General features: G+C 58.7%; 2 protein-coding genes across 7 annotated transcripts; both read left to right on the top strand.

The window, feature by feature from the left end:
* Nucleotides 1-4298: 4298 nt before the first annotated feature.
* Nucleotides 4299-108280, top strand: OSBPL1A (oxysterol binding protein like 1A). Of its 6 annotated transcripts, none has more exons than XM_054723624.1 (28): nucleotides 4299-4422; nucleotides 9179-9301; nucleotides 11835-11920; nucleotides 12958-13032; nucleotides 15427-15538; nucleotides 16675-16760; nucleotides 18727-18871; nucleotides 21397-21458; nucleotides 22065-22109; nucleotides 22786-22859; nucleotides 22961-23024; nucleotides 23855-23953; nucleotides 25895-26023; nucleotides 31136-31217; nucleotides 38180-38286; nucleotides 63163-63322; nucleotides 79714-79870; nucleotides 88204-88279; nucleotides 95801-95935; nucleotides 96506-96603; nucleotides 97395-97577; nucleotides 99816-99923; nucleotides 100715-100804; nucleotides 101533-101659; nucleotides 102282-102398; nucleotides 102944-103067; nucleotides 104408-104498; nucleotides 107099-108280. In XM_054723624.1, the coding sequence occupies exons 2-28, from the start codon at nucleotides 9181-9183 to the stop codon at nucleotides 107199-107201; spliced, it is 2856 nt and encodes a 951-aa protein (XP_054579599.1). In that variant the 5' UTR covers nucleotides 4299-4422; nucleotides 9179-9180; the 3' UTR covers nucleotides 107202-108280. The 6 variants fall into 6 exon arrangements, with proteins under 6 accessions (XP_054579599.1, XP_054579600.1, XP_054579604.1 ...); XM_054723625.1 differs by lacking the exon at nucleotides 4299-4422 and adding an exon at nucleotides 9039-9060; XM_054723628.1 differs by lacking the exons at nucleotides 4299-4422; nucleotides 9179-9301; nucleotides 11835-11920; ... (10 more) ...; nucleotides 31136-31217; nucleotides 38180-38286 and adding an exon at nucleotides 43428-43575.
* A 550-nt stretch (nucleotides 108281-108830) lies between these two features.
* On the top strand, nucleotides 108831-136050 carry IMPACT (impact RWD domain protein). The gene is made up of 11 exons (XM_054724244.1): nucleotides 108831-108935; nucleotides 112700-112828; nucleotides 114004-114056; nucleotides 116297-116359; nucleotides 121364-121449; nucleotides 126243-126365; nucleotides 128842-128939; nucleotides 130031-130104; nucleotides 130668-130758; nucleotides 133012-133146; nucleotides 133983-136050. The coding sequence occupies exons 1-11, from the start codon at nucleotides 108900-108902 to the stop codon at nucleotides 134049-134051; spliced, it is 957 nt and encodes a 318-aa protein (XP_054580219.1). The 5' UTR covers nucleotides 108831-108899; the 3' UTR covers nucleotides 134052-136050.
* The last annotated feature ends 110201 nt before the right edge of the window (nucleotides 136051-246251 follow it).

The following is a 246251-nucleotide window of genomic DNA, read 5'->3' as shown; positions in this document are numbered from 1 at the left end:
AATTGACCAACAAGAGGAGAGCACATTGCACATACCGGAGCCCGTGCAGATACGGGCTCACAGGCTCACCTGCCACCTGAGCCAGATAGGGGTCGGGGCCTGGGTTCAGCGGGAGGGAGGTCGTTCTCAGGAAGATGGGCGAGCAGATGCTTACGCTCAGGTGGTGAGCGATGGTGCCAGGCCACGCAGGCGCCTCTGCTCTGGGAAGCTGCCTCTAGCAGTAGCGCTTTCCTGGGAGAGGCCTCCATCTGAGCTCGGCGGTTAAGGGGGAGGGGAAGCACTCTGAGTGCGAGGCCTGGGTTCTCTTCAGCCAAAATGATGTCCATGCCAAGTGGCCCCACTCGGTGGTGTGTCCTGCCCCTCACCTGCGCGGTGAGGCCGGGGCCAGGCGGCGAGGCAGAGGCCTGCCCGTCCGGGACGCCCCAGCCTCAGGGACGTGCTCTAAAGGGCGCGGCAGGACAGGCTTTCCAGGGAAGGGCAGTGAGGCTGCCAGGCACACCGCTCGCCGATGGTGATGGAGGGAGAAGCGGGGTGTAGTGAGGACGCATAGAGCTAAGGGCTAACGGGGACCGGTGCCTTCTGGGAAAAGCCATGACAGAAGGGCTTGATCGGAAACAACAGAGAGGCCGTGATGGGCATTTTTGTGACGGCGGCTGCCCACGGTCCTGCCCCTGCCCTGGCAATGGTGCTGCACAGGCCAGTGTGTGGTGCAGCTGCCTCCCGCCCCCGCGGCCTCTCCTGAAGGAAGACAAAAGGACAGGAAAACAAGCCATTGCAACTGGCGGCCCGTGTGGCTCGGGGGTTGAGCATCAACCTATGAACCAGGAGGTCAGGGTTCAATTCCTGGTCATGTCAGGGCACAGGCCTGGGTTGCAGGCTCGATCCCCAGCGTGGGGTGTGCAGGAGGCAGCTGATCCATGATTCTCATTATTGATGTTTCTCTCCCTGTCTCTGAAATCAGTGCAAAAATATACAAATAATAATGGCAACTTACCTTTTCCAGCGTAGCCCCCTAGGAAAACGAGACTAGCTGCTCCTCCCCTCACCCCTGACGGCGCCCAGGCCTGCCCTGGCCAGGCCAGATTCCCAGCCGTTTCCCTGACCCCGTGCGGTGCCTCCCCTGTGGGCTGGAGTTAGCCAGGCCGGTGCTGGCTGCCTGCAGCCAGGAAACCACACACACAGACCTTTCTAAGCTTTCTGTGTGGGGACCCAGCAAAACCAATCATTGGTGGGAGGCACAGAATTGAGTCTAGATAAAAACAACATCCAAAAATACACCAATTCGCTTAGTTATTAATAAACGGAGTGCAATGGCACAAATGACCCAAAAAGTGTATTCAGCTTTTATGAGAAAGCCCAATGACCTCACAGCTGTGATGGTATGGAGTTAACTACAAATCTCTCTAGATAAAAGCCAGTGTCCATAGCAACCATAAAGACCTGCCCGGCCGCCGCTATGACGCCCACTGTGGCCAGTGAATGGCAGGATCAGGGGGTGGGGCCAGCCAACCTCCCCGCCCCTCCCCGCTGCCGGCCTGCCCCTGGTTGGACTCTCCCACCCCAATCAAGAGTGGGGCGGGCCAGCCAAAGGCCCCTCCCTTCCCCCTGGCCAGCCCCGCCCCCAATCAGCCTGACCCACCATGATAGGCCCAGAGGCCCTCCCACTGGCTGGCCTGCCCCTGATCGCACCCCTCACCCCAATAGGGGGCGGGGCTGGGCGGCAAACCTCCTGCAGCCCCTCCCCCTAGCCAGCCACAGCCCCCAATGGGCCCCCACCACCCTGATGGGCCTGCAGCCCCTGATCGCCCCCCCTACCCCAATAGGGGGTGGGGCCAGCCAGCCACCCTCCTGCCATCTCCTCCTCTGGACATGCCCAGCCCCTGATACAGGCTGGCCGGACCCCACCTGTGCACGAATTCGTGCACTGGGCCTCACGTGTTAATATATAAGGGGGTTAATTCCCCCACCTCACCAATTTATCTGGATTTGCCTGATGACATCTGACCTACTTTTCAGCATTCCAGGCAGCAATGACTCAAAGCCCTTCCCAGTCTCGGTCCATAAAGTCCTCCTTTTGATAAATGTGACCAGCTTTAGTGCAGGCGTCCTCAGGGACGTTTTAAAAACGCCGTGGGATGCGGGACAAATGGTCAAAAATCGGGACTGTCCCGCCAAACGGGACGATCTGGTCACCTTATTCTAGACTTAAACGGACTGTAAAACTAGTCCCTGAAAGGTGGTACCTGTTTGGTGCCCTGGCTGGTTTGGTTCAGTGACAGAGCGCCCGCCTGCAGACTGAAGGGTCCTGGGGTCCATTCTGGTCAAGAGCACGTGCCTGGGTTGTGGGTTCAGTCCCCAGTAGGGGGCATGCAGGAGGCAGCCGATCAATGCTTCATCATTGATGTTTCTCCCTTCCTCTCTGAAATCAATAAAAAATATTTATAAAACTAGTAGCCCGTTTGCACGAAGATTCGTGCAATAGACCTTCATTCACCTGGCTGTCTGCACCAGTTTTCTGCCGGCACCGGGGACCCAGGCCTTGGCTGTGGCCACCGCCTTCTACCTTCTTTCAGGGTTCCGGCTTGGCCCTGGGCGGTGGCCTTGGGCTCGGCTGCACCCAGCTTCCCTGCTACCCGATCGCAGGAGCGAGCCGACCCCCCAGGTTGGCTCGCTCCTGCGATCGGAGCAGGCACCCCGCTGGCGCCCAAGGCCCGGAAAGCCCCGGGCGGCTTTCCGGGCCTTGGGCTCCGCCGCACCCCAGCGTCCCTGCGACCCGATCGCAGGAGCGAGCCGACCTGGGCTCCTGCTATCGGAGCGGGCACCCCGCTGGCGCCCAAGGCCCGGAAAGCCCCAGTGTCCCTGCGACCACCCCAGCGTCCCTGCGACCCGATCGCAGGAGCGAGCCGACCCCCTAGGTCGGCTCGCTCCTGCCAGCACCCCGCTGGCGCCCAAGGCCGGGAAAGCCTCGGGCGGCTTTCCCGGCCTTGGGCTCCGCTGCACCCCAGCTTCCCTGCAACGGTTTCCTGGTGGGCGTGGTTGATGGGCGTGGCTTGGTTGGTGGGCGTGGCTTGGGCGTAGCGAAGGTGCGGTCAATTTGCATATTTGTCTATTATAAGGTAAGATGATACCTGTTTGTTAATTTTTCATTACAAAGTTTTCCATAAGTACACTGGAAAGTTGAAAAAATGTCCATATGCTTAGTTCCTTTCTCTCTTAGTTGTGCACGTGTTTAAAAGTTGTAATGATACCAGCGCTGAAGCCTGCGCACACAGACCAACTCCCCCAGCGCCCCGGTGCCGGAGGCTGCAGGGTGGACGCGGGAAGGCGGCGGGGTGCGAAGGGCGGAGACTTTGTGGCCACGTCTCTCCAAGCGCCTAGGGCGGCGCGGGGGGGCACGGCGGGGCCTTCCCCCGTCACGCGCGGAGCAGCGGGGGTGCGGGTCCCGGGGGAAGGCGGCGGCCCGAGCAGAAAGCAGCTGGGCAGCCGGGCGATGCATTTGCTCAGTGACAACCTTCCAGAGATCAGCTCAGCCTTTACATTTGCTTCAGCGTGGGGCCTTCCTCTCCCGCCACCGCTCCTCCGCGGCCTCGGGGTGGGGTCCCCCTTCTTTCGGGTCTGGGTGTGGTGGGAGGAGCCTGAAGGCTTTGCCCCTCCTCTCAGCCGTGGGCAGACGGGAGCTGACTCGGGGGTTTCAGGCGGGGCTGGAGCGGGCCGGGGGCGGGGCTGGAGCGGGCCGGGGGCGGGGCTGGAGCGGGCCGGGGGCGGGGCGTGCGGCGCCGGGGGCGGGGCTGGAGCGGGCCGGGGGCGGGGCTGGAGAGGCCGGGGGCGGGGCTGGAGCGGCCCAGGGGCGGGGCTGGAGCGGCCTGGGGGCGGAGCTGGAGCGGCCCGGGGGCGGGGCTGGAGCGGCCCGGGGGCGGGGCTGGAGCGGGCCGGGGGCGGGGCTGGAGCGGGCCGGGGGCGGGGCTGGAGCGGCCCGGGGGCGGGGCTGGAGCGGCCCGGGGGCGGGACTGGAGCTGCCCGGGGGCGGGGCTGGAGCGGCCCGGGGGCGGGGCTGGAGCGGCCCGGGGGCGGGGCTGGAGCGGCCCGGGGGCGGGGCTGGAGCGGCCCGGGGGCGGGGCTGGAGCGGGCCGGGGGCGGGGCCTGGGGCCTAGCGCGCTCCGCTGGGCCCGCGAGCCGGTCACGTGCCGCACGATCGGGCGCCCAGAGCCCCCGGCGCGCGCGGCGGTGGAGCGGGCGGCACGGAGGGCGGAGCCACGCCTCGCGGGACGTGTCCTGCCCCCTCGCGCCCCGCAGGGTTCCCGCGCCGGGGTCCGGGGCAGTGCGCGCCGAGTGACCTCCGCTTCATCGACGCAGGGCGAGCGGACGGGAAGCCTGCGGTCTCGGTCCTGGTTCCGGGAGCCCGGGAGCCGGGTGGCCGCCTAGGTCAGTTTGCGCGGCCGCCTCCCGCGCGCGGGCTGCACTCTGCCCGGTGCCCGGTGCCCGGGGAGGTCTGCGCGCGCCGGTGGAAGTTGGTTGCTACTTGGCGAGGTGTTGGCATGTGTGGCCGCCGCCACCCGCGTCCCCCGCCGGCCCGCCGCCCTCTCGGGACTCGGACGGCGCGTCGCGGGCTGAGCTTCCGAGTCCCGTGGGGGGTGGGCTCGCGGGGGAAGTCACGCGCTGCTCACGTGACCGCGGAGTGCGGCGGGGTCAGTGGCCGGCGCGGAGACGGGGGCGAAGAAAGCCCGAGCGGTGGCAGCTGCCCGCGGGGCGGGGCTCCGGGCCGGGGGCGCGCGGGCCTCGGTTCGTGGTCTCGGTTTGGTCGCGGACTCCCCGCCGGCGCGGACTCGCGGGGAGTGGGCGGTGCGTGGTGAGCGGAGCCGCCTGGAGGCTGCAAAGGGAGCTCGTAGGCTGACGGGGGTCGTTGTAAGAGTTCAACCCGCGTGGACACCCGTGATCGGTTTCCTCTGGAAACGGCCTGGGCGCTGCGGGCGGTGCCTCCGGACACGGATGGGAGCGGCCTGGGCCTGACCAGGACCCAGTTCCTTTTGCAGCCCGCGTGGGAGGTGTCCTTTCCGAACCCCCAGCTGAACATGTCAAGATCAGGTGGTCATTGCAGAGCGGTTCCGAATCGTTCCGAGACCACTCTCTTGTCGTCTCCCGGTTCTAAGCTGTGGACTCCACCCCCAGTTTAGATAGTAACCGGGTCCGGGTCCGGGCTGCAGGCGGGTGCGGGTCCGGGTCCGGGCTGCAGGCGGGTCCGGGTCCGGGCTGCAGGCGGGTCCGGGCTGCAGGCGGGTCCGGGTCCGGGGCTGCAGGCGGTCCGGTCTGCAGGCGGGTCCGGGTCCGGGGCTGCAGGCGGGTCCGGGTCCGGGGCTGCAGGCGGGTTCGGGTCCGGACTGCAGGCGGGTCCGGGTCCGGGGCTGCAGGTGGCTGAGACCCATCGGAAGCAGCTGTGTCTCAGTCCAGGGTTTTGCCAGCGCCCGCTCTTCAGGGGACCCCTCAGCACCAGAACTCGGGGTGTCTCGGAGGCAGCCGGTGGCAGGGATTGTCCCACCGCATCCAGAGCAGCAGATGCCGCCTCTGTGACCACAGTGCGCCCGCTCCGCCGCGGACAGCGGCAGTGACACCTGGTCAGAACCAACCATGAGGAACGCAGCCATTCTTTGGAGGATGACATGGTGCGGTGTCTAGTAAATACGTTTAAAAGTTTCTCCTTGTGTCTTTGTTTTACTTGGAGATACATCTGTAGCAGATTTTAGAATCTTTACCCAAGGAGTGAGGATGTTTTTCCCATCGATTGTTGTTTTTAGAGGAAGAGAGGGGGAGAGACGCATCGATTGGTTGTCTGACGGGGCCAGGGATCGAACCTGCAGCTGAGGTACGTGCCCGGAACCGAACCCGAGACCCTTTGGTCGGAGGCCCGATGCTCTAACCACCGAGAACCTGCCAGCGCCATCTGTCGCACATTTTTAGGTCGGAACTCGGTTGTGGCGAGTTTATTAAAATACATATATATATTTATTGATTTCAGAGAGGAAGGGAGAGGGAGAGAGAGAGAGAGAGAGAAACATCAATGATGAGAAGGAATCATTGATAGGCTGCCTCCTACTAGGGATCAAGCCCGCAACCCGGGCATGTGCCCTCGACCGGAATCGAACCCGGGACCCTTCAGTCTGCAGACGGTTGCTCTATCCACTGAGCCAAATCAGCCAGGGCTGTTGTGGCAATTTCTTGCCTGTAGATATTAATAGGAGGTGAGTTTTGTATATTATGAATATTCACTGAGAAGAGTGGTCAGTAGGAGGTAGAGATCAGCTTCACTAACAGCACATGGAGGAGAGAGAGTAAGGCACATGTGTGTGTGAGAGATCTGAAGTGCTTAGGAACCTTGACGGTTTTTTTCAAGTCAAAACTGATGGTAATCAGAACTTGATTGGTGACTAGTAACTCCTGTTCTAGAAAGAGGTCAGCTTATTTCAGCTCACCAGGATTCATTAGTGAGGTGTCAAAAAGATACTGTTGCCCATCTGGGGGTGCTCAGTGGTTAAGGGTCGACCTACGATCCGGGAGATCACGGTTAGATTTCGAGCCAGGACACATGCCCGGGTTGCAGGCTCGATCCCCAGTAGGGAGTGTGCAGGAAGCATTGGATTGATGATTCTCTCTCATCATTGATGTTTCTGTCTCTCCCTCTCTGAAATCAATAAAAAAAAAAAAAAAGATACTGTTATAAATTCTGTACAGGATATGTTGATGATCATAATGCCATATAATTATAGGGTGTTCTTGATTCCTAAAATGTTGGATTTTTCCTTACCTGACCTCACGCACTAAGACGGTGGGCAAGTATGGGAAATTGTTTAATGCCCTTAGTAAGAGGTTACATTAGGTCACGTACTGTATCTGAGTTCTGGGAGTCATCGGCTGACCACTAGGAAATGGCTGTGTAGTGAAAGCACTCCTTAACCGTACGTTTCCTATCATATGACGACAGAAAGTAACCACATGTTTGTACTTTAAAGTTTTCCTTTAAAGAGAAACTTCTGGATTTATGGAGGGCAACTGGTCAGTATTCGACATTAGTTTGGAAGACAATTTTAAATGGGAAATCAGAATGGGAAGCGTTTAAGTACATTTGGTCTAAAGTTTAAGGAATTTTATCATTGAAAGGTGACATTCACCTTGCTTGTTAGGGGTTTTAGAATCTAAAGCTGGACGTATCTAACGGTGGACTTCTCGGCCTCGGCTGCGATGGCTCCAGCCCGTTTTGAAACCGTAGTTGACAGCTTTCAGAATCAGGTTGACATTCAAATCGGGTGCGTCTGAGGGTTCGCTCTTGGTTGTGGGAGCAGGTAAAATGCGTGGCAATGTAAGGTTAAAGCACAGCCATGACACTTACTGAATCTCCACCAGTTTGGGTAAACATGGAAGTTGCACCCTGAGCGTGGAGCCGCCAAGTGGAGTCGCGGGAGATGGTGCCCTTTGTCTGGGCACCGACCCCTCGCCCTGAGGAATGAGAGTAGAAGTTTCACCGAATAAAAATTAAATGATTTTCAATTTATTTTTTTATTTTTAAAAGAAGGAATGAGTGTTTCCTAAAATAGACTTTACAATTTGCTGTGGTTGTCCTTCAGTTGCTATGTTTTGGCTATGCATTATTTTTTTGTTAACACCAATGTCATAGTTTTATATATACGTGTGTGTACGTGTGTGTATACATATATACATATATACCTATTTAGAGAAGTTACTGTTTGTTTGCTAGGAGCTAATATTGAGAGCAAAATTTATTTTCTTGCTGTTTTTACATAAGTACTTTAGTTTTTTTTAAAAATATATTTTATTGATTTTTTTACAGAGAGGAAGGGAGAGGGATAGAGAGCTAGAAACATCGATGAGAGAGAAACACCGACCAGCTGCCTCCTGCACACCCCCCACTGGGGATGTGCTCGCAACCAATGTACATGCCCCTGACTGGAATCGAACCTGGGACCCTTCAGTCCGCAGACGGATGCTCTATCCACTGAGCCAAACCAGTTTCGGCATAAGTACTTTAGTTTTTAATATTTTCCTCATATTAACAGAATATAATATTGGAAAATCCCCACACCATTGAGCAGCTAGCTGCTTTGGAATGTCGTGCTAACGAAGCACATTATAGATTTTAAAAAATGTTTTTAAGATTTAATTTGTACAATATACGTGTTTGTTTATAAATGCATTTAATTTTTCCTCTATTCAAATTCCAAGTATACAGTGTTCTTCTTAGTTTGTCTTTTTATTCATTCAGAAATAACCAACTTGTTAGGGTAAACTATTCCTTTTTAACTTCTTTAAAATACATATATGTGTCTATGTGTTTGTATGTACAGCTTTCCTTTTTTTGGCACTAGCATTTCTCTTAAGTTTCACAAGGGAAACCGTACGGAGAGTATTACCGATAACACAGAAGTGACCTTACGCACCCTCGGCAGTTTTCAGCAGTCGGGCTGTACCCATAGCTTTGAGAGAAGCCTGCAGAGCAGCATAAAACTCAGCACTGACATTAGCCACAGGGAAGACAGACAGGCCCAGCGTTGTGTGTGGGCACGCAGACCTGTTGGTGACGGGCGCTGCCTGTCTTTGATGTGGCGCTTCTTGTCCTTGGGAGGCTTGATCTCCGCCCCGGGGCGAGGACAGGTGTCCGCCCGCGGTTAGCTCCCGATGACAGGGTCCCTCCTGCCGCGTTGCAGGCCCTTTAATGCCCGGCGTCCTCAGTGGACAGACGCCTCCCGGTGTGAGCTGTGGTCTGTGAGGTCCCGGGAGCACGCTGCCCCTCACCCGCCGTCTCTGTGAGCTGGTGAGGGAGCCTGGGGAACAATGCGGATGTCTCCTTATATTTGGAAATCAAAAGGATTTAAAAAAAAACAACATTTTGAACAAAATTGTAAGAATACTTATCCTCAGCTCATCAGCCCCATGAGCAGGGACGTGCCCTGCCTGGGGGTCCACCTGGGGCGACACTCCAGCCTCGGGACCCCCGGGGCGCTAACCCTGTGCGAACCCGTCGGCAGGTGCTGTCTGAGCGCCTCAGGTCCTTAGGTGAGAGCGCTGTGCTTTTTATTTTTTAAATTTTTTTTATTGTTTAAAGTTTTACAAGTTGTGGTACACGTGTCTCCTTTCCCCCCATTAACCCCCTGCTGCGCTGTTTTCAATGCAGCGATGAACACGGAGGCCGAGCAGCAGCTCCTGCATCACGCCCGGAACGGCCACGCCGCCGAGGTGAGGAGGCTGCTGGAGACCGTGCGGAAGGAGGAGGCCGTGGCCGACATCAACTGCAAAGGTGGGCGCTGGGGGACCCCCCCTTCTCGGGGCGCCCCTCTCCGTGCCGCCTCAGGCGGCATTCCTCCCGGCTCTTGCTTGCGATGACCTCCCTCTGGTGCCCTAGAAGGAACCCCTGAGAGGGCAGTGTCTCCCCGAGGTCCCGTGAGCCGGAGGAGTTGAGACCCAGCCCCGAACTGTGGTGGATCAGAGACCTGAACTGCAGGTGCCCGGCCCCGAGCCCACGAGGTCGTGACCTGTGTGCTCCCTGCGGACAGTGTGGCCGGACGGCAGCTCCGGGCTGACTCTGCCCAGAGAGCCCGTGGGACCTCGATGGTGCCCGTCCGCACCCCCTTCCTCACGGGGACTAGGCCCTGGAGCCAGGTCAGACCAGGCCAGTGGCCGGCAAACTCATTAGTCACCGGAGCCAAACATCAACAGCACAACGAGTGAAATTTCTTTTGAGAGCCAAATTTTTTAAACTTAAACTTCTTCTAACGCCACGTCTTCAACATAGACTCGCCCAGGCCGTGGTATTTTGTGGAAGAGCCACACTCAAGGGGCCAAAGAGCCGCATGTGGCTCGCGAGCCGCAGTTTGCCGACCACGGGACTAGTCTGCCTCGCACAGATGCGCCAGACTGTGGGCGCGTAGGGTGCCCCGGGTCTCCAGGAGAGGCGTGGAACTGGAGTTGGAAGGGTTAGTGTCTTGGGGGAAGGGATTCTCAGATGATACAGGAAGAGTGGGTAGGCCGGCCAGTGTGGCTCAGTGGTTGAGCATCGACCTCTGAACCAGGAGGTCACAGTGCCGCCTGGGAGCCAGGTTGCCCGTGGCTGGCGCTCAGGTGTGCGGACAGATGGGATTCGCCCTCCGATACGCTCTGGCGTTTCCACGGCACCTTCTCCGGGAACGTGGGGCTGAGTGTCAGCCCGGGGCCGTCCATCTCAGGAGCTTTTCTGGTTCACGTGTGGCCTCCCGGCGCCTCCCCTTCCTCCCGCCCCCGCCCCCCAGGGATGTGAACGCAAAGGTGCGCATTGCGGGGTCTCTGCAGCGCCGGCTCCTCCGGGACCCTGTCTCCCTCGTGCTCCTTGCACAGGTGTCGCCTGGGCAGCGTGAACCGGGCCTCCCGTTCACCGCGGGGCGCGTGGCTCCTCGGCGGCTCCTCGGCGGCTCAGGAGCTCACCTTGGCTCCTGTTGGCCGTGAGCCACCCGGGCCTCCGTGTCTCTGGCTGCACCCGCTGAGGCGGCTGGGATTCAGTGACCCGGGGAGCCCAGAGCGGCCGCCACGCGGGGCCTCCCTCTGCGTGCTCCCTCAGGGTGACGCTCTGTGCCGCCTGCGGTGGGTCCGGGGGAGGGTCGGCTCTGGGGTCTTTTCCTAGATCTCAGGTGCCTCGTGCCTGCTCTCAGGGTCCCCCATTTACCGCGGCTCTGGGCTCACGAGGAGCCAGGACTCCTCTTCGTCCCCCACAGTCCTCTGCCCAGATGGGCGGTTCCTGAGCCGTGTCCCATTCCCGGGCCTCCAGCCCCAAACCTCCCGGCCTCCCCTCAGCAGCAGGAAGAAACGATGGTCGAGGTCGATGGTCGGGTTGTCCACGAGTGCGGCCGGCCGAGACGCAGCTGAAAGAATCCCAAACGCCCGGTCCTTCCGGAAAGACGGGTTCTGGGTTCCCATTTCGAAGGCCAGACGCTCGATTGGTCGTCCTCAGTGACCCTTGCCTTGCTGCCTCCCCTTCCCCCCTGCGGGCGCCGCAGGCCAGTGAGTGGACCGACCTCGACTTGGAAATGGAAATCTGAGAAGAAATGTTAACATTGTTCCCAATTTCACCCCCTTCTACCTGTCAGTCCGTGTCCTGAGGGCAGTTGGCGTGGGCTCACAGACGAATCACACGCTTCACCGGCAGAGTGAAGGGGGCGTGTGTGTGTGTGTGTGTGGGGGGGGGGGGGGGGGGGGTTGGGGGTGGATGTGAGCCGAATTTCTAAGTGGGAACCACCTTTTCCTGGCATTTCTCATTGTTTTTATTTCTGTCTTTGTTTTTCCAAACCCCGAGAAATGGAGAAAATGGCAAAATGTATTGTAATTCCTCTCGCTGTGGCTCCTGTCACCGGGCTGGGCCTGGGAACTGAGGTTGCATCAGGTCAGGACTCGCCTCAGCCCGGCCTGCGCGCTCACAGCTCCCCACGCTGCGGGAAGGCCTCTGTCCGGTCCACGCTCCGTTACAGGCCTCCAGACAGGCTCTTCTCATGACACATGTGCCGGAGCACACGCCTGGGCCAGGGGACAAGGCGGGGGGACCGGGCTGTGGAGCCACAGCTGCTGAGACCCTCCGTCCCCTCCGCCTTCGGGAAGGAGGCGCTGACTGAGGACGTGGGCCAGAGCCCGGCCTGGGATCTGCCCGTTCCGCTCCCTCCCCTTTCTCTCCAGCCTCCGCCGCCCCCTTCCGCAGTGCGGCCGGAAAGGGCCTTGGCCAGGGCCTCGGGGTGGCCTGTCCAGGCAAGTGCAGTTTCCTGCGAAATTCCTGAAGTTACACCTAAAATGCCTTCCTGGCCCGTTTTTAGGAAGAAGTAAGTCTAACCTGGGCTGGGCCCCTCTTCACCTGGCCTGCTACTTCGGACACAGACAAGTGGTCCAGGACCTGCTGCAGGTACGCGGATGCTTTAATTCTTACGTGAATTCAGTAGGAAGCGGCCTGGGCATCAGGGAAGCCTGAGGGAAGCCACCTGAGCCAGGATGGCGTATGCCGAGCGGTAGCTCATCACTCAGGCCACGAACTGTTCTTTCCTAAATACAGGAAGTGGGTTAGCCTGAGTCATTAACATCCTATTTTTTTTTAGTCGTTCAATTTTTACAGTGCTGGCTTTTTGAAATTGCGAACGTGGACGTATGAATGAATGAAATATTGTATATTTTCAGTTTTTTTAGCGTAACAGTTAAGGAAAATAACCAAAGCACATTCTATATAATCCTATATAATACAAGGCTAATATGCAAATTGTCCCCTCTACCAGGAGTTTGACCAGGGGGCGGCCCCTCCCCCTGGCCAGCCTCACCCCCAGTTGGCCCCCCCTCACCTCGATTGGGGGTGGGGCTGCCTGGCCAACCTCCTCCATCCCCTTCCCCCGACCGCCTGATCAGCCGGATTGAGCGGCAGGCTGGACCCCACCCGTGCACGAATTCATGCATCAGGCCTCTATTTAAAAAATAGTTACAGAATTTCTTAATGAGCATCATATAATGTAAGACTTCAAATTTCTCAATTCTGTGATTAACAATTTTTCCCATATTAATATTTCTGAAGTTGGATTGCATCTTAAAATTACTGTGCACATTTAAATGGTGGCATCTTTTCCCCCCTAAAAACTTACTAAATTGGTGGCAAAAATACGGTATTTGATTCAGAGATGGTTTGCGTTTCTAAAATATGGCTGTTTCTGAAGTTCAGTGGAGGGCCTAGATTGTTAAAGAAAAGTAGCATTTCATTCTTCTCCCTCCAGCGAGGCTGACCTTGCAGGACGCTGACTGTTTACTTTTGGTATGAAATGAACTTGTTCTCACTAGTGACAACCATTCAGCATTTCAAAGACTTTAAGTTCCGAAATATTTAAGGTATTTTTAAGAAATTACTTCCACGTTGTGTGCTTCTTCACTCGTGACGCTGTTTAACGCTTCCATGTTCCCCAGGCGGGAGCGGAAGTGAACGTTCTGAACGACATGGGCGACACGCCCCTTCACCGAGCGGCCTTCACGGGGCGAAAGGTGAGGACCTCCGTGTTCTGTGTTCCGTGTTCACAAGTGAAGTGTCTGGGAGAGCGGTCACAGGTGTTTTCTCTTTTACAACCAGAGGAATTGCCGCTGGGAAGAGGCACACACGTGTATAAGCCAGCACTTTGGGTGGGAAGGTCCCACATTGTTAGTCGGCGTTGGACAGTGAGGTCGAGTGTGAAGGTCATGAGCCTCCACTCCAGCACCCCTGGTGGGAGCCTGCAGCCTCCCGTGTGCTGCAGGGAGGGGGACCCCGACTGTTCCTTTAAACAGCTTCAGAGGAAAGTGTGCACTGCATGACACGCATGACACGCCTGCTGTGGGGATTGTCGGTGCATTTACATGTCTGTGCGACCATCCCCACATCCGGCTCTGGAACATTCCGTCCCCCACCAAGTTCCCTCAGGCTGTTGGCATTCATTTGCTGCCTCTAGTCCACAGTTAGGCTTCCACTGATTTGCTTTCTGCCTCTAGATCGTTGCTATTCGTAGAGATTTTTTTACAAAAATTTTCATGATTCCATTTATATCTGGCTTCTTTTTGCCTAATATTGTTGGAGTTCACCCATGCTGTAGCATGACTCGGTGCTTAGTTTTTTAAAAAATATTTTTATTGATTCCAGAGAGGAAGGGAGAGGAATAGAGAGAAACATCCACGATGAGAGAGAATCATGGATGGGCTGCCTCCTGCACGCCCCCTACTGGGGATCAAGCCCACAACCTAGGACCCTTCAGTCCACAGGTCGACGCTCTATCCACTGAGCCAAACCAGCTAGGGCCTTAGTTTGTTTTTATGACTGAACTAGTAGCCCATTTGCATGAAGAATCCTGCAAGTGGCTGCTGCGGCCGCGTGTGCTGCCGCTGCCACCCACCGTTGCGGCCGCGGGCCACTGCCGCCCGCCCCGCTCTGCCCTGCCCTGCCCCTCCCCGCCCCGGGTTTCCCTCTGGCAGCCACCTTGCTTTCGCTTTTCCTCCCTCTTCCTTCTAAGTTGTCTTCAGTCTTCACCCCTCCCTCCCTCAGCGTATGCAAATTAACTGCCATCTTTGTTGGGTAATTCACATACTCGCCCTGATTGGCTGTTGGGTGTGGCTTTGGCTGTTGGGCGTGGTTTAGGCATAGCCAAGGTGCGGTCAATTTGCATATTACTATTTTATTAGGTAGGATAATATTATGTTGTGTGGATGATATACCACATTTAAAATTTTAAAAATATGTATTTTTTTATTGATTCCAGAGAGGAAGGGAGAGGGATAGAGAGAGAGAAACATCAGTGAGAGAGAGAATCATTGATGGGCTGCCTCTTGCATGCCCCCCACGGGGGATCGAGCCCACAACCCGGGCCTGTGCCATGACCTGGAATTGCACCAGCAACCTCTGGTGCATGGGATGATGCTCAACCACTGGGCCATCCCGGCCGGGTACACACCTACCACATTCCGATACTTAAATTATTTTACTCCAGGTTCTAAATGATGTGAACACAATGCCATCACGGATTCTAGTTTAATGTTTTTAAGAAAAGGAACAGGAAAGTGCAAAGGAACAATGCAAAGTAAAATGTAGGCCCCACATGAGGACTTTGCAGAAGACCCACTTCGAGCACGTTTCCTGCTGCCTTCGTGAGCACGACAGACACATGTTCCCACCGCGCCCCCCGGGGCGCACACCCGTGAAACCAGCATCGACTCTCCCACGTCCCCGTGCACGCCGCCCGCGCGCTCTCCGTTCCTGCTGCCTGTGAGGCTGTGTGACAGCCCGGTGGTACGGGCCTTGCTTATGGCAATTCCAGTGCATTTGAAATCCTCACAGGACAGGCAGCCCCTTGGAGGAAGTGTGAGTTAGGTCGCCTTTTTCTGACGTCAGAAACCCTTCGCTTTATTGTAAACCTGCTTCCCTAGCGGTGTATCCCAGCAGCTGCCGTCACTTTAGGAAATAGTGCTCTGTCTTACAAACAGCAAAAGTGATTTTTAAAAATCTAGGTCTGTTGGGGAAATTACTTTTGTCAACAGGCTTTGGAAGAACAATGTTAAACGGATCTATCTGCTATAATTTAAATAATATCTTGTTAACATAGTTTGATCACATGAAATCAACTTGGTTAAAAAAAGATAACTTAAAAATTAATTACAGACGTTAGAAGTTGTCTTTGTTCATTGTGGATTGACAGTTTAGGCAGTCATTAATTATGATTAAATTAGTTGAATTCCAGTATTCAATGTATTATAGTTACTCCGTATTCACTTACTGTAGACAAGTCTGTTATAAAAATTCCTACACAGTGCTTTTCTCTATTGTAGAAACTCAGTAGTAGTTAGTACTTTGTAAAAGGGCTATTATACAACAAAGTCTGGGTTTAATAACAGCTAAAAACATTTTTTCTTTTTTAGGAGTTGGTAATGCTTCTTTTAGAACATAACGCCGATCCCACCGTTGTTAATGGGAGTGGACAGAGAGCCAAGGAAGTCACTCACGACAAAGAAATCAGAAACATGCTCGAAGGTAAAGGTCACGACCTCACCCTAGCACTTCCTGTCAGACAGTAACCCCACGTGAGTAGCTTTTCTCTCATCGTAGTCAGGGTTCAGAAGAGGCGTAGCCGTTGCTTCTAACGTGACAAACGTGGACCCGAGCCTGTGCTCTAAGGCAGTGGCCGACCACTGTCATGTACTACCCTTTACCTCTGTGCACACAATAGGCCACAACTGCCTAATCCTCACAGCTTCCAACTACACGGTAGCATTTAGTCTAGTCCAGTGGTCGGCAAACTCATTAGTCAACAGAGCGGCAAACCGCGGCTCGCGAGCCACATGTGGCTCATGAGCCGCGGGTTTGCTGACCCCTGCTTTAAGGGGTGTGATTAGCGAGTCACTGATTAGACACAGAATTATCTCGACGAGAGTTTCCTCAGAGCTTTCAGCTGTGAACTTGATACCACATGGTGGCAAGTTTTGAAAATCTGCTTATCCAGACCAGCTGGCGTGGCTCATTGGTGAGGCATCAGCCTATGATCAGGAGGTCATGGTTCAATTCCTGGTCAGGGCACATGTCCAGGTTGTGGCTCCATCCCCAGTAGGGGGTGTGCAGGAGGCAGCCAATCCATGATTCTCTCTCACCATTGATGTTTTTATCTCTCCCTCTCCCCTCCTCTCTGAAATCAATAAAAAAATATATATTTTTTAAAAAAGAAGTGAATTTGTATCCTTATGTGGAAGTGTGGAAGTATGTGTAAATCTAAACACACTCATGGTTGGTACATTTTCCCACCAGTGCTGTTTCTTGTTGCTGTCCACAGCGAAGGGTTTGGAGGTGTGAACCCCTCTCCCCACGAGCCTACCTTTCCGAGTTAGACATGTCACAGTATTTCAGCTAAGAAAGTACTTCCTAACTCTGTGAGGGTGCCGTGGTGAGTAGTGGGCGAAAGACGTCGGAATTGGAAACCAGTTCCTGTGACGTGAAAGGAGGTGACCTCTGGATCTGACCTGAAGGCAGTGAGAGGAGCAGTGCTGCCTGCCTGTTTCAGGGTCACAGCCCGAGCGCCTCGTGGCTTTCCTCAGCCCGCCGCTGTGTTCTTCATCGGCTTGTGATGGACATGCTGCCGAGTCCTGACTGAGACATATTGTATTTCCCTTTTGCAGCCGTAGAAAGGACTCAGCAAAGAAAGCTTGAAGAGTTACTTTTAGAAGCAGCAAGAGAAGGAAAAACAGCAGAACTCACAGCTCTGGTAAAAAAACAAACAAACAAACAAACAAACAAACAAGGCATTATTTCTTTATTGGAGGCCTGGTGCACGAATTCATGCACGGGTGGGGTCCCTTGGCCTGGCCGGTGATCGGGCTGATCGGGCCATCTCGCCCAGTCCTGATTGAGGCCATTCGGGCCGGCCAGGGGGAGGGACCACAGGAGGTTGGCTGTGGGAGTGCACTGACCACCAGGGGGCAGCTCCTGTGTTGAGCATCCCCTTGGTGGTCAGTGCACGTCATAGCGACTGGTCATTATGGCTTTTATATATATAGACTAGAGGCCCAGTGCATGATTGAATCATGCACGTGTAGGGTCCCCTACATGCTTTTGCTTTCGATCGCGGGGGAGCTGGGTGCCTGTCCGCTGGTGCACCAGGCCTTTCAGAAGCCTCCGGTGTGGCGGAGGCTTCTGAAAGGCCTGGTGCCGGAGCAGACAGGCACCCAGCTCCCCCGCTTTTGATGGTCTGCGGCGGGACGTGAGCTCGCTGCCCCAGAGGCCCCTTCTGTTCCGCAGCACAGCCATGGCGCAGACGCTGAGCTTGCGCTGCCGCCGCTGGTGACACAAGCTCAGTGTCCCACTGGCCCAATCGGCTACCCCGGCCACCCCAAGTCCCGCCCCCTGTGCCTCCTGCTGGCCCAATCGTGGGCGTAGTGGAGTGATGGTAATTTACATATTACCATTTTATTAGGTAGGACTAGAGGCCTGGTGCATGAAATTCGTGCACGGGGAGGGACATCCCTCATGCAATCTGGGACCGCTAGCTCCTAACCGCTGTACTGCCTGCCTTCCAGATAGCCCCTAACCACCATTGCTTGCAGGCCTGATCGCCCCCTAACTGCTCCCCCCTGCCTACTTGATTGCCCCTAACTGCTCCCCCCTGCCAGCCTGATCGCCCCCTAACTGCTCCCCCCTGCTGGTCTGATTGCCCCTAACTGCCCCCCCCCCCCCCCCCCCCTGCTGGCCTGATCACCCCTAACCGCCTCTGCCCTGGCCCCTGTCACCATGGCTTTGTCTGGAAGGACTTCCGGAAGATGTCCGGTCTAATTAGCATATTAACCTTTTATAAATATAGATTTTGCCCCTGAGGACACATTTCCTTAATGTTAACTTTATAACTTAGTAGCTTCGTGGGGCTAAAATACTCAAGTTCATCACAATGGAACACAAGTCTGTAGTTTATTCAGGCTACGTGTGAAATGCTGTTTCCTCTGAATTCCTGATGTGGGTCCCTACCCTACTGAAACCTGCCAGGCTGGGAGCCGGGCTTTTCCAGGCAAGAACTGAACGTGAGGACAGTGTAAGGTGCAGCCTGGTGCAGGCCCTATGCAGGCATGGGGCTCTCTCACTTTGACGGCCGTTTCTTTTTTTTCTTTTCTTTTTAAATATATATATTTTTTTATAGATTTCAGAGAGAAAGGGAGATAGAGAGACAGAAACATCAATGATGAGAGAGAATCATTGATTGGCTGCCTCCTGCACGCCCTCTACTGGGGGGTATTGAGCCCGCCACCCGGGCATGTGCCCTTGGCCGGAATCGAACCTGGGACCCTTTAGTCCACAAGCCAAAACTCTTTCCACTGAGCCAAACTGGCTAGGGCATGACGGCCGTTTCTGAAGGGTCTGCCCAATATCTAGAAGGAAACCTGTGAAGGAGGGACAGTATTTTGGGATATTTGTATCGTGTTGGGACAGACGGACAGCTTTCCTGTTGGGGTGGGGGCCTGGGCCTTCATGGCCCCTGGAGGACAGCCCGGGGGTGACATGGGCGGCTGGTTAGGGAGCAGCAGCCGCTGGGAGCCCGGTGCCAGGAGCGCTGGGAGCCCGGTGCCAGGAGCGCTGGGAGCCAGGCGTGTTGTCTGCGGCTTCGCCGGACGCTCACACCTGCCGGTATTGCTGGGAGAGGTCAGCCTCTGACACCTGATTCTGCATGTCTCTCCCCTCGGCAGCTCAACAGCCCCAACCCTCCCGACGTCAACTGCGCGGACCAGTTAGGGAACACGCCCCTGCACTGCGCGGCTTACCGGGCCCAGAGGCACTGCGTGCTGGCGCTGCTGAAGAGCGGGGCGGACCCCAACCTGCGGAACAGGAACGGTGAGCAGGCGTTGGGCAGGGAGGCTCTCTGTGGGAGTGTCCGTGGGAGTCCCACTGTGCGCCAGCCCTTCGGGCACCGAGGGCTCTGCACTGGGCATGCAGTTCCCTGGCCGGAGGTCAGCATTGCTTTTGGTGTGAGGGCAGGATTCTGTGAACGAAACCCCACTGCCCTCTGCCCGAAGGAGCCATGTCTCCGACGCCTGCGGGTGAACGAAACCACGGAGCGGGGGCCTTCTGCTGTGACGTCTCCGCCGAGTGAGCTGGAAACCCAGCGTGGTTACTGATTCCCCAGTTAACATGTGAGCGGGCTTCTCCCCTCAGGAACACACGGTGTGACCCGCTGTCCCCGTGGGCAGTTCTGTGACTCGACCTCTGAAATTCACCTTGAGCCCTGGGCTGCCCTCCGCCGTCCCGTCTGCTTCCCCGGTGCCGACCCCTGCGGCGTTCACCTGGCTGTCCTTACGGCTGTGTGACGCGTATTCTCGGTTTTCTCTTGCCCACGTTTAGCAGCCACGATCCACACAGCAGCCACGTGGTAGTTTAGAAAGTTTATTATAGAAATGATCAAGGCTCAAAGATAGACGAGTGTCACTGACTGACACATACCGCATCCTCTTTCAGGAATTACCAATAACGACCCCTCCTGGACAGGTGATTTCTTTAGACACGTTTTACATTCAGGAGGATGAGTGCTCCGTCTTAGAACCACGCCCCTGGGCCGGTCGTGTGCCTCTGTGCGCGACACGCCTCCAGGAGGGGTGTGGGAAGGTGTGCGAGTTACATCCTGGAAGAGCTGTTACATAGCTCAGCCCGCAGCACCATCTCCCTGGTAACTAGAGGCCCAGCACGTGAAATCGCGTGTGGTAGCCCGCCCCGCCCACCCGCCCTCATGGTGACCGGTCGTTTGGTCGTCACGGTCGTCATGGACACTGGCTTTTTATATAGAGAGATGGCCAAAGCTCACGTTTCCTGTTACCTTTACAAAGGTGTTAACAATTTGACAGAGTTTAAGCAAAAGTCAGGTCATGTGACTCTTCGATGGGAAACCGTCAGGGGCTTCGCATCCTTTTCAGAACAGAATTCAGGCTCCTGGCAGCGGCTCAGAGGTCTGCCCGCACAGCCCCCCATGAGGCTCTGTCTGCCTCGCTGCCTCCCTCTCCTGCCCCCCCCCAGCCCCCACACCAGCCCCCCCCCCCGCAGCTCCCGCCCCGGCCTCTGGCCACTTCCTTTCCATGTAAACACCCGTCTCCAGGCTGCGCTGGCACCGTCCCTCACCCCCTTCACCCCTGGGCGGAGCACGGCTAATTCTCCGCTGTTTCCGGCTGGTTTACTGACCGTCTTTCTCCTTTTCCATGACCCCCACCGCACTGTTTGCTGTCATGTCCTCCGCTAACTCCCCGGGCCTGTGTCGGTTGGTGCGTCATGGACTCACTCGGAGACCTTGATCCAGGAACACGGCCCAGCACACACCAGGGGGTCAGCGAGCGGGGTTTGACCGGAGGCCGGCGTGGCCCCGGCCGGTCTGCGCTTTGGGCGCATCTGCCTCATGAAGCACCGGAGGGCCGTCTTCTCCCGGGGACGCTGCCTCAGGGAGGGCCGGTGCCGCCCCCGCAGACACGTGCCTGCCCCGCCGGCTTCCCGAGGGCCGAGGGCCGAGAGCCGAGAGCCGAGAGCCGAGAGCCGAGGGCGCGCTCAGGAAGAAGGCGGTGCTGCAGGCGGCGTCACTGAGGGCGGAGCCGCCTTCCTGCGCGGTGTCCGCCGGCCACAGCGTCTCCCCGACCCCCTGTCGCTCCGGCAGCGGGACGCCCCCAGGTCCCGGGGCCCGGCTGCCGCCCGGGGCTGCTCCCGGTCACGGTGACACGCAGGTTGCTTGTCGTCTGGCAGAGCCCCGCGCGGCGCGGAGGCGCCGTTCCCACAGCGTCGCTGGTGCGGCTCTCCACTGCGGCTCCCGTGCCCGTGGCGGGGCCGTCGCCCTTCCGGACCGGAGCTGCCTGCCTCCCGCCGGTCCCGGGCAGCTGGGGGCTGTGGGCACGGCCGGCGGAGAGCTGGCCCTGCGAGGGGAGAGGGGGCTCCCGTGGCTCTCGGAGGGCGGCGGCCGGAGCGCCCCGTCAGGAGGGAGCATGTCCGGATGGGCAGAGGCTGGGCGGGCCCCGCGGGCGGCACGTCACGTCACGTCGCGGCACGTCACGTCACGGCACGTCACGTCGCGGCACGTGTGCCTGTCAGCGGCCCGCGGAAGCCATAGAAGGAGGGAGCGGCTGGCCTGAGCCGGGGAGATGGTGGTGCTGTCCAAGCCCCGGGCCTGGCCGCTCCAGCAGCCGAGGGGCCGACCGGACCGGAGAGCCTGGGGCACAGCGCTCGCTCCGCAGCGTCCCGGCTGCTCTGTCCGCGGACGGCACCGGCCGCTGGGGGCGGGGGGGAGTCTGGGGGGGACGTTCGGGAGGAAAGGGGGGCGCGGAGCCAGGCCAGAGCTGCACTGGGGCAGCTGTGCGGAGTCCTGACGCCGCCCGCCTTGCTTTCCGCAGACCAGAAGCCGCTGCAGCTGGCCCAGGGCGCCGACGTGAAGCAGCTCCTCGCGGGGAACAAGGTGGGCGCGGGGTCGGCGCGGGGTCGGTGCGGGGTCACGGGAATAAGATGGGCGCGGGGTCACGGGAACAAGGCGGGCGCAGGGTCACGGGAACAAGGCGGGCGCGGGAACAAGGCAGGACAAGGCGGGCGCGGGGGTCGGTGCGGGGTCACGGGAACAAGGCGGGCGCGGGGTCGGAGCGGGAACAAGGCGGGCGCGGGGTCGGTGCGGGGTCACGGGAACAAGGCGGGCGCAGGGGTCACGGGAACAAGGCGGGCGCGGGGTCACGGGAACAAGGCGGGCGCGGGGTCACGGGAACAAGGCGGGCGCGGGGTCACGGGAACAAGGCGGGCGCGGGGTCACGGGAACAAGGCGGGCGCGGGGGTCACGGGAACAAGGCGGGCGCGGGGTCACGGGAACAAGGCGGGCGCGGGGGTCACGGGAACAAGGCGGGCGTGGGGGTCACGGGAACAAGGTGGGCGCGGGGTCGGTGCGGGGTCACGGGAACAAGGCGGGCGCGGGGTCACGGGAACAAGGCGGGCGCGGGGGTCACGGGAACAAGGCGGGCGCGGGGTCGCGGGGGGCACCGGGGTCGCTGGAAGTGCATTCACGGCCTCGTTCCCGCAGGCCCTGTACCGAGCGCTGAGGCCGTTCGAAGGTCCCCTCTGGAAGGTGGGTCGGCACTGGGACCTGGAAGGAGGGCTCGGGGTCGTGCTCGGGAAACATTTTCCGGTCATTTCCGAGGGGGCCCCGCCGCCCAGGCAGCCCTGTGTCCTGCTGCCCAGCGTCCGCGGTCTCGCCCTGTCAGGTGGCCACGTCTGCGGGGGAGGGGGCGGTTTTTCTTCCGTGACCAGAGAACCATAGGATTACTGATTGTCAAGAACCATGAACCACGAGGACGGGGGAGATTTAGGCTCCGAGTTGTCACAGCTCACCCACGGGGTCTTTCTGTTCCTGACGTGTTTGCGCGTCTGACTCCGTGGTTTCTGGCCGGAGCTGTGTGAGGGCCTGAGGTTTCCTCGCCCGCGAGCACGCCTCCGTGTTTGAAGTGTGTGTGCTCACGCCGTGTGACATACGTTCAGCATGATTCTCTTTGTCGAGAGGTTCACTCAGGGCGTTGGGGAAATGCCTTGTTAGCCCGCAGCTGGTGTTCCGCGTAAGTGGCCCAGAGCAGGCCTGTGGGCGCGGATCTGTGGGTGGGTATCTCCCTCCGTTCCCTCAGTGGTGCGCCCAGGCTGGAGCGTGTTGCGTGCCCACCGCACGCCTCGCTCAGACGCAGGCTGCCCTGACCCAGCCGCTCACAGCCGGCGTCTGCGCCGGGTCAGCCTGGGCCCTCTGCGTCCCCTAGAGCTCGCGGTTCTTCGGCTGGAGGCTGTTCTGGGTGGTGCTGGAGCACGGCGTCCTGTCCTGGTACCGGAAGCAGTGAGTGGCCGTCACCTTGTTAGTGGTCGTGCCCGGTGGGACGATGGGACCTTTTCACTGATCTCTCCTTTCACCGTGATCGTTCATTGTTTATTTTGAAGGCCCGACGCCGCTCGTAAGATTTACCGCCAGGGGTGCAAGCACCTCACGCAAGCCGTGTGCACGGTAGGACGACACGCATCTTGGCTCACACCAGGGAGTCGGTTCGGCAAGCGATGGCCCGGCCGCATGTGTATAAGCTGCCTCGGCAGACCCGGGTGGGACGTGCTGGCGGCCACGGAATGGGGGGTCTCCACTCTAAACGCACCAGCTTTGGTTGATCCTCACGTGTTGCGGGGCGAGAGAGGAGTGATCCAGGAACATGTGTAAGACATACATGTGCATGGAGCGGGTGGGGCAGAGTGGGTTACAGTCGTTCAGTGCGAAACAAGCCGGTGAGTAAGTAATGTTTAAGAAAGAGCTGTTTGACCTACTTCTGCCCCGTGCTGGGTGGGTGTGGTCACGTGTGCATGTGCACATGTGTGTTTATGCATGGGTAAAGGAGGACAATGGGATGGGAGGTTTCCTGGTGCTGATAAGCCCGTGTCGGAGCAGGAAGCTCGGGCTCTGAGCTTAGGAGACAGCCAGCTGCTCTGTGGAGGCGGCCTGAGCCGAGCCTGGACGCAGTCCCTGGTGTCCCCACCAGGTGTCCTCATGTGTCAGCTGCCGCAGGGCCTGCCCGCTCAATGTTGGTGCCCCTCTCTCTTATTTTTTAAATATGTTTCAATTGATTTCAGAGAGGAAGGGAGAGGGAGAGAGAGAGAAACATCAATGATGAGGGAGAATCATCAGTTGGCTGCCTCTTGCACACCCCCACGGGGACCGAGCCCGAAACCTGGGCATGTGCCCTGACCGGGAGTCGAACCCTGACCTCGTGGGTCACAGGTCGCGGGTTGTCATGAAGCTTCTGTGTGATGTGCGCGAGTGGTGGTGTCTCACTGCCTTCTTGTCTCCAGGTCAAACCCAGTGACAGCTGCCTCTTCTCCGTTAAATGCTTCGATGACACCGTTCACAGCTTCAAGGTCCCTAAGAACAGCCCTTCGCAGGCAAGAGAGGTGATTTGTGGGTTCCTGAGTCTCCTAAACCCAAAGGGCGATTAGAGACAAAGCGCAGAAGCCCATAGCGACACCCCACGCCTCGCTGGGCCACCTTTCTAATTGGGGGGCTGGACGCTTCTGAGGTTTGGCTGATGCGTCGGTGCTCCGCCCGCGTGGACCTGCCGGTACTTCTGTTCATGACGTTTCTCATCTGATTCTGGGAAGGTAAAGGGCCTCCCATTTGGGAAACAGCCTGAATGGGTGTGCAGTTTGCCCCCCACTTTGTGTGAGGAAACAGAAGGCCATGAGATGGCTCCGCCCACTCTCTCCAAGGTCACGGCCAAGGGTGGAGCCGACCAGCTAGCTGCTCTGGTTCATGCCCTTGTGGACTCAGGTCTTCTTTTTGGTAAATTGAACAATAGCAGCAGCAAGAGAGTTAGGGTTCAGGTGACAGGAACTCACAGTGCGGTCCCCTAAATGGAGAGGCGTGCTCTTTATTTTTTAAAATATATTTTTATTGATTTCAGAGAGGGAAGGAGAGAGAGAGAGAGAGAGAAACATCAATGATGAGAGAGAATCACGGATTGGCTGCCTCCTGCACGCCCCCCACTGGGGATCGAGCCCACAACCCGGGCATGTGCCCTGGGAATCGAGCTGTGACCTCCTGGTTCATAGGTCAACGTTCAACCACTGAGTCAAGGTGGCCGGGCGAGCGGCCCTGTTCTTTTAGATCAAAGCAGCATTCACAAGCCTCTTGTTTCAGTAAGTTGTATAAAGGTTGAGAGAAGCTGTCTTCCACCGTGGTTAACTGTGGCCCCACACGGAACCCTGAATAATGCAAATCATGACAGTCCCAACATTTCATAAAATGGAGGGTTTGGCCCCTAATAATACTACAATGAGGACTAAGGAAGACAGGTGTTTTAGGGCAAATATTCGGTCTTTTTGTCAAGTCACTGATTTTTTAGAAAACATAGTCAAAATTAAAGCATGAAGGTAATTGTTGGTTCTCTGAAAATGATCTGAGTTTCTTATGCTTATAATTTGATCACAAGTTAGTAAAATTGTTTTTGGATACATTATTATGCAATAACTTGTTTAACAGTTTTGAGAACCTAGTATTTTAAGTGCAAAACTCTACCCATTACTTAGTTTTTGTAATGGGTTTGATTATTAATATCAATGAATATATAAACTTATAGATGATATTTTAAAAAAATACTGGGAATTTTTTGGAGTGCAAGTTATAAATTGGTACATTTTATGTAAATTAATTTACACTTGAAATGAGTAAGTTATGTAATATATAAAATATACTTCAATAAACTTGCAGAAATATTGTGAAAAGCAGTTTTTGTGAATATTTTAAAAAATCATTTTCTCATTTGATAGTTGTTTCTAATTTTTTCCAATTATACACAGCTATTGGTCTGTTCTGCTGACCTAAAAAAAAAATCAATATTTTATTTATTATTACTGCTATATATTATAAGAAATTAATTTTTTATTTTACCTTTATTTTTTTCTCAGAATTAAAAAAAATCTAGACGTATTATAGATAAGAGACGTGTATCATTATTTCATTGTTGGGTTTTTTTTTTTAGGCCATATAAACTTTACGCTTTCCAGGTCATTGTCATATTACCTCTTTTGAGTAAAAATGCATTTTCCTTTAATTAATTTATTTTTTAATTAAAAATATTTTTATTGATTTTAGAGAGGAAGGGAGAGAGAGAGAGAGAAACAGCAATGATGAGAGAGAGAGAGAGAGAATATCAATGATGAGAATCATTGATCAGCTGCCTAATGCACACCCCCCACTGGGGATTGAACCCTCAACCGGGCTTGTGCCCTGACTGGCAATCGAACCGTGACCCCCAGGTTCATAGATTGATGCTCAACCACTGAGCCTCACTGGCCGGCACATTTCCCACTAAGTTGCCTGTTCGGGTTCTGCAGGACTGGCTGGAGGCGATCGAGGAGCATGCGGCCTACAGCACGCACTACTGCTCCCAGGACCAGGTGCCGGACGACGAGGAGGAGGAGGAGGAGGCGGGCTCTGCCGGGGACCTGCAGGAGTCCCTGGAGGTGAGTAGGAAGCTTGCGGCCTCTCAGCCGGCTCTCCGTCAGGGCCACCAGGAACTGAGAATGTTTTTAAGTGAGACTTTGAGATTAGGAGTTCTGGCCACGGACATGGCATTGCTCTTTGTCCAGTAACGGCCTCTAATCCTGTGCGTTGTGGTGACACTGTCCTGTGGCACCGTGTCTAAGCATGGGACCCCGCGTCTTCCCTGTTAACGTGAACGTTGTGCCGATGGCTCCTCCCTTGGAGGACTGTCCAGCAGGGGGCGCCCGGCCCACTGCCGTTGGTGACCTCACTGCTCTTGCAGTTGAAATGGTGCAGCCAGTGTGCCTGCTGGCCTGCGGCTTACCTGTTACTCGGTCGGTGGGACGGACTGACGGACGGACAGAGCCCCTGCAGTCTGTGCTCTATTGGTCAGGCGAGGGGAGCGTTGGGCAGAGCGCGGGGCCTCGTTGGCAGGGACAGCGATGCCTCGTCCTTTATCTGCCCACAGAGGAGTAAGTAAGGACACGAGTGGGATTTTGTTCTTGGCTCTACCTTTTAGGTGAGCATGGGGTTGGAGGAATTATTATGAAGAGAGGAACCTGCGTTTCAGTCCAAATCATTGTATCAGAGAATATGAATTTGCTTACTAAATGTAATCTGTTTTTTTTTACATATATATGTATTTTTAAAAATATATATTTTACTGATTTTTTACAGAGAGGAAGGGAGAGGGATAGAGAGTTAGAAACATCGATGGGAGAGAAACATCGATCAGTTGCCTCTTGCACACCTCCCACTGGGGATGTGCCCGCAACCAGGGTACATGCCTCTGACTGGAATCGAACCTGGGACCAGGCTGACGCTCTATCCACTGAGCCAAACAGGCCAGGGCTATATATGTATTTTTATTGATTTCAGAGAGGAAGGGGGAGAAAGAGAGAGAGAAACATCAATGTTGAGAGAGAAGCATTGGCTCCCTCCTGCACGCCCCCTACTGGGGATGGAGCCCGCAACCCGGGCCCGTGCCCTGACCGGGAATTGAACCCTCACCTGGTTCATAGGTGGGTGCTCAGCCCCTGAGCCACACCCACCGGCTGCTTTCTAGATTTCATCGCACTTGAGGTCAGGGAGCCTTTAGCCCGTGGCAAGCACTTCCAGGTTGGGGGCTGTCGCCGTATCTCTGACCAACAGAATTTAAATGCTCATTCTGTGACTCTTCACTCCATGCGGCTTCTGAAGGTGGTCTCACTAGGTGAACTCTGAAGTGAGGGTGTGGGAGGCCGGCCCAGCAGGCCCTGGGCTCCGGGTCTTAGGGCGCCAGGGCCTTCTGGGGCCAGCTCTGGCGCCTGTGGCTTCAGAAAGGAGGTCAGGGATTCGGACGGGACACTCTTCTACCCCCGATTGCCATCAGCGCACCCTCTTCCCTCGGCCTCCCTCTGGACTGGAAAGGGGGCCTGCAGGAAGGGGGAGGTGAGCTCAGGCTGGAACAGCCGACGGTGGTGTGTGCTGCTTTTGGTCTCGATTTTCTCCCCTCGACATGAGGGCCTCCAGTTTTACAGCGTGTCCCCCCAGCTGTCCGTCTGTCCCTGCCTGAGGCCAGTCCTGGAAATGGCGGCCTCCTGCCACTGGGGAATATTTCGGAAATGACAATTGGGGGAGAAATCCACCCACGGTACTGGCATAGAACTGTACAGTACCTACCAGGCGTGCAAATAAGTCAGAATCAGATTAACTCAGTGCTTCCTTTTCACGGGCACCGTCGGGTGCTCAGTGCCACCTGGGCTGTGCCGCGGGCACCGAGACAAGGCTGCCATCATCGTGGGAGTCCTGTGGGCACCCGCCCGCCCTTGGACTCGGGGGACGCTCGAAAAGCGGGGTTCTGTGTTGGACACGTCTTGGTTCTGCAGGATCAGGAGTAATGAGCGGATGCTGCTGCATTTTAACCGAATGAGAAAGTGATATCAAACTTTTCTGATTTAAGAATAAATTACCCTAATTACAGTGAACATGAGAGAGAGGACTGTGGTCGGCACGGGGCCGGGAAGTGCAGATGGCGTGTGCATGCAGGGACGAGGCGGTGTGCACGTGGCGAAGTGGGAAGGGCGAGCTCTGAAACGCGTTGCCTAACGTGCTTCCGCCGGAGAAGAGAAGCAGGCCGCGCGCTCAGGTCTGCGCGGGCTTCGTCCTCCCGGGAGATGGGTCGGCATCCGCTGTTGCCTGGAGGCTGCGAAGGGGCAGCAGGCCTCGGCTGACGGTGTGTGAGGAGGAGCTGTGGTCTGTGTGCTTGTGAAGTGTCTGTCCCACAGCAACCCGGGAAGGCCGAGAGCAGCCGTGCGATCCCCAGGCCGCAGCAAGGACGGGCGGAGGGACTGGCTGCGACGGCAGCAGGGGGGCCTCGGGGCCTCGGAGAGGAGTGGGGTGCTGGCTGCTTCCTCGGAGGAGCGTCCTCGGTCTGCGACCATGCAGTTCGGTGTTTAAAGTGACGCAGTCGTGTTTATACAGTAAACGGCTCGATTGGATGTCTTCAGCCGGATGAGTTCTGATACACGTCCCGCCTGCCAGGCAGCCGTCCTTGGGGATGGAGAGGCTCTTCTCCCTCGCAGAGCCCATGCCCCTGCCCGACGCTGCCCCTGCCCCCACGGTGCCCCTGCCCCCATGGTGCCCCTGCCCCACGGTGCCCCTGCCCCCATGGTGCCCCTGCCCCCACGGTGCCCCTGCCCCCATGGTGCCCCTGAGGCAGCGTCCGGGTTGCCTGTTCCCGAGGGTTAGTCAGCGGAGTCTCTTGTCTGCGCCCTTTGGTGCCGACCTCTCACGCGCCGCCTGTGTCCGTCATCTGCTGCCTTGGACAGGAGTGGCAGCGGCTGCTCCTGGCTGCTCACCCACAGGTGGAGGTCCTCGCCCAGCCCGAAGGAAGGACTCCTCCCGCTCTGTCCCACCTCCCGGAGGCCCCTCCTGGGGACAGGTGGCAAGCTGGCCTGCAGGGCAGGGACCATAAAGTGGTCATCGTCAGCTCAGTCAAACAAAGCCAACAGCTGGCTCCTGGGTGAGCGGAGGGCGGAGCAGGAGGCCTGGCTGTGGGTGGGGCTCACTGCTCCCCTGGCCCCGTGGGCCCATGTCCGTGAATCCGTGTCTGTGTGTCCGTGTCACAGGCCCCGGTCCATGGGTCTATGTCCGTGGGTCCGTGCGTCTGTGTCTGTCCGTGTGCGTGTGTCCGTGTCCACAGGCCACGGTTCGTGGGTGCGGTGCTGGTGCTGTGCTCTGTGCCCGGAGGATGTGGCTTTAAGGTACGCCACGCCCGGTGTTGGAACACGGCTCCTCGGTGGCCCCTGGCTGTGGAACCAATAGGAATTAAAACCTAAAAGCAGTGCCGTAGTTGCCACCCGGTGAACAGCTTGGACGGCGAAAATGAGGCTCCACGCTGGGCTCTCAGAGCGCACAGGCCTTAGCTTCGTAAACGGTTCTCGGGCTTCAGATGGAACCGACAGCCGCGGAGAAGAAATGCAGCTGGAGATCGCTCTGCCCCACTCGCCTGCTTCCTTCCTTTTCCGTGTCAGTCACATGGCACTGGTCGCTGATGGCAGGGCCCCCTGGTCCCACCCGGACCCGAGTGCCTGGAGGCGACCCCCGCCAGCTGGTCTGGAGCCGGTTGTCATCAGGAATGTCATTGGAGTCCGGTGGACGGCGAGGGGAGGCGGAGAGAGGCAGGTGTCGAGGACGATGCGTGGGAGTGGCTCTGGTCCTGGGTCGGCTCCTCGGGGACCAGCGTGCTTACTCTGGTTTGCCGTCTGCAAGTGAGGCCAGTTCTCGCTTTAGTGCGCCTCGCTCTCCCACGGAAGGAAAGCGGAAACTGACCTCGCTGTGCCTGGAGCGGGGGAGGTCGGAGCGAAGAAGGCGTGGTTTCCGTGTGGTCGCAGCGCAGGCCTCAGCCCCCAGATCCACTTGTCTCCCCCCGCCCCCCATTCGCCCCGTGAGATACCATTCGCCCCATGAGAGATTGCCCAGTAACCACGGCACGTCGGAGGGGTTTCGATGGGCCGTGTGGGAGGCTCTCTCAGAACAAGAGAACTTTACGTTGTTAGAACTCAAAACAGAGTCATGCAGACTTCCGAGAGGACAGCCACCGCCCGTCAGTCACGTGCTCCGGCTGACCCCTTCGTGGCTGAGCTGAGCAGTGCCGGCTTCCCCAGGGAAAAGGCCGGGTGTCCCGGGGCTCACAGGTCCAGTTGGGGGGTCACGAGGCCAGTGGTTGGCGTGGAGATGAGCAGGGCAAAGGCGGGGAGAGCCACGAAGGGGAAGTTCTTCTCGCCGCACAGTGGGCTCTAATGAGGCCAAGGCTCTCGGCACAGAGGTGATCACTCCCATGACCACCCACCACACAGCCACCGCTTTCTCGCTCAGTCTCCCCTCTTTAAAGGGAAACCATAAGTAAAATTACCTCTGAAGTCACATTGTTCACAAAATGGGCGGATTTACCTGATCGCTCATTTTGGACTCCAGATACACACTCAGGCGGATGCAGTGTCACGGGGGCGCTCTGCCTGCGTGGCTGTTCTACCTGGAAACGGAGACCTTTCGCGTGACGGGAAGGGTTCTATCTGTCATTGACGTCACCTCCTTGTCATAAGCTTCTTGCTGAGAGCGTGTCCTTAGCGTGTCTGACTCTGTGGGGACGGCCGCGGTTAGCTCGCTGAGTGGCTCAGTGTGTGATTCCACGTGCTGGCACCCTCTGGACTTTTTAAGTTTCAAAGACACAGTCAGGGATGCATTGGGTAATTTCTCGATGGACTTAAGCCCATTAGCAGTGGTGCCGAGTTAGGCACCGGCTGCCTTGGACATGCGTGCGTGGGGGGTGGGGGTGGGAGCAGCGAGTGCCTCGTCCGTGCCCACACAGCAGGTTCTGACTGTGCTTGGAGTTTAGAAACTCTTGCTTCTGTTACTCAGTAGTGATTGGCTGTTACATCCAGGCCGGAGCGCCGTATCCCTCGCCGTTTGCTCTCTGTCAGGACTATGTATGAGTTCTAGTGTATCCACCTGTGAACTGAACGTTTGGACGGAACATCAGAACATCTGTAAATAGAAGTTTTTAATGGCTCATTTTCACTTTGTCTCTTTCTGTTGTTTTTCTTTCCCAGAAAGCGCAGGCATGCCGGCAGCGCCTCGATGGGGAACTCTCCAGCTTTCTCCAGATGATGAAGGAGTGTGATGTGGCTAAAGGTAAAAACCACCAAAAACCAAAGACGGGCACTAACGCCAGCCCCCGCCTCTCACACAGCCTTTCTCCTAGACGTCGGCCTCGGCAGTTCTGCTTGGCTGTATATTCAGATAATTTTTCGTTGTGAAGTCAGTTCTCCGTTTGATAAAACCATTTTGAAGTTTTAAGAGGGCTATTTAAAATTTTTTCTTATGGAGGAGGCTTGCCCTTTAGGTTAAAATGTTTTTATTCTTTTAAGAAAAAGAAAAACAGAGTCAAAGTTACCATCTTGGGGCTGGAAATCCACTTTGGCTGTGTGGTCGGAATCCCGCATGTGGAGCTGCCATGAGGGTCCTGGCGTGGCCCTGGCTCTGCCCCCCACGGGCTCTGCCCCCCACGGCTCTGCCCCCCAGGGCTCTGCCTGAAGAGCCATTTCCCCCGTGAGTGAGGCCGGCGGTCTCCAGGGCTGGGCCTTGGATTCTGCGAGTGCATGAGCTTGTCTGCTGATGGCGGCCCGCCTTCACCTTCCGTGTCTTCCCTCTCCGCTAGTTATGAATTATTGGGGGTTGACTACAGATCCTTCAGAAACACAACCCGATGTGAAATGCCTTGTCAGAGCCAGCACCACAATGCGAGTTGGAGGTGTCACTGGACTTCGTACCTGAAGGAACTGCTTCTTAGACTGACGGTGCGGTCTCTAGCGTGTGATTGCTTCCGTTCTCCGAGGTGCTCACTAGCGATCCGTGTTCAGCATGAACTGGTGTCACTCTGAGCTCCCAGGCTCCGTGTACGTGCCCGAGACTGTGAGGAGAGGTCACCGTCAGAGGAACTGGTGTAGCCGCTCCGTCTCCAGATGCGCCTCGGGCATCCCTCCAGCCCCACAGGATTGGTTATGTCAGCAGGGACCGCGGTGGGAAGACAGCGGTTAGGACATGGATGGCGAATTGCGCTGGAATAGTGTGTGAGCGCTGTCCATCCGCGGTGGACTTCAAGAAGTCATCGCAGCTTCACTCGCTAGAATTCACCCCTGCAGGCTCTGTAGTGTATGCGTAGAGTTATGCTCAGACCATCAGCCAGCAATGGGCTCTTAAAACACCATCTTTGCCAAGAACCATCCAAGGCAAGAAGAGAAATAGCAACATTTAAAAGATGTAGCCCTAGCTGGTTTGGCTCAGTGGATAGAACGTCAGCCTGAGGACTGAAGGGTCCCAGGATTGATTCCGGTCAAGGGCATGTGCCCGGGTGGCGGGCTTGATCCCCAGTGAGGGGCGTGCAGGAAGCAGCCGATCCATGATTCTCCATTGATGTTTCTATCTCTCTATCCCTTTCCCTTCCTCTCTGAATTCAATAAAAAAAAAATTAGAAAAAAATGTAGGACCACAGTGAGATGAAATATAAAGATTAATTCCCACTGCGCCAAAGAAAAGAATCACATCAGAACTGCAGTCCAATCAAGTTTTTGGTAAACCCGAGTCCGCTCTCTCGGCTCGGATTCGCTGTGCGCGCCTCTCACCGCAACGGCGAGCCTGGTGTGGCCCTCGCGGTGACACGCTCAGACCTCGGAGACACTGCGTTCTGTGCTGCCTCCGGGAACTCGAGACGTTTACCTGTGACCTCAGCCTGGTCCACGCGCCACAGTCGCCTTACAAACATGACGTCTGCAGGACGGTGCAGCACCAGACCTCCTCCCGGGAACACGCGTGAACGGGTGAGGGCGGTGGTGCTGGAAGCCCCGCCCCCTGCTCCACGCGCCTCAAGATGCAAAACTACAACGTGAGTGGACAGAGTCCAGATGTCAGGGTCGAAATGGCTAACATTTTAGTGCAAAACTGTTTGAACGCTAAGACTCGGTCCCTGCTTCCTCGCTTAGACGGCTGCCGTTACCATTACCGTCAGCTCTCCCACCTCAGCCCGCCCGCTGCTCCCGAGCCCGCCGGCCCCCCCCACTCCCCCTCCTGCCAGGAGGGAGCGAGTCAGAGGCTTTCAAGAACGCTTCCAGCTGAGTTCTGTGAAACGCTGCGTGTTGCTTGGAGGTTAATTTTAGAAAGATGCTTTTTGGGTCGTACTTTTTCTGTTGAAAAAACCTTCTGTGGGTCCTGGCAGCAGAGAATAAAACGCAGCTCCCTCCTGCGTTCGAGGACTGGGAGCCTCACGGCCCGGCTTTCTAGCTTCCTGTCACTGCTCTCGCCAGGGCCCTGTGGGCCCTGTGAACCAAACGCCTGTCTCTGTCCGAAGCGTCCTCTGAAAGGCTCCTTCCTCATCCTCGTGAGTGGCCCGCGCCTGCTTCCCGGGATGGAGCCGACGGGCTCTGGTCGCACGGCCGCTGGAGGGTCCCAGGAGGCAGCGTTGCAGCCTCTGCCCGTCTCTGCCCACAGCCTGGCAGCCTCTGCCCGTCTCTGCCCACAGCCTGGCTGCGGAAAAGCCAGAACCACCCGGCAGCGCAGCCCGGGGGCTTCCTGAGGCGGGCAGCCCTCTGTCCTCCAGACGCCCCCCTCGCGCCCTCAGGAACGCCAAGTCTGCGTGTGGGGCATTTACACGTGACCACACGCTTCATCGCCGAAGGGTTGTGGGGATTGGATCTGGGTGGACGCATGTTCGTGTTGTTGATCCTGTGGCTGCATGTTGCTGAGCTATACTCCACGTGCCCCTCGCGCACACGTCACTGCACGCTAACAGCATGGAAGTGCGTCCCTGGTTAGAAAGCAGAATCACTTCGCTCTAACGGAGACCTCGCGGGAGAGGCACCTCCTTCACTTACAGCCTTTCATCGGGACCCGGGGCTTCAGGCAGCCCAGTCCCCGAATCCGCCCTTCCCGCCCTCCCCCTCCCCGCCTTGCCACACCGTCTCCCGCAGGGCCCACTGCAGCGGCCCCCGGACGGGCCCAGATCCCCCGCCGCCTCAGCCCTGCGGGGATCCTTCTAGAACACAGTGGCCGCTGTCCTCTTTGCGGAACACCCACTCGCTCACAGGTCTCGCTTAGAAGGAGGCCAAGCCGAGCTGAGGACCACCAGTCCTGCCGGTCCCTTCCCTCTGCCCCTGCCGGCTCCGTCCCCCAGGGAGACCCTGGCCTCGCCCAGACCTGGAGGCACGGGGTCTCTTCCCACCGCGCCATTCCGTCTCTGATGTCTCTGCGCGTTCCCTCCCCGCATCCTGCCCGGCGCTAAGCAGGCCACAGCGTTCTCCGTGAGGACAGCCACGGCCCTCGGCTGGCCTCCCTGCCCAGCTTCACCTTCCTCTGCTTGCTCCGGAATGTTCCAGGCCACAGCGTTCTCCGTGAGGACAGCCACGGCTCTGGGCTGGCCATCTGCCCGGCTTCACCTTCCTCTGCTTGCTCCGGAATGTTCCAGGCCACAGCGTTCTCCGTGAGGACAGCCACGGCTCTGGGCTGGCCATCTGCCCGGCTTCACCTTCCTCTGCTTGCTCCCGGAGTGATGCTCCCGGAATGTTCCAGGGTGTGGCTGGGGGGTGGTCCCGGGGAAGCTTCTGAACATGAAGAGTTACTTCCAGGCTCAGGGAGAGGAAGCGTCTGGAACAAGGTCTGGAGGCCTGTTTCTAGGAAAAGAGACCTTCGCAGGAAGCGCGCCCGCGGGAACCTGCGAGGTTGCGAACCGAGGTTACGCGGGGCCAAGTAGCTTTTCCACATCGGAGCCCGGGAGCGGCCGGTGCCAGGGCGAGTTTGTTCCCATAACAAACAAGCACCTCCTTCATCGTTACCCAGATGGAAGTTACAGGGCGTCATGGCAACGGCGGATGGGGAGCTTTTTATGCGTCTCGGAAGAGAAGTTTTTCACATCGGATCTCCTGGCATCTTTCCTGAGTTCAAAAATAATTTTTGTATAAAAAATAACACGTTTCCTCAAAAGTAGCTGTCCACTTTTCTACAGTCGCCAAACACGGGAGCCAGCCATCCGTTCACTTACACTTACTCATTACCGCTTCATCTCTGAACATTAATTGACTAAAACATGTTTGCAGTGACCCCCGGGGTAACTTGTCTAGAAGCTTAGCCGTTTAGTCTCTGTATAACCACACGCAGACATCCTTCTGTAAGAAACGTGCGTGGGACCCTCCCCCTGGGCACCGCAGATCCACCGGCTCCCACACCAAACGCCCGGGCAAGTGAATATCAACCTCAGAATCCCGTTTAAACACCAGGTTGCCAGAGAAATGAGGTAACTTTCGAGTCTGTTTGGACAGAAGAACTGGACACTCTCAATGGATTCTTACAGAAACTTAATGTATATTTCTTGGGATGTCTTTGAAACAAGCCTGCAGGATCACTTCTGTTTAGAGCAGTGGTTCTCAACCTTCCTAATGCCACGACCCTTTAATACAGCTCCTCATGTTGTGGTGACCCCCAACCATAAACTTATTTTCGTTGCTACTTCATAACTGTAATTTTGCTACTGTTATGAATCGTAATGTAAATATCTATGTTTTCCAATGGTCTTAGGCGACCCTGCTAGCGGTTCTCAACCTGTGGGTCACCTAAGACCATCGGAAAACACAGATATTTACATTACGATTCATAACAGTAGCAAAATTACAGTTATGAAGTAGCAACGAAAATAATGTTATGGTTGGGGGTCACCACAACATGAGTAACTGTATTAAAGGGTCGCGGCATTAGAAAGGTTGAGAACCACTGGTTTAGAGACTTGTAAGTGTTCTTAAACATGTATTTTGACAGTTAATATTTGCTTTAAGCTAATCAGTGCGTGTCTGAAGTGTGAAATATCTAAAACACAGACACACCCGGAGATGATGTAGCCTGGGACGATCCTTAATGCAGGAATGACATCCATGAGGCCACGCCTCCACGTCCCAGCACGTGCGCCGTGAGGGGAGAATCACCGAATTAACCCCCCCCCCCCAAGTGGGGAGCAGAGGCTGGGTTTTCCCGCACCTCCCTCCCCAGCCGCAGCGCTGACCCGTCTGCGGAGGGACTGTTCACGTCGGATGGAACCCAGCACATGGGACCCTCATCTGCTGTGTAGAGCCACGTACGGGAGAAATCTCACGTGTACACCACAGGTTCCCAGTGAAAAATAAAGCATGGAAAGTCGGGTTTCTCTTAGAATGTGGTCGTTTTCAACAGGGAGCTGCGAAGGATGGGGAACGCGGGGACACTGTTCCTAAGATGAAGAAAAGGTCCAGTGTCATTTGGCCTTTGTATCCGGATACGAGGGAATGCTTGTTTGTCCCTCACTCCCTCTGACCGCTTCCTGCTGGTGCCCTCTTCCGCCTTCGGAGTTTTCTTTGCTCAAATAAATCATATTTTTATAGAAAATTTAGAAAACAAAAAATCTGGAACACGATTTACAGTGTTATCACGTGGAAAACATGGTCAGATAATCCGTTATGTGTTCTTGTAGGTTTCGTTTATTTTTATTTCTTATTTGAAACTCTGTTTCTTGATTGGGAGCCACTGTTTCGTGTCCTAACCAATGGAAATTGCTGGTGTTTGGGCGGCTTCTGCTCGCTGGCCTTGCTTGCTTTTCAGAACAGCATTCTAAGTGAAGCTATTGAAATACAAAGGATGCCGCTAATGTCATTGTCTTTTTCCTTTTATTTTTTTTTGATGAAAAGCTTCCTCAATGTTATGATTTTTATTTGATGGAAGAGACACATTTAAAGGACCCTAATGCACAATGGACATAAATTCCAAACGGCTTTAACTAAGCTGTGTCCCTGCCTTAATCCCGAGAGGAAATGGCGTGTGCTTTGACGTGATGGGTGTGCATTCTGTCTCGGTGTTTCTGTTCTCTGTGATGGTAAACGGGGTAAGGTTAATGATAAATGGTTCAGAGTTTCTTCAGGACACCTGGGAAATCGCTCCCGTGGCCTTTCTGTGTCTGAGGGGGACTGGGTCCAGGACCTCCTTGGGTACCAAAACCTGCAGATGCTCAAGTCCGTTGCATAAAATGGCATAGTATTTGCAGTAACCTGCCCTGACCCTGTGCACCTTAAATCTTCTCTGGTTCCTTACGGTACCTGAAGCAAGTAAACACTACCTGAGGGGTTGCTACACGGTATCGTCCAGGGAACAGTGAGGAGGAGGAAGTCTGTACACGTGGGCTTAACACAGCCCATGCCAGCAGCAACATGCCTTTCTGTCCTGAATGGTCTCCATCTGCACTTGGTGGCTCTCAGGTGTGGCACCTGGGGATATGGGGCCACAGCACTGCCAGGTCTTCCTTCCCAAACACACTCTCTAAGAAATACGAAACTGTAGGATCAAACCCACTAAAAGGCCCGAAACTCTACAGGGGCACAGTTTTGAGAGTGAGAAGACCTGCTTCTGCCAAACGTTTGTCCAAATAAGAACTAGAGGAGCCCTGGCCGGTGCAGCTCAGTGGATAGAGCATCAGCCTGTGGACTGAAGGGTCCCAGGTTCGATTCCAGTCAGGGCACATGCCTGGGTTGTGGGCTTGATCCCCAGTGGGGGGCGTGCAGGAAGCAGCCAATCAGTGATTCTCTCTTCATTGGTATTTCTCTCTCTCTCTCCTTCTCCCTGCCTCTTTGAAATCAATACAAATGTATTAAAAAAGGACCAGAGGAAGTTGGGTTAATGCCACCGTCAGGTACGTTAGCCAGCCTGCCAGCTGCGGGTGACTTCCGTGTGTCTAGCGGTTGCGTTGAGGGATAGTCCTGGAGCGTCAGGCACGGAGATGGGATGTGTAACCAGTGCCCTCAGGCCCTCTGGGCGGCCGCTGCTCTTGAACACGGTTGTTACGCACCTGCCAGCGCGCGTCCAGCCTGGCTCTTCCTGCAGGACGTCCTCCTTCCCAGGCCAGGGCCGCCCTCCCTCTCCGTGCGCGGCGGTCCCTGCGTGCGCAGCTGCTTGCTGATGCCCACGGACTGGATGTCTGCTCTGTTCGGGGGCGGGGAGACGACACGGAGCTGGAGGCTGTAAGAATGTCTGTGGTCAGACTGACGCGGATGACTGACTATCCCGCTCACGGGGTGTGTGTTTGTTTCCAGAGATGCTGCCGTCATTTCTTCAGAAAGTCGACGTCGTCTCCGAGGCTTCGAGGGAGACCTGTGCGGCGCTGAGCGATTGCCTCACGCTCCTCACCAAGCAGGAAGGGGTAGGTCCGCGGAGCCGCGTTCCCCAGCAGTTGTTGGGCGTCACCTACTGGCCGTCCGCCCCGTGAGTCATTGCTTTCAGACGTGCACAGGTAGGAGCCACGGTGCTGACAGGACACGAGCCGTCCTTCTTCGCCAGCTCAGTCAGCTACCTGTTTGCATTTTGTAAGATTATTTGAGCCACGTGGGTGGCATGTTGTCCCAATTATGCCCCAATTAATCGATTATCTGTCTAGACTCAGTGGGACAAACGCAGGTGACCAGGAGTCAGCAATAACAGCCTATCCCCTGGTACTTCAGTGTCTAGACAGCGGAGCCGAACCGGAACACAGGACACACAGACAGAATGAGTGTGCAATCACACAGGGTTTATTTACCTATTCCTAGTGGGTCCTGGGCTCCAGCAAAGGCCACCCGGCGATGCACACTGAAGGACAGACGAGGAAAACAGAGACAGGCAGGCGGCCGCAGTTGGTTCAGGCTCACACAGCAGAGCGATCAGGGGCTTGTCTCTCGGAGCGACGTGGAGTCCTCCTCTTATCGGGCAGGAGACCTCCACTGAAGATGGTCCCGGGGTTATATAGACCGCGGTAAACAGCTTGTGCTTTATCATTGTGGGCCAGACGGTGTGCCTTATGCTGGGAGCAGGGCGTTTACACTGTAAGGGCTCAGAGCTTTTACATCAAGATAGTGGGGTGTTCATTAATTTTGGAAGTTTCAGAGTATTGGGGGTTTCCATACAGCAAACATTTCACACAATAATTATTTCATACATTAGAGGGGTTACATTATTATAACACATGTGCCATGGAAGAGGATCTCACACGCTCCAGATCTCATTCATTCTTCATTAGGCAGGACGATTCCAAAACAATTCCTGTTCACACCATCCAGGTCATGGATAGAGCCGTGTTTGTTAACAAGCGTGTTTTCAAGTCCTACTTCCAGTGGAATGTTCCAGTAAGAGGATTAGGAAGACATTCTAGAAACCAAGGCCTTTATGTGAAAACTATCTGACACTTTACTTTACTCGAGTGAACGGGACTCAGTGGGTGAAGGCATACTGGATTCATTCTAACATTTTCTTGATGACAGTTATTTTAAATGTTTGACATGTATTTTTTTAAATTATTTATTTTAGGGGGGGGGCGGAGAGAGAGAGCGGGCAGGAGAACATGAGTTTGTTGTTGCACTTACTTACGCATTCATGGGTTGATTCTTTATGTGCCTGGACCTGGATTGAACCATCCACCTCGGCACATGGGACGACGCTGTGACCACCTGAGCTACCCAGCCAGGCCTCACATTTGTTTCTGAAGCTGAATTTTTAAGCTTAACCCAGAAGTGCCTGCAGGGACAGTGCTCACAGGACTCTGTGTTTTGACTAAATGGCCCAGTCCTGGTACTTTTTTTTTTTTTTTGAAGATCCAATACGTATATGTTTAATTATTTTAAATTGTATTGGGGTGACATTAGTCAACACAAACATACAGGTTTCATGTGTGAACTACTAATTTACGACGTCTGTATAGAGGACCATGTGCCCACCTCCCGAGGTCAAATCTGTCCCCTCATTCTAGGACCCCCCCCCCCCCCGGCAGCCACCACACTGCTGTTTGTGTCCATAACTTTCAGTTCCATATTCCACACGTGAGTGAAATCATGTAGTTCTTTGCTAAGACTTTTTGAATTCTCTTTTGTTCCTTAGTGTTTTTTTTTTTAATTTGCCAAATTTTTATTGAGTTCAAAATAGCCATAACTTCTTCTTTAGAATTTTTAATTGTAGTTGACGTATTAGTTTCAGCTTCAGGTGCACAACATCCTGACTCAGCGTTTGTGTACCTCACGGTGTCATTATCACACCATCTGTCACCAAACAAAATTAACTACAGTATTATTAGCTCTTTTCTCTGTGGCTCCTTATGGTGTTTTTTGTGTTTTTTTTTAAATAATCTCTGGTTTTTAGATTGACTGTGTGCCTGCTTCTAGCCATGGAATACTGATCCCTTCTGATTTACCTTTTAAATCTCCTGTTTGTTAAAACAAGAACCAGATAACCAAACTTGGTAAAGTGACGTCCGCAGGCAGAGTCCTCTGGCGTGTGAGAGCCTGGGGGTTTCCCGGGAGCCTCGGCCGATGTGTCAGTGGCACGTGGGTGTCGCTGGCGTGTTAGGGATGCTGCGACGTGACCCAGGTCCCGAGGTTTCACACGGCCTCTAGGTACAGAGGCGTGACTGGGCATATTTTATTTGTCAGTGACGCTGCCTGGGTTGGAAAAAAAGCTGGAATAAAGCAAGCTGTCAAGTTTGTGAGGGATGTGCTGATGGGAAACTACCAGATGTTTTAGGGGGAGGACGTGGGAACGTACTAGGACGTTCCTGCGGGGTTTTCTCTAACCTGGTGTCCAAGGGGCTGGGAACGGGGCTCCTGGATCAGCTCTGTCTGTGTCCCCCTCAGCGGAGGGGGGTCACGGTGGGTAAATGTCAGACAGACGCCACTGGGCCCCCGTCTCCTCTGCGGCCGAGCTCCCTCCATGTTCGTCAGACCTGCTTTTCCGGGTAGGGACATGCCTCCTTAAAGCTGGCGTGGGCTCTCGGTGAGATGTTTATACTCCCACGTCGTCTCCTCCCTGCCGAAGCATGCCGCCAGATTGTGATGGGAATCTGGTGCTGCGTGGGGCAGATTCGGGCCACGCCAGGGCCTGCGGCGGGGCTGCGGGCGGACAGATGCTGTCTTTGAGGAGAATTCCTGCTTCGAGTGGACTTGCAGGGAACGTCCTGGCTGCTGGTACCACCCGCTCGCTGTGCTGGTCACAGTCCTTGAGCCATTGTCCCTGATCTCTTCCATCCCAACGTGAACGCCTTCCCGGCCTGGCTTCGGCCTCTCGTCTCTACGGGTCTTCTCCCCTTCCGCTCTGAGCGAAACTTGGTTAAGCGTTAGGCAACCATTGCCAGGCTGCCCCGCCCGCCGTGCCCTCGCCCCATGTCTGTCTGTCTCTCCTCCTGGAGTCTTTGCTCTCGTCCATTCTGCTCGAAACCAGCCCCCTCTCTCCCTGAGCTTCTGGCCCCTTCCCAATTCCATTTAAAGAAGGTCCTTTCTGTTGTTACTTCTTGACTCCTCAGCTAGTGCACTGAACCCCTTCTAGCCAGGACAGCTTACTGCCGAGTCAGGGGACAGCTCTGAACGACCTTGCCTGTCCTTGGCGGGCGCTGCCTGCCGCTCCTGCTGTGCAGAAGCCTTCTCTGTGGCCGCAGGTGCCGCGCCCAGAGCTGCTCTTCCTCACAGCAGCTCCCGCAGCCTCCTCTGAAGCACCTTCCCCGCCCGAGCCCTGACTCTTCGCATCCCTGAGTTCGGGTGTGTGTGTGGGGGGGCCTTCCCCTCAGCCTTCTTCCCCGAAGGCTCACCGCTCCAGCCGGCATCCGTGGTGGCTCAGATGCCCGCCTCAGACCCGTCCTGAGCACGAGCCCGTGTGCCAGTGCCTGGGGAGCATGTGCACGTGGCTGTGTCAGGTGTTTCCAGCCACGGCATCGCAGCCGAGGAATTCGGGGGTTACCACCTTTAGTCTCTCAAGCCACCGACGTGAGCTGTCTGGGGTTCATCCTTCCTTCTCATCCCCCCGTCGTTCTTCCCGTATCTCAGTGTCTGCCTCCCTTCCCTCCCTCCCCACACAGAGCCCCCAGGGCCACTCTGTGGGGTGAGGTCGCAGGCGGGCTGCAGCATGCCTCCCCCGTCCCTCACCCAGGGTCCCCCTTCCAACTGGGTGAGACTCGCTCCTGTTCCCGGAGCTCCCTGCGACTGTAGCTCTCATCGGTGTAACATGGTAACATGGTAACACTGTGTGGTCCTGCTCTCTTCCCTGAGCCAAGCAGCACTGCCTCTGAGTGACGGCTGTTGTGCTTGGCACGATGTTGTACTTGGCACGTGGTGGACAGCTAGGGTTTGGGTGATGGACATGAATGTACAAGGAAAGTCTAAAAGGCTTTGCGTCAGACCAGCCAACGCTGCCTTCTTGACCTTGAACAAACGGAAGATGTTTGGGAATTCCATCTCCAAATCGGAGACTCTTTCCCAGAGCGCCCCAGCCAGCCCCGCACCACTTTATACCCGGATCCCGCCTCCCGCTTTCAGGGCGCAGGGAGCCTCTGAGCGAGGGCTCCTCTCAGTACCAAGTAAGACTTTCTGAAATATGCTGTTTACTCTTTAAAAAGAAGAGACAGCAAACCGGGTTCGCAGGTGCCTTACGGCTTTCGCATTTCCTCAGGAGCCTCGGGCCTCCTGGTCTTGGCCCGCACCCCGCACCCCGCACCCCGCTGCGGGAGGGAGCTCCCCTGGGAGCTGCCAGCAGGTACTCAGTTTTGTTCCGTGTGACTCGTTCCGGAGGGTCGAGGGCAGCTTTGTGGCATTAGAAAGGTTGAAGCTACTGTTGGGACAGAAAGTCTGCGCCTCGCCGTCCACCGGGATTGCCACAGCCCCAACCTCCCCAGGCGCAGTGTGTGGGGTTTCCTGCCTCTGGCCGGTGTGTACCCCCAAGCCTGGCCGCAATGAACCCGTCTGTTCCCGAAGCAGGGTTCCCAGGCAGGTGAAGGCCGCTGTTCTTCCTCCTGCCCCAGTGGTGGCCCCGAAAGTACCCAGAACTGAGTGGAGGTCAGCGCGGCCTTCATAGACCAAGTGTCCCTTATCCCGGAGGTGGGGGCGCCGGGAGAGGGTTCCCGCTTCCCGGGGGTGGGGGTGGGGGGTGGGGGGGGCGGAATTTAAAAGTTGCAGGGCCGGCGTCTCCAGCAGAGGGCTCAGCGCGCCGCCTGGACCCGCGGCCTCTGCGGGATGCACGGAGCGCGGGGAGCGTTTCCTGCCTGCCTCCCCCCAGTTCCCTGCCTGCTCCCCCCAGTTCCCGGAGCCGCCCGCTAGCGGCTCTGCCCCCGGCAGGTCCTACCCGCGCCTCCCGGACGCAGGGGGAGGCGGGAGGAGGGGCCGGAGGACCAGCAGCCGCGCCGCTGCAGGCCGTGCCCGCGCCGAGCTCTGCGCCCGGAGGCGGCCCTGCGGCCCAGGCCGGGACCTGGGGCCGAGTCAGCGCCCAGCGGGGCAGGGCCGCCTCCGCTGACCTCGCCCGGCCGGGGCGGGCCGGCTGCACGAAGGTGACTTAGGGGACCTTGCGGGGCCACCCTGGGTGCGCCCGGCCGGCTGCAGGGAGGCGGAGAGCAGGCCGAGCGCATTCGGCGGAGCCGGCGCCGGCGGAGGAGCGCGGGCGGAGCGGATCCCGGATCCCGGATCCCGGATCCCCAGACCCGGCCCAGGTGGGTGGGCGCGCGGGGCGCAGGCTCGGAGGGCGGCCTCGGAGGGCGGGGGGGGGGGGGGGGGGGGGAGCGGGAGTGGGGGGGTGGGTGTGGGGCGGGGGGCGGCGACCTGGGGCTGCGAGGAGATCCGGGAACAGTTGGAGGCAAGTGCGGCCGCCGGGCGGGGAGCAGGGAGGGTGCGGGGAGCGGGGACCCTGCCCACGGTCTCCCTGCGGCTCCCGGTCCCCGGTCCCCGCGGGCAGCCCCGGGGACGCCCCTTCACCGGAGCGCGGGGAGCAGGCGGGCGGGGGCGGGGTGAAGGGCACGGGGTAACCTTCCTGGGGGTGCCCGTCCGGCCTCGCGGACGTTGGCGGGGCCTCGCGCTCGCGGGGAGCAGCCTCTGAAGGTCCCGGGAAACGCGCGGGGGCGGCGAGGAGGGCAGGGGGGGGCGCTCCCGACTTTGTTTTGCTGGAGGATGTTTGTGACTCACAGGCGGCCTTTGTAGCCGAACCCGAACCCGAGCCCTCTGGTGTTCCTCTGGGTTGGAGGGGGGGGGTGGGGGGAGGAGGGCGGGACGCCGGGGAGCGGGCGCCTGGTCGCCTCTGAACTGCGGGCACATGGACAGTTTCTGGGTGCGAAGGGTCTGAGGACAGACGGGAGGGAGGCGGTCGGAGGGCAGACGGGGGAAGCTTTTCTTCGGGGACCTCGCTGCTCCGCTGGGCTGCCTCCCAAAAGGGAAAAATGCTGGAAATGCGCGTTGGCGGAGTCACGTGAGGCGGGGCGCCGGGAACCTGAGTGTAAACGTCTCCGGTCTGAGGTCTGAGGACACCGGGTCGCTCCGCCCCCGAGCGCGGCCTTGGCGCCTTGGCGAGGGGCTCCGTGTGCGTCCCCGGCCCCAGAGGCGCGCTGTCCCGGCGCTGACGCAGGCCCGGAGCCTGGAGGCTGGTTTAGGGGAGTCTTAGAGGGAAGGGACCCCGTGACCTCTCCCCTGCAGGATGGGGGAACGCACAGGCTCCTTGGGTTCCGTGATACAGGCGAAGGCCTGTGGCTGTCCGGGTGGAGTGCGCACACCAGGGACGAGCACCTGCCGCTCACAGGAGCCAGGACGTGGCTGCACGGTCAGCGGTGAGGCTGGGTGAACGGACCGGCGCCTCTGGCACTCGGGTCATGGCGTGGGCCAGCTCCTGAGGATTGTGAGAAACCCCGATTCCTTTCAGAGGTAGAAATGCAGACTTTTTACTGCGTCTGCATTATTCAACACATATTCCCACATTGCTAACTTGTATATGTCATCCAGAAATAGACAGATTAATTTTGGAAACAGCTAGGACGCTAGTTAAAGAAAGATGTAAAATGAAGCTGGGTTTTATTTTTATTTTATTTTTTTATTTATTTTTTAGATTTCTTTATTGATTACGGTGTTACGTATGTGTCCTTAGTCCCCTATTATCCCCCTACCCCACTCATGCCCTCACCCCCTGTTGTCTGTGTCCATTGGTTAGGCTTATAGGCATGCATACAAGTCCTTTGATCTCTCCCCCTTACCCCCACCCTCCCCTACCTTCCCTCTGAGGTTTGATGGTCTGATCGATGTTTCTCTGTCTCTGGATCTGTTTTTGTTCATCCGTTTATGTTGTTCATTATATTCCATAAATGAGTGTGATCATGTGATATTTATCTTTCTCTGCCTGGCTTATTTTACTCAGCAAAATGCTCTCCAGATCCATCCATGTTGCAAATGGTAGGAGTTCCTTCCTTTTTACCGCAGCGTAGAATTCCATTGTGTAGATGTGCCACAGCTTTCTAATCCACTCATCTGCTGATGGGCACTTAGGCTGTTTCTAAATCTTAGCTATGGTGAATTGTGCTGCTATGGACATAGGGGTGCAGATATCCTTTCTGATTGGTGTTTCTAGTTTCTTGGGATATATTCACAGAAGTGGGATCACTGGGTCAAATGGAAGTTCCATTTTTAACTTTATAGAGGAAACACCATATTGTTCTCCACAGTGGCTGCACCAGTCTGCATTCCCACCAGCAGTGCACGAGGGTTCCTTTTTCTCCGAATCCTCGAATCCTCACCAGGACTTGTCGTTTGTTGATTTGTTGATGATAGCCATTCTGACAGGTGTGAGATGGTACCTCATTGTCGTTTTCATTTGCATCTCTCGGATGATTAGTGACTTTGAGCATGTTTTCATATGCCTCTTGGCCTTCCTTCTGTCTTCTTTCGAAAAGTATCTATTTAGGTCCATTGCCCATTTTTTGATTGGGTTCTTTATCTTCCTTTTGTTGAGTTGTATGAGTTCCCTGTAAATGCTGGAGATTAAACCCTTATCGGTGATGAAGCTGGTTTTTATTTTGATAACTTTTGTGGCATTTTGAACAAAAAATATGTAAGGTTTTCATTAGCAGTGTGTGTGTGTGTGTGTGTGTGTGTGTGTGTGTGGCTTCTTGTGCTCCACGTGACCCAGGATCTATCCTGGTAAGTTTGTAGCAATGGTACTGAGGCTGTAGTGGGCGGGTGGGGGGGATTGTTTCGTTCCCACCACGTTCCTCTCAGGCAGTGGTCCGCAAACCGCGGCTCTCGAGCCACATGCGGCTCTTTGGCCCCTTGAGTTTTTGGCAAAGGCCAGCTGAGGAGTACCCTAATTAAGTTAATAACAATGTACCTACCTACATAGTTTAAGTTTAAAAAGTTTGGCTCTCCAAAGAAATTTCAATCGTTGTCCTGTTGATATTGGGCTCTGTTGACTAATGAGTTTGCCGACCACTGCTCTCGGGGAGCCGGGAGCTGAGGCGTTGAGAGTGAGTTGCAGGCAGATACACGTTTCCTCCTCCCGCCTGCCGCCTGCCGGTGCTAGGCCTGTGCCTCCTGTGCGTTCCTGTGGCGGGCACCGTAGGTGGCATCTGTCGCTACGCCACTTTCCTGTGGGGGACCCGGGGGGCGTCTGAGCGTTTTGTCCTCATTCAGTGTGCACTGATGCCAGCCTTGGGAGGCCCTGCCGTGCCCGCCTGCCTCGCTAACGGGGGTCGCCGTGGGAGCCAGGTGGCCCAGGCCCGGAGAAGCACAGCGCACCCTCGGAGCTGGGAGGGCCTAGCGGGGGGTCCTCAGGGCGGGACTGAGGGGGGGCCGGGCTGGAGGAGCTGGGAGGGCCTAGCGGGGGGTCCTCAGGGTGTCCGGGCTGGAGGAGCTGGGAGGGCCTAGCGGGGGGTCCTCAGGGCGGGACTGGGGGGGGGCCGGGCTGGAGGAGCTGGGAGGGCCTAGCGAATGGTCCTCAGGTTGTCCGGGCTGGAGGAGCTGGGAGGGCCTAGCGGGGGGTCCTCAGGGCGGAACGCGGGGTGTCCGGCTGGAGGAGCAGCAGCAGGGTCTTCTTGAAAGACTGTGTCAGCCTGAGGAGTCGGGATCTTAACGGGCAGGTAGACTCCGGGAGACGCAGTCAGCGGAGACTTAATCGGATTTGCTCCCTGAGAGGGGGAGGGGCATGTCCGGAATTCCAGGAGAAGGAAGGGGAGAAGGCGCGGGGCAGCCCTCGCAAGGCGAGGATGTGAGATGCTGGAGGGACTGGGGGGCAGGAGGGAGGAGGTGGGGCGTCACCAATGAGTCCCTGGTGAAGGTGACGGAAGGGGTGGTAAAGGGGGTGGGGAGAGTGGCTCCCCCTGGACATGATGACACCCACGTCGGGGTGTCCTGTCCCAGTGCAGTGTGGGCACCGCTGGTTTGGGGAGTCACCTGAACAAACGGGGGGTGAAGGAGGCAGGAACACCCCCAGGAGCAGGGTGGCTGGAAAGGGCTGGGACGAGGACCGATCCACATTCGAAGTCAAGCGCAGCCGGGGAGGCGGGGCCTGGGAGGGAGGCAGGAGGAGAGGCCGGAGACGGCGGCCAGGGGTCGCGAGGGCAGCTGACCGGGGTTACGGGTGGGCAGCCAGCGGTCAGTGCCGTTTGCACGCAGGATGCGGAGAAGCCAGATTGCAGCAGAAGGAGAGCGTGGGAAGTGAGAGCAGAAGAGGGAAGCTGGCTCCGGCCTCTGTGGAGGGCACGTTGGTCCTGCCCCTCAGTCCTCCCACCGCCTGGTTGCTGACCCAGCAGGCGGCCGGGCGGGCGGTCAGGACAGAGCTGCCTGGAGCTGAGGGGTCCGGGGGGGGGGGTGGCGGGCGGTCAGGACAGAGCTGCCTGGAGCTGAGGGGTCCCGGGGGGGGGGGGGCGGGCGGTCAAGACAGAGCTGCCTGGAGCTGAGGGGTCCCGGGGGGGGGGGTGGCGGGCGGTCAGGACAGAGCTGCCTGGAGCTGAGGGGTCCCGGGGAGGGGGGGGCGGTCAAGACAGAGCTGCCTGGAGCTGAGGGGGTCCGGGGGGGGGCGGTGCGGGCGGTCAGGACAGAGCTGCCTGGAGCTGAGGGGTCCTGGGGGGCGGTGCGGGCGGTCAGGACAGAGCTGCCTGGAGCTGAGGGGTCGGGCGGTCAGGACAGAGCTGCCTGGAGCTGAGGGGGCGGGCGGTCAGGACAGAGCTGCCTGGAGCTGAGGGGTCCCGGGGGGGGGGGGGGGCGGGCGGTCAGGACAGAGCTGCCTGGAGCTGAGGGGTCGGGCGGTCAGGACAGAGCTGCCTGGAGCTGAGGGGTCCGGGCAGGGGCGGGTGGCGGGCGGTCAGGACAGAGCTGCCTGGAGCTGAGGGGTCCGGGGGGGGCGGTCAGGACAGAGCTGCCTGGAGCTGAGGGGTCCCGGGGAGGGGGGGGCGGTCAAGACAGAGCTGCCTGGAGCTGAGGGGTCCTGGGGGGCGGTGCGGGCGGTCAGGACAGAGCTGCCTGGAGCTGAGGGGTCCCGGGTGGGGGGGGGCGGGCGGTCAGGACAGAGCTGCCTGGAGCTGAGGGGTCCGGGGGGGGGGGGGGGGGGGCGGTCAGGACAGAGCTGCCTGGAGCTGAGGGGTCCGGGGGGTGGGGGGGGCGGTCAGGACAGAGCTGCCTGGAGCTGAGGGGTCCGGGGGGTGGGGGGGGCGGTCAGGACAGAGCTGCCTGGAGCTGAGGGGTCCGGGGGGTGGGGGGGGCGGTCAGGACAGAGCTGCCTGGAGCTGAGGGGTCCGGGCTCACCCTGGTTTTCAAGGACAGCATGCTTCTGGCTCTAGCGATTCGCTGTCGGGAATGATACTTAGTAAATACCATTCATCAGATGAACAGAGTTCCCGTTTGTCCTTATGTTGTTGATAAAGCTTTTTTTTTTTTTTTTTTTTTATCGTGAAAGGGGTGTTGAGTTTTATCACATGTTCTTTCTCCGTCTATTAAGCTTTTTAGAAAATTGCTCCGGTGCCCAGTGACACGTTCGCCTGCGCAGCCACCCCAGCCCCTGAGCAGACCCCCTCGGGCGGCCGTGTTTCTGTGCCGTCCTCCTCGGTTTGGTTTCTGGGGGTTTAGCGTCTGTTCATGGGGACGGACTTCCTCCAGTTCCGTGTGAAGGCGGCACGGCCCGGGACAGGCCGGGAGCGTCCCTCCTCATTCTTTTGTGTCCGTTTCCACAAGGTCTGTATTTCCAGGGATTTGTTTTTTCCACTCAAGTTTTGAAATGTAAAGATGTTCACGATATTTTAAAAACCATCTTTGCAACGTACGCTGGATCTGTAGTTAGGTGTGCTTTACCTAATCTGCACCCTTTTCCCCGAGGACTTCCTGGGAAGTTCCACAGAAACCCCTCTCTAAAGCGAGGCTCATTGAGCTTTGCGTGGCTCTTTTTTGAAGAGCCGTCTTTAGCTTTCTGCTGACTTTCTTTTAAGTTCGTCGTTATTGTTATCTCTGTCGCTTTCTAGTTCATGCTTCCGAGGACCTGCCTGTGTCTTATCCTTTGTCTCTTGAAAGAGGATCATGTGCTCAAACGTGTCTTTTCCAGATTTCAGATTTTTAGTTCCAGTTTCGTAACTTAGCGAACATCCCTCGCCAATGCTGCCCATGACTTCCTGCCAGGCGTTCACAGCGGGTGTCCCGGACGCTCTCGGGACGAGGCCTCTGCGTGGCTGACGGGCCGCCCGCCGGGGGTTAACGCTCCTGAGGCTGGGAAGGTGTGGCGCTCACATATTTCTCTTACCCAGCTCGTCCTTGTTCCCATTGCTTGGCATTTTAAAAATATGTATATTTTTATTGATTTCAGAGAGGAAGGGAGAGGGAGAGAGAGAGAAGCATCAATGATGAGAGAATCATGGATCGGCTGCCTCCTGCACGCCCCACACTGGGTGGAGCCCACAACCCGGGCCTGTGCCCTGACCGGGAATTGAACCCTGACCTCCTGGTTCCTAGGGGATGCTCAGCCACTGAGCCACGCCGGCCGGCCACTGCTTGGTATTTTCATTGTCTTTTCCTTCTCCCACCTGCTGCGCACCCTCCTGCTTCCCCCTCACGCTCACGGCTTCTTTCCTCTCCCTGATCCTTGGCAGGTGCAGAAGACGGATCCTCTCTTCCCTCCTCCCCCGTTGTCCTGCTTCCCAGGTTTCTGGCCCCTCCCGATCCTTGGAGGGTTTCTGTGGTTCGACCCACGCATTCCACTGGCTCTTTCCTTCTCAGAACTGTGGCTCCAGCCCCCGCGAGGAGACGGGTGAGCTGCGTCCGATTCTCCTCCGATGCTCAGAGGGGCACATGTTCACCCGGGCGGAATCTTTGCTGCTCCTCGTACAGGCCGGCGCCATCCAGGAGAACGCGGGGAGCGCTGGGCAGGGGGCGTGGGTGGTCCGGTGCCGGCCTACGTCGTTGGCCTGCGTCGTCGGGAGCCCAAGGGTTGGGCTCCAGGCCAGGGACCCTTTCCTGCTCCGTGACACGGGTCACGCGGCCCCAGGCCTCACGCTCCCGTGGGACACAGGGCTAGTGACAGCCCTCCCTCTGCTGCTCCAGCTGCCCCGGGGCTCACAGGAGGTCGGGACACACTGTCTTTTCTACAGAAGTGTTTCCCGGGCTTTATTTTCAGAAAAATATCGTGAGAGGGTTTTGTGCTCAATTCGGGCAGAGCAAAGCGGAGGAAACGTGGTCTGTGGCGTGGGGTGTGGGGTCAGAAGCCCCCGACGGGAGAGCTGTGGGTGGGGTGGGCGTGGCAGGCTCCGCTCTGCTCAGGGGCTGAGCCAGGCCCCGGAGGCACCCTCCTCCCCAGAAGGGAGCAGCTCACAGCCTCCCAGAGACTGGGTTGGTGGGCGGCATCCGGCAGACGCCCCGGTGCCCGGCCCTTTGCCCGTGATCTGTTGCTGCCGGGCTCGGCCTCCTGAGCTTACTTGAGGCACCGCCTTCCCTTTTAGTGATGTTTCGGGGGGAGACTCTGTGTTCTGGGTTTTAACAGTGAGTAGAAATTAAGCTCGTGCATGTATTCAGCCTCAGTTCTCCCTGTGACAGAAGGATTTAATCCCGAGTGCTGACTTTGCTCACCTGTACTCTGCCTTGTGTGTGGACTCCTGCTCACAGCCCCGAATCACAGGCTCGGCCATCGATGGGACCGCCTGGCCTGGTCGTCTTCATTTCGCGGCTCAGGTGGGCGCTAGTCCATCCACGGCAAAAGGACAGGCACCGTCTCACCCAGGCGCCTGCACGGACACGTGTGAGCTCTCCTCCGTCACTGAGGGGGGGGGGAGGCTGGGAGGGGCAGCGCCGCCGAGTGCATGCCGCTGGGAGGGGACGTGGCGCTAACCCAGCGTCGGCCGTGTTCAGAGCTGGAGAGCACCCCGCGTCCCACGGCCTGGACGGGGACGGACCCGGGACAGAGCCGGCCATCTCGGTCAGAGCGCTGGGCCCAGAGAAGCGCGCCTCAGTCTGACACAGGATGCCTCCCGGGGGCACGAGCGACGGCCAGCGTCCCGCCTTCCGGCTGCCCGGCCCCGGGCCAGGCTCGCAGCGACAGGCGTGCGTCCGCTGGGGCCGCTGCGGCAGAGGTCGCCTTTCTGGGTGACACGGGATTGAACCATTTCTCTACCCCTTTTCAGTTTAGTCCTCAAATGGAACTAGACTCCCAGAATGCCACAGTCTGAGCCGTGTTTTCTTGGTTTTCTGGAAAGTGGCCTTCAGGTGTGAATTCGAATTACACCCTCGAGTTTTAGGGCGGGCCATTGAAAACGTTCTGTTTGATGACATTACTGATTGTTTTGCTCCCAAATACCTGCATTTCCCCATGTACCACCGTGAGGAGTGAGAGCGAAGGGCAAAGGGGATTTGTTTGCCCTAAAGAACTGATATTTTTTCCTTGTGGACAATTGAAAGGGCATAATTCTATTTCTCACTCCATTGGCCTTAAGCGAATCCATGCCAGGGGGTGCGGCTCGTCCGTCCGCAGCACCTGCGTGGGCTGTCACATCGCGGTCCTGCCTGGAGCGTGCACACGGTTCTGTGCTCGTACCACCTTTCCAGGAGGCAGCCGCTGGCGGGCAGCGTTCCCGTGACATGGCGGAGGGTCCCGTGCCCCCGCGTGGCTTCGGGGAGGGTAATTCTATTTTGGGAATTTCCTGGAGTGGCATCACACAGTACATTTTCTGTGTGGCTCTTCGATCTCATTAAGCATGATGCCTTCAGGCTTCACCCGTGTTGTAGCATGTGTCGGAATCGCTTTCCTTTTAAGGCTGAATAACACAGTTCATGGCATGTCTACACCCCGTGCTGTGTACGCATCATCCGTTGGCTGTTGTGAATAGTGCTGCTAGGAACACGCATGTGCGACTCTCTCTGCGTGTCTGCTTTCAGTTCTTAGAGCTGTGCTCTCCGTGGAACTGCTGAGTCACGTGGGGATCTTGTTGTTGGTTTTTGAGGGCTCAGCATACGTTTCCCCAGTGGCTGAGTCCGTTCACATTCCCTCCAGCACGCACCGTGTTCCAGATTCTCGCATCCTCGCCAGCACTTGTCATTTCTGTGTGTGTGTGTGTGTGTGTGTGTGTGTGTGTGTGTTGTTTTTGCAGTGGCCGTCCTGACGGGTGTGCGGTGTGGAGAAACGTGTTCAGAAGTAGAGGGTCACTCTTTCTGTCCAAATGCTGCCCCAGGGCTGCCAGACGGCCTGTTACAGGGACCCCCGCTGCCTCCGAGCAGTGACTTCCTGCCACTTCTCCAGCCGCTCAGAAAGGTTCTCCGACCCCCTCCCCTCCACGGGTGAGAACCGCGGCACAAAGCAGGCGTGTGCCGTGAGGTCGCGCGTGGACCCACTCCGTGTGGGTCTGTGTCTGTATTCTACTTTCATACGCACCATCTTTCTGTACTTTCGCTACCAAATGTTGGTTTGCGTTGTCTTTTGAGAGGTAATTAATTATGTAGTTGAAAATGTTTTCTTGTCTGAACGGGAAAATGGAGATATGGCTGAATCGCCACAGACACAGAATGAGTCAAGGACAGTAACAGAGCTGAGAGAGGCCAAACCTGCGAGGACCTGTGCGTGGGCTAATAAGTGAACTAGGTCACTCACAGCCAGAGAGCGATTACCTGAGCGTTAAAGCCGGTAGGGAATTTGACGTGTTCTGTAATGAAGTTATTCGTTGAGACGTAGCCATACAGAGTACAGAATTTCTAGAAACAATGAAATCAAAGGAAAATTCTAAAAACAAGATGGAAACTCGGGGAAATATAATCACAAAATTATAACAGGAAATTGGAGGCCACCTGGCTTTCTTCCATTTGCAGACATCCCCCTCCTGCTTCCGGCGGCTGGAGGCCCTTCATGTCTGTGAACAGACAGACATGTGAGCGCAGGCCGTGAGCCGGGAGACCGAGTCAGCCCGGTGAGCACCGGCGCGGTCACGTGCTGGTTACGTGAGCCTGGGAGGTCATGTGGTAGGAATGCTTGTTTCCTCATCCTAACACCACGCCCACAGGACGTGGGAGGAGGGTGTGGGCCATGTTCCCAGTGCTTGTCGGAGCACCTGGCCGGCGGTAAGCAACCTGGGTACTGACCCGCCCTCCTGCTGCTGTTCCCGTCACGCGTTCCCTCCGGAGAACGGCCAGCACGGAGCTACACTGGGCAGAGGGTCCCCCTTTCTGATGCCGCTGCTGCGTCTGCGCTGGCATCACCGAGAAGAGCTTCCTCATGGCAGCCCTCAGCTTTTAGAGCGACAGTCACCCCTCTGCCCAGCCAGCCCCTCCGGTTCCTCCAGCTGTCACCGCGTCCGAGCCTCTCAGCTCTCCCTCCTCCCGGCTCTCCCTCTCCTCCCAGCTCTCCTCTCCTCCCAGCTCTCCCCCTCCTCCTAGCCCTCCCTCTCCTCCCAGCCCTCCCTCTCCTCCCAGCCCTCCCCCTGCTCCCAGCCCTCCCCCTCTCCTCCCAGCTCTCCTCTCCTCTCAGCTCTCCCTCCTCCCGGCTCCCCCTCTCCTCCCAGCTCTCCTCTCCTCCCAGCCCTCCCCCTGCTCCCAGCCCTCCCCCTCTCCTCCCAGCCCTCCCTCTCCTCCCAGCTCCCCCTTTCCTCCCAGCTCCCCCTCTCCTCCCAGCCCTCCCCCTCCTCCCAGCCCTCCCCCTCCTCCAGCCCTCCCCCTCCTCCCAGCCCTCCCCCTCCTCCAGCCCTCCCTCTCCTCCAAGCTCTCCCTCTCCCCAGCCCTCCCTCTCCTCCCAGCCCTCCTCCCAGCTCCTCCCTCTCCTCCAGCCCTCCCTCTCCTCCAGCCCTCCCCCTCCTCCCAGCTCTCCCCCTCCTCCAGCCCTCCCTCTCCTCCCAGCTCTCCCTCTCCTCCCAGCTCTCCTCCCCCTCCCCCTCTCCTCCCAGCCCTCCCCCTCTCCTCCCAGCTCTCCCTCTCCTCCAGCCCTCCCTCTCCTCCCAGCCCTCCCCTCTCCTCCCAGCTCCTCCCTCTCCTCCAGCCCTCCCCCTCTCCTCCCAGCCCTCCCCCTCTCCTCCCAGCTCTCCCTCTCCTCCAGCCCTTCCTCTCCTCCAAGCTCTCCCTCTCCTCCAGCCCTCCCTCTCCTCCCAGCTCTCCTCTCCTCCCAGCTCTCCCCCTCCTCCTAGCCCTCCCTCTCCTCCCAGCCCTCCCTCTCCTCCCATCTCTCCCCCTGCTCCCAGCCCTCCCCCTCCTCCCAGCCCTCCCTCTCCTCCCAGCCCTCCCTCTCCTCCCAGCCCTCCCTCTCCTCCCAGCCCTCCCTCTCCTCCCAGCCCTCCCCCTCCTCCCAGCCCTCCCTCTCCTCCCATCTCTCCCTCTCCTCCCATCCCTCCCTCTCCTCCCAGCCCTCCCTCTCCTCCCATCTCTCCCTCTCCTCCCAGCCCTCCCTCTCCTCCCATCTCTCCCTCTCCTCACTCCCTGACCCATCAGGCTTCTTGTCAGAGCGTGTCTCCCAGAAGCAAGGCGAGTGTCCCGTGAAGCTCGTGTGGGAGCAGGCACCTCTAGTGGGCGTGGCCAGGCCGGAAGGAGCTGTGAGGACCTGCCCGCACCGTGGGAAGCTCTGTGCCCACCTCGGGGCCTCTGCTCCCCGCTCACCTTCCGGCTGTTCTGGGGAGCCTGGCTGTGCTCCCACCCCCCTCAGGACTGCTGCTTTTGGGGGGTCACTCTCCCCCAGGTGCTGGCCTGGCGCTCCCTCGCCTTCCTCAGCCCTCCCATGCAGCGGCACCTGCGCAGCGAGTCCTCTGGCCGTCCTGTGTCCCCAACTCCTTCCCCGTGTGTGTGTGTGCATGCATGTGTAAGTGTGTACATCATGCATGCATGCACACAGGTGCACGTACGCATGCATATGCATGTGTGTACACGTGCATGCACATAGACATACAGGTGCATGTGATCTGTGCCTGTGCACTGTGTGTGCATACATGTTTATGTACACACGCAGGTATGCGTGTGCACATGTATGTGTGAATGCCAGTGGGTATGTGTTTGCAAGTATGTGTGTGCGTGCGTGATGTTTTCCACCACCTAACACCTTAAATATGTCCCTCCTCTACGTGTTTTGCTTCCCACCGTCGGCTGCAGGCTCTCAGAGGACAGGGGTTGTGTCTGTTCTGTTCACTGCTGACTCGCAGTCTGGCTGCCTGGCGCGTGTAGGGGCTGAAGTGTTGGTTGCGTGAAGAGCGTGGGGAAGGGACTGACTCCTGCTTGGAAGGTGTGACCTGCTGGGCGTGGAAGGCGTGAGGGCACCAGCTCACAGGCATTGGGTGTTTTCTTTCCTTTTAAAAAATCAGAAAATACATTTTAAGTGCCCCCAACGAAGGAAAATTAAGAACCCATGTCCACTGCTTTAGGACTTCGGAAATCTTCAAATCACTTGTTTAATTTTATTTTACAGATAATTTTGTTTGCTCATAAGATTTGCATTTCTTAAAAAATATTTTTTTATTGATGTCAGAGAGGAAGGGAGAGGGAGAGAGAGAAACATCAATGATGAGAGAATCATTGATTGGCCGCCTCCTGCACACCCCACACTGGGGATCAAGCCCACAACCGGGCCTGTGCCCTTGACTGGAATTGAACCTGGGACCCTTCAGTCCACAGGCCGACGCTCCATCCACTGAGCCGCACCGGCCAGGGTGAGATTTGTATTTGGTGAAAATAAGCACAGGCTGTCACAAGAAGGCGTGTCTGCGGGGGTGTGCGCTCCAGAGCTTCCGGGAGGCGGCTCAGCTCAGCGGTGCTTCCAGCCTGGAGTGGCTCACGCTCACGGGCGGTCTCGGGCCCCGGGGAGGACTCCTGGCCGTGACTGGTGAGGCCGGGCGCACGGCTTTCCGGTATCCGTGTTGTCCTCCCACGGAGTTTGTGATTCCAGCTTGTTGTCCTCTCTCCCCACCCCCCCCCCCCCCCCCCCCCCCGGCTTGGGACTGAGAACTCTGATCCAAATAGAATAAACATCAGAACCCATGACAGCGAAGATGGTCCTTCCGGGCTCTGTGCTCAGCACGTGCAGGAGGCTGTTCCCGGAGCCGGTGGAGGCGGCAGGAAAGGGCTTGGAATCGGGTCTGTTGTTCAGGGGCGACGCAGCGCGGTGCGAGGAGAGACGTGCGCGTACGAGTCTGAGCCACGGAAGGGCGCCCGGTCGGCTGGGACTGGTGCACGAGGTGGTCCCGTGGGGTTACCATGGCGCCGAGAGTGCCTGGGGTGCCGCCGCCCTCCTCACGTCGTCATACGTCTCGCCCAGGGCTCCACTCACGGGATGAGGTGACGCTGCGTGGACAGACTCACTGACCTGCCGTCGTGTGAAATATGGCACCGGCGGTGCGTGATGCTGATGCTTACAGCAAACAGCTCTGCGGCGGCTCGTGTGCTGACTTCATGACGTTGGAGGGCGCCGTTCCTGGGCACACAGCACGTTTGCTGTGAGCAGTCCTGTCACACCTGCGCCCGCAGCAGCCGCATCCCTCGCGTGTTTGCCTCAGCTCCTCATGGCATCATCTGTGTTTGCTTGACCCTCACCTTGTTACCTACAGTGATGTGCTGTGCAGGCTCAGAGCCCACGTGTGTGTAGGCTAGACCACAGAGCCCGTGTGTGTGGTAGGCTGACCCACGTAGGTCTGCTCGCACAGGACGCAGCGCCTAGGGGTGCGTTGCTGAGAACGTGTGTGCTGTTGGGTGGCTCGGGGCAGCAGCACGGATGCCTCTGGAGAGCATCAGCCTTTGAAAGAACGAGACACGGAGCCCACCCACCAGGTCCCACGCTGCCCTTCAGGACAGACAGACCTCACTCCTGGGGACAGAGGTCAGGGCAGCGGCTGCCGGGGGGGTGGGGGGGCTGGGAGAGGGACGCAAAGGGACACGCAGACTCAGGCAGAGGGGACTGGAGAAGCGCTGATACGTGCAGGACGCCAGCTGCAGGGGTCACACATCCGTGAAGATTCACTGAACGGCACATGTAACACGGAGGTGTTTACTGTGATGTAAATAACCTCCCGTTTCTTTAAAACGCTGGAGTTGGGAGGCTTCCCTAGGGTTTTATTTTTCTCCACAGAAATATCAACGACAGAGCCCTGGAGGGCCCCTGGGAGCGAGGTGTGGTTAGGGGTGATTAAACGCCTCTGCTTCTGGAGGCATTGTGCTGCTCCCCTGGCACAGAGCGCGGTCCCCGTGGGGGCGCAGGAGGCCGCGGTCACACCCCCCGACAAGGACCTTCACCTCCGGTTCACACGCCGTGAAGCCCGTGTGCGTGTTTATGTGAGAGGAGGCTCTTTCTAGGCCGACGCTCAGCCACCAGGGCGAGGCGCGGCGGGACGGGGTGTCTCACCGAACCTCGGACTCGGCCTGGGCTCCCACCGGGGCTGGCGGCCAGCGGCCCTGCGGGGTCAGAGAAGGGCGCGAGCAGGAGGTGCGGCCGCCGACACAGCCTCACTTTCAGCGCCTCGCCAACGCCCTTTCGGGTTCGATGCCAAGTTTTGCAGATTGGTGGCAAAATCAGTTCCTAAACAGACAGATTGAGTTCTTACTCCTCTGCTCACCTTTGGCAAGTAGCAAACTTGGTGACACTCGGTTTTACAGATACACGTATTCCTCCTGGGCCTGCCAGCACGTAAAGGCACATTTACACTCAGTGCGACGCGTGCACTTTGTTAGTCGTAGACGTGGAGATAGCTCGGTATACACAGAACCGTACAGGTCCTCGTGAGGCTAAGTCCTTTCCGCCAAATAAACTCTTTTACGGAAGTTGGAGGCATTTTTGCTCAGGGTCCTGCCCCATGAAATTACCCTTCTGGGTAAACTTTGAAGTGCTTGTTAGAGCTGGTTGCAGGGTCTTATTTGTAAAAGTTATTTGCATCGCTTCTGGCCCCTCGACCTGTCCTGCTTCTCTGCCCCTTGATGTTTATTCATTTGAATGTTACTCCGTACTTCCCTCTGAGCAGGTTCCAGCACCATCCCTCGCAGTGGGAAGGACAATCACGAATGACCATGTGGGGGAGAGTTAAAACAGACATGATAAAAAACAGACGTGTAAGAATTTCAGAATCTTTATTAAATCGGTTGGTTTAGAATGTTACCATTTTGATGTAGCCAAAATTGGTTTATTACCTCACATGGCAGTTTAACATTCTGGTCTATGATTTACCTTTTGACGCTTTTAATACATTACAATCTAGGATCTTACGCATTGGAAATGATACATGGAGGTGCATAGTGCTTTTAGGAACATACACCTGTGAAGGGCCGTTTCTGGAGTGTCACAGGCGTGTAGATTTGGACATGTAACTTACTGTCGGCGTTCCTCGTGTGCGTGTTCTAATCAGCAGTTTTCGTGATCTCTGGCTCACAGTCTGTAACCGCCAGGCCCGTTCCCTGGACACGGCTGTGGGTGGGTATGCGTGAAGCCGACGGTTGGTAGCTTACGTGGATGTGAGCAGTTCTTTCGTTTCAAAAGACATTTTTCTTTTCTGCTTTTTTTTTTTTTAAAGAAATGTAAAACCTAAACTTATTTATTACATTGTTTTCTCCAGTACTAGTCTCCAGTTGATTTAATCGTCATGAGGTTGTTTTTAAATCTGTCTGATAAATAAGCATCAGACAGTCTGGGTTTATATTGATTCTTCCCAGTACCACTGCCCCCTCCTTCCAGCCCCCTTTATTTTCCAGCTGTTTCTCCGGGGCTGTGTGTTGGGCTCCGTCCTGGATTCAGGCGTATCCGGTTACCCCCGGATTCTTACCGGGTCTGAGTGTCTGAAGATAACCTCGGAGTCACCCCCGGGTCACCAGCAGCCGTTCAGTTTAACAAGCTCCTTGGGGGCCTGTTACTCAGAGCCCGTCAGCGAGTCGCCTCCCAGGCAGGGCCTCGGGCAGCGGGGCCCCGGGAGCTCCCGGCGGATTGCCTTCCCGTGGCGGGCCGGACCGAGGACTGGGCAGTGCCAGTGAGCGGGTCAGGAGCAGCGCCCCGTGCCGGGCGACCAGGCGTGTGCGCGGCTGCGGGCCTCGGAGTGACCTCGTTCTAACCTCAGGCAGCTCTTCGGTCCTCTGTAACCTGAGGAGACCGGGCTTCTCGTTACATGGCAGGCGGGGGCCGTCGGTCGATGACCTCATTGTCTGTTTCCTTTCGCCCTGTTTCTCACATGCACCGCGGCGGAAGGAGCAATGAAGCCAGGTAAGAATTCGGGGGTAACCGGATACGCCTGAATCCAGGACGGAGCCCAGTACACAGGCCCCGGAGAAATAGCTGGAAAATAAGGGGGCGGGGCTTACAGAAGTGATAGTGATGCTTGGAAGAATCAATATAAACCCAGGATACTTGAAGCTTGTTTTGTCAGACTGACTTAAAAACAGCCTTCCTCTAGTCAGAGGGCTCTCCCCGCCCACCTGCCCCCTGAGTCTGTGCCCACACACCCTCCCTCTCCCCTGCAGCTAAGGACGCCCTTTCGTGCCCTTAGCAAAGGCCAGCTGCACACGGGGGGAGGGGGAGGTGAGACCTCCAGCCCCCATTGCAGGAGCTCCCCCCTCGCTCCTGCGTCGGTCACCCCTCCCTGCAGAGTCTCCCCTCGTGTGGAAACACTCGTGGTTGTTGCCCCAGTAAAGCCTCTGCCCCTCCCCCCCAGCCGCTGCCTCGGTTTCCTCCTTCCCTGCCAGCGAGGCTCCTCGGGATGGCCTCCCGCCCTCCAGCTTCCTTCTCTTACTTTCCGACCCGGCTCTTTGCCTTGGACGCCCCGGAGCTGCTGCCGCCACGCCCCCCGTGGGCCCCTCACCGAACCTGTCTCTCGGGTCCCGCGTCGTGCGTCTGTCACTGGCGTCTGACCTGTCGATCCCTCTCTCCTCCCGTGACTCCTCCTCGAACCTCCCAGGCCCACGTGCCTGCTCTCTGTCCTCCCTCCTCCGGCCTCGTCGCCGGCGTGTTCTCGTTTCTCCGTCAGAAGGAAATCGGCGCCTGGGTCTGGGCCGCCTGGCGTCTCTCTGGAAGTCCGATGGCACCTCACATGTCGTTTATGAGTGTGTCCTGGCTGCCGTCCCTCCCGCGTCGTCACCATGTTAGCTCGTGAGTGACGGCTCTGTCTGCGCTGCCCAGGCCAAACCCGGTCACCCTCGGTGCCGCTCCTCTCACAGCCAGTCAGCCGCCCGGGTGGCGGCCTGCAGCACACCCAGACCTGGGCCCTCGCCCCTCGCTGCTCTGGCCCGTCTCTCCGGGGGGCTGCAGGTCCTCGTAAGGGATCTTTTTTCCCAATTATTTTTTTATTGACTTCAGAGAGGAAGAGAGGGAGAGAGAGAGAAACATCAGTGATGGGAGAGAACCATGGATCGGCTGCCTCCTGCACGCCCCACTCTCGGGATGGAGCCCACAACCCGGGCCTGTGCCCTGACCGGGAATCGAACCGTGACCTCCTGGTTCACAGGTCGATGCTCAACCGCTGAGCCAGGCTGTCTGGGCGAGATCTTTTTTCATTTTACTCCTGACCTCCCCGCAGGTTTCTTCAGCATGTCAGCCAGAGAGATGAGAGCGTAAACCGAATGGTGTCACTGCCTGCTCACCCTTGGGGCCCCTCTCACTCGGCGCAGAGCCGGCGTCCACAGGGCTGTGCACCCCCCCCCCCCCCCCCCACCCCCCGGCCTCACTTCTAAACGCACAGGTTAGAAACCAGGGAAGAACGAGTTAGTGCGAGGACCCAGCCTCTCCTCCCCGCCCTCGCCCTCCCCCCCTGCTCCCCCGAGGACAGGTGTCCAGGAGGCAGAGGGGAAGGGTTCGGGTTTTAGGTGGATGAGGGCTGCATGGGATTTTGGAAAAGATTTTGTTGAGGCGACGTGATCATTTGGGGCCTCGATCACTTACTTGGCCGCTTCTCTGCAGTCGGCTGGGTGCCGGGAGGCACGGAGGGGCTGTGTTCGCTAACGGGAGGGAATAGCTGCTTGATTCTTGCACTGAGAGGCACATGTCAACAGCACGTTTGCATTTTGATGTTTGAGAAGCTGAAATGGTGAAGCCGAAGGGGCGAGCAGGCGGGCGCCTGGCTCCTCCCGCGGGGGCGGTGCTGGCCTGCAAATAGCACAGCTGGTAGCGCTTCCTGCCCAGAAAGGGCCGTTTTGGACATCGTGCTCAGTTTGGCAGTTTTCTAAAATAGGTGTTTGCATTACGTAACCCACGACACAGAGGAGGAACAGTTTGTTAAGTTGACTCCAGCCATAGAAAAGGCGTTTGTGCTTCAGAGATGAAAATTAGATAAGAATCTTTGCAAATCTTTTGCAGTTTATTTTTTAAAGACTTTTTAAAATTGATTTTTAGAGAGAGAAGGAGGGAGAGGGAGAGAAACATCGATATGAGAGCAGAACATTGATGGGCTGCCTCCCGCACGCCCCCCACTGGGGGCCGAGGCTGCAACCTGGGCTGTGCCCTGAACGGGAATCGAACCAGCAACCCTTTCCGAGCTCGGGACGATGCCCCACCCCTGGACCACACCAGCCAGGCCAGGCTTTTGCAGTTTCTTAAAAATTGTGATTCCATAAGGATTCCTTTCTTTCCAAGTGTTGCGTGTCTTCTGTGCTCATTTATCATTTATTGGTGTTTTTCCTGATAACAATCTCATTTATAATAATAATAAAGCGATGCACATGAAGGTGCCTGAGGACTGGAGGATTCCCTGGATAATAAAGGTTTAACCTTGCCTGGCTAGCATGGCTTAGTGGTCAGTGTCGACCTCTGAACCAGGAGGTCAGGGTTCGATTCCTGGTCAGGGCACAGGCCCGGGTTGCGGCTCCATCCCCAGTGTGGGGCGTGCAGGAGGCAGCCGATCCATGGTTCTCTCTCATCATTGATGCTTCTATCTCTCCCTTCTCTGAAATCAATAAGAATACATTTAAAAGAAAATTTGTTAAAAAAAAAAGAAAGTTTGAAGGTTCTGAGTGAGAGAAGCCTGGTTAGACCATCAGACGCCCGTGAGCCCTCTCAGTTCCCGGGTGAGGGGCTCGGCCACAGGAGCTTCTCGACGCCCCGGTGGGGACGGGAGGCCCCACTCGTGGTCCCGCCCGAGTGCCAGGTGGCGGCGGGAGGTGGGCGGGATTGCGGATCGGCTGGGTTTGCAGCGATCTGAGACGGAAGCGCGGAAACGGGCGCTGCTGCTGGGCGGCCGCTCCCTCTCAGGAGGTCGAGTTGACAGTGACGGGAGGGTCCTGCCCTGGAACCGGGGGAGGGGGCGCTGCCTGCAGGCGTGGGACGGGAGGCGGCGCTGCCTTCTTGTACTTGACGGTTTCTTAGGGTCCTACGTTCAGGGTGAGAGGGAATCGGAACCAGAACCTGGGATTTTAAAGTGAAAATTAAATGTTCGTTGCCTGCCCCTTCCTTCCTTCCTTCCTTCCTTCCTTCCTTCCTTCCTTCCTTCCTTCCTTCCTTCCTTCCTTCCTTCGCGGGGCGTGCCAGCGATGGTGGCGTGCACTGAGGGTTCGGAGCGGCTCCCGTCGTCACCTGGGATGGTTTCCGTTCTTTATTTTGTTCAAACGCTTACTGATGGTTTTCACCCCCCCTCCGCCCCCAACCCGGCTTCTTAACGTCACGGTGATGCGTGCGGGGAGAGGGTTTCTGAGGAGGCTGCGTGCTTCCTGCCCGGCTGAGGCTCGCACGAGGACCCTGGTCCTTGGAGCTGGTGGTCTGGCGGCTCCGATCCGCCTCCAATCGCCGAAGCTGCTGGGAGAAGGCGGGAGGAACGGAGTTCGCCGAGCATTTTCTCAGTCACCCGTGTGCGCAGGGCACGCCTTTCCGTTCCGACGTGCCATTGGCTGGAGCGAAAGCAAGCCGAGCTCCCGAGTGAGCCTGTGTCCTTTCCTTCCAGGTGAGGAGCTGCAGGTTGGCGCAGGAGCAGGAGAAAACCAAGATCCTGTCCGAGGCCCTGGAGGCGCTGGCCACGGAGCACCATGAGCTAGAGCAGTCGCTGGTGGCCGGCTCCCCGCCCAGCGTGCTCAGCGAGGACGAGTTCTACGATGCGCTGTCAGGTGGGTGGGAGCCGGGACCAGAGCTGCCCTGAGGGTGGCCGTCGCCCGAGTCTCCGGGTGGGAAGGCAGACGGGTCACTGCCTGTGTGTCACGTGCATCGTCGTCGGCAGGAGCCTGGTGTTGGGGGAGGGGGGAGTCACCGCTGGCTCCCTGCGCGGGCGGCGTGGCCGGGCTGGGGATGGAGGCCCTTGAACCCGCATGAGTCCCGGATCCCGGAGTCAGTGACCATCAAGGACTGCCCGTGCCAGGGCAGACGTGTGTGAGGAGAGATGGCTCCCCGGGTCCTCGCGGAGCTCTGGCTCTGTGTTACGGGGGGCGATTCGGGAATGAGTTCTTAATGGTGAACTTTTTGTATTTCTTAACGGTTCTAGGGGCCTCATATACAGCGTATAAATATATACACCGAGTGGCCAGATTGTTCCCAGCCTTGTTCAGCCATGCACCCCCTAAGCATGTCTATATCCTGACGACCCCCCCCCCCCATGACATAGAATTCTTCTTGTTCAAAAAGTGAGCTCTTATTCACATGGAGGAAGCCTAAAAGGCCATGAACTTGGTCTAAACAAGCTTCCAAAGAATATGACATCCACGAAAGAGAAAAATAAAAGAACGAAAGTGTAAATATGCCACAATCTATATTTATATGCTGTAGATGAGGCCCCTAGACCCATAAGAAATGCAAAGAGTGCACTGTTAGTAACTCATTCTCGAATCGCCCCCCTTAAAAGTCAAACTGCCCCCCTGGGGCGTGTGCCCACGTGGGAACCGCTGCCCGAGAGGAAAAGGTTCAGAGAAGTAACGAGGGGACAGGAAATACGTCCCGTGCCAGAGGGAGGGGAGGCCCCGGTGTCGCGGGAGCAGAGGTGGTGCTTCACGTTGCCTGGAAACACATGGCAAGCGCAGTCAGCGTGCGGGGACCCTGAGGGGGGACCCTGAGGGGAGACCCTGAGCGGGACCCTGAGGGGGACCCTGAGCATGAGCCTGAGGGGGGATCTGGAGGGGGATCCTGAGGGGGACCCTGAGGGGGGATGCCTCTGTGCGAGCACACGGTGTAGAATCATTCCTCCAGCCTGTGGGCCCTCTTGATTATTTAAAAACGAGGCCTGGTGCATGAAATTTGTGCACTGGAGGGGGGGGGGTGCGGGGGAGGTCCCTCAGGCCGGCCTGCGCCCTCTTGCAGTCAGACATCCTCGTGGGGAGCCGGCCTAAGCTGTTAGTCGGACATCCTTAGCGCTGCCACGGAGGTGGGAGAGGCTCCCGCCACCACCACTGTGCTCACCAGCCGTGAGCCCGGCTTCTGGCTGAGCGGCGCTCCCCCTGTGGGAGTGCACTGACCACCAGGGGGCAGCTCCTGTGTTGAGCGTCTGCCCCCTTATGGTCAGTGCATGTCATAGCAACCCGTCGTTCCTCTGTTCGGTCGATTGCATGGGAACCTTTTATTATGGAGGAGGATTGTGTTTTCAGCGTGCTCAGTGACTAAGTCCCCAGTGCAGACAGGTTTTGCTCACAGGGTGGTGTCGTTTCACTGTGTGAGGGAACTTAGAGGAGGCGGATTAACGAAGCCTCACACCTGTCCTGTGTGTGCGTGTCTCTGTGTGTGCATGTGTGTCTGTGTGCATGTGTGCGCCTCTGTGTGCATGCCTGTCTGTGCATGTGTGCATGTGAGTCTCTGTGTGTGCATGTGCGTGTCTCTGTGCCTGTGTGCGTGTGTGTCTATGTCTCTGTGTGTGCATGTGTGCATGTGCGTGTGTCTGCGTGTGTGTGTAAGGAATGGGGACGTGGTTCTGTCGGTGGAACTCCTGGCATCACTGTCAGCTCCCTGGGAAACGGGCGAACATTCACGCGCATTGAAGCCCGAAGGCTTCGTGAGCACGGACCGGCTCCGGGAGACTCCTCTCTGCCGGCGAGTGACCAGGGGTGTGTGGGAGCCGCGCGGGGGAAGGGGGGCCTGTGTTCCTGGCGTCTGCGTTCCTTTCCCATTCTCCTCCGACGGCTCCCCTCCTCCTCGAGCTCAGCATCTCCAGGGCCGCCTGCCCGGGCCTCCCCGCCCGCAGAACGGAGCCCCTTCCTCCCTTTGTGCTCCCTCAGGCCCCCGAGCTCTCCCTGCTGTGCTGGCCGCTCTGGCGGGGGGACCGCGCCCCTCGCTCCTGCCGTGCTCAGCTCCGGGCGGCTGGACCAGGTGGTGGAGCCGGTGTCGCGGATCTTCCTGTGCCCCTGGAAACGTCCTGGTGTTTGATCCCGAGCATGAGCCCGTCCTGACACAGGAAACCAGACACAGGCCCCGACCGTTTCCTACAGTCTGCACACTCCAGCTCGCTGCCCGCGGGGGAGGGGATGTGGCGGAGGAGTGAGCGGGGATAAGTGTTTAAAAAACATGTTTGTATTGGCTTCCGAGAGGAAGGGAGAGGGAGAGAGAGAGAAACATCCATGAGGGGAGAGACTCATGGCCGGCTGCCTCCTGCACGCCCCACACTGGGGATCGAGCCCACAACCCGGGCGTGTGCCCTGACTGGGAATCGAACCGTGACCTCCTGGTTCATAGGCGACGCTCACCCCTGAGCCACGCCGGCCGGGGCTGGGATGAGAGTATTAATGATAGAACTGTTCTACGGGAGCTGACGACCGAGTGGGAGCTGTGAGCCTGCTTGTGGGGAGGGTCACGGCTGGCGAGTCTCTGGTCACCCCTCAGGCAGGGCCTCAGCCCGCTCAGGCAGGGCACACGCGCTAAGACTAAAATCCTGCGCACCCCAACACACGCTTCGCCAGCCTGACAGAACAGCACGTAGACCGATCCATGCACACGGACAGCTGTGTGCGTGTTGGCTGCTGTTCATTTGACAGCCGAAGGGACGCGTGCCCGACAGATCATGCGTGGTTTAAAAGGGCCTGTGGCACGCGGTTGGGAACCGCTGTTCTAAGGAATCGCTTTTGAAACATTTAGAAACAAAAGCCATGAGGTCATTTGTTACCAGTGAGACGACGCATGGCTGTTCCTCGTTGGTACTATGTGCGAGTACAGGTCACGGAATGCCGGCCTTTTCAGTGTCACGGTTCCACACGTGTGTCCTCCCTGCGCTCACTTCCCTCCAGGGAGCGTGGCCAGCTCCGGCTCAGGGGCGCCTTTCTTGCCAGGTTTCCTCCTCGCGATGTGCTGATCAGCGTGTGCATGCACGGTGCATGTGTGCATGTGTGTGCCTCTGAGCATGTGTGCATATGTGTGCAAAGCACATCCAGGTACGTCATGAAGTTGAGGCCAGGGCTGGCGCTTCCCAGCAGCTGCAAGGGTCGGTGCTCGAGTCTTTTTAAAGTTTATCTTTGCTGTGGAGCGTATTACAGATGTCCCCTCCTTTCCCCCGGTGCCCCTTCTGCCCAGTCCCCGCCCCGCCCCCCAGGCCCGTGGTTATGCACATGTGCATGCCAGGTCTCTGGTTGATTTCTCCCCCTTCCCTCTGAGGTCCATCAGTCTGTTCCAGTATCTGTGCCTCAGTTCTGTTTCATTCATCCGCTTATTGGATTCCACATGTGAGTGCGATCCCAGGATGCTATCTTCCTCTGACTGGCTTATGTCACTGAGCACAGCGCCCTCCAGGTCCCTCATGCTGTCTCAGGGTAAGAGATGCTCCTTTCACCGCGGCGTCGTGTTCCATGGTGTGGACGCACCACGTCTGCTGACGGGCACGTGGGCTCCTCCAGATCGTAGCTATTGTAATTGTGCTGCTGTGAACATAGGGTGCACGTACCCTTTCTGATGGGTGTTTCTGGTTTCTTGGGATATATTCCTAGAAGTGGGATCACTGGGTCAAACGGAAGTTCAATTTTTGTTTTTTGAGAAAATTCCACACTATTTTCCACAGTGGCTGCACCAGTCTGCATTCTCACCAGCAGTGCATGAGGGTTCCTTTTTCTCTGCATCCTCGCCAGCTCGAGTCTTTTTCAGTCAAAACTGTCAAAGTGAAGGTGGGACGACACAGGAAGTGTGGCCTGTGTCTGTCGGGGTCTGTGTCTGTCGGGGTCTGTGTCTGTCGGGGCCTGTGTCTGTCGGGGCCTCTGTCTGTCGGGGTCTGTGTCTGTCGGGGCCTGTGTCTGTCGGGGTCTGTGTCTGTCGGGGTCTGTGTCTGTCGGGGCTTGTGTCTGTCGGGGCCTGTGTCTGTCGGGTCTGTGTCTGTCGGGGTCTGTGTCTGTCGGGGCCTGTGTCTGTCGGGGTCTGTGTCTGTCGGGGTCTGTGTCTGTTGGGACCTGTGTCTGTCGGGGTCTGTGTCGGGGTCTGTGTCGGGGTCTGTGTCTGTCGGGGTCTGTGTCTGTCGGGGTCTGTGTCTGTCGGGGTCTGTGTCTGTCGGGGTCTGTGTCTGTCGGGACCTGTGTCTGTCGGGTCTGTGTCTGTCGGGGTCTGTGTCTGTCGGGACCTGTGTCTGTCGGGGTCTGTGTCTGTCGGGTCTGTGTCTGTCGGGGTCTGTGTCGGGGTCTGTGTCTGTCGGGGTCTGTGTCTGTCGGGGTCTGTGTCGGGGCCTGTGTCTGTCGGGACCTGTGTCTGTCGGGGTCTGTGTCTGTCGGGGTCTGTGTCGGGGCCTGTGTCTGTCGGGGTCTGTGTCTGTGTCGGGCCTGTGTCTGTCGGGGTCTGTGTCTGTCGGGGCCTGTGTCTGTCGGGGCCTGTGTCTGTCGGGGTCTGTGTCTGTCGGGGTCTGTGTCTGTCGGGGCCTCTGTCTGTCGGGGCCTGTGTCTGTCGGGGTCTGTGTCTGTCGGGGTCTGTGTCTGTCGGGGTCTGTGTCTGTCGGGGCCTGTGTCTGTCGGGGCCTGTGTCTGTCGGGGTCTGTGTCTGTCGGGGTCTGTGTCTGTCGGGGTCTGTGTCTGTCGGGGTCTGTGTCTGTCGGGGCCTCTGTCTGTCGGGGCCTGTGTCTGTCGGGGTCTGTGTCTGTCGGGGTCTGTGTCTGTCGGGGTCTGTGTCTGTCGGGGTCTGTGTCTGTCGGGGTCTGTGTCTGTCGGGGTCTGTGTCTGTCGGGGTCTGTGTCTGTCGGGGCCTGTGTCTGTCGGGGCCTGTGTCTGTCGGGGTCTGTGTCTGTCGGGGTCTGTGTCTGTCGGGGCCTGTGTCTGTCGGGGCCTCTGTCTGTCGGGGTCTGTGTCTGTCGGGGCCTGTGTCTGTCGGGCCTGTGTCTGTCGGGGCCTGTGTCTGTCGGGGTCTGTGTCTGTCGGGGTCTGTGTCTGTCAGGGTCTGTGTCTGTCGGGCCCTGTGTCTGTCGGGGTCTGTGTCTGTCGGGGTCTGTGTCTGTCGGGGTCTGTGTCTGTCGGGGTCTGTGTCTGTCGGGGCCTGTGTCTGTCGGGGTCTGTGTCTGTCGGGGTCTGTGTCTGTCGGGCTGTGTCTGTCGGGGTCTGTGTCTGTCGGGGTCTGTGTCTGTCGGGGTCTGTGTCTGTCGGGGTCTGTGTCTGTCGGGGTCTGTGTCTGTCGGGGTCTGTGTCTGTCGGGGCCTGTGTCTGTCGGGGTCTGTGTCTGTCGGGGTCTGTGTCTGTCGGGCTGTGTCTGTCGGGGTCTGTGTCTGTCGGGTCTGTGTCTGTCGGGGTCTGTGTCTGTCGGGGTCTGTGTCTGTCGGGGTCTGTGTCTGTCGGGGTCTGTGTCTGTCGGGGTCTGTGTCTGTCGGGTCTGTGTCTGTCGGGACCTGTGTCTGTCGGGGTCTGTGTCTGTCGGGGCCTGTGTCTGTCGGGGTCTGTGTCTGTCGGGGTCTGTGTCTGTCGGGGTCTGTGTCTGTCGGGGTCTGTGTCTGTCGGGGTCTGTGTCTGTCGGGGTCTGTGTCTGTCGGGGTCTGTGTCTGTCGGGGTCTGTGTCTGTCGGGGTCTGTGTCTGTCGGGGCCTGTGTCTGTCGGGGTCTGTGTCTGTCGGGGTCTGTGTCTGTCGGGGTCTGTGTCTGTCGGGGTCTGTGTCTGTCGGGGTCTGTGTCTGTCGGGGTCTGTGTCTGTCGGGGCCTGTGTCTGTCGGGGTCTGTGTCTGTCGGGGTCTGTGTCTGTCGGGGTCTGTGTCTGTCGGGGTCTGTGTCTGTCGGGGTCTGTGTCTGTCGGGGTCTGTGTCTGTCGGGGCCTGTGTCTGTCGGGGTCTGTGTCTGTCGGGGTCTGTGTCTGTCGGGGTCTGTGTCTGTCGGGGTCTGTGTCTGTCGGGGCCTGTGTCTGTCGGGGTCTGTGTCTGTCGGGGTCTGTGTCTGTCGGGGTCTGTGTCTGTCGGGTCTGTGTCTGTCGGGGTCTGTGTCTGTCGGGGTCTGTGTCTGTCGGGGTCTGTGTCTGTCGGGGTCTGTGTCTGTCGGGGTCTGTGTCTGTCGGGGCCTGTGTCTGTCGGGGCCTGTGTCTGTCGGGGTCTGTGTCTGTCGGGGTCTGTGTCTGTCGGGGTCTGTGTCTGTCGGGGTCTGTGTCTGTCGGGGCCTGTGTCTGTCGGGGTCTGTGTCTGTCGGGGTCTGTGTCTGTCGGGGTCTGTGTCTGTCGGGGTCTGTGTCTGTCGGGGTCTGTGTCTGTCGGGGCCTGTGTCTGTCGGGGTCTGTGTCTGTCGGGGTCTGTGTCTGTCGGGGTCTGTGTCTGTCGGGGCCTGTGTCTGTCGGGGCCTGTGTCTGTCGGGGTCTGTGTCTGTCGGGGTCCTGTGTCTGTCGGGGTCTGTGTCTGTCGGGGTCTGTGTCTGTCGGGGTCTGTGTCTGTCGGGGTCTGTGTCTGTCGGGGTCTGTGTCTGTCGGGGTCTGTGTCTGTCGGGGTCTGTGTCTGTCGGGGCCTGTGTCTGTCGGGGTCTGTGTCTGTCGGGGTCTGTGTCTGTCGGGGTCTGTGTCTGTCGGGGTCTGTGTCTGTCGGGGTCTGTGTCTGTCGGGGTCTGTGTCTGTCGGGGTCTGTGTCTGTCGGGTCTGTGTCTGTCGGGGTCTGTGTCTGTCGGGGTCTGTGTCTGTCGGGGTCTGTGTCTGTCGGGGTCTGTGTCTGTCGGGGTCTGTGTCTGTCGGGGTCTGTGTCTGTCGGGTCTGTGTCTGTCGGGGTCTGTGTCTGTCGGGGTCTGTGTCTGTCGGGGTCTGTGTCTGTCGGGGTCTGTGTCTGTCGGGGTCTGTGTCTGTCGGGGTCTGTGTCTGTCGGGGTCTGTGTCTGTCGGGGTCTGTGTCTGTCGGGGTCTGTGTCTGTCGGGGTCTGTGTCTGTCGGGGTCTGTGTCTGTCGGGGTCTGTGTCTGTCGGGGTCTGTGTCTGTCGGGGTCTGTGTCTGTCGGGGCCTGTGTCTGTCGGGGCCTGTGTCTGTCGGGGTCTGTGTCTGTCGGGGTCTGTGTCTGTCGGGGTCTGTGTCTGTCGGGGTCTGTGTCTGTCGGGGCCTGTGTCTGTCGGGGTCTGTGTCTGTCGGGGTCTGTGTCTGTCGGGGTCTGTGTCTGTCGGGGTCTGTGTCTGTCGGGGTCTGTGTCTGTCGGGGTCTGTGTCTGTCGGGGTCTGTGTCTGTCGGGGTCTGTGTCTGTCGGGGTCTGTGTCTGTCGGGGTCTGTGTCTGTCGGGGTCTGTGTCTGTCGGGGTCTGTGTCTGTCGGGGTCTGTGTCTGTCGGGGCCTGTGTCTGTCGGGGCCTGTGTCTGTCGGGGTCTGTGTCTGTCGGGGTCTGTGTCTGTCGGGGTCTGTGTCTGTCGGGGTCTGTGTCTGTCGGGGCCTGTGTCTGTCGGGGTCTGTGTCTGTCGGGGTCTGTGTCTGTCGGGGTCTGTGTCTGTCGGGGTCTGTGTCTGTCGGGGCCTGTGTCTGTCGGGGCCTGTGTCTGTCGGGGTCTGTGTCTGTCGGGGTCTGTGTCTGTCGGGGTCTGTGTCTGTCGGGGTCTGTGTCTGTCGGGGTCTGTGTCTGTCGGGGTCTGTGTCTGTCGGGGTCTGTGTCTGTCGGGGTCTGTGTCTGTCGGGGTCTGTGTCTGTCGGGGTCTGTGTCTGTCGGGGCCTGTGTCTGTCGGGGTCTGTGTCTGTCGGGGTCTGTGTCTGTCAGGGTCTGTGTCTGTCGGGCCCTGTGTCTGTCGGGGTCTGTGTCTGTCGGGCTGTGTCTGTCGGGGCCTGTGTCTGTCGGGGTCTGTGTCTGTCTGGTCTGTGTCTGTCGGGCTGTGTCTGTCGGGGTCTGTGTCTGTCGGGGCTTGTGTCTGTCGGGGCCTGTGTCTGTTGGTCTGTGTCTGTCGGGGTCTGTGTCTGTCGGGGCCTGTGTCTGTCGGGGTCTGTGTCTGTCGGGGCCTGTGTCTGTCGGGGCCTGTGTCTGTCGGTCTGTGTCTGTCGGGGTCTGTGTCTGTCGGGGTCTGTGTCTGTCGGGGCCTGTGTCTGTCGGGGCCTGTGTCTGTCGGGGTCTGTGTCTGTCGGGGCCTGTGTCTGTCGGGGCCTGTGTCTGTCGGGGCCTGTGTCTGTCGGGGCCTGTGTCTGTCGGGGTCTGTGTCTGTCGGGGTCTGTGTCTGTCGGTCTGTGTCTGTCGGGGTCTGTGTCTGTCGGGGTCTGTGTCTGTCGGGGTCTGTGTCTGTCGGGGTCTGTGTCTGTCGGGGTCTGTGTCTGTCGGGGTCTGTGTCTGTCGGGGTCTGTGTCTGTCGGGGTCTGTGTCTGTCGGGGTCTGTGTCTGTCGGGTCTGTGTCTGTCGGGGTCTGTGTGTGTCGGCCCTGTGTCTGTCGGGGTCTGTGTCTGTCGGGGTCTGTGTCTGTCGGGGTCTGTGTCTGTCGGTCTGTGTCTGTCGGGGCCTGTGTCTGTCGGGGCCTGTGTCTGTCGGGGTCTTGTGTCTGTCGGGGTCTGTGTCTGTCGGGGTCTGTGTCTGTCGGGGCCTGTGTTTGGCCTGTGTCTGTCGGGGTCTGTGTCTGTCGGGGTCTGTGTCTGTCGGGGTCTGTGTCTGTCGGTCTGTGTCTGTCGGGGCCTGTGTCTGTCGGGGTCTGTGTCTGTCGGGGTCTGTGTCTGTCGGGGTCTGTGTCTGTCGGGGTCTGTGTCTGTCGGGGCCTGTGTTTGGCCTGTGTCTGTCGGGGTCTGTGTCTGTCGGGGTCTGTGTCTGTCGGGGTCTGTGTCTGTCGGTCTGTGTCTGTCGGGCTGTGTCTGTCGGGGCCTGTGTCTGTCGGGGTCTGTGTCTGTCGGGGTCTGTGTCTGTCGGGGTCTGTGTCTGTCGGTCTGTGTCTGTCGGGGCCTGTGTTTGGCCTGTGTCTGTCGGGGTCTGTGTCTGTCGGGGTCTGTGTCTGTCTGTGTCTGGGTCTGTGTCTGTCGGGGCCTGTGTTGGCCTGTGTCTGTCGGGGTCTGTGTCTGTCGGGGTCTGTGTCTGTCGGGGTCTGTGTCTGTCGGGGCCTGTGTCTGTCGGGCCTGTGTCTGTCGGGGTCTGTGTCTGTCGGGGTCTGTGTCTGTCGGGGTCTGTGTCTGTCGGGGTCTGTGTCTGTCGGGGTCTGTGTCTGTCGGGGTCTGTGTCTGTCGGTCTGTGTCTGTCGGGGTCTGTGTCTGTCGGGGTCTGTGTCTGTCGGGGTCTGTGTCTGTCGGTCTGTGTCTGTCGGGGTCTGTGTCTGTCTGGTCTGTGTCTGTCGGGCTGTGTCTGTCGGGGCCTGTGTCTGTCGGGGCCTGTGTCTGTCGGGGCCTGTGTCGGGCTGTGTCAGGCCTGTGTCGGGCTGTGTCAGGCCTGTGTCAGGGCCTGTAAAAGCACTGGTCACACCGGGAGAAGTGGTGACACGCGTGCTGGCAGTGCACGCAGGAGATGGAGAAGGGACCGTGGTCAGTGGGAAGGACAGCACCGGTGCCCGCTCCCGCCGTGCCCACACCCTCTCCGCCGTGTCCACAATGGCTGCGCGCCCCTCTCCTGGGCCGTCTCTGGGCGGGCCTGCCCGGTGTGTGGTGGTGCCCTCGCCTGGGCATTCCCAGCACTCACTGCGCCCCCAGCCGCACTGCGTGTCCCTCGGGCAGAGCCCCGTGTGGTGACGTTAGCATTCCCTGCCTGTCCAGCCCAAACCGGTTAATGGTGGGTGTGATGCGCAGCCAGTTGAGAGGGACAGAATGTGACTGGCAAACGCCTTCGAGACGTGAAGACGGCACAGCACTGGAGAAGGCCCGGGGTGACCCGATCCTCAGTCTAACGCGTGTTTGTAGTGTGACCCAAGGTTACTCCTGCGGCACGTATGTGCCAGGCACACAGAGGGTGTAACTATCCTTTGACCTTCTGGGCCATCATCCTTTTCTAAAATGATTTTATGCCCGGCTGGTGTGGCTCAGGGTTTGAGCATGACCCATGAACCAGGAGGTCAGGGTTCAATTCCCGGTCAGAGCATATGCCTATGTGTGGGATCGATCCCCAGTAGGGGGCGTGCAGAAGGCAGCTGATCAGTGATTCTCTCTCATCATGGATGTTTCTCTCTCTTCTCCCTTCTTCTCTCTGAAATCAATTAAAAATATACTAAAAAAAGGATTAAATGATGATCTTTATAACTGCATTTTCTCTCAGTAAAAAATTGTAATTAAAACACAGAAAGGAGCTGTCGTGGCAGCTCTGTTGTTCGGCCGACGTGGAGCTGGGACGCCACTCGGAGGGCAGGGCTGGGACGCGCCGAGTCTCTGCTTCCGGCGTGTCTCCCCGTGGATGGCAGGCCGCCTCCCCGCCCCCCCATCCTGAGTGTCCGCCCACAGCTGACTTCGGTCGGGGGTTCACTGACTTCCTTGGTGCTCGTCACATTGTATGCTGTTGTGGGGTCTGTGCAGGCACCGTGCCCACGGCTGCCTGAACGTCTGGCACCGGTGTCTGACGCTGGGGTCACTCGGGTGCCTGGACATTTTTGGAGCACGCCCAGTGTCCAGGAGCCGTACGGACACGAGGCGGCGTTACGTGGAGTGTGTGCGGCCACTTCCTGTTGCCCTCGGGGCAGGGCCGCTGGACAGGACCCGGCCTTCCACGGGCTCCTCGGACCGTGCTCGGTGGTTCCCCAAGGTCGAGTCAGAAACACACGTGTCAGGACAACCTGTCAGACTCGCTGCTGTGCTCACCCCTCCCCCCGCCAGCCTCTTCTCGGGAGGAAAACCCGGAGCAGGAGGTGGAGGCAGCGAGCCTCTGAATCCACGGGTTCTCAGCCCGTCTGGGAGGCGTGACTGACAGACGGGAAGCTGTGCACGGAACGCACACGTTGACAATCTCGTGTTTAGTCGTGTTAACCAGTCACAGTCACAGCTGTTGGCCTTCATCTGTTTGGAGGGGGAGAGGATTGTTATCAGTCTGAAGTGTGTCCAGAATGAAGGTCTGGCCTGGCCGGCGTGGCTCGGTGGTTGCACATCGACCTATGATTCAGGCGACCTATTCCCGGTCGGGGCACAGGCCTGGCTGCGGCTCCATCCCCAGTAGGGGGCGTGCAGGGGGCAGCTGATCAGTGATTCTCTCCCATCAGCAGCGTTTCTCTCTCTCCCTCTCCCTTCCTCTTTGAGATCAATAAAAACATTAACAAAAAATAAGATAAAAAACTAACCTCTTAAAAAAAATAAAGATCTGTGCCATCAGAAACTTGTGACATTAAAATAAACTTCTTATTAATACTAGTGTTCTGTTTATTTCCTTGTATGTTAACATTTTTTGTTTTTTTAAACTGCAGTTCAGTCCGTGTGATTCTGCGTTGGTTTTGTGGTTACCGAGTCAGACACTTCACCAAGGGCCCCCCCTCCCCCCCCCTGCCTGGTACCACACAGAGTCAGGGTGTGGCTCCCGCGGAGGCACTGGCCTTGCTCAGGAGTGCGGGATGGGGGTGCCTCGGCCCGTGTGGCGCTCACAGTTGAGGACAAAATGGAAAGCCTGGAGCTTTGGGTTGAAGGCCGTTCAGAGGCGCTGAGTCCCCTGCTGACTCGGCACCAGGCGACTTGGAAATGACGCCGTGGCAGGCCTGGCCTTCGGCAGCCTCCAGGGCCGCGGCCCCGGGTCCCCAGGTGAGCTCGAGGGCATCTACGGAGAGCGCGGTCTCCGTGCAGGGAGGCCGTGTGGCGAGCGGGGACGGCGTGGGAGTAAGGATGGCTCCCTCAGCCTGTCCACGGGGCGCGTGTTGGACCCTGTCCGCTCACAGCGTCAGGAGCAGCGAGCGTCTGCCCTCAGACAAGCCGGGCTCTACCTCCCGGCACTGCAGGCCGCGCCGCTGGTCACGGTGCCTTTGCCTCTGAGGCCGCAGGACGCCCGTGCATGCGTGACCGACTCTCGCGGTGCACCGCCTCGGGGCAAGCTCCCTTCCTTCCCCCTTCGGCCGCAGCCGGCCTGGTGTTCACTCGTCCTGCGTGGCCAGCGTCACGGCCGGATCAGAGCTTCCCTCCATCCAGCTGCCTCGCCGCCTCCCACGCTCACTCCTGCTCCGTGTCGCTCAGGCGTCATCACAGCCCTTCCCGGCACCTGTCCTTCGCCGTGAGGTCGGCGGGCCCCCCCCTGGCGACCCGCTCCCCCCCTCCCCGCCCCCCCCGCCCAGGCTTCTGTTCTGCACCTGGAAGCATTGTGGCCCTCAGGTGTTCACAGCCGCCCGCCTCTGCTGCCCTGTGACCCCAGCCTGCCCCGCACCAGGCACGGAGGCCCAGGGCTGGGGAGTGAGTCACGGGCCGGCTCGGGAGGGACATTGGACTTTGCAGCGTGGAGGTGATGGGTGCCGGTTGGCAGAGACCTTTGGGGGGTAGGGCGGGTCGGCCTGACTATTAAAGAGGAAGGAAGCCTGGGCAGGGAGAGGTGGTGGCCAGGGAGGAGAGGAGAGACGGACCCAGGGAGCGACTGAGGGGGGTGTGCGCCGCCCCAGGAGAGCGAGGTTGTTCCCGTGTCGGACGTCGTGTCCCTGTGGGTAAGCGCGTGCCCCATGCTGAGGGGAAGGCGGCGTGTCCCTGTGGGTAAGTGGGAGGAGGCGGCGTGTCCCTGTGGGTGAGCACATGCCCCACGCTGGGGGAGGCGGCGTGTCCCTGTGGGTGAGCGTGTGGTCCCACGCTTGGAGAAGGTGGCGTGTCCCTGTGGGTGAGTGCATGCCCCATGCTGGGGGAGGTGGCGTGTCCCTGTGGGTAAGTGGGGGGAGGCGGCATGTCCCTGTGGGTAAGTGGGGGGAGGCGGCGTGTCCCTGTGGGTAAGCACGTGGCCCCACGCTGGGGGAGGTGGCACCTCCTTGGTGTGTGGTCACTGAGGTGAAGGCTTGTTGAGAAACGTCTGTCTGCTCTGTGGCTGCTCTGGCTGCCCTGCCTCCTGTGGCATCCACTCTGCACCTGCTTTTAGTTAAGAAGTTTCTGTTGAAATGCAGTCCCTGTCTTGTGGGATCCTGAGCCAGGGCCGAGGTGAGGCACCGGGGCTCAGGGAGGAGGCAGAGGAGGAGCAGGTGCCCATCCATCACTAGGTCCCCATCCATCCATCGCCAGGTGCCCATCCATCACCAGGTCCCCATCCATCGCCAGGTGCCCATCCATCACCAGGTCCCCATCCATCGCCAGGTGCCCATCACCAGGAGCCCATCCCAGGTGCCCATCCATCGTCAGGAGCCCATCCCAAGTGCCCATCCATCGCCAGGTGCCCATCACCAGGTCCCTATCCATCACCAAGTGCCCATCCATCACCAGGTGCCCATCCATCGCCAGTGACTGCCGCCGGCGCTGCCTGGTTTCTGGTCACTCGATCCGGGTTGGTCTTACTGGGAATGGATGCGCTATCACCTGCCTGTTGATCCATTTAGCGACATCTTCACGAAGGCTTTCATTGAGATCCTTCCATCGCCAGGACCCATCCATCGCCAGGTCCCCATCCATCGCCAGGTGCCCATCCATCACCAGGTCCCTATCCATCACCAGGTGCCCATCCATCACCAGGTGCCCATTACCAGGTCCCCATCCATCGCCAGGTGCCCATCCATCGCCAGGTGCCCATCCATCGCCAGGTGCCCATCACCAGGTGTTTGCCCACCCTAGATAGGCCGCACAGCGCCATCTCTGTACCAGCTCTTACTCTGGGCAAGGCCCCAGCTGGGTTGTGCTGTGTAGCTAAAGGGGGGGGGGGGCGGAGTTTCCTGAGCCCGAAAGGTCTCTCTCCATCGCCTTCGGCTCAGAACAGCCCACCTGCCGACGTGGCACATCTCGGGAGGCCTGCCCCGTCAGCGACGCCCGTTACACAGCAGTGACGCCCTCACGTAGTGACCGGCTCCGACGGACCGTTCTGTTGGACTCTGTAAATTTTCACGTGAATCCAATGTGACAACGCGGAGGTGACAGCCACCTCCCCCGTCCCCAAGACCCCCCCGCCCCCCGCATCGTCTCCTCAGGTGGCTCCTTCCCTCTCACCTGCGGAGCCGATTGCCTCGGGGAGCCTCCCCGTCCTCCTACGCTCTCCCCCCAGCACGCGCCCCTGGCCTCCCGGGCTCCAGCCCAGCCTGTCCCCTCCGTCCTCGGGATTGTCCACGCGACCCAGACGGGCGTTCTCCGAGGAGCGTGAGCGGGTCACTGGCTTATACTCAGATTGTGCAGTGGTGCCGGGTGGTTCTGGTCTCAGCGTTACGTTAGAAGCATTTTCTCTGTGTTATTCACCCGTTTGGGGCGACGTAACCTGTGTACCGGCTGCTTCATGCACGGCAGACTGTCCCTCGTGTGGGCTTCACGGCTTGTCTGAATCCCAGTAAAACGTGGTGACTGACAAAATGGACCATGAAAAATACCTCTCTGGCGTATCCTCGCGACACCGGTTTGGTATGAGACACCGGACAAAGCCCCCTCTCCAGTCTGGCCGTGTTACGGTGACAGACCGCAGCACATGGGGCCAGCACTCTCCTCCTGTGAGTAACTCGCACCGTCCGAGTCCGGAGTCCAGGCTCAGGGCGTGTGGCCGACGGTGCTGTCAGCGGTGACTAATCAGGCTGATGCATAAAAACAAGGCTCCGCGGCCGGCTGGGTGCGTGCGGGGGAGAGGGAAGCACTAAAAATAACGGTTTCCTGGACATCTTGGCTGTGCCGTGTTAAGGACACGAACGGAAACGCGTCGAAGGAAGTTTGCCTGATGTGTCTGGGAGCTGGGGGTGCGGGAGCCGGGACAGCTGAGTGTGGGGTGACCTCAAGGGAAGGTCGATGTGACCTTGAGGGACCGTGGAGAGTTTCCTGGAGGTTACGGGACCGTGACTTTGAGCTGAAATTCAGAGCGTTAAACCAGGCGCCAGACACCTAGGCTCACACACATTCTATTCGTGCGGCTCAGAAACCAGGCGCCGTTCGTCTTCTCGCTGCCTCGTCACATGCCTGAGAAGCACGCTTCCTGTCCGGGTGATTTGTCCTGATTCCCAAGCAGGCGGATGGCTCCACGCTGAGCACACAGCCCACTGGGGACGTGGCATTTTCTTTTTTTTTTTTTTTAATATATTTTATTGATTTTTTTACAGAGAGGAAGGGAGAGGGAGAGAGAGTTAGAAACATTGATGAGAGAGAAACATCGATCAGCTGCTTGCCCCCTCCTGGGGATGTGCCCGCAACCAAGGTACATGCCCTTGACCGGAATCGAACCCGGGACCCTTCAGTCCGCAGTCCGACGCTCTATCCACTGAGCCACACTGGCCAGGGCGGGACGTGGCATTTTCATCCTAAAAATGCCTGCCTGGCAATTCGGGTTTATCTGGACACTCCTGGCTTCAGCTCTGAGGCTTTAAGTAAAATCTCACAGAATGGGGAGTGTGGCTCGGCTGGTGGAGCGTCAGGGCACATGCCTGGGTTTTGGCTCGATCCTGGTGGGCGGTGTGCAGGAAGCAGCCGATTGATGTTTCTCTCTCTCCCTTCCTCTCTCCCTAAAAGTCAATAAACTATTCTAAAAAAAAAAAAAGTATCCTGGCTGTGCGGCTCAGTGGTTGAGTGTCGACCTAGGAACCAGGAGGTCACAGTTGGAGTCTCAGTCAGGGCACATGCCCGGGTTGTGGGCTTGATCCCCAGGAGGGGGCGTGCAGGAGGCAGCTGATGGATGATTGATTCTCTCTCATCATTAATGTTTCTCTCCCTCCCTCTTCCTTCCTCTCTGAAATCAGTAAAAATATGTTTTTAAAGAAGTAATACCATAGCAGAGAAGTATTTTTTAAAGTCTTTGCTGCTGTGTCTGTAGGATCAGTGTCATTTATGCTTCTCACAGCTCAGCTACTCGAGCTTTTTCTTTACCATGAATTTTAAAAACTGGATGCTTTTTTGTAAGAGGTTCCTACGATGCTTTGAGGGGGAAGATAAAAGTAGAAACTCGGAGGGGAGCTGCTGGGTTCGGCTCCGTGGAAACCTCTCCTCGTGGACAGACCCGTGTAACCGCGTCGGTACAAGCCCGTGTCTGCTCCGTACCCTCCGCGGGCGTGTGGGGCGCGGGCTCTGGGATCCCGGGAGGTGGTTCCGGGTGGTGGCCAAGGACAGGGCTGCTTGGGTTTCACGGCGGATCCTCGGGGGAGGCGCACGGGCGCTGTCACCGAAGCCAGATCCAGCCCCTGACATGAACCTGCTCTGCCACAGATTCCGAGTCCGAGCGGTCGCTGAGCCGGCTGGAGGCGGTGACCTCGCGCTCCCGTGAAGAGGAAGGGCAGCGTCCGGTCCCAGGAGAACACAGGATGTCGGAGGGGAAGGACTGCGGCGGGGGCGACGCGCTCTCCAACGGCATCAAGAAGCACAGGTAGGGACCTCCGGCCGCCCGTGCCGACGTGACTGTCACTCCATCTGCGCCCACACGCACGCCTCCTCCCCGGCTCCGTGCTGCGGCGCTGTGGCTGTCGCCTCAGAGGAGCAGGGCCGGTCAGTGTGTGTCCACTCACAGGAGACGCCGTGCACGGAGCGGGGCTTCGCCCGGCTCAGGGGAACGTAAATCTTTCGCTGGCCGCGCGCAGAGCGGTGCGGACCTGCCGAGGTCCGGGGCTCCGGGGCGTCCTGCATCTTTTATGACTGCCGCCGGCGCTGCCTGGTTTCTAGTCACTCGATCCGGGTTGGTCTTCCCGGGAATGGATGCGCTATCGCCTGCCCGTTGATCCATTCAGCGACATCTTCACCAAGGCTTTCCTTGAGAGCCGGCGGGGTGGGTCCAGCACGTCCCTCTGGCTGCCTCAGAGCACTCGTGCCTTTTACCCCCGGGATGATTCCGTCCCGGAGACTGCCCCCAGTTAGCGAGACGAAACGGACACCGGCGCTCTCCGGTTTCAGCCGCGCGTGCCCGCAGAGGCGCTGGGCGCCGTGCACAGAGAAGCCGCTCAGCCCGTTCCGGGGGACGTAGGCCGCCCTCGCAAACGCGCTCCTGGGGTGAGGGGTGTGAGAGGGCCATTCCTAAGGTGGTTTCTGTTGGACATCTGCAAAACGTGTCCCTCTGTCCCGTTCCCTGCGCGTGGCTCCGGCCACCGTCGGCCTCCGTTCTGGTTCTGCTGGAAACAAGCCGACGGTCACTCTGATGCACGGGACTTGCCCCTTGTTAACAAAATGTCTCACTTTGTACCTGTTTTGACAAGATCAGGGGTTTTAGGTGACAAACCAGATACGAGCAGTTTCCTCCTGTCCAGGGAGAGGCCTCGCCCAGAAGCACGTGACGGGCGGTTGTCTTTTTTTGTTGACTTCAGAGAGGAAGGGAGAGGGCGAGACAGCATCGCTGAGAGAATCATTGCCTCCCGCACGCCCCCTGCTGGGATCGAGCCTGCACTGCACAGGGGACCTCTTCGTGCTGGGCCAACCTGCTGAGCCACACCAGCCGGGAAGGAGTTTTATTTTACTTGTTTTTTTCATCAAGTTCTTTTCTAACCAGGCAAACAGCACCTGCCACACGTAACTTACAAGTTTCATCTTAGAGCAGGAACGTAGGTGGTGTTTCCAGTGGTACCCGATCCCTCTTGCCCGTGAATTGCATCAGGAGTAATTTGTGTTTATGATGGGCGGTTAGTAATAGTGAGTCATTTGAATTAATAATAGTGTTGGTGCCCTGGCCGGTTTGGCTCAGTGGATAGAGCGTCGGCCTGCGAACTGAAAGGTCCCAGGTTTGATTCCGGTCAAGGGCACACGCCCGGGTTGTGGGCTTGATCCCCAGGGAGGGGGGTGGCACGGGCGTGCATGAGGCAGCTGATCCATGATTCTCTCTCATCATGGATGCTTCTGTCTCTCCCTCTTCCTTCCTCTCTGAAATCAATTAAAAAAAAAAAAATAATAGCGTTGGTGATGTTTTAGAAAAGCAGGGGGTCGACCTGAGTGACCGTGACGTGCATTTGAGGTGTCATGGTGCAACTTTGAGTAGCGTGAAGTTTGTGTGTGACCTGGGCATCTACTTTTGTTTTTTTAATTTGGAAAACATGGTCAGGTTTGTGTTGACGGCTTCCCGCCCTCCTGGCGGGTCCTCAGGCCCGTTCTCTGCTCTCGGACCAATTTGTTCCGTTCGTTCAGAGCCGAGTCTTTCCACTTGTTAGCGTTTGGCCCAGTCGCTCGGTTCGGTAAGGAGCTCACTGTTACGCCCTCTGTTCCTGGGTGGGGAGAAAAGAAGCTGATACGGAACAGGTGCTCAGAATGTGCACGGCTGGGTCCGGGTTCTGGTTCCGTCAATGTTGTTCCCGGTGTCCATAGCACTAACGGGTTAGAGGAGGAGCCACGTGGTCGTCCTGAGAGAGAAAGGAAACACGGCCAGGGAGGTTGTTTAAGCAGCCGTTTGTGATGAGTAAATATCAGCAAACCGCCACCCGGTCCCCGTGCCGCCCCCACGCTCGCTGAGGAGGTGCCTACGGCGGCTCTGGTCACAGCGGGAGCGCGTCTGTAAGAAGCTGCCCTCCTGTTCAGAAGGAGCCTCCTGACGCCCTCCGCGCGGCATGTGAGGACTGCGTGTCTGTCAGCTTGTCCCGCCTGCGGGCGGATGGACGGAGGCCCGAAGTGGGGCCCTTGGTGTCCGCCGACAGCCCCGTTTCTCCGTGTTTTTAGGTGTAATTTGCATATGGTGATCGGGTCGGCTTCGATAGCTGCCTCGCTTTCTGATACAGACGTGTCCGCACATCTGCCCGTGCGCGCCTGAGCCCGGCGTCGCTGTCTCTCTGAAGAGCCCTTCGTCTCGTGGGAGGAACGTGTGCACACGACCGGCTCGTCGTGCCCCTGGCGGGCCCTGGTCTCTGTCCTTGTCCCTGGAGAGAAGCGGGCCCCTGCCCCTCCCTGTTGAAGGAAGAACGCTTCATGAGTTGATGCCCATGTATTTCCATTAAAGTTTTAGGTAATAGGGTTTTCCCGTTTGCTTTCGTCTAGTATAGACCTCAAACAAGGCATAACTTCTTTGAAACAACTTGTTCCTCTGTAAGATGGGCCTAGTATTGGCTTGTTACGATAATTAAATGAGATCTATGCCAAGCGCTCACGTGATGGTAGCTAACTACTAAATGTCAGGCGTTCGTGAAACATGCAAAGCCCTAAGCACAGGTGGGCAGCTGGGATTGCTGTCTGTCTGCTCACTCACGGGCGTGTCTGTGGGCCCGAGGGTTAGAGTGGCTCCTGAAGCTGAGGGGAGAGAGGACGCTGAGGGAAGTGCTGGCCTTTGGCTGACCTCGTTTCTCTTAGTGAATGTGGACTAGGGAGACTCGTCCCACATTGAGCGAAGCCTGTGGTTGGTTCCCGTGGCGGTGAAAGGGAAACGTGGCTGTTTCTCTGTTGAAAGCACCGGTGTGGCTGCCTCGGAAGCGGCTGTAAACTTGCCTGTCAGCGCGCAAACGGGTGAGAGCTGGGCTCTGCTCGCCTCCGTCCCCCGAGAGCCGCTGCCCGCGCGGAGGGAGGCCTCCTCGTGCGTCCCCGCCGGCCTCGGCTTTCTGAGTGCCGTGGGAGAACCCCAGTTCCTCGTTCCCGTTTGCTTTCCACACTCACACTCCTCGGCGTGCCAGACGGAGCTCCGTGTCTCCTGTCCGTACGTCCGTGCTCGGCATCTGGCTCCACGCGGCGGACACAGGTCTCGGCGTGGGGACAGAGGCCGTGTGACCGCCCTCAGCGCTGCCTTCTCCCCGGCCCTCCTCGTCGCAGTCTTCCTGGGCCGGCGCCAGCTTCCCACGGCCGTGGGGTTCGCCGTGACCAACACGCCCGTTGGAGCTGTGCCGGCGAAACTTCACCCGAGGGCACCGGCCTCGGCACAGAGCTCCTCTGCTTCTCTGCGTGTTGGCTCGGACATCGCCCTCTGTAGGAGCCACGGCATCTGCTAAGGATGCGTCAGGGAGATGGACGGGGCGTGACTGTTTAAAGGCACAGAGTCCTCTAAGCAGCCGTCACCAGCCTTTCGGACCACACGACCACCGGTTGGCGACCGCTGCTCTACAGGTGTGTCCTGTGTCTTTAAAATCTTCAGAAAAAACGTTCACGCACAAATCTTCCCGACACGTTTATCACATAACACGCTTCCTCCCTGTCACTGCTGCTGAGTCACCCTGACACGGGCCCTGTGAGTGAGGACTTAGACCTCGGGGCGAACTCCGTGTGCCACGTGAGTGTTGTTTTTAAAGGTATAGGAGAGCATGAGCTTTTATTTATTTTTTGTTATAGTTTTAAAATATATATATATTATTGGTTTTTTACAGAGAGGAAGGGAGAGGGAGAGAAAGTTAGAAACATCAATGAGAAAGAAACATCGATCAGCTGCCTCCTGCACACCCCCTACTGGGGATGTGCCCGCAACCAAGGTACATGCCCTTGACCGGAACCGAACCTGGGACCCTTCAGTCCGCAGGCCGACGCTCTATCCACTGAGCCCAACTGGTTAGGGTTAGTGAGTATTGTTTGTTTTTTAAATATTTTTATTGATTTCATAGAGGAAGGGAGAGAGAGATAGAAACATCAGTGATGAGAAAGAATAATTGTTTGGCTGCCTCCTGCACGCCCCACACTGGGGATCGAGCCCAGAACCCGGGCATGTGCCCTTGACGGGGATTGAACCCAGGACCCTTCAGTCTGCAGGCCGACGCTCTATCCACTGAGCCAAACCGGCTGGGGCCACAGTGAGTGTTTATTCTTCAGGCTGTTCCTGTCAGAGTGGCAGTGACTCTATGGACCACACATCCTGGTCCTCAGCCAGGAAGCACGTCACTGAGTCTGACACGTGCAGGAAACATACATGTCAAGTGCAGGAAACATACAAGGGAAACGCACACGTCAGGAACACGCGGGAGGGACATGTGACTGGCGGGAGGACCGGAAATTCAGCTCCTCCTAGGACAGTGATGGCGAACCTATGACACGCGTGTCAGCACTGACACGCGTAGCCATTTCTGATGACACACGGCTGCTGAGGTGGCCGCATGCCGAGGATGAAACATTTGCTGCTCCTGAGGAAGAAACATTTGCGAAATAATGTTTTTTCCTCCAAGTGACACACTACCCGAATTATGCTCAGTTTTTTGGCGAAGTTTGACACACCGAGCTCAAAAGGTTGCCCATCACTGTCCTAGGAGCTCCCTCGGTGGGGGGCAGGCGGACACCCAGGTCCGTGGGAAGGACGTGGGAGCGGCTGGCACTGCTGGGACAGGTCGCAGCCAGCGTCACCGTGTTTCTCTTTCCTGTGGGGGCTCCTTGTGCCCACCCGGAGGTTAAGCGTGGCCCTGCCCCTCGCCTGTCACCGACGGGGCTGCTCCATCAGGCTCTCTTCATGAGAACAACACGACGTTTTACTAGTAAGTTCTCGGTAGGCAGATGGCCTTTTTGAGGTTAGCGTTGTGGAAAAGTTATTTTACCTAATAAGTGCATCGTGGGATGTTACTCAGCCTGGATCCTAAGGAATAGAACACCAGCGGCCGTGACCTCACAGCAGCTGCAGAGCCGCGGAGGCGCAGACTTCACCGAACAGGGTGCCCGTGTCCGCACCTCTGACGGGCCTGGAGGCTCTCAGTGAGAGGAGGCGAGGAGGGCTGTGCATGCTCCCTGGGTTTGTCCTCACCGGGCGGAGACGGGGAGAGGAGGGTGAATTTCCAGATGGAACCTGATGCTTTCCACGTGACGTAAGACGTTTCCCCGTCAGGGGTGAGTCTTCTGGGCGTCTCTGCGCATCACTTCCTGTTCACCCTTTTTAAGTGCAGATTTGCAAACTATTCCTGATGAACTGTGGGGAGATGGTTTCCAGTGAGATGATGCATAATTTGTGAAGGTGAAATACGACTTTTTATCACTACAATAGCCTATTACAGCATCATTTTAAAACTCTAGTCTTCAATTTTGTGAATATAATTCAGTAGTTAATTCTAATGGCTTCATGATTTGGAATACTGGTTCCATTTGAGTGTTTATTGAAGAGCAGTCGTGCAGTCGTAATGAAAGATGATCAGATTCACATATAAGCTGTTTAAAGTGGGGCTTGTGGGAGAACAGACTTGTGGGGGCGAGAATTCTTTCTGAAAGTTGCGAAGAGCAGTGATAGTATCTAATAACTACAGACAGACACACACAACTGCAAAGCATGGTGTACACGCGTGCACATGTCCGTTCTAGTACTGGAGTTACATATTACATGGAGTACTGAAGTCTGCTTCTCTGTGACATTATTTTCTTAGATTTTTAGTTCATTCTTTTGATCAGAGGTTAAAATTAGGTTGTTTTTTCCGCCCCAAAATATGCAAATGAGTATCTTGCTACTTAAAATTATGATCCCTTCAGAATATGTAATAACATGAGCAGATGTTTCATTGTGAAGTGCAAGTGAAAGTGTGTGTTAAGGAGTTTGGTTTTGGAAATTTTGTAAAGAAGTGATTTAGAGACAGACTTGATTATTGGTGTTTTCGTATCGTACTTGCCACTTATCCGTATCTCTCCCCTGCCCCCCCCCCCCCCCCCCGCTCATTTCATCCTAAATGGACGTTAGATGAAACGGTTTATTGTGAAGCATCGAGCGCCTGCTCCATGCAGAGCACTGGGCCCGGCGGGGGGTGCAGCGGAGAACAGACACAGACCCTGACCTCGGGGAGGGACAGCCGCGCCTGCGTGTGCATGCGTGTGCGTGTGCGTGTGCGTGTGCGTGCGTGTGCACGGGTCGGGAGGGGACAGAGGCAGGGGAAAGGGTTGTGGGGCTCCTGGCCGCCCCGTCTTACATCGAGCATTGGCGTTGCCTTCACAGTCCCTTTGCTGACAGACCGCAGCTTTGGGTCTGAGCGCGGTCAGCCACTCAGAAGGGATTTGGGGTGGGAGTGCCCGCAGGTCAGTTCTAACACCAGTTAATAACGTCAGTGGAATGTTGGAAGCACAAGAAAATTAAATTTGGGATTTTCTCTTTCAATTTCAATTAAGTGAAAAACGTGCCCGGCCGGCGTGGCTCCGTGGCTGAGCGCTGACCTATGAACCGGGAGGTCACAGTTCGATTCCCGGTCAGGGCACAGGCCCGGGTTGCGGGCTCCATCCCCAGTGTGGGGCGTGCAGGAGGCAGCCGATCCACGATTCTCTCTCATCATGGATGTTTCTATCTCTCTCCCTTTCCCTTCCTCTCTGAAGTCAATAAAAATGTATAAATTTCTTTTTCAATGTTACTTGGACCGAATTGTTCTGGCAGTTTCTCCCAGGTCATGTGACATTGGAACGAAGAACACGAAGAGCTGTTACACGGCAGGACAGAGAGGCTTTCCCACTGTGTCCTCACCGCTATCGGCCTGAGACTCCCTGGGCTCCTAGCTGGCGGTCTGGGCCAGGGTCCGAGTGGCAAAAGCCGCCCAGGGCCTCGCCCGTGTCTGACCTGGAGGCGCTGCAGCAGGGGCAGGGACTGGGGTCCCGCAGGCGGATTGGGGAGCTGCGGCTCGGGCCCACCAGGACGAGCCTCACGTAGTGTCCGCCGCCCCATAGCACCCCCAGACCTGAACTGCACGTCTTTTCCAGAATACGGGCGGGCTGGCGGGCTACACTTCACGGACGAGCTGGGCTCGGCCGGGTCTGTCTCCGGCTCTGGGCCGGAGCCTGTGGGACCGCACAGAGCAGTGTCACGTGGGAAGACAACGGCGATGGGCTTTGTGCTAAAACCCAGCGATTGTGTGGTCGAGGGGCCGGCCCGCGCCATCTGTCTGGCTGAAAACAGAGCCAGGACCGCACTCGCCCTGGCACGGCGCGTGTTCTCTGTGGAGAGAAAGGGCGCATAGAACCGGGATAATGGCCCTCAGAGCCCCGCCGAGAAGAATTCGGCCTCAGTCTCGCCGGCGGGCGTGTGGTCGCTGCTCTCTCCCGTCTCATTCCTCCCGGGGCCGCCTCCCGCAGCAGGAGATGGCAAGAGATGGAAATGGATCCTTTTCCATTTAAATAATTAAAAAATGTTAAATCTGCTGCCGAGTTTAAAAACGTGCATTCCCTCGGCCTCTTTAAAATAAATCGGCAGGAGATGAGCATTTTCTGGACCATCAGGTGACGGACGGTTTCTCTCACGGACTTCGTTTATTTGTTTATTTTGGCAGGGCCTTTGTTTTAGTTCTTTTTTTCCTTTTTATTGAGTTCATTGGGGTGACTGATTATACAGGTTTCAGGCGCACAATTCCATCTTCCACTAAACGCGGGTCCGCAGCGCCCGCGGGTGTGGGCACGGCCCCCCCTGAGGTGGCCCGGGCGGCGGACCCCACGGGAGAACCCGGACATCAGCAACGGGAGCTCAGGGACTGGTCCGAGGGGAACCCCGCGGGAGAACCCGGACATCACCAACGGGAGCCCAGGGACTGGTCCGCGGGGAACCCTCGGGAGAACCCGGACATCACCAACGGGAGCTCAGGGACTGGTCCGTGTGGAACCCTCGGGAGAACCCGGACATCACCAACGGGAGCCCAGGGACTGGTCCGCGGGGAACCCTCGGGGTCGGGATGGCAGGGAGCAGGGCTCTGCCCAGACCCACTCTGTTTCCCCGTCTGTGACCCACTTTGTTGTTGTTTATTGTTCAAAGCATCACAGATGCCCCCCTTTTCCCACTGGCTCCCCTGCCCCCCGCTCCCCGCCCCCTCGACATTGTGTGTCACCTTCCTTCCCAGCATCAGGGGCGTTACAACTGAGTCTTCGTTTTCTTTTCTTTTTTAGAACGAGCTTGCCGTCCCCCATGTTTTCCAGAAACGACTTCAGCATCTGGAGCATCCTCCGGAAGTGCATCGGGATGGTGAGCGCATCGGGAAGGCCACGGCCTGTTCCCGCGGGTGACAGGGAGCCGCGTGCTTCCCGTGGAAGGGAGTGGGGGTGAGGCGCGCAGCCACGCCGATGGAGCTGCCCAGCGTCAAACGGGACAAGCGTGCAGCTTCCTGACGGCGCGGCCACTCTGTGCCCGTCAGCGTGGCTCTGCTGCGGCTCCTCGTGTGGGAAATAGGGAAGGAGGGGAACGTTCCACACAGACTTCCCCCAGTTACCCAGAACCCCTTGGAGAGGGCAGACCCCACGGGTAAGAGCGTCCCTCCACGCGGACTCCTGCGCACAGAGCAGGCTCCCGCACGCCGCGCTGGGCGGGTGTGACCTCGCTGTGCTTGGCTGGCTCCGCAGGTGGCCTGATGCTGGGGAGGTTCTGGTCTACACGCCTGTAGAACAGCCGCCCACAGTCTGTCAGTCGGGCCGCCATTCTGGGTCAAGTTCTCTCCATGCTTCTCGCGTGACCTTTGACCCACGAGAACGGTGAAAATGTCACACCTGCTTGTGCTGAGCTGTGGACCTGCGTGCGGTTCCGGGTGTGGCTCAGTGTCCTCACTCCAAACCCCTCCATGGTGGTCCTCGCCACCCTCCCCCGGGGCTGTGCTCTCCTCAGCATTTCCTGCTGCCCCTGCTCTCTGCCCGGGGCTGCCCTGTGAGGACCTGCGAGTGAGTCCCGGGGGCGGGTCCGGGGGCGGGTCCTGGGGGCAGGTCCCAGGGGCTGGCACTGTAAACGAATGTTTTCTGACCCCGATGCCTGGAGGGCCAGCCAGCTACACTCGGCCGCTGGGGCCCGGCCCCTCTGTCTGCGAGGCCCCGCGTGGCTTCCTAGCGGGACGCGTTAGGGGGATCTGTGCGGGTGAGGCGCATGGAGAGGTCGAGGGGGTCATCGATGGGGTCGTTTATGAAACTGGGAGGTCTCCTCAGCAGAGAGCTCGGTCTCAGTACCAACACCGAGAAGGGGAGAGCAGGGCGCTAACCCCGCCTCAGGCCTGTGAAGACGCGTCAGACAGACCTCCTGTTGGTCCTAAACGAGGTGTCCTGACCTTCTCGGTCTCTTTGGAAACGACACCTTCAGGACAAAGTTAATACTCGTTTCTGCTCCTCAGCGTCAGTGTTTCCGAAACCTTTGTAGACGCGTTGTGGCCGGACCGCGTGGGTCCCAGCAGGCCAAGTCCCCGTGGTGTTCAGTGGAGGGGAGTCCAGTTCACCCAGTTGGCTCACACCTGCGAGCGAGGGGACCCGCTGCTGGAACCGGTGCTGCGTCGGCCGGCTAGGTGGGCGGCACATCTGTGAGCACGCCCGCGTGGCTCCGTGGCTCTGGCCGCGGGGGAAGGGCCGCTGGGCCGCCTCCCGCATCCGTCACTTCCCGGGTCCGTGAGGGGGTGTCAGGGCGTGGTGCAGACGAGTGGCCGGCAGCCTGGCTAGTGTATGAGGCCAGCACCTGTCTCCACGGAGCTGACGAACATTTCCCGTCTGTGTCAGCTGCAGAGTATCCTCACCCAGCGTGCTGCTCTGAAGGCCTTGATCGGTTACTCCCTGTACGTGCTGTCTCCAGAGCACGTAAAAGTGACCGTTTACGACATCTGTCCGGCGACCATAAGACTTTACGTGCTAAACGTTTCTTTGCATCAGGGATATCCTATATGAGTGAGGAAAACAACACGTGACAATGTGTGTGAAAATATTAACATAACAGGTGAAATGTCATTTGTAAAATGGGTTTTTTCAGTTGGGTTTAGCTCTCTGAGAATGAAAACCACCCATTGCTGAAATGAGACGGGATCTTCAGCAACAATTGTGTTCTCGTGGAACGGGCGGAGGGGTGAACACAGTTGCTCGTGTTAATAGAACAGATGGGAGCAGGCGCTCTGTGTTTTGTCTAGAAACATCGTTCAGTTCTTTGACTTTCCCAGCGATATGCCGAGTCGGAGAGTGATTGTTATCAGAGGTGGTTTTGTGATCCGGAAGCCGACAGCCGAACGAGGGCTCCCTCAGGTGTGACGGCACGCACTGGGGAACCGAACCTGCGGAGGTCTTGTCACCTCGGGGCCACAGGCATCTCGGTCGCTAGGAGACGAGTGGGGAAGCTTGGCGAGGACCCGGCCCTGGGTCACGAGCTGCTTCCCCTCCCTCCGCGGACCGCCAGGCTGAGGAGGGAAGTGGAATGTTTTCACTGAGACACACCTTTCCAATATATTTTTGGTGAAATGCTTTTATCTTTGCACGAGCTTTAACATTTCCCCCTCAAATCTTCAGAGCTAGCTCATTCCCTCCATGCAGACGCCTACCCTTCCCCCCAGGCCTGCACCCCGCACCCCCCGCCAGCTGACCCTCAGGGGTGGATGGTGCTTGGGAGTCAGACAAGCTCGCGAGGTCACTGTGACCACGGCCCCGCCTGAAGGCCGCGTCTTAGACAGGGAAGGTCTAGGTCGGACGGAGCCTGGTCCCTAAAGACGACCCAAGAGACGGGACGGAAGAAGCCACAAGTAGTTCACGTTAAGCGCCTCTGCCACCTGCCTCCGTGCTGACCTGAAATAGGCGTCCCAGGTGGGGGCGTGGCTGGGAGACCCTGATTCTAATGTGTCTCCACCTGAGCGGGCCTCCCCCGGGCCTCCCCCACTTGAGCCGGGCCTCCCCCACCTGAGCGGGCCTCCCCCACCTGAGCGGGCCTCCCCCACCTGATCCGGGCCTCCCCCACCTGAGCGGGCCTCCCCCACCTGAGCCGGGCCTCCCCCACCTGAGCGGGCCTCCCCCACCTGAGCCGGGCCTCCCCCACCTGAGCGGGCCTCCCCCACCTGAGCGGGCCTCCCCCACCTGAGCGGGCCTCCCCCACCTGAGCCGGGCCTCCCCCACCTGAGCGGGCCTCCCCCACCTGAGCGGGCCTCCCCCACCTGAGCGGGCCTTGTGTGCATGTGGAAGACACTCACACTTCAGGGGAGACTCCTGCGCGGGTGCAGCTGGGGCAGGGGTGTCACATTAGGTGGCGGGTGGCACGCGGGGCCGGGGCTCCGGGTGAGGCGCGGGAGGAGCCGTGGGGACGTGGGTTCCTGGAGCTCTGCTGGAGCCTGCTGGGCCGTCGGCGCCCGGAGCCAGAGGTTGTGGAGCCTGTCGGCCAGGGCCCAGCCGGTGCGCCCCTGTCGCCCGCATCCCAGTCGGTGGCCAGGCAGGCAGGTGCCTCCAGCCCGAGGGGCAGGCGACCGAGGCGGAGAAAGGGAACCTCCCCTCCCGTTTTCCTGTCGGCCCCTCCCTGGTTTGCCACGGCTGCACCCAGGGGCCCGCGTGGGGTCACACACAAGCACTCCCGTCCCCGCTCCATCGCCCTTCCTTCCTGGGGTGCCTCTTCCATACCTACCCCTGCCCTGGGCTGCCCTGGGGGTGAGGGCAGCGGGGTCACTGCCTGGGACGTCTCGGGGTGCCCAGAGGGCAGGGACCTTGGGGGAGGGAGGAGGTGACGGACACGCTGTGAAGAGGCAGCCACCGAGGAGCACCAGCTGGGAGACCTTGGGCCTGAGGCCCTTGGATGTGAGAGGTGACCTCACGTCCCCGGGAGCTGTGGGAGGTGGGGTGTCACGGGAAGGCGGGGGGGGGGGGGGGAGGACTCCCCAGCTTCCTCCTTCGGGGGCACATCGCGGGAGCAGCCTGGCCGCTGAGGTCCGAGGAGCCCCCTCGCTCGGGCCACGTCCCCACGCGGACCTGCCCGGACTCAGCCCAGGAGCCGAGTTCCTGTCTGGAACCCAGACCTCGGCGTTTGCGCCTTTGGGCTTCGCGCTGCTGGGCGTCACACGCAGTCTGTTCTCCTGTCGGTCGAGCCACCGGCCTGCCTTTGTGTTGCTCACGTTCGTCCTCACGTGACGCAGCAGCGCGCACTCGCTCTCCCCTCTCTCCTTCTTGGTTTATCAGCTGGTGAGCATTCGCAGTTAGACTTCCTCCAGCGTCAGCACTGGTTGCTATGCGTCTGGTGGATGCATTTAACCGTGGCTCTCAGCTGGGTCACAGGGTAGAGTTGCGCGGCATGAATATTTAATTTCCCCGCTGCCCGAGCTCAGGCACGAGCGTTCCAGCTGATGTTTCTCCCGGAACCCAGCCTCCATGCTGCTCACGGTTGCCTTTCCCACGGGAGCACACGCGTTGCTGACGAGCGGGACACGACATGGAGACACGAGTGGTGTCTCCGTGCGTCTCCAGGAGGGAACGGCGTGGCGTTGGGGTCACCGAGTTCTCCTTGCACATCCGAGGAGTGGGGGTGCTAACAACTAGATCATGTACGGTTCTTTAGAAACCCGAGGCCTGACGCACAGAATTCATGCAAGGGACTCAGCCCTCTCAGCCCCTCGCAGCCCCGTCGTCCGGAAGGACGTCCGGAAGAGCGTCGGCTGTTTGGTCTAATTGGCACATTAGTTCTTTATCACATAGATAACCACAGACGAGCGGAGCGTGTGAAACGGCACACTGCTCTCGGCGTGGGGTTCCTGCGTTTTTTCTCAGGCCCTCTCTCCCTTCCACCCCGTTGCGTTTTGCCAGATGCGTGCCTTCCCATGTCCCTGAGAGCTGACCCACGAGTTACTGACGGAAACAGGAAGGTGTTGACGTTATTTTAGATTTCAAATTTGGGTTTTAAGAACCTTTTAGAATTCCCGGTGATTAAAGATAATCACTCATTGATGGGATTAAACCATGTCCTTCGTGTTGGTCTCCGGAGTTTGTACCACACTCTTATTTAAAATAGATTTTTATTGATTTCCGAGAGGAAGGGAGAGGGCGGGAGGGAGAGAAACATCCACGATGAGAGAGAATCATGGATCAGCTGCCTCCTGCACGCCCCCCACTGGGGATCAAGCCCGCAGCCCGGGCCTGTGCCCTGACCGGGAATTGAACTGTGACCTCCGGGTTCATAGGTTGATGCTCAGTCACTGAGCCACGTGGCCGGGCTTTGCACGCTTCAGTGCCTTGCTGACTCAGCTGGTGCTGACCCGCCAGGGCGAGGAGACACTTTCCTGCCCGGTTCTGCGCATGCCCCCCTTCCCCAGGGAGCCGCCTGTGGGAAAGGGCGCAGACCCGGGGCTGCTGTGGAGGGGGGAGGCGTCCCTGGCCAGGACGCCCTTCTCACCGCACGTCAGCCCTCAGTGAGCACTTTATGGCCCTCGTGATGTTTTTAGGGGAAGACGTCTTCATTTCTTTAATGAACAAATCCTTCCCATTTCTAAGTAATCTCCCCTGCTGCTGTGCCCAGCAACGCAGATCCAAGGAGAGAGCTGAGCCGAGTCCCAGGCTCCTCGGGGGCGGGCTCGGGCACTCCTGCCTGGAGCTGTGGTCTGGATGGAGGGCACCCGGCCAGCCTGCAGCGACCCCTGCCGGCCGGATGCCAGGAGGAGCCACCCTCCCTCCCCGCTGAAGGCCGTGCTGGGAAGCCCGGTGCTCAGTGGCTGCTTTAGAGCTCAGCTGCCCGCTGCCCGGCCAGGGGGCGCAGCCCAGCCTCGCAGCCTCTCTGCCTCCGGGTCGTGGAGAACGCGGCGTCCTCACGTGTGTGATGACGAGGAGGATGGCCAGCGTTTATTGCTCACGTCACGTGTGCCTGGCACGATCCTAAGTGGTTTTATGTGAACGAATCTAACCTGTGCGGTGGGCAGCGAAGTCCCCACTTGGGGAGGAGGGGCTCCTGGGCACTCGCAGTGGGCAGCGAGGGCATTGGGTCTCAGCCCATTCCTTCTCCTCTTTGAAAAGTGGGGTGCGATGCCCATGACGTGCAATCTGCCGTCTTGCCTGTTTTCACGTGTGGCATGAACGCAGCTCTGCCACCACCATCTGCCCACAGAAGTCTCCACCTGGCAGGGCTCAAAGTCCGCTCCCCCCCACGACCAGCTCCCCCCCCCCCCGTCCCTGCCCTGGGGCCACCTTCCACCTCCTGTTCACAGCCGACTCTTAGCTTGGGGCTGGGCAAGCCTGCGCACGCGTCCTTGATCTGCCTTTTCTGTGCCACTAACGCTGTGTTTTTCTCATGCCTGCTTTATGATTGATGTGTGTGTGCGTAAGCGTGCATGTGTCTGTGTGCTTGCACACATGTGTGTGCACGTGTCTGTGTGCGTGCTGCTGTGACGTCTGATGCTGGTTTCATGTCCATAAACGACGTGTTTTATAAAACGAGGCTGTGTTTCGAGAGTGTGCTTTGTAACCTACTTGTTTCCGGTCTCGCCAGGGGAACTGTGTGAATCTTAAACAGGAGGTTTGGAGTTCAGGGAGCGTGCCTCCCCGTGACGGGCGGGAACGTGCCGCTGTGCTGAGTGCCCGACGGAACGAGCTCTGATGCCGGGGAACCCACAGGAGCACCCGGGGCGGGGCTGGCAATGGGCTCCCCCAGGTCGGGGTGCAGTGGGCGATGCAGGGATGACCTCCCCCCAGGAATGTCACCGTGGGGTTCGTTAGCAAGAGGACCTGCTGACACGTGACCTCGCAGCAGGCACACCGTCCTCGCGTGAGCAGGCGGCGCAGGAAGCAGCCCGCGGAGGTGCTGCGAGCACGGGGGGGATGGCTCTGGGGGGTGATCCATTCCCAGCCGGCCTGGGGTCGCTGGGTCAGGCGTGGCTCTAGCTTTATCTTCCCGAGGAGCCTGCACACTGTCTCCCACAGGCTGTGCGGCTCCCGCCATTGCTCTCAGCAGCTGAGCTGCCGCAGGCCTGGTCCTGGGTCAGCTCCTGGCACTGAGCGAGGGGGGGCTCCTCCTGGGCTCCGGTCTGGTTCTGCGGAGGCTGCGCTGTCTTAGTTGTGCAGGTCGGTAAAGACGGGAATGTTTACGGGGAAAACCTCAGAGCTGGGACAGGCACTCAAATGGTCCGGAGGTCCCCTGACCATCTGTCTGTAGTCCGCAGGCTCAGGAAGGACCTGACTCCCAGGAAAAGGGAAAGAGGGTAGGTGGAAAGCTGGGAAGGTACCAGAACATTCCAGAACATTCCAGAGAATACCAAGATAAGTTTGTTGCCTAGTGAGTTGTTTAAAGGACCCCCTGGTGCGTGCTGGCCGCCTGCAGTGGACAGGTTGTAATTAGAACCCTACCCAGTTATCGAGTTATCTGTGGACGCTGACTGTGTGTATAATTCTGCAGACAGAGGTGAGGCCTGTTCCGTAGGATGCACAGGAGCCTTCTGGTCCCTTCCACGGCGTACAGTAGATCGATGCGCGCGGAAAACCTCCATGTTGTCCGTCAAGCGTAGCCTGACATTCATTCTGGAAAATTATTCACGGCAGATGGTGTGGGTAATCCCGAGTCCGCTGCACAGCCCGTGTCCTAACCCCGACCCAAAGCAGACTCTCGGGGAGTCGGGTCTCGGGCTCCCTGGGCGGAGCCCCTGGGACAGCAGGCTCCACGCGCCAGGTGCTCGGGAGGATCTGTGGTTGAGCTGGTGTTCACTCCGTGGGCGCTGCTTCCCGTGCCTTCCTCTCCAGGGGGCGCTGTGCGCACAGCGGGCGCTGGCTGTGTGAGCAGCGGGTGACGCTTCTCTCTGCACAGGAGCTGTCCAAGATCACCATGCCCGTCATCTTCAACGAGCCCTTGAGCTTCCTGCAGCGCCTCACCGAGTACATGGAGCACACGTACCTCATCCAGAAGGCCAGCTCGCTCTCCGACCCCGCCGAGAGGATGCAGGTGGGTGGAGGAGCGAGCCCGGGAGGGCTGCTGCAGCCCCAGAGACTTCCCTGCCTCCCGCCTCCCCTGCCCCGCCCCAAACACACGGACAGAGTCCTGTGACGTCCAGCGGGCGGCTGGGAATGTCATGGAACAGTCGGCGTGTCTGGTGTCCTCTGCGTCTTCCCGCCATCCCCGGTCAGAGCGCCACGGGGTGGGAGGACCCTTGAGGGCGCGGGGAAGCAGGAGGGTCCAGGGCACACCCGGGGCTGCTGAGCCATTCTGAGCCTTCATTTTATTTTATTTTTAAAAAAATATTTTTATTGATTTCAGAGAGGAAGGGGAGGGAGAGAGATGGAAACATCAATGTGAGAGAGAGAGTCATGAATCGTCTGCCTCCTGCACGCCCCCCTCTGGGGATGGAGCCCACAACCCCGGCCTGTGCCCTGACGGGAATCGAACCGTGACCTCCTGGTTCATAGGTCATCTTTCAACCTCGGGCTATAAATTACAGCCCGAAGCAGAATTGAGTGCCCGACAGGGAGCAGGCGAGGCTGTTCTAACCCTCCTGATGCCCGTCCCGTCCCGCAGTGTGTGGCCGCGTTCGCCGTGTCCGCGGTGGCCTCGCAGTGGGAGCGCACGGGGAAGCCCTTCAACCCGCTGCTGGGAGAGACGTACGAGCTGGTCCGGTAAGATCTCTCCCTGCGTGAATTTGCAAGATCTGTGTAACGTTTAAAATGAAAGAGGAAAGTAGATACTGTGAGCATCACCGGCTGCGAGGTTGTGTGACTGGAGCCAGTTAGCACTTTGGATGTTGGCTTCCACGACACTTCCTGTTTTAGGGACGATGCAAACATACTGAAACCTGGCACTGCAGACACTACAGCATGTAGTTGTGGGGATTTTACGATTCTGTTCGTGTGGGATTACCGTCCGGTTCTTAGGCAGATCACAGGCATGATTGGGGTTTTCTAATCACATGGAACGAATTTGCATAAATGTGTCCCGTGGGCGCAAAGGCAGGGAGTGTCTGCATTGCAGCGTGAGCTGGCCGCACTGCTTCGTGCTTACGCGATCAGGGATGCATTTGGCTTTAATTGTCTGAGTGCTCCCCTTCTCCGCAGTTTCGATCTCATCCATTCCCTCGATATTCGATAGTAGACACACTGGACCCTCTATCTGCATATGAAAGGAAGGACACGTTTTAGACTTCCATGGCTAATGTTATCAATTTGTGCAACTCACTGAAATCCACGTGGTGTTCTTTAGTTTAATGTTTAAATGGCTGGAGTTGTAGTAACAGAGGACTTAGTAGTCGGGGTGCATTTGTACAGTTACATTAACTTGTTCTTTCATCGGGATAATAAGTTTAGAATTATTTACTTGGTTGAGTCTGTAATATTTTTGGACTGAAATGACAATAATGTACATAATCCATGATGAGAATTAATGACGACGTTACTTTTTTCTTAATCTTTAGAGATGACCTTGGTTTCAGACTCATCTCCGAGCAGGTCAGCCATCACCCGCCCATCAGCGCCTTCCATGCCGAGGGGCTGAACAACGACTTCGTCTTCCACGGCTCCATCTACCCCAAACTCAAGTTCTGGGGCAAGAGCGTCGAGGCAGAGCCCAAAGGGACCATCACCCTCGAGCTTCTCCAGTAAGCTGGGCCAAGCCATTTGTATATACACGTGCACACGAGCATACGCATCACGCACGAGTATACACGTGCACATGAGCATACACATTACGCACGATCTTACACATCACACATGAGTATACACATCACGCATGAGTATACGCATCACACACGAGCATACACATCACGTACGAACATATACGTGCACACGAGCATACACATCATGCACGATCACATTACGCATGAGCATACACATCACACATGAGTATACGCATCACACGAGTATACACATCATGCACGAGCATACGCATCACACACGAGCATACGCATCACACGAGTCTATACATTAGCATATACATTCACACATAAGTCTATACATTCACACATAAGTATATATACTAACACCTAAGTCTATACACTCACACATGAGTATATCTATTCACATATAAGTCTATACACTCACACCTAAGTATATCCATTCACACATAAGTCTACATATTAGCATATACATTCACACATAAGTCTATACACACATGAGTATATACACTCACACAGAAGTATATACATTCACACATAAGTCTATACACTCAACATAAGTCTACACATTAGCATGTACATTCACACATGAGTATGTACATTCACATCTTTATATACATTCACACATATGTCTATACATTCACACCTAAGTATACACATCACACGAGTATACACATCACACATGAGTATACACATCACACGAGTATACACCTCACACGAGTATACACCTCACACATGAGTATACACATCACACATGAGTATATACGTTCACACATGAGTATACACATCACAGATGAGTATACACCTCACACATGAGTATACACATCACACATGAGTATATATACGTTCACACATGAGTATACACATCACAGATGAGTATACACATCACACATGAGTATATACCTTCACACGTGAGTATACACATCACACATGAGTATATACCTTCACACGTGAGTATACACATCACACATGAGTATGTATATATGATCACACACAGACCTGATCTTGTTCAGAAGCTAGAGATGGAGTGTCAGCTACCTACCTGCAGGTAGAACTGAGAGACGGGTAATGGCATTGTAGATGGATCTGGGTGTGTTTGAAAAGTTAACTTGATGTTTGGATCTGTTGTGAGTTAGCAGTTGACTCCTTGTGGCGGTTCTTATGAGACATGCTTTCTGTAGATCATGGCGATCACACTTTGTTTAACCGCCTTTCAAACTGGATTCACTCTGGATTGCCGAGATAGCAGTGTGTGGCCCATCACAGACACTGGGTCAGCTGGAAGTTCTCTTTCCCGTAGAAAAAAGCGTGAGCTTTCAGTTCCAGGGAAGACAGACTCCTGCTGGCGAGGAAAGACCTGGACGTTATCAATGTCCAAATGGCCCCTGCTCTAGAGACACGAAGACTCCTCTTCTCACGTAAACCCGTGCACAAATACGTACAGATTCTTATTCATAGTCCCCAAACCTGGAGCAGCCCAAATCTCAGTGATTGCATGGTTAAACCATCCAAGGGGACATGACTCAGAAATGGGAAAGAAGAAATTACTCACGTACAGAATTTAAAATGCATCATACACACCGAAGAAGCTGACCTCGAAGGCTATTAGGACATCACCCCGCTGCTGGGATGCCTGGGCATAGGGACAGCTGGAGCTGTCGCCCTGGCGGGCAGGGAACATACGGAGGCGGCAGGTTCGATCCCTGTTCAGGGCGTGCACGGGAGGCAGCCGGTTGGTGTTTCTCTCTCACATCAGTCCCTCCCTTCCTCCCTCCCCCTTCCTCGTTCTCTGAAATCAATAAACATGTCCTTAGGTGAGGATTTAAAAACAACGGAGCTTATTCACATACATGACTTTTTCCCTTTGATGAGCAGAGGGTACTTGCTCTGGAAAGTGCTCAGTAATAGGCCTTCATTTTTATTTTCTGCCTCCAATTTCATTTTTCAAATACGTTCTCACCTAACTTTTGGATTGGGTGGTTATACACGTCTCGTGTTTGGAGTTTGGTGGCGGTTGCAGGGCAGTTTTTTCCTTAAGCTTTGGCGTCCTTTTAAGAAACAAAGTGGTCAGACGACACTGCTTTGCCGGGAGCCAACACCACGGAGCCGCGCTCCCGAGCTCGGAGTGGCTGTCCTCAGAGTGGCATTTGAGACAAATGCGCTTTTTAAACAGAACAACACTTCTTGCTTATGATTCTGGGTTTGGCTTTGCCTTGTTTTTAGACACAACGAGGCGTATACGTGGACAAACCCGACCTGCTGTGTGCACAACATCATCGTGGGGAAGCTCTGGATCGAGCAGTACGGCACCATGGAGATCACCAACCACAGGTGCGGCCCCGCGGGCACCCGGCTCCCTCCGCGTCACCATCGCGCTCAGTGATAAATGCAAAACAAGCACTGTCACTATTAGACGAGTAGACGTCCATTCGTTTGATGAACAGAATTCGTTGCCGTTTCTGACGAGTGTGAACTCGCTGACGTCTGAGCTGTCCCGGCCTCGGTGAATCTTAATACAGCCGCTCGCTGTGCTTAGGTTGAGTTTGTATTATTCGCGCAGAGGGTGGGGCTGGGGATACAACAGGAAGAGCTGGGTCCAAGCCTCCTTTGTGACCTTAGGTAAGGGTCACGCGAGCTTGGGCTGTAACAGTGGGACTTCACTTCCCATGGCGCGGAGGGGTGGGGGAGGGGGCGGCACATCCCAGATGGGGGCTCAGAGGTGATGTCTGGGCAGGCCTCTTCTGGTTTGCAGGTGGCCACATTGTGTGTCTTCACCTGGCAGAGAGAGAGGGGGTGAGGGGGAGTTGGGGGAGAGAGAGCGCACAAATCTCTCCTGTCTCTTCTGAGGGCACTAACCCTCTTTGCGAGGGCTCCACCCTTGTGACCTAATAACCTCCAAACTCCATCTCGTCAGGGGCTAGGTCTTTCACATGGATTTGGGGGGGGGGGGGGTCACAGACATTCATTCCATAGCAACAAGCCATTTACTCTTTAGGGCCTTGCTTCCTTCTTCCTTGTGGTGGGCCCAGGAGCAGCTGCTGTTGGGATCGTCTCCATAGTCCTCATTCTCCCCTGCCTCTGCCATGCTGTGTGGTAACCTGGGCTCCATGTCTCCTTCGTAGGACCGGGGACAAATGTGTGTTGAATTTCAAGCCATGTGGCCTTTTTGGGAAGGAATTACACAAAGTTGAAGGCTACATTCAAGATAAAAGGTAAAGTGTCCATTTAAAATGCTTGAATAGTATAGCTGTTGTTTGCTGAATAGTATTGAAACCTGCTGCCGTAACCTCAGAAAGAGGCATTTCAATACGTTGAAAAAAACCTTTCTTACAGGCACTCTGTTTCTTTAAAGAATCTATACTAATAATAGAGGAATATGCAAATTGTCCAGGACGCAGTCCCAGTAACAGTAACGACCAGCAGGCTGCGTGGGGTGACCAGGTCGGCAGGGGGGTTAGTGAGGAACAACCAAATGACTGAACAGCAGGCTGCGTGGGGTGACCAGGCCAGCAGGGGGGCAGTTAGGGGCGACCAAGCCGGCAGGGGGGCAGTTGGGGGTGACCAGGCCGGCGGTAGAGGGGGGGAAGTTGGGGGTGATCAGGCTGGCAGGCAGAGTCAGTTAGGGGTGATCAGGCTGGCATGGGGGAAGTTAGGGGCAATCAGGCAGGCAGGCGAGCAGTTAGGAGCCAGCGGTCCTGGATTGTGAGAGAGATGTCCGACTGCCAGTTTAGGCCTGGGATGGGGCCTAAACTGGCAGTCGGACATCCCCCGAGGGGTCCTGGATTGGAGAGGGTGCAGGCCAGGCTGAGGGCACTCCCCCACCCCCATGCATGAATTTCATGCACTGGGCCTCTAGTCTGATAATAAGCCTCTATATAACAACAGTCAGGGGTAGGTGAGCTGGTGTGATTGCTGGCTGAGCCTCGGTGTCTCTCGGCAGCAAAAAGAAGCTCTGTGCCCTCTACGGGAAGTGGACCGAATGTCTGTATAGTGTCGACCCCGCCACGTTCGACGCCTTCAAAAAAAACGATAAGAAGAACACTGAAGAGAAGAAGCACAGCAAACAGGTGAGCCTCCTGGAAGGGGCATCGGGGGCCATGTCGTCATCCCTCGGGGGGCAGCCTGTTACTAGGTCACAGTCTGACCTTCTTCCCGTCCTGCTCACGCATATAATTTTCTCCTTGAGTCTTGTTTTAATTGACGTGTAAATGACATAGTCCTCGAACCTTTTTCACGAACAGATGCTCATCTCCAGGATTCTTTTTTGTCACATGCTCTTGGGATGCCTGCTGGTTTTGTGTCAGTGGTCGTTTCGTTAGCTGCCCCAAGGACATAACCTCGCACGAAGGTCTCATCGTGCTCCAGGAAATACTCAGCTGAGTTATTCTGCCTTAAAAACACACAGAACTTTAAAAACACGAAAACGTGATAGTGAGAGTGGTGGAGATAGTAAAGCCTCGAATGCAAACGCCACTCAGGCTGCAAACACCAAGTTCCTGAGCTCCTGGCGCTCGATCGCTGTGGCTTTACCGACGCCGAGGCTGAGGGCCAGGCAAGGAGATGAGGAGACTCGGGGCCCGGCCGGGCAGGTGCATCCTGGTGGGTGCAGTGCATAGATGGTGCGATTCCCAATGTGTAAGGGACTCTTGTTAAAACGTTTTAATTCTGCTCCTCGGCGGGTTCTTCCAGATGAGCGCGTCTGAGGAGTCGGACGAGATGCCGATGCCCGATTCTGAGAGCGTGTCTGTCATCCCCGGGAGCGTCCTCCTGTGGCGGATAGCCCCCCGGCCCCCCAACTCCGCGCAGGTGAGGCTGGGCTTGCGGACACGGCCTCGCCGTCCACGTTCAGCCCGAGGCTGCTCTTCCCGCGTGTGCGGGCCCTGCAGGCGGGGTGTGGGCGGGGCGGGTCCCGACAGGCCCCAGCTGTCCCTTCGTGGGCTCGGGTGCAGTTCCCGCTCACCCTGACCCCGAGAGCCAGGACTCTGTGCTGGGCACCCCCGTGCCTGGTCGGGCAGAGGTGCTGGGGTGGGGGCTGGTGATTCCTCAGGAGGGACACTGGCTTCATTCCGTGCAAGTGGATGCAGCCTCTTGAGGTCCAGCAAGGAATGATTTCCATGAGAGCGGAGAAGGAATGTTGACTGTGCTGATAGTTCTACTTAAAGTGGCAGCGACACGGGTGTGCATCCCGTGAGGCCGATACCCACAGGGGCCCAGACGCCAGTGGAGACAGGTGCACGGTCCTGGCCGTACACGGGCGGGTCCCTGTCAGCTCAGACCCACTCCTCCGTCCGCGGGTCCCCTGGCGCCCGGTGTCCCGGCTCGTGCTCACGTGGGCGTCCTCCTTCCTGCAGATGTACAACTTCACCAGCTTCGCCATGGTGCTGAACGAAGTCGACAAGGACATGGAGAGCGTGATTCCCAAGACGGACTGCCGGCTACGGCCCGACATCAGGGCCATGGAGAACGGGGAAATCGGTACCTGGCGCGGGGGTGCTGCTGGGAGAGTCATTTCTGTGGGGTGATGGTTGGTTCTGTTCTGTGGCTGATTGTGAGCGTCCTTGACGGACACGCAGTTTAGTCTCGGGGTGTTTGTTACGTCACAGGAAAGGCGAGAGAGCGGCAGGCCACGCCACCCGGCTGTCCGTCTCTCCCTTGCTCTCGCCCACACTCGGCGGTCCCCCCGAGACGACTGGCCCTTGGAGACATGCTGCCTCAGACGTTTTTGAATTAAAATGTGATTTAAGTTTGGTAGCTTTTGTTTCACATTTGGAAAGCTGGGGTGACTGTACTCGCTCCGTCATCCTGTCAGAGGTGCCCCCTGGTAACTGCGTACTCGGTTACCCGAGGTGTACCCTCCTTTCCTCCCCCCTCAGCTAGCCCTGACGTTCCCCACTCCGTTAGCTGCAGGTGCTCAGATGGTTAGACATTTATGTAACTTAGGGGTCCCCTGGGAGGCGAGCACCCGGCCACACGCAGCAGTTACAGCGTCACTGACGGCTCCCTGTGCCTGCTCCACACCCCGTGCGGATCCCGTTGTCCGTGTTCATCCCTTCACCTTTTCCCCCAGCCCACCCCCTCCACCCGGCCACCAGCAGCCTATTCTAACAAAAGCTATCTTCAATGCCAGGGAGGAAGTTGAAAAGATGACATTTTTATCAACTTTGAAGTGCCTTCTGACTATTTTGCTGTATATTTTAGAATTAAGTATCACCTGCTAAGCCTCAAAGAGCTTTGCCGCCCTGTGGGTAACCACAACTTTTCTATCTGCTGGTGTTGCACTTCCTCTCAGTCTGGGGTCTCAGAGGGGGGCCTGGGGCAGGGCCTGGGGCCTGGCTGTCACAGCTGAGAGTCCTGGCTGGTGGGCAGAGGCTGGGGTGCAGTGAATGTCCTCGTGGGCAGGCCAGCCCCCACGGGGACGCACGTGGCCAGTCTGTCCGCAGTGCCCGCCTCCGGCGTGTTCTCACTAAGCACTCGGCTGAGTTGGGGCCACGGCGCACAGTGTGTCTGAAAATCGTTTGAATCTCTAAGAAGGAAGGTGCACTCTGAGGTCTCAGTAAGAATTTAGGAGCATCCGCATGCATTGGGTTTCTCTGCCCAGCGTTTCCCGGAAGCGATATCGTTCCTGTGGCCTTGGCCTAAGCAGGCTCCTTGGGGTGAAGGCGGTGTTCCTCCGCCTGGGCCCTGCCTCCCGCCCACCTGGGTGCCGGTCACGGGTTCACAGGGGCGGCTGGGGCGCGTCTGATACAGGGGAGTTCGTGCGAACCAGGGATGCGCTTCGCCGCCCCCGTAACCGGTCCCGTGGGCGTTCATTGCAGATCTCGCCAGTGAAGAGAAGAAACGCCTGGAGGAGAAGCAGAGAGCCGCGCGCAAAAACAGGTCCAGGTCGGAGGAGGACTGGAGGACCAGGTGCGCGGGACCTGGGAGCTGGGCTTGGGGCGGGCTCTGTCGTGGGGGGCGGGGCTGCAGCGGGGCGGGCTCTGTCGTGGGGGGCGGGCTCTGTCGTGGGGGGCGGGCTCTGTCGTGGGGGGCGGGCTCTGTCGTGGGGGGCGGGGCTGCAGCGAGGCGGGCTCTGTCGTGGGGGGCGGGCTCTGTCGTGGGGGGCGGGGCTGCCTCGGGGGCGGGGCTGCCGTGGGGCGAGGACTGCGTGGGGGTCTTGGCTGCCTTGCCAGGCTGCTCCTGGGCCTGAGAGTTCCCTCCAAGTGCTCAGCCGCCAAGAAAAGGGCTATTTGGAGATTAAAGTAGAAATATCCCGTAAATGCCAGTTAAGAAAAGCCTTCCCCAGGCGGGCGCTGCCTCCCCAGGTGAGGGAGTGAAGGCTGGCACATCACAGGCGCCTGCTCACACCTGGGCCCGGTGTCAGGGACGGGTGGACAGGGCCTCTGCTCTTCCAGGCACGAGGGACTGGGCGTGTGTGGAAATAGCATTTGTGTAAAGGACACTGGACTCCACTCAGAAGTAGAAAGTGGACAATGAATTTCTGAGTTTTGAAAGTTTTTTTTTTAAGACTCAGGAGCTGAACGGAAGCCTAACCCTTTGCATCAGACCACCCACCCAAGGTCCAGGTCTCCTCTCCAGTGCAGAGTCAGGCCCCCCGCCACGCCAAGCAGCCTGGGAGGCTTGCAGGCTTGACATGGTCTTTAGAGAAAACATCCTTTGCTCCTAAGCCCACCAATTTGTGAAATGTCTCCCGGAAACTTCCTCCTCCCCGTTCCGTGTGCGAGAGCGTCGCGCGGGCCTCGGCCGGTGAATGTTTGAAGTTCCTGGTCGTTCTGACTTGGACCTGCCGGCTTCTCTGGAGCTCGGCTCTGCAGGCCCGACTATAGAAGTGCTGCTGCTGCTCAGGGTTTTGAGACCCAGAAGAGCGTAACTGTGTCCTTCCTGTTAGACAACAGTTCTGACTCTGAGCAAATCACGGGTCCTTCATATATACCTAGTTTGGTGGCCAAAGTCTGAATAATACATGTTTTGATCATCTACAGGAGGCTTTTACATTTTCTAATTAGGAAAAAGTCCACAAAGCTACATAATGTATGTAATATTCTAGAAAATTTGGTCTAATGGGCATTTACTAAATGATCCTTCAAGGAATTGGCCTGGCCTGAAGTGGTTTTTCTCAGGGTTTTTCGTGCTTCTGTAGTAATAGGAACATTTGGGACTTAGCAAACAAATCAAACCTCACTTTTTAGAAAAATATATATTTTTATTGATTTCAGAGAGGAAGGGAGAGGGGGAGAGAGAAACATCAACGATGAGACTCATCGATCGGCTGCCTCCTGCACGCCCCCTACTGGGGATCAAGCTGACAATCCCAGGCATGTGCCCTGACCAGGAATCAAACCCCAACCTCCTGGTTCATAGGTTGACGCTTAACCACTGAGCCACACCAGCCGGGCTCACCTCACTTAATTGCTAAATATTATTAGAAGCTATTTATTTGGAGAGAATGGCAAAGACAGTTAAGACTGTTCACAAGTGTTACTCTGAAAACGAAATCATGTTTAGAAGACGTGGCACTCACTGAGCCCCTGGGCAAGCAGGTCTGCATTCCCATCACCCAGAGGAAGCTGGGGCCGTGGGAAAGGGGCCGCCAGGGTTTTAAAGGGCAAGACAATGACTACAGCAGATTAGAAGGCAGGTTAGGATCTTAGAAGCCGGTATATAGCCTAGCATGGAGGAGATGGAGGCCCAGGGAGATTTGGGTGAGACAACCTCCCGTGAACCACGTGTGGCGAAATAGATTTGAAAAACCACGGTCTTTAAAATCAACTTCGATTTCAGTTATTAGCTTGGACAAGTTATTCATATCCAACATCCAGTCGTTTTGTACAACAGAGCTTTAAGGGTTTTTTGGGGGGCAGGGGGAGGAGGGGGCATTTACTCTGAACTGGGCAAAAACATTACTGCAGTTAAATTGTGGAAGTTCATTTTATCCCAATTCCCTATTTCTAATTGCTTTTAAAAGAAGGACTTCTAGTGGAAGTCCTTTTGCCTACTTCCCCTGTAATCTCTGTCCTTCTATCCAGTATGAGCAGCTGGCTGATGGTGGGGGGCAGTGCTGCTCTCCCAGCTGGCAGGATTGGGATAAATGCTCATATAGGAGTCACCCCTGCCTCTGCTGAATTGGCAAAGTAGTGACCGGCAGCACGGACCCATTGGTTGTCCGGTTACAATATATAAGAAGAAAAGGTTAGGGCAAATTCTTATTTCTAATTGCTTTTGAAAGAAGGACTTGTAGTGGAAGGTAATGGGCCTAGAGGATGAACAATTAGACAAAAACATTGGTTCTAACAACCCTTCGAGAGAGAAGACCCGAATTCTGTTGAGCAACATGGCTAAGTGCTGTGGGAAATCCGCAAGCCCCTTGCGTGGTCTCAGTAGGAGGGACGGCACCTCACACCTCACACCTCACACCTTCCGGGTGAACTGCTGCCGTGGGAGGTACTGAGGCTGCCAGGCTGCGGCCACTGCCCTTCAGTCCCCCTAAACCTCGGCCTCTCTCCCCACAGGTGGTTCCATCAAGGCCCCAACCCCCACAACGGGGCGCAGGACTGGCTCTACTCGGGCAGCTACTGGGACAGAAACTACTCGAACTTGCCTGACATTTATTAAAGTGCGGACAAGTCAGGGCGTGGGGCTAATCTACAGATCCGTCTTAAACCTGTGTTTTTAAATGTTTTTCTTTGGTTTCTACTCATCTTTAAAAAAAAAAAAAAAAAGAAAAACCCCGTTCATCACTTGCATTTCACCCCCCAAAAATAGGGCACAAGGTGACCTCGGTGATGGAAGTCTTACAGAAAATGGGTACTTTTGCTACTGAACGGGCTGACTTGGGTGCTGTTGTATACAGAGGTCAGAGGAACTGCGGGCGGGCGTGCTTTATGGCGGCTTCGCCGCAGTTGCGGGAGGTGGATACCTGAATGTAATTCAGCTTTATGAAATTATATACCTACATGTAACTTAGCTTTATAAAATTATAGAGTTATTTTGGCTACTTTATGCTGTTGGGCTTGAATGTTTTAGATGTGACTTCGAGATGCGTCGGCCTCTCCGTACACAGCTCGCTGCTCAGATGCAGAGAGAGACGTGGGTGAGAGGCCTTCCCACTGGGCCGGCCCAGCCCCTCCCTGCACACAGGCCAGGCCTGCGGGGTCAGAAGGGCGCTGGGCCTTGAGAATTCCAATGAATTGAACTGAAAGGTCTTCACTTTGCTTATTGTAATGCTGAGTTTACTTTTACAATTCTGTAACCAGCCATTAGAATTAAGAAGTGTTTAATGGTCCATGTTCAAATTGAAAATATGTATGAACTCTAGCAATTCACAAAAATGCCCTAGAAATAGATTTTAATCACCGTTATTACATAATGACTCGACCTGGTGGCGTGCCGCCGGGGAAATTAAGTTGCACTCGTGTATTACACGCATCTATCTGTGGAGCAGGCGGTCCTGTGCATTCAGGTTTGCAGGCCCCTGTGTACTTACGACACGTGGAGACCTGCTGTACAGTAGCCTGGCCCCTTTAATTGGGGCACATTAACCTTCTATTTATCCACCAACCCCAGGCTGAGCTATTGCTCGGGGGTCTTAGGTAGCTGCCAGTAAATTATTTTCGTTGCTGTCTTGAAGTTAACAAGTGTTATAATGAAATAATCTACCTGATGCAAAATAAAGGCTTTAGAATGTTCAAAAAGTGTGATTTATTTTATTAAACCGTCCAATGTGCTAACGTTGCCAACTTCCTGCAATCCTAAATGCTCAAGGATGCCCTTCCCGCCCAGCCCGGGCGGCTCAGTGGTTGGGGCGAGCCAATGAGCCAGGTCAGGGCACAGGCCGGGCTGTGGCTGGACCCCCAGTGGGGCCTGCAGGAGGCAGCGGGTCCACGGTTCTCATCACTGATGTTTCCCCCTCTCCCTTCCTCTCTGAAGTCGGTAAAAATAACTTAAAAATAAATGTTGTTTGGATATTGAAACAAGTGGGGGTGGGGGCTTTCCTGCAGCTTCCTCGCTCAAATCCGACAAAATGTCCTAAAACGCTGCTCTGAGGTGCAGGGACCAGTCGGCCCTGGGCTGGGCCAGCCGGTCCGGGGAGGGCGGTGAGCTCCCGGCCACGTGGGCGGAGGGCCAGCCCGGCGGGCTCCCCGGGGGAGGCGGGAGGGTCGCTCGCCCCTCGGAAGGACGAGGAGGGAGGGGGCGGGCCCCCGACCCCCGGGAACCGGGCCGTAACCCGGAAGCAGATGCGGCTGCGGTTCCGGTCGGGCCCGCACCGGCTCCGTCCGCGCTCGCTCTGCGCCCGGACCGCGCTGAGGCCGCATGGCGGAGGGGGACGCCGGCAGCGACCAGAGGCAGGTGAGCCCGCGGGGCGCCCCCTCCCGGCCCGCCCAGGCCGCCCCCGGTCCCCCCCCCCCAGGCCGCCCCCGGCTCCCCCCGGCCGCCCCCGGTCCCCCCGGCCGCCCCCGGTCCCGCCCGCACCGCACGGGCCTCCCCCCGGGTCCCCGCCGCCCGCACGGCGCCCTCCCGGCCGGGCCCGGGACGGAACCGCGGTTCTGCTTCCCTTCCCGTCGCCGCCGGGCCCCCGGGACCAGCCGCTCTGAGAAGCCGGTTTCGGCCCCGGCACCACGGGCCGCGGTGACCCCGTCCTGGCGCCCCGCCTCTCTCCTGGGGCGCCGCTGGATCCTGTACCCGAACCGGAGGCTGATTCCTGGCCTGTTTATGGCCCCACACAACCCCCCAAACACCCGCCTCGCGCCCCAATCCAACCGGAAACCAGGCCGGAGAGCAGGGCCCGGGGAAGGGCTGGCCGGCGGGGGCTCCCACGCGTGACTCCCCCTCCGCACTGGGCTCCGGGGCGGCCACCCCCCCCCCCCCCCGCCAGGTGGAAGGCGGGCCCGGCGCTGAGAAGGGGTCAGAGTTCCCGCCCACCCCTCACCCACCCCAGCGCCCACCCCCTCACCCACCCCCCACCCACCCCCTCATCCACCCCCTCACCCACCCCCTCATCCACCCCTGCACCCACCCCCTCATCCACCCCTGCACCCACCCCCTCATCCACCCCCTCACCCACCCCCTCATCCACCCCTGCACCCACCCCCTCATCCACCCCTGCACCCACCCCCTCACCCACCCCCTCATCCACCCCCTCACCCACCCCCTCATCCACCCCTGCACCCACCCCCTCATCCACCCCTGCACCCACCCCCTCACCCACCCCCTCATCCACCCCCTCACCCACCCCCTCATCCACCCCCTCACCCACCCCCTCACCCACCCCAGCGCCCACCCCCTCACCCACCCCCTCACCCACCCCCTCATCCACCCCTGCACCCACCCCCTCATCCACCCCTGTACCCACCCCCTCACCCACCCCCTCACCCACCCCCTCACCCACCCCCTCATCCACCCCTGTACCCACCCCCTCACCCACCCCCTCACCCACCCCCTCACCCACCCCCTCACCCATCCCCTGCACCCACCCCCTCATCCACCCCCTCACCCACCCCCTCATCCACCCCTGTACCCACCCCCTCACCCACCCCCTCACCCACCCCCTCACCCACCCCCTCACCCATCCCCTGCACCCACCCCCTCACCCACCCCCTCACCCACCCCCTCATCCACCCCCTCACCCACCCCCTCACCCACCCCCTCACCCATCCCCTGCACCCACCCCCTCACCCACCCCCTCACCCACCCCCTCACCCATCCCCTGCACCCACCCCCTCACCCACCCCCTCACCCACCCCCTCATCCACCCCTGTACCCACCCCCTCACCCACCCCCTCACCCACCCCCTCACCCACCCCCTCACCCATCCCCTGCACCCACCCCCTCACCCACCCCCTCACCCACCCCCTCATCCACCCCTGTACCCACCCCCTCACCCACCCCCTCACCCACCCCCTCACCCACCCCCTCATCCACCCCTGCACCCACCCCCTCATCCACCCCTGCACCCACCCCCTCACCCACCCCCTCATCCACCCCCTCACCCACCCCCTCATCCACCCCCTCACCCACCCCCTCACCCACCCCAGCGCCCACCCCCTCACCCACCCCCTCACCCACCCCCTCATCCACCCCTGCACCCACCCCCTCATCCACCCCTGTACCCACCCCCTCACCCACCCCCTCACCCACCCCCTCACCCACCCCCTCATCCACCCCTGTACCCACCCCCTCACCCACCCCCTCACCCACCCCCTCACCCACCCCCTCACCCATCCCCTGCACCCACCCCCTCATCCACCCCCTCATCCACCCCTGCACCCACCCCCTCATCCACCCCCTCACCCACCCCCTGCACCCACCCCCTAACCCACCCCCTCATCCACCCCCTCATCCACCCCAGCACCCACCCCCTCACCCACCCCCTCACCCACCCCCTCATCCACCCCAGCACCCACCCCCTCACCCACCCCCTCACCCACCCCCTCATCCACCCCAGCACCCACCCCCTCACCCACCCCCTCACCCACCCCCTCATCCACCCCAGCACCCACCCCCTCACCCACCCCCTCACCCACCCCCTCATCCACCCCAGCACCCACCCCCTCACCCACCCCCTTACCCACCCCCTCATCCACCCCAGCACCCACCCCCTCACCCACCCCCTCATCCACCCCCTCATCCACCCCAGCACCCACCCCCTCACCCACCCCCTCACCCACCCCCTCATCCACCCCCTCATCCACCCCAGCACCCACCCCCTCACCCACCCCCTCACCCACCCCCTCACCCACCCCCTCATCCACCCCCTCATCCACCCCAGCACCCACCCCCTCACCCACCCCAGCACCCACCCCCTCACCCACCCCAGCACCCACCCCCTCACCCACCCCAGCGCCCACCCCCTCATCCACCCCCTCACCCACCCCCTCATCCACCCCAGCACCCACCCCCTCATCCACCCCCTCACCCACCCCAGCGCCCACCCCCTCACCCACCCCCTCACCCACCCCCTGCACCCACCCCCTCATCCACCCCAGCACCCACCCCCTCATCCACCCCTGCACCCACCCCCTCATCCACCCCCTCACCCACCCCCTCACCCACCCCTTGCACCCACCCCCTCATCCACCCCTGCACCCACCCCCTCACCCACCCCCTCACCCACCCCCTCATCCACCCCTCACCCACCCCCTCATCCACCCCCTCACCCACCCCCTCACCCACCCCTTGCACCCACCCCCTCATCCACCCCAGCACCCACCCCCTCATCCACCCCTGCACCCACCCCCTCATCCACCCCCTCACCCACCCCCTCACCCACCCCCTGCACCCACCCCCTCCTCCACCCCTCACCCACCCCCTCACCCACCCCCTCCTCCACCCCCTCCTCCACCCCCTCATCCACCCCCTCACCCACCCCCTCATCCACCCCTCACCCACCCCCTCATCCACCCCCTCACCCACCCCTCACCCATCCCAGCACCCACCCCCTCATCCACCCCTCACCCACCCCCTCCTCCACCCCCTCATCCACCCCCTCACCCACCCCCTCATCCACCCCAGCACCCACCCCCTCACCCACCCCCTCATCCACCCCCTCATCCACCCCCTCACCCACCCCCTCATCCACCCCTCACCCACCCCCTCATCCACCCCCTCACCCACCCCTCACCCATCCCAGCACCCACCCCCTCATCCACCCCTCACCCACCCCCTCCTCCACCCCCTCATCCACCCCCTCACCCACCCCCTCATCCACCCCAGCACCCACCCCCTCATCCACCCCTCACCCACCCCCTCATCCACCCCCTCACCCACCCCTCACCCATCCCAGCACCCACCCCCTCATCCACCCCTCACCCACCCCCTCCTCCACCCCCTCACCCACCCCCTCATCCACCCCCAGCACCCACCCCCTCATCCACCCCTGCACCCACCCCCTCATCCACCCCCTCCTCCACCCCCTCATCCACCCCTCACCCACCCCCTCACCCACCCCTCACCCACCCGCACTGTGTGTTCTTTAAAAATATATTCTGTTTATCGTTGATGGTGTGACAGGTCAGGCTGGTACTGTGGAAGGCAGAGCCTTATCCACCAATGGGGGAAACACGGGTTCTAGCCTTGGGGCGCTGGCTGACAGCCCCCTTCCCCACTTCCCGCAGAATGAGGAAATCGAGGCGATGGCGGCCATCTACGGCGAGGAGTGGTGTGTCATCGACGATGGCGCCAAAATCTTCTGTATCAGGATCAGCGACGACATAGACGACCCCAAGTGGACGCTCTGCCTGCAGGTACCCCCGCTCCTCCTCCTCCTCCTCCTCCTCCTCCTCCTCCTCCTCCTCCTCCTGCAGGTACCCCCTCTCCTCCTCCTCCTCCTCTGCTCCTCCTCCTCCTCCTCCTCCCCCTCCTCCTGCAGGTACCCCCTCTCCTCCTCCTCCTCCCCCTCCTCCTCCTCCTCCTCCTCCTCCTGCAGGTACCCCCGCTCCTCCTCCTCCTCCTCCTCCTCCTCCTCCTCCTCCTCCTCCTCCTCCTCCTGCAGGTACCCCCTCTCCTCCTCCTCCTCCGCCTCCCCTCCCCTCCCCCCCCTCCTCCCCCTCCCCCAACGTGGACTCCAGGACCCTCTGCTGCCGGTTCCCGCAGTGACCCTGCTTGTGTGACTTGTTGGGCTTGTCTTTTGTGGTTGGGTTTTGTTAACGATTGATGATCACATCTCAGCTCGCTCTAAAGTCGGCTTCGATGGAGGGTCCCCGCTTTCTCAGTTCTCTGAGTTATGTGAGTCCTCCGTGCGCCCTGACGCTGCGTCTCACCGCCTCGTGCCCGTTCGGTGGGCGAGGAGGTGACGCTGGAGAGAGCGGGCGTTAGGAGGAGCAGGAGGTTGGTGAGGCGGCGGTGCCCAGCCAGGCCCTCGTTTCTGAGTTCACGAGCCGGTGTGGTCAGGATCAATCCGTGAGCAGATCGGCACGGGTTCCGCTTTAAGGCTTATCCTTCGGTGTCTGCCTGTAGTAGCCACGGAAGAGATGCCGTTGAGTTTTCAGTATTTGTCTTTATAAAAATTCCTGTTGATGAAAGAGACCTGTATGGTTCTCTAAGTCTCACCTGATAATGTGATTAGCAGGATATAGTAGGGTTACATTATTTTTTAGTATTTCAGAAAAAATCTCTGGAACGTGTTATAATGCCACTCCATTCACTTAGGGTTACTGTATAATGGCCCTATTTCAGTTATTTTTTCATCTTTATTTTCTAACTTTTGTTGCTTTTAAACTTTCTCTGCAAATTGTAAATTCCTTCTTAAAAGTTCGGCATCATCATTAGCAACATCTTTGAAGTGGAAGCATAACCCTGAGGCGGGAGTCTCTCGAGATTTAACAGGACAGTGGTTTGGTTTTAGGGTCTGTCGAGCGACCGGCTGTAAAAGGCTGCTTTTGAGTCATGACACGGAAGCCTTTGTGTTCACTGCCCGCAGGTGATGCTGCCGAGCGAGTATCCGGGCTCAGCGCCCCCTGTGTACCAGCTGAAGTAAGCTCCGTTTCCGTTCCGGTTTCCATTGCTGTGTCTTTTGTTTTAACGTCTCTGAAGTCAGCATAGTTTTACTTTACTTTGAACAGTTGTTGTGTTTGTTAGTTTATTTTGTTCATTAGATTCCACGTATAAGTAAAGTCACATGGTGCTTGTCTTTCTCTGATTGTTTATTTCACTTGGTGTAATGCTCTCCAGGTCCCTCCGAGGTAAGATACCCCTTTTCACGGCTGAGTAGTATTCCCTCCTGTAAAGGTAGCTCTATTTTCTACATTAAATTTTTATAAAAGTCATGCTTTCCAAGGATTGTTGGTACTGTACATTGTGCGCATAAAGTATCTTATCAAAACGTATGTAGAAATTAATGCCTTTTGGGCGTGGTATAGAGCATTTAATACATTTAATTACATAAAAACACAGTGATGTACGTCACTTAATACTGACCTAGAGATAAGGAAGGAGCTTTAGACAAACTGGCATCTAGAAACCCCACCGCAGAGCTCCTCGGCCTGGCTCTGCCGCAGGGCCAGCCACAGGGCCTTGGCGTGCCTCTGCCTACGCCTCCCTGCCTCCAGGAAGTGCCCCTGCCTCCAGGAAGTGCCCCTGCCTCCAGGAAGTGCCCTGGTGCCTCCAGGAAGTGCCCTGGTGCCTCCAGGAAGTGCCCTGGTGCCTCCAGGAAGTGCCCTGGTGCCTCCAGGAAGTACCCCTGCCTCCAGGAAGTGCCCTGGTGCCTCCAGGAAGTGCCCCTGCCTCCAGGAAGTGCTCTGGTGCTTCCAGGAAGTGCCCCTGCCTCCAGGAAGTGCCCTGGTGCCTCCAGGAAGTGCCCTGGTGCCTCCAGGAAGTGCCCCTGCCTCCAGGAAGTGCTCTGGTGCTTCCAGGAAGTGCCCCTGCCTCCAGGAAGTGCCCCTGCCTCCAGGAAGTACACCTGCCTCCAGGAAGTGCCCCTGCCTCCAGGAAGTGCCCTGGTACCTCCAGGAAGTGCCCTGGTGCCTCCAGGAAGTACACCTGCCTCCAGGAAGTGCCCTGGTGCTTCCAGGAAGTGCCCTGGTGCCTCCAGGAAGTGCCCTGGTGCCTCCAGGAAGTACCCCTGCCTCCAGGAAGTACACCTGCCTCCAGGAAGTGCCCTGGTGCCTCCAGGAAGTACACCTGCCTCCAGGAAGTGCCCCTGCCTCCAGGAAGTACACCTGCCTCCAGGAAGTACGCTGGTGCGCCCGGGGCTCCTTCCTGCCCTGCGTTGCTGAGGACCCGTCTTCTCCGCAGCCAGAGCGTCCCCTTCGAGGGCCGTGAGCTGCGGAGGCGCGTCACCTTGGCTGGACCTTGCCCACTGACCTGCTGGGACGTTTAAACTCTGGGAACAGAGTTGCATTGAATCTCAGTGACTCAGTTTGTTTTCTTTCTAGTCCTCACCTGAGGATATGTTCCCATTGATTTTAGGGAGAGTGGAAGAGAGAGGGAAAGACAGACAGAAACATTGCTGTGAGAGAGACACATCGATGGGTTGCCTGCTGCACGTGCCCTGACCAGGGCCCGGGCCGGGGAGGAGCCTGCATCCGAGGTACATTCCCTTGACCGGAATCGAACCCAGGACCCTTCGGTCCGCAGGCCGACGCTCTATCCACTGAGCAACACCAGCCAGGGCTCAAGGACTAGATTTTTACCTGCCAGAGGGATTGCGTTTCCTATGAGTGTTTGAAACCACAGCTATAACAGTTGCTGTTAGTAATGGGCCTGCACTGATAAGCTTTTTTATTTATTAAAAACGACAGGTCTAATTATAGAATGCTAGTAAACACGAGTGCCCTTTTCAGAAAATGTTAAAATCTCCTACAGTCACGGGGCACCCGCCTTGTTGGTGACAGCAGCTGTTTGGAGATTCCAGTTAGAGAAAGCGGGAGACTCCCGAGAGGGCGGCAGATCCCGGGAATCGGGCAGCTTAGACCCGGAACGTGTTCTGCCGCTGGCGTACACGTGGGCAGTCCCCCGGTGTCCCATGAGCTCACCCGTTTTTCAAACCACATTCTAATTGAATAATATTGGTGGTGTTTCATCAGGGTTTCCTGGGAGGACTAAACGAGTTAATGCCAAGGAAGCATTTTCAAACTGTATTAATTTAAGACAACATTGCAATGAAAATAATTTTTGAAAGTTAAATAAAACTAATTTGGGGTGTAAGCCCTAATTTATATGTGAGATGTAAACATAAGCCTTGAATAATCTCTACTTTCTTTCTTTAATCATAGTGCTCCTTGGCTTAAAGGGCAGGAACGGGCAGATTTATCGAACAGCCTGGAGGAAATATACATGTAAGTGGCGGCGATTAAGCAGATCCCCTGTGACTGTGTGGGCTTTTGTGGGAACTGGGACATGTTGGGGCCTTTCCAGACTGTCAGGCCGCCTTTCATGAACAAAGAGGATGCGCTCGAAGAGGCCTCGGAAGATTGCGTGCATTGATGTCAGGCTATACTGAATGAGACGCGTAACACCGGAATCCTAAGCATAATTACTTGTTAAACTAGTAATTTTAATAGGAACTTTCTTGTATTATGCCATAAGACTTAGAGTCTATTAAATATACTGTGTTTTTTGTTGTTGTTGTTCAGTCTCACCCAAGGATATTTTTCCATTGATTTTTAGAGAGAGTGGAAGGGAGATGGAGAGGCAGAGAGAAACATTGATGTGAGAGAGACACATCGATTGGTTGCCTCCTGCATGCATCCCAACCATGGCCAGGGAACCTGCAACCAAGGTACGGGCCCTTGACTGGAATCGAACCCGGGACCCTTCCGTCCGCGGGCCAACACTATACACTGAGCCAACTGGCTAGGGCTACTGTATTCTTTACTGCTCCAGTCATTCCACAAGTAGCATATGGCAGGCACTGTGCTCGGTCCTGGATACACGTAGTTAGCAAAACCATGGCGCCTAGAATTTACTGGGAGGAGAAATATTACAACGTCGTACAAGTTCCTGTAAAACTGCAGCTGTGATAGAGGATGTGATGTGCAGCGCTGGTGAGGGCTGCAAGGAGACCGCCCGGTGTGGGAGGTGAGGGACCGCTAACGACTCATCAGCTGAGTTACGTGGGGGAAGGTGACTCCAGGGAAGGGCCACACGTGTGCAGCGGCTCCATGTCACGAGCTTGCACATCTCCAGACACAACGTGATGGTGGCGTGAAGGGGAGAGGCGGGGAGGGGGCCCGCTGGGGGTCGCCTGGGGGGGAGGCGTGGTCCCGCGGGGTCCGTGGGCCGAGTTCCAGCTTGCTGTCCTCGTCCCGTGCCCGGGAGCGGAGAAGGGTCAGTGTGGTGGATGCAGGCAGGATTTTCTGTGTCCGTGTGGAGGCTGATTGGCAGGGAGCAAGCGGAGATGCGGTCCAGGGAAGATAGGAGCGATGGGGTTAATTTGAATAAGATGCGTTCAGTGAGTAGAACAGATGCTGCTCTGGGGTGTCCGTTCTGCGGACACCCGCACACTGGGCGGGTTGCCGTGTGTTCCAGGGCTCCCCGTGCACAGCGAGAGCTCCCCCCTCTGCACCGGGATCCTGGCCAGGCTGCCTTCCTCCCAAATATTCAATGAAAAAAGGTGTGATCCTGTTTTTTCTTCCTGGAGTTCTCAGACTCACACTGGACTCGGGAAGCGATGAAGCCTGGACATACGATGGGGGCGCCTCGCTTAGGGGTCCCGGCTCCTCAGCACTTCCATGTCGTTGGTCCTCAGTGAAATGGTTCCTCCCCCCGGCCACTCCCACGCCGGTGCCCCCGGCACACTGCGTCCTGCAGCCTGAGCTATGCCGTGTCCCCTCCACGGAAGGGCACTAAGTCAGACGTGTTGCGATTTGCCCACCAGGATGACGTCACTGCATTTCACGTTCAGTGTTTACTCGGCCTCCGTCATTGGTGGGGTGAACACTCCTCTTTCTGGAAAGTTCCCACACGTGGCTCCTGTCATGCTCGTCATATTCATCAGCCACACGCTTCTCCTCCCGTGCACAGTGCCATGCACTCTGCCTCCTCCTCCCACAAAGCACCCCTTCATCAGACCCCACAGGGCACAGCTCGCTGCCTCCTCCACCCACAAAGCACCCCTTCATCAGACCCCACAGGGCACAGCTCGCTGCCTCCTCCTCCCACAAAGCACCCCTTCCTCAGACCCCACAGGGCACAGCTCGCTGCCTCCTCCTCCCACAAAGCACCCCTTCATCAGACCCCACAGGGCACAGCTCGCTGCTCCCTCACGCGTCGTGGACGTCTACGGGTTGGGCAGCATCAGAAACGACGGAGCCGTCTGTTCTCTGGACGGAACATGGTCGGACCGGCTTCTTGGTTCAGAGCGCTCGAATAACCCAAGTCCGATGGCAGTATTCTCACACGTGTGGTCAAGATAGAGACGGTTCTGTTAAAAGTTTTGTGGGACGACTGTTAACCATCTTTCCCATAAACACTCCAGCAGGGCAGCAAGGGAAAAGCATTGGTCTTTGGGAAATGAAACATGACGTAAATGTGTGAATAGAGTTATTGAGTGTTCATGTTCTCATTGTGCTCTAAATGTAACTCTCTACGTTTTCATGTTGATTTAGCATCCTTTGAATGCTAAGGCCGATGTTTGCGTGGACGGGAAGATGGATTCTGGTTTAGGGAGGTGAGAGGTCGGGACCTAGCAGTTCCTCGTACGTTTATCGGTGTCTCCTGCGTGCTGGCACTCGGTTGGGAGTTTGGAAATTAAAACGTCAGAGGGAAGAGCCGCAGTCCACTGTTGGGACGTGACCACCGAGAGGTCTGGGTCCGGCGCTGGGACACGTGTTAGCGGTTGTAGCAGCTCGCTCTCTGGGCACGCGGTGAGGCTGAAGAGGAGGGTCCATGGCGACGGGAGCTCTGTTTGCCCGGCAACCAGAGGGGGAGGTTTGCCGAGAGGCGGGCCGGCATCAGCGGCACCTGCAGGCCAGCAGCCCTTTCCGATGCAGGTGTAAGTGGGGCAGGTGGAGGAGGAAGCGCCCGTGGCTGGTGGCTGGGTGGGGAGTGGGGTGAGCTGGAGGCTGTGGGAGTGTCGGCGGGGGGAGGGGGAGGGAGCGTGAGGCGAGGGTGCGTGAGGCGAGGGTGCGGGAGCTTTGGGTCACGGTGCGCAGGGGGCGGTGGAGGGCTGGGAGGAAGGAACACCGGAGGGGCAGTCGGTGACTCCGGAGGGAGGAGGTGGAGGCCGTTATTAAGGAGCAGGATGCCAGGGGAGAAGAGTGGCCGTAAAGAAATCCCGGAGGCTGTCAGCAAGGCTTGGTGATTGCTTAGGTGTTGATTAATTTGCGTATATTTTTCTTTGAATATTTTGCATGTGGGTATTTTGAATATATGAAAACAATTGTTCTAATAAAACCAAAAGTAAATGACATTTAAAAATACTTAGAACAGCCCTGGCGGTTGGGTCTGGTCTGTGCACCAAAGAGGTTGCCGTTCGGTTCCCGGTCGGGGCACATGCCGGGCTTGTGGGCTGGATCCCTGCAGGGGGCGTGCAGGAGGCCGCCCATCGATGTTTCAGTCTCACATTGATGTTTCCCTCTCTCTCCCTCTCCCTTTCTCTTTAAAAATCAATTAACAAATACTTAGAACAATTGGTGTTAAGAGAAAATGAAAGGGCTTAGGTTTTTTGCTAGTATTTGAATTTACGATGGTCTATTTCAACAGTATTTAATTTAAAATCCAGTGAAAGGGTTATTTAGAATTCCCACAGCTCTTCTCATTCTGGTGTGTCATCCAGTTAGATTTGACCCAGCTTGCTCTCTGTTCGGTTGTAAAGCGTTTTGTCCCAGACTCTTTCTGTTGAGCTCCTTTCCCGTCAGCTAACCTCGTGAGTAAAGGCGGGACGTCTCGCTCTGAGCTCTCAGGGAGCTTCAGGACCAGCTGGCCCTCCGGAACCGTCGGGGGTGGAGGGGCCGGGCAGGACCGAGGACGCCAGCTTTTGTTTGTTCTGATTTGTTTCTAATTCTGCCAGAGGCTTCCTGGCCGCAGTTTGAGAACCAAACCCTCGTGGATAGTTAGAAGATAGAACAAACTGTTGTCACCGAGAAAGCACAGATGCGGCGTGGTAGCAGTTAAAGCCGCCGCGCCCCTCCCCCCCCCCAGGCATGCTGGTCCCAGGGCAGGAATAGCCTTCCTTTTCCTCGGGAGACCGTCAGCCCAGGACAGCGCCCTCCCGCGGGCCTGGTGGGTCTTGCACACGCATTGGGCCTTCACTCTGTGCTGTTGTCATTCTCTGACCTGCTCGTGGGTGGACATGACGGTGGCACGCTTCTCCTCAGGGAGCCGTGGAGATGGACTTCCTGATCTGAGGCAGCCAGACAGTGAAAGGAACCAAATGAATCACCTTGGGCAGCAGGACATTTTGTCAAAAACAGAATCTGTATCTGTAAAAGGCTGATATGCAAAGTGTCCCATCGGGAGTTTGGCTGGGAGACTGGGAGTTCGATGGCTCGCTATGACGTCTGCTGACCACCAGGGAGCGGCAGCCCGCAGACCCCGATCGGCCCTGATCACCGGCCAGGCCTAGGGACCCTACCCATGCATGGATTTCGTGCACTGGGCCTCTAGTGTGAATATAAAACTGTTGCATTGATTTGCTGTTCAGGCTTGTGAATTGGCTCCCGGAGGGAGTTCTCGAATGCTCTGCATCCTTGGTTGAAATCAGCATGCCCAATGAGAAGCGTCCCAAGGCGTGGTTTCAAATTGTTCAGAAAGTGTAGACAGGCAAGCAGTGATTGGACGTTAATAATGAGGAATTAAATCGCATTTACATCTATCTCACTCATCCAGCGCAAGTTCGTAAATTTTCTTTCTCTTCTTTGGTGCCACAGTTCTGCTTGTTTTAAGTAAGCAATGTTGATTTTGGAGCCAGTGGGAACTTTTAATGTTGGTATAAACTATATTAAATATTCACCCATAAATGTTACTAAATCTCATGTCTTCATAAATTTATTTTTAAAAGGCATGGCTCGCCCTAACCGGTTTGGCTCAGTGGATAGAGCGTTGGCCTGCGGACTGAAGGGTCCCAGGTTCGATTCTGGTCAAGGGCATGTACCTTGGTTGCGGGCACATCCCCAGTAGGGGGTGTGCAGGAGGCAGCTGATCGATGTTTCTCTCTCATCGATGTTTCTCTCTATCCCTCCCCCTTCCTCTCTGTAAAAATCAATAAAACATATTAAAAAAATAAAATAAAAGGCATGGCTCGATGCGTATAATTTCTTAGGTTGTAAAGATGTCTGTGTTTTTTGAATTTGAGAAGGAAATACTTTTAAATAACATTTTCCCCCCTGAATTTTGTTTAGACAGAATATTGGTGAAAGTATTCTTTACCTGTGGGTGGAGAAAATAAGAGATGTCCTAATACAAAAATCTCAGATGGCAGAACCAGGTAGGATGGAAACATATTATCAGTGCTATTGTTCCTTACAGTCTTACATTTTCACATGGATATTCTGTTTGAAGTTTTTAATTAAAATCTGTGTTCTGTTCTGTGGTTTACATACAATAAAAGATAAGTTTTCTGGAAAGTTCATTTACTCATGTAGTTATGGTTCTTTGGTTTGATATTATAGTCTTATAGAAATACAATTTTATGGTTAAATAACTCGGATCAAAATAATCTCTTCTTTGGTTATTGTTAAGGTAACCTGTACCATGTAACATTCTTCATGAATTATTAGACGGTATAAGCTAGACATTGTGTTTATAGAAATGCTTATGGAAAAAAAACCTTGAAACATACTGATGGATATTAAGGATATAAAAACTGACTTTGAAAATTGATTTAAAAAATTCAGTTGTAATTCACATACCATAATTATTCACCCTTCAAAACTGATAATGGAGTGGTTTCAGTGTATTTCATGGCTGTGCAGCCGTCAGCACTGTCTGATTTCAGGACGTGGAAGCTTCTGTCTGCGCTCTCGCTGTCACCCTTCTGTTGGGCCGTTAAGTCCATGACCACATGGATGTTCTCACGTTTCCTGCTTACTCTGCTCATCTTTGTTTCCCTTCCAGAGACCTTCCCGGGAGGAAGGTACTGATCTAACCGACTTTTATCTACAAATGGGGTTTTATTGTTATCGTTGACGGAATGGTTTTCAGTTTGGAGAAATAGGGATTAAAATCACTCACATTAGTTTATTGACAGAGGACGCGTTATTAGGCGTCCTCAGGAAAGTCACTGTACATTTAACGTCAACAGGATATGTTTTTCAGGGCATTTCACTGTGTTTCTGTAGAAGCAAATGCTTTTCCTGCTTCCTTTCCCATCAGAGAGAGGAGTGGTGGGAGGCGATTCTGTCCACGTGACAGTCTTCTCTGAAGCACTTTCCGTAATGTTTTGTGCCCCGTCAGTGAATTCACAGCATTGCAGGGCGGCTGAGGGAACAGAATGGGTTTTGCCAGCGCACCATCCTAGCGGTGGGAGGGCTGCAGAAAGGCATGCCTGCCCGTGCAGTGTAGGGCTCACTCAGCTCAGGAAGTTTAAAACGTGACCGACCTTAACAGTATTTCCCCTTCCCCACCTCTGTTCATAATTTAGTTTAGCCACGCTTCCAGTTTACGCTGTTGGTGTGTTCTGTGCACTTGGTAATTTTTAGTCATTTGTTGGGACGTTTGATCAGAAGCTGTGGGTGGACCAAGTGAGAGGGGCGGGTCCTGAGAGCTGGGCCACGCCGGGTCAGGAGGGCTTTCCTGCCGGCACCCCCCAGTGTTCATCTTCATTTACTATTTCATGTTGTTTTTTTCTCTACTTTAGTATGCAACTGTTACCAATTCTTTAAAATTTTGCGCTAATTTGAGACGGACAGGAAAATTGCAGAAGCGAAGCAAAGAGCATGCATCGCTCACCCTGCTTCCCCCATAACCTCAGACGCAACCACGTCACTGTCCAGGCCCGGACGCTCACGCGGCAGAGTGCCCCCTGGAGCTGACGCAGCTTTCCTAGTTTTTACGCGAATGCCCTTCCGGCTCTCAGGACCCTGACAGGACTCTGGTCCTGTGTCTTCTTACTCTCCTGGTCTCAGCGCTTCCTCCATCTTCCTTTGACTTCTGTGACTTTATGACTTGACACTTTTGAAGAGAAGTGATTGACTGTTGGATGTCCCTCACCTTGGGTTTGTTTGTTATTTCCCCTGACTGGAGTGGGTGAGGCGTTTTGGCAGTCATACCACAGAGGCGATAGGTGTCCTTCCCAGCACGTCGTATCAAGGAGCTCATGACGTCATGCTTATTATTGATGATCTTGACCTTGACCGCTTGCCAGAGGTCAGCACTGCAGAGTCCCTGCTTTAGTCAAGTTTCTCTGGAGGCAAAGAACGATAGGTGTGTGTGTGTGTGAGCGCGCGCGCGCGCGTGTGTGTGTGTGTGTGAGTGTGTGTGTGTGTGTGTGTGAGTGAGTGTGTGTGAGTGCGTGTGTGTGAGTACGTGCGTGTGTTTTTGTCTGTGTGAATGTGTCTGTGAGTGTGTGTGTGTGTGTGTGCGTGCGTGTGTTTTTGTGTGTGTGTGAGTGTGTGTGTGTGAATGTGTGTGTGTGTGTGTGTGAGTGTGTGTGTGTGTGAGTGTGTGCGTGTGTTTTTGTGTGTGTGAATGTGTGTGTGTGAGTGTGTGTGTGTGTGTGTGTAAAAACGAGAGAGGGAAGGAGAAAGGTGGGGAGAGGGGGAGGTTTATTTTAAGGACTTGGCTCACCAGACCGTGGAGTCTGGCAAGTGCAGCTCCAGTCTGAAGGTCTGCTCCCAGAATCCCTTTGCCGGGGCAGGTCAGCCCCTTCCGGCTGAGACCTGCCCCGAGGAAGCGGCTCACACGTTGGGCGCCCCAAGAAGCCGGCACAGAAACTGCTGGAACAGAGCTTGGCCGTTCCGGTGCTGTGGCCGAGCGGAGGGGCAGAAACCTTAGCGTCAGCGTTACCGGCTTCCCTGTCTCCCCAGCACCGCGGGCCGCGTGTGCGATGCCACTGTCCTCCCTTAAACGCCCCTCCCGGACTGGGTGTGCCCGCGTCCTGTCGGCGGCGCTGATGGCGGCCTGCAGGGCCTCCTGACGGGGCTCATTCCCTCCGTCCGTCCGTCCTGCGTTGGCTCCTCGGAGCCTCGTGCGGAGGAGAGGCTCGTCCCCCTTCGCGTCTTTGCTGGTTCACGTCACTGCGAGCTCGCGTGCTGTTTCCGGGGGCTGAGCTCTCCGCTGCCATTGCTGCTCAGACAGCCGCAGGGGGGCTCCGGGCGCCGTGGAGAAGCTCGCTGAGCATCTTCCCCTCCCAGGCGCCCCTGTGCCCCGGTCCCGGCCCTGGATCCGCGGCTCTGGTTGAAGCCGATTCCCTCCACTGAAGACCGTGTCTGAGCCCAAGAGGACCGTTTCTCATGTCATTTCTGACGGTCTTCGTAGATCCCTCACATGTCTCCTGTCCCACAGACGTCACTCACATGTCTCCTGTCCCACAGGCGTCCCTCACATGTCTCCTGTCCCACAGACGTCACTCACATGTCTCCTGTCCCACAGACGTCCCTCACATGTCTCCTGTCCCACAGACATCACTCACATGTCTCCTGTCCCACAGACATCCCTCACATGTCTCCTGTCCCACAGGCATCCCTCACATGTCTCCTGTCCCACAGGCGTCCCTCACATGTCTCCTGTCCCACAGACGTCCCTCACATGTCTCCTGTCCCACAGACGTCCCTCACATGTCTCCTGTCCCACAGACATCCCTCACATGTCTCCTGTCCCACAGGCGTCCCTCACATGTCTCCTGTCCCACAGGCGTCCCTCACATGTCTCCTGTCCCACAGGCGTCCCTCACATGTCTCCTGTCCCACAGACGTCACTCACATGTCTCCTGTCCCACAGGCATCCCTCACATGTCTCCTGTCCCACAGGCATCCCTCACATGTCTCCTGTCCCACAGACATCCCTCACATGTCTCCTGTCCCACAGACGTCCCTCACATGTCTCCTGTCCCACAGACGTCCCTCACATGTCTCCTGTCCCACAGGCATCCCTCACATGTCTCCTGTCCCACAGGCATCCCTCACATGTCTCCTGTCCCACAGGCATCACTCACATGTCTCCTGTCCCACAGGCGTCACTCACATGTCTCCTGTCCCACAGGCATCCCTCACATGTCTCCTGTCCCACAGGCATCCCTCACATGTCTCCTGTCCCACAGACATCCCTCACATGTCTCCTGTCCCACAGACATCACTCACATGTCTCCTGTCCCACAGACGTCACTCACATGTCTCCTGTTCTACAGGCGTCACTCACATGTCTCCTGTTCTACAGACATCCCTCACATGTCTCCTGTTCTACAGGCATCACTCACATGTCTCCACAGGCATCACTCACATGTCTCCTGTTCTACAGGCATCACTCACATGTCTCCTGCCCCTCGGGCATCACTCACATGTCTCCTGTCCCACAGACGTCACTCACATGTCTCCTGTCCCACAGGCGTCACTCACATGTCTCCTGTCCCACAGGCATCACTCACATGTCTCCTGTTCTACAGGCGTCACTCACATGTCTCCTGTTCTACAGGCGTCACTCACATGTCTCCTGTTCTACAGGCGTCACTCACATGTCTCCTGTTCTACAGACGTCACTCACATGTCTCCTGTTCTACAGGCGTCACTCACATGTCTCCTGTCCTACAGGCGTCACTCACATGTCTCCTGTTCTACAGGCGTCACTCACATGTCTCCTGTTCTACAGACATCCCTCACATGTCTCCTGTTCTACAGGCATCACTCACATGTCTCCACAGGCATCACTCACATGTCTCCTGTCCCACGGGCATCACTCACATGTCTCCTGTCCCACAGGCATCACTCACATGTCTCCTGCCCCTCGGGCATCACTCACATGTCTCCTGTTCTACAGACATCCCTCACATGTCTCCTGTCCCTCGGGCATCACTCACATGTCTCCTGTCCCACGGGCATCACTCACATGTCTCCTGTCCCACAGGCATCACTCACATGTCTCCTGTCCCACAGGCATCACTCACATGTCTCCTGTCCCACAGACGTCACTCACATGTCTCCACAGGCATCACTCACATGTCTCCTGTCCCTCGGGCATCACTCACGTCTCCTGTCCCACAGGCGTCACTCACACGTCTCCTCCCCGCAGGCGTCCCTCTCATGTCTCCTGTCCCACAGGCGTCACTCACACGTCTCCTCCCCGCAGGCCGGGAGGTGGAGAAGAAAACGGAAGAGGAAGACGTGGAAAGTGAAGATGAAGTCCTCGTGGCGTGCCAGCCCGAGACTCCAGGTCGAGCGCTGGGCTTCGACGTCAGTGCCGGTCAGACAGGTACCGTGTCGCTGACGGCTGCGGTTCCAGGACGTGGTGGTGGCACGTGCACTGTTTTGGGAATGGTTTAGCCACGTCGTGAACACCCACGTCAGGGAAGAGTTACTGTCGTGCAGGAAAATGCATCTTGTTCCGGCCTGTTGGTCCTTGGTGTTGGCTGGGCTGTCAGACCGTGAGGGAAAAGTAGGAAATGCTTTCTCTTTCCTAGAGTTTTGTATGTTGATGGGGAAATGGAACTAAGAAAAGCTGTGTTTTCATGTTTCAGTTCACACACGTTTTTCTGTTTTGAAGTTCTCGGCGGCCTCCTGACATCTCCGAGTTAAATTTTGGTAAAACTCAGAATAAATGTCCTAATTGGAAGTGCAGCCACTGAATTAAGGCCAGTAAATGCCTTTAAGATTGTAGTTTCTGCGTAAGCAAATTTGTCCCAAAATCTAGTATGAAAGGTAAATCAGCTGTATGTTAATATCAGAAAGTATCTTCCCTTTTAGTATTTTAAAATATATTTGTATTGATTTCAGAGAGGAAGGGAGAGGGAGAGAGAGAAACATCAATGATGAGAGAGAATCATGGATCGCTGCCTCCTGCACGCCCCACACTGGGGATGGAGCCCGCAACCTGGGCCTGTGCCCTGACCGGGAATCGAACCATGAGCTCCTGGTTCATAGGTCGACACTCACTCACTGGGCCACGCTGGCCGGGCCCTTTTAGTATGTCACATTTCTGAGTGAATGGTCCATTTCCTCGAGTCCCTTACAGAAACACGTAGACCAAGGGAGCATCGTTCTCTGAAGGCCAGGCGCGACTTGTGCCCGACACCGTGGCCTTGAACCCGTGCCAGGAGGGTCTCATTCTCCCCCGTGTCTCAGGACGCGTAGGAGGGATGGAGAGTAGGAGAGAGATGGGAGGGGTCCGGGACTCCACCCCCTCCGACCTGAGTAGCTCCTGCTTATTCCTTCACGTCTTCGTGAATTTGGCGTCAGATTTCTTTTGGGAAACAGGACCCCCGTGAGAAGAGGGACAGTCACAGGCCTAGCACACAGCAGCTCGTGTGCAGGGAGCCGAGTGCTGTGCGAGGACAGACAGGGTCGCCCTCCGCGGACGGGCACTCGGGGCGGGCAGAGCAGCCCGGGAGCCTGGCTCTGTGCTTGTCCTGCCACAAACCAGCGCGGTGGTTTCCGGGGAGTTGTTGAACGCTGCCCAGAAACCTGTTCACATGCGTTAGTTGAAGTAGTTCATCAGCTGTAAGGCCAACTGACTTGATGAGCTTCAACCAAGTGACTAGAAGGGGGCACGCATTTTAATTCTTTTTTCCTGAGTAACTTTTCATCCTCATGCAGCCGGTACGGCAGCCAGGATGGTTGGTAAGTCAATCTCTCTCTCTCTCTCTCTCTCTCTCTCTCTCTCTCTCAATTGAATTTATTGGGGTGATATTGGTTAATAACATTGTATCGGTTTCAGGGCTACAGTTCTCTAAGCGTCATCTCTGCTGTATCGTGTGTTCTCCACCCCAAGTCAAGTCTCCTCCCATCACCATTGTCCCCCTTTGCCTCTCTGCCCTCCCCCATTCTTATCAGATGTGGGTAGGTTAGTGGCTCTTAAACTTGTTTAAGAGGCAGAAGAACTGGAAATTAATGACACCCTGTGGAACACCGGTTTGCAGTTACTGATATACTAGAGGCCTGGTGCACGAATTCTTCACCTGGCCGGCGATCAGGGCCAATCGGCTGTCTTACCCAGTCCTGATTGGGGCCGATTGGGGTTGGTGGCCAGGGAGGGACCGCAGGAGGGACCGTGGGTCAGCTCCAGGGCGTGTCTGGCCCCATCTCACCCAGTCCCAGTCAGCCAGACCCCAGCAGCAAGCTAACCTACCGGTCGGAGCATCTGCCCTCTGGTGGTCAGTGCACGTCATAGCAACCAGTCGGTCAACCACTCAGTTGGACCCTTAACCTGTTAGGCTTTTATATGTAGATTTAATTGAACCCTATGAAGTAGGAACACTTATTAGCAGAGGAATTACGTGATAGCCATAAAACAATGCCGTAGGTTTCCCAGTGTCCTCGGTCCACCAACAAGAGAACAGATAAATAAGTTACGGGATATTAGCAGCTGTCAGTGTTTTTGGTCTCAAAACCCCTTTTAAACTCTTAAAAATTAGTCGTGTCAACTTATGCTGCCGCCACAGTCCAGGGTTGGAGCCCCAGCCCCCACTCTCACTGGTGACCTCTGGGTTCGATTCCCGGCAGGTGAAGGTCATCAGACAGGTGGGTTTATGTGCAATATGTTGGGAGCCTTTTTACTTAAAATTATAACTGAATTTTAATGGGCGGCAACTATGAATTGCTGTTTGGGTTGATTTGCCATATGATGTACATTTCTTTCCCAACTCTCCCCTCCACCCACACCAGTGCCAGTTGTTTTAGGTTTTGAATGTATGAATTTTAGAGTAAAAGCCATCTCCTTCTTTAACTCACAGAAATGGAAGAGCTGCCCCCGATCGACCACGGCGTGCCCATCACCGACCGGCGGAGCACCTTCCAGGCGCACCTGGCTCCGGTCGTCTGCCCCAAGCAGGTGAGCTGCTCGCAGCCCCCGGGGCGCGGACGCTGTGTAGCCAGAGGAACCCCAGCGAGTGGCTTTGCAGGAACAGCCTCACTTTTCCTGTGGTTACTTTCACGTCAGATGCACGATTTGCTCCCTTTCCTGCCCCAAGTGCGGGAATCTGGGGGGAGGGGTTGGGCTTCCTGTGACACCGCTTCTCAGTTCTATCTGAGCTCTGGTTGGGGTGGCCCCTCGTCGTGGGTTTTCACACAAGGAGCACCGTGGTGGAGCTGCGGGAATTGCTACGTTTCACCGTGAGAAAGAAGGACGTGAGCCCTGGCCCAGGCTCCGCTGGTGGGAGCCGGCACCAGAAGGTTGTGGGTTCAAGTCCGGTCCGGGCCCGTGTGGACAGCCCTCCAGCCAGCAGAGCCGCGCCAGCCAGGGCCGAGCCTTTCTCTCCAGTGCCTCTGCTGGGGTTGCTGGGTAAACGCAGGATGCCTAGTTCAATTGGGATTTCAGATAAACATTATTACATGGGACCTACTTACAACGAAAGATGATTTGTGATGGGCCTGAAGTTGCAGTTGAACTAAGCATCTTTGTTTCTATTTGCCAACCTGGCCCCTCTGCACACACGTTTCCTCCGAGCGGACGGCTCCTTCCTGCCCCTTCTTCCCTTTGGACCCAGAAAGGACCACGTCTCTCACATCTCGGCCCACGTTACTCCCCCGTGGCCTTGCAGGAACCCACAGAGCGTTGTGGTGTATAAAATGTGCATCTGTCATCCTAGACGCATACGTTTGGTACATTTTTAGAACTCATTTTTTGAAATTCTCTACACGGGGGAACGTTCCTGTTTGAGTACCTGAGGCATGGCTAGTGCTCAGGTGTTTTTTTGATAATTGGTGTTTAGAAACCCGGTCTGTCATTTCATCCCGGTCGTGAGCAGCGGTCTCCGCCCCTGGATGCGGAGGAGACTGACAGTGGCCTTCCTTCTCAGCGTGTCGAAGGTTCTTCCTGCAGCACTTGTATCAGCACATGTGCTGTAAGATGTCTTCTAGTGTTTGTTCATAGAGAACGTGAAATGTGCGCGTTTATTTATTTGTGTCACTGCTGTTTTTAAGGTGAAGATGGTTCTTGCCAAATTATACGAGAACAAGAAAATCGCTAGCGCCACCCACAACATCTACGCGTACCGGTGAGAGCGCAGCTGCAGGAGCGGGCAGTTCGTAAGGATGGGGAGACGGGGCATCACTGTAAACGATAACTACTCTGAGTTCTTCCCATTACAAACGTAATCACTTGTAGAATATTCAGAAACTGCAGGAAGGGAAAAAATCAGAGGGAAAATCAGCCATTTTCTACCATTAAATGCAACCAGTAATACTTGATACATTTTCTGTGCAAAGTTTATCTTTTCAATGTTTTGCCCTAGTACCCTATTTTTTTCTTAATTTACAAAAAAAAAATTTCCATGTTGTTATAACTGGTTTGTGAACATTAGTTTAATGCTTGACTGATAGTTGTCTGAGGTTCCAAACTACAATTACTTAACCATTTCCTGTTGGTTTTGGTTTTTCCTGTTTCATTATTATAAAGAAGCGCTGTGAACATAGCAGATAGTAAATGATCGCGAACACGTGCCTAGTGTAGTTCGAGAAGGATTTTCAAAAACAGATGTGCTGATTTTGGAAGTAAATTGCAACTCGTACGAAGCGTTTTGAGGGTTCGAGGTGTGAACGCTGTTGTGTGTGTTTCTAGAATATTCTGTGAGGACAAGCAGACCTTCCTGCAGGACTACGATGACGACGGGGAGACGGCGGCCGGCGGGCGCCTGCTGCACCTCATGGAGGTGGGTCCGTCGTTCCCGTATCCCGTCCCGGGCCTGAGTTCCTCAGCAGCACGGAGCTCCCTCCCGTTAGGAACAAGCCCCCGTCCGCTCTGAAGCGCACACGGGTGTGGGCCCCTTAGGAGCTGGTGTTTACACGGCGACGAGAAAAGGCCACCCGGTGAGGCAGAGAGCAAAGGGTAGCCCTCTCCTCGTGGCCACGGGGGCTCTCTTCAGCTGTGGGACCTTCTTGTTTTGTTTTCTGACAATTTCCCCCCTTTATTTTCGCGTTCTGGCTGTGAAATTCCTGTTAGTTGGGTATTGGAGCTTCTGAATGGATCTAGGATCTTTCCTTATTAAGTTGTCCATCTCATTGCCTCATCTGCTGAGACATTTTCTTGATGGTCTCCTAAAATTTTTTTTAGCAACTATGTATTTAATTGTTATATAGTTACTAGAGGCCTGGTGCACAAAATTAGTGCACGGTGGGAGGGGGTCCCCACAGCCCAGCCTGCACTCTCTCCAATCTGGGACCCCTTGGGGCATGTCCAACTGCCCGTTTAGATGGGGCCTAAACCGGCAGTTGGACATCCCTCTCACAATCCGGGACCGCTGCCTCCTAACTGCTCACCTGCCTGCCTGCCTGATCGCCCCTAACTACCCCTTCTGCCAGCCTGATCACCTCTAACTGCCTCTGCCTGCTGGCTGGATTGCCCTTAACTGCCCCCCCCACCAGCCTGGTCGCCCCCAACTGCCCCCCCCTGCCAGCCTGGTCTCCCCTTACTGCCCCCACTGCTGGCCTGGTCACCCCCAACTGTCCCCCTGCCGGCCTGGTCGCCCCCAAATGCCCGCTCTGCCAGCCTGGTCACCCCACGCAGCTTGCTGTTTGGTCGTTACTGTGACTGCATCCTGGACAATTTGCATATTCCTCTATTATTACTATAGACTAGAGGCCTGGTGCACGAATTTGTGCATAGCTGGGGTCCCTCTGGGCGGCCTGCAGGGATCAGGCCGAAACCTGCAGTCCAGCGCCGCCTGCAGCTCCTACTGGCTGCTCCCACTCATCCTGGCCCCACTGTGCCTGCCCCGGGCTTGCACCCACTCAGTCCTGATCGGGAGAGGCTTGCACTACAGCAGCAGCGCTCACCAGTGATGAGCCCTGTGTCTGGCGCCCTCCCAAGGGGAGTGGCCTGTGGGATCGGCTGGCTCTCCGACATCCCCCGAGGGGTCCTGGATGGCAAGAGGGTGCAGGCCAGGCTGACGGACCCCACCGGTGCACGATCAGGCTGGGGAGGGACTGCGGGAGGGCTCCAGGGCGTGTCCGTCCCATCTCGCTCAGTCCTGATAGGCCGGACCCCAGCAGCAAGCTAACCTACAGGTTGGAGCATCTGCCCCCTGGTGGTCAGTGCATGTCATAGCGACTGGTCGACCAGTTGACTGTCTGCCCCCTGGTGGTCAGTGCACATCATGGCGAGCGGTTGAGTGGCCTTAGCATATCATTAGCATATTACGCTTTGATTGTTCGGCTGTTCTGTCGTTCAGTCTATTTGCATATTACCCTTTTATTATATAGGATAACAATTTTCCTCTGTTTTTCCTTTTTTGTAATATGTTGTTCTGGTTTTATGGATGCAGTATCTCCTAACATTTACCGAGTGCAAATTAATATTTGTTTTTCTTTAAGATGGCCTCTCAGGTTGTTTCTGGTCCATTTTAGTTGTTTATCTTGCCCTCCCTCGTCCGTGCGGCTGGGTGATCGCTGACGGCCCGTTGGTTCTGAGAGGGTGGTTCTCTCCCGAGGTGGCTGCTGTAGTGTCTCCGCGCTTGTGTGTGCGGTTTGCTCAGACCTGGGTGGGACTGTGTGTGGTCAGGCCTGTGGGCCAGCGGGCCTCACCTTAGGGCGTGTTGGACACACGTCAGGCCGAGGGAGACGCGTGGCAGCACCAGCGAGGCCTCCGGCAGCCCGTGCTCTGGCCGCTGGGGAGCAGCAGGTCCGTGTTCGGCTCAGGGGTAAAGGCCGCCCAGACAGCTGTTCTGGTTGAAGCCGCCAAGAACTGGGACCCGCCTGCCGGTCTCCCTCACTCCCTGGGCCCAGCGGTTGGAAGGTGAGGGCCCCATGGAGCCCGGGGTTCCTTTTCCAAACCCTGTCGTCTGTCCCCTCCTGTCCCCTGGACTGTAGTCTCACCCGCCCCTCCGTGCTTCCGCCAGGAAGTGGGGCGTCTGCAGTGTCAGTGCCTGGCGCTCACGCCCACCCTCTCTGTCCGATGCCGAGACCAGGTCCTGGACGTGAGGGACGTGCTGGTGGTGGTGTCGCGCTGGTTCGGCGGCGTCCTGCTGGGGCCCGACCGCTTCAAGCACATCAACAACTGCGCCCGGAGCATCCTGGTGGAGAGGAGCTACGTGGGCTCGCCGGTGAGCGCGGTCCGAGTCCGTGTGTGTGAGACAACCTTGGCCTGGGGGCCTGGGGACGGGTTCCAGGCAGACCCTGTGGCGGCCAGTGCGGGGCTGGGCGGTGACTGGCCGCCTGGACCCTCAGGTCAGACGTCCTGGGGACTGTGGAGCCCTTAGGCCAGTGGCCTCATCCCCCGAGGCCGAGGCCCAGCAGTCAGTGACCTGGGCCTGCCTAAGCGGTTACGAAGCCCGTTTCCTGTCACTGCCGGGCAGGCCTTCGTGCCTCCTCCCTTTCTGTTGGAGGGTTTCTGTTTCATATTTGTAACTGCGTCCACTTCTGTTGTTTTTATACTCTGCTGCCTTCCTTTAAAGAGCGGACACCAGAGCCTGGCCGCTGGCCCGGTGGTTGAGCGTCGACCTATGCACCAGGAGGTCACGGTTCGATTCCGGGTCAGGGCCCAGGCCCGGGTGGCGGGCTCCATCCCCAGCAGGGGGTGTGCAGGGGGCAGCCCATCGATGTGGATGTTTATCTCATCGATGTTTCTATCTCCCTCTCTTCCTTTCTCGCTAAAATCAATAAAAACATGTTTTTTTTAAAAAGTGGACAGTAGGATAATATTGACATTATTTAAACATAAGTCTATTAGGTAAAGGAGTGTTTTCCTGGATTATTCCCGGTGGTTTTGTAAACGTACACACAGCCGGTAAACGGAAGTGCCGTACATCGGAGCGATGGCTCGTGTGGAGGTCGCTTGCTCCCGCTGTGACACAGACACGAGGCGGTTAGGCTTCGGGCTCCCAGGCCAGTGTCTTCATATAAATGGGGGCATACTGCATTGAACTTGTCTTCTTTCCAGGAGGAATCATCGAAGGCTTTGGGGAAGAACAGAAAAGTGAGAAAGGACAAGAAGAGGAGTGAACATTAACACCCGACACGACTTCAAGGTCCACTTACCTGTCATCAGATGCCAGTTCCACACTCACAGGCTGCCTGGTGCAGGGAGGGCCCCGGCCCCGCAGCCATCCTCACGGCACCAGCATCGTCTCCGCTCCGTGGTCACGTCATCGCCAGCACCAAAACCTGCGCTGTGTCCCGGGGGCTCAGGCTGCTCGGCAGACGTCGCAGGAACCTCATCACCACCCCCCGGCTGAGGAAGGGAAGTTGCCCAGGGCCGCGCCTGGACTGTCCGATTCAGCCCGTGTCAAGTGCCTTTGGCGGTGGGGCGCGCGGTCTCGGGGAGCGTCAGCGCCTGGCTCTGTGGTCGGGACTCGCTTTGCTGAGGGACACGGCCCGCTGCTCTTTGCGGCTCATGGACAGGACTCGCTGAGGACGGACCTGGGAGTTTCTCCCTGTGGTTTCAGTTCTCAGGGCGTCATCCCTGGTGAGGGGCGAGGCGGGAACGCAGGCGTGTCCACCGGCAGCGACGGGCTGGCGTGACTCGTTCACACTGTGGGCTTAAGGGTTGTGCCTCGGTTTCTGCTGCAGGTTGGTGACTGTGAGTTTCAAAAAGTGATTTTCTAGCCTCTGCCCTTTTGGTTTAATCCTCGTGATGTGAAGCAGGGAACATGGTGTCAGTACCTCCCTCCCGCCCCTGACGTGTGTCTCTTCTGTGTCTTCAACCAGGAAGTACCTTTCCTGTGACCTCTGAGGAGAGGGCTGTGCTGGGAGCAAGGCTGTGGCTGACGCGGAGAGAGGAAGGGAGAGGGAGAGAGAAACATCAGTGATGAGAGAGAGTCACTGATTGGCTGCCTCCTGCACGCCCCCCACTGGGCATCAAGCCCACAACCCAGGCATGTGCCCTGATCGGAATCGAAACCACGACCCTTCAGTCCACAGACCGACGCTCTATCCACTCAGCCAAACCGGCTAGGATGGATTCTGAGAAATAAGATCTAAATTATATTTGTTGTACGTGTTTAATGTTGCCACTTATCAATTGTCATCAGAGGGTGACATATGTATTTAGGTAGGACACATCAAGTTCCATGAAAAGCTAAGTATGTCCTATTATAACTTAAAAAAACTGAAGTTAAAAACTACCAATTAGCATGAACATAATGTCACGATTTTGGCACATCAAGCCTGTGGTAGGAGCTATAAAACAGTCGGAATTTGGTGCTGCAGAAAAATAAATGTGAGTTCATTTTTCTGTACCACCAAATTTGAATTTATTTCTTGCTGATTTATCTAATATTTACTAAGGTCTTTTAGAAAACCTTTATTTCTGGGATCTCATTTTTCTTTAAAAGCAATCTTATTTTTGCTTCTTTCTACAGAATTATTAGCCACATTTTCCTGACTAAGACACCTCATTTCCTTTGCCCTGGCAGCTAGTTAATGAGGAGAATCTCAAAGTCCCCGATTCTGGAGCCTGAGCTATTTCATTCTCTGTTTGGATGGACCTCTCTCCAATAATCGTATCTGTTTTTCTCTATTTAAAATTTATCTCGAGTCCAGGCCCGTTTGGCTCAGTGGTCCTCGCACCGAAGGGTCGAGGGTTCGATTCCCAGTCCAGGACACATACCTGCGTTGCAGGTTCAGTCCCCACCCAGAATTGGGGCTCGTGCAGGAGGCAACCCATCGATGTGTCTCCCACATCAATGTTTCTCTCTCCCTCCTCCCTCCCTTCCATTCTCTGAAAATCAGTGGAAAAAATATCCTCGGGTGAGGATTAACAAAAAAAATGATTGCGATTAGATTTTCAAATTCTCCAAGTAATGTTCTCTAGCCGTCCACGTGGCGGCACATGTACGGTGCGTTGTATTATTGAACGTATTCCCCACGGGCCAGCACAGGAGCAGGTGGCGTCTGCATTTTAAACGGGAACGAACGACTGTGGTTTGGAGGCGTGGACCACGGAACCGCCTGCGTGGAGAGGAGTGTATCAGTGCTCTCGGCGGGAAGACGGCAGGAGGCGGGGTGTGCGTGGGGGGGGGGGGGGGGGGGCGTAGAACGCTCCGGGTGCAGCTGTGTCGTCCCCTCCACGCCAGGTCTAGAGACGGCCTCGTCGCATTCTATTTTTCCCTCTGCGTGATTTTGTACATATGCTATTTTTCTTTCCATAAAAGTGGTATAAACTGTACATACTGTTTTGTATCTTGATATTTCATATAGAATTATATTGTTAACATTCTCCCATTTCAATAAAGACTATGCTGTGGCTTAGTTTCTCACGCCGCATCCTCTGTCTTCTGGTTCGTATCGGCGCGTGAACAGGCACTGCTGGTTTCTCGTGTCCACGTTCTTTCCGGTCCACGAGAGGAGCCCGGGCGTGCAGGTTCGTGGACCCGGCTCCTCCCCTTCAGCGTAGCTGCGCTCGGCCCTCGGTGGCCCTGGTGTGGGGACCGAGACCCGCCTTGAGGTCATCGTGGCGACGGGAGGCCGTATGGACGTGACCGACCACCTTCCCTCTGGTTCTGCCCAGAAGTGTGATGTCCGCCTGACGTTTCTCTGCAGAGGGTCCTGCCCGATGCCCGGCTCAGCCCCACCGCCCGCCCGGGCCCCCGGCGCCTTCCCGCTGTCGGTGGCTGGAAATACAGCGCGACCGGAGCTTAATTTGGAAAGTGAGCAGGAGCCAGGGCGGTGCGGTCCTTAGAGGATGTGTGCGCATCGGTCCCGGGCCTGCCGGTGCGATGCGTGGGTTTTGGGCAGCGGCACGCCACGCGTGGTCCATCCAGATACGTCATCGTGGTGCCCGACGCCCCTTTGTTCTCACTGGTAGGCGCCGTTTTCGCCCTCATCCCGCGCCCTGTGTGTGCGGTCTCCGTTCCTGTGTGCGCCCTCAGGTGCTGTTCAGGTGGAACCGGGAACGAACCCTGTCATCGGGCTCCTTACGGACTCGGTCGTGCAACGTCGGGCGCGTCCGCTGTGAGGGACACCAGTCGGCCGCACGCGGTAAGTCCCGCCGTTCCGTCTTCCGTACGAGAGTCCGTATTGCACACCTGGGGTCCCCCAGCCAGCACCCCTCAGGTCAGCTTTCTGGTCGTTGACAAGCCTTGGAGGAGCCCGTTGGCCCTTCGGTGCCTGGCGCCGACTCCGCCCGCCGGGCGCGCTCTGCCCGGGTTCGTGGAGCCGGCCCCTGGTGCCGCCGGCCGGGAAGGCGTCGTCGGAAGCGGCACACGGAGCCGCTTGGCTTTTGATTATTTTTTGTTCAATGTGTGGGGGTGACGTCGGTTCATGCGATCACACAGCTTCCAGGGTGGGCTTCTGTGCGAGTACGTGTGTCACCGAGGTGTCCCCCAGGGGTGGAATCTCAGGGTCCTTGGCTTTTCTGACGGCCTTCCCTCTCTCAGCACAGGCTCCCTCCCGTTCCATCGTCCCGCTGGGCCTGCACGACAGAAACGCGACCGCGCTCGGGGGTGCGTCCGCTCACGGCACAGGCGGCGGAGCCACGGGAGAGCTCGGTGCGGCCTCGGACCCTCGGTGTGGGGCCGGCTCACACCCTTTCGGCTGTGCGAGCGACGGGTGACTCAGGCGGGAGGGCCAAAGGCACGGCCGCCTGACCTGGGCGCTTGCTCTCAGCACCGTGTGCGTGTTGTGTTCGCCGAGCCTCAGACATGCCAGCAACTTGGGGAAAAACACCCAAAACCCACTTTCCTGCAGTTTTTAAAAATAGTTAAAAAGGAAAGAAAACCTGTTTATGTTACTTCCTGCCTTCCCAGCATGTCCTCCCATCACAGAGGCCGTGCGGCACCTTTAATACAAATGGTGGGTGTGGCAGGACGAGACTTACACATCAGAGAAAGGGCAGCGAGCTGGGGGGGAAGGCGTGTTGCCATCCACTCCTTCCCCTGCAAGTGAGGGAACCGGGAAACGTGGACATTTCAGCTGGAAAAACCTACTGGCCTCACGCACGTCCGTGTGTGGAATCCTCGGCTCGTACTCTCCCCGCCGAGAGCAGTGCGGGGTCTCGGGTGCAGATTTCGTGCGGGAGACATTCGTGAACATGTCAGGGTCAAAGGTCATGGGTCCCGTGACCTGAGAGCATCCTGACCCAGAGGATCTCAATTTCCCTCACGGAAGCTGGTCGTTGTGAACACGTGGACCTGGGACGTTCTTCACCCTTCACACGGACAGCGGCCCGGCCACGGCCACGGCCACGCCTCCCACCGTGTCACCGCGGCTTCAGGTGGAACCCTCCCTGGGGGACGTGGTTGGGCGGCGCTAACTGGCAGCGCTCGCAGCGCGGTCCCCGCCCTTCTTCCCAGGTGCCGTCCCGTGGAAGTGGTGTTTTCCTTCCTCTCTCTCTTTTAGAAAATATGTTTTTATTGACTTTTTGGAGGGAGAGGAAGGGAGTAAGGAGAGAAAGAAACACCCATCAGCTGCCTCCTGCTCGCCCCCTCCTGGGGATCAAGCCACCACCCAGGCCTGTGCCCCGACTGGGACTCGAACCCTGACCTCCTGGTGCAGGGACCAGGCTCGGCCCCTGGGCTGCCCGGCCGGCCGGCCTCCCGCCTTAAAGCATCCGCCTGAACTGCAGGGCGGACTCTGCCTCTATTGGAGTCAGGGCAGCTGGTTTCTTGCAAACGTTTGTTGACTGTGACTTCAGTGAGGAGCACACGTGACTTACTTATGATTGAGCTAGAGGCCTGGTGCACGGATTCGTGCACGGGTGGGGTCCGGCCAGCCCGCCCCCATGGGGGTCAGTCGAACCAGGCAGGCAGGGGTAGGGGACTGGGGAGGTTGGCCGGCCCCGCCCCTGATAGGCGTGGGGGGACCGATCGGGGGCGGGGCCACGGGCGGTTGGGTCCAGTGTGCGTCATAGCGACCAGTCGTTGGTCGTTGCGAACACTTGGCTTTTACGTATACAGACCGAGTGGGTGACGGTCCACACGCCTTCCCAGCTCCACGCTGTTGCCTAAACTGCACGATGACGAAGGCTGTGCGGGCCTCGCCCGGGTGCTCCTGTCTGATCCGCGGGCAGGCGAGTGGGGCGTGAGGTGGCAGCAGGGAGGGAGGGCGGGAGGGAGACAGGGAGGGAGGGCGGGAGGGAGGGCGGGAGGGAGGGAGGGAGGGAGGGTGGGAGGGCGGGAGAGAGGGAGGGAGAGAGGGCAGAAGGGAGGGAGAGAGGGAGGGAGAGAGGGTGGGAGGGAGAGAGGGAGGGAGGGAGGGAGGGAGAGAGGGAGGGAGGGCAGGAGGGCGGGAGAGAGGGAGGGAGAGAGGGCAGGAGGGAGGGAGAGGGGAGGGAGAGAGGGTGGGAGGGAGAGAGGGAGGGTGGGAGGGAGGGAGAGAGGGAGGGAGGGAGGGAGGGCGGGAGGGAGAGAGGGCAGGAGGGAGGGAGAGAGGAAGAGAGGAAGGGAGGAAGGGAGAGAGGGAGGGAAGGAGGGAGGGCGAGAGGGAGGGCGGGAGGGAGGGAGGGAGGGCGAGAGAGAGGGAGAGATGGAGGGAGGGAGGGCGGGAGGCCCCGATCGGAGCGGAGAGTGCCCGTGACAAGGCAAGCTCGGACACCGGCCAAGGGGCGTTTGCAGCGGGAAGGCCGTGGGGCCTAGAGCTTTGCGATGGGTCTTCGTGGCTCTCGGGGTCGGCTGGTGTGTGGTGCTCCCATCAGCCCTGGCGTCTCCCAGACCCTCCCGGTGACGTTGGCTTCACGCTTTAGTCCTCATGCTTCATGGGAAGGCGCTGGCCGTTCCTGCTCAGAAACTGGAGGACAAATGGCTTCGAAGTTATTGCTTACCCTCCCTGCGCCCTCGCCCCCGTCTGGGCGTCTGGGTCGTGGCCACGGTGGGGGCATGGCAGCGGGTCGGGCGGCCGGCCTTCCCGGCTGCATTCCTGGGGTCCAGCTGTTGTGGGTTCGGTACTGGTTTTGAGGTTTTGTTCCCCGGGCTGCATGGGGCTCGGGCTGAGCTAAAGGTGCCAGTTTTTACTGAGTGGAGAGTACCTCCTGCATGGACACCGTGGTCTTCTCCTATCCCCCCTCCTCTCTCGCTCTCGCTCTCGCTCTCGCTCCGTGCCCTGGAGGACCAGCAGCAGGCGGTCTGGGGCTGAAGGCCGGGCTGCTCTGCCTCGGTGGGAGCCGTGCTGCCCCGAGGCACTGGCCCTGCAGCGTCCCCGCCAGGCAGTGGGGCCCGGACACGCTGGGCGGAGCCCTTGCCCGTAAAGTTATACATCCACCGTGGGACACCCCAATGCAGGGAAGTGACAGCGGAATAACTCCCTGTTTGTTTTTGGTAAGAAGTACATTTTTATTGATTTCAGAGAGGAAGGGGGAGGGAGAGAGAAACATCCATGATGAGAGAGAATCATCGATCGGCTGCCTCCTGCACGCCCCACACTGAGGATGGAGCCACAACCCGGGCCTGTGCCCTGACCGGGAATCGAACTGTGACCTCCTGAGCTATGCCGGCCGGGCTCACTTTATTTATTTATAGGGATGTGCGAGAGGGCAGTGCCCCTCAGCTGGTCTGCTATGGAACCGCCCTGCTGAGCCCTGTAGCTCTCCAAGCAAAGGTCCTGCGGGGCCCGTGGCTCCCTCCCTGCGGGGCCCGTGGCTCCCTCCCTGTGGGGCCCGTGGCTGGTCCCTCCCTGCGGGCCCGTGGCTCCCTCCCTGCGGGGCCCGTGGCTCCCTCCCTTTGGGCCCGTGGCTGGTCCCTCCCTGCGGGCCCGTGGCTCCCTCCCTGCGGGCCCGTGGCTCCCTCCCTGCGGGGCCCGTGGCTGGTCCCTCCCTGCAGGGCCCGTGGCTCCCTCCCTGCGGGCCCGTGGCTCCCTCCCTGTGGGGCCCGTGGCTCCCTCCCTGCGGGGCCCGTGGCTCCCTCCCTGTGGCCCGTGGCTCCCTCCCTGCGGGCCGGTGGCTGGTCTGGGCCAGCGCGGACGGGGCTGCCCGGAGAAGGCTTGGTGGGATCTGCGTGGCTAGTGATGGGCGGGAAGTTACGTCGGGGGCTGCTCTGCGAGAACACGGGTGAAACGGAGCCTGGCAGGTCCTAGTCCGCAGACTAGGAAGCGAAAGGATCGGGCGAGGGGGTGACTGGCCCAGCAGCTGGACCCGCAGGCAGGAAGCTGACCTTGCACTCAGGGGCCCCGCCGGAGTCCGGATGCTGAACCCCATTGCCCTGCCCTCGCCGAAGCGCCGCTCCCCTCCTCAGGGAAGAGGGTGAGGCCGGAGGCGGCGGATGCGAGGGGGCAGCAGAGCCTGAGCCACGTCAGGTCAGATCCACACAAGGCAGGTGCCGAGGGCACAGCCCCGTGGAAGGCTCTCCTCGCTTCCCGCCGCCCGCAGTCTCCACCTTGTCCACCAGGTGGCGGGCTCCACAGCTCCTCTCCCTGCAGGCCTGTGGGCCCTGAACAGAGGAACGGGATGGCGTGTGCTACAAGGTAAAGGAACTGGCCCACGGGTCAACACGTCCATCGAACTAAACTCAAAATGCGTGAAGGTTCCATCACTATAAAAACGAGACGGTGCTCACAGAAGGGCACATGCACACACGTGCACACACACACACACGTGCACACACACGTGTGCACACACACCTCACACACCTTCCCATAGTCCACTGCACACTCATCCACGGACACATGCCAGCCCTTCACCCACGCCAACCACCCACGTCCACATGCTACACACATTTACACCCCACACACATGTGCACACACACATGTGCACACACGTGTGCACACAAACCTCCTCACACACATCTTCCCACAGTCCACTTTACACCCAGACACATGCCTGCCCCTGCACCCACACCTACCACACATGTCCACGTGCTACACATATTTACACGTCCACACACACACACACACACACACACGTCCACACACACACACACACTCCACGACGTGGGATCTGTCCTCAGGGAACCCCGGAAGTCCCATAGGATTGCAGGAAAGTGTGACAGATTTTGCGCCTGTTCCATCAGTGTCATCTGGGGTTTTTCTTTGTAAAAACACCACGAGTTGTGGGCTTTGCTGAACCATTGCATTCAGGGCCTCACCCTCAGCACACGCCAGCCCCAGGGGGCACACCAGCTCTGCCAGGAGCAGTTCTCACCGGCCTGGTTTCTTCCAGTGATAAGCTAAGCTTTCAGGGCTCTGCCCTCCCCCCACGTGGGGAGCCCCCTCCCCAGCACCACCCTCCTCTCCCAGGGACCCAGCCCAGCGGTGGGACCTGAGCAGCCTGCCCGGCCGCCTGACCTTGTGCCTGACCTTGCAGGAGGCAGGCCCTTCCCAGCGGCATTTCCTTCCTGTCCACCCGGGCCTCCCTGCTGGCCGCCTCCCCTCGGACCGCCCGGAGGACATCCTCCCTGCATCGCTGACAGCTGCTGGTTTGTTCTCTCTCTCTCTCTCTCTCTCTCTCTCTCTCTCTCTCTCTCCTTTTTAAATGGAAAGTGAACCTTCAAGGCGGCCCAGCCACCCAGAGAAGCCGGGCTGAGCCTGGGCCTCACGCAGCAGCCAGCCTCCGGGCCTCCTGCTGGGCCGGGGGGGGGGGGGGGGGGGGTCACGGGCCTTGTGGGCTCCGGGCCACTGGCTTTCAGCTCAGCTTTTGCCTCAGAAGGAATTGTCCCCGGAAAGGCAGTTGTGGGGAGTCTGAGAAGTGCCCGCTAACCTGAGAGATGGAGGGAGAGAGGGAAGCAAAGGAAGGGAGGAGCACGCAGCCACCCACCCAGCGCATCCCGCAGCCGCGCCCAAATTCCCGTCCCCCCGGCGGCCGGTGCAGGTGCCGTCAGCACCGAGCGAGGAGACGCACGTGGAGCCGGGCTGTGGACGCCGTGATGGAGAAGCTCAGGCGATTCTCAGCAGCTTTCTCATGGCGGCAGCGGCGCTCCGAGCGGGAGGGACCCGAGCGGGAGCAGAGCCGCCTGGTCTCTCTGTCTGTCTCTCACACACACACACACACACACGTACACACACACACACATGCACACACACGTACACACACACACACACACACACACACACGTACACACACATACACACACGCACACGCACACACACACGTACACACACGCACACACACACACACGTACACACACACACACACACACGTACATACACACACACACACACACGCACACGCTCTCACACACACACACACACACACACACACACACACACACATTTTTAGTCCTCACCCGAGGATGTTTTTCCATTGATTTTAGGGAGAGTGGAAGAGAGAGGGAGAGACAGAGAGGAACATCGATGTGAGAGAGACACATCAATGGCTGCCTCCTGCACACACCTGACCTGGGGAGGAGCCTGCAACTGAGGCACGTGCCCTGGATGGAATCGAACCCGGGACCCTTTGGTCTGCAGGCCCACACTCTACCCACGGAGCCACACGGGCCAGGGCTTTAACTCACACACGTTAACAATTAGTCACAATGACGATGATTAAAATGGCGCTCCTGAACCCGCCCCCCCACGCGAACAGCACGTCCTGTGCAGCTGACACATGGCTGGCTGCTGAGTGGAAAGAAGTCGAACAGGTGCCGGAGCCGAGGGGGAGCCGGGCTGAGGGGGAGCCGGGCCGAGGGGGAGCCGGGCTGAGGGGGAGCCGGGCCGAGGGGGAGCCGGGCCGAGGGGGAGCGGGGCCGAGGGGGAGCCGGGCCGAGGGGGAGCCGGGCCGAGGGGGAGCCGGGCCGAGGGGGAGCTGGCCCGGCCCGGAAGGACGAGTAACAACAGGATCGCCCTGAGAGTTTACAGTCCGGAGGGAGAGTCAGAGGACAGTGCAGCCCCGAATCCACGGGGGTGGAGGAGGAGGGAGAAGGGGTGTCCTGAGAGTGGTGGGGTCGCCCAGAGGCCAGGAAGGGGCTCAGCCTGGGCTGTGAGGACACGGCCTCGTTTCACACCTGCAGGGTCTCCGGGAATCACAGTCCTCGAGTTCCCTCCCCGTGGGCACGGCTGGGTCGCCTTCCCGTCCTTCGTTTTGCTCTCCTTTCGAAGCAAGACGTGGTGGGGCCTTGCTCAGCAGGTGCCAGGGGCGTGGAAACGTGCCCGCCCCCCGAGGAGGCTCCTCCCGCCCTCTCCCGTCAGGTGCCTGTGAAGTGCGTGCTGGGGTGATGCCTCTGGGCCCGGACTCCCCAGGGACCCCATCCAGCCCCTGACTCCTGTCCCAGCCAATCAGGCCAGCCCCTGGGAGGCAGGGTCTAACCCACGCAGTCCTTGGGGAACCCCAAACCTCCCACCTGGGCCCCTCGGGGGCGGGGTTTGGAAGACATGGCCGTGGGCCAATCCGACCGGCTTTTGTAAATAAAGTTCGATGGAAACTCAGGGAGCTCGCCTCGCCTTCCCCTGCCCCCTGACCCCTCCCTGCCTTCCCCTCCCCCCAACCCCTCCCCGCCTTCCCCTCCCCCCCACCCCTCCCCCCACCCCCTCCCGCCTTCCCCTCCCCCCACCCCTCCCCTCCTTCCCCTCCCCTCCCCCCTCCCGCCTTCCCCTCCCAGCCCCAGCGTCCTCACCCCCAAGCTCCAACAGCCCTTCCTTGACCTCTGTAACGTGTTTCCTAAGCCCATTTCTTCTAGGAATTAACTTTTCTACCCTGTGATTCGCCCAGTAAATGTTCTTCTACAGAAAAAAGGACGGCCTGGGAGGTGGGGAGCCCCGGGAGGAGAGGGTACCACTTTGGTCCACATCCCAGTGGGTCCATGAGCTCCGTCACCGGCCACATTGCATCACAGGGGAGGCTGGGATACGTACTGAGCTGTGTCTAGGAGGGAGGACAACAACCTGCCTCTCCTGCCTGCACCTGCCTGCACCTGCCTACACCTGCCTGTACCTGCCTCTACCTGCCTGCACCTGCCTCTACCTGCCTGCACCTGCCTGTACCTACCTACACCTGCCTACACCTGCCTGCACCTGCCTACACCTGCCTGCACCTGCCTGCACCTGCCTGCACCTACCTACACCTGCCTGTACCTGCCTGCACCTGCCTGTACCTGCCTGCACCTGCCTGTACCTGCCTGCACCTGCCTGTACCTGCCTACACCTGCCTGTACCTGCCTGCACCTGCCTGTACCTGCCTGCACCTGCCTGTACCTGCCTGCACCTACCTACACCTGCCTGCACCTGCCTGTATCTGCCTGTACCTGCCTACACCTGCCTGCACCTGCCTGCACCTGCCTACACCTGCCTGCACCTGCCTACACCTGCCTACACCTGCCTGCACCTGCCTGTACCTGCCTGTACCTGCCTACACCTGCCTGTACCTGCCTGCACCTGCCTGCACCTGCCTACACCTGCCTGCACCTGCCTGCACCTGCCTGTACCTGCCTGCACCTGCCTACACCTGCCTGTACCTGCCTGTACCTACCTACACCTGCCTGTACCTGCCTGTACCTGCCTGTACCTGCCTGCACCTGCCTACACCTGCCTGTACCTGCCTGTACCTGCCTGCACCTGCCTGTACCTGCCTGCACCTGCCTGTACCTGCCTGTACCTGCCTACACCTGCCTGTACCTGCCTGCACCTGCCTGCACCTGCCTACACCTGCCTGTACCTGCCTGCACCTACCTACACCTGCCTGTACCTGCCTACACCTACCTACACCTGCCTGCACCTGCCTGTACCTGCCTGTGCCTGCCTGCACCTGCCTGCACCTACCTACACCTGCCTGTACCTGCCTGTATCTGCCTGCACCTGCCTCTACCTGCCTGCATTTGCCTGTACCTGCCTGTACCTGCCTGTATCTGCCTGCACCTGCCTGTACCTGCCTGTACCTGCCTGTACCTGCCTGCACCTCCCTACACCTGCCTGTACCTGCCTGTACCTACCTACACCTGCCTGTACCTGCCTGTACCTACCTACACCTGCCTGTACCTGCCTGTACCTGCCTGTATCTGCCTGCACCTGCCTGTACCTACCTACACCTGCCTGCACCTACCTACACCTACCTGCACCTGCCTCTACCTGCCTACACTGCCTGCACCTGCCTGTACCTACCTACACCTGCCTGCACCTGCCTGCACCTGCCTGCACCTGCCTGCACCTGCCTGTACCTGCCTACACCTGCCTGTACCTGCCTGTACCTACCTACACCTGCCTGCACCTGCCTGTACCTACCTACACCTGCCTACACCTACCTACACCTGCCTGCACCTGCCTGTACCTGCCTACACCTGCCTGCACCTGCCTGTACCTGCCTACACCTACCTACACCTGCCTGCACCTACCTACACCTGCCTGCACCTACCTACACCTGCCTGCACATGCCTGCACCTGCCTGCACCTGCCTGCACCTGCCTGTGCCTGCCTGTACCTGCCTACACCTGCCTGTACCTGCCTGCACCTGCCTACACCTGCCTGTACCTACCTACACCTGCCTACACCTGCCTGTACCTGCCTACACCTACCTACACCTGCCTGTACCTGCCTACACCTGCCTGTACCTACCTACACCTGCCTACACCTGCCTGTACCTGCCTACACCTACCTACACCTGCCTGTACCTGCCTGTACCTACCTACACCTGCCTGTACCTGCCTGTACCTGCCTGTATCTGCCTGCACCTGCCTGTACCTACCTACACCTGCCTGCACCTACCTACACCTACCTGCACCTGCCTCTACCTGCCTACACTGCCTGCACCTGCCTGTACCTACCTACACCTGCCTGCACCTGCCTGCACCTGCCTGCACCTGCCTGCACCTGCCTGTACCTGCCTACACCTGCCTGTACCTGCCTGTACCTACCTACACCTGCCTGCACCTGCCTGTACCTGCCTACACCTGCCTACACCTGCCTGTACCTGCCTACACCTACCTACACCTGCCTGCACCTGCCTGCACCTGCCTGTACCTACCTACATCTGCCTACACCTGCCTACACCTACCTACACCTGCCTGCACCTGCCTACACCTGCCTGTACCTGCCTACACCTGCCTACACCTGCCTGTACCTGCCTGCACCTGCCTGCACCTGCCTACACCTGCCTGCACCTGCCTGCACCTGCCTACACCTGCCTGCACCTGCCCACATCAACCCCAGCAGGGACAGTAGCTCCTAAGAATCAGGAGACTCCTCAGCTCTCGCGCTCAGCGTCCTGGCTCTGGTCGGCTGTGGGGATGGAGATGCAACCCGTCCTTGCTCTGGGTGACCCCCAGGCCCGTCCACAGTGAGTAGAGTTGGGGGGTCTGCTCTGGGGTGATCGTGGCTCGAGCGGTTCTGTGTCGCAGGGCACGACAGGGCCGCCTGTGCCGGGAGCGCGTTGATCTCCTATTGGCATGCAGCGCATCATCGTGTCAATCTCTGCAAATCCCGGGAAGTCTGGCGGGAGCCGGGCCGGGCCAATGAATGCAATTACATAAAACAATTTCATACTTGACATTTACCGAGAGGCTTAGCTCTTCCTGCGCGTTGCTCTGCTCGGCTGGCATGACTTATTCATGTCTCCGTCCCCATTCGGTCCGCAATCTATCTTCGGGGAGCGCAGAATTAAACGGCGAAAATGTGTGCACGCCAGACACTGTTTTATGTCCCGTCAATGGAGGAGTCGTGGAAACCTGTAACGGAGTGAGACCCAGCTCGTTACGGGCTGATTTAGCGGAAATGAAAAGTAATGTTTCATTCGGAGAAGCTGGGGAAGGGAGGGCGAGGAACGCGGGATTGAACGATCAGTCGGCGAAATGACAGCGCTTCCTTGTCAATCCCCAGCGGAAAGAGAACTAGGACATCGAGGTTCGGAATGGCCGGGCGGGTGCAGGGTCACCCGGCCGGACACGTTTCCAGTGATAACGACTGTCCTGGCCCTGGCGGGTTAGAGCCGGCAATTCCGCGTGCTGGGCCATGTCATTGGGCTGCACCGGCGTTCTTAGTGGTAGGGAAAGAATGAACGAACCGTGAACTTTTTAAAAAACCCAACATCCCCAGGAAACAGGGCAGTTTCCTCACAGACCACTGGGACGGAACGTGTCCTCGGTGGAAGGTGCGGAGTTGGCCAGGGTCACACAGAACCGACGCGAGGCTCCGTGTCATCCAAAGGACATGTATTCAAGGCACCTGGGTGCGGGGGACTGAGGCTGAGGAAGGAGCCGTACCGAACGGGGACGGGGCAGGCGTGTATGTGCCTGGGAAAGCTGCAGGCTCGGCTGGCGTTTGCATCTGGGCTGCAGGCGGCTTCGGCTGGCACGCATCTGGGCTGTGCGCGACTGTGGTCTCAGAGCTCCTGTGAGATACTCGCTCGAGGGGCACGTGCTTCCCAAGGCTCAGGCTCACAGCACGGGCTTCCCTTGGACATGTGCTAGATTTCTGTGAGGCTCACGCCTTGTCCTCTCCAGCTAACCCTTCCCCTCAGATCTCCTCCAAGATGAAGGGAAGCTCATACCCAGAAGCATGAAGGAGAGACTTTATTTTTGGGGGAGGGGGAGGGGTGTTGAGAAGAAGGACCCGTAGGGTGAGTGTGAAGAACGAGCGGCGTGGTTAAAACAACCGCCATGTCCTCTCTCGGCTCTGGGCCCCGAGGCCTGATGGCCTCGTTGGCTCGAGGGCAGGGCCTCCTTGCTTTTCTGACTCCTGGTGGCTGCAGGCTCGGCTGGGGCGCGGCACGCTGACTTTGCGTGGACTTCCCGCGTTTCTGGCTCAGTTTCCCAGGTATTTCAGGACGTTGTTGTTGCCATTGCCTGTGGGGCTTCGTTTGAAAGCCCAGCAGGTGGTTGTACACAGACCCATGCTGCCGTTGCATCTGCGGAACACGTCTGTTGCTCGTCGTACGATGACTTGTCCTTGGTTTCATAATTGCTTTGCAATTGATTCTGCTGGATTTTCTGGATAAACTGTGAGACCATTTCAAAGAATAATTTTACTTCCTCTTTTCTCACTTTTATGTCTCATTTTTTTTCTTGTTTTGTTATATTGGCTACTAGAGGCCCGGTGCATGAAATTCGTGCACGGGGGCGGGGTGTGTCCCTCAGCCCAGCCTACACCCTCTCCAATCTGGGACCCCTCGATCCTACCGGGATCGGGCCTAAACGGCAGTTGGACATCCCTCTCACAATCCAGGACTGCTGGCTCCCAACTGCTCGCCTGCCTGCCTTCCTGATTGCCTCTAACCGATTCTGCCTGCCAGCTTGATCACCCCCTAACCACTCCCCTGCCAGTCTGATTGATGCCTAACTGCTCCCCTGCCAGCCTGTTTGCCTCTAACTGCCCTCCCCTTCAGGCCTGGTCACCCCTAACTGCCCACCCCTGCAGGCCTTGTCACCCCTAACTGCCCTCCCCTGCAGGCCTGGGTCCCCCCAAACTGCCCTTCCATGCAGGCCCAGTTGCCCCCAACTTCCCTCCTCTGCCGGCCTGGTCACACCTAACTGCCCTCCCCTGCAGGCTTGATCGCCCCAACTGCCCTCCCTTGCAAGCCTGGTCCCTCCCAACTGCCCTCCCCTGCTGGCCATCTTGTGGTGGCCATCTTGTGTCCACATGGGGGCAGCCATCTTTGACCACATGAGGGCAGCCATCTTGTGTGTTGGAGTGATGGTCAATTTGCATATTACTATTTTATTAGATAGGATACTTTGAAAGCTATATCTTCCCAAACTAATGTTAAATAGTAGTTGATATAATGGACTTTGTTTTCCTCATTTTACTGAAAAAAAAGTAGATAGTATTTTCCTGTCCTATCTATAAAAGAGGGAATATGCTAATTGACCCTCACACCATCACAAAGATGGTGGTGCCCACAGCCAATAAGGAGGGAATATGCTAATTGACTGCCATGCCCTCAAATATGGCAGCACCCACAGCCACTGGAGTCCCCCAGTCCCCTCAGCCCCCCTGCCACCCAGGGCCGGCCCAAGGCACAGGTAACCAGGGCCGGCCGAGGCTTGCGCTGCTGGCAGTGGCAGCAGCAGAGATGTGATGGGGCTTCGCCTTCCCCTGATCGCTGGGTCGCCTCCCACCCCTGAGGGCTCCCGGACTGTGAGAGGGGCAGGCTGGGCTCAGGGACCTCCCTCCAGTGCATGAATTTTCATGCACCGGGCCTCTAGTTAAATATAATGAGGATTGAGAGGGTCAGAGAGACATATCCCATCATGCTAAGGAGTATCCATCTTCCCCTACTGTCTTCTTTTTGTTTTGTTAATCCTCATCCGAAGATATTTTTTTCCCATTAATTTTTTGTTTGTTTTAGAGCGTGGAAGGGAGCGGGAGAGACAGAGAGAGAAACATCGATGTGAGAGAGACACATAGATTGGTTGCCTCCCGAATGCGCCCCAACTGGGGCCCGATCGAGCCTGAAACCCAGGTACGTGCCTGGGCCGGAACCGAACCCCTGAGCTTTCAGTCCGAGGGCCGACGCTCTAACCACTGAGCCACCGGCCAGGGCTTCGCCCTGATTGGGTGGGAGTAAATATCTTCTGTTCAAGTTATGCAGGAGACTCTGGTACTTTAAACGGCCGGGACAGCCTTGGACATGGGAATGCTATCTTCTCTGAGCCAGATCACGGGGGCCAGCGTCCTGCCACAGAGATGCTTGAACATCATGAAAAGCCCATTAAATTAAACACGCGAAACCGTGGCAGCACGGGACCGCCACGCATTCGGCTGTTATCTGCAACGTGTCAGGAAGCAGTCTGTGGTGTTTTCCTCCACGTCGACAAAGGACATGAATGGAAATTAATTCTTTTTAGTTGATTAGCTTCCTGGCGATATGCGTCTGCTTTGGAGGGCGAGGATCCTGGGAGAAGAGGCGTCGGCGGAAGAGGAAGCTGATGGGGAGATGGAGGAGGAGGGCTCCCCGCTACAGGCAGCCACGTCTTGACAGTCGTGGGGTGTCGGGCTGCCTGGCCCCTGCATTGTGCTCACTACGTGTGTGTGTTTCTTTGAGGCTTATTAAGGCCCCGGAGAGGAGACGAACCGTTTCAACACAGAGAAACAGGAAACTCATTTAGTTCGGGAGCAGCTCTCCCCCGAGTTGTTTTAAATGTTATTTTTGACACAGTTTTTTGGCATTTTGACACGTTGCCGCTACAGATCCAGTCACAGCCAGTGCTTCCATTAGACACAACAATGGCTTTTGTTTTGTTTTGTTTTGTTTTGTTTTGTTTTGTTTTGTTTTGTCTCTCTCTGGGAGAAAAGAGTTTACGCTGAGCTTTGAATTGACTTTCAAGAACTCTGCAGTGAAGGGAAAGCGGGGAGACCGGGTGGGGGATTATCGGGGGGAGCGGAGGCTGGGCCCTCCCTCCTCCCCCGGAGCCCAGCGTCTCCCAGCGGCGCTGTGGGCAGGGGACCTGGAGCGGCGCGTCCCTGACCTCGTCCTTGGCATCGGGAGGCGGACGGCCGGCCTCACACAGGCTGTGCGTTTGCCGGGCCCGGAGGGAGCTGGGCTCTTTGCCAGAGGAGAAGCTGGCGCGGAGGCTGCCGCCCAGGGCTGCGGCGACTTCTGTGTCCGATCTCTGACCTCCGGCCGCAGGAGGCCTGGGCGGAGCAGTTTCTCGGGGCCTCGGGATGCTGAGCTCCGAGCCGCTCGCTCTCCCCTGCTCCTCGGCTCTTCCCTTCCTGCCTCTCCGCCCTCGTCCGGGCCCAGGATGGAGGGTAAGGCTCTGAGGTACCAGGACCTGCACGCACCGCCCAGTCCGGGGAAGGGGGGTCACGGCGCGCTCTGCGCCCTGGCACGCGGTTAGGCCAGAGAAGTGCCCTCACGTTCTTTCTGTTACTCCTCACCCACCCGAGATGTTCCCTGTTGATCACGGGAGAGTGGAAGGAAGAGGGAGGGAGCGGAGAGGGAGAGCTCGCGTGGCTGCCTCCACACCTGACCTGCCGGCATGGAACCTGCGCCCCAGGTGCTGTGCGTGCCCTTGGCTAGGACTCGAACCCTCTGCCCTTCGGTGCTGGGGCTGGTGCTCTAACCATTGGGTGCACTGGCCAGGGCTGCCCTTAACTTTCCTGGGCTTCCGTCTCCCAGTTTATGAAACGGGGACCATTACACTCACTCATGGGGTCCCATGGGGCTCAGTGCCCCAGCCCCCTGTTTAGAAGGCAGTGGGTGTCCAGTCGACGTGACTTCCTCCTCCTCCTCCATCTGGGGGAAATGAGCTGTAAATTATGCGAATGTGATTGGCATAAACGGAAGATCTGCAGACAAACTTCCCGCCGGACCCTGTTCATGGAGACAGGCTGTGGTCCTGGGCGGTGTGGCTCAGTGGGTGGAGCGTCGGCCTGCAGACCAGAGGGTCCCGGGTTCGATTCCGGTCAAGGGCATGTACCTTGGTTGCAGGCTCCTCCCTGGCCCAGGCCCTGGTTGGGGCACGTGCAGGAGGCAACCCATCGATGTGTTTCTCTCACGTCGATGTTTCTCTGTCTTTCCATCTCTCTAAAAAAACAATGGGAAAATATCCGCAGGTGAGGATTAACCAGACGGAACAGACAGACAAACAAGTGACTGTGGAAGGCAAAGAGCATGTTCTCTGGGCGTGCACCCGCCTTCCTCGGCGGGGCAGAGCCTGGGCCGCGCTCCGACCGGGCCAGCTGTGTGGGAGGAGACGCAGGCCACGGCGCGGACGGAGGTGACGAAGGGGAATCGGCTGACGGAGCAGCAGGAGCGCAGGGCCTGCGTTCGAGCCCCTGCTGTGCCTCGGCCCCGCGAGCCGTTACCCTGCGCCTCAGTCTTCTCATCCGTGTAGGACCGTGGTCGGCAAACCGCGGCTCGCAAGCCACGGTTTGCCGCTCGGTTGACTAATGAGTTTGCCGACCACTGTCATGTACTACCCTTTACCTCTGTGCACACAATAGGCCACAACTGCCTAATCCTCACAGCTTCCAACTACACGGTGACGTTTAGTCTAGTCCAGTGGTCGGCAAACTCCTTAGTCAACAGAGCGGCAAACTGCAGCTCGTGAGCCACGGTTTGCCAACCACTGGTGTAGGGGGTGGCAACGGGCGACACTAGTTGGAGCGGTGACTGTAGAGCACGAAGCGGTGACGGTAGAGCATGAAGCGGTGACGGTAGAGCATGAAGCGGTGACGGTAGAGCATGAAGCGGTGACGGTAGAGCATGAAGCGGTGACGGTAGAGCATGAAGCGGTGACGGTAGAGCATGAAGCGGTGACTGTAGAGCACGAAGCGGTGACGGTAGAGCATGAAGCGGTGACGGTAGAGCACGAAGCGGTGACGGTAGAGCATGAAGCGGTGACGGTAAAGCATGAAGCGGTGACGGTAAAGCATGAAGCGGTGACTGTAGAGCATGAAGCGGTGACTGTAGAGCACGAAGCGGTGACGGTAGAGCACGAAGCGGTGACTGTAGAGCACGAAGCGGTGACTGTAGAGCATGAAGCGGTGACGGTAGAGCATGAAGCGGTGACGGTAGAGCACGAAGCGGTGACTGTAGAGCACGAAGCGGTGACTGTAGAGCAGGAAGCGGTGACGGTAGAGCACGAAGCGGTGACTGTAGAGCACGAAGCGGTGACGGTAGAGCACGAAGCGGTGACTGTAGAGCACGAAGCGGTGACTGTAGAGCATGAAGCGGTGACGGTAGAGCACGAAGCGGTGACGGTAGAGCATGAAGCGGTGACGGTAGAGCATGAAGCGGTGACTGTAGAGCAGGAAGCGGTGACGGTAGAGCACGAAGCGGTGACTGTAGAGCACGAAGCGGTGACTGTAGAGCATGAAGCGGTGACTGTAGAGCATGAAGCGGTGACGGTAAAGCATGTAGAAAGGGCTGGCGTGTGCAGGGACAGTTAAGTTGGCTTTTACTAACGTACAAAATACAAATGGTTGTAAAGTTGGCTGTTGGCCCGTTTGTGCGGGACGGGAAGGAGACGGTTTCTGACACCATTCGGAGAGCTTCTCCATTCGAGTACGGCTTGTTCCGGAAAGTGCTGGGCCTCGGAGGTTGCTGTGGGGAGGGGTTTAGCCGGGGCCACGTCCCTGCTCCCTGCTCCCCGCCTCACGCTGCAGCCGTGCCAGCGCGGACACGGGGCATTGTCCATGCCGCCGCCCACCCAGCAGCTAACCTCGCTGTCGCTGCTCCCGGCAGGGGGTGGGGGGGAGGGGGGAAGCGAGAGCATCGAGGCCGTGGAGGTGGCGCCATAAATCACGGCCACTTCCCGCCGCGGCAGACACAGCAGCTGGGAGAGCCGCCAATGTCCGCTCAAAGTTGAACCTCGAAGTTGTAACGTCTTCATCTTCTCTCGTTGTCAGCTGGTCCCCCTCCTCCCCCCGCGACTCAGAGGAGCGTGGGGGTCGGTCCTGGCAGCTGGGAGGGTAACTCACCAGGCCCGTGCCTCTCTCTCCGGTGATCACGGATGAAATAACCGAGGAAACCTCACTCGAGGGCGTGAAGGAGCCGTCACCCGGGACACCTCGGTTTGGTGTCGCTCTCTAAACCCACCCCCTCGGCTGTCCCAGCAGGACCGCCGTGCGCTGGGGGTCGCGGGCATTTGCCCAGTGTTTGGGGGCGGCACGCAGGGCGGCCGGGCCTCCAGCCCCTCATGCTTCTCCTGTTCGTTACCAAGGTCTCAACTGGCCCTCAGGGTCCTGCACAGGACGGGTTACACGGAGACGGCCTCCTGGGGCGAGGTCCTCTCCTGCCCCCCCCCCCCCGCCCCCCGGACCAAGGCCTTGACCGGAACGGCGGCCCTGCCCGGGGAAGGGGCCCGGACCATCGCCTCCCGTGCCCGGTTCCCTGGGCTCCTGAGAGGACCCCGGGTTTTATGAAAGCCACGACCTCTCCCCGGAACGTGGGCAGAGCACACAGCGCTGGCCACGGCTTTGGGGGGACTTGGAGACACACTCATGGGTCCGAGATAAAGACCAGGCCTTTGGCCCCGGCTGTGCACCGAGAGGCTGCGGGTTCGATTCCCGGTCAGGGCACGTGTCCAGGTTGCAGGCTCGATCCCGGTGGGAGGCGGGCAGGAGGCAGCTGACCCAGGCTTCACGGTCACATCGATGTTTCTCTCTTCTCCCTCTCCTCCTTCTTTATCTAAAAATCAGTAACAAATCTTACGACCACAGGAAGACACCGCCGTATGCTCTTGCTGTGTCAACACCGACCGTGGCTGCGGGCTCCCTTCCGAGGGCGGGGCAAGGCCTTTCTCATCTTCCCCTCAGTTCACACGACAACAGGCTCCTCACCACCGGCCCCGGAGCCTGCTCTGCGGGAGGGCAGCGCCCCGAAGGCCGCGTCACCGCCTCCCCCGCCCGGCATCTCGGCCTCCTCCTCCCTTCCTTCCTGCCCCCTCTGCCTGCTCTGCCCTAGATGCTCGGCGCCCTGCGAGCTCTCCTCCCCGCCCCCCCCCCCCCACTCTCAGCCTCTGAGGAGCAATGTCAGCTTCTACAATTGAAAACATGCACCAGCTTTATTCGACCCGTTAGATAAAGTGATTTTAAAATCCATACCGTTAAACTGCTACTCAGAATTTCCCTTCTTTCACCAGGACTGAGACATGCCCTCCGGATCGGAGGGATTTAATAATTTATACGAAAAAGACTATCACGTTTTCCCGTGTCCGAGCCAACCCAGCGCGTGGCGAGAGGTGCACCGGCCCCCGACCCGTCAGCGCCGCCATCGGCCCTACGGCCTTGCTCCTTCTCCCTCGGCACAGGTGCTCCGTGCGGACGCCCCAACGCCCCGCGCGTGCAACTCGGACCAGGACGAGGAGGAGGCTGGGGCGGGGCTGGCGATCGGCTCTGATCTGACTTCCATGAAACACTGGTATTTTGGGTTTCTCCATTTTTAAACAAGAGCAGAAGTAGGGCCTTCGTCCCCTCTCCCGGGAGGTCCCAGCACACGCCCCGCCTCTCCCGGTCCCGGAGGGGGTGAGGTGCACCCGCGTCTCCAGCAAAACGGGTTCCGCCTCAGGAGGCCGAGTCCGCGTGTGGGCGATGCCCAGGGAGGGAGCCGGGGGCGCGTGTCCCGCCGGCAGGACTGTGGCTCGGGGTCCGGGCGCGGGAAGCGCTGCTAAGTGCACGCCGTCCAGCCGCCGGGGTGGAGCGAGAGGCCGAGCCCACAGGAGGGCAGGTGGGGGGCCGAGCTGGTCGGGGCCATCGCTGTCCCCAGACTTCCTCTGTTTGACCTGGAGCAGCCGGGGAGCTGCGCCCCGGGCGGGGCCGGTGAGAGCAGGAGGCGGGATCTGCGCGGTGCTTGTTTGGACGCGGCGGCCCCGCCCGACCTGAGGGGACGCGGCCGCCGCCAGGGAGCAGCGGGAAGGGACCGGTCCAGCGTTACCTACCAGCTCCTGGTTGTCTCCGTGGCAACCGTGTTAGGTGTCAGAAAGGAGCGGAGCAGAGGTTCAGGAGGAAACGGAGGTAAAATGGCACGTCCATGCCAGCGGGAGCTCCGGGCCCACACCGCCTGGCCATGGCTCCCGGCCCGTGGGAGCCGAGCGGCCGGCGCCCCTGACGGCACGTGATGCGGGGAGAGCCAGAGCCCGGGCCCCGAGGGCCGCCCACACGCCGGAGCGGCCGGGGCGGCGTGGAGCCCGCCCGTGGGCCTGGGCCGTGCGTCTCAAGGAGTTCAGGGCATCGCGTCGGCGGGGGACCTGGGCGTGTCTGGGCGCGTGTTGGAGGCCACATCTGGGGGAGGAGTGTTTCCGGCACCTGCCGCGCCGAGCCAGGGAGGAGGCGGCTCTCACACCCGAGCCGTCGCCTAGACGTGGCCGGGGCTGCGGGCGGGCCGGCCGTGGGACATCCCCTCCGTCCCTCACACGTGGCGCTCACTGAACGAGGCGGCGAGAGGGGAACGAGGCGCGTCTGTTTCTGAGTCAATGCCCGTCACGGGGTGACCGGGGTCAGGATTCCAGACGCGCCGGCGACACATTTCCCGGGACCCTCCCATCACATCGCCGAGCAGCCACGCAAACGCCTTATTCTGAGGGTGCAGAGCACACAGCTCTCTGATGGCCCCAAAAAGAGAGAGAGAGAGAGAGAGAGGAGAGAGAGAGAGGAGAGAGAAAGAAGGATGATGATAATAATAATAATAATAATAATGATAATGGCCTTCCAGAGGCCTGTCCAGGGTACGCGGCAGCCACGCCCGGCGTGTCCGTGGGGGCGCAGCGTTAGGAGCAGTGACCACAGCCGCTCCACCGTGTCCGTGTTCACCGGGACATCCGTGCGCTTCCCCTCCCGCGGCCGCAGAGGGCCGTCCTCAGGCGGGGGTGCCCAGGGCGTGGCTGCCACGGAGAGGGGTCCCCTCACAAAGCGGCTGTAGGTTCACTCGGTGCCCCCGTTGCGGTCGGCAGGCCCTGCCTCCGCGGGAACCGCCTGCTGCGGGAACGGTGTCCAGTCACGGGCAGAGCCGCACGATAACCACAACGGCCTCCCGTGGCAGCGAGAGGCGGAGGCAGCTCCCTGCACGCGTGGCCTCGTGTGCGACTGGCTCCAGGGAAAGGGCTTCTTGTTCTTTTCACGCGTTTCCATCTGCAGTTGGGCTGTGAGAGACGCTATCTGTGCGTGTACGCCGGACACGCGTCCCATGGGTGCCGGGCGGCGCTGAGCCTTCCCCGGTCGTTGTTTTCTGCTGTGGCCCTGGCACCTGCCGGCTACGTTAGCCCTAAAAGCTGAGCGTGTGCAGTCCGCCTGGCGAGCCCTGGGGTGACCGGCCGATAGAACCTCGTGTGGGGACGGCATGTCCGCCGGGGGCTTGACTCCGAGGGACTCGGACAGGCTGCACAGCACGGTGAGGAGAGAAGGGAGCGGCCGTGAGCTTGGCTCAGCTCCCAGTGCATCACGTGGATGGGGGACGAGCCATGTCCCTGAGCGGCCGCAGGCTCTCGTGTACGGGAGGGAAGGGAGCCACAGGCTGCGGCAGTGGCCGGAGGGCTAACGGGGCCGATCGGTGGCAGCGCTGAGAAGTGAGGGTGCAAGATCCACTCCTTGGCAAACGCTCCTCCACTATCCCCCTTCCTCGCCTTGACCAGGAATCCCGGTCACGGCTCAGCTTCCCTTTCCGATGCCCATCGAGGAGCTGGTCAGCGGGCACTGCCCCACTGCTGGTCTGCACGTTCTTATGACGGACCCTCGGTCACGGGCAGACATCCTCGTCTCTTCCAGCTCCCACAGAGCTGCTCCTCCTTCCTTCCTTCCTTCTTCCTTCCTTCCTTCCTTCCTTCCTTCCTTCCTTCCTTCCTTCCTCCTTCCTTCCTTCCTCCTTTCTTCTTTCTTCTCTCTCTTTTTTTTCTTTCTTTCATTTATTTATTTATTTTCAAATATGTTTTTATTGATTTCAGAGAAGGAGAGGGAGAAGGAGAGACAGAAACATCAGTGATGAGAGCGAATCATTGATCAGCTGCCTCCGACACGCTCCTCCCCTCAGCCTTCCGAGTCCCCCGGTTCCCCTCCGCGCCCCTGCTCACACCCTCTCGGCCGGCCATCTTTCTCGTACGGTCAGGTGCTGCCCGCTCCTCTCTCACGTGGTCAGAAACCGGGTCCTGAACGGCCTGCCCGCACGTCGCGATGCTCCTTCTGCCCCGCGTGCCCGAGCCAGCGCTCTCCGTCCGTCTTCTCCTGGTGGCGGGCCTGGGCTGGCCCGTGTTGGGCCGGGATCGGGGTCGGCAGCTGCGTCCCTCATGGGAGGCGATGGCGGCAGTGTCCTGACCGGGAATCGAACCCTGACCTCCTGGTTCAAAGGTCAACGCTCAACCCACCGGGCCGTTCATTTACTCACAGAGTGAAAAGCATCTGGGCCCTGAGACCAGCCCGACACTGCCGAGCGCTGGGGCGTAGCAGCCAGAAGCCGCCGCACCCTCAGCGCAGCTCGCAGAGCTGACCTGGCCTCACCCTCTCCATCCTCCTGATTCCCGTTTGAAATGCACCCCCCTCCTCGCCAAGCTCACGGCCTCTCGCAGGCTGTGCGCCCCCACCTCCCCGCTCCTCCATCCGGCAGGCGGTGTGGTGCCTGCTCCTCCGGGGACGAGGCAGGAGAGGTCTTTCCTGCGTTTGGGCAAAGGCCTCTGCAGACAGGAGAGCCACGAGCCGGGAGGCCGGGGAGGCCGGGAGGCCGGGAACGCCACTGCCCGCCTCTGAGGCCACAAAACCCAGGCCTTTCGCGTTCAGAAGAGCCCAGATGGAGGCTCTCAGCAATCGCCTCCTGGCTGGTCCGTGCGGGGCTGGGCCATCTCCAGCCTGGGCGGTGTAACCCGGAGCCACCGGGGGGCGCTGCTGCTCCACAGAACACGGCTCTGCCCTGGGCTCTGGAGCGGGAGGTCTGGAAGGCCGTCTCTGTGTGTGCACACGTTCTTTGTCCGCTTTGCGCCCCGGCGCCCGGACTGCTTTGGAGGAAGGCTGGCTGATGAATAAAATAAGCAGCTCAACCGAGAAAGAAAACGCGTCTCCCCCAGGCGCAGCCTGGTGGACGCCCGGAGGCAGGTGCCGCGGAGCCACGCGGGCGCTGACCGGCCGCCTGAGTGACCGGGGACGGCGTCATTTCCCGGTGGACACCGCGATGGCTGAGGGTCCCCACGCCGGGCTAGCACAGCACGCGGGGGGCTGAAGGACCGCGTTTTATTTTATTTTTAAACATATTTTATTCATTTCAGAGAGGAAGGGAGAGGGAGAAGGAGATAGAAGCACCAGTGGTGAGAGAGAATCATGGGTCAGCTGCCGCCTGCACGCCCCTCCTGGGGACCGAGCCCACAACCCGGGCCTGTGCCCTTGACCGGGAATCGAACCCAGGACCCTTCAGTCCGCAGGAGGACACTCTATCCACTGAGCCAAACCAGCTAGGCCCGTGGTCGGCAAACTGCGGCTCGCGAACCACATGTGGCTCTTTGGCCCCTTCAGTGTGGCTCTTCCACAAAATACCACGGCCTGGGCGAGTCTATGTTGAAGAAGTGGCGTTAGAAGAAGTTTAAGTTTAAAAAATTTGGCTCTCAAAAGAAATTTCAATCGTTGTGCTGATGATATTTGGCTCTGTTGACTGATGAGTTTGCTGACCACTGAGCTAGGGCATGTTAGAATTTTTAAAATTTAAAACAGCCATAGAGAAAGGCATACCGTCTACATAAATACAAGGTGAGAATACTACGAAACACGTGCGTACGTTTAAAAAGGCACGCTGAGGAATCGCACACACAATCCTCTGTTTAAAAGTGTGTGTGTGTGTGTGTGTGTGTGTGTGTGTGTGTGTGTATGACTGGGCTCACTCATAAGCCCACGCATCTCTGTAAAAGTCGTAGGAAAACCTCGCCACGCGGGAGGCTCGTTATTACCGTCTGCCTTCCGCCTTGTAGGAAATCGCTTCCATAATGAATATGCATTCCTTTCATTAGTAAAAAAAACCTGAAAATATAGACACTGCAGCAAAAGCATCTGAAGTATTTGAGGACCGTAAACAGATTAAAAATAAAAGGAACAAGAGGAAGCGGACGGAGAGGAAGTCAGTGTAAGACGGTAGAGGGTCCAGAAGAAAGAGAAAAAGCGGGAAACTGGGAATCGCCCCGAAGGTCACGGCCGTGGCTCCGGTTCCGCTCCTGTGACTTGGAAAGGCTCTCTGTTTGCAGCCGGTTTTCTGGGCTGTTTTCCTAACGTCTGCGGGTACGGGGCCGAGCCCTAGATTTCTCCGCAGCTAATGAGGCCGCCGGCTCCCCTGGAGGTGGAGGTCAGGCTGCCGGCTCCAGTGGTTTTAACTGCGGTTCTTCGCTCAGAAGCTTAACTCCTCCAGTGCCGACCCGAGTGACAGCCGCGCCTTCCCCCGGACCCACGGCACCCCACAGCCTCCCCGCACCCCCATGACGGCCAGGCCTTCCCCCGGACCCACGGCACCCCGCAGCCTCCCCGCACCCCCATGACGGCAGTGCCTTACCCCGGACCACGGCACCCCGCAGCCTCCCCGCACCCCCATGACGGCCGCGCCTTCCCCCGGACCCACGGCACCCCGCAGCCTCCCCACACCCCCATGATGGCCAAGCCTTCCCCTGGACCCACGGCACCCCACAGCCTCCCCGCACCCCCATGACGGCCGCGCCTCCCCCCCTCCCTCGCCCCCCACGGAACCCTCATGCTTCCCGGGCCTTCGCCTCGATGTGCGCGGGGTCTCCTGCAGCTTCGCTCTTTTCCGGAGAGAACGCTGCCTGGGGACACCGTTGGTCTCTCCTGAGGCCGGTTAGCATCGGGACGGGACGCCGATTTCCGCATTAACAGCCCGAGAGGAAGCTGCTAATCAGAGCGACAGCTACACCGATGGGGCTCCAGGCACCGGCTCAGATCCTGAGGCCAGAGCCGCGGCTCCCAGACGTCAGAACAAGGAAACGGCAGGAAGGGCGGCGTGTAAACCCGTCGGCCTCCGGTGTGTGTGCTGAGAAAAGCAACGAGAGAAACAGAGGTGCCGCCCGTCCCGCCGAGCGGGCAGCGGGCACGGAGCGTCCTGCGAGGGCGCTTTCCGGAGGCTGGTCACACGCTGCGTCAGAGTTCCCAGAGGGAAGTGGAGCTGACGGAGGGCGACGGGCGACGGGAGGTGCAGCCAAGCACGTCCTCGGCGAGGGACGGGCACCGTGGTCCGCACTGCAGCTCCTCCAGGCGCTCGGGAGGTGCAGCTCCCGGATCTCCGAGCGCCGTGGCCCTGGTCGCCGTGCGTAGCCCCTGCCCCATCAGACTATTTCTATTTGCTCCGAGGGACACGGAGCAGCCACCCTTATGAGTTACATGTGTGTGTTATCAAGCATAAGTGAAGCATATGCATGTATACACATGTGATTGACATTGTACACCTGGGCAGTTGGATGTGGTCATGGTAGTTCCAGGTAGAAAGTCCACAAAGAATGCGATCGGGGCGATGGGAAGAGCTGACGGCGAGAAGGCGCTGCGACGGGGGGGGGGGGGGGGGGGGGGAGGGGGGGAGAGGGGTTGTCCCTGGGGGCGATGGGAAGAGCTGACGGCGAGAAGGCGCTGCGACGGGGGGGGGGGGGGGGGTGCGGGGAGCAGAGAGGGGGTGTCCCGGGGGGCGATGTCTGAGCCGAGCCCGTGTTAACAAAGCTGAAACCACGCAGCTCTCTCTGGGGGAGGAGCTTTGCACGAAGGGGAGCATCGAGGACAGGGACCCGAGGGAGGATTTGAATAATTCTCTAAATCCTGTCAGAGAAACTAAAATCCGAGCGGTGCAGCCTGATGAATATTCACGTGGATGTGCGAGACCCCTTTAAGGAGGCGGTTATGGGATAAAAGTAGCCGACCAGGCATTTAAATCAACAGCAACCGGTTTTCAACACTGACCTCATCAGCGTTTCCCGCCACCGAGCCGTCCCTCCCAGCAACGGGAGAGACTTGGTTCACGCCTTGCTCGAGGGCGCGTGCGGGTAACGGGCGAGGTGCGAGGGCTGCGTGGTTTTGCTTAAGACTTTACAGCAATGACTAAAACAGCGTTGTGAGTGGGTAGAGTATTGTACTCCCTTTGCGTAGGTCAGGTGTCTTGAGTAGTTGGAGAATCTGAACTTTCCAGTTTGTGAATATCACTCAAATTCACCCTAAAACCGTCACCTCCTTTTTATACTGCACTAGAGGCCCGGTGCATGAAATTCATGCACGGGCAGGGTCCCTAGACCTGGCCTGCGATCAGGGCCAATCAGGGCCAATCAGGGCCTTCTGGCTGCTGGCTGCCAGCTGTGGCCTTCCTTCATTCCACGCCACCCCCTGGTGGTCAGCGCATGTCATAGCAAGTGATCAAACTCCTGTTCTCCCGGTTGAACTTCAGAGGGGACACTTTGCATATTAGCCTTTTATATAGATAGACTAGAGGCCTGATGTATGAAATTCATGCAAGAGCAGGCCTTCCTTCCCCCGGCTGCCAGCACTGGCTTCCCTCTGGCACCCGGGACCCGGGCTTCCCTCCAGCCTCCGGCTTCATCCGGAAGGACGTCTGGTCTAATTAGCATATTATGCTTTTATTATTATAGATGAGTGAAGTCACAGGAATAATCAGAGAGAGAGAGAGAGAGAGAGAGAGGAGAAACATCGACCTGCCAGTTCAGATTTTCTTTTATGGGAACAACTACCAGCCCCTGGATATGCTCACGCCGTGCGTTCCTGGTTTATCTGCTGCCACCAGTGCCCGCTCATCTGCTCACGGCTGCTGCTCTGTTCTGAAGGTCACGGTGGGTATTTTAAACTCCCTCCTGCTCTGTGTGCAGAGGGAGGCTGATCACGCCACCCTTGGTCTGGGGGAACGTGGACGCTGCCACGGTGCCCGACTAGGGACAAGCAGGTCCTGTAATTGTTTTATTTCCTCGGAGCGTGGACGGTGACCCGTGGGCGGGCGCTTTCCCGTCAGGGGGGCTGGCCCTCGCTCTGGTGTTCGTGCCGCCGTCCCTGTGCCGGGAGCTGCGCTTGGTTAGGCACCGAGCATGGAGCGAGCATGTGCCTCAACGGGGCTGACACAGCTCCCTGACCGTGTTCCCACCGGCTCGCCGAGTCACGGCTGGGGCTCATGTAAAACCGGGAAACGGTCTTAGGTGGTTTGGCTCAGTGAATAGAGCCTCGGCCTGCGGACTGAAGGGTCCTGGGTCCCATCCAGTCAGGCACATGCCCGGGTTACGGGCTTGGTCCCCGGTAGGGGGCGTGCGTGCAGGAGGCAGCCGATCAACGATTCTCATCGTTGAGGTCTCTATCTCTCTCCCTCTCCCTTCCTCTCTGAAATAAAAAAAATAAAACAGCAACAACCAGGAAATTAAAGGAAAGAAGACAATGCCAGTGGAGGCTCCAGGATGAGAGGCCGCCAGCGGGACTTTGGGGAAAGAAAGCCCACAACAGAGCATTTCCCTGTTAGGTCTGACCCCGCCCTGTCCCCCGAACAGGTGCACTCGAGACTCAGACGATGAAGAGTTAAAACAGGAATTCTTTACTTTTACAAAGTGAAGACGCACACGGAGACAACCGCCACATTAACGAGGGGCCTCCCCTCCCCGTCAAAACACACACATCACGGCGTGCGCCTGGTGGACACGGGACGGCATGTGCCCAGTGGACGCGGGACGGCGTGCGCCCGGTGGACACGGCTCGGCGTGCGCCCGGTGGACACGGGACGGCGTGCACCCGGTGGACACGGCTCGGTGTGCGCCCGGTGGACACGGGACGGCATGTGCCCAGTGGACGCGGGACGGCGTGCGCCCGGTGGACGCGGGACGGCGTGCTCCCGGTGGACATGGGACGGCGTGTGCTTGGTGGACACGGGACGGCGTGCGCCTGGTGGACAAGCACTGAGCCACGTGGGCCGGGCGTGAAGGGTTTAGCGGTGTTTTTAGGAAGCTGGCTGCGATGACTCATGCTGGGACTGCATTAGCCCAGCACTGGGCCCTGTTCAACCTCATGCCAGGTGTGGGCTCAGGGCTGGCACCCTCTCACTTCCTCGTCTTCCCTCTCGTAAGGACAGGGGGCCCTCACAGGGCATCGGCCGGGTCCTGGGGCATCCATTCTTCCCTTCTCCCAGGCCCAGCCCATTGTCACACTCCACTGACTCTGCCTTCAGGACAAATTAAAGTTTTTATTGATTTTAGAGAGAAAGGAAGGGAGGGAGAGAGAAACATCCATCAGCTGCCTCCTGCACGCCCCCTGCTGGGGATTGAGCTCACAACCCAGGCATGTGCAAATTGACCGTCACGCCCTCACACAAGATGGCCACCCCCATGTGGTCACAAGATGGCTGGCAGGGGAGGGCAGTTGGGGGTGACCAGGCCAGCAGGGGAGGGCAGTTAAGGGTGACCAGGCCAGCAGGAGAGGGCAGTTAGGGGTGACCAGGCCGGCAGGGGAGGGCAGTTTGGGGTGACCAGGCCAGCAGGGGAGGGCAGTTAGGGGTGACCAGGCCAGCAGGGGAGCAGTTAGGCGTCAATCAGGCTGTCAGGGGAGCGTTTAGGGGGCAATCAGGGAGGCAGGCAGGTGAGTGGTTGGGAGCCAGCAGTCCTGGATTGTGAGAGGGATGTCTGACTGCCAGTTAAACCAGCAGTTGGACATCTCCCGAGGGGTCCCAGATTGGAGAGGCTGCAGGCCAGGCTGAGGGACACCCCCCTCCCCCCAGAGCATGACGAAATCCGTGCACCGGGCCTCTGGTGTTTTAATAACGAGTCATCTCGCACCCCTTTGTGCTTACCGGCTCTCTGAGAGCTTCTCTCCCTTTCTGTCAGAAATACACGAGGTCAAGTGTCTACTCCTCGGCCGGGGGGTTAAGGCGAGGGGTTCACTCACCGACTAGGCCCCGCGTGTCTGGGTGCCGGGGGACCACGACAGGCAGGGTGGGGCCCGTCCCCCGAGAGGGGACATCACAGGTTACGGGGCGATGGGCTTCCTCCGTGGAGGAGCTCACGGCCGAGCCTCTCCGTCCCTTCGCTGGGCGACAGGCCCCTCCATCCCGAGGAGGCCGTACGAGGCTGTCTCCGGCCATTACACAGGAAAGGAGCAGGAGTGGCAGGAACCGCTTTTGAAAAGGAGGTTAAAAGACAAGGCTCTAAAATACCCAGAATGCACTGCAGGCGCAGCCTGTCGCCATTCCAGGGAAAGATGCCACTGGCAAGGGACCGCCCCCTTTCCGGCTCCTTCCAGGAGAACAGCACGGAGCAGCTGCGCATCGTGCGATCCGAGGGAGCACCTGAGCGCTGCGGCGTGTGACTGGGGGGCGGGCGGGGGGAGGCGAGGGGATGTGGACGAAGGCGCTCACTGAGCGTCTTACGGAGACGGTGAAACACTTGGATCAGGGAACACTTTATTTTTTTTTATTTTTAAATATATTTTATTGACTTTTTACAGAGACGGATAGAGAGTTAGAAACATCGATGAGAGAGAAACACCGATCAGCTGCCTCTTGCACACCCCCTACTGGGGATGTGCCCACAACCAAGGTACATGCCCTTGACCGGAATCGAACCTGGGACTCTTGAGTCTGCAGGCCGACGCTCTATCCACTGAGCCACACCGGTTTTGGCAGGGAACACTTTAAAGGCGGTTTGAGCCCACGATGCCTCGCAGCTCACCCACTGCACGCAGGGAAAAGGCTTCACGGCGATGGCTGTCCGAGCGCCATCAGCCCTCGGTGCCTGATTTCCCGCGTGCGTTTGGAAATCTAAATGAAGCAGAGAAGGGCATGAGCCCCCGTGTGGGCAGCTGATTAAAACCAGCGTCACCTCAACGTGCGCTGCCCGGTGGTGCTGTCGGCGCCGCGGGGCCCTGCATTACGGGGCTGACGCCTCCAGCACTTCCACGGACTGATCGTACGCCCATTGGAAGACGTACTGATCCCCGGTCCGACCGGCGGAAGCTGGATACGCTGCCTGTGAGCGGTACCGGTGAGAGGAATCAGGACGGTGGACACAGCGGCGCTCTCTACAAATTGTGTGGTCGCGAGCCGAACCCATCCCTCCTCCACACGGAACCCGTGGTGCTCATTCCACCGCCGACTCCCACGCGTGCCCGGCTCAGGGAGACCGTATGATGAACAGACCAAAAAGATTCTTTTTCCAAAAGAAAATATAACCATGAAAATGAAGGGACCGGTTAATAGCTGGATGCGATGGTAACAATGCCGACAAGGCCAGTGTTTCTATTAAAGAGCGTTCGTGTCCAGTAAGCGTCTGTCATGGTAGGTGTGCTAGGTGCTCGGTAAGGAGAGTTCATCAGTTTTTCAAAGAAAAAAGTCCTTGCACACCCATTGCACAGGCAGCGCCCTCTCCCACGCCCACGCCCGACTCCCACCGGTGCTTAGCGACGGCTCAAGTGTTTATTTTTTCCAAGAAAACATTAGAGAAACACATCAGCCTGAAGTGACCCGAATTGTGGTGGTTTCACGTGCGTGCAGACGTGCCCACAGGTGTCGTAGAATCAAGTTCGGGCCCATCCCCCGTCCCCCTTCCTCGTGTCAGAGCCCTTGGCCAAATGTCAGCTGGGCCCGGCCGCGTGGCTCCGTGTGAGCGTCGACCTCTGAACCAGGAGGTCAGGGTTCGATTCCCGGTCAGGGCACAGGCCCGGGTGGCGGGCTCGATCCCCAGTGTGGGGCGTGCAGGAGGCAGCTGATGGACGATTCTCTCTCATTGATGTTTCTCTCTCCCTCTCCCTCTCCCTCTCCCTCTCCTTCTCCCTCTCCCTCTCCCTCTCCTTCTCCCTCTCCCTCTCCCCCTCCCTCTCCCTCTCCCTCTTCCTCTCCCTCTCCCTCTCCCTCTCCCTCTCCCTCTCCCTCTCCTTCTCCCTCTCCCTCTCCCCCCCCCTCTCCCTTCCTCTCTGAAATCAATAAAGAAGAACAGTCAGATGTGATGGCCACGGGAGTCCTGAACCCAGGGACAGGTCAACGTGAGGGCGTTTCCCAGGGAGCTGGTCAGCGACCGAGGGGGAGGCTGGCTCCAACGGGACACGTCGGAGCGGCTGGATGGAGCGGTGGATGGAACCGTCCGAGGGCTTGGGCAGGAGGCGTAGCCGAGGACGCTGGGGCGGGAGGCAGAAGGTGAAGCCGGTCCCAATGGCTATGTCCTCGCTTCCCCTCGAGGGGTGGACCCTCAGACCAGCTGCGAGGTGGCTCCTGCGAGGGGTCCCACGGTGAACGGCGTTTACGACGTAATTCAGCCCCCAAACCCGTGGGCCTGAAGAGGGAGGCGCCAGGTGAACCTGCTCTCATCACGGAGCCCTTTCCACCGGGACCAGCGGCCCGCGCCCGAAGCGTGGGAAGACGCGGCGTCACGGCCTCCCAGGCTCGGTGGTGAGGGCGCCTCCGGGAGCGACAGCCAGCAGGAAGCGAGGCCTCGGGCCTCCCACCGCGGGACGGACCCCCCAGCTCCCGGGTGAGTTGGGGAGGGGGTCCCCCCGGAGCCTCCAGACAAGGACTCAGCCGCTGACGCTGAGCTCGGCCTCGGAGACCATGCGAGGGCCCAGCCACCGGCGCCGAGAGGGACCGCACGCGAGTTACCGTGGGCGCCGGGCGTTGGCGGTCATGTGTTATGGGCGACGGCTGGAGCGGCTGTGTTCTCCCTCCTTCCCCCACACCGGGCGGAGGCACAGGTGGGCCAGGCCCGTGGTCGGCAAACCGCGGCTCACGAGCCACATGCGGCTCTTTGGCCCCTTGAGTGTGGCTCTTCCACAAAATACCACGGCCTGGGCGAGTCTATGTTGAAGAAGTGGCGTTAGAAGAAGTTTAAGTTTAAAACATGTGGCTCTCCAAAGAAATTTCATCGTTGTCCTGTTGACATTTGGCTCTGCGGACTCATGAGTTTGCCGACCACGGGGCTAGGCCCTCGCCCGCTGTGGCTGGAGGCGAGGGTGGTGGGCGCGCTTTCACGTCTGCCCCTTCCCTGCAGCAGCTGCCGAGGGCTGTGCTGTCGCTAACTCCTAGTGAGGGCCGTGGGCGTGTCTTCGCGTGGGTGTGCGCCCCGGGGACGCCAGCACCCCGACTGTTACAACGAAAGGCAAAGGGAGGCGCCAACCAGCACCCTCCCTTTCTCGCTCCTCTTCTCTCAGCGTCACAGGCCCCTCCTCCTCGTCGCAGCGCTGTGGCCCCGCTGGGAAGCCCCATTTTCACCCGAGAAAGCACCCGCCCCTCAGGACCCCTCCCCCGAGTCCGAGCAGCCGGGAGTTCTGTTTTCTGTCCTTTGCACTCAAACCTCGGTGCTCGGACCTCCCCATCTCGAACGATTCAGCTCTCGACCAAGTTGTTCACGGAAAAATGTCTCGTTGCCCGGGACCCTTTCCCGGGGATCCCTGTGTGATCCGACTGCCACGCGTCTCTCAGGCGACAGACAGGCGAGATGCGGGAATACGAGTCCGTTTACCGCTAAACCGCGCGCTGTTAACGTCTCAGGAAACTGGGTATTTTCACGTGGTTTCCTTTGCATTTGTTGCTGCTTATTATTATTAAAAACACGCAGCACGTCACCGCGGGGCCTCAGGGGGTCAGTGCAGCAGCAACGAGGAAGGGAAGTTGTGGGATCGAGAGCTGAACGAAGAGGAATCGCCGAGGACGACCGCGGTGCTCGCGTCTGGTCTGGCTCGAGGGTGGCCGGGCCCAACGGTCGATCAGCACAGCTTTCCAGCGTAAGGCGGCCGTCGAGGTGCTGACGTCGCTGAGGGTGTGCGAGTGCTCGGGGAACGGCGACCCCGGCAACCGAGAAAGGTTGAGACGGGAATCAGGTGGGGTCTGGGACAGACGCACTCAATGCACGTCGTGTCTAATGGGAAACGTGATTCGGTTTCCGAACAAATCGCTTCTGGAGACGGCCTTCCGGCCTGAGCTAAGTTCAAGGACCCAGGTCCCTCGGTGGCCGAGCCCAGCGTTTCCCGGGCTCTGTCTTCGGGGCCTCTCACCCTCCCCGTCCTCGGACCCACATATTCCCCAGAGGCCGTGTCAGCTCAGCGGCGTTGGATTTTCTTCTCGGTCACGGGAGAGGGGTCAGGTCCTGGTGCCGCCGTGCCGCCCACACTCTGAGGCCCAGGGCGCAGCGACTGCTGGGCCATCGGGGACGCAGCCTCTGATTCTGTGGCCGCCTCTGCCCGGGGTGGACAGCAATCCTGAGAACGAGTTATGGAGGCGGGCCTGGTCCAGCCACTGGGCCGCACTGGCCTGGCGGGCGCATATGGTTGAACAGCATTCAATCTCCCCCAGGAGGAAAGCTGAGCGTCGGTGCCTGTGTATCTGTCCATCTTCTGTCTGTGTGTCTAGCTGTGTATCTACCATCCGTCCATCCATCCATCCATCCGTCCGTCCATCCATCTGTCCGTCCGTCCATCCATCCGCCTCTTTAAGCGCACGAGCACCCGCGCAGTCAGGGATACGTCGGAAGTGCTTGGACAGAACCGCACGGACAGGAAGCGAACAGAGTCCTGCGTGTGCTCCCCGTTCAGCACGCCGCTTGCCTCGCACCCTGCCGTCTGCTCTTTGTTCTGTCCTCGCCACATTATTCAGGTCACGCTCTCTGACAAAGCGAGACAAGAGGGTGTTTCAAAGAGAAAGGTTCTCTGTGAAATATTGAAGCGCGGTAAAAGCCACCCGCACACGGAGGTGAACGCTTTGTGTGGCCACGGGCGCTCAGCTTCAGGGGGGCGCCCCGCGCCGGGCGTCTGTGACTCGGCCGCCCGGAGGGAGCTGGGGAGGGTCTTGTTCCGAGACGCTGGTTCTCTGTGTTCAGTGAGAGGAGCGGACGTTAGGGCTCCCAGCACCTGTGGTCTGACGAGGGGCCGGAGGGACGGACGGGGGGAAGGACGGAGGGAAGAAGCGGGGCATGGGGGGCGTTAATATTTACTGAGGATCTACCACATGCTGCTACGCTGCCGGCTGCCATCTTCTCCGGGAGGAACGGGTCTAAAAGGAAGGGATCTGAGGTCTCCGGGTTGGGAAGAGTGAGGGGCGTGCTCACCGCAGAAGCCCCCGCTCTTGGGGTGCCCCCGTCTTGGGGTGCCCCCGTCTTGGGGTGCCCCCGCATGTGTGTCCCGGCGTTCCTTCCCCCGCTCAGCGCTCAGCGGCGGGGAGCGTGCTGCTGGGTGCAGGCGGTGTGGATGCTCGCGATGGGGACACTGAGCTCATCCTCATCCCGGGCCCTGGCCTCCGACAGGCCTTCAGGGTCTCCTGCCCTCCCCGGCGCCCTCACCGGGACACCGTGTTCAGCCTTGACCCTGGTGACCTTTCTTCACCGGAGCCCTGGCCTTGCTTCGGTGGCCGAGACCCGAACGCCAGAGGAGCCCTCGCCCCGGGAGGAGGCCCCGCGCTGTCGTGGCGCCGCTGGGTGGTCCTGGCTGGGAAGCTGGCGCCTGGCTCGGATGCACCCGCTGCCGGTTCCTTCGGGGAGACTTTGTCGGGCTCGTTCATCCGCTTCCCACTGAGATGAGCCGCCAGGATGTGCCATGTCCGGACACCACCTCGCGGGAACCCAGGAAACGCCGGGGAACAGAGACGAGCGCCCCTTGAAGCGGCTGGTCCGGCCTCGAGGTCAGAGGGAGGAGCGGAGCTGCCCAGCGCCCCGCCGAGATCTGAGTGGGGCTTGGGGGTGCCCGGCGCTGCCCCGCCGAGATCTGAGTGGGGCTTGGGGGTGCCCGGCGCTGCCCGCCGCCGCCCACCCCGGAACCACAGAGAGCCTGTCTGTCCGCCGCCTGCGTGGCTTTCATCACCGGGGCCCGAGGCCGCCGCGCACATCGTAAAGGAGCGGATCAGTCCGAGGAGGAGACGCCGCTCCGGACGCGCTTTGTGTGGCCGCTGCGCGGACCCGCCCGCCGGGAGGCGAAGGCCACGCTCCTTCTTTCATTGTCTCCGTGCCCGTGGCACCACGCTGGCTCCGCCATCCGCCTGCTCCCCGCCCAGGCCCGAGGCCGCGGGTGAGGATTATTCTTCCCGGTGGGGTCTCGGGCCAGCGGTTAACCCTCTCCTTCCTTCCGTCACTTCAAAATCGTTATTCGTTTTTTGACATAAACGTGCAGGAGAGCAGGTAAGCCACACGGGCCGGTAAAGAGCGGGGCCCGGGCGCCCGTCTCTGACTCAGGAAACGAGTGCTTTCCCGTCTCGGGGACCCTGCACGAGCACCCGTGCGATCTCACTCCCCGGGGGCTCTGCCGACACGGCTGTCCCCAGGCGGCTGCGGGCTCGGAGGGCGTTTGGGCACGAGAATGACTGAACTGGGCACGGGGCTGGGTCCTCCGCTGGGGAGCCACATGCCCGGAGGCTGCGGCACAGCCCTGAGCGGCCTCCCGGGTAGATCTGCGGGTGCACGCGGCCCGATGGAAAACCTGCTCCCCGGCTGGCTGGGCGGGTGAGCGCCGACCTAGGAGCCAGGGGTCACGGTTGGATTCCCGGTCAGGGCACAGGCCCAGGTTGCGGGCTCCATCCCCAGTGCGGGGCGTGCAGGAGGCAGCCGATCCACGGTTCTCTCTCATCATTGATGTTTCTATCTCTCCCTTCCTCTCTGAAATCAATAAAAATATATTTTAAAAAATCAGCTTCAAAGTTGGTAGGAGTATAACCATGTAGATTAAAATTCACCCATCCATCCTGTATCCACCCACCGTCTCACTTACCTGTGAGTCGGTGTTTGCTGCAGGCCTGCTGTGTAGATACTCAGTCAGCAAACCCCAAAGGCGTGGGAGGCGGGTGGGGGAGGGGCGGGGCAAAGCTCTGGGAGCCGGTTTCCTGTCCCCACGCACGGGTCCTGGCCTTTTCCTCGAGGACGTGACCCGTGTGACCTCGCCCCTGTGAGCAGGTAGAGGTGTCCTGTCACGAGGTCAGCGGGACCACGTGGGCTCCAGCCGGGCAGGGAGGACTTGTCTTCCTGGGCTCCCGGCTCTCCGGCTCTCCCCCGCCAACGCCGTTCCTCAGTCCGGTGAACCTGGAGCAGGGCCTGCCCACACGGGGCCCGGGGTCTCGGGGTCGCGGCTCTCCGAGGGGCGCTCGTGCCAGGGCTGTGGGGGCCCCACTCGGCTGGGCCTGTCAGGGAGCCGTAGGAACACGCCGCTCAGGAGGGACAGTCCCGGGGAAGGAGCGGACCCGCCGGTCTGCTCTGTGGAAGCGGGAGCAGCGGGGTTCAGCTCACGGGCGCGGAGGGCGGAGGGGGTACAAAGAACTTCATTTCCCTGGTTTCCTGGTCCCTCTTCCGGGGAAAGAAAGGATGGGATCACACGCATTGACGTGTGTGTGTGTGTGTGTCGAGCACACATGTACACATGTGTATGTGTCGGGCACGTGTTGACATGTGTGTGTCGGGCACACATGTACATGTGTGTGTGTGTCAGGCACGCATTGACATATGTGTGTGTGTGTGCCGGGCACTGAGCTTGACTTGCTGTATTTTCGTTGCCGCAAACCCCCCTCGGAAGCGCTTCTTCCCATTTTACAGACAAGGAAACCGAGGCTCTCAGAAGCCAAGTGTCCTGCCCGAGGCTCCTCAGCCCAGACTGCTATTCTCACCCTCTTTGTTCACAACGCTGTTCCGTCTCTTCTTTGCGGGTTGACTACCCTTGGCGGCACCGTTCCAGAACGTTCTACGGCAAGTCATTCTGTGAACACACATGCCTGCTGCACCCTGAGCTCCCATAATTCCCCCTGCCCAGGCACGGCACAGAAAGCAGGCCCAAGGCGGGACCGAGGGCCGGACCGGTCGAGTTTCCCGTTTCCTTCCGTCCCTTTCAGCGCCTCCTCCTCTCGGAGGGGCCTGGCGCCCTGCACAGCGGGGTTCTGTGGGCTGCGCATGGAGCCCAGCTCTGAACCAGCTGTAAGGGTCAGGCAAGCTTAGCTTTCTCCTCTGTGAAACGGCGTCACTGGGGTCCGCCCTGAGGGGAGTAGGGCCTCCAGCTGCAGAGCCTGGCACACGAGCAGAAACCGGGCGCGAGCTTTTTATGACTTGGGCCCCTCACGCATGGCGCCAGGCCTGGGCCGCCCTCCCCACATCGGCGCTGTGTCCGGGCGTCACCTCCCGCCTCTCCCCGGTCTTGCTTAGTCTTTGGACGCATTTGTGACCACAGTAGAGCGGGCAGCTCCCTCTGCGAGCATCCGCGTATGTTAACAGGAATTTTCTAGAAATAACAACAGCCCAGAAAATGAGCCTCTGCTGGTGACATTCCAGGCGAAGTGATGGTCCAGTGAAGAAGGCGTCGGGGCCGCTGGATGTTACGGATTCCCGGCGTCTTGGCGATGAGCCCTTTGATGCTCGTCCAGCACAGAATCCATCCGTGTCCGTGTCCGTGTCCGTGTCCGTGCTCGGCTCCACGTGGGAGCGGTGACGGGAAGTGGAGGAACATGTTACCCGGGAGCGTGTCACCACGCGGTTACTGTTCTTGCTGTGTGTGTGGGGTGTGTCCTGTCTTAGCGAGAACCCAGGCGTTCACCGAGCTGAAACCATCCAACAGGGAATTTCCCCACGGGGCCCAGTTCTCCATAAAGTGTGTGCACCTCACAGCTGCTGACCCCTTAGGCCCGTGGTCGGCAAACCGCGGCTCGCGAGCCACATGCGGCTCTTTGGCCCCTTGAGTGTGGCTCTTCCACAAAATGCCACGTGCGGGCGCGCACGTACAGTGTGATTGAAACTTTGTGGCCCATGCGCAGAAGTCGGTTCTCGGCCTGGGCGAGTCTATTTTGAAGAAGTGGCGTTAGAACACTCAAGGGGCCAAAGAGCCGCATGTGGCTCGCGCGCCACGGTTTGCCGACCACGGCCTTAGGCTAACAGCTCCCCCTCCTGAGAGGTTCTGAGGCCGAAGGGCAGTGTGGGGTCCGGCAGCAACGGCTGCGCTCGGCCAGTGACCAGCCTGCAGACGTGAGCATCTCAGTGTGAGACCAGCCAATCCACAGACCCACGGACTCCATGTCCGTCCTTTCAAACAGTGAGCGAGTCCCGTGTGTGTGTGTGTGTGTGTGTGTGTGTGTGTGTGTGAGTGTGTGTGTGCGTGTGTGTGTGCGCGCGTGTGGTCACGCTCGAGAGCAGCACGCATGCCTGGGATTGCTTTGGGAATTAGTCACACATGCACCCACCCACACGCGATGTCCCTACAGGTCACGGTCCTGGTGTTCACGAAAGGGAGTCTTAAAGTGACCGGGCGTCGGCGCTGGTCGACATCGTGGGCTGAGGGTTCCAGAGGGAAGCGGAGCCCGTGTTTGCACAGCAAGTCATGAAGGAGTTGGGGTAGGAACCCAGGTCTTCCCTCCGCGCCCGGGGGCACGCGAGGGCTTCCTGCTCCCCCCCTTCTCTCCTCCCCACCCCCACCCCTCCGTCCCAGTTTGCGTGTCTGCAGAGCGTCTCCTGCCGCCCACACGGGCCCCACTCCCTTCAGGTCTCTGGTCAGCTGTCCCCTGGGAGGCCAGGCCGCTCCTGGGCACCCGACACAGGTCGCCCTCACGCCATCCCGTGCACCACCCGCCGCCTCCAGGAGCAGGCCAGCTTCCTGGGAGAGGGACTCTGGGGGGGGGTCCATGTGACACCCCAACAGCGCCTGGTGCCTGCAGGAGCGCGACGCAAGCCTGTGGACGGGGGCGAGCACCTCCCAGCGAGAGGCAGAGGCCGCGGGAACCAGAGCGAGCAGAAAGCGCCCGTGCTGACCCTCGGTCCCGCTGGGGGAGGAGCCTGCCATCCGTGGCCGTGCGTGTGTGACACGGGCGCCCACAGACGTGGCAGGGCCACACGGCCGTCTCCACGTGGTCTGGGGGCTTGTGATGAGGGGGAGGAGACCACACACGCACTCGCACGGTCATTACTGAACCCGGCGCGTGGGAGGTATCCCTGCTCGGAAACACGCGAAGGCGTTTGCCAATCAAGTTGGACGTGGCGGGGGGTTGCGTGGGCTGTGGAGACGAGTGAGTCTCTGGAGAGACTGGCCTGGTGCGGGTTCAGGGACGGGCGACCCCTCGGCTGGTTCATGGCGCCTCTTCTAAGCGTCGCTGAACACGGTTGGGTAAATTTGTCCGGAGGGAAGGCAGCGCTCGCTCGTGCTGAGGTCTCCCTTGGGAATGCCTCGTGGGGAGAAGGCTCGCTCGCTGCCGGAGTGGCCACGTGATGTCGCTGTTGCTTAAAAATGTGGAGACGCCAAACCCATCCAGCGGGAGGGAAGTTTCAGGAAGGAGGAGGACTGGAACACGTTTCCACACGCCAGAGGGATTTCTAACCGCGAGACCCTGGCCTGCTCCCCGAGGCCGCCGCTTTATTTTTATTTTTATTATTTTTACGTTCCTCGGCAAGAGCAACTCATCTTGGTCACACTGGTGGTTTCCTCGGAAGACACGGAGGACCCCGTGTCCGATATCGTGCACGTCCTCAGAGAGATCGGAACCGTTTCACGGAAACACTGTGAACACTGGAAGAATCGAGGCGGCACGCTGGGCATGGAGCGTGTTCGTCAGCGTCCTGCACCTGCGCTCACCCCACAGACAGCCGCCCACGCCCGGGTCACAGCCACCCACACCTCCCCAGTCACCCGGGGTCGTTAACACGCGCCCATTGCCTTTTTTATCTTCCTCTCCCACGTTTTGTGCATCTTACTGAATTTATATATTTTTTTAAAAAAACATTTCGATCTATTTTGTTCTAAGTTCGTTCCTGACTCACACATTTCCCGGAGAGCTGCCGTGAGCGCGCCTGTTCCAGGTGGCGTGGGTGAGTGTGCCATCCCCACGGCGGGGCTCTGCAATCGTGTAAGGTTGTAGGACCAAACCACGTATGGCTCCCGCACGTCTTACTCTATAGCAATCCCTGCACCAAGCTCTGTACCTGCATCTCACATGTCGAGACACCTCTCCATAACCCCATTGCCCAGGTGGGCAAACCGAGGTTGGGGAGGTTCAGTCATAGGCCTCAGCTGTGTGTGCTGGAGCTGGGACTGGAATCCTGGTGTGTGTGGCCCCGAGCCTGAGCTGTGCTCCATGCTCAGTAAAATCAGGCAAAACAAGGCAGATATTAGAAACTAGAGCTCCCGATGCGAGGGGAGCTAGTGTTTGGAGAGGCTCCATGGAGGAGGTGGGCTTGAGATGGGCTGTGAAGGATGAGTGGAATCGCCCCTGGCAGGGACGGGAAAGAAGACTCAGCCGAGCAAAGGCTTAGCGCTTGCTCCCACATATTCACAGATAAACGGGCACGGGGTCTCGGTTCCACAGGGCGACTCAGGGCCCCAGGCGGAGGCCTGGCTGTGCTGCCCATCGGAACACGCACAGGAGCAGAGAGAAGGCTGCGGGCGGGTTTGCTACCGTGGCCTGGGCGGGACTCGCCCACTCTGCTCACCTTTCATTGGCTGGAACTAGACCCCTGGTCCCGGGAAACTGCAGGGGACGGAGGGAATGGCGGCCAGTGATCTGTCTCTTCCTCCCATCGTGCCGCTTCCCGGGCGTAGAGACATCCATCCTCCCCCGGTTTAATCAGTGAATGCGAGGAGCACAGAGTCTTCCTCCCTGAGGAGAGGGCGGCCACCCTGGTCCTCGCTGCCCAGGAAGGGTGGCCGAGGCAGCCACTGACGTGCCTTTAATTCTGGAGCTTCCCCTCCCCTCCCCTCCCCTCCCCTCCCCGCCCCTCCCCTTCCCTCCCTTCTCCTCCCCTACTCTCCTCTCCTCTCCCCTCCCCTCCCCTCCCCTCCCCTCCTCTCCTCTCCCCTCCCCTCCCCTCCCCTCCCCTCCCCTCCCCTCCCCTCCCCTCCCCTCCTCTCCTCTCCTCTCCTCTCCTCCCATGTCGTCCTCGCCTCCCACGATTGGCCGAAAACGTGGGCACTCTACAGTGTCAAACGGTGCTCTTTGGCTTCAGCCCTGAATCCTTTGTGAACTAAAACAGTCTTCAGTCAGCGACCACACTGACCCCAAAGCACAGGGCGATTCAAGAATGAGTCATTAACGGTGAACTTTCTGCATTTCTTATGGGTCTAGGGGCCTCATATGCAGCATGTAAATACAGATTGTGACATATTTGTGCATCTCAGTTCTCTGTTATACATTTTGAAACTTTGCTATTTTTCCATATCACTTCGTATTATTATTTTTTAAACAATTTCTTAGTGATGTCTTCCTCAGGACTTCCACTGTCCTTTCGTTCTTTTACTTTTCTCTTTCGTGGATGCCGTGTTCTTGGGAAGCTTGTTCAGACCAAGTTCATAACCTTTTAGGCTTCCTCCGCGGGAATAGTTCACTTTTTGAAGAATAAGAATTCTATGTCATGGGGTGGGGGGGCCATCAGGGTTTTAGAGGTGCTCGGGGGGCGTGGCCGAAAGAAGGCTGGGGACCGCTGGTTCAGGATCACACTGATGGAGGGTCCGGCTCCTTGACCTCCAGGCGTGTGCAGCTGGGTTCGCTACGTTAAATACCAGGGAGAAGGAAACTCCCTTGAAATCAGGTCTCGTCTGTGGTTCCACTCGTGTTTTTATCGCAAAGTTGAGACGGATCTGGTCAGAGCAAATGTGAATTCTTGGGACTATTTGGAAAAGATATGTTTTGAGTTCTTTCAGGTTAATTGTGAATCATTCCCTTTGCATGGAAGAGAGGTTCCCAAATACTCAAGGCATTAAAAAAAAAAAAAAACAACAGGAGAAAACGTTCCTAATCTACCCCGAGGCTTAAGTGGGAAGGGAGAGAATCTGTGTGCAACAGGGAAACAAAAGAGGAAGAGAGAGAAGGAGAAGGAGGAGACGCTAGAGAAGAAGGAGGGGGAGGAAGAGAAAAAGGCAGAAGAAAAAGACCTCTGTACAAAGTTTAGACAGTAGAAAAAGACAAGTTGGGTAGGTTAATTTTGCCCGCTGCAGAGCTTTTATTTTATTAAATTCATTGGGGTGGGGTGACGCTGGTTAACAAGAGCATATGGGTTGTAAGCGCCTACCTCTGTCATGCATCGTGCGTGTATTCCGTTGTGCGCTCACCCCCAAGGCCTGTTATGGACGTGTGGCCCCTCAAACATTTCATAGGGAAGCTCTAGCTCCCAGGCTGACCATAGTTGGATGGAGAGCCTTTAAGGAGGTGATGAGGTTCAAGGAGCTCACAGGAGTGGGGCCCTCATCGATAGGACGGGTGTCTGTCGAAGGAGAGGCAGGGACGCCAGCCCTCTCTCCCCCTCTCCGAGGCGGGAAGGCCTGTGAGGACCCCAGGAGAGGCCTCCCAGCAACCAGCCCTTTGCACCTGGACCTGGACTCCCAGCCTCCAGCGCCGTAGACAATACGTGTCTGCTGTTGGAGCCGCCCATCCTATGGGATTTGGTTAACAGCCCCAGCCGACTAAGACTGCCTGACTACCAGGTTCACCGGTTAATAATGCAGATTTTTCTCAATAGATGGAGTTACTCATATGTTGTTATATATGCGATTTGATATGTATGCTATTTTGTTGTATTGACAGCAAGCTTCAAAACTTCATGTGTCAAATTTTCTGAAGGTGTTAACATCACAGATATTTTTACGCTTAAAAATGTCGAATTTCGTGCCAAAAAAGAGCATTTGCAGGAAGTTTTAATTCATTACTTTAATTTGAAGAAAAGTGCTGCTGAAAGTTATCGTATACTTTGGGAAGCTTATGGTGAACATGCTCCATCTCAAGATACTTGTGAACGCTGGTTTAAACGCTTTAAAAGTGGTGATTTCAATGTGAAAGACAAAGAATGTCCAGGTCAACCAAAAAAGTCTGAAGACCAACAATGACAAGCATTATTGGATGAAGATGCGTGTCAAACTCAAAAACAACTTGCAGAAAGATTAAACGTTGCTCAGCAAACAATTTCTGATCGTTTACAAGCAATGGGAAAGATTTTAAAGGAAGGAAAATGGGTGCCACATCAACTAAAAGAAAGACAAATGGAAAACCGAAAAGTCACCAGTAAAACGTTGCTTCAACGGCACGAAAGAAAATCTTTTTTGTATCGAATTGTGACTGGCGATGAAAGTGGATTTATTTTGAGAATTCCAAATGCACAAAATCATGGGTTGATCCAGGTCAACCATCAACATTGACTGCAAGGCCAAATCGCTTCTGAAAGAAGACAATGCTCTGCGTTTGGTGGGATCAGGAAGGTGTGGTGTATTATGAGCTTCTAAAACCAGGTGAAACGGTTAATACTGATTGGTACCGACAACAAATAATCAATTTGAACCACGCTTTGATTGTGAAATGACCAGAATGTGCCAGAAGACATGGCAAAGTAATTTTGCTTCATGGTGACGCACCATCACACACTTCAAAACCAGTTAAAGACACGTTAAAAGATCTTGCCTGGGAAGTATGAACCCACCCGCCGTGTTCACCAGACCTTGCTCCTTCAGATTCCCACTTGTTCCGATCGATGGCACACGCACTTTCTGAGCAGCACTTCAAAACGTACAAAGAAGTGGAAAATTGGGTCTCTGAATGGTCTGCCTCAAAACAAGAAAAGTTCTATTGGGACGGTACCCACAAATTACCTGAAAGATGGGGGAAATGTGTAGCTAGCGATGGACATTCCTTTGAATAAAGCCCTTTTGATGTTTCTCTTGAAATGATCGTGTTTTCTTTGATGACAAAATCCGCATGATTAACCGGCACACCTGGTAAGGTCAGCGTCCTGGAGACGGGTGGGTTGGAGTTTTGAGCCCCCGGCCTCCCCGCTTCGGCCTAACTGCAGTGTCGAACCCTCCGTGCAGCTGTAGGTCTCCCACCTCAGCAGCTGCTTCCCGCTCGGTAACACTCAGGAGCCGAGCCGAGGGCACGTGCGTGTTTAGGCTCCAGTGAGCGCAGCCTCCTAGCGTCCCCCGGGCGTTTCGGGTCTCCCCACGGAGCAGCTGCCCACGGCCTGGGGAAGGAGGCGGTGGCCACAGCTCGGGTGGCCATGACGTTGCTGTAGGAGGACGGCGGAACCTTCCATCCTTGCAGCCTCACCTCTCGAGCTGATGAAACATTCTCCCAGCAGATAAATCAGAGCAGCACGGGTGGTGAGTCTCCTGTGACGTGGCCTTCTCAGCGAGGTGTTAAGGTCAAAGCTTGCATTCTCTTTTCTCTTTAATGAAAAAAAAAAAAATCCAAAAACCACAGGAGGTGAAATTCCAAGGACTAAAATGGAAATAGAAGCGGGAATGGCGAGCGCGGAGGTGCGCCTCCTCTAGGAAGGAACCGGTCCAACGTGAGTTCGTGATGAGAAGGGGCCGGAGGAGCGTGCGGTGACCTTATGCTGACGCACGGCCTCTGGAGGGTGTGTGTTTCACTATGTTCTGCGTCGGAGGGCCGCACAGATATTTGGTTGATGCTGTTGTGCAGTGGGTGGGGGTGCTGTGGGGGCTTAGGGAGTGGGGGGGGGGTCCTTGGATTTGTTCCCTCTAAGTTGTGTTTTGTGTCTTTCTTGGTTGGAAATGTGTCCAGGGAGCCACACCGCTGGGGAAAAGCACTTATCGCTGTGAATGAAGACGTGCACATGGATTCGTCAGCCTAGCATTCCAGGACCCCAGCTTCCTCCTGGGAACGTAGTTGTTTCCGAAGTACGAGTCTCACAGGGGCCGCACGAGGGAGGGAGCGTTCTGAACATCAGGAGGTTTGGGCTTTAACTCCGTTTCTACTCCGATGACCAGCGTAGGATGGTTCATGTATGCGTCCACTCGGCAGGGCCAGGGTGCCCAGATACGTCGTCAGACATTGTTCTGGATGCTTCTGTAAGGGCTGTGTTTGGGGCTGAGATGGACACTTAAGTCAGTGGGTTCTGGCGGATCCGATGGCCATTCTCGGCTTAGGAAAGGAAAGACTTGTGTTCAGGGACGATCCCTTCTGTGTCCGAGGGTCCAGGAGGGGCATCGCAGACCAAGGCTGATTTGATCAGACGTCCCGCGTAGGGGGCCGCGCGTCCTTGCTCTGGAGTTACCACTCCGGGGCCTCGTGCCCCTCGGCGAGTCAGGTGGGTGCGGCAGAGCCGCCTCGCACAGGCACTAATTAACCAGAGCTGCTGAGCTTCTGAGCGAGCAGGTAGCTGAGGAGCAACCGTGATGGGTAATTGAAAGGATACGTCTTGTACCTCCTGAAGCAACAGGAAGCTCCTCCCCCGCCTGCGATTTTGGGGTCATTGTTCTCATCCCGTTTATAAACCGCAGGGGGGCTGCGGCATGCATCCTCTGGCGCCCTCCTCGGCCGTGACCTCGTCCTCACGTGGTCAGCGGCCATGCACAGGGAGGAGGGGTTGCCGCGGGGGCAGAGCACTCATAAGGTTAGATTTTAAAATTAAATTTCCAAGTTAATTAAAATGTCCAAAAGCACAATAAAACTGCAGAAAATCTGGCGAGGGAATGGCAGCATGCCTGATTAATGCGCGCGGCCCGCCTTCCGAGGGCGATAGTGATAATGATGGGATGATGGGTGTGGAGGAACCTGCTAAGGAGAGCCGTGATGTATGTGGCATACAGGCTGCGTCCCAGTTACTGCTTTATGGCGCACAATGGGTCTTATTAAGGGGGAATGGCTGTACGAATTACCGCGAATTGCTCCATAAAAGGATCGTGTAATTAACAGCGCTGAGCGGCAGCTGGGGCGATGCCTCCCATCCATGTCCCACATCCTCCACTTCGTTCCAGTTCTAACCACGGCTGTTTATCCATCTACTCACTCGGCAAACACAGACAGAGGAGGCACCAGCTCCGAGACGCTCGGGTGTGAGGGTGAGCGAGGTGCTGTGCTTGCCCTCGGCGGCCTTGTGTTCAAACAGGGGAGTTAGAGTGGAACGCAGTGAACTTGAACACAGGGCCGATGGCTTTGAACCCTCCCGGGAGAGGTCAAGGGAGAGAGAAGTTACCCGTGGTGAGAGACGTGTAATAAAGGCCCGGGAGAATGTGTGGCATTGGCAAAGGGCTTTGATTTTGGTTTGGGTTTTGGGGAGATGATAACAATGTTCTGTCCTATAAGTCTTACACCCTAGCTCATAAAGACAAAATATGCAAATTGACCATCACTCTGCGACAAAGATGGCGGCGTCCACAGACAATAAGGAGGGAATATGCAAATTGACGTGACAAAGATGGCAGCAGCCGGGCTGGGACACTTGTGTCGTCACCATGGCGGGGGGTGGAGGGAGCTACAGGAGGGCGGCAGGGCCGGAGCGAAGGCGGAAGGCGGCTCCAGCCGGAGCGAAGGCCCGGGTCCGGGTGCCGGAGGGAAGCCGGTGCCGGCAGCCAGGGGAAGGAAGGCCTACTCTTGCACGAATCTTCGTGCATCGGGCCTCTAGTGTTTAGTAAAGGGGTACGGGACGGAATGCCACCAAGGCAAGGGGGACACTCTGGTGCAGAGTGCCGTCAAAGCAAATGAAGTGGGGGCACGAATCCACGATTTGCTGAGCGGGAGGGAGACGCTGGTCCCTGAACGGGGAGCGTGCGGTGCCTCCAGCGACCCTGAGCCGAGGGTTCTGGGGGCATTTGGGCGTCAGGCAGGCGTCACCGAGCCAGACCGGCCTGACTCTGACCCTGGCTGCAAGGCGGACTTGGGGGGCCGAAGCAGATCGTAAAGATCGTTGGCGTCGCTGCAACAAGAGAGCGTGTGGAGTGATGGGGCCTCAGCTATGGGCGTGCCGTGTGGAAGCGAGGAGGCGAGAACGGCGGTCAGCACCACGGTGGAGGCAGCGCTCACGCGCGGGAAGGAGAACGAGGAGAGGTCAGAGGTGACCACAGGCTTTGAGTTTGGGCCACTAGAAGGACGGCTGGGCGAACGCCAATAACGCGGTGGACGAAAGAGCACGGGGACGTGATGGCGACACGTTAGTACAAAGATGGTGCACCTTTCCGCCCGGCCGGCGTGGCTCGGCGTGGCTCGGAGGCTGAGCATGGACCTATGAACCAGGAGGTCACTGTTTGATTCCCGGTCGGGGCACAGGCCTGGGTTGCAGGCTCGATCCCTAGTGGGGGGTGTGCAGGAGGCAGCCGATCAGTGATTCTCTCTCATCATGGATGTTTCTCTCTCTCCCTCCCTCTCCCCTCCTCTCTGAAATCAACAAAAATATATTTTAAAGAAAAGCAAAGCAGTGATGCCCCAGAGGCACGCCGCCGTCCCGCTGAGGTCGCCGCAGGAGGCGGCCTCGACCTGTGCTCACGGGCCCGGGAGGAGCAGGGCCGGAGGCGCCTCGGGCTGTGCGGGAGGTGAGACTGCGTGGAGCGGGCGCTTTCCGGGCGGGTGCAGAGGGTGGCGTGGGCACTACCCGTTAGGGCCGATGCACCCAGGCCACGTGGAATGCCGGCTGAGCGTTGCCGTCGTCGAGGTGAAGACGGCTGTGGGAGGTCCGCTGGGGTCTGACGGGTTCTGGGCCGAGACCGTGGGAAGCATGACGTGCAGTCTGGCTTCTACGGGGTCTTCAGGCCGCGTCTGACTTTAGCGCTAACGCCTGCGTCCCGGCTCCCTTGTCATGGGGCTTCTCTTATTTCCGGCCGTAGTTCTGCTCCAGCTGCCACTGCTCCCAGCATCACAGCTGACCGCACAGAACGTGTCGCATGTTGCGTGTTACGTGTTGCGTGTCGCATGTTGCATGTCGTGTGTTGTACCAGCTGCAGACCCGCCCGAGAACGAGGGCAGAGCCACAACAGGGGGTGGAGAACGCCCAGGATTCCAGCCGGGGTGCATCACTGTCTGAGGGCCACACTCCACTCGGGGCTCAGACTCAGCTCCTGTCCCACCCCCAGCCTCCTCGGGCCTCATGGCAACTTTACCCGTAAAACGCAGCGCGTCTCACGCTGTGTCTGCTCAGCGCTGTCCCTGCCTCACAGCTGAGCTCTCACTGGCGGCCCGAGCCCTCTCTCCCCGTGTCCTGGCACATGCACCTGACTTTCATTCTACTTTGTAAAACACCTTTTTATTTATCTGTTTATCTATTCGCTTTGTGTTTAATCCTCACCCACGGACCTTGATGTGAGAGAGAAACATCGATTGGTTGCCTCCCAGGGATGGAACCCACACCCTGGGTGTGTGACCTGACCGGGAATCGAACCCGAGACCTCGCTGTGTGCAGGACGACGCTCCAACCCAGGGAGCCACCTGGCCAGGCACTTACAGGCCATTTGAGTTGTTCATGTCTGAAGTGTTTGTTGATGCAATTTGCATTTTTTTCCTGTTTGGGGATCAATTTTTTCATAGGAATTTACATGATTATTGTAGCATATTAGGGCTGTTAAGCATTTTGTTTTAAAATTTTAGCAATATCTCCTTTAGAACTGAATTTCTTTTGCCCATTTTTTTTTTCTCTTCTGAACTTTAAGTTTTGCATAAGGAATTAGGCAGTGAGGACCCACATTTACCCCCCCTCCCCCGCCCCCAGAAGGCTGGCTAATTGTTCCAACACCTTTCCCCCCGTGGTGAGAAATGCCCGCTCTAGCCTATAAATGCCGTGTACCTTCACGGGGCCGTGGAGAGCGTCTAGGCCAGGCGTCCTCACACTACGGCCCGCGGGCCACATGCGGGTGTTTCTGCCGTTTTGTTTTTTTACTTCAAAATAAGATATGTGCAGTGTGCATAGGAATTTGTTCATAGTTTTTTTTTAAACTATAGTCCGGCCCTCCCGTGGTCTGAGGGACAGTGAACGGGCCCCCCGTTTAAACAGTTTGAGGACCCCTGCTCTATCCTCTGAGCCACACCAGTGAGGGCTGGATTGGCTTCTTAATCCTGGGACATCTGATGGCCTTCCCTCGAACCCACAAAGCCTACCTCTGTCTTTTTCGGATAAAACACACACAAAAAAAACCACATAACAACCCCCCTGCCACACACACACACACACACACACACACAAATCCAACCCGCAGGCAATTCAGTTCATCTCCCTTTTCTCACTCTCCTACCGAACCACAAGCCAGCCGGTGCAGCGTCCTTTCCTGACTGGCGTGGTGCTCAAATGGCCAAACATTTCCCCTCAAAGTTCTGGGCGTCCCCCCCCTCCCTCCCCCCTCCCTGGAGGCCGTGCCCGGGTCCGCGGTGTTTGCATGGGCCTGTCCGTGCAGGAGCAGCTTCCCGCTGACCATGCGGCATCAGTCCACCGGGCTGCGCACCTTGCATTGATTCGCTGTGCGAGGTGACAGCTTACGGTGCCGCCGGCGCCAGCTGTTCGCGGGTGCGGAGCAGGTGGCCGGGGCCCCTGAGGAATCGCAAAAGGCGCTCGCCAGCTGCCGGCGCCGCGTGCACGGAGCGAACCTGCAGAAACGCGCGTGCGGCCGGATTGCACCTTCAGTGCGCGGGCAGACGGCGCGGCTGCGGACCGTGACCAACGGCCCGCGGAGCGCGTGCAGGCGAGTGATTAATGGGCCGCTCCCAACCGGAGCTAACGAGTCAGGTTTACAGGGTGCGGGCGGGGTGCGGGGCAGCCTAACGGGCCTTAATGGGCCGGAGCCCTGGGCCGGGAACACACACTCCCGGGGCCGGGCCCTGCAGGCTGCCATGAGGGGCGGGGGGGGGGGGGGGGGGGGGGCTGGTCCAGTTTGGGGGCCGAGGGAGGGATGCTGCGCGGGGCACTGGGTCACGAAGACAGACATGAATGAGGCGAGCGGAGGGCGGTGTATTAATTTCCCACGTCCGTGAGGAGGCCCCGGGGCGGTACAGTGTGAAGAACCGGCGCGATGGGGCTGCTGATGAATGCGGTCCGCTGGGGACCTGCTGAAGACCGGGGAGAGGCGGGCGGAATGAAAACGAGGTGCCAGCGGGTCGGGAGGAGGGAAGGAGTGCATGTGGGTTCGCAGGAAGCGGGGACAGAGGGACCCCGGCAGCCCAGGGGGTGCCAGGCCTGGGCTCAGCTTGCTCTGCTCCAGGGAGTCCAGCAGGCACTCAGGAGGCGGGGCTTGGAGCAGGGCTGGGGGCGGGGCGTGGGGCAGGGCTGGGGGCGGGGCCTGGAGCAGGGCTGGGGCGGGGCCTGGAGCAGGGCTGAGGGGGCGGAGTCTGGGGCGGGGCGTGGGGGCGGGGCATTGGGCAGGGCTTAGGGAGCAGGGCTGGGGGCGGGGCCTGGAGCAGGGCGGGGCCTAGAGCAGGGCGGGGCCTGGAACAGGGCTGGGGGCGGGGCGTGGGCAGGGCTGGGGGCGGGGCCTGGAGCAGGGCGGGGAGAACAGCCTGGAAAACAAGGCTGTTAGGCAGAGAAGAGGAGGGAAGGAGGCAGTGGGTGAAGCTGTCCATCATTCTATTTTACAGCAAAGCGTTTCTATTTTCAAATGGAACCTAAATGGACACCCCATTGTAGAAAGCCGGCGAAATGGTAATTAGTGAACACACACGTGTTTTATCACAAACTTACAGTTAGCTCTATAAGGTCCATCAGTTACAGCAGTGAGGGCATCTGGGATGAGCAGGTTCCTCAGCTGAAATGGCCTGCCGGTTGGCAGCTGGCCTTGCCGTCCTGGGAGACGCCTCAGTCCTGACCGGGGTGCGAGCAGGAGGAAGAGCAGGAAGTGGTGTTTGACGTTGGTCGCTGATGCTCTCCGGGAAGTGCTCCAGTTTCTCTAACAGGAAAGTCCCCTGAAAAGCAATGGGGACGTTAGGACGAGCTGAAACCATCTCGGGGCCTGGGACCGCCCGCTCACCATAGCACAGAGCCCTGCCCTGCACCGGAGGTCCCAGCGGGTCCGGCCTCACTGGGGTTTAATGGCCCCCTCACTCCTGTGCTTTGAGGTGTACTTCTTACACAATTTATAGACACAGCCACCCGCTGGCTGAGTTTATTAACCACCAGTGCAGCCGACAGCCTTCCCTCGAGGCCACGGTCACGGGAAACCCCAGGGAGACCTCTATTCCAAACCTGCACAAAATGATCCACTTAGCACAGGTTCACATGTGTTAACACGTGTAAGTCTCTCGACTTATTTACATGGAATTTACCTAAAATGCAATGCAATACGCATTTACATGTATTACATTTATGCACACACGTTACATGTATGCACATTTAACATGTAACATGCATTCAATTTACATGAAAAATGTGTACTTTTTTAGGAGGTGGAAGGGGAGAGTATGAAGTAGGTGTCCTACATTAGAAATGTACATTTGGATTAAAATAACGTGAGTGGAGGCTTTCAGAGCCTCCCCAGGAGCTGGGATCTGAAAATCACCGGCCCGGCCATGACTTTGCTCGCCAAGCCGTGTCCCGGCGGGGGCGGCGGTCAGCAGGGACTGGATCTTCCCCAAGGTCTCAGAGCTTCTTTGGCCTGTGCTGGGTTTCCCTTCTTCTCCCAGCTATTGGCATAAGAAGATCGAATTAGAGCCCGGCCGGCCTGGCTCAGGGGTTGAGCATTGACCTCTGAACCAGGAGGTAACGGTTCGCTTCCCGGTCAGGGTGCAGGCCTGGTTGTGGGCTCGATCCCCAGTGTGGGGCGTGCAGGAGGCAGCCGATCCATGGTTCTCTCTCATCATAGATGTTTCTATCTCTCCCTCTCCCTTCCTCTCTGAAATCAATGAAAATATATTAAGGAAGAAGAAGATTGAATTAGAAGAAAAGAGCAAGAAGTAACGGAGGGAAGGAAGTGAGAGAAAAACGAAGGGAGGGAAGGCGGGCGAGGCCTGGCTGAGGAGCGAGTCCTCACCTGGGCACAGATGAGACGGAGAAGAGGCCGTGGGAGCACGGGCCGGGTGTGGAGAGGAGGAAGGCGCACAGCCTCTTTGCTTCGGAGCAGTGGCTCTGGGTCATGCTCAGGTGCCCAGTTGTTTTTTCCTTTTTCTTTTTTAATAGATTTTTGTTGATGTCAGAGAGGAAGGGAGAGGGAGGGAGCGAGAGAAACATCCATGATGAGAGAGAATCATCCATCGGCTGCCTCCTGCACACCCCTACTGGGGATGGAGCCCACAACCCGGGCCTGTGCCCTGACCTGGAACAGAACCGTGACCTCCTGGTTCACAGGTCGATGCTCAACCACCGAGCCATGCCGGCCGGGCCAGACGCCGAGTTTTGAGGTGGTTCTAACCGTTATGTACACACAACTTTGCGTTTGGGATGGGAGGGAGGACGGCAAACCGGAAAAGACGCTCAGAGGGTCTAAATGACGAGAAAAGGCGGGAAGGTCTCTATGGAAACTTGGTGCTGGGTCAGCGTTTCCCGGAGAAATCCCGGGACCGGTCTGCGTGCTGTTCCTCCTTCGTCCCCTTTCACTCCTCACCCAGCGCCGTCTTCCCCGTGCTGAGACGTGCCCCTCATTGTGGGTGTGATTAAACCAACGCGCTGTTTTAAAACCTGAGAGGAGAATCGGGGGGAAGCGGCTTCGAGTGATGTCAGCTGGCCTTTCTCCTTCAGGCCAGCAGGAGGTCGGCAAGGCTCGGAGGAGAGACAGAGCGAGGCTCTCCTCCCCTCGTCCCCGGGCGAGGCAGGTTACCTGGCGGTGCCGGGGGGGGGGGGGGGGGGGCATTCCCAGGCTTTCTCGCTCTCTGAAAGGAGGGGCTGCTCTCCCACCCGTGCTGCCCCCTGGACGCCTGTCGGGTGCCCGCCGGGTGCTGTGTTTCTGACTCGCGCGGGTGAGCGTCGGATGCCTGGGCTGGTTTCACTTGGATTCCTTAAAGCGCGGAGAAAGCACCGGAAAGCGGGCTGTGGCGGAGAAGTGGGTCCCCACCGATGCTGGCTCTGGCTTCGGTGCGGGACACGCCCCAGCTCAAGGGGCAGCTTTTCCCAACCCCCTGGCCTTGGTCGCACGGAGGGCGCTGCTCTCTGCCGTTTCCTGACGCGGCCAGAAGCCCCTCCGTCAGCCCTCAGAACAGAGAGAGGAGGAAACTCGTGATTCCCCCGCGAGCACCACCGCCGTTACTGCTTGGAGCCGCGGCTCCGGGCCATTTCAGATGCCCAGCTGACGGGATTCTCACCGTCGTCGTCGTGTGCAAGCCGCTTTGCGTGTCGCTTTCCCCCGTGTCGCGGCCGGAAGAGTCCCGTGTTAGTGCGAGGCCCCGTCAATGCCGGTTCAGTGCTCCCGGGGAGTCAGGCGAGCTGGGGGCTCGAGGTCAGACCCCCTTGCCAAGGTCACCCCGAGTCCTGTTCGCTGCGTGCGGCAGTTTCTTTGGGACAATTCCCAGGTATGCGGGTCACCGTGCCGCGTGCCTTCGGGTTTGAGGTTTCCGGGGTTCTTCACTGCACTGTGAGCGTGTGCTGCGCCCTGAGGCCCGAGGCGCTGCTGGGAAGGACCTGGCCCTGGAAGCCGGTGGCGCTGCGCGTCTCTCTGTGCGCGGGGGCGATGCTGACGGGCACCAGGGACAGACAGACAGACACCGGGTGTCGAAGGCACTCCTCTGCCCGCGGTGTGCGTACAGGGGTGACCTCATTCCGGCCATGTCTCCTACGGGGCCAGGAAGTGTGACTTCCTCGGCTAAAAGGCTCTTCTCCTCAAACCCCAGGGGATGACCTCATGTCACAGCCTCCCCCCGGCCGTGAATTCGGACGGCAGCACGGATTTCCCTCCACGTCCCAGAGACGGGGGTGGGCATCCCCGAGCCGCAGCGACACCCGGACAACAGGACAGCGCCGAGGAGAGAGAACGCGTGTTTTCTGGGAACAGAGGAGGGACCGGCGAGCGGAGCGGGCGGTGTCCCCGGAGCCAGCACAGATGTTCGGGGGCGGACTCCCAGCAGGACAGCTGGGGGGTGCAGGCTCCCATCTGGGGGTGCGGCCGGCGTCATTACCTGCCCACGGCCGCGCCGCCTGATGCTCCCCATTCATCTTGAGGACCCGGCTTCACGCCTGAGCCCGCGGACGCCCCGCTTCCCGGCCCTGATGTCCCCCCGGCCTGGGAGTTCATGGATGGGCGGGGGGGCTGAGGGGCTCACGCCTCTCCCGGTGAGAGCAGGGGGGTCCGAGCACAGCTGCCCCCCCAGACCCACCGCTCGGGCTCGGCTGCGTGAGGCTGAGAATAAAGCCATCGCAGCGCGTCCCCACAGCGGCTGCCCGTGGGGTCACCGTGGGGTCAACGTGGGGTCACCGAGCTGCCCGTGGGGTCACCGTGCTGCCCGTGGGGTCACCGTGCTGCCCGTGGGGTCACCGTGCTGCCCGTGGGGTCACCGTGCTGCCCGTGGGGTCACCGTGCTGCCCGTGGGGTCACCTGCTGCCCGTGGGGTCACCATGCTGCCCGTGGGGTCACCGTGCTGCCCGTGGGGTCACCGTGCTGCCCGTGGGGTCACCGAGCTGCCCGTGGGGTCACCGTGCTGCCCGTGGGGTCACCTGCTGCCCGTGGGGTCACCGTGCTGCCCGTGGGGTCACCGTGCTGCCCGTGGGGTCACCGTGCTGCCCGTGGGGTCACCGAGCTGCCCGTGGGGTCACCGTGCTGCCCGTGGGGTCACCTGCTGCCCGTGGGGTCACCGTGCTGCCCGTGGGGTCACCGTGCTGCCCGTGGGGTCACCTGCTGCCCGTGGGGTCACCGTGCTGCCCGTGGGGTCACCGTGGGGTCAACGTGGGGTCACCGAGCTGCCCGTGGGGTCACCGTGCTGCCCGTGGGGTCACCGTGCTGCCCGTGGGGTCACCGTGCTGCCCGTGGGGTCACCGTGCTGCCCGTGGGGTCACCGTGCTGCCCGTGGGGTCACCGTGCGAGGCTCTGGGAGCTTCTTCTTACTTCCCTTCCGGTCCGTCACCCCCCCCCCCCCCCCCGCCCCCCGAACTGAACGTTTCTTTGTTCTGCCTTCGCTCTCGGCTTGGAGCTCGGCTTGTGTTCCGCAGCCGCGGCGGCTGTTCCTCAGCGCGAAGGCTCACGGCGTGTCATTGGCTCCGGGCCGGAGCGCGGGAGAGGCCAAGGCCATGACCTGTCTGCGACGGCCCCCTCTCTCTCTGCCCTCTGGGTCACCCCTGTGCCCGTGTTCTGAAATGCCAGGAGCCTGCCCTGTGCTCTTTGTTGGTTTTGTGTTTAAGTAGCTGGACCTCAGCGGTCGCCGAGGGGCCTTCAGCCACAGAGGGCATTGCCGTGCGCAGTTCCTGCCTCGTTTATAGGAAACAGCCTTTCCTTTGTGTCTCAGACCCGCCCCCACCCCCCAGGGAGCAGCCCTCCTAGGGGGTTGGGTCTGCTGGCCCCTGAAGCCGTCCTCTGGGCCGGGTGAGGGGGGCCTGGGTGAGGGGGCAGGGCCACCTCGGGGAGCGGTCACCTCGGGGAGCTGCTGGGGCGTCAGGCAGAGGCCCAGGAGGCGACAGCGGGGGCGGCTCCGGGCATGAGCAGCGGCTGTGCTGCACCCAGTGCCTCCTGTCACTAGGCCGCTCGCCGTCGCCCTCTCCCGGGGTCTCGGTTCCGTCTGGGCGCAGCTTCCCGAGGCCGACGCGGTCTGGCGCACACACATGGGAGCAGCCCGGGAAGGGCCGCTGAAGGTCAAGCCCTGGCCCTTGGAGGCACCCCCTGACCCCGCGGCCTCCGCACGGCCTCCTCCCCCAGCAGCCGGCGAGAGCCCGCCTCTGTCTCCGGGGCTGCCGCTGGGGGTGGCGGTGATGGATTGCCGAGGGCAGTGAGCGCGGCGACGAGTTCGACACGCTGGATTGGGACCGCGCCCCCCTGCCAGGTGTTTCCTGCGATGACCACCTGGCTACCACGAAGGCCTCCCCGGCCACGTCCTACCTTTCTGCCCGTGCTCACGGCCAAAATCCTAGAGCTGACTCGCGTCCTAACCAGGAGACCTGCCCACCCACCTGTCCCAGGGACACGCCAGGTGGAGGAGGAGGGGGAGGGTAGAATGAGGCGCAGTCTGCTCAGATAGCAGGCCGAGCAGGTGGCCTTTTCCCCTCCGCGTCGCCCTGGTGGGGTCTTGAAGATCAGGACACGTCCTCGTCCTGCTCCGAGAGCGGCCCATTCCGGAAAACGCTGTGGCCGGGAAAGCTGGGCGGGGGTGCTCGCTCAGCCTGGACGCGGGGATGTGGGTGCTTTTAGGAACAAGACAGCCGACTCCAGAGGAGTTGCTTGTGCGAAGCCCACATCCCGAACCAGGACCTACGATGGTTTGGCTCTGGCAGGAAAGGAGTCTTAACCCGGCCAGCCGGGAGTCGCCGGGCAGCTGCGTCGGCCGCCTGGTGGTGGGCCTGCCGCTCAGGAAGGTGACCTGGCCACCACCAGCCAGTTTCCCTCACAAAGCATTCTGTTCCCCTCCCTTCCTCCGGCAAAAGCCTCTCCTCTGTCAGCTCCTGGGAGCTGCTCTGTCTCCCGGACGGGACGCGGCCTGGTTCACGAGTCACCGCAGAAAGCCGGTAAGGTGGACGTTATTTTGTGACAGCGCATATACGCGTTTCCTTGCGGAAGGGCCAAAATCGGGCAGATTTCGCCCGCCTGGGTGTGGCTCAGCTGTTGAGCATCGACCCAGGAACCAAGAGGTCACGGGTTCGATTCCTGGTCCGGGCACACGCCCGGATTGCGGGCTCGATCCCCAGCAGGGGGCGTGCAGGAGGCCGCCGCTCAATGATTCTCTCTCATCATGGATGTTTCTATCTCTCCCTCTCCCTCTCCCTTCCTCTCTGAAATCAACAAAAATATATTTTTAAAAATTGGATAGATTTTCTCCCAGAATTGTAGGATTGTGGAGGTACAATCCCTAGGCACACCTATTAATAACACACGATTCTGTGTTCCATTCCTCTTCAAAATCCCTAGCGGGAAACACGGCTCAGGATGGAAGATGGGAGTATGTTGGAAATTTGGGTAGACTTCCTGCAAATTTGGGTAGACTCCTACCAACCTGGAAACGTGAGCAAGCTGTGGGGGTGTAAATGCTAAGGGGGTTGAACAGATACAAATGGACTGACTCATGCAGATATTAGGGTGGGGCGTGCAGGACGAACTGTATGGGGACCCTTGTGAGGGAAACTATTGATTACTTATTCCCAATCACCCCTTCCTCTTCCAGGAAAACACTGCACTGACGTAGAAATTGGTTCCGGCGCTGCGAGGACCGGTCTGTAGCCTAGAGGGAATGCTGATCCCTGAAGGGGGTTGTGGGGAGCGCAGGGGCCTCTGGGAAACGTGACCCCGAAACTTTCAGAGAGGCAGAGAGGAGCGCCTTCCTCCTGGCGGATGTTGTGTCTGCCTCGGCGTCTGGAATTCTGGAGCCACAGACAAAGGGGCTTTGTCCACCTGCTGCTGGTCGAGGGGAAGGAGGCAAGTCCCCCCACCTTCCGCCCCCAGGCACGGCCGCCTCCGCATCCTGCTCCATAAATAACCCGGCAGTTTCCTCAGGGTTAGCCCCTTTCCTTGGGTTTTCTGAAGCTTTTCCCCCGACACAGCCACCGGGTACCGAGCGCTGCGCTGACTTTGGGTGGTTAACGCGCTCGGGACACGGCGCTGACGGAGCCGGCACGTAACGTGAGCCGGCCGCACGACACGTCTCTCCGCTCCCAGTGAATCCCGACGTCCGGGGCTCTGAGGCCTCGGGACTCGAGAAGGACTTGGCGATCACAGAACACGCTGACGAAACGTTTGGGGCTAAGGGATTGGCCAAACCGTGGGCTCAATCCCCAGTGTGGGGTGTGCAGGAGGCAGCCGATCAGAGATTCTCTCTCATCATTGATGTTTCTATCTCTCTCCCTCTCTGAAATCAATGAAAATATATTGTAAAAAAAGGAGACGGTATTGGCACGTGACTAATAGCATAGATCAGGGATGAAAAGCATCACGTGCTGATGGCTGACCAGGTCGTCCAAGTCTAAACCCCGGGCGTCCTTCGGGCGGAAGGGTGACACCCTTTGAGACGGCCGCGGGTCAGGGCGCGTCCTCAGGGCCAGTGGGGGGTGAGGAGGGGCGTGACGCCCCGATGCTGCGTCGGGCCCTCGCCTCCTGGGAGGTGCCCCCTCGGCAGAGTGTCTGGTAGCCCTCGAGCCCCACCACGTCGGCTCTACCCCCGAAAGGTCTGAGCGACAGGTGTGTGCAGCCAGCCACGTCTCCACAGCAAAACCCTGGCTCCAAGGGCTGGTGGGGGTCCCCGGGGGGGCAGCATCCTGCGCCCACATTGCTGCCGGGCGTGAAAACTCCCCGGATCCAGGGGAGAGGACCTGGGAGCTCCGTGTGGGAGCCGCTGGGCCACCCTGCATCCCCTCCCACGGCTGATGTTCACCTGGTCGTCTGCCCTGTCGCTGCAGCAAACCATGGCCACAGCCAGCGCCGCTCTCAGGGCGCTCCTGGCGAGCGACTGACCCGAGGGGTCCTGGGGGCCTGAACCCCACAGTTGTTGTTGGAACTGAGGTCGTTCTGTGGACCACACCCCCAAGGTCAAAGGTGAATCTTTAAATTCCATGCAGAGCGTTTTTTCCTGCACCATCACTTCTTCCAACGTGTCTTTGCCAGAAACATCATCCTTTAAGTTAGGGGCTCCCCACGTGGGCACACGCCCCCAGGGGGCCAGTTTGACTTTTAAGGGGGGCAATAGGAGAATGAGTTATTAACGGTGAACTTTTTGCATTTCTTATGGGTCTAGGGGCCTCATCTGCAGCATATAAATACAGATTGTGGCATATTTGTGCATTTCAGTTCTCCGTTATACATTTGGAAACTTTGCTATTTTCTCATATCCCTTCATATTATTATTATTTTTTAAACAATTTCTTAGTGACGTCTTCCTCAGGACTTCCACTGTCCTTTCGTTCTTTTATTTTTCTCTTTCGTGGATGCCGTGTTCTTTGGAAGCTTGTTCAGACCAAGTTCATGGCCATTTAGGCTTCCTCCGCGTGAATAGGAGCTCATTTTTTAAATAATAATAAGAATTATATGTCGGGGGGGGGCATCAGAATGTTAGAGATGCTTAGGCGGGGGGGCGTGGCCGAAAGAAGGCTGGGGACCAGTTTTACATGGTTCCTCGGATGCCATTGTGACTATGGCCTGTCCACAGTGGGGCAACGTTCGGAGGCTAACACAGATGTGTGTGTGCATTACAGAGCGTCTCTAAAGGCCCATCTCCTTCACATGCACGATGCAGCCGATTTTGTTTGGAAAGCGGAAGAAACGAGGAAGTTTATCATGTAACATTGCCACGATCTCTGCTGAGAAGCCGCTGTAGAACTGAGAAGCATGTTCTTTGGAGCTGGTTTGAAGGGTGTGTGAGAAAGCCCTTTTCTTCCAGTTGGTTTTAGAAGCTGCCGCCTCCCATCGCCTCACGTAAACGGGACAGAGATGGCGGCGTGCACCTGCTCATTTCCTGCGTCGCGTGCAGCCGAGCTCGGGTTTAGGTAACGGCTCACACTGGTGAGGCAGCACGCGGATGCTCGGGACTCTTGGCGTTGCTTTGAGTCAGGTTGCCAGCTCGTTGTCACGGACACGGACCTCTAGTTCCACACCCGGAGCCCCGGTTCTTGGAAGGCAGCGCCGAGTGGAGATCGAAAGATCTGCTGCCAAGCCCACCGCCGCCACTCGGGCACCTCACGCTCTTGGTCTCAGGTTTGTTATCTGCTAAATAGAAACAATGACACCTCTATGCCGGGGGCGGGGGGGGGGGGCGGGTTGTGGCGATGGCTGACACAGGACAAAGACGTTCCTCCTTGACCAAACCCTGGCCAGGCCTCGCCTTGGCTTAGGGACTTGGCCAACCACGGACATCGTCCTTACAGCGCAGGACCCACCCCTCCATGGCACCAGCCGTACAGCACCCGCCTGAGAAGCCCAAGGCGGCCCAGGAATTCCCTGTTTGCTCCAGCGACACCTGCAGACAGGGTCCTGCCCCCTAGCCTCGGGGTGCGGGGGGGGCCCCCCGACTTGGAGGAACCAGTTACCAAACCCAGATGGTGGGTACCAGCGCCTCGTTCTGCTTGTGCTTTCCCGTTCTTGACTCTGCCGAGTGCCTGCCCCCCACCCGTGTCCCGTTCTCTGAGCCCCGTTCTCACCGGACCTTTGCCGACGGGAGCAGGATGTGGCTGACCAAACTCTGTCCTGGCCGTGCTAACGAATCCCTGGCTTTGTTTGTTTTTGACGGGCACCATGTTCAGAACGGCTTGGCGCAAGGTCCGGCCCCCGTGGCTCTCGGGAAATCCCGTGTCCCCCTGTCAGGACCCTGGTCACTGGGCTGTCCAGACGTCCTGTTCCCTCTCCGGCTCCCAGGACCTTGGCAGAGGCTGGGGCGGGGGGCGGGGCGAGGAGAGCTGCTCTCGCCTCCGTGGTGCCATCTGTAGGATGGGTGTCCCTACTGTGCGCGTCCTGTTGGTGAGGCTCTGTACAGCCCGCTGGATGCTACACATACATTTGCAAGGCTTAGAAATGTAATCTTTTAAAAATGTATTTTCTTTATTGATAGAGAGAGAGAGGAAGGGAGAGGGAGATAGAAACATTGATGTGCTAGTGGAACATCGATCGGCTGCCTCCCCCATGCCCCCCACTGGGGATCGAGCCCACGACACAGGCGTGCGCCCTGACCTGGAATCGAGCCGCGACCTTGTGGTGCACAGGACGATGCCCGACCACCGGAGCCACAGCTGCCAGAGCAGAAATGCCATCTTTAAAAATCATCCAGTTTATATAAAAGTGAGTGAGAAGGTCAGGAAAAAGGACGGCCGTGACCTGACGTCACAGCAAGGGGCATGGAACCGCCAGCGTGGGCTGCCTCGCGTGTGTGGGGAGCACGCGAGTTTCATGCCTCTGATGTCACGACGAGTCAAACAGACAATGGGAGCAGAGGTCTGCGCGCCGAACAAGCCCATCGGCATTCGCATTGGGGCCCAGAGCGTCGTGGGCGGGACACGGCCCGTACCCCGATGCGTCTCTGCGGCTCCGAGCCCTCCGATGCGGCCGGGTTCTCCGGGAGTCTGGTCTTTACGTACCGAGAGCTTTCCTCTCTCATCAATGTGGGCCCGGCGGCTTCCTCCTCAAACAGAAACCGCGCCCAGTAGAACCCGTGTCGGGAGGGCCGCCTGTGCCCTTGTACACACTACGGACCCCGGTTTCTTGTGGGAGACGCCTCTGGCTGAAAACATCCTCCAGGACGTTAGCGCGGCAGCGAGGAGCCCGGAAACCGGGCCCTGGAGCGCAGCCAGCCCCGCGCCGGGAAGGATGGCGTCTGCCCGCAGCTCGCTGGGCGGGGCCCGGGCAGTGATGGAGGGGAGCAAGCTGGCCCAGCAGCTGCTGCCTGGTGGACTGCGACGCTGCTGCCACAAGGTGGGCAGACAGATGCCGTGATGACCCACGCAGGGTCCCCGCGCGCCAGGCACCGTCGCTGGGAAGCGTGGACAAACAATGGCAGCAGATGGGCACGAACCTGGCTCCCGGCAGGCAGCGAGAGGCAGCTCATTTATAGCAGAAAGCCCTGCCGGCTGGGAGGCCAGGATCCCAGGCACACGCCCACCTGCCAGCCGCCGCCGGCCAGGACGCGGCGTTCGTCCTTCTCACGTGTCCGCGTTCGGCTTCCTGCGCTCACCGGGCCGGCGCGCTGGGGCCCGGGACAGACAGGCCCTGGCGTCCAGGCGCTTCTCCCGCGGCCCCTGGCCCCGGGGGCACTGGGTCCCTGACTTGGGAGACGGGGCCTCGCAGGCCGAGGGCTGGCCGTCAGCCCGTGCACGGACTTAGCGTGGAACAGGCTCGGGTGACAGCGTGCGACCAGGGTGAGGAGGAAGTCTGTGGCCAGAGTACGGACCCGACATACATGAAGGCGGCCTGAAATGATATCAGGTCATTCGTCCGTCCGTCCGTCCGTCCGTCCGTGCACTTGCTCACAGCTCGGCTGTGGGCGAACGGGCCGATTGCCATGGTGTCCCTGAAGGAGCAGAGGCCCTGGCGTGTAAGAGCCGCCATGCAGCACACGCTCTTCCGTGCAGAGACCAGTGCTCCCACGTACGCTGCGAGCGGGTGGCATCCATTTCCCTTTATTTCCCTGGAACACTGGGTACGGAGTTCCCCATCTCCCCTCCCAGCACCCCGGTTTTCTGTTCACTGATCCGCAGCCGGTACCTCGTGGCCTGAATAGACCCTCGCACCTCGTTCCTAGAAAAGGAGAGACGCCCCGAAGGGCTAGACCCTTCATCCTGGGGCGGAGCGGCCGGCCCTCCCGAGACAGGGCCCGAGCAGGTGGGCTCGCGGCTGCTTGTACGGAGGGGACCCCGCGGTCGCCGAGCCCGCGGGAGCCCCAGGCGGTGCTGGCGACAGCGAGGACCCCCCCCCCTTTCGTGCGTGTCCTCCCTCAGCGCCTGAGGCCGGCGAGCACGCGGGACACGAACCAGGGTAAGCGAACCACGCACACAGGCTGCAGGTCTACGGGCCAAACCCACGAGGTCGGCGATTGCCAAGGAGAACACGGATTTGAAACTAGAACCAGATTCCCCTCCACTCGGAGCCGAAGTGCATTGTGGGCAGGAGCTGGGAGCAGCAGCCGTGGTCTGGGAGGCAAGGGGGGGGGGCGGGGAGGAAGGGGGGGTTGGGAGCACTTCAGAGAAAAGATGGAGGAGAAGTCCAGCGACCAGCCCCGGCCCTGGAGGCCTGACAGATGGGGGGCAGGGCTCCCCGCGGCCGCTGGTGGAGGGAGGCTGGTGAGGGACACTCATGTGCGGGCGTCCTGCCAGCAGCGGGAACATTGCTTTTCTCTGAAGTCGACACGGGCTGCGGAGGAGGCCCTGGTTCCCATGTGGGATCACAGACACCCCACAACCACGGCGAACCTCCAGACACGCAGCCGCCAGCCGGGCGGGTGGGTCCTGGGGCGTGAAGAGAATGGGGGGTCGTATAGGAAGCGCTGGGCGGGGAGCAGGGGGCCAGGCCCGGGCTGTTTGGTTCTGGGACAGGAGCGCCAAGCTGGCTCCCACCGTGGCGAGGCTCCGGTGGGCCCCACGCCCCGCCTGGCGGCAGCTCTGGAGCCCGGGACCCGGGGCTCGGCCTGTCCCGGAGCTGCTGCGCTCAGCGTCCCGCCGCCACGCTCGGCCCGTGGTCTGTCCACGGGAGTGAGGTGGGGCTGCGGGTGTCGACTGAACAGCCATTCCTAATGTTCAGGGAAAGAAAAAAGCTCATCAAGGGGTCAAAGTGCACGCGCCCAGAGCGAGCTGGCGGCTGTGACTGTGCACGTGGGAGTCCGTGCCGCCCTCAGGCCGCCCCTGGGAGAGGAGAGGAGCTGGGTGTGGAGGCCTCCACGCTCCCTCCCCCGGGCGGGCGGGGCCGTGGGCGGAGAACAGTGTGGGCTGTGGCCATGGCTTGCTCCACTCTCCTTCCTGCTGCTGAGCTCCGAGGAGGAATCAGCGAAGCCCCCTCCGAGCAGGAGACGCGGGGAGACAGCGCCACCTGGTGTCCCCGTGGAGAACTTCCCGGCCACCGTCAAAGCTGAGCGCAGAGCGGTTTGGACTCAAAAGCCAGGATGTGGTCTTTGCCTGACGTTTCTTGCTGCCTTTTTTTCATGCCCAAAGGCAGCCTCCTGGTCACTGAACCGAGGAGGGAGCAGGTCACCCAGGCAGCTGGCAGCTGGTCCTTGCTTCTCTGCCCCCGCAGGGAGTCCTGGCTCCGAGGGCTCCGGGAAGCCGCGTGCTGGGTGATCTCCTCAGGTGGGGCCGCGGGGAACGTGATTGCTTCCCGGAGTCACGGGTGTAACAGCCATTTTCCACTCCACGCGGCAGCGATGGCAGGGACCCCGCTTCCCTTCGGCGCTTCCCAGCCACGCGTGGTTTCCCGTGGCATCGCCTCCTCCCAGTCCCACGCGGGTCCCACCACGTGCCCCGCGCGCTCCGTCCTCGCACCTGCTGGGTTCTGGCCAGGGTGTCCGCACCTCCCTGCCCCCCTAGCTGGTTTGCGTCTCTCTGCCCCTCCTCCCTGCTCCCTCCTCCCCGTTGGTCCTCTCCCCCCCAATCTGTCACAATCGTGATCCTGTTGGAGCCCCTACAGGGTCCAGGCCCCGGCCAGGTGCCTCCCACATCCTTTGCCGTGTCTGCCTCCTGGGAGCTGTGTCTGCCTCTGGGCGAGGGGCCGGCTCTGAGAGAGGGACATCGGGGGAGGGGAGGGTCTGCCGGCCCCCAGGCTGCTACCAGCATCTGGGATGTTTCTCAGCCCAGGAGGGACCTTCCCAGCAACAACACCCCTGCCCTGCCCCGGAGAGAGCAGTGACGGAGGGCGTGGGCCCTGCCCCGGAGAGAGCAGTGACGGAGGGCGTGGGCCCTGCCCCGGAGAGAGCAGTGACGGAGGGCGTGGGCCCTGCCCCGGAGAGAGCAGTGACGGAGGGCGTGGGCCCTGCCCCGGAGGGAGCAGTGACGGAGGGCGTGGGCCCTGCCCCGGAGGGAGCAGTGACGGAGGGCGTGGGCCCTGCCCCGGAGAGAGCAGTGACGGAGGGCGTGGGCCCTGCCCCGGAGAGAGCAGTGACGGAGGCGGAGAGAGCAGTGACGGAGGGCGTGGGCCCTGCCCCGGAGAGAGCAGTGACGGAGGGCGTGGGCCCTGCCCCGGAGAGAGCAGTGACGGAGGCGGAGAGAGCAGTGACGGAGGGCATGGGCCCTGCCCCGGAGAGAGCAGTGACGGAGGGCGTGGGCCCTGCCCCGGAGAGAGCAGTGACGGAGGCGGAGAGAGCAGTGACGGAGGGCGTGGGCCCTGCCCCGGAGAGAGCAGTGACGGAGGGCGTGGGCCCTGCCCCGGAGAGAGCAGTGACGGAGAGCGTGGGCCCTGCCCCGGAGAGAGCAGTGACGGAGAGCGTGGGCCCTGCCCCGGAGAGAGCAGTGACGGAGAGCATGGGCCCTGCCCCGGAGAGAGCAGTGACGGAGAGCGTGGGCCCTGCCCCGGAGAGAGCAGTGATGGAGGGCGTGGGCCCTGCCCCGGAGGTAGCAGTGATGGAGGGCGTGGGCCCTGCCCCGGAGAGAGCAGTGACGGAGGGCGTGGGCCCTGCCCCGGAGGGAGCAGTGACGGAGGGCGTGGACCCTGCCCAGGAGAGAGCAGTGACGGAGGGCGTGGGCCCTGCCCCGGAGGGAGCAGTGACGGAGGGTGTGGGCCCTGCCCCGGAGAGAGCAGTGACGGAGGGCGTGGGCCCTGCCCCGGAGGGAGCAGTGACGGAGGGCGTGGACCCTGCCCAGGAGAGAGCAGTGACGGAGGGCGGAGGGCGTGGGCCCTGCCCCGGAGGGAGCAGTGACGGAGGGCGTGGGCCCTGCCCCGGAGAGAGCAGTGACGGAGGGCGTGGGCCCTGCCCCGGAGGGAGCAGTGACGGAGGGCGTGGGCCCTGCCCCGGAGAGAGCAGTGACGGAGGGCGTGGGCCCTGCCCCGGAGAGAGCAGTGACGGAGGCGGCGGGTGTGGAGGGAGAACGGGTTTGTGCAGCCCAGGCTCTGGGAGCGAGGCTGCCTGCGGGGAGCAGAGTCTGTTTCCTTCCTCCCTCCCCCTCCCTTCCTCTCTCTCTCTCCCTCCCTCCCTTCCTTCTTTCCTCCCCCCTCCTTCCCTCCCCCCCTTCTCTCTCTCTGAAGGAGCAACACTTCTGATCCATCTCTCAGGCACTCTTTTTAAAAATATATATTTTTATTGATTTCAGAGAGGAAGGGAGAGAGAGAGAGAAACATCAGTGATGAGAGAGAACCATGGATCGGCTGCCTCCTGCACGCCCCCCCCCCCCCCCCCCCCCCGGGGATGGAGCCCGCAACCCGGCCTGTGCCCTGACCGGGAATTGAATCCAGGACCCTTCGGTCTATAGGCCAACGCTCTACCCACTGAGCACCCGGCCAGGGCCCTGGTCACTTTTAATACCCGCTGCTGCTACTTACGGACACGCCTCCCGGAACACATGCTCCGTGAGGACGGGTCTGCTCGCTGTTCCCGCGGTGACCCCAGCGGCAGGGGCCAGGGACTCGCTGAGGTGGAGCCCGGGAGGAGTGGAGGACAGCGAGGAGGAGGGAAGGGTGAGCAGTGTCCACAGCACGTGGACACGGCGGGCACGGACGGACAGCCAGCCCCGGAGAAGCAGGCTGTTCTGGTGCCAGGACGACAGTGTCAGGGGTCAGTGTCTGCCGAGAGCGGCGACTGCGCCTCGTTCGATTGGCCGGCTGCTTCGCGCCGCGCTGCCGGGCCCGTGCGGCCGTCTGGTGCAGAGCAGGTGCCCCGAAGCGTTGACACGGATCAGACGTGCACGGCGAGCAGACGCTGGAGCACGTCGGGGTGAAGTGGGTCCCCCGCGCCGTGGTCACCTCAGGGTCTTACCGCTTTCGGTAGGAGAGTGCCTTCTGCCGGGCAGGCACAGAGGGGGACGCCATATGCCGTTACTCACACAGCCATCCCCAGCCAGCGCCTCGGGCGGGGGAGCTGGAGACATTGCTGCTGAATCAGACCGATGGCCCGCCTCCTCCGTGACAACGCTCTTTTACGTTAAACCCTGTGTGTTCTCGGAGCCGGTCAGATATCGCAGCAAAGGGGTTAATACAGTCCTTTCCCGTGAAGGGAGCGGTGCGCAGCGTGACCTTGACCTGAGTGTGACCTTGACCTGAGTGTGACCTTGACGGTGCACGTAGCCCACAGCTCGTCCCCGGGCACTCGGCCGTTCACCGAGGGAGGTGCGGTCTGCGCCGACCCGCTCCGCTCCCTGAGAGCCGGGCGCTCTGCCTCGGGTGGGGCCGAGACGACACGCGTCACGCAGTGGATCACCAGGCCTCTGTGGCCGCGTTCATGCCGGCTGGCTGCTGGCTGCGGCACGGGCCCTGGCCGATGCCGGGCTCCACCGGATCCTCGCTCAGACGCCGGCTCTCTGAGAAAGGGCGGCTCTCCTTGCTCCGATCCTGCTGCTGTGGGACGTGGGAGCGTCGGGGTGACTCGTGCCTGAGGGACTTCACCTGCCTGACCGTTATCGATAGGAAAGCTGCGTCCAGGCTGACGTACGGCCACGCTTTAAAGGCGCGAGGCTTTCTCCCTCCTTGTGGCCCAAAGCTCCCTTCCACTGGGGTTACTTTTTCTGCTGCGTCAATGAAAACCTCCCTGGTGCCCGGCCGCGTGGCTCAGGGGTGAGCGTCGGCCTATGGACCAGGAGGTCAGGGTTCAATTCCCAGTCAGGGCACAGGCCCGGGGTGCAGGCTCGATCCCCAGTGTGGAGCGTGCAGGAGGCGGCTGATCCATGATTCTCATCACTGATGTTTCCATCTTTCTCCCTCTCCCCTCCTCTCTGAGATGAATAAAAATATATTAAAAAAACCCTCCCTGATGACCCCACATCCGCCTTCCTCGGACTCCGTGAGGGTGAGGTTTTCTCTCACCATTTGTGCCAGCGGCTGTGGGCTGAGGGCTGAGGGCACCAGCGGACCGTGGCCGGCCTGGGCTCGGAGCAGCGGGAATCGCAGCCATCCTGGGAGGTTCGTAACGGGGCGGAGGGGAGCTGGCCGCCGCGCACAGAAGGGGCTCTGCTGCAGCCGGCCCGCGGCCTGCGCCCTGACCGGGCCTCCTGATGCCGGCACCTTCTGCCCCGACGTGGCGGGCCCGCGGGCCCAGAGACACTGAGGCGTGGGCGGGGAGGCGGTCAGAGGTGTTGGCCTCGTCGGAGGCAGACAAAGCCCCCGCCCGCCCCCATAGGAGGGAAACGGTTTTAGAGCTGCTGCCCTGTTCCAGGTCCTTCCAGGAAACTCGAGAAAACACGGGACGCAAGGCTGCCCTGTCCCTACAGACGCGACCACGGCTTACAGGGCTGCTGGGCCGTCCAGGGCGTGCGTGTTCAGAGTCCGGCTCCTGGCAAAGCCGGTGAGAGGCCACGCCGGGCCGTCTTCCTTCTGCTGCCTCTCCTCCGTGGGCGCGGGCTGTGGCCGGCACAGGGGGCGCTGTCGGCGGGCTGCTCACCTGAAGGCATGACGATTCTGAGAGGCCGGGAGGGGAGCCCAGGCCCTCAGATCCCAGCCCCGACGGCAGGCTCACGCATGTGTGTGTGCGTGCGTGTAATAACAGTGACATCCTGTGTGTGTGTGTTAACAGTGACATCCTGTGTGTGTGTGTGTTAACAGTGACATCCTGTGTGTGTGTGGGTGGGGTAACAGTGACATCCTGTGCGCGCGCATATGTGTGCATGTGTGTGAGTGTCTCTGTGTGTGGAGTAACAGTGACATCCTGTGTGCGTGCGTACGTGTGTGTACATGCGTGTGCATATATGTAGTAACAGTGACATCCTGTGTGTGCGTGTGTGTGTGTGTAGTAACAGTGACATCCTGTGTGCGTGCGTGCATGTGTGTGTGTGTGTAGTAACAGTGACATCCTGTGTGTGTGCGTGTGTGTGTGTGTGTGTGCGTGTGTGTGTAGTAACAGTGACATCCTGTGTGTGTGCGTGCATGTGTGTATGTGTGTGTGTGTGGAGTAACAGTGACATCCTGTGTGTGTGCGTGCGTGTGCGTGTGTGTGTATGTGCGTGTGTGTGTGTGTGTGTGTGGAGTAACAGTGACATCCTGTGTGTGTGCGCGTGCGCGCGTGTGTGTGTGTGTGTGTGTAGTAACAGTGACATCCTGTGCGTGCGCGTGCATGCGTGTGTGCGTGTGTGTGCGTGTGTGTGGAGTAACAGTGACATCCTGTGTGTGCATGTGTGTGTGTGTGTGTGTGTGCGTGTGTGTGGATGTGTGTGTGTGTGTGTGTGCGTGTGTGTGTAGTAACAGTGACCTCCTGTGGCGATCTGGCGGGTCTGGACCGAGTGGCCGCTGTAGATCAGAGGAGCTGCAAGGTGAGCGGCTCCGGCACAGACAGAGGAGGGGGCAGGGCCGCTCGGGCCTCGGCTGCTGCGGGTGAGGTTCAGGGGCAGAGCTCCGGCTGCGCTCAGCTCCGTCCGTGTGACTGTCGCCACGTGAGGGCTGAGCGAGCCGCGATCGCCGTGAGAACCGCGGGAGGACGCCGACCGGAGGAGGGACGCTGCTCCTGCGAGGCGTCCCCGAGGCCCGGGCAGGTAACCGTGACTGAGAAATGCCGGCGTCGCTCGACATTTAGCTTTTTCGTGGACAGTTGGGGTGGAATGACTTTATTTCGACATTAAGAGAGGGGGCTGGGAGGAGACAGCACGGCCGGGAGCCCCTCTCACACTCTGGGCCGCGGTCGGCAAACTCATCAGCCAACAGAGCCAAATACCAACAGGACAACGACGGAAATGTCTTCTGAGAGCCAAAGTTTTTAAACTTAAACTTCTTCTAATACCACGTCTTCAACATAGACTCGCCCAGGCCGTGGTATTTTGTGGAAGAGCCACACTCAAGGGGCCAAAGAGCCGCCTGTGGCTCGCGAGCCGCAGTTTGCCGACCACGGCCGTAAGGGGAGCTTGCCCAGCTCTGCCCTGACCTGGGATGGGCTGTTCTTACAGTTGAACTGTCAAAGGTGACCTCCCTTTGAGGTCTTTGGGGGGGGGGGGGGCGGGCGCTTCATTTTCAACCTCCCGGCTCCCCTTCCGTCTTCCCCAGCGCCCTCACCTCCATGGCCCTCCGCTGGGCCCATCAGTGAATGCCCACCAGCTGGGCACAGCGCCCGCCCAGCCGCGCCAGGTGGGGCTGCGGGAGGCGCCGCCCGTATGTGGCTGTGCCTAGAGGGTCGTCGCGGGGGCGGGGGGAGAAGCTGGGCTCCCCATCGGCTCCAGGTGTTTCCTCCTCGTCTCTCCCCCGGGTTCATGTCCGTTCAGAACCCCCCCCCCCCACCCGGTTTTGCTCCCACGTTTCCGCTCTGCCCCTCGCCGTCCGTCTGGCAGGAAGTGAGCGTGGAGGAGAGCACACACCGCCCCCCACAGGCTCTCCGGGGCAGCACCGGGCCCTGCCAGTGGCTTTGGGGGGGAAGGCCCTGAGCACCAGCAGACGCAGGCAAAGCTCTTTAAGGCCTCATCCACGAAAGCAGCGTGTGAACGTTCTCTTCTGCGGGGAATTCCTGTGAAGGAAAAGGGAGAGGACGCGGGAGTCAACGCTTCCCACCTGAGAGGCCGGCCCGCCTTCCTTCCGACAGCCTCACCTCCCGCCGCCCCGCCTGCCTCCCGGCCGCCCACCTCCCGCTGCCCGCCTGCCTCCCGGCCGCCCCGCCTGCCTCCCGGCCGCCCGCCTGCCTCCCGGCCACCCCGCCTGCCTCCCGGCCGCCCCGCCTGCCTCCCGGCCGCCCGCCTGCCTCCCGGCCGCCCCGCCTGCCTCCTGGCCACCCCGCCTGCCTCCCGACCGCCCCGCCTGCCTCCCGACAGCCTCACCTCCCGCCGCCCGCCCCGCCTGCCTCCCGGCCGCCCACCGGCTGCTTCGTGGGCTCACAGCTCGGCGGGCCGCCTCCGGTCTCCTCTCTCCGCGCCACGTCCCCCGTAAGTCCAGCCCGCTATTCGCTCCCTCACCGATGGGCCTGTGTGAGCCTCAGGCCTCGGCTGTGAACCTGGGGAGGCAGGGGGAGGAGGAAGGGTTCCTAGTGAACGGCAGTTCGCTCTGAGCCGGCGTCCTCGCAGACGCCAACCCGACACACATGTTATCGACACGTTCTCGCTGGTCGTCCTTCGAAGCCGTCATGTCACGTGTCCGTGACCGCGGCTCCCGTGGTCCGTGAGTGCGGTGTGTGTTACACGGAGGTGCGGGGTGACTGCCCCTGCGGGCGGCTCCGTGGCCGCCTCTGCCCGGGGCCGGCGAGCATCCCAGGCCCTGTGAGCGCCCGAGCATCAGTAGGTTCCGTCGCTGAGGCCGCCTCCCCAGCCAGCGGCCGCGCAGCCTGCCCGGGACTCCCCGCCGGTCAGAGGGGCGTCACTGGACTCACGGGGTTCCCCCCCCCGCCCCCGCTTTCCTTTTCTACTGGAGTCCGTCTCTCCTGTTTCCTGCCTGTCGAGGGCGCTGGCCTGGAGACCATGCGGCACGTGATCCTCTGCTCAGGGGAGCGGGTCCCGGCCGAGGCAGGTGGGGGCCTGGGGTCGGATGCTGCGCACCCGAGGGACCGCGGGGCCGGGCGGACCCGGTGACACAGGCAGCGCGGCGGGGGTGGCGGGGGTGGAGGGGGGACCGGCCTCCGCTCAGGGATGCGTTGGGGGTTTGCCTTGTTTCCCTCCCGGGAGGACCCTGCTGGTAGCGTCTTTGAGGGAGGAACGCGTTCCGGACACTTCCGTCTCTAGCTCAGAGGAGAGAGCGGCCGGGTTTGAACGCCGAGCTGACGCTCTCGTCCTGGCCCGAGCACGGTCACCCGCCACGCAGAGAGAGGGTCTCTGTCGGGCCGTTGTTTCCAGCGGAGAGGGGTGTCACGCGTGTCCTCCATCCCGGGAAGCGTGTCGCGCCCTCACATGCACGCGCCGTGTTGACCTGCTCCCACCGTCCGTCTCCTCGCGCCTGCTCTGACTCTCGTGCCTCAGGGAGGCGTCGTCCCCCTCAGACACGCACGTCCCTAAAGAAACACCAGCTTTTAGGGGGAATCGCGGGAGCGGGAGCAGCAGACACGGCCCGTCTCGCGTGGAGGGGGCCGCTGACCACCTGGAGGGCACGCAGCCCCGCAGCCGGGCCCTGAGCGACCTGCAGAGCCACGGGGTCCCCTCCCACCTGGGGCTCCTGCGGGCCCGGGAGGCCCAGCCGCAGGGGAGGCTCCGTGGAGGCGGAGGAGCAGGGAGGTGACCTTGAAGACCCGCACTGCCTTCGAGATAACATTGCATCGCGGCCGAAATGGAGCCAGAAAAAGCCCAACAGCTTACAGGGAAAGTAAGTTTTCAGTGGTCCCAGGGCGAGCTGTTGACGTGAGCACTTACGCCTCTTCCTCACCCGTGTTCATAGCGGTTTCAGTCAGACGTGAGCGTGTTGTGGAGGAATCCGAGGACAGCACGATCAGGGACCGCGGACAGGGAGCTGCTGTGAGGGGCCTGCGTGCGTCTGGAGTTCGGGTGGAATTGTAACTCTTTCTACCTCCTTCCCGTGGGGCGCGGCACCCGAAGGCCAACGCCACCGGGAGCAACAGAACGGGGATCGCAGCCCGCGTTCCTTCTCCCCCGGGCGCCCGGGAGTCGCGGCGTGTGGAAGCCCGAGCAAACCATCAACCCATCTACGTGCCGATGCCGGTGGCCACGCAGCAGCCGGATCAGCGCCTCCACGTGCAGAAGCCGGGAAACGTTCCTGCCCTGCCCGTTTGTTGTTGGTTTTTTCTTCGATTCAGAAAGATGTCCCCCCCTCCCTAAAGCAGACACCACGCTGGCCGCCAGCGCCGATCCGGCCCCAAGACGGGCTGGCGGGCTCACGTGGGGTTTGGGACGTTTTTGATGTCGTCGCCAACACCGACAGGAAATCCAGACTCTCGATTTCTCTTAAAAAACGGAAAACTCTGCCCTGGCCGGCGAGGCTCGGTTGGCTGGGCGCCAGGCCGCGCACTGAAGGGTCCGCGGTTCGATTCCCGCTCAGGGCACAGGCCCGGGTTCAGGTGCAGCCCCCGTGGGGGGCGTGCAGGAGGCGGCCGGCCCATGTTGCGCTCTCACAGCGATGCTTTTCTCTCTCCCTTCCTCTCTCTAACACACACACACACTCACACACACACTCACACACACACACTCACACACACATACTCACACACACACACTCACACACACTCACACACACACACACACACACACACAAACACACACACTCACACACTCACACACACACACACAAACACACACACTCACACACACACACACACTCACACACACACACACACTCACACACACACACTCACACACACACTCACACACACACACACACACACTCACACACACACATACACCCCCCCCACACACACATACACCCCCCCCCCCACACACACTCACACACACACACAAACACACACACACACACACACACACACACACACACACACACTCGCACACACTCACACACACACAAACACACACACTCACACACACACACTCACACACACACATACACCCCCCCCCACACACACATACACCCCCCCCACACACACTCACACACACACACTCACACACACACACACACACACTCACACACACACACACACACACACTCACACATACATCCACCCCCCCACACACGTACATACTCACACACACACACACTCACACACACATACACACACACATACACCCACCCCCCCCACACACACACACACTCACACCCACACACACACCCACACACACACTCACACACACACACACTCACACACACACACATCCACCCCCCCACACACACTCACACACACACACCCACACACACACACATACACCCACCCACCCCCCACACACACACACTCACACACACACACTCACACACACACACACACACTCACACACACACACACTCACACTCACATGTACACACTCACACACACACACAGATACACACATACACCCCCCCACCCCCCCACACACTCACACACACTCACTCACACACACACACACACACACACACACACACACACACACACACACACACTCACACACACACACATACACATTCACTCACACACACACACACACATACACCCACCCACACACACACACACACTCACACACACACACACACACACACACACACACACACACACACACACACAACTATTTAAAAAAATAAAGGAAACCCTGGAATGACGGTGCCTCAGTCTGGCCAGGCAGGAGGCGGCTGAGAGGAGGCTGGGTGCGCCCGGGTTGGGGTGCCTTCTCTGGCGGCTGCCTCACCCGGGTTTATTTATAGGCATTTGAGGTTGCATTGTTTTTTTCCAGAAATGGAGCGAGCAATCCATCAGCCAAACAAACAAATTTATTTTAAGGAACCGGCGTGCACGGCTGTCGAGGCTGAGAATTCCAGACCAGGGAGCCGAGGGTCTTAGCTGCAGCCGGGTCCAGTCCGCAGCAGGAGAAGGCCAGGCCCCAGCTCTCAGACACGCAGCCAGGAGAGGGGTCTCTGTCCGCAGCTTCTGTTCCGCTCGGCCTCCCAAAGGGTCTCGGAGGGCCACGCGCTTTCCTCGTTCTACCGATGCCACGTCGGTCTCACACAGAAACGCCCGCAAAGGCACACGACACGCCCAGAAGTGACGTCTACCCACATGTCTGAGCACGTCGGGCCCGTCGAGCTGACCCACAAGAGGCCCCACCACGCGTGCCCGCCTACCGCGTCCAGGGCAGACCTACGCGTTGGTCGTTTACCTAAACCCCGGGCACCAGCGGGTGGCAGGGCGGACGGCGTCGGGGGAGTGAGAGGCGGGCACACGGCGGGCAGGCAGGGCCCCGGTGGAGAAAGCAGCCGCCGGTCGAAAGCCCTGCTCGCCGCCTCCTCACAGTTCTCGGCTCAGCGAGCCTCCCCCGACGTCACGGACAGGGTCTCCGACGTCACGTGAAACGGAGCCTGCGGGGCCAAGGTCATGGGAGGCTCCTGGGCATCATGAGACTCAGATCCCGTGGCATCACGTCAACGTGATAACAGACCGCGTGGGGTGGAAGGACATGATCTGAGCAGGTGCTGGGCCTGCCCTCCGGTGCCATCACCAGCCACGGTGCGGGTCTGCACGTCGGCCTCCACCTGTGGGATCGGGACCCCGCCGCCAGGTGTGTCCTCAGCAGCACCCTGGGTACCTCGCTGGGGGGGAGTCACGCCCAGGATCCGGGCGCAGGCCCCGGGGATGGCGCCACCCACAGCCTTCCCGTGGGAACGCTGGTGGAAGCAGAGGCTGCCACGGGCACAGGCGTCCGTTGTCCACCCGGGCCAGGCTCCTGGGCGCTGGAGGGGTTAGAACGGGGCGGGAAGGAGCCAAGCCGAGCGTCTGGTCCTTAAACACCGCGAGAGCGAGCCCGGCCTCACGGCTCAGTGGGTGAGCATCGGCCTATGAACCAGGAGGTCAGGGTTCGATTCCGGGTCAGGGCACATGCCCGGGTTGCAGGCTTGATCCCCAGTGTGGGGCGTGCAGGAGGCAGCCCATCCATGATTCTCTCTCATCGATGTTTCCATCTCTCTCCCTCTCCCTTCCTCTCTGAAATCAATAAAAATGTATAAGCAAACAAACAAACAAAACCCAGTGGGAATTATAGTCAGAACATTGGTCCAAGTCTTAGAGACGGTGAGAGACTTTTACCCAGAGGCAAATGTAAGGCAAGTATGGCTCCTGTTTCCACAGCGAGGAGCGGGCGCAGGTGGTAACTCCGGCTCCGCGGGGAGTCTGTGGGGGGTCTGTGGGGTGTCTGTGGGGAGTCGGTGGGGAGTCCGTGGGGAGTCCGTGGGGAGTCCACGGGGAGTCCGTGGGGAGTCTGTGGGGAGTCTGTGGGGAGTCCGCGGGGAGTCCGTGGGGAGTCTGTGGGGAGTCCGCGGGGAGTCCGTGGGGAGTCTGTGGGGAGTCCGTGGGGAGTCCGTGGGGAGTCTGTGGGGAGTCTGTGGGGAGTCCGTGGGGAGTCCACGGGGAGTCTGTGGGGAGTCTGTGGGGAGTCCGTGGGGAGTCCGTGGGGAGTCCGCGGGGAGTCCGTGGGGAGTCTGTGGGGAGTCTGTGGGGAGTCCGCGGGGAGTCCGTGGGGAGTCTGTGGGGAGTCCGCGGGGAGTCCGTGGGGAGTCTGTGGGGAGTCCGTGGGGAGTCCGTGGGGAGTCCGTGGGGAGTCTGTGGGGAGTCCGTGGGGAGTCCACGGGGAGTCCGTGGGGAGTCTGTGGGGAGTCCGTGGGGAGTCTGCGGGGAGTCCGCGGGGAGTCCGTGGGGAGTCTGTGGGGAGTCCGTGGGGAGTCCGCGGGGAGTCTGTGGGGAGTCCGTGGGGAGTCCGCGGGGAGTCCGTGGGGAGTCTGTGGGGAGTCCGTGGGGAGTCGGTGGGGAGTCCGTGGGGAGTCGGTGGGGAGTCCGTGGGGAGTCCGTGGGGAGTCTGTGGGGAGTCTGTGGGGAGTCCGTGGGGAGTCGGTGGGGAGTCCGTGGGGGGTCCGTGGGGAGTCCGTGGGGAGTCCGTGGGGAGTCGGTGGGGAGTCCGTGGGGAGTCGGTGGGGAGTCCGTGGGGAGTCCGTGGGGGGTCCGTGGGGAGTCCGTGGGGAGTCTGTGGGGAGTCTGCGGGGAGTCCGCGGGGAGTCCGTGGGGAGTCTGTGGGGAGTCCGTGGGGAGTCCGTGGGGAGTCCGTGGGGAGTCCGTGGGGAGTCGGTGGGGAGTCCGTGGGGAGTCGGTGGGGAGTCCGTGGGGAGTCCGTGGGGAGTCGGTGGGGAGTCGGTGGGGAGTCTGCGGGGAGTCCGTGGGGAGTCCGCGGGGAGTCTGTGGGGAGTCTGTGGGGAGTCCGTGGGGGGTCTGTGGGGGGTCTGTGGGGAGTCTGTGGGGAGTCTGTGGGGAGTCTGTGGGGAGTCCGTGGGGAGTCCGCGGGGAGTCTGTGGGGAGTCCGTGGGGAGTCGGGGGGGAGTCCGTGGGGAGTCCGCGGGGAGTCCGCGGGGAGTCTGTGGGGAGTCCGTGGGGAGTCTGCGGGGAGTCCGGGGGGAGTCCGTGGGGAGTCTGTGGGGTGTCGGTGGGGAGTCGGTGGGGAGTCCGTGGGGAGTCGGTGGGGAGTCCACGGGGAGTCCGTGGGGGGTCTGTGGGGGGTCCGTGGGGAGTCCGTGGGGAGTCCACGGGGAGTCTGTGGGGAGTCTGTGGGGAGTCCGTGGGGAGTCCGCGGGGAGTCCACGGGGAGTCCGTGGGGAGTCTGTGGGGAGTCCGTGGGGAGTCCGTGGGGAGTCCGTGGGGAGTCCGTGGGGAGTCCACGGGGAGTCTGTGGGGAGTCCGTGGGGAGTCCGTGGGGAGTCCGCGGGGAGTCCGTGGGGAGTCCGTGGGGAGTCTGTGGGGAGTCTGTGGGGAGTCCGTGGGGAGTCCGCGGGGAGTCCACGGGGAGTCTGTGGGGAGTCTGTGGGGAGTCCGTGGGGAGTCCGTGGGGAGTCCGTGGGGAGTCCGTGGGGAGTCCACGGGGAGTCTGTGGGGAGTCCGTGGGGAGTCCGTGGGGAGTCCGTGGGGAGTCCGTGGGGAGTCTGTGGGGAGTCCGTGGGGAGTCTGTGGGGAGTCCGTGGGGAGTCCGTGGGGAGTCCGTGGGGGGTCTGTGGGGAGTCCGTGGGGAGTCCGCGGGGAGTCCGTGGGGGGTCCGTGGGGAGTCCGTGGGGAGTCCGTGGGGAGTCTGTGGGGAGTCCGTGGGGGGTCCGTGGGGAGTCCGTGGGGAGTCCGTGGGGAGTCCGTGGGGAGTCTGTGGGGAGTCCGTGGGGAGTCCGCGGGGAGTCCGTGGGGAGTCCGTGGGGAGTCCGTGGGGAGTCGGTGGGGAGTCCGTGGGGAGTCCGTGGGGAGTCCGTGGGGAGTCCACGGGGAGTCTGTGGGGAGTCCGTGGGGAGTCCGTGGGGAGTCCGCGGGGAGTCCGTGGGGAGTCCGTGGGGGGTCTGTGGGGAGTCCGTGGGGAGTCTGCGGGGAGTCCGTGGGGAGTCCGTGGGGAGTCCGTGGGGAGTCCGTGGGGGGTCCGTGGGGAGTCCACGGGGAGTCCACGGGGAGTCCGTGGGGAGTCCACGGGGAGTCCGTGGGGGGGTCTGTGGGGAGTCCGTGGGGAGTCCGTGGGGAGTCTGTGGGGAGTCTGTGGGGAGTCTGTGGGGAGTCTGTGGGGAGTCCGCGGGGGGTCCGTGGGGAGTCTGTGGGGAGTCTGTGGGGAGTCTGTGGGGGGTCCGCGGGGGGTCCGTGGGGAGTCTGTGGGGAGTCTGTGGGGAGTCTGTGGGGAGTCCGCGGGGGGTCCGTGGGGAGTCTGTGGGGAGTCTGTGGGGAGTCCGTGGGGAGTCTGTGGGGAGTCTGTGGGGAGTCCGTGGGGAGTCCGCGGGGAGTCTGTGGGGAGTCTGCGGGGGGGTCCGTGGGGATTCCGTGGGGAGTCTGTGGGGAGTCCGTGGGGAGTCCGTGGGGAGTCCGTGGGGAGTCTGCGGGGAGTCCGCGGGGAGTCCGTGGGGAGTCCGTGGGGAGTCCGTGGGGGGTCCGTGGGGAGTCCGTGGGGGGTCCGTGGGGGGTCCGTGGGGAGACCGTGGGGAGTCCGTGGGGAGTCCGTGGGGGGTCCGTGGGGAGTCCGTGGGGAGTCCGCGGGGAGTCCGTGGGGAGTCCGTGGGGGGTCTGTGGGGAGTCTGCGGGGGGTCCGTGGGGATTCCGTGGGGGGTCTGTGGGGAGTCCGTGGGGAGTCCGTGGGGAGTCCGTGGGGAGTCCGCGGGGAGTCCGTGGGGAGTCCGTGGGGGGTCCGTGGGGTGTCCGTGGGGGGTCCGTGGGGAGTCCATGGGGGGTCGGTGGGGAGTCCGTGGGGGGTCCGTGGGGAGTCCGTGGGGGGTCCGTGGGGAGTCTGTGGGGGGTCCGTGGGGGGTCGGTGGGGAGTCTGTGGGGGGTCCGTTGTGGGTCCGTGGGGAGTCTGTGGGGAGTCCGTGGGGGGTCTGTGGGGAGTCCGTGGGGGGTCTGTGGGGAGTCTGTGGGGGGTCCGCAGGGGGTCCGTGGAGGGTCTGTGGGGAGTCCGTGGGGAGTCCGTGGGGAGTCTGTGGGGAGTCCGTGGGGGGTCCGTGGGGAGTCCGTGGGGGGTCCGTGGGGAGTCCGTGGGGGGTCCGTGGGGAGTCCGTGGGGAGTCAGTGGGGAGTCCGTGGGGAGTCGGTGGGGAGTCCGTGGGGAGTCTGTGGGGAGTCTGTGGGGAGTCCGTGGGGAGTCCGCGGGGAGTCCGCGGGGAGTCGGTGGGGAGTCTGTGGGGGGTCCGTGGGGAGTCCGTGGGGAGTTGGTGGGGAGTCTGTGGGGAGTCCGTTGGGGGGTCCGTGGGGAGTCCGTGGGGAGTCCGTGGGGAGTCCGTGGGGATTCTGTGGGGAGTCCGTGGGGAGTCTGTGGGGAGTCTGTGGGGAGTCCGTGGGGAGTCCGCGGGGAGTCCGCGGGGAGTCGGTGGGGAGTCTGTGGGGGGTCCGTGGGGAGTCCGTGGGGGGTCTGTGGGGAGTCCGTGGGGAGTCTGTGGGGAGTCTGTGGGGAGTCTGTGGGGAGTCTGTGGGGAGTCCGCGGGGAGTCCGCGGGGAGTCGGTGGGGAGTCTGTGGGGGGTCCGTGGGGGGTCCGTGGGGGGTCTGTGGGGTGTCCGTGGGGAGTCCGTGGGGAGTCGGTGGGGAGTCCACGGGGAGTCCGTGGGGGGTCTGTGGGGAGTCCACGGGGAGTCCGTGGGGGGTCTGTGGGGAGTCCGTGGGGAGTGGATGCGTCAGGTGGAGTCATTATTTTCCATCCAAAGCTTCGAAATGAGGGCACCGAGCACACGACGCTGCCGACCCCATGAAACGTGAGAACGAGGCACCTTCAGTTTCGTTCTCGTTACCTAAACATCCTTGTAGACAGTTCCTTTTTCTTCTTTTTACAAAAATCTTTTACAATAAGCGACCCTCGGTGGCTGCTTTCCATCAGCGGTGTTTTGTCATTTGATGCTGAGCTTGGAGCCCTCGCCCGCTGGCCTCCTGCAGGTGCCCTGCCCGCTCAGCCCCTCTCCCCGCACCGCCCCCCCCCCCACCCGCGTGCGAGCATCCCTAACGGCTCAGGACGAGCCAGAGCAGCCGTTCCGCCGTCTCGTGGAGAACTCCCTCTCCAGAGCCCCCCTCCCCCGCCCTTCAGAGGGAGGCCGACCTGTCCGCGTGGCGAGAGGCCGTGATTTAACGGTGCCAAGTGCTGCGCCCGCGGGAGCGAGTGCTCTGCCTCGCAGCGCTCCCGCCATCTGGGCTGGGAGCGGGGACCCCGCGGCACCGCAATAACCTTGGCCGGTTCTCCTGAAACTTCTGCTTCAGCAACTGCCAGGCCGGCCACGGGGCGGGACACCAGGAGCGCGAACGTGGAGTGACCTGGGGGCACCGTCCACTCGCTCACCAGCACCGAACTGCCCCCCCGGCCCCCCGGCTCTCAGAGCACCTGCCGCCCCACCTGTGGGAGGGTGTGTCCTGGCCAGGATGCCAGGATGCGAGGCTGGGCTGAGTGCACACACACACACATACACACACACACACACACACATGCACGCACGCACACACACACACTCTCACACTCGCACACTCTCACACACACTCACAAACACAGACACACTCACACTCACACACACACACACATTCACTCTTATACACACATGCACACACACGAGCACACTCTCTTACATGCACACACACGTGCACACACTCACACACTCTTACACACATGCACACACTCATACACACATGCACACACACACACACACATTCACACACACACACACACACACACACTGATGCCCACTGTCCTGCAGGGGCCAAGGGCGGTCGGGCTGGGAGGGGCCTGATGAACTCAGGTGGGGTTGCTGGCTTTGTGCTGCACAGCCCGGGGTTTGGGGGACTCGCTCTCAGTCACCGTTGCGCTCGCCTCCTCGTGGGGGAGGGCACAGTTTTCTCTCTCCTGCGCGCCCTCGCCCGGCCCTGGATTCTCACTGGGTGCGACAGCCTCTGCCGCCCGCCTTCCTGCTCGGCCTGTCTCCTCCGATCCATCCTCCCCGGAGCAGCCAGGGATCGTCCGACAACGCAGCCACCTCCCTCCCTTCAGGGAGCCGGCGCATGTTTACTGGGCACCTACTGCGCGCCAGGGCTGTTCCGTGCTGGGACTACTGTGTAAACGAGACAAAGACCCCCTCTTTCCTCTGGGACTCCCATCGCAATGCTCCCTCCGCCTCAGGGCAAAGTCACAGCCTTACCATGATTAATTACGGCTCAGCCTGACCTGGCCTCCGCCCAGATTCTCAGCGTCGCCTCGCACCTGTCTGCAGCCACGCCACCTCCCACCGCCCTGGGTATGCCAGGGCCCCCCTCTTTACCCTCCCAGACCCTGAGCGCCGGCGTCCTCACCTGTCACCTGTCACCTGTCACCGTCCCACGCCTCCCCGCCCTGTCCTGTCCTCCATGTCTCTCCCGGCCTCCCAACCTAAATAAAGTTCCCCTGGACACTCCTCCCCTCAGCGCCCTTCCCTCTTCGTGTGTAACAGGGCTGCTGTCTGCCGGCCCCACTGGACTGCGAGCCTCGGGCACGGGGAAACGCGTCTGTTTTGCATTTTGTTGTGTCGCCTTCCAGGTCGTGTTCAGCAAACATTTGCAGAACGAACTAACGAACGAACGAACGAGAAAAGTGGAAAGCGCGCACAAACCAACATGGCGTTACGGACGTATCTGCAAACACGCGGACGGTTACAGAACCTCCATCTTTAACTTCCCTTTTCCTGTTCTTCGTCTGGAGAGAAGGGTGTATCCAGATGCGATCGATGTCTGTCCCCGTGAGGAGAGCCTGGGCCTTGCTTCCTTGCAAGCCAACAAGTTGGCTAGTGACAGTCACGTCCTGACAGGAGCGCGAGCCTCCTCAAGGACACGGGCTCTGCACCCACAGACCGCGGCATGAGCCCGGCCGACGGCGCCAGTTCCCTCGCCTCCTCCCGCCTCACCCCACCCGCTCCCCGCGCCGCAGGAATGATGGGGACGGCCTGGGCAGGAGAGGGGACAGGGGAGGACTCCCGGGCGCAGGGACTTGAGTCTGTCCTGGTGGACAGCGCTCGCTGCCTTAGCTCCAGAGGAAAATACGAACGTGACCCTCTAGGCCAGTGATGGGCAACCTTCTGAGCTTGGTGTGTCAAACTTCGCCAAAACACTGAGCAGAACTCGGGTAGTGTGTCACTTTGAGGAAAAACATTATTTCGCAAATGTTTCATCCTCAGGAGCAGCAAATGTTTCATCCTCAGCAGCCGCGTGTCATCAGAAATGGCTACGCGTGTCGGTGCTGACACGCGTGTCATAGGTTCGCCATCACTGCCCTAGGACGAAGCAGGTCCGCCTGTCCCGGGGGAGACGGCCGCCTTCCCAGGCTGCGCTGTGCCCCCGGCGCGGGCTGGCGAGGGCGCTCCCTGCCTCGCCGCCTCCTGGGTCAGGACTCCTCTCTGCCTCCCGCTTGTTCCCGAAAACCAGAGCCTGCCTCTCGGGCGACGGACGAGGACTGAAACGGTTGTTAGGTTCTTAGGGACACTTCCCCTCTTTCTCAAGCTGCTTAGTTAAAAATTGGAAAAGGCAACTTCTTGGAATCCTCTTTTTTAAAAACAATATATTTTTATTAATTTCAGAGAGGAAGGGAGAGGGGGAGAGCAACATCAATGATGAGAGGGACTCATTGATCAGCTGCCTCCTGCACGCCCCCCACTGGGGATGGAGCCTGCAAACTCGGGCATGTGACTGACCAGAACGTAACTGTGACCTCCTGGTTCAGGGGTCGGCGCTCTACCACTGAGCCACGCTGGCCAGGCGTGATCCTCTTTTTTAAAAAATGATTGTTGTTACTTCATCAGGAAAAGGGGAAAGATGCTGCCCCCACAACAAAAGAGGAGGAAGACTGAGCCGGGGAGAGTAGTGACAGGCTGAGCAGGCGAGCCGCCCACCGTGTGTGTGGGCCCGGGTGTGTGTGGGCCTGGGTGTGCGTGGATTCGGGTGTGTGTGGGCCCGGGTGTGTGTGGGCCCGGGTGTGTGTGGGCCTGGGTGTGCGTGGGCCCGGGTGTGTGTGGATCCGGGTGTGCATAGACCCCGGGTGTGTGTGGGCCCGGGTGTGTGTGGGCCCGGGTGTGCGTGGACCCCGGGTGTGTGTGGATCCCGGGTGTGCGTGGATCCCGGGTGTGCGTGGACCCCGGGTGTGCGTGGACCCCGGGTGTGTGTGGATCCCGGGTGTGCGTGGATCCCGGGTGTGTGTGGATCCCGGGTGTGCGTGGGCCCCGGGTGTGTGTGGGCCCCGGGTGTGCGTGGGCCCCGGGTGTGTGTGGGCCCCGGGTGTGCGTGGGCCCGGGTGTGTGTGGGCCCGGGTGTGTGTGGGCCCGGGTGTGCGTGGGCCCCGGGTGTGTGTGGATCCGGGTGTGTGTGGATCCCGGGTGTGCGTGGACTCCCCGGGTGTGCGTGGGCCCCGGGTGTGCGTGGGCCCGGGTGTGTGTGGGCCCGGGTGTGCATGGACTCCCCGGGTGTGCATGGACTCCCCGGGTGTGCGTGGACTCCCCGGGTGTGCATGGACTCCCAGGGTGTGCGTGGACCCGGGTGTTCGTGGATCCCGGGTGTGCGTGGATCCCGGGTGTGCGTGAAGGGCCCTGAGACGGCTCTCCTTCCTCAGCTCCACGTGACCCAGCACGAAGGGGCAGGAAGGGGCAGGAGGGGCAGGAAGGGGCAGCCGGGAGGCGCGGAGCCCCGGGGCCTCTAACGCAGAGCAGCCTGGCGCGGGGCCTCTGAGCGCCCGGCCGTAGTTGCCATAATCAGAGCCACCTGCCTCATCACCACATGCAACCGCCTGTGTGGGCGCCGCTGCGTCTCCAAAAAGAAAGGAAAATCTGCCTTGAACAGAGACGGGGCCCCAAATAGGACGTTAAGCAGCCCTCACATCAATGAATGCACGAGAAGCGGATGGGGACCATGTTCAGGGACACATGCGTGAGCCAGGAGGCTCTGGGAGGCCAATGCCGCCTTCCTGGGCCCTGACGTCACACACTGCTTACCACCGTCTCAGACAGACACGGGGCCACAGGAGTGAAAGGACATTTGGTGGATTTCATGATCCGATCATTCATTCCCAAGGTGTGTATTTTTCTTACAACAACACGCCTTTTAGATAGATAGGAGAGTTTTGTGAGGATTTGGTAATTTAAAACTCTCACGGCGTGCCCTTGGCAGTTGCCCTCCTGGGACAAAGGCACTTTATTCTGCGTGAGTGCCAGTCCCGGGGAACTGCGCCGAGAACCGGGGAAGCTAAGGGCGGGTGCGTCCTCCCTCCTGCTCTCAGCTGGCCGGTCCCGAGGGTTCCTCATCCCCACCAGAGTCAAGGAGCTGAAGGCTCTGCTGTCCGTGTCTCTGCCCCGGAGAGCAGTCAGCCCGGGCCTCGGCGTCACGCGGAGTGGCGCGCAGAGGGCACGACGCGCCTGCCGCGGTCCCAGCTCCTCCTCCTCTCGTGTCTTCACCTGCGTGTACCCCATCTCGGCAGCTGGCTCCCCCAGGGCCATGGCCGTCTCTAAGGCATCTCTGCATGTTAGTCAGAACAGCCCGGCCGGCCTGGCTCAGTGGCTGAGCATCGTCCTATGAACCAGGGGGTCACGGTTCTATTCCCGGTCAGGGCACAGGCACGGATTGCGGGCTCTACCCCCAGTGTGGGGCGTGCAGGAGGCGGCCGATCCATGATTCTCTCTCATCATGGGTGTTTCTCTCTCCCTCCCTCTCCCATCCTCTCTGAAATCAATAAAAACGTATTAAACATAATAGCATCGATGAAGCTCACGACCAATATTCCCTCTTCCAGGTCTGGCCACCCGCGCTCATGAGCGTCCGTTTTGCTCTGAAGGCGGACACAGCTGCGTGCGTTGTCTGATCCTCGCCTCCTCGCTCATTCTGTTCTGCCCACCTGCAGGGCCTTGTTCCCCGTGTGAATCGTGCCAACTCCTACCTGTCCACCCACGCTCCTCCCCGGGAGGCGTCCCAGCGCTCCCCCCTCCCTGCCCCCGCCTGTCTCCCGCGCTCTGTCTGCGCTGCCCAGGCATCCGCGGGGGTCTCCCCCAGCTCTCGCTGTCGTTGCTGACGGGCCTGGTGGCCCCGGCCGGAATGACAAACACAGACGCCTACTCTGCACTCTCTTAACAGCACCTTTAGATAAGCAGCCGTGTTACGGTCACAGCGTCCACGCAGCGGTGTGTCTCGTGTGGTCCGTGTTGTTTTTGCGTGTGCGGTGTAAGGCGTCTCCGCTTACCCCCAGGCTGCGCAGTTACTTTCTTGTGTTACCTTCCGGGAGTTTTATTGCTTTTCCTCTTGGCGTTGTGGGTCTGTCGTCCACCTGGCATTGATTTCGGTGTTTGGTTTGAGGCAAGGACCAAGGTTCGCGTTATCCCCGATGGAGACTCAATTACCCCGGCACCGTTTATGGAACCGGCGCTTCCTTCCCCGCCGACCTGCAGAGCGGCTTGTCCTCGGTCACGTGACGGCGCGTGCGGCTCTGTCTCTGAGCCCCGAGCCGCCCCTCTGAGCTCTCTGTCAATCTCCGCACAGTTGCTGCTGCTTTCGCTCCCGTGGTTGTAGAACAGAACTGGACACGTGCTACGTCAGGCCCTTCAACTTCGTTCTGCACGATTGTCTTCCTACTCTTGATCTTTTGCATTCTATATGAATTTAATTGTCATAGAAATTGCTGGAATGTTTGTTATAATTGCCTTGAAACGAGAAATCAGATATTATAAACTTTGGGAGGAAAGCGACATTTTTGCCACGTTATCTTCCAATTCATGAACACGTACATTACTCTATTTTTCTTCTTAAGTTTCTATCAGTAATGTTGTATAGTGTGTGTATAGTTTCATACATCTCTTATTAGATTTGTCACAATATTTGATATTTTTATGTTAATTTAAATGGCATTTTAATAATGCAATTCTGTTACTATCCTATATAATAAGACCCTAATATGCAAGTAAAACTGAACGGTCGAACGACGGGTCACTATGATGCATACTGAACACCGGGGGGCAGATGCTCAATGCAGGAGCTGCCATACCCCGCCCCCCCACCCCCTCCCCCTCCGTGGTCAGTGCACTCCCACAGGGGGCGCTCCGCTCAGCCAGAAGCCAGGCTCACAGCTGGCGAGTGCAGCGGTGGTGGTGGGAGCCTCTCCCGCCTCCGTGGCAGCGCTAAGGACCCCTCGGGGGATGTCCACCCGCCGGCCCCTGGGAGTGGGCCTAAGCCAGCAGGCGGACATCCCCCAAGGGGTCCTGGACTGCGAGGGGGCGCAGGCCGGGCTGAGGGACTCCCCCTAGTGCACCAGTATAGAAATATATTTAATTTTTGTATGTTCTATTTAAACAACATTGCTAAATTCACTAATAATTCTTACAGTATTTTATAAAGTCATGAATTGGTGTTGAACTTCAAGTCTATTGAAATGGACATAAACTTTTTATTCTTTATTTTAACAATGGGGTGAGCTCTGTTGACTGATTTTAAATGTTAAGCCAATCTTGAATTTACGAATAAACCCAGCTTGGTCAGGATGCATTATCCTTTTTAAATGTTGGTTATATTTTCCGAGTTTATATTTGGGTGTTTTGTGTCTACACGCACGAGAGATAGCGGCCTTTGATTTTCCTGTCTTGTATAGTCCTTGTCAAATGGTGGTATTAATATTATAATGTCCTCGTATAATGAGTTGGGAAGGGTTCCTTTTTACTTTATTCTCTGTAAGAGTTTGTGTAAGATTGGTGTTATTTTTCTTTCAATTTTTGGAAAGAAAAAAAAAAATCACTGGTGAAACCATCAGACCCTGGGTTTTTATTCTTGTTTCTCTGAAAAAAATATCAGTTCTAATATTTTCTACTGACCTATCTTCCAGTTCACTTATCCTCTCTTCTGCTATGTCTGATCTGTTCCTAAACCCACCTGTAGAATTTTTAATTTTAATATTATTGAGTTCTATGTTTTCTAATTGGTATTTTTTAATGGACTCCAGTACTCTGATGAAATTTTCCATCTTTTTTTCTTATTTGAGAGTTATTTGTAATAATTTTAAATTCCATGTTCAATAATTCAAATAGCACCTTTGAGCCTGTTTCTAAAGTCTGTTTTGTCCTTTAAACTTTTGGTGTTCAGTCATTGGTTCTATATTCTGGCTTGCTTGGCCAACTTGATCTTATGCCAGAATTTTGCATGAAAAATTGCAGATGCTCTGGCTGACATCTCCCTTTAGAGGGGACTTGGTTTCCTTCTGACAGGCAGGTGGGCCACAGGCAGATCATCCGGATCCATTGGACTTGGGGTTCAGGCTCATTGTGAGGGCCGGAGAGATTGTTCTATTTTAGGTTTGTCATTATTCCTAGAACCTACTTCTTCTGGGATCTCAAGAATAAGCCTGCTATGCTTATTAGGAATTCTCTTTCTTGGCAGGATATGAGCTCCAATTTTTGTCTTCCTAGAACCAAGAGACTCCTGAAATGTCTGCTTAAGCTTTTAGCTTCTTAGCAGCTGCTTTCTGCTTGGCTTCTTGGCAATTCGCCTCACACATGTGCGGCTTAGGAGTTGGAAAATACCTCAAGGAAAAATTGCACGAATAATATCCACTTTACATTTCTGCAGTTGGCTTCTCTCTCCGATCACGACTTCCCAAGTTCTAGCCGCCTTGGTAGCTCTGCGCACCAATTTCCAACTCCCCTGCCAGGGGGACGGTTATAAACTCTTGGCTGCTGCTCTTTGCTCAGCGTTTATGTCCCATAAAGAAAATTGGCAAATGCCCGGCGGGGTGCAAGCAGCAACCCGTGTTGTGCTCATTTCTACGCGCGTTGCTTTTCTCCAGCATTTTGGTCTTCCAAGGCTGAGGGACACTTGGGAAGCACACTGGAAGGGTCTGCACGGAGCACACAGCAAGAGAGCGAGAGGATGGCGGCGAGGCTCGGAGCAGGCAGTAGAGAAAGAAAAAACGCTAGGCATTCTAGCCAGATGAATCCAACCCCAGCAAGGCGCGCCCAGGCAAACCCACAGAAATGCCCACCCAAGACCGAGACGCGGCTTCAACACCCGCCTGGCCCCAAGAGCAAGAGGCCACCTGCACTGCACCGAATGTTTGCCTCCGTCCCCACTTCACACGTTGAAATCCCGACCCCAAAATGATGGCATTGGTAGGCGGGGGACGTTGGGAGGCGATCAGGCACGATGCTGGATCCCTCCTGACAGGACCGTGTGCTCTTCACGGGAGACATAAGTACGCGCCCCCCCGTCTCGGCTCTCTGCCCTGTGAAGGTACAATGAGAAGATGGCCATTTGCAAACCAGGAACAAAGCTCTCATCGGACGCCAGGTTTGCCAGGCCCTGGGTCTTAGACTTCCCAGCCTTCAGGACCGTGAAAAACACATGCGTGCTGTTTAATCCGCCCGCTGTGCGGCCGCGTCTCGGAGCCCATGTTGACTGAGACACTGTCCCAGGGGCACTGGCTCAAGGGAGGGAACGGCTTCCTCCTCTCCTTCCCTCCACCCTCCAGCCTGTTCTGGAATGTTCACAGCAGAGAGAGGATGTGGGGGAGGGTGAAAACAACAACGAGAGAAGGATCCAACCCTCCCTCCCGCTGGAAGGCCGTCTGCGGTCTGTCTGGGCGAAGACGGAAGAGAAATGTCATGAAACCACTGCCCTCTTCAGTAACTCACTGCTTCCCCGCCCGTCTCCGAGGATAAACCCCGCACTACGGAGGCCGGCGTGCCGGGCAGCGCCACGTGCCGGGGGACAGAGCGTCCGGAGTGCGGTGTCAAGTCCGATGGGTCTGGAGGCTGAAGCTCGATCCCCTGAAGAGAGACTCCGAAGAGCAGACTTGGTCCAAGGTGCTCCCATCTTTTTCTGAACCCTCCACCTCGCCATCCGGGCTCATGAACGCGACCCCACGCCTGGCGCCACGTCACGCGAGCACGGAGAGGAAAGGTGTGTGCGGTCCAGTGACAAAGACAATCCGGGCCGTTGTTCGATGGGAAATCCCAGACCCCCAGCGGCCTTGCCTCCGCGTTTGCAGGAAGGAGCTTTTCCCCAAAGACGGAGCTGACTGGAGGCTGTGTCCTCAGAGGCCTCCCTGGAGCGGGTCCTGGAGGGTCTAACAGAGACACCCGCCACCTGGCGCCCAGACGGGCTTGGCCCTGGTCCCCAGCCCGCGGGTTTCCGTGGGCGTCACTCTGTCTCTTTATTTGGACGTTCTGTCTCGGGGGGGTTAGGGGGGGGGCCTGAGCATCCGCCCAGCGCGGGGCTGAGACTCCGTCAGCTCAGCACACAGAGAACGATAAGGAACCGGCTGGAACGGCCGCTCCCCTCCCGGGTGCGTGGGACCTGGGCCTGGTGCCGGCTCAGGAGGAAACCGGGGACCCAGGCCCCAGCGACACGGATGCGCCGCCTCCAGGGGACGATGCCGGGAGGAAGCTTCAGCCTCCGCGCCCGAGACCGGCTCATTCAGGCCGGGAAGACACCGGGCCCCGTGCTGGAACGCCTGGGGAGCCTTCCGTGGGGCCGTCCTGATGTCTGACCCGCCCTCTGTCTCTCGAGCGGTCGGAGGAGACCGTGCCTGCTCTGTAAGGATGGCCACATGCTCGGCGCCATCCCACCCAGAGAAGGTTCCGGGAAAGACACCAGAGCTCGGGATGGCGGAACGGGGCCTGCCCGCCCGGCACACCGTTGGCCCGGGCTCGGTGCTCCGCGGGGCGTCCAAAGCACGGGCACCGGGACGGTGTCCGGCACCAGCCACGCGGAGCGGATGCGTCCTGATGCGCGGGGAGGGTGTGTGCTTCCGGGGGTGGGAGGCCTCTCCGTGTCCGTCTTAGTTTCCTGACCGAGTGAGCCAGGAGCCGGAGCTGGGCCTGTGGGCGCTTCCTCGGACCCGGGCTCGCTAACATTTACCTGTCGAACGCGAAAGGCGTCCCTCCTGGTCCCGGCTGACATTTATGCAAGCGCCTTCCCTCCGTCCCGGGGAGCTGATTTACGGGCCGCCCGGGAGGGAGGGAGGCTAACGGCCACGGCGACGGGGACGGTGATGGATCGCCCGCACTGCTGTCCCATCTGTCATGTTGTTTCTGGGGCGCTTCCAACTTCCCGGGCTGCCCGGTGATTAGAGGCATCGGGGGAGCGAGGGCGGCCCGCTTCTTCCCGCGTTCCTCGGCGGAGACGCCCTGATGGGGGCCTGGGGAGACCTTCATCCTCGGCCTCCCTCACACATTCCCGTCATCCGTGGAGCGCGGACATGGGATGCTCCGGCGGGGCCCGTTCCTCCCCCTCCTGGTGCCGACGTGGGACTGACACCCTCACCCCGTTCTTCGCCTGAGAGTCTCGGGGGCTTCCTGCTCCCCCCGCCCCCCAGGGAAGAGGGAGGCGTGGAAGGAGGGTTGGTGACCTGACCGGCCACGGTGCCTTCTGATCGCTTCAGCTCCCTTCCCACAGGTGCAGCGATGAAAGCGAGCGGTTCCGCTCCGGCCGCTCAGCACCCGTCCCAGCGCCGCGGCCCTGAGCCCCGGGCGGAGGAAACCACTGGCCTCCCGGGGTCCGGGGTCCGGGGTCCGGGCTGCTCACACATGGGGATGCCGATGCCTTCCGCGGCCCCCCTGCCTGCTGAGCACGCGCTGCGGGTCGGCCGGCTCCCTTTGCTTCCGCTCTGAGATGGACACGCAGCGCCCTTCGTTAAATATCACCGCCAAGGCTTCCGCATCAGGAGGCAGACGGACAGCAGCAATGATGGTGGGACAGCCCGGCTCCAGGCGCAGTTCTAAGACTTCCCCTTATGGCTGTGTTTTCTCTCCAGACCCCCCGGGGTGCACACTCGATTGGGGCACAGAGCGGGCATGCCGTTTCCCGGGCCGCTCAGCCTGGCGGTGGGGCAGGCACAAGTCACCGCCAGGCGGCCCGGCTCCAGAGCCGCGTGATCTTGACCCCGGGTTGTGGGTTTTTAGTCTTCGTTGCCCATGAGAATTGCTTAAGGATTTTTTTTAAAAAGTTCAAGAGCCCAAGCTACAGCCCAGACCAACGACGTGGCCGACTCTGGGGGTGGGCGTGGCTGACAGCATTTCTAAAAACTCCTTCTGAGAACGGAATTGTGTCCTCCACAAAGACGCCCCCCACCTCAGAAGGTGCCCGTGTTTAGGAAGAGGTTCTGGCGGGTACAATGACCTGCTAGAACAAAGTCATCCTGGCGCAGAGGGTGCTTTCGATCCGACAGGACAGGCGTCCTTCTCAGAAGACGGCCGTGGGGAGGCGGAGACGCACAGGGGCTCTGCTGAGACTTGGAGCCCCGCGGCTGCAGCCCAGGAATGTCCGCGGTGGCGCGCACGCCACGGGGACTGGGACAGGCGGGCGGGGTCCCGCCCTGCAGGCCTCAGAGGGAGCACAGCCCTGCCAATGCCTCCATCTCAGACGTCTGCCCCCAGAACTCGGACAATGGACTCCTGTTGCTTTAAGCCGCCTGGGCTATCGGTCTGACACGACGGCCGGCAACACTACCACGCTCCCCACGCGCTCAGAAATCCAAATTTCTTACCACGTCCTGCCAGGTCGGAGGACCGGGCTCCTCCCCTCTCCCCAGCCGTGGCTCCTCGCTCTGTGGCCCCCACACGTGGACCGTCTCTCAGTTACTAGAACGAGTGACCAGGCCTTGGCTCCTGCTGCCCCGTGGCCTGGCATGCTCTCTGGTTAGCTCTATGCATCGTGTATCCCTCTGTGTCGCTCAGGTCTGAGCTTAACCATCATTCCTCCTTCAGACTCTCCCATCAGGAGTAGGTATCTTGGTTATTTTTCAGTTATTCCCATTTATTTCTTGGAGGTACGTACCGCAACCTGCCAACGTCTAATGTACGGTGGGCGGTGTGCGCGGCTCTTCTCCCCGCGAGGAGGAAAGGCTCAGGACAGACCCGTGGGCAGCCTTGTTCACGGCCGTTGGGAGCACACGGATCTCTCCGGAGAGGCTGGGGGGAAAGGGCGCCATCCTCACGCCACCCCGGAGGCAGGACGTGCGTGGGCCGTGGAGGGGCCGGGGTCGCAGACCGCATCCTCGGATGCCGCACATGTGGGCTCTCGCGTTGTCACCTGACGGCAAGTTTCTTGGAACCCCTTGTCGACAGCATCGATGACCCCTTCCCTTCCTCTCACCGCCAAGACGGGGGCTTCGCACACCAGCGGCCCAGCTCACGTCTGACGCCAGGAAACGCGATTAAACGGCACCACGCAGATAGGGACGAGAAAAACGGCCAGCTTCTCCTCCTGCCGCAAAACGGCCCATTTGCCCGTGTTCGGGGCTGTAAAGGATGCGAGCAGCCCATTCCGGTGATTAACCTGCCCATTACTAAGAGCCCCGATTTCGTGTGCACAGATAACGTGATGAAGGGGACGTTCACCTCAAAGTTACGGAGCCCCCCCTTCCGCCGCTCCAATCCCTAATTGGTAAATAGCTCATCGAGCTCCGGAATGAAGCGCGCTCCCGCCCGCGCTTCCCATCCAATTATCATGACGTAGGGCGCAGGCCTCCTCTCGCGTCGGGGCGTGAGAGAAGGAGGCCGCCAGGGCGTCCCGGGGCCGGCCGGGCCCCCATAGAGTCCCGCTGGCCGCCCCGCGGGGGCCTGGGCGATGGCGCCGCAGGTGCAGACGAATCGGCCTGTCCTTTTCGTTTGCCCTCTTTCCCCAAAGTCCACGCAGTTGTCTTTCCACGGAGGGTCCATTCGTAGTTCCTGCCGTGCGGTGACTCTCAGCGGGGGCGGGGGTGGGGAGGAGGGGGCCGCGGGCTGCGCGGAGAGCCACTGCCGGGCGGTTTTAATGTGACTTCTGCATCCGGTGAGGTGCACGGGCCCATTCTCACAGGCTGATGAGCCGCCGTGCCCGGGCCCAGCACCGTCCTTCGATGCCGTAAATTATGCCAGAGCCTCCCGTGGGAGCCGTAATCCCCGCCCTGGCCTCCTGCACGCCGAGGAAAACCCGCATTAGGTATGAATTAATGGACTCCTGGGCCGCCGACCTTTGGATTTTTTGCCTCTTACCCTTAAATGGAGGTGGACTAATGCCCATCGTAGTGCCATTTGCCTTTGCAAAACGCTTCTATGTATGTCACTGTGATTCCCAGGGACCGTCTTGCTAATAAATCCCGTTAAACATTCCTCCTGCAGGTCGTTTCCGTTCCTCCCCTGAGTTCTGTTGGGAACTTCCCCATCGCCCGCACTCACCAGCTCTGTGTCCTAACGGACATAGCGTCGACACCCGAGCTCGCTGCATTCCCTGCAGCGCGTCCGTCCGTCCGAGCTGGCGGGGGAGAGACCAGTCACTGCCCCCCTTACCGCCGCTTTCGGGAGGAGCCCCTCCGGCCTGAGCCATGGCTCCCCCACAAGGACCTTCATTTGCCAGTTGTGCGGGCGCTGTTTTCGGGGTCAAGTACCGCGGTCCCTGGAGACCAAGCGATTGGCCCAAGGGCGCCCAGCCAAGAAGGAGAAGGCGCGGAACCGGAGCTGGGCTGTCTGACTGCAGGGGCCGCGCTCCACTGGCCTCTCATGCCATCGCTCAAGGCCCCGTCCTTCCAGCGCGGCTGGCGTCCTCTTACGCACACATCGACACGTTCCCAGGGAGGAACCTCTGGATCAGGCACCTTCAGACCCGGAAGGGGGTCCCTCACACCTCCCATGGGGGTCCGGGGTGGGGGGGCGCCTTCTCTGTCTCGCTCTTAGCTCCAGTGTTTCACTGGGAACACGCGTGACCAAGAACATACGGTGCAGTTGATCGTCGCTGGATTGCTGTTTCGTCAGGTGACATTTGCGGGGCTCCTGGCCTTGACCCGTCCAGCTCTCTGCGGCGCCGGCCTCTGTGTGGGTTATCCTGGTCCGACGCCTCGGCCTCCGATTGGCCGGGGCTGCCCGGTTCCGCCGTGGCCGGGCTGGCAGTGCCTCCCCTCGGCGCAGCCGTTGTTAACAAGCAAGTCCCCATCGTCTCGCTGCGTACCCTCAGCAAGCTCGGCCGTCTTTGTTCTCGTCTACGGTTCCTTTTCGTGCTGTCGGCTGAGGCTCCCTTCCCGTAACCCCCTAATACGGACAAACGCTCACGTCTGTTTCTTACGCCTGACTACTGAGCGGGACCCTCGATTTGTGGTCTCAGAACTGGAACCCAGACCTGAGGACAAATTGACATACATTATCCCCATCTTTTTTTTTTTTTTTAACATGTTTTATTGATTTTTACAGAGAGGAAGGGAGAATGATAGTTAGAAACATCGATGAGAGAGAAACATCCATCAGCTGCCTCCTGCACACCTCCTACTGAGGATGTGCCCGCAACCAAGGTCACATGCCCTTGACCGGAATCGAACCTGGGACCCTTCAGTCCGCAGGCCGACGCTCTATCCACTGAGCCACACCGGTCAGGGTGTGTCCCCATCTTTTGATGAGGATGCCCGCGGCCTCCCTCAGTGAGAACAGTGCCTAGGAGCCCGCACACCGGCTGTGGCTGCCCGGCGAGGCGCTGCCCACTCTGCTCCCGCGAGAGGGAAATGAAATCTCGACAGCGAGTGAGTCTGACCCGAAGGCAGAGAGAAAGCATCGCTTGGCGCTCTCCCTCACCCATTCCAATATGGAGAGAGGCACGTTCCTGTGAGGAGCGAGTTCAGGAAAAACCAGGGGCCACTCCAGACGTCCGGTCTTTAAAAAGCGAGTGAGGGTGCCTTCCGGCTCGCCCAGCAGGACCTCGGCGCTGCGGGGGGCTGGACGAATAGTAGGAGAACCCCCCAATGAGAGAGGAGGCCGGAGGGGGCTGGGCATGGGGGGGGGTGTTTCCAGACCCCTGGGCGTCTCCCCCGCGCCCTGCCCGGGGACCTGGAGCTGACTCTGCGCGTCCGCTTGCCCTGCCGTCTGCGGACTTGTGCTCCTGGCTGCCCTGGCGCTCAGGGTCAGAGCTGCTCTCAGGAAGGTGGGCGACACGCTGCCCCGCCCTGTGTGACTGACCGGGGTCGTGCCCCAGCCCGGCCCGGCTGTCCTCGAGTTGGGCGTCCTCTTTGGAAAGGAACACGGTGCCCCCCAGGGCGGAATCCGGCTCGGATGGAAGTCTGTGTGGCTCAGAGCCAGGCCGGGCCGGGTGGGCGCGGCCTCCCCTGTCGTCGGACCCTGAGAGGGAAGAGAGAGACGCCACGCGGTCTCCTGCTCGCCACGCTCGATGGGAAGGTGCGGGCGGCTTCCATTACGCGGGGCCAACGCCGGACGAAGGAGAAGGTCGGCTAAGTGATTATCGATTTCGTATGTGTGCATCAATTATCCTCCGGTCACTGCTAAAAATAGCCGCCTACGGATGGTTCCGGAGCCAGAGGCCGACGGAATGAGGATGAAGGACGGTTTGGGGGGATGTGTGCACTCGGGTAACTGTTTCCTTATGGCTGTCACGGCGGTTCCAGACTGTCGTAAACCACCAGCCGCCGAGCGTTTGGGATTCCGGGAGGGAGCCGGCGAGGCGGCCAGAGCCCTTCCTTCTCTTTAATCATAAAAACGATGTGGCCGTAATCCGCCCAGCAACCGGCTCTTCTCGGCAGCAGTGACGCACGGATGCTATTCTGAGGGAGCTCGTCGATACGCTAGTTTTCTTTTAATTACTCAGCTGCAGCGGCGAGCCACGCACGGGCCTCATGGCGCTTTGTGGGTTCGCCGTCGGTTCTGGGAGCAGGGAATGGATTCGTAGACCGAGGAGTCGTTTGCTCTGGTTGGAGGAGAGAAGCCATATCCGTGTATCTCCAAAACAGGAAGAGCTGGTGTTTGAGTTCCAAGGATCGAATCGTCCGGTCAGCCAGGAGTGTTCACTCCAACCGACGAGGGTTAAGCACGTGCGTGACACTCTAGACCCACCGTGGTTCTCCACCTTCCTAACGCCGCGACCCCTTTTTTTTTTTTTTAAATATATTTTATTGATTTTTTACAGAGAGGAAGAGAGAGGGATAGAGAGTTAGAAACATCGATGAGAGAGAAACATCGATCAGCTGCCTCCTGCACACCCTCCACTGGGGATGTGCCCGCAACCAAGTTACATGCCCTTGACCGGAATCGAACCTGGGACCCTTGAGTCCACAGGCCGACGTTTTATCCACTGAGCCAAACCGGTTTCGGCACGCCGCGACCCTTCAATACAGCTCCTCCTGTGGTGGTGACCCCCAACCATAAACTTATTTTCGTTGCTACTTCATAGCTAAGTAATTTGGCTGCTGTTATGAATCGTAATGTAAATATCTGTGTTTTCCGATGGTCTTAGGCTCTACAGCAGAGGTCACTATACCCACCCGCCCCCCAGGTCCTGGTCAGAGAAGGACACGCTGTCCGTCCTGAGTCACCTGAGAGAGTCTCCGCCAGCCCTGCCTCTGAGGACGGGGGCGGCGATGAGGTGGCGGCTTTGCGGGAACCTCGTGGACTGTCAGGGCATCCCTGTTGGGAGAGCTGGGGAGAGACAACCTCTAGATCCGGTCCCAGGACAGAGCACGCAGCCCGGGGCGAGCCAGGGCCGGGCACCCTCTCTGTCCTGGCTGAGGCCTCGGGCACGGACGCGGGGCTGCTCTCTGGCGGGAGAAACACACTTTGTCCGAGTTGACAAAGGGTCAAAGGGCGGTGGGGGAGGCAGGCGGCTCTGTTCTGCGTCGGGAATGGGAATGCGGGGGGGGGGAAGTGGGGGGAGCTGTTGGCGGCCGGTCCGTCTTTATTCCCACCCGCGGCCCCAGATAACGTGACGTGACGGATGGAATCAGGGGTGACGTGCACTCGGCACCCGGTCACATTGGAAAACCCGAAAAGAGACACGGGCTTCTCTCAGAATCATGGCTGTTCTCTCGGCCGGAGGGGGCTCTGTGCGGGGTGGGGAGTCTTCTGTGCTGACCTGGCCCAGGGCGTGTGCGGGAGGGCGTGTGCGGGAGGGCGTGTGCGGGAGGGCGTGTGCGGAGGGCGTGTGCGGGAGGGCGGGCCTTCCCGCAGGGCGGCTGAGCCTCAGCAGTGGCCGCACCTGCCTTTCACACCAACAGGCCGCACCTGCCCCACAAGGCGCTCTGCTCGCCCCGAGGCGCCGCTGCCCCGTTTCTTGGGGGAGGGGAGGCGGGCTCCCCGCCTCGGGGTGAGGTGGGCTTGGCAGCCGTGGGCTCCAGGCAGGGACTAAGGACCCGATGACCGAACAAAGCACCCGTCCTGTAGGTACGTGTAGAACCTTCCGGAACACCAGCTGGGGGTGTGCACACGCTCAGACCCGCCGCTCTCCGCAGTGAGCGTCCCGCACGCCGGGCGGCCCCGTCTCATTAGGAGTCTGAGCTACAGGAAGGCGCCCGGTGGCTGTGAGGGGAGACAGCCAGGCTCCGCTCCTCTGCCCCGTGGGCCGCGGTGGGCTCCCGCCTGCCCCCTCCCTCCTCTCTCCCCTCACTCTCCTGCTGCTTCCTTCCCCCCGCAACATTTACATTTCTAAGGCCCACGTCAGGGTTTCACAGCCAGAGAGAAGCTCAGAGCAAAGGCCAAGCAATTATAGCAAAGCCCTTGTCTGCATCCCGGCTGGAACCTGATATGTGACCAGACAGAGCGGAGCCGCTCTGGGCCAGGAGGGCGGGAGGGCCAGGGCCCCGGGGTCACCTGCCACCTGCAACCCCCGCCCTGAAGTGCAGGCTCAGAGCACAGGCGTTTCCGTGGAAAATCATGTAACGCTCACGGTGCCGCTGAGAAACACGCCAGCTCACGGATGGACGACCTGGTCTGGCCCTCCCCCCACCCCCCGCCCCCGCCCGGTGGGCTGGCTGTGCTGTGGGGACAGAGCTCTCTCCTCGCTCTAGTCCCGAAGGTGTCCCTCTGCACAGAGCCCCTCCCTGCTCCTCCCAGGGCCCATCGCCATCCTCACCCGCCGCACCAGCCGTGCTCTCCACCAGGGGGCGCAATGGCCCCAGGGGCCCAGCCAGCACAGGGTTCCGCTTCCTTCATTTCCATGGAATGTGAAGCCGCGGACTTTGTGGGTCACGTCCACTGGCCTCCAGTTGCCGCCCTGTCTTCTCTCTCGTGCCTCCCACCTCGCTAGCTCCCACCTCCTGACCCGCCGGCCTTCCCGGGGGGCCTTTCTTCCGCAGGTGCACCCTCCTGGCCTGCAGCCGCTCCTGTCTCCGTCCTCCCCTGACCTCCCCTGACCTCCCTGACCTCCCCTGACCTCCCCCGACCTCCCCCGACCTCCCTTTGACCTCCCCCGACCTCCCTGACCTCCCCCGACCTCCCTTGACCTCCCCTGACCTCCCCCGACCTCCCCCGACCTCCCCCGACCTCCCCCGACCTCCCTTTGACCTCCCCCGACCTCCCTGACCTCCCCCGACCTCCCCCGACCTCCCCCGACCTCCCTTTGACCTCCCCCGACCTCCCTGACCTCCCCCCGACCTCCCCTGACCTCCCCCCGACCTCCCTTTGACCTCCCCCGACCTCCCCCCGACCTCCCCTGACCTCCCCCGACCTCCCCTGACCTCCCCCCGACCTCCCCTGACCTCCCCTGACCTCCCCCGACCTCCCCCGACCCCCCGACCTCTCCTTGACCTCCCCTTGACCTCCCGTACCTCTCCCGGGTACCATTCATTGGCCCTGCCCTTTGTTCAGCGCCGCTGCCAAATGAGACACTAGCCTGCGTTCGTGTTTCAATGTGTTACCACGCGCTGGCCACCGCTGGCGACTGGCTGAGACCCGAGTCTTCCGTGTCCCAGCACAGGCCCCCCTTCAATCACAGACTCGGCGAGGGGGCCCCCGGCTAGTCCTCCTCGACTCCCAGGTCTCTTGGGACCCAGGTCTCCCCAGGCAATGCCAGCGACATCGGTCGGCACGAGCCACGGCGGGTCCTTCTTAAACGCAGTTTTAAAATAACCACAGAGGATCCCGTACCTCGCCAAACCTCCCAGAAACCCGCTTCCCCTACAACAGCAGCCCCAACACAAACAACAGCACTACAAACCAACCACGGAGGCCCACGTGGCCCCACTCTCTTCGGGACAAAGTTCCCCTTTAAAAGTCGCAAGCGAAAATGCACACGCACACGCGTGTTGTTCACGCAGGCTGTGTCACGGGTTGAAAGGGTTAGTGGCCCCGGAACGGGCCGGGCCGGGAGGAGTGGCGCGCCAGGCGGTGAGAGGCCAGGACATTAGCCACCTGTCCAGGTGCGGGAGCAAAGGGGCGTTGGTGCTGACAGGGTCCAAATTCAGCAGCACGTGGTTACGGAGCGTCTGCGGGCCCAGCCGCTGCTGTGGGTGCTGGGAATGAACAGCGTTCTCCTGCCCGTGTTACTTACAGACCGGTCAGGAGACACACGGTTTTTAAACACACATGCAGGTACATCCTGAGGTACATACGTATTATAATGAACGTCTGTACATTATGGTAAGGCCTCTAAGGAGAACCGTGGAAAAGAGAAGAGAGGGGAGAAGTTCTGGTCAATTTAGATTCTGGCCAAAATGGTTAGATAACAGGATAATGAGTCCTTTTTTTCTTTTTCTTTTTTCTCCCCAGGACGGTGAGTCTTATTTAACGAGCAGGAGATCGCCCAGAGGCTTGGGCCATGGAAGGGCTAACGATCAGCAGCAGTCCTCTGACGATGACGACGAAGGGTCCATGGACGCCAAGAAGAAACGGCGAGGACAGAGAAGAAACGGCCACGTCAGACGTCAGACGAGGGCCCTCCCCTCCCCTATAAGGAGAGGACGAAATGGCCTTGGTCAGAGACCACAGAGGAGGCTGAGGCTGAGAAGACTGTCCTGGGGGGGGGGGGAGGGGGACAAAAGGACTTGCTGGTCACCAGCGAAGCTCGCGTCCAAGCCGAAGTCGCGAGAGCAGATGCAAACAGGCGGAGCATCGCGGCACAAGCCTGCCTCCCTCGGGCGGAGAGAAGGTGCGTCCTCTTAATGAACGATGGCTGGCTTTCCCGCTTTGGCGGTCGATCGGAGGCTGGAGCTCACGGGCTGCTGGAACCCAGCAGGCCCCAGTGGGCAAGCTTCTGCCCGGGAAGAAAACACAGCCATGAGATGTTGGAGAGGCAGGGCCCGGAGTGTGCTCTCCCCCGCGCCTCACCTGACTTCACGCGGGGCCTCGCGGATGCCTGCCTCGGTCCCCAGACAACGCCACACTGACGGACCCCCTGGAGGCCTCAGTGTCTCTGGTTCCGGAAGTCCTACCCTCGGCCTTGGCCCACTTATCTCTGGTTTGTTCTGTTAACTTGAAGCCAACTCACCACAATGCCATTATCAAAGGCTTCAGGATTTCAGAGAGGAAGGGAGAGGGAGAGAGAGAGAAACACCAACGATGAGAGAGAATCATGGATCGGCTGCCTCCCGCACGCCCCACACTGGGGATCGAGCCCACAACCCGGGTGTGTGCCCTGACCAGGAATAGAACTGTGACCTCCTGGTTCATGGGTTGATGCTCAGCCCCTGAGCCACGCCGGCCGGGCCATTATCTTTTCATTCAGACCTTCTTCACCTCCAGCTGGCGTTCCCTCGGCTTGCCAGCCACATCCTCTGTGAGTGCCAGTCAGCACACAGTAGGTGCTTACGAACGGCGTGGTGATGAGGGGGTGCTCTTCCTGGGCATGGAGAGCCTATGACTAAGATGTCGGGGTGGAAATCACGCATTAACACCATCACATACCTGAGTCCTCTCACGTGTGAAAGCATACAAGGTCTGTAAAAAGTGCGTGACTCCACGCTGCTTGGCCCTGACCTTGCTTGCCTCCACGATCTTTGCCTGGTCTGTGGTTGCCACAGAAAAGTTAAACTCTGAGGCCGATTTGAGGTGTCTTTTCTACTTTTATTTACTTGATCAACATCCATTCATCAAAACCTTTTGTTATTTCTGGTTTAGGATCCGACATCCGACCTGTGGAAACCGGGAGTTGTTCCTGCCATCCTCACCACAGAAAAGCTGGGGGGAAATGAAACCAATGACATTTCTTTTTCTCATCAGAAAACTGGAGGCAAACTTCCACCCTGAGATCTGGAGAGACAGGGACATCCAGAGAGACATGCCTGAGCCCCGCTTATCTGAAACAGGAACTGGTAAGAACACGCCATTAGAGGCCACAGGTGAGTGAGATCATGTGATACTTGTCTTTCTCCGACTGGCTTATTCCGCTCAGCACGACTCTCTCCAGGTCCCTCCAGGCTGTTGCAAAGGGTAAGAGAGCCTTATTTTTTACTGCGGCATCTGTTCCCATGGTGTGGATGTACCACAGCTTTTTATCCACTCATCTGCTGAAGGGCACGTAGGCTGTTTCCAAATCTTAGCTATGGTGAACTGTGCTGCTATGGACATAGGGGTGCAGATATCCTTTCTGATTGGTGTTTCTTATTTCTTGGGATATATTCCTAGAAGTGGGATCACTGGGTCAAATGGAAGTTCCATTTTTAATTTTTCGAGGAAACTCCATACTGTTCTCCACAGTGGCTGCACCCGTCTGCATTCCCACCAGCAGTGCACGAGGGTTCCTTTTTCTCCACATCCTCGCCAGCACTTGTCGTTTGTTGATTTGTTGATGATAGCCATTCTGACACATGTGAGATGGTACCGCATTGTCATTTTAATTTGCATCTCTCTGATGATCAGTGACTTTGAGCATGTTTTCTTATGTCTCTTGGCTATCTGTATGTCCTCTTTGGAGGAGTGTCTATTTAGGTCCTTTGCCCATTTTTAATGGATTGTTTGTCTTCCTTTTGTTAAGTTGTATGAGTTCCTTATATATTTTGGGTAGTAACCCCTTATCGGATGTATCATTGGCAAATACGTTCTCCCAGACAGTGGCTCTCTTTTCGTTGTGTTGATGGTTTCCTTTGCTGGGCAGAAGCTTTTTACTTGGATGTAGTCCCACTTGTTTATTTTCTCCTTCGTTTCCTTTGCCCTGGAAGATGTATCTGTAAACATATTGCCACAAGCGATGTCTGAGATTTTGCTGCCTATGGCTTCTTCTAGGATTTTTGTGGTTTACAACTTACATTTAAGTCATTTATCCATTTTGAGTTTATTCTTGTGTATGGTGTAAGTTGGTGGTTTAGTTTCATTTTTTTGCATGTATCTCTCCAATTTTCCCAGCACCACTTATTGAAGAGACTGTCTTGACGCCATTGTACGCTCTTGTCTCCTTTATCAAATATGAAGGGAGCGTAATGGCAGCAGGGAGCCGACCGACCCTGACAAAGGTTCGGGGCCTTATTAGTCGATCCAGATGGACTTGAGAAGAAGAAGACCACTGAGAGGCAGAGAGGGTCTCCCGCTGGGACTTACTTCCCCAAACGCCCCACACCCACGTCACAGGTGCCCGCTCCATTCTTACCTGCTAAGGAAGGGATGTGACAGCACCACCCTCTGAGGTTCCTGAGGGGCGTGAGCCAGGCATTGTCCTGTGGAAAGGATTAAAAAGACCTTTTTAAATATGTTTTTATTGATTTTTAGAGAGAGAGGAAAGGAGAGGGACAGAGAGATAGAAGCGTCGATTGGCTGCCTCCTGCACGCCCCCGACTGCGGATCGAGCCTGCAACCCGGGCATGTGCCCTGACCTGGAACGCACAGTGACCTCTTGGTGCCTGGGTCCACACTCAACCACCGAGCCACGCCCGCCGGGCAAGTCCTTTGGAAAGGATTTTATAGACACACCAACACCCGTGGACCGAGGGCCGCCAGGCGCCGGGTGTCCGATCGATGGGATGATCCATCATCTGTACAGTTTATGTTTATGGGCTACAAATTGACGGCTTGTGGTTGTTTCTGATGGAGAAAATCGATCCCTCCTCCTGTGGCTTCGGGTTCCTCGTGTCCGTTGTGCGGGAGCTGAGGCGGGTCAGCGATGGCGGGCTCCGTCTCCAGCCCGTGGGCTCTGCCGCCCTCTGGGCCCGGTCTGAGGGTCCTCGCTGTTCTCCGGCAAAGACGACACGTACAGCGAGAAGCCTGGGCAGATAATGAGCACGTGAGGAGGCGGGACTCGGACCGGCAGAGGCGAGGCGTGGGGGGTGTCCCCGGGAGCCCGGGGCCCTGAGGGGGCGGAGCCGGCCACTCACCCGCAGGGACACGGCGCTGCCCCCGGGCTGAGCTCAGCCCGCGTGAGATGAGCTTCCTCGCTTGCTCCTGGGGCTGTTTTCAACCCGTTCCTCATCTTGTGCAAAGGCTGAGTGACAGGGCGTTGTGGGCCGTGTTCTAGAAACTTCCTCCTTGACCCTGTCATTGAAAATGATATAAAAAACAAGACCTGATACCAATGCACCCCCCTCCTCTGTATTTAACGGGAATCCCTGGCGATTAGTTCTCTCCTGATGTGACTGATTCTCCTGGTGAGCCAGGCTCACCTTGAAACCAACAGGTACCTTCCGGCATCTTCTCTGAAGGCCAGGCCGTGGGCCTGCGGGAACTCGCCAGCCCACCTGCTGGTTCCGCGGGGCAGAGAGCTGCCTCTCTGTCGTTTATGGCAGCGCACGTCACACACCGGACAGCGCTGTGTCCGTTTCATAACAGTAGCAACATTACAGTTATGAGGTAGCAACGGAAATAATTTTATGGCTGGGGTCACCACATGAGGAACTGTATTAAAGGGTCGCGGCGTTAGGAAGGTTGAGAACCACTGGTCTAGAGGGACTCGGATTGGAGTAGAATCGGTTGCTTCCCGGTAGTGCTCGCTCCTCGTGGTATCGAGGGACCGTGCAGCTGGGTTTGCCGAGCACAGCGCTTGTTTAGGATGCTGCCCGGATCCCATCTGCGAGTTTCCTTGCATCCCCGGCTGCCCTGGCGTGGCTGACGCCGTGCAAGGCCACCCTGCCTCTGTCTGGTCTTCAGCCAGCGACTTGGTTTAGACACCCGTCACCACCCAATTCACTGGGGGACACTCGTGGGTGGCCCCATTGTTTAGAATGACGAGGCTACTCGTTCCTCAGAAGTCGATGTCTGACAGCCTGCAGCGAGGGCTTCCATTCCGTGTAGGTTCAGAGACTAGAGGATGTGTGGGCTGGCATCGCGGGCCATGGGATCCGGTGGCGTGGTGACGCCACTGAGCGTGTGGCTGAGAACGGTGGCCCTTCTCCCAGGTCCTGAGCGTGGCGCCCACCCGCCCACCACAGCAGGCTTCGTGCATCGTTCCAGGGCGCCCACCACCCGCCGGAGCGCCCAGGGAGCCCCGGTCGAATCCACGTGACGGTGGACAAAGCTGACATTCCGGCCGGTTGAGTGGATGTCGGCGAGCACACGGGCTGGAGGAGAAGTGCACTCGGGGCCTAGGCTTTGTATCCGTGGCCATCTTTTCCTGGCTCCCCTGCATTGCTAGGCTGCGTGTGAGCGAGGAGCTGCGGCTGTGGGAGAGGTTTTTCCGGGGGTGCTGTTAAGAACCCGCAGTGTTCCCTTTTCTAAAAGCAAAGCCGGCGTCGGCTGTGTCCTCCACGACGCCGGCTCAGGTTGTTTTCGGAGCTCTCGTCCAGACTCACGCTGCAGCGGCGGCTGGCCAGCCTCTTTGCTGAACGGACACCACGAAGCTCGTGCTCCCGGGACCTGCGGCCACGCTGTGATACACAGCCCTCGCGCGGGCCACCGGAGTCCTTGCTATGCCCTTTAGCAACACGGCCGTTAGTCCTGTTCTGCTCACCTGAAATCCCTTTGCCCACTAGTTCTCCTCATCCGCCGAGAGGCCTTTAATGGTAGGTTCACGTTCTCTTTTCAGCCTCCCTAACGCCCGTGGCCAAGGCTGTAGCTCTCTCCTCTGCCCCTGTCATGCTTGGAGAGGTTTCTATTACGACACAGGACATACTGCGTTGATTCCCCCCTCCCCCCACCCCTGCCTTTTCTCCTACTTCAATGAGCAGGTACCTGCAAGCCACGTGCGGCTCTTTGGCCCCCTGAGTTTTTAGCAAAGGCCAGCTGAGGGGTACCCTAATTAAGTCAATAACAATGTACCTACCTACATAGTTTAAGTTTAAAAAATGTGGCTCTCAAAAGAAATTTCAGTCGTTGTACTGTTGGTATTTGGCTCTGTTGACTAATGAGTTTGCCGACCGCTGTCATAACCCAACGGCTACGTTATAGGTCTTTGCAAGAACCAGGGCAGCACCGAACTCAGGTTTGCGTGCGAGCAACTAGGCCAATGTTTGCATTAAGAACATCTTCCAACAATGTGCTGAATAAAATGAACCCATAAGTCCTCATGCCGTTTTTATTTTGCATCCCAAGTCAGCAAACACAATCCAAGTAGGAGACGGGACGCGCGGCCCGCGCCCTCCTGAGCGCGCTGCTGATGGCTTTCGCCTCCTTCCCTCTGGCAGGCCCAGTCAGATCTCACAGACCCGACAGTTCTTTGTCTCTTTCTTTACGATTTAGTCAGAAAAAAACCCTCACTCATTAGCTTGACCTGCCGTGCTCCGTCGCGGTTCCGGAGGGAGTTAAAAATATCGGTGAATAAATGGCTGTGTGGCCCGGCACCGGCGCTCTCTGCCAGGTTTCTGTGGCCTGGGGCACCTCCGCCGATCTTTCCCCTTCTCCCAGGTATCGGTGTCAAAAAGAGTTTGCCAAGGAGCCAGAAATCTTCATCTGCTCATGGCTTCACGGCGATGAAAAATGCACGGTCATTAGAAACTAATTACCGGCTTCACGGCAATATTGATCACCACAGCGCGCGCCATGTTCCCGCAGCCACGTTGCCGGCTGGCGCTGAGCTCGCCACTATGAAGTTCTAGAAAGGTTTCTTGTTTTTTTCTTTGTGAAGTTTTACAACTGCTCCACTCACAGCTGAAACCAATCAGGGAGACACTAGACGGGCCTGGCCCGACATCTCGATGCTTTCCATCTGGCCTATGTAATTTTTGAAATAGTTGTTTCAAAAGCTTTGCTCTCTACGTAGAGAAAGATGTTTCAAAGGTTCGTAGATGGGAAATTCAGTTGAGTGTGCCTTTTTGTGTATCCTGAAGAATTTATTAGTATTATTTAAAAAATTGTTTTTATTGATTTTAGAGAGAGAGAGGGGCAGGGAGAGGGAGGGAGAAACATTGATGAGAGAGAAACCCAGATCAGCTGCCTCCTGCATGCTCCCTCTGGGCATGTGCCCTGATGGGAACTCAAATGGTGACCTTTAGGCGCATGGGGCCGGGGCAGAATGGATTATTTTTAAACTAGAGGCCCAATGCTCGAAATTCGTGCAAGAGCAGGCCTTCCTTCCCCAGCTGCTGGCACTGGCTTCCCTCTGGCACCCAGGACCCGGGCTTCCCTCGCAGCCCCAGCTTCGTCCGGAAGGTCGTCTGGAAGGATGTCTGGTCTAATTAGCATATTACGCTTTTATTGTTATAGATGCAATTAAATAGCTCACACAAATGACATAAAGAAATCTTTAAATGGGACCACAAGTCCTACATTTCAAGACCTCTGGACCATCTGCCGATGCCTATGATTTCCCACGATTGCGTTTGCCTTCTTTGCATATCTTGATGCCTTCTGAATGTGAAGCTATTTGCATTTGTACTCTATTTGCTTTCTTATGCAATGAGCAGGTACTTCAAATACTGTATGTCATGGATTATATTTAGTTTTGGAGAGAAAATGCATGAGAAAAATTATAAAAATTTAAAATGCACTCAGACAAAATAGACTTTAAATGGAAAAAGATCAGAAGAGAAAAAGAGGGAAATTATATATTCATACACTATTCCATGCAGTGAGACGATATAACAATTATAAATGTTTACACAGCTAATGCTGGACCATCAGAATACGTAAAGCAAAACTGACAGAGCTGAAGGGAGAAGCGGACAGCTCCACAGGAACAGCGATACCTCAGGACCTGCCTCTGAATGGCCGACAGGAGGACTGACGGACAATAAGGAAGGAAGCAGAGGACTGCAGCGATGCGAGAACTAGCTGACCTCACAGACAGGTTGGCATCCTGCTCACGCGTGCACGCCACCTTCCCAGAGAGGCCGGGTCACGGGCTGAGTCTCAGCAGAGTAAACGCTGTAGCTTCACCCAGAATACCGCCTTCGGCCACCCCGGGGGAGTCGGAACTCAGTAGCAGGAGTGAAATGGAAAATTCGCCGCATGGCGGAAATGAGACACTGAGCTTCTTGAGCAACCAATGGATCAAAAAGGAGATCGCAGGTGAGATGAGGAGCCGCCGAGAGAGAGATGGACGTAAAGCCAGCCCCGAGAGCCACGGTGCGTGCGGACGCCTCGGGACCTGAGCTGAGCGAGGAGAAGTCAAGCTTGTTTTTATTTCCCTGGCAAACGCCGAGCTTCTTCCCGTCTCCACAGCCCGTGCCATTTGGAGACGCTCGTTAATCTCAGAGCGAGCCCCTTTCCAGGCCATTAGTGCCCGGGCGACGCGCAGTGGCAGCCAGCCGGGCCGCGAGTGCCAGGGTCATTGGAGCACCAGCCCGCGCGGGTGATTAGCGAGCCAGGCCATTTGAGCGAGCAACCTGTCCAGGCGACGCGTGCCAAGGTAATTTAAAGCGCCACACCATCGCGGCCTGTCCGCCAGCCAGGTGTCTTCCATTTCACAAGCGGGGTATGCGGCTCCTCCGGCCCCTGGGGGCCTTCCGTGAGGGCCGGGGACGGCTGACCACTGCCCAGCTGGCCCTGGGGTTGGTCCTCCCGACGAGAGGCGGTTTCTGGAGCACGGGCCTCTGCATGGATGTTGAACCAGAATCTTAGAGACGCTGGTATCTGTGCCCAGAGCCCTCTGTAGGGTGTACGATCCTTCCTTCCGTGCCCAGTGCCCTCTGTAGGGTGTACGATCCTTCCTTCCAGGCCCAGTGCCCTCTATAGGGTGTACGATCCTTCCTTCCGTGCCCAGTGCTCTCTGTAGGGTGTACGATCCTTCCTTCCGTGCCCAGTGCCCTCTGTAGGGTGTAGGATCCTTCCGTGCCCAGTGCCCTCTGTAGGGTGTAGGACCCTTCCATGCCCAGTGCCCTCTGTAGGGTGTAGGACCCTTCCGTGCCCAGGGTCCTCTGTAGGGTGTACGATCCTTCCTTCCATGCCCAGTGCCCTCTGTAGGGTGTACGATCCTTCCTTCCATGCCCAGTGCCCTCTGTAGGGTGTAGGATCCTTCCGTGCCCAGGGCCCTCTGTAGGGTGTACGATCCTTCCTTCCGTGCCCAGGGCCCTCTGTAGGGTGTAGGACCCTTCCGTGCCCAGGGCCCTCTGTAGGGTGTAGGATCCTTCCAGGCCCAGTGCCCTCTGTAGGGTGTACGACCCTTCCTTCCAGGCCCAGTGCCCTCTGTAGGGTGTACGATCCTTCTGTGCCCAGAGCCCTCTGTAGGGTGTAGGACCCTTCCAGGCCCAGTGCCCTCTGTAGGGTGTACGATCCTTCCTTCCGTGCCCAGTGCCCTCTGTAGGGTGTAGGATCCTTCCTTCCGTGCCCAGTGCCCTCTGTAGGGTGTACGATCCTTCCAGGCCCAGTGCCCTCTGTAGGGTGTACGATCCTTCCGTGCCCAGAGCCCTCTGTAGGGTGTAGGATCCTTCCTTCCGTGCCCAGAGCCCTCTGTAGGGTGTACGATCCTTCCTTCCGTGCCCAGTGCCCTCTGTAGGGTGTACGATCCTTCCTTCCAGGCCCAGTGCCCTCTGTAGGGTGTACGATCCTTCCTTCCGTGCCCAGTGCCCTCTGTAGGGTGTACGATCCTTCCTTCCGTGCCCAGTGCTCTCTGTAGGGTGTACGATCCTTCCTTCCGTGCCCAGTGCCCTCTGTAGGGTGTACGATCCTTTCTCCCAGGCCCAGTGCCCTCTGTAGGGTGTACGATCCTTCCGTGCCCAGTGCCCTCTGTAGGATGTACGATCCTTCCGTGCCCAGTGCCCTCTGTAGGGTGTAGGATCCTTCCGTGCCCAGTGCCCTCTGTAGGGTGCACGATCCTTCCTTCCAGGCCCAGTGCCCTCTGTAGGGTGTACGATCCTTCCTTCCAGGCCCAGGGCCCTCTGTAGGGTGTAGGATCCTTCCTTCCGTGCCCAGTGCCCTCTGTAGGGTGTACGATCCTTCCTTCCAGGCCCAGGGCCCTCTGTAGGGTGTACGATCCTTCCTTCCAGGCCCAGTGCCCTCTGTAGGGTGTAGGATCCTTCCATGCCCAGTGCCCTCTGTAGGGTGTACGATCCTTCCGTGCCCAGTGCCCTCTGTAGGGTGTACGATCCTTCCGTGCCCAGTGCCCTCTGTAGGGTGTACGATCCTTCCTTCCAGGCCCAGTGCCCTCTGTAGGATGTATGATCCTTCCTTCCAGGCCCAGTGCCCTCTGTAGGGTGTAGGATCCTTCCTTCCATGCCCAGTGCCCTCTGTAGGGTGTAGGATCCTTCCTTCCGTGCCCAGTGCCCTCTGTAGGGTGTACGATCCTTCCTTCCAGGCCCAGTGCCCTCTGTAGGGTGTACGATCCTTCCTTCCAGGCCCAGTGCCCTCTGTAGGGTGTAGGACCCTTCCATGCCCAGTGCCCTCTGTAGGGTGTACGATCCTTCCATGCCCAGTGCCCTCTGTAGGGTGTAGGACCCTTCCATGCCCAGTGCCCTCTGTAGGGTGTACGATCCTTCCATGCCCAGTGCCCTCTGTAGGGTGTAGGATCCTTCCATGCCCAGTGCCCTCTGTAGGGTGTAGGATCCTTCCGTGCCCAGTGCCCTCTGTAGGGTGTAGGATCCTTCCTTCCAGGCCCAGTGCCCTCTGTAGGGTGTACGATCCTTCCTTCCAGGCCCAGAGCCCTCTGTAGGGTGTACGATCCTTCCAGGCCCAGTGCCCTCTGTAGGGTGTAGGATCCTTCCTTCCGTGCCCAGTGCCCTCTGTAGGGTGTACGATCCTTCCTTCCAGGCCCAGTGCCCTCTGTAGGGTGTACGATCCTTCCTTCCAGGCCCAGTGCCCTCTGTAGGGTGTAGGATCCTTCCATGCCCAGTGCCCTCTGTAGGGTGTACGATCCTTCCATGCCCAGTGCCCTCTGTAGGGTGTAGGACCCTTCCATGCCCAGTGCCCTCTGTAGGGTGTACGATCCTTCTGTGCCCAGGGCCCTCTGTAGGGTGTAGGATCCTTCCATGCCCAGTGCCCTCTGTAGGGTGTAGGATCCTTCCGTGCCCAGTGCCCTCTGTAGGGTGTAGGATCCTTCCGTGCCCAGTGCTCTCTGTAGGGTGTAGGATCCTTCCTTCCGTGCCCAGTGCCCTCTGTAGGGTGTAGGATCCTTCCTTCCATGCCCAGTGCCCTCTGTAGGGTGTACGATCCTTCCTTCCAGGCCCAGTGCCCTCTGTAGGGTGTAGGACCCTTCCATGCCCAGTGCCCTCTGTAGGGTGTAGGATCCTTCCGTGCCCAGAGCCCTCTGTAGGGTGTACGATCCTTCCGTGCCCAGTGCCCTCTGTAGGGTGTAGGATCCTTCCAGGCCCAGGGCCCTCTGTAGGGTGTACGATCCTTCCTTCCAGGCCCAGTGCCCTCTGTAGGGTGTAGGATCCTTCCTTCCAGGCCCAGTGCCCTCTGTAGGGTGTAGGATCCTTCCTTCCAGGCCCAGGGCCCTCTGTAGGGTGTACGATCCTTCCTTCCGTGCCCAGTGCCCTCTGTAGGGTGTAGGATCCTTCCTTCCGTGCCCAGTGCCCTCTGTAGGGTGTAGGATCCTTCCGTGCCCAGTGCCCTCTGTAGGGTGTACGATCCTTCCGTGCCCAGTGCCCTCTGTAGGGTGTAGGATCCTTCCGTGCCCAGTGCCCTCTGTAGGGTGTAGGATCCTTCCGTGCCCAGTGCCCTCTGTAGGGTGTAGGATTCTTCCGTGCCCAGTGCCCTCTGTAGGGTGTACGATCCTTCCTTCCAGGCCCAGAGCCCTCTG

The sequence above is a fragment of the Eptesicus fuscus genome, chromosome 12 (genome assembly GCF_027574615.1).
Source record: "Eptesicus fuscus isolate TK198812 chromosome 12, DD_ASM_mEF_20220401, whole genome shotgun sequence".
Classification (NCBI taxonomy): Eukaryota; Metazoa; Chordata; class Mammalia; order Chiroptera; family Vespertilionidae; genus Eptesicus; species Eptesicus fuscus.
Note: the sequence above shows the minus strand (reverse complement) of the source record. Positions and strands in the feature narration are given on the sequence as shown.

What these genes read in the sequence shown, in the direction of transcription:
- OSBPL1A (XM_054723624.1), top strand. Translation starts at nt 9,181, where the DNA reads ATGAACACGGAGGCCGAGCAGCAGCTCCTGCATCACGCCCGGAACGGC. An exon ending in GCCCTTCGCAGGCAAGAGAG is followed by an intron (nt 23,954 to 25,894) that starts GTGATTTGTGGG and finishes CGGGTTCTGCAG; the next exon opens with GACTGGCTGGAGGCGATCGA. An exon ending in GGCTACATTCAAGATAAAAG is followed by an intron (nt 100,805 to 101,532) that starts GTAAAGTGTCCA and finishes GTCTCTCGGCAG; the next exon opens with CAAAAAGAAGCTCTGTGCCC.
- IMPACT (XM_054724244.1), top strand. Translation starts at nt 108,900, where the DNA reads ATGGCGGAGGGGGACGCCGGCAGCGACCAGAGGCAG. An exon ending in CCCCCTGTGTACCAGCTGAA is followed by an intron (nt 114,057 to 116,296) that starts GTAAGCTCCGTT and finishes CTTTAATCATAG; the next exon opens with TGCTCCTTGGCTTAAAGGGC. An exon ending in ATCTCAGATGGCAGAACCAG is followed by an intron (nt 121,450 to 126,242) that starts GTAGGATGGAAA and finishes TCCTCCCCGCAG; the next exon opens with GCCGGGAGGTGGAGAAGAAA.